Below are 273,898 nucleotides of genomic sequence, written 5' to 3'. Positions count from 1 at the left end.
TAAACAGTTAAAAGTTCATCTTTAAAGAAAAGAAGCACAAAGATGCACAGTATTATGAATAAAGTCATAATGTAAGTCATATGTAAATGTTTCTAGCTATAAGTCAGACATGACAGAGGTGGTCAACTCTAGTCCTGGAGAGCCACAGTCCTGCAGAGTTGCCAAACCTAATTAAACACCTAGCTAGTCAAGTAGTAAGGGTTACTATTGGATCAAAACTCTGCAGGACTGCAGATGGCCACAGCTGACATATGACTAGAACTGTCAAGTCAGCTGATAACTCATGTGATGCACAAATGACCAAAAATAATTTCCATGACAGTGTATATGAGATAAATACACTCTCTTCAAAGAAGATTTTTTGTTTGTTTGTTCAGGAAATCGTGTTTATTGGCACTGCACTGTAGATACCAGTACAACTTGTGTTCCATGTCTTGCATCAACTTTCACAGATGAACCCAATAAACTCACCAAGTGTTTTCCATGTACTGTGTGTGCTACAGGTGTGTGCCAATGATAAAAAGAATTAACTTACAGTAAAGACAAATTAAAAATGAATAAGACATTGTGTAATGCATTTAAACTCTCTGAATGATACCATGTTTTGTGTCCACAGTTAAAGGACTAAAAATCCACAAGTCCTGCAAACGCTCTGGAGATACACTTTGCAAGCCACAGGAAGGTTTCCATTGCATTAAACAAAATAAAGGTTCCTGTGAATTAGCAGTAGAGCACTCTAAATGTCAACCTGGTCAATATATTGAACACACTGGTAAGTGTATACACAACTGTAGAATTTTTAAAACTGATGTTAAAATTTTTTTAATTAGATATTTTTCCCAGTACATGTGTAGCTATTTTTTTTGTTAAAAGAGATGCAGCTTTATTTACATTTGCCATTCAGTCTCTTTTCTTTCTTTTTTTTTTACAGGAACAGCTATAAGTGATACAGTATGTGTTGATTGTACAGTAGGATCTTACTCAAATGGCTCTGTAATGTCCTGCTTACCACATTTAAAGTGAGTAGAGTCTACAGATTTACCAATGCTAATTAAAGATTAGTCAGTAAAACCCAAAATACTAATATTACCTTGTTTAACATTTCAGATGTGAGATGATGGGACTTAAAGAAAAAAAAGCAGGAACAACATCATCTGATGCTGAGTGTGAGAAAGTGACTTCAGTTGGATTTATAATGTTAGTCACGATTGCAGTTGTTTTTGTAGTGGCTGGTATTGTGGCAGCATTAGTCTACATCAAATACAGAAAACGTAAACCACAGCGCTCTAACAAAGGTAAGAGCTATATTCTTGGCATTGCTATTTGATGTAAACAGATGTGCGTGTAATTATGCAGTTTAAATAGATTTTCTATTGTAGATGTTGAATACAGATCACAACAACCATCTGAGGATGATGGTAAGTCAACATTTGATGTGTTTTTAAAATATTTTGTTTTGCAGTCAAACATTTTCAGTCTTTCAAATATTATTTCAACATCACGTTTATTATTTATTTATTTTTATTTTTATTAAGAAACAGCCCATTCCACTTGGATGAACCAGTAATAGGTAAGAGAATTTGGGCCTGCATATAATGGTTCTTTGATGAAACCTCTTTTTGCAAATGTACATCACACACATTTTTTATGACTTGTCAGATCTCTGTGCCTGTGGATGTTTGGAATCTGCCCCACACTCTGAAAGACATCCAGTTGCTGTTCTACAACATGCACACTAAAAGGAGAAACCATGTTGACCCTAACAATCAATGATTAAACATTATTTCTCTTTTCTTTCATGTGAAAATGCATTTTTGTGTTGTGTTGGGGAGAGGTGCAATTATTTATAAACTATTGTTAAATTAGCCAACTTCTGCAGTGTTAAATGTTGATTTTTATTGTTTCAAAAACATGCAATAAAACTACAATAAAAACGCTATGAGCATTTTTTATTAAGCCATGTCAACTACATGCCGTTTGCATAAGGCTGCAACCAGATACAGGAAAGGCAATACAAAATGGCGGATTGAGCAAGAGAATGGGCACACAATGGTGTTTTTTTACAAGTTGTACGAGACAAAAATGAAGATTTTAGGAACTGGCATTCTGCTTGTAGGTAAGCGGAGCTGGCCCGTAGGCTATTGTGCTATCAGGTTCCGGACTGTTGTGTTTGCTGTGAAAAGGCAAAACAGAACAATACATTTACAGCATTAAGGCCTTGGCAAGTCAGTTCGAAAATAAAAGTTAAATACCTTACGTTTGTTGGTTAAAAATCGCTATTTAGAAGTGCATGGTGTGGTACTTATATTCGTATACTTTTTCTTAACACTTTTTTTTGTACACTTCCGGGGTCTGAAAATTCTTGCGGTTGAAGTGAATATAAATCAGCTGCCGGAGAGTGTTGTCCAATGTGTGGCACTGGTAGGTTCACTAACGCATTTAAATAACAAGTGAAACTAAAGTTAACATTTTTACAAATTACGCTCTTGTAATTTTATCTTAGACGCACATTACATTAAATCACACTGGAAATGCAGCTTGTGACGTATTTAAATAAAAATTCTAAAACGTCTGCAGCGACATCTGTCAGAAGTAGTTAATATATTTTAGTAGATGTATTTATGAATATTTATGAACATTCGATATACTGTAATAGCTATTGCATATTGTATTTTATTTAGTATTGTATAGTTTATCTTAATATTATTAAATAGACAGCTGAAATAAAATATGCACACCTAGTAATAATTTAAATAAAATTGAATAAATAAATAGTTAAAAATTACTAACCAATGCAACCCTTGTCGAATTCTTCCAATATGTCCTGAGCTTTTATTTATCTAATGTACTCATCTCTTTTCTGCCATCTGCTTATATTGATTTGTATCAAGGCTGTTTTTCATGCCCTGCAGGGCACACCTGTGAATAATAGTAAAGACAAAAAAAGCACTAGCAGACATCCGTTTCTCCGTAAAAGCTGACGTTAATAAAGACTATGTTATACAGGACTCCATAAGAAGAACATATCTATTTCTGCTGCAAGCATATGAAACCCCTTTAATAAGAACTTGATCAATTATATTTTAATGAAAATATCAAAGTTTACTTCTCATTTAGATTCATAACACACAGATAACATATACTCATGTCAGATAACATATTAACACAACACAGATAACATATACTCATGTCAGATAACATATTAACACAACACAGATAACATATACTTTGCTTTCATCCATTGTGTAGACAGCATTAACACCTGTTAAATTATGACTAGAAATACTTTATTGTCATTTAGTTTGAAAAACTACAGCAAGTGTCTTAATCATGTATATACTGTCATGGTTAAACGTTTAGTGTCTTCCTACAGCTGAATAACTTTAATTCATTTTATATTTGTTAAGGATCAATAGTTCGCAGTGACTGCAGTGGAGATTCAAGCACCACATGTAAACCCTGTCCTTCAGGAACATTCATGAATGAACCTAATGGTCTTCATAACTGTTTCCCTTGCAAAAACTGTGCTGAAGGCGGGTTCCTATTTCCAGTGTTTTTATTTTTTAATCACGAGGTATCAGACATGTATCAGTCATTTTCACATGGCATTTTTGAGTGACTTAACGCCAGTGGGGTTTAAACCTGGTGATCAAGCCTGACGGCATGTCTTAACATGTTTTTTTTTTTAAATTTTATGCCTTAAAATTGAAATGAAAGCACGCAACACACAATGCAATAGTTACTTGCTCATAAATTAATCTGTTGTGTAAAATTGTGGTGTTTATGCCTCTAGCCTAGGTACTAATTATGTGTGGACCAATTTGGGGGCATGTTGCCAACCCTGAAAGTTTCACGTGATTCCTAAATTGTATTCTGCTACTTGGAATGTAGTGATCTTTTCGTACAATTGGTAAATTAGTAAAATCAACAGCCATTAATAATATTAATAAATCAGCATTATAAGAGTTATTATAAGTAAAAACTTAATTTATTTGCTTTTAGTCATATCTTTACTTTGTTTAAATGTTAATGTGTTCTCTAACAAGTAATTTAAACTTTTTAATTAGACATTCATAACTTAAAATCAGCTTTAGTTTATAATATTTTTTGTTTCAACTTTTTTTCAGAATTCATCTGTTTACTTACTCATAAAAATTCATGCTGAGTGTGAAGATGAAGATGTGTTTGATGGAGTGTTCTGCCAAACCTTTTAGGGACTCCCTCAAACTACTGCTGATCATCTAAAGGGGACCAGACATCAGGACGTGCCATTTACAGTATATATGTGCATGAATAGAAACATAAAGTACCTCTCAGTGGACAGGAATGACAAGTGTCAGCATCTAATTCATTATTTAATATGAAGCTGTGAATAGAAATACATTTATGAAATCTTCTGGAGAAACGTGGACTAAAACTTTGCTTCCACTTTAAAGGACATGTTATTTTTAAGGACCATTACATCCACGGTTGCTGTGCTCATTGCTGCTAATTTTGAGCTTTGTTTTTGTGGCTGTGCTCGTGCTGAATATGAGATCAATGGAGAATGCTGCCCGATGTGTGCTCCTGGTACAGTAAAAAAAATATGTACAATTAATCCTCTGTAAAATAAAGGCAGAAATACACCACAACTTTTAGAATAATTTTGGGCCAGTTATTTGACTCCAGTTGCTCAAAGTAAGAAGCAATCTGCACAATTTAATGGATAGTTGGTAGGGAAAGTTGATCACCTTTACCTTTTGGTCCCAGTGAATATAAATCAGCTGCTGAAGAGTTGTCCAATGTGCAGCGTTGGTAGGCTCACTAACACATTTAAGTGACACTGATATCAACATATTTACAATTTACATATTTGATTATAACTATTACAAACTTGTGATGTATGACTAAGAGCTATTCTCATGTTTAACCCTTTTATGATGCGTCTCTTGAAAAAATGTTTGTTTGCAGGAAACCGTGTTTACTGGCATTGTAGTATTGATGCCAGCACCACTTGTGTTCCATGTCCTGCATTAACATACACTGATGAACCAAATGGTTTAGATACATGCTTTGCCTGCACTCCTTGTGACGCAGGTGAGAATGTTCCTTGAACTCTTGACGAAAAATAACATCTAGTATGTTTTATTTTATTTACATAAATCAAATATATATTTAAAGGATTTGCTTTTTACAGCCAATGGTCTGAGAGTAAAGAAGACCTGCACTCCATCTTCAGATACTGTCTGTGAGCCACTAGCAGGATTCTACTGTATACAGCAAAATAAACATGGTTGTAGTTTTGCAGTAGAACACTCTAAATGTCAACCTGGACAATATATTCAACAACCAGGTACCTGTGATTACTTACAATAGTCAATCAGTTAAATGTCAAAAACTTTAGAAAAATGTCAAATCAAGTTAGACCAAACTTCATTATATGGGTGTTGCAGTACATATTAAAGATAATATGAATGTAAGATCACATCAGAGTACAATGCAGACAGCAGTACAACATGAGAGAGTATAGAACACTGCATGTATACTTAATCTGTAGTATGAGTTTGGGCAGTATATACGTTTATATCAATAAAAGTGTAAGTACAAGTAGAGCATAAGTGAAGTGCAGTATTAGTATAAATATAGTAATATAATATATTATATATTATTTTAATGTTATAGTAAAATGTACAAAAATGTAGTAAGTCACAGTGTAATGTACTGTATAGTAATGTAAAGTAAAGTGTGCAAGTAATGCAGGTAACGATGCTTTAGTATTATACACAAATGTTAACATATTGAGTGCAATGCAATTGTGTTGCAACAGAAAATTGTAGCAACAGAAAAATTGGTGTGTTAAGAATGCATTCTGATTGCAGAGAAGAAGAGTTGATTGCGTGTTGTGTTGCTCCTGTGACCAATACCAGCTATGCTTTTAATGATGGACTCTCATTAGAAAGTCTTTATTTTAATATCTTTACAGGAACAGCTTTTACGAATACAGAATGTGGTAACTGCACAGAAGGCTCCTACTCTAATGGTTCTTTCACCACCTGTCGACCACATACAAAGTTAGTGAGTAATTATATGAAAGTAAGTCAGTGAATTACAGGTTAAATAAAGTCTGGACATTCTATAACATTGTCCACATTTACAGATGTGAGAAAGAGGGGCGTAAAGAAAAAAGACCAGGAACAGTGTCATCTGATGTAGAATGTGAGGATTCAGCTCCAGTTGCTGTTATTGTTGGCACTGCAGTTGTTGTTTGTGTTTTGCTGACTGCTGGGATCGCAACATATTTCATATTACAACATAAAAACCCACAGAACCCTAAACAGGTAAAACTTGAATAATCAGAAAAATCTAATCATTTTAACATGTTCTGCAGATGTTAATATTTCTTTATGTTCTAGATAACATTTGGTAATTGCCAGTTGAGAGTGCCTCTGTGCAAAATGAATGTGACATTGAGACAGTAAGTAAAAAAAAAGAGCTGTTTAGGAAATTAAACAAAACTTTATTTAACAAAACAGCCATCCTTTTATTGGGTCACATTATATAGAATATAGAATTCTCCTCTTCTTATAGTTACAATGTCTTAAAATCATTGCTTTATATTTGCATATTTTTAATTTAATTTAAAATGACCCATTTTAAACATGAGTAAATAGAATAGATTGCTAAGAGATTTGGGAAAACTAATTCCAAAGTTGTTAATATATTTCTAATAAATTTGTAATGTGTTTTATTTTAATTACTTAACGCTGTTTAATTGCTTAATCTTAATTAAGTCTTCTTCATTTTCACAGACATCACAAGACTCAGTGACTTCACTCATAGCATCTGGATCTCTAAATAACACAACAGGATCTACCTCGTAATATTCTGTTATAAAATTTACGCAACACAATTTATATATATATTTTTTAAACAGTTTGGTATAAAAATGTACTTTGTTGAACAAATGATATTCTGTGAGGTGATTATATCACCTTTTATGTTATATAACAAATAAACAGCTAAAAACATGGATTTCTTCAAGAATGTCTTTATTATAATTTGTACCAAAATATAGACCTTGTTAAGGTAGAAATCAAGCAGAATTTTACACAGATGAAAACAAGACTATGAAGGGCATGACAATAATTGCAAAGATGGTATGTAATGGTTAAAAAAATATTGCCAGTTGAAGAGTTTCAGTCTATTTTAACACCTTCACCTTGACAACTTGAGGTTGTATCGAGATCTGACTCCCCGAGTCCCCCAGACAAATTTGACTCTCCTCACTGAAAGACCTGGTAGATGAAGCAACAATTAAATAATTTAGCAAAATTACTCTAAAGAGCGAAATATGACATCAGCATAAATTGTTTATATGTGACCTTTTAAAGCTGTATTTGTAGGGGGGGGAGTACATTTAAATCAGTTTGCACCATTTATGAGATTTGTGTGCTGTTGTATAAGTAATTTGCTTTGCATTTAATTTCATTATTTGTTTAACAAGCCTACAGAAATTGATTTAAATAAATGTCCCATTATGGTCATACAAGAATCTGACCCCGGACAAATCAAGGATTTGAGAGTCGAGAAATGGACTCTTCTGGAGTCGACTCCCCACCCCTAAACGCCCTCGCATCCTGAATGGGGTGGAGCAAAGACGCAAGGAAAGGAAACGAGGATACACAAGACTTTTCAAATAAAACCGAAGGTATGATTTTTTTTTCTGCTGAGAATATCTAGTTTTTATCAATGTCTAGTGGATTTAATCGTTCGTAGGCCTAAACTGATTGTATACTTTAACATAATTCGTTATGCACTGTCGTTTGAAAGCTATGACGCAACCTGTATAAGCTTACGTAACATTGTATTATTTTCGTTGTTTAAATCAAAATACACTCTTCTAACTCTTCGTTTAAATTCGCTCGTTTATAAGAACTCAGAACGTCAGAATCCACTGCCATCGAATCAACTGTGTTTTTTCTATTTACAACTGAATAAAAAAATGCAACTGAAACTAAACACTTAACGCCAGTGGGGTTTAAACCTGGTGATCAAGCCTGACGGCATGTCTTAACATGTTTTTATTTTTACATTTTATGCCTTAAAATTGAAATGAAAGCACGCAACACACAATGCAATAGTTACTTGCTCATAAATTAATCTGTTGTGTAAAATTGTGGTGTTTATGCCTCTAGCCTAGGTACTAATTATGTGTGGACCAATTTGGGGGCATGTTGCCAACCCTGAAAGTTTCACGTGATTCCTAAATTGTATTCTGCTACTTGGAATGTAGTGATCTTTTCGTACAATTGGTAAATTAGTAAAATCAACAGCCATTAATAATATTAATAAATCAGCATTATAAGAGTTATTATAAGTAAAAACTTAATTTATTTGCTTTTAGTCATATCTTTACTTTGTTTAAATGTTAATGTGTTCTCTAACAAGTAATTTAAACTTTTTAATTAGACATTCATAACTTAAAATCAGCTTTAGTTTATAATCTTTTTTGTTTCAACTTTTTTTCAGAATTCATCTGTTTACTTACTCATAAAAATTCATGCTGAGTGTGAAGATGAAGATGTGTTTGGTGAAGTGTTCTGCCAAACCTTTTAGGGACTCCCTCAAACTACTGCTGATCATCTAAAGGGGACCAGACATCAGGACGTGCCATTTACAGTATATATGTGCATGAATAGAAACATAAAGTACCTCTCAGTGGACAGGAATGACAAGTGTCAGCATCTAATTCATTATTTAATATGAAGCTGTGAATAGAAATACATTTATGAAATCTTCTGGAGAAACGTGGACTAAAACTTTGCTTCCACTTTAAAGGACATGTTATTTTTAAGGACCATTACATCCACGGTTGCTGTGCTCATTGCTGCTAATTTTGAGCTTTGTTTTTGTGGCTGTGCTCGTGCTGAATATGAGATCAATGGAGAATGCTGCCCGATGTGTGCTCCTGGTACAGTAAAAAAAATATGTACAATTAATCCTCTGTAAAATAAAGGCAGAAATACACCACAACTTTTAGAATAATTTTGGGCCAGTTATTTGACTCCAGTTGCTCAAAGTAAGAAGCAATCTGCACAATTTAATGGATAGTTGGTAGGGAAAGTTGATCACCTTTACACAAAAACTATGCAGGTTGTGATTCTAACCACTTGTAGTAAATCCCACATTTTCCTTAATTTATTAAATATTTTAGAACACACTATTTTAAGTTGTCATGTAAAATTACAGTAGTTGTCACTGTTTTAAATAGTCTCCTAGCAACAGAGCATGTTGTGTTTGGAATGTTTGAAAAGTCTGGTAATGCATGATGTCTGTTTCCCCTTACTAATTTTTTAAAGCAAAAACGTTCATGATACTTATTGTTTTAAATCTATTTAAATGTAATGTAGTTTATGCTTATAAAAATGTAAATGCTAACCAATATAAAACATAATAAGAGTTAGTAGATCCTAAATGGTTAAAAGTTATGCTTTAAAAGAAAGAAGCACAAAGTGATATGTAAATGTGTTTAGCTTTATGTTAGACATGACACAGGTGGTCAACTCTTGTCCTGGAGAGCCACAGTCCTGCAGAGTCTTGCCAAAACCTAATCAAACATACCTAGCTAGTCAAAGAGTAAGGGTTGCTACTGGAGCAAAACTCTGCAGGACTGCAGATGGCCACAGCTGACATATGACTAGAACTGTCAAGTCAGCTGAGAAATTATGTGATACACACATGACCAAAAATAATTTCCATGATATGGGATAAATACACTTTCTTCAAAGAAGATTTTTTTTTGTTTGTTCAGGAAATCGTGTTTATTGGCACTGCACTGTAGATACCAGTACAACTTGTGTTCCATGTCTTGCATCAACTTTCACAGATGAACCCAATGGATTTACCAAGTGTTTTCCATGTACTGTGTGTGCTACAGGTGTGTGCCAATGCTAAAAAGAATTAACTTACAGTAAAGTCATATTAGAATTAAATAAGAAATTGTGTAATGCATTTAAACTCTCTGAATGATACCATGTTTTGTGTCCACAGTTAAAGGACTAAAAATCCACAAGTCCTGCATACGCTCTGGAGATACACTTTGCGAGCCACAGGAAGGTTTCCATTGCATTAAACAAAATAAAGGCTCCTGTGAATTAGCAGTGGAGCACTCTAAATGTCAACCTGGTCAATATATTGAACACACTGGTAAGTGTATACACAACTGTAGAATTTTTAAAACTGATGTTAAATTTTTTTTATCAATTTATATATTTTTCCCAGTACATCTGTAGCTAGATATTGTTGTTAAAATAGTAGCAGCTTTATTTACATTTGACATGTAAATGACTTTTTCCTTTTTTTTTTACAGGAACAGCTATAAGTGATACAGTATGTGTTGATTGTACAGTAGGATCTTACTCAAATGGCTCTGTAATGTCCTGCTTACCACATTTAAAGTGAGTAGAGTCTACAGATTTACCAATGCTAATTAAAGATTAGTCAGTAAAACCCAAAATACTAATATTACCTTGTTTAACATTTCAGATGTGAGATGATGGGACTTAAAGAAAAAAAAGCAGGAACAACATCATCTGATGCTGAGTGTGAGAAAGTGACTTCAGTTGGATTTATAGTGTTAGTCACGATTGCAGTTCTAGTAGTGGCTGTTATTGTGGCAGCATTATTCTACATCAAATACAGAAAACGTAAACCACAGCGCTCTAACAAAAGTAAGAGCTATATTCTTGGCATTGCTATTTGATGTAAACAGATGTGCGTGTAATTATGCAGTTTAAATAGATTTTCTATTGTAGATGTTGAATACAGATCACAACAACCATCTGAGGATGATGGTAAGTCAACATTTGATGTGTTTTTTTAAATATTTTGTTTTGCTGTCAAACATTTTCAGTCTTTCAAATATTATTTCAACATCACGTTTAATATTTATTATATTTATTTTTCTTAAGAAACAGCCCATTCCACTTTGATGAACCAGTAATAGGTAAGAGAATTTGGGCCTGTATATAATGGTTCTTTGATGAAACCTCTTTTTGCAGATGTACATCACAGACATTTTTTATGACTTTTGTCAGATCTCTGTGCCTGTGGATATTTGGAATCTGCCCCACACTCTCTGAAAGACATCCAGTTGCTGTTCTACAACATGCACACTAAAAGGAGAAACCATGTTGACCCTAACAACCAATGATTAAACATTATTTCTCTTTTTCTTTCATGTGAAAATGCATTTTTGTGTTGTGTTGGGGAGAGGTGCTATTATTTATAAACTATTGTTAAATTAGCCAACTTCTGCAGTGTTAAATGTTGATTTTTATTGTTTCAAAAACATGCAATAAAACTACAATAAAAACGCTATGAGCATTTTTTATTAAGCCATGTCAACTACATGCCGTTTGCATAAGGCTGCAACCAGATACAGGAAAAGGCAATACAAAATGGCGGAGTGAGCAAGAGAATGGGCACACAATGGTGTTTTTTTTTTACAAGTTGTACGAGACGAAAATGAAGATTTTAAGAACTGGCATTCTGCTTGTAGGTAAGCGGAGCTGGCCCGTAGGCTATTGTGCTATCAGGTGTGTATTCCGGACTGTTGTGTTTGCTGTGAAAAGGCAAAACAGAACAATACATTTACAGCATTAAGGCCTTGGCGAGTCAAATCGAAAGTAAAAGTTAACAAATACCTTTCTTTTGTTGGTTAAAAATCGCTGTTAAGAAGTGCATGATGTGGTACTTATATTCGTATACTTTTTCTTAACAGTTTTTTGTACACTTCCGGGGTCTGAAAATTCTTGCGGTCGAAGTGAATATAAATCAGCTGCCGGAGAGTGTTGTCCAATGTGTGGCACTGGTAGGTTCACTAACGCATTTAAATAACAAGTGAAACTAAAGTTAACATTTTTACAAATTACTGCATTACGCTCTTGTAATTTTATCTTAGACGCACATTACATTAAATCACACTGGAAATGCAGCTTGTGACGTATTTAAATAAAAATTCTAAAACGTCTGCAGCGACATCTGTCAGAAGTAGTTAATATATTTTAGTAGATGTATTTATGAATATTTATGAACATTCGATATACTGTAATAGCTATTGCATATTGTATTTAATCTAGTATTGTATAGTTTATCTTAATATTATTAAATAGACAGCTGAAATAAAATATGCACACCTAGTAATAATTTAAATAAAGTTGAATAAATAAATAGATAAAAATTACTAACCAATGCAACCCTTGTCGAATTCTTCCAAGATGTCCTGAGCTTTTCTGCCATCTGCTTATATTGACTTGTTTCAAGGCTGTTTGTCATGCCCTGCAGGGCACGCCTATGAATAATAATAAAGACAAAAAAAGCACTAGCAGACATCCGTTTCTCCGTAAAAACTGACGTTAATAAAGACTATGTTATACAGGACTCCATAAGAAGAACATATCTATTTCTGCTGCAAGCATATGAAACCCCTTTAATAAGAACTTGATCAATTATATTTTAATGAAAATATCAAAGTTTACTTCTCATTTATGTTCATAACACACAGATAACATATACTCATATCAGATAACAAATTAACACAACACAGATAACATATACTTTGCTTTCATCCATTGTGTAGACAGCATTAACACCTGTTAAATTATGACTAGAAATACTTTATTGTCATTTAGTTTGAAAAACTACAGCAAGTGTCTTAATCATTTATATACTGTCATGGTTAAACGTTTAGTGTCTTCCTACAGCTGAATAACTTTAATTCATTTTATATTTGTTAAGGATCAATAGTTCGCAGTGACTGCAGTGGAGATTCAAGCACCACATGTAAACCCTGTCCTTCAGGAACATTCATGAATGAACCTAATGGTCTTCATAACTGTTTCCCTTGCAAAAACTGTGCTGAAGGTGGGTTCCTATTTCCAGTGTTTTTATTTTTTAATCACGAGGTATCAGACATGTATCAGTCATTTTCATATGGCATATTTGAGTGCCGTTATATGTTCTTTTAGATCAAGGTCTTTATATGCAGAGTAAATGCACGACAATGCACGACAGCATCTGTGATGTGCTTGATGATCATTACTGCATTGACCTCTCAAATCAACAGTGCAGTCATGCTGTAAAACACAGTGTTTGCAAAGCAGGACAAGAAACAAAAACAAAAGGTACTGTTTAACAATAATTCACACTTAATTTTGTCATCACGATTTATTGTTTAAAGTGGTAGTTCAGGTGAAATGGAGAATACTGCTTAACAATGGATCTGCTTACAGGAACAAAGACCACAGATACAGTTTGTGTGGACTGCGCTCCTGGGTTTTATTCTTCATCAGGTATACCCTGTATCAAATGGACAAAGTAGGTGAAATATTATTTATAATCTCTTTATTGTGTGTATTTTATCTGATTTTAATTCTAAATGTTAATCTCAGTTGTACAGCTATAAATGAAATACAGACAGGACATGGAAGCTCTGTAAAAGATGTCACATGCACACCGAAATCCCGGGAAAGATATGGTCTTATATCTGGTTTCATACTAGCAGTGGTTGTAACGATACTCTACTTAATTTCTCCTTTCTGGTTTCCACCAAAAAACCTAAAGCGTGAGTATATGTGGTATTCATGTAAATATCGTAACATCATGTGAACAAAATTCTGTAACACAGAATTTAAAACTGTAAAACAGTAGTTTGTTTTATGTGATGGGTTTTTGCTGACACCTGTATAGAAAACACGTACCAGACAATTGATGGATTTGCTCATGAGAATTGAAGACTTGAATAAATTAATGTAGTCTTGATTGTTTGAAATGAGTTAAAGGGCACATAGTTTACCTCTTTTTTATGATTTAATATTTATATTATGGTTCTTCAGAGTGTGCCAGTTTAGGTTCAGTTTAAAACACAATTTAGATTTTTTTCACAGACCAAGCACAGTTTTACAGCCAACTGTGTGCTAGTTTTAAGTGCCGAGCTTGTACACAGAAACTAATAACCACGCACACTTAATTAACTTTGACTGAGGCACGGGATGCATCACTCGAAGCCGCGACACGGCACATCAGACACTCTCTGTGGCGCGGCAGAAACATAAAGTGTCCCGAATCGACGCGCCACGCATTTTTGAATTCTAAACAGGTTTCTGCAGCGGTCCGCGGCGCCCAGCCGTCGATTTGAGTGTACCCTGATAGAAACCTATGTTTAGAATTCTAAAACGCATGCTGGTTAAGATCACAGGGAGCTTCTGGGATCGCGAGAAATGCAAACGGCTGAAGTATAAGGTAGACTCAATGAGAAATACACATGTTTGCAAACCTACCTAAAGATACAACCAATAATTCCGATTAGAGCGATAATGTGGAGAATATTGATTTTGTGTTGAGCCCAAATGAGCCTTGCATCTAAAAATAGAGCTAGCGTGTTCCTTTAGTGATATTGCTTCGACTCACACTGAAAATGGCGGACGTGAATCAACAAACTGAGGATATGATGACGCGCCTGTCAATCAATATTGGTGGGCGGGGGGACCGCACTCCTACGTAAAGTTGCTTAAATGCAGCTAGAAAAGTAGACTTACCATAGTTGCCCTTTAAATAAACTTGATTAGGGAAAAATAAATCACACATTGCAAGGTTGCAGACAAACATCAGGGAGCACTAACTTTATGCTTTCCATGACACTTGTTATCAAAAAAATAAAACTAAAAAGACTTTATTGCAACTACAAATATAAAACTAATATTTCTTGTCAGCAGTGTTAAAAAATAAATGTAAAAATAACAGAACACACTTCACATTACTTTCCTTAAAATGTCACCAGCGCATTAAATTACTTTAAAAAGTGACTCAAGATTGCAATATGTGTCTTTTTCCCAACTTTGCTTTGTTTAGAAAAAATAAAGCAAAAAAACTACAAATCCTCTTAAATGTTAATAAAGCCATGGGAATTGGTGTTTTGTGGAAAAATATGACCTTACCTTTTTGTTGTGTAAAATGACAGCACTGGGTTATTTTTTCTTAAAACTAGTTGTTATTATTGGAGCAGTGGCAGTTCTTGACTATAGCAAAGCAGGCAGCACATGTGATTTCATGTATCACACTTTATTGTTTATTTTTTTCTACTTAAGGTCATTCACTCACCATTATTTTGTCTAGTTCACCGCATATACATACACAGAATAAAATAAAGACACATGTATTTATACTATATTATATATTTACCCAAGTCATGAGGCAGGCAGCTCACTCTCCAGATATTTAATCTAACTCTTAATGGTTTTGCCCCTGAAACCTATACAGGCAGGCATTTATTTCAAGGCAGGGAAATAGTTATTGCTTGTTCAGAATCTGTCAACTTTGAAACAGTTTGGGAAATCATTTTATTAAATTCGTTCATGCGCTAAATTATTTGTTACTGAAATTTAGCATTTTCTGTAATAAATAGTTATTTAACCATTGCTTGACTAGTTCTTAATTTGTCTGATTAAGTCTCACTAATTAGTCAAGAATCAGTGCAATCTCTGACAAAATTTAGTTGCACAGACAGGACAAAAGATGACAAAATGTGATGTTTGCATTAATAGTGTGTTTATATATTTTTTCAGTCAGTAGTGTCAGAATGTACGTTTGTTTTGTATTTTCGGATTGTTTTGCTATTTTTTTCATTGCAATTTCTTTTATTTTTTCATAGGTCAGAAGAGTCTAACAGTAAGTTCTTTTATTTTTCAAATTGAAATAATGTCATATGTGATTCTGCACTTCTCACATATTTGAAAATTATTTTGCTCAGTTTTGACATCTTGGAAAAATGTTTTCATTTGTTTGGATGTTGACTGATGTTTTGGTTTTTCTCTCCACAGAGGGCTGTTCAGGAAACTGGTCATTCTAATACATGACTATATCTAATTGCACGCCGTAAGAACTGAAGCTTTCCTTTATTTATGAATGTAACATAAAGTTATAATACATGCTTAATGTGTGTAATTATTGTTTGCAAGGAGGAAAACAATGAGCAACAATACATTTTCCCAAAACTCTAACTTTAGGCTTTTATCTCTCCATCATCCACTTTTCCGTGTGCTGTGAGCTTGACGTGGTGGAGAAGCTCAAGTACCTCCAGAAACTTCCAGCTGAGATGGTTTCTTTCACGAGTGTATTGAACAACGCCACGGTAAACTCACCTAGGAGGCCAAACCAACAACACAAGGTCACAATGCAATGTAAGCATATTAAAGGTGCAGTAGGTGATTGTCTTCAGAAACATGTGCTGGTTAAAAGTCTCCTCACATTCCAATAGTAATAATTCAAGTAAATGATCTATATGTATTTTTATATTCTGAGTATTAAGGCTAAACAATGTTCATCCAGGAAGTCAGGAGAGGGTAGTAACAGAAGAGGGTCCGAGAGGGGTAGCAGCTTCCTCTTTGTTCCTGAATCCTGCGCGCCCTCTTCTGGTCACGTCGTGCTCTTCTCTTGCTCTTGACTGTTTCAGATAAAGTTGAAGTCTGAAATATTGGAATGTCAGAATACAGGAGAGGTTTGCTTTGGCATTTTCGATGTCTCGCGTTAATAATGGCACCATTCGTTCCATGGGCACCATTCACTACAACGTGCACACGAGAGAGATGAGAGTGGTGAAAACAAACATGCTGACTCAAACCTTTTTAAAATCCTGAATCAATATTGGAGTTACTTTTGCACGCTGGAGGAAGGATGACACCACGGCTGATGTGACTATTTTCAGTTTCATAAGGTGCCTTTCACAGCATTGATAATGTAGATTTTTATTTAGTTTAACAACAAAAGTTCAGTAAATAGCACTTTTCCGTCAAGCCTGCTTTTACTGAGCTGAAGTTGCTTTTATATTCACATCACATTGGTTCATTTGTGATGCACTCCCTATATTGTTTACCATGCTACTCTGTAAATTCAGTTTGAAATAGTATGTAAGTATGACTTGGTAATAAGTGTAATTCCTGCAACCCGCTGGCCAACCACATATCATCTGATATAATACAGTTTTTGTATTCAGACTTGTAGTATTATAATGTACTATAAAGTTTTCTAACTGGTGAATGATATGATCTATTGGGTTGTCTAGTGTTGTCTTTGTGTGTGCAGGGGTGGAACCGTGTTTCAAAAATATTATGCTACCCATTTAGCATTGTGACAGATCACCTATTGTATCTTAAATTTTAGCTTACAAATCTGGTTTAGCATTTATTAGAGCTTTGCGTTATGTTGTGTTCACAGTGGTAATGTCTTAATAATCAAATCAAATCACTTTTATTGTCACATCATCAGCAGCACCTGTGCTGTGAGGAGTGAAAAGATTTGCTTTTTAACATCACAAGTTTTACATGTCTACTTCACTGCATCGGTGTTTAATATAGATTTAATTCTGTCTATACTTTATTTTAAACTTGTATATACAGTTGGTCAGAATTATGAGGTTTCCTGTATATGTTTTTTTTTTTCCAATTTCTGTTTGGGTAAGAGGTTTTTTCTTCTCAAGACATTTCTAAAAACTGATTTCTTTTATCTTTGCCATGATGACAGTACATTAGATTTTACCAGATTTATTCAAGATACTAGTAGTCAGTTTAAAGTGGCATTGAAAGGCTTAACTAGGTTAATTAGGCAAGTTAGGGTAATTACGCAAGTCATTGTATAACAGTGTTTTGTTGTTCTGTAGACAGTTGAAAAGAAAACTATATTATTATTATTATAAAAATAATATTGACAGTGGTTTTAAAAAAAAATATGATAAAAAATTATATGAAATACTGTGAAATTTCCTTGTTCTGTTAATCATTATTTAGGAAATATAAAAAAAAAATAATAATCACAGAAAGGCTAATATTTGACTTCAACAACACATTGGCCCTAAAAGTAATACAATACTTAATTCACGCGAGAATTAAAATGTCCAGATGATTTACTCACTGCCATGCAAAGACATTCAAATCTGCTTGAAACTGCTCGGCCAATTCGACAGGTAGTATTTTAGGTGCTAATGTTCATAAAGCAATACTTCTGTTTTTATGTACATATTTTTCATACATAACGTTTTGCACTAAATCTGTAATTTAATTATTGTGTTAATGCTTGTAATGAAGTTTTATACACATTTGGTATTTTTGGATGTTTTTAAATGTTAAATAAATAACTTTTTAGGTAAAAATCTTTTATTTTTTTTTATAAAAGACCAACATTTCTAACTATCATTCATGAGAGAACACATTGTTATCGGTTTTAGATTAGAAAATGCAGTTTTAAAAGAAATATCACTTACCAGTAGATGGCGACAGAGCTCAACTAATTGCTGAAAGATTTTTAAAAGCTGAAAGATGAAGATTTTTTTAAAGGATTGATTCATAACTGCATATTATTTAAGCACAATTGTTTTTGTCAAAGTTTTGGATTTGTTTAGTAGTTTTAGTACTGACGTTTTTAGTATTTAGTAGTTTTTAGTATTGACGTTAATCTAGAAATTGGACTAGAGATTTTTTTGCAAACATTTGTGTCAAACACATTAAATATTTAGCAAAAGTGAGCAGGCAATACAGTTGTTGCACTTACCAGTGTTACTGTGCAGTTAAAGCATCAAGTCAACCATTTACTTTATTTCTATTCGAAAATTGTGAACTTTGAGATATTTGAATAAATGTAAATAATTTCTTATTTGATTGAATTGAATCTAATGTGCATTCCTCGAGTAGTAAGCAGCTTAAATGCACAGTACGAAGTCTGTTTTTCATATTTGCACTAATCTAATATCTGTAATGTTGATCATGTTTAATAAAAAAGCTCAATAAACTGACTCCTGTGTTTAGATCCTTTTTCTGTTATTGCTCTTTTATCTTACATGTAAACAATATGACAGACGTTGCAACAGATAATAAACCACTAACAATTATGAATTTAACAGTTTACTTTTATAATATCAAGAGCAAGAAGAGCAGTGTCTGAATCACCCTAAAAAAGTTTTCAATTATTGTTCAAAAAATTCAACGAGAGAATGTATGTCTATTTATAACTATAGACATAAAATAAATGAGTCTAAATACCATAGTAATGGAAATTTTACATTTAAAATATTTACAGGTCAGTGAGAAATTCTGTAGCAAAATACAAACATGAAAAAGGTATTACTCCATTAATGTAACAGCTTTCCTTTCTTCATCTGCTTAGCAAAAGGTTTCCCAAAAACAGATTTTGTTCAAAAACATCTATTATTAGACTACAGAAAATCAAGTAGTGACGAAGGCACAGAAATCCTACAAAGATGCTATTTAAAGTTGCTTAATATACTCTGAACACCTATAAATAAGACAAACACATAACAATTCAAATGTACTGAAAGACTGAATAAAACAAATGCAATAAAATGCATTAAAAGGAAATGTTGGTAAATAGCGATGCTGTACACACTATGTACATTTGTTTTCTGGTAGTCTCTGACGCATGATGGTGTCAGGCTAAATGTTCATGTTCTGCATCCTCTGCAGCGCAGCTTCCTTCTCCTTCAGCAGATCTTTCAAACGCTTGATTCTCTCCAGACGTTTGATCTCCTCAGCATCCAGCGTTTCCAATGAGTACAACTCTTGCATTGGAAATTTGTCCATTTTGGGTCCTAAATAGTTTTTAGACAAAGGCATGCTGGTATAGTTTGAATTGGTTTCACATTGTCCAGTGTTTTGCTGTGATGTTTCAGCATTGGCGTTTCTGCTCCACGTGTTACTGATTTCAGTTTGGACTGAAGGAGCTTCAGCAGTTTGGTTTGTGCCAACAGAAGAAGCAGCACTTGAGGTAACGTTCACTGAGGAAACGTTGAGTAATGTTTCACTAATACAGCTTTCTAACGGAGCCAAGTCTTTAACTGGACTTTTTGATGATGGTTTCTTTTCTGATTTTTTAACAGGATTTTTAGGTTGATGTTTCTGAGCTTGACAATTTTCTTCTGGTGGTTTATTCGAGCAGATTGTTTTTGTCCCTTTATTTGAGTCAGTACATGGATTTGTTTTCTCATGTGATGAGGTGGATTCTGAAGCCCCTAAAATTGTCCCACAGGGACATGCCGTGCACATCTTACCTTTTTTCACACGTGGCGGAACATTCCTTGCAGGGAAAGGAGAAAAGAGATGACTAGCAGTCTGTGGTGCTTTTTGTGGGAGTGAGGGCGTGAGACAGCATGTGCTACCAGAAACATCTGCTGCCATTTCAGATCGTATGCGATCCTTGTTGGCTGCAGATTTTAATGGTGAACAAACCTCTTCTTGACAACTGCTTCTCATGGGAACGTCTGAGCATTCAGAGATGTGTATTGTGTTTGTGGTGCTTAAATTGGGAGTTTCTTCAGTCCATTCCTGCTCCTTCCTTTGTCTTTTGGCCTTCAGAACTTCATCCTCCTCTGTTTTTATGTGGGGAGCCTACAAGAACAGGAAATGAAGAAAGCAAGCATGAAACAAATGTATGATTTTACTCTCACCGCCATCTCCCCTCTAAAAGAAGATTACTGTTAGTTATTTACAAGTACAAAGTAAAGGAAGAAAATTAAATAAAAATAAATAAAAGGTTCATTTAACTTAAATATTTAAAATTAATGTTTAATTTAGCTTAAAACTCAAACTTTGGTAAGTTTTTGGTAAAACTCAAGATCATTAGTAAATGTGATCTGTATAACATGAGACAGGCAATGAATAATGTATTTGTCCAGCATTTATTAATCTTTGTTTATGTTAGTTATACAAGTTAGTGAGTTCAAATAAGTTTATTAACTAATGTTAACTTTTGCTTGTAAATACAGATTTAATGCTGAAATGAACAAACTAAGAGCAATAAATGCAGTTAAAGTATTGTTTATGTTAGTTCATGTTTGCTCATGTAAGAGCAGTGGTGTAAAGTAACAAATAACATGTACTCAAACGACTGTAATTTCACTTGAGTGCATTTTTAGTGCTGTATCGGTACTTTTACTCCATTAATTCCTTCAACCTACAGTCACTACTTTATTTTTTTCTTGTCTGTGGAGATTAGAAAATTCAGTTCTGTGATTCCTGTCCAATCAAATCCCACATAGAAGGTAAAATCGCATCATAATGAACTAGCTCAAGACATGGGTGATTTATAATTGCAGCAAACTGTTTTAAAGCAATAAAAGGGTTCAAGAAGATGTCCAAAATCTTTATATGCAATGACCCAGTGACTGTTTAGATCAGGGATGTCAAACTCAATTCCTGGAGGTCCGCAGCCCTGCACAGTTTAGTTCTAACCCTGCTCCAACACACTTATCTGTAGGTTTCAAACAAGCCTGTAGGACTCAATTAGTTTGATCAGGTGTGTTCATTTAGGGTTGGAACTAAACTGTGCAAGGCTGCGGCCCTCCAGGAATTGAGTTTGACATCCCTGGTTTAGATGCATGTCACTGATGTGAAGATGAGGGATGGAGAAGGGTCTGGATGCAGACCTGGTGCAGTGCAATCGAAGCTGCATGCAATACTTTTTAATGTGCTCACCTAACCCCACCCCTAGGCCCCACAGTGACGTCACTAGCTCCATTAAATGCATCGTGTCTCTAAGATATGCAATCTCAGCTTGCACCATCAACACTGCATCCAGATACTATTGGACAGATGTTTACTGTATGATGACTAAAATGGCCATAAACACCCAGCAAGCACAAAACGTCAACATGACATCAGATTGACGTTGTACCCCAATGTCAGGCCGATATCAATGTCCAACCTAAAATCAACATCTAATGACGTTACCCCTATGACGTCTATCAGATGTTGGGTTTTGGTTGGTATACCTGATGAATAAATGTCAGTATTTGATGTCAATATAACGTTGGTTTAAGATGTTGGCTCGACTTTGGTATTTGGTTGATTTTAGGTTGTGTAAGTAACTAATGTCATTTGACAGTTATTGGATTCTAAAATAAGGTGGTCCTTAGACACTGCCTAGACTTGAATTTTGGTCACCTGACATAACCTAAATCTAACCTAATATTATGTCTTATGATGTTGTGTGCCTGCTGGGCAATAACTAAATACACTACAGAACGTTACATTTCCACACATACTTAAATTACATGTAAATGAATCTGCTTTTTACAGCATAATACTCACTACTCATGAGTACTTTTGAAACGGTTACTTTTTACTCATACTTTTGAGTAATATTTACAACAGATACTTTTACTCTACTTGCACAATATTTTTAGCCAAGTAATGGTACTTTTACTTAAGCTTTCCCCCCAGTGTAGAACCCTATGAAATTCCTTTTATTGCTTCCAGATTTCATTACATTTTTATTCCCTTTTCCTTAATTAATACATCAAAACTAATTTCTAGTTCATTTAAATCATGAAACTCGTTCAAAGAAAAAAGGTGAATTTATGTATTATACCTGTTAAAATTTAAACATGAAGGATGATTTGTGTAAATATTCTCTTAAAAATAAAGTACATGCACTGTACATTACAACAAAATCAAGACGATTGAATCCCTGACCTGGATCATTTGCTGGATTTTTGACTGCAGCTTTGAATCCTGGATCACCTTACGAAGGCCGTCTAATGTGCGTTTGTTTATGATTAGTTTTTCTTTCTGCTGATCACGTGCCACAGTCGGTTTTGGTTTTTGCAAGCAAATTTGGATATAAGAGGTGATGCCAAATTCTTTTCTCAGTTCACGGTCACTCTTGGGCTGATGACTTGGAGTGGGATTTTCAAAAGCCTGGGAGAGAAAAGAAAAGATACATATCAGGCCTTCAAACGGTGACATATCATTACAGCAGTAAAAACAAGCATACAGCTACAGAAAAAATTTAAGAGACCATCCAAAATTTCTCTGTGCATTTATTAGGTAGGGATTAGAGTACAATATTTTAATTCAATAAAAGGTAAAAGTCAATGCAAATTTCAAATGAAAATATTGTCAAATGTTTCTTTAAATTGCTTTAAAATAACAAATGTTTAATTAGTTGTGATTTAAGATATTTTCTATAATTTTTTTATTGCCTTTTTACTATTTTAAAGTTAAGACATTAATATTGTGTTGTCTAAAGATGAATATAAACAACATAACCATAAACTACATTAAAAAAAATGTGTAAATTACAACTTTCTTATGCTGGGAATCATTATTTTTAGAACAAAATAAAAACTGTTTAACTCAATTTTTAATCCAGATAATTTCCAAATGTTCTCCTATTTTTCCCGATAGCTGTAGATCATGGTGTTTTACCTTTTCAATGTTCTCAGTAGTTCGATTACAGAGGTTTTGGGGCTGTTCCAATACTCTGGCATATTCAATGACAACTGCATCATCTTGACATCTCGCCTCTGATGAACTTTCATTGACGACGTCTTTCTCTTCCTCTATATTCACACTTTTAGAAACAAAACTCAAGTTTCCGTCAGCCATGTCATTTTCCTTGACCAGCTCGTCCATCACGTCACTCAGATTATCAATACCGCTATCACTATCCACTTCTGCATATGCCACATTTTCTCCTTCCTTCGGTGTAACGGATTTTCTGCTGAGCTCTACATGTTCTTCACAAGCTATCTGAGAGTCTGAACTTGCTGCTTTTGCAGTTGTCTTTGGTGGAATATATGACACAAATATAACATTGGATTCTTCATCGCTCTCATCTGCCTCTGTTTGACTAGGAGTGGGCAGATTCACTGGAGAGTCTCCCAGACATGTGGACGTCTCCTCGGCATCATCATCATCACAGAGGTCAATGACTTCACTTACACTTGCTTTGGGGTCTGGATTAGAAGAGTTTAATGCTGGTGCAGAGCTGGCGGGGAGAGCAGGAGAGATGCTCAGAACCCCTCGTTTCTGCCCTTCGCTGACCAACACATCCTTGGCGATTTCCGAGTTCTTCCTGGCCACAAAGTAGACCTTCCCATTGCACATGACAAGCGCATTGTCTTTGCCTGGGGTGATTTTTTCTAGGATGGTTTGAGGAAGTGTGGGTTTGCTTGCTGCGATTTCATTTGAGTTGACATGCGTGACTGTTTTTACGCTGTCAGAGTTTACATTCTGTGATGAAACGGGAATAAGGCAACGAGCAGATGCGCCCGTTCCCTCTTGGATGACCCATTTAATGGGAGTATTCACTTCATTGGTTTTAGGAACACAAACAGGAGTTTGTCGGTTTGCAGAGGGGTTTTGAGAGAGGGTCTTTTGTACTTGACTCTGCTTTGCGAGCGAAACTACTTGCTGATCAGAATTTAGCCTCACCGAGTTTACAGGGGAAACGAGCACAACAGTTGGTGGAGTTTTGTCAGGGTTTGAGATGTTATTCACAGAGTTTAATATGCGACATTTGATGGACTGCGGGAGTGCAGTTGCTGGCATTGTTCTTACTTTTGCATTTGGAGGGATCTCCAGGAAATGACCGTTTGGGAGAACGGGCGACTTTACGGTGACAGGCAGTGTTTGGACCGCTGTCATGCTCTTTGGACTGGGTTGAGGAGATAACTGGACTGTATACTGGGATACTGAGTGTGCTGAAGGAGGAACGTGCACTTGCTTTGGACTGTGAATGATGAGGTTATTTGTTCCACCTTGTAGAGTTCGGACCGGGTTAGATAAAGTTCTGACCTCTGGTGAGGTATTTAGGACGTAACGTCCATCTGCTGTGGCCTGGAGGGAGGGAAGTCGAGGCTGGGTTTGAGATGACGAGGCAGTAGGGGAATGAACAGGCTTTGCATAGGCTTTCAGCTGTAGATCTACATTGTCTCTATCTGAGTTAAGAGAGGTCTGATAAAACTGTCCATTCACTTTCTGAACAGGGATCAACTTCATGACATTTTTCCCGTCCGGTCCCACTGCAGGCATTGCTTGGTAGTAGACTCCAGTTCCACTAAAAGGTGAGAAAATGTGTCAATTTAGATAAAATAACTAACCAAGATTAAATAATAAGATAACATTTATAGAATTTTAGAAAGACTGACCAAAAATGATCAAACATGGCAGTAAACACAAGGCTTGAATTGAACCTTTTTGCTTGGTAATACTGGTGCTCCTAACTTCAAAAATGTAGGTACACCAGCCGAAATTTAAGCACACACACCAAAAATGATGAGCACTATTACTACAAGCTGTATAATAACAGAAGTATTGCATTTGAAATCAACACGAATCAAAACTAACAAACCAAAAATTCCGTATGCGCTGCTTGACATAAATGAGATGAACTGAGTTGAAGGTGCAGTAGGTGATTGTCTTCAGAGACATTTTTTGTTGTGCTGGTTAAAAGTCTCTTCACAGTCCAATAGTAATGATTACAGGAAATGATCTAAATGTCTTTATTTTTATAAATGGGTTATATGCACAGACGTGTTGTTTAGCCACTGAAATTATCCAGGGATAGATTGATTTGACTACTTTCAGTTTCATAAGGGACCTTTGACAGCATTGATAATGTCAATTTTTATTTAGTTTAACAACAAAACATCAGTAAACAGCGCTATTCCACCTACCCTGCTTTACTGAGCTGAAGCTGCTTTTATACTCAAATTGGGTCATTTTTAAACAATGACAGCCTCCCAATACTGTTTAACATGCTACTCTGAATATTCGCTCTGAAACAGCATGTCAGTATGGCTTAGTAATAAGTGTAATTGCTGCATGCCGCCGACTAAACACTAACTACGTTTCTAACTGGCGAATGACATGAACTACTGGGTTGTCTGCAGTCATGTCTTTGTGTGCGCGTTTGCAATTTCAGGAGGCATGGCATTAAAACACAGTCCCTCCCCGCCGTCCAAAGATAATATGTTAAGCGGTTAGCATTTTGGCAGATCACCTACCGCACCTTTAACGATAATAACGGTGCTGTGTTCTCATGGGTGATGTCTGATATTGCACAGATAATGTTGACATATTACTTGCATATGTCATCTTAATAGTAATAACGGTCTTTTCGTGAGCTGCAATGTTAATTTAATCTCAGTGAAAGCAAGCTCTTTTGCGATGGTGTACGCAATGTTAAATTTTACATTTAGCAGCCAATTGCAAGGCTGCATTGCGGGATTGTCTTTACTTTAAGTTGACATGACAACTGTTTTAAATCATATCTGAGTGCTGCGTTTGGAATTTTTTAGGTGCAAAGAAGCTTTCTGCGTGAATGTCTCCTAATTCTGCGTATGCTGTGAACATTTTGCAGTGAAAACAGGTCGTATAATTATTTATGCACTCACACAAATGCTACCAAATATTTTGAGGTTGTTTTTAATTGGTGTTACTGCTGTTAATTAATATTAACTGGTGTTACTTTTTAAGATTTTTCAATAATTAGTTTTCAGAACAACCCCTTACCTCCTTACAGATGAGGGAATAAACAAACAACAAACAATAATATAACAATTTTAAACTAAAATAAGAAAGAATTATACTAAATAAATAAGAAAGTACTGCCATCATAAATACTTTTCAGGGGACACATTTGTACATCAAGTTACATTGTGTTACATTGTACTTACTTCAGATTGCATTGGTTACAGGTTCATTAACCTCTAAATGTACATATCTAAAGATGTTGTTATACTTTTCCACCTCTTCAGAAAAATATCCTTCTTCATTTGTAGACATGCAGTCATTTTTTTCATTACATAGATCTGTTTAAGTCTCTGAATACACTGAGCCACCTTGGAGAACCTTCATCACCTTGGAGAACCTTCGTCTGGACCTGAGCTCAATCTCCCCTCACCCTGTGAAACGGAGGGAGCCCTGGGCCCGAGGATATCAGGGCTCTCTCCCGGGACAGCATGCCAAACAAGTTATGTATAAATCAAGAGCTAAGTGTGAACTCTTGAAACATTTCATTGGGCAGTGCTCCCAAGTACAACTGAATTGAGGGGTATTTCTTTATCTTATATCGTATCTATTTCTTTTTCAACATTTTTTCTAAGATTCTTAGGCAGTCCCAAAAATGTGGGTATAATCTCCTATTTTACCACATTTTCTCCAACACAAAGCAACAGTTAATCCTTTTACATATGTAGAAATTACAAAAGTATTAAAGTACCTCATTTTTTTGGTGTTACTGTTTCAACATTAATCATAGTGATAATGCTATTGATATTTTAAGATATGCCGCATGTTAGAAGGATCTCTGAAAAACTAAGTGACAAATTCCTTTAGTCCCGACAAATGTTTTTTAAATAAATGAAGACAACAGAAGTCAATGATTCATTTGAATGATTTAGCCTGACATGTTTACTGCTCCAAAATATTTTACATGTTTCTTAAAATAAAATATATTGTGTTTAAAAGGGAATTTTTTTTGTTTGTTTTTTTCTCAGACATTTAAAAAGAATATATTTTAGAGCAGTAGTCACAATATGCAAAACCGTGATATTTTTGTCTAAGGTTATCATAACGTCAGAATCTTATACCAGCCCATGACTAGTCTGAACTATAGTTGACCAGGAGCTACAGATCTGTATTTAATAACTGTATTCATGCGGAATTATGCAAAAAAAATAAATGTTTTTCTTAATTAGAATTGTCGTCTTGTTTTTAGTCCAAATACCTACAATTTAACGCAAAAACAAGATTATTTTACAGTCATACAGTTTTGTTTGTTTTAAGAAAAAACCTGAAAGGTAAAGATTAATGAAAAGTTTATTACAAGACTAAATTTTACTTGATATGAGAATTTTTAGATAATTAGGCTAGAAAACAGGACAAAACAACGCAAGAAAAGCATTATTTGCACTGTGATTATTCAATTTCTGTACATGAACACTGTAAGACTTCACAGAAAACCATCAAATAGTGCTATTCAAACCATTTTATTAAACTATTGTTCATAGCAGAAAATTAAAATATCCCAATATTAGACTTTTCCAATATCGTGCACCCCTAATATAAACCAGGGTTGTGCAAATTCGGTCCTGGTAGGCCGGTGTCTTGCAGTTTAGCGCCAACAAGAACTAAACACACATTCTAGGCAGTAGAAGGTGTGTTTTCTAGGCAGCAAGACATTGGTTAGCATGTTCAGGTGTGTTTATTTAGTTAGAGCAGAACACCATGGTTCATAATATTACTGTTTTCAGGAAGATCTTTCAAAAGCAAAAACAAAAATCTTACTGACCCCGAATTCACTAATTGTGTTTAATATTTATGCCTTAACGTTACATTACATAAGAACGGTTGTGCACTGTATAATTCTCAATAACTTAAGATATTAATAAAATCATTAAAATAATAATCAATTGATAAAAACGTGAAACTGTCATGTAAAATACAAGCTGCAAACATTAAACATCTCCTGAATATTTATCATATCTATAGTTACCCGCTATTATGTGTGGATTTATGTACGCAGTTCGTTGAAATTGCTCTGTAATTTTGACAGAAATGTCTTTTTAAATTTAGTTTGGTTTTGCGCGTTTTCAGAGGTTGCATACCCGCGCGCGACATCAAGACACCAAAACACTCGCCATTTTGGACGAGCTTACAACGACCGAGCAAAAACACAAACATTTATTCATGAATAACGTCAGACGAAGAACTTATAAACTTACCCCTCCATCACGACAATCCGTAGACATCACACCTCAAGAAAAACCTCGTGTTTTCTTCAGCGCACCGTTAGATTTAATCTTTAAAACTGAGTGAACGAAGCTTTCGACAGGATACGGAAACACACACACCGGAAATACGTTTTCAAACTAAAAGACACACGAAACGTCAAAGGAATGCGGGGGGACACATTAGGAACGATAAAACGCTATCCCAGATAAAGAAAAATGCAAAGTAGCTTGGAGCCAAAGTTAATAGTGAGGGAACCCTAGATGTTTGATATAAAGATCTGGGATGCTTAATCGATGCAGACACTTGGACACAATCTGTAATAGAACTAAAAAACAAGTTCAAACTTTTGCATAGTCTCCAAACTACCCCATCACGTAGACATAAGTTTAATCCAAATTCTTCTCCATTCTGTTTAAAGTGCAAAGTTGAAGACAGTGATTGTATGCATTGTATTTGGAATTGTATACATATTAAAGGCTATTGGGTACAGATTTGTAGGAGATTGTCATTCATTTTCTTTTCTTATTCCCATTATTATTCAGGGGTCGCCACTGCGGAAAGAACCACCAACGTATGTTTTACGATTCCCTTCCAGCCGCAACCCAACAGTGGCAAACACCCATACACACTCTTTCACACACAGCCAATTTAGCTTTTTCAATTCACAACTGGAGCACCCGGAGGAAACATGCAAACTCCACACAGAAATGGCAACTGACAGTCGGGGATCGAACCAGCAACCTTCTTGCAGTGAGGCGATCGTGCTATCTACTGCGCCACCATGATGCCACACGGAGACTTAAATATAGTCTTATATTTAATACAAGATGTGACTTCGACTTAAAATTTTTTGCTAGGTCTTGCTGATAATAATTTAAAAAGAGCAACAAACAGGAAATTGTTTAACTTTCTTACCTATGCTGCCCGTAAGACTATATTTTTTTTAATGGATATTTGATAAAACACAGTATCAGAATGGCATTAAGTAATATTCGATCTTATGTCATTGGAATATATTACCCAGTGGTCAAGGTGAAAAAGTTATACTTGTTATCAGATCTGAACTCCTTTCCTTAACTAGGTAGGTCTCAGGATTTCAGGTACATTTCTGCAAAACCTTAATCTACATAAACCTTAGTTAATTTATGTATTCTTCTATTGTTATTAATGCTTTGAGTATATTTTTATTTCATCTTTTTGATCTTCATTATGTACTCTGATGATAAGAAATGTTTTGGTTTGTAATCTGTGGTCATTGTTCTGTTGTTTTGTTAAAATAAAGACAAAAAAAGACAAACGCAAGGAAAGAAACAAAAGAAAAAATAATCAAAGAACGAGAATAAATCTACATTGGAATATAAAAATAAAGATGGGGGATGGGATGCCAAAACAAAACTGACAGAAAGATAAAAGCCAAGCAAATAAACAAGAAAATTGGTAAGATAGAATAAGCAAAAAAAAATAAAAAATACATGACAAACACAAGATACTGTACAACCAGTGGTGTAAAGTAATAAATTACAAATACTCAAACTACTGTAATTAAGTAGTTTTTCTCAGATATTGTAATTTTCTAAGTGTTTCTAAGTATTGTAACTTTTACTTTCCCTTGAGTACATTTTTAGTGTCAGTACTCCACTACTTTCCTTCAACCTGCGGTCACTACTATGGGGGTAAGAAAATTCAGTCCTGCCTGTCCAATCAAATCACACACAAAAGGTAAATTACATCATGAACTACCTCAAGACATGGGCGCTTTAAAATTGCAGCAAATTGTTTGGAAGCATTAAAAGTGTCCAAGAAGATGTCCAAAATCTTTATATGCATTGACCCAGGGACTGTTTAGATGCATGTCACTGATGAGAAGATGATGGCTGTGTACAGTATGATGACCGAAATGGCCCTAAACACCCAGCAGGCACAAGATGTCAACATGATGTCAAATTGGTGTTGTACCACAACGTGTTGCATTTTGTTTGGAAATGAAAATCAGGTTGACATCAGAACTCATCATTAGGCCAATGTCAAACGGTCAACCTAAAATCAACCAAATATCAACGTCTAATGATATTACAACTTGTTGTTGTGTGAGCGTTACCACTATGACGTCTGTCAGACATTGGATTTTGGTTGCCATACCTGAATTCATCAGTATTTGACATCAATATGATGTTGGCTCTGCATTGGATTTTGGTCAGTTTTTAACACAACTTAAAATCAACCAAATAACATGTCATTTGACGTTGTTATAGGACATTAAAATAAGGTTGTCCTTAGACACTGGCTAGACATTGAATTTTGATCACCTGACATCACAACCTAAATCTAACCTAATATTGACGTCTTATGACATTGTGTGCCTGCTGGGCAATAACTGAATGCACTACAGAATGTTATGTTTCCAAACGTCCACAAATTACATGTCAGTGCATCAGCCTTTTACAGCGTTACACTCACTACTCTTGAGTACTTTTGAAAGGTCTACTTTTTACTCTACTTGCACTACATTTTTAGGCACGTAATGGTACTTTTACTTAAGTGTGATTTTAGTACTCTTTCCACCAGTGTACAACAACATGCTAATCACATTTAGGTTTTACATTTTTAACAGAATATTTTATTGAATTAGTTTCTAAAACAATACATCAATTCCATTATATTTAAAGGTTAATATTTTCCAATAATTGTTTGTTCCTATTTTGCTCATTTTAAATTCAGCATTTGGTAACAGTTGTTTAATTCTATGTAACTCACAATTGAAACACATTTCCTGCTCCAGCAGCAATAAAGAAAACAGTAACCGAAGTAATACAGGATTATCACTGGATTCCCTGAGTGAAAAACACGGACAATAGCACCCAAAGCATTATTTATTTATAGAAGCACATTTTAAAAACTACATATAAAACAAACACATAATCAAAACATAAAAACAGTACTTTTAGAAATAAAAAGTTCAATCTACTTTCCTTTTTCTACCCATGCAAAAAAATTACACCTGGCCTGAGGATTGGAGGCGTGACCTTGAGGACGAGCACATACAAAAAACTGCCGGCCTAAATTAGGTCCCGCTTTTTTCACTGTCCGTAAGACACAGGGCTCATTGTGTGATTTACAAAGTGGTGGCTGAGGTGGCCCATGCAAAACCGCTTTCCAAAAACCAGTGCATGGCCCTTTCTTACAGTCATTTGGCTTGTCCATGGATGTAGATTCTCCTTCCACTTCATCTTGATTTTCAGTCTCCATCTCTATGAGTTTAGAGACATTCACATCATTCTGCAAATCACTGGGGCAGATTCTGGAGTCGCTACCAGTACCTGGGCCATCCTGACAGGATTCTGCTTGTTTCTGGCTCCAGGTCTCTTTTGTAGGTATCAGCTGTGTTTGCTTAGGCTTGAAGAAAGCTAAAAGACTTCCTTTAGTATTACTTTCGGTTTTTGTTGTCCTGCTTTTTTTAGATTTGAGTGCATTTGTGTCTTCTCGGTCTGTAGGTCTCTTCTTTCCTACATTTTGCTTCTGTACAACAGGATTCAGGTTTTCCCGAATTTCCCTAGCATCCTGTGACCCAGGCAGACTTTCCTCAGAGCCGTTAGAAATGCTCTGTTTCTCTGGAATTTTGACCAGGAAGCGTGAAAGTTTCTGCTGTCTGCCGATGAACTCTGGCATGTGACGAGTGCACATTGGTGGGTATCTTGGACTAGACTGAAGGGTACAACTGAGCTGTGCCCAAACAGGACAGTGATCAGATCCCTCCACCTCAGGCATTATGTCCACATCAATAAAGACCGTCTCCACCAGAGAGTGGTTGGAGAAGATATAGTCGATGCGTGTGCCATAGTTGGTCTGCCTTGCGCCCGTGAGTGTGGACCAGCATGTGAAGGCATTCGAGCGCTTTGGGTGGAAATAGCGAAAAGAGTCAACAAACTTGCCACCAGAGGCTGATTCCTGGAAGACTTCTGCAGGTTCATCTGCAGTATTACCATTTTCAGTGTTTTCCGCAGTTTTAAACAAGAATTGATCCAGCCACTTTCTCCCAGGGTTATCTTCAAAGTTATCCTAAAAGCCAGAACAGCAAAAAAAATTCATGCCTTTTCTTAACCAGTTGCAAAAAGAAAATAATTTGATAAAAGTGGACTGGTTGATATCAGGAAAGGTCCATGAAATGGGACTCAAAATCGGGACATTCACATAATGTGTAGTGTATTATTTACCAAATGTTCTGACCTTGACTGTTGCATGACTAGGATTTCATGCATCAAAATAGAGCACAATGGTGTGTGTGTGTGTGTGTGTGTGTGTGTGTGTTTGGCCAAGTTAATATAGTCTCATGAACACAGTTGTGCACAAATACAAACAGTCAGGATTTTAGCTTTCATGTACCCTCAGAACACTGGCAGGTCTTTTATTGGATCTACATTTTAGCATCTCTTTATTCTCTGCCATTACATGGACAAGTGTTAGTGGAACCTTTAATAATAATAATAAACACTGAACAGCAGAATTCCTAGAGACTGTCACATCATTTCACTGTGGATTTTTGTGCATTGTACATTTTTCTAATCACTTGTCAAACCTGGTAAGATAACTAACATTAACTAAAGCATGGTTTAAGGACTTACCACATCATCTGGGTCACAGTGGTCTATGGGTCTGTGAGAGGTGTTCACGTCACCCAAGATGATCACATGACTGAAGAGAGGCAGCAGGATGCATTATTCAAACAAAAAGACATGAGAAACTTTTTAGGAAGAAAGACCTGAATCATAATAACATAAAGAATCTATTTTTTTTATCACTTCCTGAACAATATATGCTTTTTTGAGTGTCTGAACAGGTGATGTTTGATGTCTCTCTCACCTCCCTGAGCTCAAGATGGCTTCAGCTCTGCACTGGAGGAGTCGGTAAAACTGAAGCTTGAACTCTTTTCTCTCAGGTTTGTCAGGGTCAGCTCGGGGACAGTAAACATTGATAACGGTCAGCTTCTGAGGTCCATCTTTACCACTGAGAATAAAAAAAATATTGTCAGAAAACATTGACAATACGTTTTAGCCTAGATTAAACTAGGGGTCACCAACATGATGCTGATGATTTACCCCGAAAACATGGCAGAAAAAAGAAAGAAAAATAATTTTCACAGTGAATAGGAGGAAAAGTTATTTTTTTTACTTCATTTGTGGGGTGACTGTGGCGATGGCAAAGCAGCGCAATATTTAGAGACATTTCAGAACGTGTCACGCAAGCTACCATGCTAACTACCCACCGGGCAGCGCACTAGACCAGTGAAAAACCGCCAAAAAGCAACCGAAGCCTAATTTAGAGCTACACATTTCTTGATTACGAAAAACAAGGCATTTTCAGACAGGAAGGCAAAGATGTGCTTAAAGACTAGAATAGATGTAATCTCCCCTCTCTCTGATGTCCAACTCGGAGCAACTACAATAGTTATAAACGTGTCGCTATGTTAAAAATGCTGTTGATTTGGTGATAATTTCAGTAAAAACAGAATTGATAATCTGTACAAACATGAAACAACGTAGTTCATGATTTGTTAAAAACTGTTAGTGACTAGTAAAAATATTGTAGAAGTGATCATTTTGAAAATGGAAATACTTGCAGAGATTTATAGAAATAATGTGTTTCATATGGATATTTATCTCTTTCCTACCTTGTTAAATCATTGTTGACAACTATTGTGAGAAATCAATAACATGGTCAGTGTCTTCACATAGATGAATTTCATTATTTATTGATTATAACATATAATTAAAAGTAAATTGAGCACACGTTATCTGAGAAGTGTGTATCAAACTGGTAGACCTCTAAATTAATCGCTAACCAAAACGTAGCTCTCAGTTAAAAAAAGTTCTGTCATCATTCACAAACCCTTTACTTGTTCTAAGCCTTCAGCATTTTGCACCTGTACCATTGACTTCCATAGTAATTGTTTTTCCTGATATGGAAGTCAATGATAACAGGTTTCAGACACTTTTCAAAATCTCTTCTTTTGTGAAAAGAAGAACAAAAGAATCCAATAAATGTTTGGAACAAGTGAAGAGAGAGTAAATGATGACATAATTGTAATTTTGGGCTGAACTATCCCTTTAATCTTCTGTGGAGACTGACTTTATTCACTCTATTAGCTTATAAAATGGCTGCGGTTTTGGCAGATTGGCTTCAATACAAAAAAACTGAACAACAAAAGTTGTTTTTAGACTTAACAAAAACTTCACAAAACAATCATAAAACAATTAAAATATTACATTAATTTGTCAAAATACACCTTTAATACGTCAAAAAGTTAAGCAAATTTTGATTTCATTACACCTTTGAAACTTATAAACTCACATGAAGTGATGCTGGGTAATGACAGTCCTTCCTTCATTGTCCAAAGCCAGAAGCTCCTCGCTGGTCAGCTCTACCTGGTCACCATAGCAACCAATAACCTCTCCCTGATTGGATAGTAGACCTGTCAATCCTTCCTCGGCCAGAAATGGAGTAGCGGTATCTTTACAGTAGGTCGCAACACCTGTAATGGACAACATGAGGTTGTTCACACTCATAGTTCATGAGTAGTTGACATTTACAATTAACGTTAGTAGCTAAAAGTATACGTTTACTGTATATACAACATATAAGCGTCGATATAAAGCTTATATAAATCAAATTTGTCATTTTAATCATTTTGCATACTTTAAAATCAGACACCATTATCTGTTTATTGTTACCCGAGTATCCACTTCGTCCTCGACTAAAACTAAAGTAGGAATTGTAGCCGTCGACAATCGCTGTTTTCTCGTCCAGCAGGTCGCCTGTAAGAAATGTTTGCAGTAATGTTAGCTGTGCTGTTATGAAGACCTTACAAGTAACCTAGTGCTCATGTGGTAGTACATCTACTCTTTCAAACTCCCGCGTTAATGTAAAACACTTACGGGTAACTTTGGTTTCTTGGACGCAGATAATATCCGCGTCAAATGAATCCAGGATTTTCTTAATACCATTTTTAAACGTTCGTATCCCATTTATGTTCCATGTTAGGATCTTCATGTTTATCTGTCAAACAACGTCGTCTGGCGGGCAGCTCAAGCAGAATGAATGTGTGAAGTATGGACCTTATTTCTTTGCAAATATCTTGGCTTTCAAAATAAAAGTCTACACACCTGCGTTTGTGTACAAGTTTATGGTTTTTTTCTGACTAATATCTTTTATTCATTGTGAACATTGACTAAAATTAAAGTTTTATTTTAAAATTACAAAAGCTAAATTAAAATAAATCCTAAAATATATATTAAAATATATAAATATATATACAACGAATTAAAACACAACAAAATGAAAAAATCTAAAAATAAGACCAGAGCAAATGATTAATAAATACTGCAGTCCATACATTATATGATGCTAAAATAAAATTATATTTTTTGTATATTCAGTTATGAAAAAAAGTTACAAGTCCATAAATTAAACTAAAATCTCAACTAACTGTCTGTGTATTATAATTAATAAATGTCTAAATTATTGATTTGTGAATATTTTAAGAATAATTATTGAGGAGTAACAATTAGATTTTAATAAGATTTGAGACTTTTAAAATGATTTAAAATTAGATATTTAAAATGTATTTTTAATACATTAAGCATTACTTAAATACCAACTACATATATAGGTAAATGTAAACATATTTGGAGATGCCACAAAACATTATTCAACAGCCATATATTGTAAAGATTATGTATATAAATCTTATATTACAAAATAGAATGTAAAATGTTTTATTTCGTGCTTTATGAGTCCAAAAATGTATTAAATAGCAGCTCACAGCACGTTGTTTTATTAATATCTGATGTCTTACTAAAACTTCAAGTTCTTTTTTAATCAGACTTTACATGAAATGTTAATGTATTTACTAACATGAACTAATAATGAAACTGTACAGCATTTATTAATCATAGTTCAACATTTACTAATGTATTATTAACATCCAAATTCACGTGTGTTAACATTAATTAATCCACTGTGAGAAAATATGAACTAACTTGCATTTTCATTCACGAATTTTGAATTTGCATTTTAATTCACTAATGTTGACTGACATGAACAAATACAGTAATAAATGTATTGTTCATTGTTTGTTCATGTTAATAAATGCATTAACTATTAACTAATACAATCTTATTGTAAAGTTTGACTGTTTTTTTTTAAGATATGGATGAGCATATTTCAGTAAGTGAAGCCCTGTGTTGGCCCCAGAATGAAACAAATGTGAACATGTTTAATCAGATTCAGAATAATTAGCATCCCAAAAAAATTATCTTGGGAAATGATGCACTGCACTGCAGACAAACCCACATGCCAACATCTACAGTCACAGTCAGTGTTATCAATGTTGATCTGAGTGTTTACTGAAGGGAAAGGGTTGTACGTGTTCAGCTAAGTCAAGGATGACAGCAAGACTTTTCCATGTAAACCAGGACAACATCCAGCAAACTGCCCTTTATCAACGTGCAAGGATTTTACTAGGAGTTTGCTGAAGGAATCTTCAGATCACAAGACAGGTAAAGCTCGCACCAACAGACTTGGGCATATGTACATATTTAAAAAAAAAAGTATATATTAGTTACCACAGCAAACATATTTTTATTTATTCTGTTCATTTAAAAACTGCTGTATTAATTTTCAGATTCACTATACTGTTTTTTTTTTCATCATAAATCAACATTTGTAATAAAAAAAGAACATTTTCTCCCAGTGTAATTTTATTGGATTGATTTTTTCTTTTAAATGGGCAATTCTAGGGTTACAGAGATGTTTAAACAATTAACAGACCGTTAGTTCTTTCTTTTAGAATGGAGGTGAAGGTGTATGTTGAAGGAGTCCAGCGCATTGTTTGTGGAGTCACTAAAAAAACAACATGTCAGGAGGTGGTCATCGCTTTAGCACGGGCACTTGGTATGTAAACGCCTTTTACAATCCCAACTTTTCATAGCTCATAAACAACAGCTACACCATAAATCAAGTGGTGAACAAACTAGTCTGCAAGCATTTGCTGGAATATGGGATATGTGGGCTTAAAGAATAGTTCACCCTAAGCTGAAAATTCTGTCATTATTTACTAACCCTCACTTTGTCCCAAACTGAGATGACTTAACTTCCTCTAAAGACCATGTCTAAATAATGAAAGTGAGAGCCTGTTGTTGTGAAACCCATGGATTCATATTATACTGACAAAACATTGTAACATTCATAAAAAATATATATTTTTTATGTTTTCGAAAAAGTTTTGGAATGCAAAATCAGATAAAGTTCTGGTAAAAAAAATGTCTTCACTGACTATACTTGCAATATCTGACAATATACAAGAAACTGTTGAAAAATCTTTGACTTCATGATTGCTTAATTGAATAAAAAAAGAAATTGAAATAAATAGTTCTGTATTCGCTGTATACAGTATATGCACTTTCTGTTATTGCATCCTTAGTATAATAACAGAAACTTATCCTTATATAGTATAGTTTACCCAAAAAAGAAAAATTGCTGTTGACTTACTTCACCTCAGCCCAGGTGACCTTTAACTTCAAAAGCATATTAAAAATGTTTTTAGCCTTAAGCATTGTATGTCAATGGCTACCATCACTTTAAGAGTCAAAACCAATTACAGGCAATATAAAATGAATTCACAATACACTGAAGTATGATAAAGCAAAGCTATGTGCACGAAAGAGCTATTCTGACAGAGACTTGTAAGTATGAGCACATATCCTCAGTTCTTTCCTCTCTGGGCTGGCTGCCTGTTAGGTCACGGATTGATTTTAAACTATTAATTTTTGTTTTTAAATCCTTAAATGATCTGGCAAATGATCATTATACACTGTATAAAAAGGCACATAACCATTTAAAAAAAAGTCAGATGTTAATGTGACTAAATCTTTTCTCTTTTAGGTAAGTTAGGATAATCAAATTTGTTTCTACTATGGTTAATAGCAGAATAATGAGAGAGAGATTTTTTGAGAAATTGTTAAACTTTTCTTGAAAGTCAAGTTTACATACAATAAGATTATTATACCTCTGAAAAAGTTCAGATGATGGTGTCAAAGTTTAAGAAGTTTCTGATTGGCTAATTGACAACATTTGAGTTAATTGGAGGCACAACTGTAGAACAGTATTTAAGGAAAACGTCAAACACACTGCTTCCTTGTGTGACAACATGGGAAAATCAACAAGCCAGAATCAACAAAAAACCCAGATTACAAATTGCTAAATTACACTGGGAAAAAGAATAATTTTTGGATACATGCCCTGTGGTCTGATGGAACTAAAATTGAATTGTTTGGCCATTATCACCAGTGTTACATCTGGAGGACAAAGGGGAAAGCTTACAAGCCTAGGAACACCATCCCAACTGTTTTGCTGCAGGAGGTACTGGTAAGCAAAATCTCAAGACATCAGCCAGGAATTTAAAACTTGGCCACAAATGGGTCTTCCAAACAGACCATGACCCTAAGCACACTGCCAAATTAGTTAAACTGTGCTTTAAGGACAACAGAGTGAATCTTTTGGAATGGCAATCACAAAGGCCTGATCTCAATCCTATAGAAAATTTGCGGGCAGAGTTGAAAAAGCTTGTGCGAGCAAGCACAAATCTTACTCAGTAACACCAATTCTGTCTGGAGGAATGGGCCAAAAATCCTTAAAACTATTGTGAGAAGCTTGTGGAAGGATCCCCAAAACATTTGACCAAAAAAAAAAAAAAAACTAAAAAATACTAAGGAAATGTATGTAAACTTTTGACTCTAGAAATTAATAAAAAATTATAAAAAAAAAAAATCTCTCATTATTCAGGCATTTAGCAAATGTAAATCATTTAGGTAATTCTAACAGACCTAAAATAGTAACCGTTTAGTATGATTTACCATCAGACATTATTTAAAAAATGGTTATGTCCGTTTTTGGAGTGTATGTAAACTTCTGGTTTGAACTGTATATAATCCTGGTAAGTCACTAAGGTCGTCTGATCAATTTATTCTTTCGGTACCAAGGTCCCAGTGTATGTGGAGTGGGGATCAGGCTTTTGCCGTTATCGCCCCAAAACTCTGGAATGGGCTTCCACCCTACATTAGACACGCTCCAACTCTATCTGTTTTAAAAAGATTCTGAAACACCATCTTTGTTCTTTAGCATTTGAGCCTTTTTAATGTTGAGGGGTTTGCCTTGTTTTTATTGTTATGTATGTGATGTAGGCTTTATTTGAATGTGTATTGATTGTGTTCAGCACTTTGGGCAACATTGTGCTGTAAAAATGTGCTCTATAAACTAACTAATCATTACAGTCGGGAGCTTAAAGCTGTAGTCCCACTAAAGTTTGAGCTTGCAAAATTCAATTGTATGGCACTGCAAAAGGGATGGGGTAAAACAAGATGATGTAGCCCCGCTAAAATAAGGGATTGCTTCATTTCAATTTCGCAGGTCAGAATTCAAGCTTGAACTTTGGAATACAACAGCTTTGTTTTTGTGCATCATTTCCTCACAGCAAACTATTGGTAAGAGGAGCGTGGTTAAGAATATTGTGGCCAAAACTGTTGAACTGAACTGACGTCAGCACAAGGACCACAACTCCAAACCTAAAAGTGGTCAGACTCTGACTGAAGACTAACATGCATGGATTAATTGTTCACCTAAAGAACAACATTAGCAAAATAAACATTTATATTTCGATTTCACACAGACATTATGTGCACACAGTTTCTTTGGTTTCAACTCAAAGTGCCAGTGGCTACGGACTTACATTTAATGAACAAATTTGCATATTAGCATAAGAATTGTATTAATTTTTCAAATTTGAACTCTTCATTTCATATGATTAACTAGTGTTCCTCATTTAGATAAAACAAATGAATGTATTTTGTCCCATGAAATCCTTTCTAATATGGTTTTCACTCCTAGGTCGCACTGGTAGATATACCCTACGAGAAAAATTCAAAGATTATGAGCGTAACATGTCTCCAGATGAATGTCTACTGGAGTCCCTGGAGAAATATGGAGAGCAAGGGAAGGAGGTGCAGCTCACTTTGAAGCATATCGGTCCATCGCAAGGGGAAGAAACCAACCAGCCCAAAGCCCAAATGAGGCGAGTGGAGGGTACAGGGAGGGTGAGAAGAGGCAGTGGTGCAATCGCAACCCTACACCGCCAGAGCCTCCCACCACTGTCCCGTCTCTGCCTCCACCCTGAGCCACCCACCGAGGAACCAAAGAGACCCAAGAGGAAGTCGCTGACTCTAATGGAGGAAGCGTGGGGTTGGCTTGAAAACCTGGGTAGAGGCGGGAAACAGCAATCAGGACGAGATAAGGGAAAAGACAAGGAGGGCAATAAAGGAAATGGGCATTCAGATAACACATCTCTAAAACCAACCAAAAGCTCTCTAGCCTGTGGGACACCACAGACCAGGGACAGAAAAGACAAAAATAGAGTCACGCCACATCAGCCTTTGATCAGTTGTCTTGGGAATCGAGGGAGATGTTGTGATGAGAGAACTGTACAGAAAGGTGCAGAGGAAGATCTGAAAACCACCAATGAAGTAGTTCCTCTGGTCAAGAAAAGCCTCGTAACTGAAAGTGAGGAGACTGTAGCGTTAAGGAGACTAGTCGTCCAACAACAAACCAGTCTGCAAGAACTAAAGCTGAAAATAGAGTCAACAGAGCAGTTGATTTTTGAGTTTGAGCACCAGCAAGCTGCCAAGGACATCTCAGAGTTACCATCAGATGAAGAAGAACAGCTCAAGTTCTGGATCAATGAGCTCAAGGCTGAAGAAGTCTTTGAGAAAGACCTCCAGAATCAGTTCTTTGAGATTAAAGTAGCAGCTGCTGAATGCAAAGCTACACTGGAGGAGTACAAACAGAAACTGCAGACGATGGACCTGAGAAGCCTTCAGAAGCAAACAGGCCATGACAAAACACCTGGAGAGATCAGCCAAGGAGATGCTCCAAAATCAGTCCAAACAATTGTTAAAGAAACAGAGACCTCAGCAAAAGGGTCACATGAAAATGATGGAACAAAAAGGGTCGTCACAACGCTGGAGTCTAAACTCCCGTATGTGTTTGTTTCAGCAAACCATTTATCATATCCTTCTCAATGCGGTCCTGCTGACCTGAGGGAATGGTGGACACGGTGGTCTCAGAGCCAGAGTCAAACATCAGTGGTCAAACCCAAAACAGTGCATCGCTCTGAAATCACCATACAGCTGGGAAGCACCAGGGTTTAAGACATCTCAGTTGCGATCAGAGACATTTTACCTTTTTATATTACAAAGGCATGTCCAAACGTGTCCAATTCTTCTTTACTGTACTTTGCTAGTAAAAAAAAAAAAAAAAATACATATTTGATTTTCATAAAATGTTTATTTCAATTGTTTCATTCAAGACCATTAACAAAAGTATATAGGAGAACCTTAAGGTTCAACACAAACCCAGGGTGCTCCAGAGAATATTCATGACAGCAATAGCTCCATTTGTCATAAGAAGCACTGCAAATAGCCTCTATCCATTTAATCAAGTTTCTCTGCATGTTTTTGAGTTTTTCAGATTACACACCCCCCAAGTGCTGCACACATTTGCCCATTTTATTCAGGTTTTCAAAAATTCCACCCAAGTAAAAAGCACACATTACATAGAGTACATTTCAACCCATAGGGATCGGGGGATGCACGCCAGTATTTTCTACTTGGAGAAAAAAAAAAAAAAAGGCCACCCTACTTGCTCATATTTTGGTGGCAGTTTAGGGATAGAGGAGACACCAATTCTTTTTTTTATGTTTTGTTTTTAGGCACCTTTTTCCTTTATTCATTAGCAGACACTGAGTTAAAGTATAACTCAAAGAAAAGAAACATGTGCAAAGAAAAAAGAAAAAGCTATATAAAAAGACCGCAGGCTACAAGATGCCAATAGGAATTCTGCACTTGCCCCCAAAAAACTTGTGAAATCAAGACAGCAATATATATAAAAAAAAAAAAAATGAAAAAGCCAATTTTATTGGAAAATAATTCAAAAGGCAATCAAAAAAAAACAATACACAAGAGAATAACGAATGCAGCAAGACAATTTATTTAGTTTTTAGATCCATGTTAAAAGCTATTTGATGGTATTGGTATGGAAAACTCGAGAGAACATTAAAAGTCATTTTATTTCTCACCAGAAAAAGCCCAGCAAAATCACCAGGGTGAGAAACTGAACATTGGGAGAGGAATTCAAGTGATACAGGAAAAATAAAGTATATATAACGGAAGTCAAAATACAGACAGAGCTACTTTAAAACAAGACCTCACTCACACACAGCAGCACGTGCAGAATTCCTGGCATTTTGATTTCAGCAGGGAAAAAAAAAAAAAAAAAAAACGGGTCTTGAGTCTTCACATCTCAATCCAAAAAGATGCGAATACTCCAAACCCCTTACTTCCCCTCATATCCTCTGCATAACAAGAACAACCTTACAATTTTATTCTCCAAACGTGATGCATACCACACACACACACGCTCATACAACACAAGGGGTTTTGCTCAAATTACAACCAAACAACACGCATACAGTGAAGATCATGAGATGATTTTTTTTTCTTTTTTTACACAGGATCCTTTGATAAAGGAAGGGACTTGTGAGTGCTAATTTTCAAGTCTTGATGCGTTTGCAACTCTGTGATGGGTTTATGGGTGAGAGAGAGAAAATGCAAGCGAGACGAACACGCACAAATCCCTTCCTCTGACCATCTGATTGCTTTTCTTCAAGGTGTTCCTTCTATGGCAAGGACAAAAGGGGTGAACAGTACTCAGTCAATTACACCAGGCTGGCGGGATTTTCTCTCTACACTGAAGCCCTGTATGGGGGAAAATAAACAGGAGGTCAACAAAATCATCCAAAAAGTTTTAGCTGAATTTCACATTGAAGTATTTTTGGGGCTGCAAGCATGATTCAAATTATTTAAGCCATATATTAGGTTTTCTGAAATACTTCTTGAAATAATCTTGTGACCATTTATTTTTCGAATTTGATGCATGATTTTAAAGTGTTAAAGTAGTCAGATTACTGATGATATTATTATTTATGCATTTCATACACTTGCTCCAAAAGAAATATTTTAATTAGCTCAACTACAGTTGTTGTGAAAGAATCAAAACTAGAATCTTGCCATTAATAGCGCAACTTAAGCCTCATTAAACATATAAAAAAAAAAATAATAAAAAAAAATAAATAAAAATTTAAAACAATAAAATAAATAAATAAATAAATAAAATAAAAATAAGAGACCATTTTCACGCGTCCATTTTAAAAGCAAAATTGAGGCTGCGGTGGGAAGAACCCTGGTAGTATTGCCCGAGTCACACAGGAACGTTGTGTACTTGGCTGTATATCTTACCAGCAAAGAGAAAATGACAAATTTATAATTTCACCACCTTCTGAGTGACCTGAAGGTCTGTTCTGAATGGATAGTAAAAATAAGAAAAGGGATATCGGACCTCATTTTCAGCCAAGTTAAGGGAAATGGCACTAATTAGCTAACGTTTTCTTTCCCAAACACACGTTTTAGATGTCATTTATCAAACTGAAGTTAATGAACTGATTCTTTCACTATATTATACTTGTCATGATACTGAATTTCAGTACTGAAAATTTATTAAAACAAAACGCGTTCTTAAACAGCGCTGATTTGCCATAGAATTCACCAGTGCTCAACAGAAATGACTGATTGGCCATGAAGGTCATCAGTTCTCTGCACTCTACCGATGTTTACTGAGTGTGAACACAGACGGGCGATCCGCTGATGACTTGAATGATCTTTGTGGCTTTAAAAATGCTAAAGTGTCTCTGTTTGCACTTGGTGAAGAGCGGTGAACTGATGACCTTCATGATCAATCAGAGTCATTTCTGTTGAGCACTAGTGAATACTATGGCAAATCAGCGGTGTGTAAGAACACACTCAGCGACACTTAAATGTTAGCAGGAAATGGACGTTTTTAGAACTTCAGTACCGGGACAACACGAGGACGTGCTACAGAGAATTGCATTGTTTTATCACTCACCAGGTTACATAGGCTGAAGCAGGGAAGCCCCTACAGTATTTACCTGGTGCCATGAACGAAAGGCTAGGACACTTAAGCGTATTCCACTTAAAGAGATTATGATTTTGTTTGATGCCTAATATGCTTTTAATTGTTTAAATTAAACTTTACTGAATGATATTAAAGTGATGTTTACACCATATCTGCACTTTGCAACAACATGCTGTGGACAACATGCTGCGATTTCAATATTTACAGTGCTGATCCTATACTTCAGTTTCTCTTCTCACCGCAGCCACGCTTTCAAGTTTTAAAATGGCCGCTGCGTGAAGCAAGCATATTATACACTTACTTAGACATTATCAAAAAAATGAGGTTTCACTTTACCTTTGAATTATCAGGGCCACGAGGCTGTCTAATGATGACGAGACGAGGAGCGTTGGAGTCATCCAGAGTGATGCTCTTCAAACGATTGACAAGTCTGTCAGGTCGAGGTGTTGCTACTGGTTTTGGACCCTCACTGAAAAAATAAAACATTTGGTTACATTTAAATCATAAATACCTTTTGCAGCTCAGTATCTGTGAGACGACCACTCACAAAGTCTTACCTGACTCTGCGAACATTGCAGGCACTACATTTGCCCGTACGCTGGTTCAAAATAACCGAAAACTCCACTTCATCACCAGCCTGCAGCTCCAGACCGTCCTGCACCTCCTTGACATGGAAAAATAACTTCTTGCTTTCTCCAACTTCATACGTGATGAAACCAAACTGGAGATGGAAATCAGATTAGGCTCAGAGATAAACATCTTTGACATCAGAAGGATTGTGAAAAGAAGACTCTTTGAAGTAGCTCACCTGATCTTTAACACACTCCACCAGGGCTCTGCGCTGAGGCATGATGTTGCAGGCCATCTTTTGTCCTGTCTGTGCCACCGTACACAACTGAAACTTCACCATCTCGCCCTTTTGTAAACAGTCGCCTTTATTGGCCATACCAACGATGCCGAATGGATAACTCTGTCCCTTATTGGACCCTGGGGAAGCGATTGAGAATACAGTGTTGAATTGCAAAATAAATGATGAAATATGATACATTTCAAAATAAACAGCACACTCCAAAAACAGCGATTTTCCAAATCACTCACCATCCTCTGTGATCTCGATAAGGCCTTGATATTCAGTCTGAGATGGGTCCACACTGCGCAGAGGCCGAACCACCTTCCCCAGGGACACTGTACTGCTCACATCCTCTCCAACTCCATTCACTAACAAACACAGGGCTGTTACACTCACATGAAGCAAACATGAATGCTAAGCTAATAAAAAGCCTTAACATACCAGCTGCAATTTTGGTGACCTTCTCAGCACTGATTTTATTTCCTTTGCCCTTGGAGAGAGTGTACTCCACCGTATCGCCAAGATCAAAGTTATCCACATCTCCACAAACCTCACTGGACAGTTTAGAATACACCATTACCATCACAAAAAACCATCACACAAGTCAAAATCAAGCAGGAGAGTTTCATACCTGTAATGGAAGAAGATCTCCTGATCGTGATTGGCTGTTTCTATGAAGCCAAAGTTATCCTTTAGAGTTGCTATGTATCCCAGCAGCCTCTTGGAGCCAACAGCGCGGTTAAGGATCTTGAAGGACACAGCACTTTGCTGTCCAGTGCGTTTCACTTCACTGATGGAGAACTCCACCTGGTGGAGACATGTGGTTTAACAGGGTGTCCACAGAGCTTAATCAGTTAAACACTTGTTAAAGAAAACTTTAAAACATTAGAGCTTTTTAAGGACCTGCATCCTCCCAGATGAAAAAAAAGCCCATGCAAACATCAAACACCATTTTAGACACATTTGAAAATGCTATTTTCCCACATTTTGAGTCTAAAGTACCTTGTCTCCAAGCTGTGGATAAACACCTCCTTCCAGGTCTTTAATATGGTAGGGAAGAGTGGTCTTTACTCCAACATCTTCATATGCAATCAAGCCTTCCTCAGCATCCTGGTGAAAACACAAACACATTCAGAAAATGATCAACCTCACATTCATAGCTGAAGTGCACTCAGTAAGTGTGCATGTGTGTGTATACAGCATTAAAAGGAAAACATTATAACTGAGTGCACCTTTAAGTACATAAATGAGCTTAGTTGTGAACTATTCTTTAATTAGTGTCAGTGCTACACACTAGTTTTCACACATCAGACTCCAGACACAAGAGGGTCACGTAAACAAGACTGTGCCCTCCAAATATCAGCAGGCATAAATCTTGCCAGTCCCAGTTTAGCCTTGCATATGAATTATTAAAAAAGACGCAAAAGCACAGGAAATAGGTGAATTCACACAATGAGTGAATGAATAAACTCAAGGTGTTTAATGCTTCACAAGATTTAGTCATCATGCGCACAGTAATACAAGGGGTAAAACTGCTCCCGTCTGAAATCCAGTGCTGTACGGATTATTTTACCACAGTTGAAAATGCATGGAGTCCATTTTCAATAGTAACCGCATGTGTAACAGCGGTTGAGTTTCTACCACTCACACAGAAATGCACACACTGAGTGGCATAGTGTATGGTTATGAGGTTAACTTGTCTGTATGACTTAAAGCTGTTAAATCAGTTTTAGCTCATGCCAGGGGCCTCATAACCAAACAAACAGAAATGAACAGACAGATCAAACTGACCTTTTCAACTTTACCCTTAAAGAAGAGAAATACAGAGAATTAGACATCTCTGATTTATGTGGACCAATCAGAATGCATCTGAATTCCAGGTTCAATTACAGTAAGCCAAATCGCTCCAACTTGCCTCAACACGTTAAAAGGTCATGTTCTCAAACCAGCATGACTGAACTGTATATACTGTGGAAGAAAGGCAGCATGCAGAAAACAGCAGCCTACCTTGTCTTTTTTCTAATGAAGACGAGCATGGTTCAAAAAAAAGGAGGAAAAATAAAAACAAAATGTCAGACATGAGGCAGTTGCATTCTATTGCACCTCAAAGCCGGCCATAGCATTTTGTGCGGGTCAATTAAGAGAAATTTGTAGCAAAAGTTTAAATGGTAATTGTATAAAATTCTGAATTCCTCCATGTCCAAGGCCCAATCCCAATTCTATTTTTGTACCCCTACCCCATGGCCCTTACAACCGAGGGTTAAGGGGAAGGGCTTCAAAATTTACCCCTAAGAATTGGGACACCACTACAGCACACGTCATCATATGTCATCGCGATCTCTTGCTTCATGTGAGATCAGACAATCATGAGTGCTGTAGTTAATCCAGTTGTGCTATTTTTTGGTATTTATCTTCAGGAAATCACTGAAGGCCTATCTCATGTTATCATAACGATCTAATGTGGTAAGAAGATCATAACTGTACTGTGTTTTTACACAGTGGCCACATTCATCAATGTAAACACACCAAAAACAACATTAACATTCACCAATCCCTTGGTTTCGAGTGTGGTCCTGAAAAATCTTCGTTCAAAGGGCTATTCACCCCTTCCCCTTAGCCCTACGCCTTCAAGCTAAAGCGAATTGGGACACCACTAACCCTTGGCGTGCACGCACAAAACAAAGGGTAGGTGTAAGGGGAAGTGCTAAGGGGTAGAATTGGGATTGGGCCCAAATCTCCAAACATTTTTACATTAAGAACCCTTAGGTGTAAATATAAAGATTCAAGTTAAATGGAGTTGTAATCAAGTTATAATTTGAGCATCAGTAAAATCAGCAGCATATACACCACCAGTCAAAAGTTCGGGCCATTGCAATTGTTTCCATTCAACAAAATAGCTAAATTTTACACAAAATCATAAGCAAAACAGCTGTTTAAAGCATCAGAAATAAACACCAAAAGAGCAGATCAAGGCCCAATCCCAATTCTATTTTTTAACCCATACTCCATTCCCTTCTAACAGATTGTGAAGGGCTTCAAAATATACCGCTAAGAAACGGTACACCACTACAGCACCTGCACACATCATCGCGATCTCTTACTTCATATGAGATTGACAATCATGACTGCTGTAGTGATTCCAGTTGTGTTATTATTTGGTATTTATCTTCAGGAAATCACTGAAGGCCTATATTATGTTATCATAATGATATATAGTGACAATAACTGTACTGTACATTTACACCATAGCCATATTCATCTATGTAAGCAGACAAAAACATCAATAACATTAGCATTATACCAGACAGTGTAAAAAGCTCATTCCCAGCCACAAGACTTTTCTGGCTGGGTATTCCAGTGTCATCAAGTGTCAGATGGGAAAGTATGTTGTGAGACTGCTATGCAGGAGTTATTATTATGGATTATAGATAGCAAAATTTTGTGTTTTTTTTAAAGCATGACTGTAAAACACGAACGCAGTTATGAAAATGTTAAAACATATGCTTGTTTGTTGTAAAAATGTATAATAATGACAAAAAAATAAATGAAAAAAAAAACTAATTTGTTTATGTCCTGACTTCCGTGTGCACCCATGCTGTTGTTGTAGATGGTGTGTTCTGGGATATTTTTGTACCAGTTGATCAAGTGTGGTCCTGAAAAAAAAAATCTCAGTTTCAAGGGCTATCTAGTCCTTCCACTCAGCCCTATGCCTTCAAGCTAAAAAGAATTGGGACATCCCTACCCCTTCACGTGAACGCGTAAAAAGGCTAAGGTGTAGAATTGGGATTGGGTCCAAGTGACACTAAAGACTGTAGTACAAGAATCATAATAAATAAAATTATTTAAAAGGAAGCATCCTGCATAAACATCTTGAAGATCCCAAACTTTTGAAATTCTGTGTAAATTCTCAAAATCATGAGATGTGTACCTTCTCTTTGCCCTTGCTGGGGCTGGAGTTCTTGATGGTGATAGCAGGTATGGCTTCTTTCTCCACCACTCCCATAAAACGCAGCTCAGATTGAGTGTGGAAAGACACTGTGCCCTTGGGCAGCTTTTTGATCCGCACAGCATGGTTCCTTTGCGCTGACAGCATGTCCTGATGGAGGCAAGAGGGCCTGTTAAAAAACTGAATCCAGCCAATGCAAGAATTTTAGTTTTGCCTGTTTTTCGATTGATTAATTCCAACATTGAATGAACATTTATTCTATACTTAAAATGATGGTTCACCCAAAAATGAAAATTGTCATCATTTACTCTCCCTCCACTTGTCGCAAATCTGTTTTGAGTTTTTATTCCCCCGTTGAACACAAAGGAAGATGTATTGGAAAACACTGGTAATCAGCAGCCATTGACTTTCAGAGAATTTTTTGTTCCTACTATGGATGTTAATGGCTGATAGCATCCAAAATTCCTCAATATCATGTATTCAACAGAATAAATTCAATTCAAGTTTAAAACCACTTGTGTGAGGAAATTAGTATTTTTAGATGAACAATCACTTTAAACAAACCACATTTATTGAAGCTGAGAGAAAAGCAGCAACATGAATATTCTTGTGTTAGTGATATCTGGAAACTCACAGGGACAACAGTGAATTCCACTTCATCAGAAATGTGCAGTTGGCTCTCTTCCAGAACCTCACTGAAATGGAAGAACATTCGAGCATCACGGTCTACACATTTGATGAAGCCAAAACCATCACGCATGGCAGCTATCACACCCTGTGTAAAAAGACAAGCAGCAGAAAAAAAATGTTAGAGGAGAGAGAAAAAAAATAAAATAGAAAAATAAAAGACCTCACAAAGCAAAAAATAAATAAATTTTGCAGTCACACCATTTCGCGGGTCTCCTTGGTGAAATGGAAAGTGTCAGGGAGGATGTCAATATTTGTTGCTCTCTCCAGTTTGTCGCGACGGTCAGTGGATATATTGAACTGGACATGGTCGCCCTCAAGCAGCGTCACTTTGGACTTGGTGTCCTTCTCCCCAAATAGCAGCTCTTTGTCAGTAAAATTGATTCTGGCACTGATTCTCCCAGGAAGAGGGTCATTCTGAGAGAGACAAATGGGAGTCTTATTTGATTTAACATGCAAGCACAACTAATATGCTAATGTTATCAAGAGAGTCAAGGAAGAATAATGACAAGTGCTGATGAACCAACCTGATTCTTTGTGGGGACCTTGGGAATAACCTTACTGACAGTGCCCTCGAAGGTCTCAATGCTAATGTCCTCAAATATAACAGTGCCCTGAGGCAACAGTCTCACATCTGTGGCCACTTCCTTTCCCTATGAGAGACACACATTTACAATAACTACAAAGATGCAATTCATCTCACACTACTAATTCACATCAAAATGTCAACCAATGAATTGGACTGCACTGATTTTAATCAATTGGAAACAATCATTTCCCCCTTTTGAACAGTGGTCCCATGGTGTGTTGCATTTCCTTAGTTTGGAAAAAATAAGACTTAATTTAAATGGTTCTGGGTCCAAGTTCACTGACATGTGGCTTCCTTTTATAAATTACTTCCAATACCAAATTTGTACCTTTAGGTGGACAAAATGATGCTGATGCTGTCAGGTTATGCATGTATCGTACTGATGTCTTCATTTTTTTGTCTTTGTTTATATGTACACAATGTTAAAGCAATATGTTTATTTGCATGTTGTGTTATGTTGATTAGCGAATGTATGTTTTTTTGACTATTTAAATAAACTAAAATCAACGAAAATAAATAACACTTCTTGTTCAAGGGCTCACGTTTCTTTCTTTAATGGTGAATTCCACATCGTCTCCAGCTTGTAAAGCCTCCAGGTCTCCTTTAAACTCACTGTAGTGGAAAAAGATTTCCTTCACAACATCCCCTCGCTCAATGAATCCAAAGGCCTCCTGCAAGACACAATCACATCTTTGAAACACCAGACAAAACTGATAAAGTCTCAATGGAAAACTAAATACCAACCTTGGTAGCACAAACCACTCCCTGACATCTCGATTCTTTTTTCTGCACCAAAACAATGTTGTGAGCACTAACAGCACCAGTACTAAAAAACAAAAACATTTCAATGTTAAAAAAATGAAAATTGTACCCATCAAAGCACATCTTATTAAAGTCAACTTACTGCTTGTTGGTCTCCATGTAAAAACTAACTTTATCTCCAATATCTAAAGAAACGTTTCCTTCCACATCTTCTAGGGTGTAGGTCAAATAAAACACTTCCTGTTAGAAGATTCAAACCACAAACAATTTTAGACAAATACCAGCATCATTGCACCTTATACAACTGATTGCATCTAAAAGTGTACAGAAAAATGCAAAAAAAAAGGATAATGACGTTTACCCCGTTTCTCTCATAACACACACTGCCTGTGGGCAATTGGCCAGGTGGAGACTTCCCATCCAGATGAGAAGGGATAGCCGACACTACCTGAAGAGAAAGACCATGCAAACACACAAGACTAGGTTAGAGGTTGCATTAGTGAGTGCCATGATCAGCTAACCTTGTTATATGCTAAACATCCCTCAACACTGATGCTAAACATGTTCTAAATTAATTTATATAATTAATAAATATATAAAAAAACAGCATTAAGTTTAAAAGTAGACTTTTACATTCAAGTAAAAAAACAATGTATTGTAAACAATGTACATGACTGACAGACTGGAAATTAAGATTGTTTCTCTCATAACTATATTAAATGAAGATGAAAAGTACCCCCAACAAGACCACAAAACACAGACAATCAAGCTCATTGTGAATCCACAAAGATTCAAATTAGCATCAGGGCAATTAAGAGGATGGCTTATTCTTATTCAATCGAAGTAGATAATTTGTGGTTGCCAGGTCAATGTGGATTAAAAATGAGCTTGAAACCCAAACAATGATGGACATTAATGGGACAAGGACAATAAAACACGAAAGTAAAATGTGTTCCTTAACTGGATGAATAAAACCATGCAGCACAGTTAAAGGAGAGGCGTGCAAGTCAGGCCCCACCTGCCCAGAAATTCGCTCTTCTGGCAACATTTCTGCCTTGATTTTTACCAGCTTCACTGCAATTGGTTTGCCAGTGCGCCTATCAGATGACACCTCGAACTCCACATCATCTAAAAAAGTGGGAGAGAAGCAACAAAAAGTTAGTCAATTCATGATCTACTATACATGAGTAAAAGAAAATACTAATGATATTTATTTATGGGTGATGGTGGGTATTCATTATTTTTAAGTGTCTAGTAGAAACCTTAAAGCAAAAACACAAAGTGACTGTTTCTGCAATGATTACCATTATCTTTGTATTAGGAAAGACATAATATGCTTGGATTTTGCATATCTGAATCACGAGAGTTAAAATGGAAATAATCATTAAACAGGTGCATTTATTTTCTGTAAATGTTCAAATATCCACTTTTAATGAAATGGTGACTTGCTAAATAAAATTTTACTTGGCCAAAGGATTATTTGGCACAAACCTCCGATTTTAAGCTCCTGCAGGTTGCCGTTATATTGAGAGCAGTGGAAGAAGAGACGGGCCTGTCTCTCAGAACATTGAATGAAGCCATAAGATGTGAGCAGTTTTTCAACTACTCCAGTCTCACGAATTCCCATACTAGTTCCATTGGCAAAGCCACTATGGCCATTATTATGCAGCAGACTGGGGTCAAAACTCATCTACAGGAAAAAAAAAAAGATAGCACGTTTAAAATAAAAATCATCAATATTCAACTTTTGGCTTTTCCAAAATATCAGCACACAAGTGTGAAAATGATAAAATGGGATGAAACCAGACTAGAATTGCTTTTAGCATTAGCAACCATGGGGAAAAACAAAATTAGAGGGGGAAACCATCTCATCAGTTTGTTGCATGTGTAGTCTGAGGTCTCAGGTTTAAAATTCCCTGATCACAAATATCAATTTGCACCATACAAACGAAAGCACTTCCCAAATGCAAATTCCAATTGGTTTCACATCAAACCCGGATATTAAGTTCATGCATTTAATGCTCTTCACACACATTTAAAATTAGAGTATACACACAAACACTACTTTAGAAGTTAAGACTGGATCTCTTTGTACTTCATCCATAAATCAAGTAATTTAGTGAACATTTAGGAGTTGTGTGGTCAAAAAAACTAAAAACAAACAAACAAAAAAAAGTTAAGCAACATTCGGTTTTAGGGAATCAAAAGATCAGTGAAGTCAAACCCACTTTCTAACATATAAAACCAAAGCATGCGGTTACAGTGTCAGATATTTTTTGCCATCGAGTAGGTCAAGCTGGCACACACCATCCCATCATGCCAACTTACAGATCGCTGATATAAAGGGGTGCGCTTTTGCTTTTTACCCCCTGATGAGCGAGATGTATGGCACGAGACTGAGGCCGAGCGAGGGATTGGTTGGCTTGAGGTGGAGGGGGTGGCAAGAGAGGGATTAGAGGCCTCCATCTTCAAGTGAAGGTAGTGGGTGGCGGGATACTGAAGTGATAAGGAGTGAAGTGGATATTTTATTAAAAAAGTACTTAAAGGTAGAGCAAACAGATCAATTCATTGATTAAAAGAAGAATCTCTAAACCATCACACCACTGTGATGACCGACAAAAAGCAGCCAATACAGCAGGCTACATTCCTTTTGCCTTTCCAACTTGAAACGCTATTCTGGTAGACCTCCAGTCCTAAATTTTACTGTTCAAGCAATAATCTGAAGCCATGAGATTGTTGCCGTCCAAGGTATAGTAGAATAAAAAGCCACAGTAGCAACTAACAATAAGATAATTAGTAATATTAATAGTAGTGATACGGCACTCTTTGAATTGAGGTCTATGAAAAACAGCAAATCCAGTTCAACATAACCACATCCACCACGACAGCAGTATCTGCATTAATACTCCACTAATATTTTTGCACTGATGAACAATATTCTCTGCACTGCTGCATGAGGAAAACAAAGTTAAATTGTAATAACGGGTTGTAACAACGCATGTAAATTTGTGATGCATGTGACTGGAATACCTCAGTGTAGGGAGTGGGACGGGGCCAAGAGCTGTGAGAGTATGAGGCTGGTAATGGTCGTTAGCACTCAAGCCACCAGCCTAGCATGCCCTCACAGCTCAGGCCCGCCACACTCAGAGCCATTTCATCACAACACTCCTATTGTGAAAAGGCCTTCTTTACCATTTCTAACCCTCCTATTATTCCAAAACATTTGACTAACTGACAGCGGCTCATAAAAGGATGTCCCCATCTTTAAATCAAGTTTGGAAATTTTACGTTTTCCTTTTAAAAATATTCCTCACGCCATACTAGAAGACATACTTAAGAAGAAAAAAAATTAATAAAAAAACAACATGTAGGGAGTGAAGCGACTGAGAATGACACTACAAGACTACATGATCACAGCAAATGGTTAGATGAGACAGACTCAAACCAGCCTCGACCACTGGGCCAAATGCTTTAAATTCACCCAGTGTCAAAAACAAAGTCAAATACCCCTTTTCTGTCAATCTCAAAGAGTAGCCGAATCAGTATACAAATCCACATTTATACCAACCACCATTTATATATATATATATATAAAATGGGCATTAGTAAAAACATAATTGTTCTTGCCTTGCCACCTCTCACTGCTGCTCATCTTTAAGGCAAGTGATCGAGGCCAGCCTCTAAGCCTGCTGATCAGGATGATGGAGTAAAGGAACAGCGCAGAGAGGGGCGACAGTGGGTGTTCAATGAACGAATCGAGTTGGGGACAATGGAGTGGAGAGCGGATGGCAGAACACTTACGGATCGGCCGTATGGTGACAGGCTGAGACCAACGGGCGAGGTGTTGTTCAGGTCAGCGCTAACAAATGCTGCAGGTGGTGACGCCGGCAAGGTAAATTCGACAAAACCTTTCCAGGGACTACCCATAATTCTCCCATAAACGGAGGCCAAATCTACTACGCCTGGGATTGAGCGGATTAATCAGTTTCTGAGTCAAACTTTTATTTTAATTGAGATGTGGTGTTGGAGCTCCTCCCTTCCCTCTCCCCTCTCGGTTTGGTTACACACCCAACAAAACACCTCTGGATTTCTGCAAAGGTGAAGAGAGGAGGGAAGGGTGAAAATAAACTGAGGGAGAGGCAACAAGAACAGCTAGAGAACAAAGCAGCACAGAAGGTTCAACTGAGGGCTGTGGGTGTTGGGGTAAGGACCCTACAGACATCATGCAAGTGTACCTTGTTCTCATGGACAGTTGCCAAGAATTCTAAATTGTACTTGAAGACTTAAATTGATGCATTTCATTTATTCATTTTACTGCCCCAAAAGTCTGGTGTGTTGTGTTCAGAAAGAGGAAAACATGACCACACTGTAATGAAAAGTGTGCTAAATAACACTATTATAGATCTGTGCTTGAGTAAACAGTGACTACGTTTACATGGACATCAGTAATCGAATTATTTGCCTTAATCTGAATAAGACAATAACATAGTTATAGCACATAATTCAAGTAATGTCATTGCCTCAACACGCTATTCACATTTCCTCTGGGATTTCATGTAATTTCAGGTTTCATTTTTAATTTGGCGACTTTAAGTATGTTACTTTCATTCAGGAATATTTCATGCATTCCCCGTGACAAACGTGATATTGGATGAAAGTATGAACAGCTGGAAGTGTAGTTTTAATAGAATTGTGTGTATAATACAGCTGTGTGTATAAACTATCCTGTCACAAAATGCGGCAAAAGTCTACGCGACGGTAATTGTTTGATTGCGGTGTTTACATGTCGGTATTGCACTTCAATAATACGATTAAAACAGGCACACTCTACATGTCTGAATTCGATTTCTCTTTAGTTTGATTATGATCTTAATCAGATTAAATTAATTAAAAATCCACGTTTACATAAGACAATACTCTGAAGAGCCTAATCATAACAAAATCGAAGTATTGGTGTCCATGTAAACATACTCAATGAAAGGTTTACTTCTCAACATTCATAAGCTGAACGTGACAAGCATAATGATTGAAAAATTGTAGGACATAATTCTGAAGTTTGACAGTTAAAACCAATTTAGACGTGTATAATGCTATAGCTATATATTGCTATAGATGTTCATTTTTCATTTTAAACATACAAATATGGTGGAAAGCTAACATTAGAGGCAGTAGGCCACAAACTAAGAACTAGGGCACCACAGAATCTGCAGACTTTTTTTGCCATTTCAGTACAGAATTTTGTAAAAAATCTGCGGATTTATGCTAAATGATTTTGGGAGTATCGTAACTAAAAACGTAATATGGAATAAAAATAATAATATGTTTTTAAACTTTTTTTAATGTTTACTATGCAAATCCAATTAGATAAACTTACTTGGTAAATAAAGCAAGTCTCTCATATAATACATATACTAAAACACAGAAAAAGTATATATATATATATATATATATATATATATATATATATATATATATATATATATATATATATATATATATATATATATATATATATATATATATATATATATATATATATATATATACACACACTTTACAAACTGTATTGCAAGTAAATCATATTAACATTTTCATGTCAATATTTTTGAAATTTATTTTAAAAAACTGAATAAATATAAAAATGTACACACACTTACACAAATATCTGCAGATCTGTGCGAGTCTACTAATAAAATGTAGTCAATAATAAAGCATTTATATATGCTTAAGTTAATTAGCAACATTAACCTCATTCTGTTTAAGGCTATCTACACAGCAATGATTTTTTTTTTTGCTGATTCAGAAAGTTTTACATCCATACATGTATCATGTCATGTCTGTCCCCATGGATACAGGAAAACTGGTATGTGCACACAATACTTGTGTGTGGTGCTGAAAACGAACACAGATAAAGCCACAAAATAGACTAAAATCTAAGAATGCGGTGAGCATGCACATGAAGTCTTTCTTCAGTGCACTGACTAGACATACGATGGCAAAATGTTTTGCGTTTTGTTGCATCAGAGCTAATAAACTTAAGCAGTAGCATAAACACTAGCATAAACACTGCACTGTAATCAGTCATAGCTGCTGGTCCAGTTTGATTATTTGCACAGGGTTTTTCATACTTCTGTTTACATGGTACAGCTGTCATGTTATACAGCTGTTATATGACAGATGTCATGTTTTACAAAACATTGAGATTTTAAATCCACACGACCAAGCACCAGGCAGTGTTTTGAGATTTTTCCAATGTGTAACCGTTATCCAAAACATTTCAGGGTATCAACGAAAGTTGAAACAATGACATTTTTTGCAGATTGACCAAGATCTAATGCTGCGTGAATGGGCCTTAGTTAGAATGCTGACTAAAGCCTGGTTTATACTTCTGCGTCAAGTGATCGGCGAGACCCATGGCGCATGCGTCGCTGTGCATTCATTCTGTTGCTCTGCAATAAACACTTCCGGCAGTGAGGTGTTTGTGTTCTTCTTTGTCGAGTTTGTTCGCTGGTGTTTTGTTTTTTCTGTATGCTTAATGTACAAGTGGTTCAAACTCGCTCATTCTGAGGCGGGAACCGGCGGACGAGCAACTTTAACCATGATTTAAAAAAACAACAGTTTCTATCCGCAACTCCTTCATGGGACTCCACACTTGTAAACAATCGCTCCATCTGGCTCGCGCGGCTCTCGGTCCTGCCCACACTCGTCAGCGCTACCAAGCCGGGCCAATTCAATCACAGAATTTGCGATACACGTCGTTTGCACCTTATTTGAGAGGTGCGCGTCAGCTACACTGACGGCCACAGCGAGGGCTATGTGTCCAGGCGTAGGCTGCGCCGTAGCATACACGCGCGCTTGATGCAGAAGTATAAATCAGCCTTTAATAGGAAGCTCACTACTTTTTGGAACAGAGCAGCACATTTGCAGCCATTTTAAACTCAATTTATGAGCTCAGCACACTGTACATTACACTGTTAAATGACAAACAAATCAGAATCATTGTTTAGGGAAAGAAAAAAGTGGGAGCAGAAATTACCTTGTTCTGTTGTCTTGGAAGGCTGTAATGATCAATCAATCAATCGATGCTTCAGACTCTGCTCACACACGCGCATGCACACACACTTGTAAGGTTCAGCTCTCTGGCACACGTTCTAATTATAAAAAGTTGCAAAAATAAATGGCAAAAAAAGTCAAATAAAAAGGCAAACGCAGGTCTATGAACACTGCTTTTGAGGGGAAAAAAAAGTGAACAGAAATACAAGAGAAAGACTGAGCAAAATGGGGGAAAACTGAAATTAAGAGGTGGGATTCGGTCTACAAATGACAAAGAAAAAGCTCAAAACTGAAAAGACTAGCAGACAGCAGCCCTCTCCGCACCCCAGAGGAGGAAGAGGTGCGGGGAGGATGAGGAGGGCTTGGTGCAGCGTTGGGACGTGTGCTTTTTCAAAGCTGTTGAGTAGGCACAAACTTCTTGTCTCAGATCAGGTCTCGCCTTCGCTGTTAACGTTGATGGTTGCTACGCTTGTTGCGGCCTGGTTCTGTTTCTTAAATCTTTGGTTTGCTCATTTGGTTGCTTCGTGTTGCTTAAGATTTTCTCGTTTGTAGCAGTGCAGTTCTTCGTCTTGGTCTTCGTCTCTTCTTCAAAGTTGTTGTACCGTTGGGTCGTTTTAGGGATGTTTGTATGTTTTCTTTTTCCTTGACGTTTCTTCTGACCGATCGATGATCTGAACTTGAAGTAGGTTTCAGATGGTACAAAATTCAATTCGGTTTCACTTCATACTGTTTGGGGGGGGGAAGAGAAAAGGAGAAAGAGAGAGAAAAAAAAAATTAATTCCACACGTTAAATTCATGTAGTTTACCAAAAAGCTCATTGATCCAAATAAGGTTGAATTTATTTAATTTTTGCTCATTTATTTAAATTTGTTCATTTAATCACTGAACGCACCCCCCCCAAAAATGATTTAACAAATCAATCCCTTCCATCCCAATCATTTAATGAATTAAAATGTCAAGTTTCTCTCTTGTAGATACACAGGTCTAAAAATAAAGTTTTCTCAGTGGCCTCATGTACTGAAGAGCAGCTGACTGAATACACACAAGGATCAACAAGTCTCAGCGTGAACCAGCAGTTGGCTGAGTATTTATGGAATACATTCAATTCAAGTGGTCAACAACTGCAGATATCCAGCATGCCAATCATTCAGTTCCCTCCGGTCTATTACACACATGAGATGGGAGGATCAAAGACCTTGATATATAGGCCAGTACTTGCTTCAGCGGATCTAGTACACGTTTACAATTCAGGGAAACAACATCTTACCAAATTTTGCACATAAATACACAGCTATGAAATTGAATTTACAACTAGGGCTGGGCGATTTGCCGTAAAATCAAAATCTCGATTGATTGAACATTTTACTTATTACGATTACTGAATGATTATTTTATTTATTTATTTTTTGCCCTCAAAGTTCACTGATAAGTACAGTAAACATGCTCACATATTACATGAGATTTTTGAATGAAAGGTGCATTACCTGACTTTAAAATAATCTAAGGAAACACACCATCAACTATCTATGATTATTTATTGATCAACACTGAACAACTGAAATTAAAGCACACATTGCCTGAAACTAACAGTCACTTTTCTTATAAAAAAGTGAAAATAACTTGCACTTATGGAAACAATATTAATTATTTTCAACGCTTTTCAAATTAAGTAGAAAATGAGCAGTATCTCTAAATAAAATAACTCTTGTATATCCTGTAAACAATATTTTAAACAGTGCATTTCTTGAATCTTCTGTAAAGAAAGATTTTAATGTAAATAACAATTGTATTGTAATGGAAAATATGCCGTCTTAAGGCATCTCTGGTGCAGCTTTCAATCCTCTTCAGTGTAGTGCGACATGTAGTTACATTTTTCTGAGAGGTGCACAGGTGTATGACTGTGCAAAGGCTGCGCCGGACCACACCTGTGCATTTAACGCAGAAGTTTAAATCATTCTTAACAGAGCGGGGTCACATGATGCCACTCGCGGTAGGGAAAGTAATTAAAAAAACTTTATCTGAAAATTATTTTTAATGATTGTAGGTTCTGAATGTCGATTTCGATTTTCTGATTAATCGCCCAGTCCTGTTTACAATAGGCATGGGACAATAATCGGTTTCAAAGTTTACCACGGTTTGGAAAAATGAAGGTTTTAAAACAGTCGAAATTCTGCTATACCATTCCTTTCTATATATGCAAGTTCTGTAACTATTTTATTTAGTTTATTAGGGCAACAGTGTATCCAGCAGAAAAGGATCATCCACATCAAAAGCTACTGCTCCAAAATATTTTTATTGTTTCTTAAAATAAAAAATAAAAAGTTGTTGTTTTTTCCCCAGACATTTAAAAAGAACATATTTTAGAGTAGTGACCACAACACAGTGAAGCCATGATATTTTATCCAAGGTTATCATACCGTCACTATCTTAAACTGACCCATGTCTAATTTACAACAGACCTATTCTACTGATGCTGGTTTCAAGATAGCAACTGTATTCTCTAATGAATATGACACATATATCCTCATACGCATCTACAACATCTTTTTGCCAGCAGCTAAGTTCGATTTTAAATGTATGCGAGTTTCGAAAAGCCCTTTTTTTCAGGCCTTCAAAATTGAGTGGTGTAAATGCATGATTAAAGTGTATGAGCAAACGATTTCTGTTTTGTTTAAATTGGTGTAGTGTGAACGCCTCCGGAATCAGGGTACAGGTCAAATTCTGTCCATGACTTAAGTCAGAAAAACAAAACAGTACCAGACAAACAAACCTTGAGGGCACATTGTGTGCTTGGTTTATTTAAAACATCATGGTCTCTGTTACAATCAAAGGGAAATCTCCCTCTAACTAATCATTTTGATAAACAGGTGTTTGAACGCACTTATGATGATCTCTAAATGCGATTTGGAATTGCCAACACCTTTTGAAAAAACGTAACTACTGCTTGAAGTGTCTATTTTGTGTGAATTTTTACAGAAACGCAATATTCTGATGTAAAGGGGCCAGTGTAAAAGCAGAAAAACACTGGACCAGAAAAAATCTGTGAAAAATAAGTGACATGATCCCGCCCACGGCGAACCAGGTTACAGGGCGTGACGTCGACACCTCGAGCGCGTGCTGCTCAGCTGTGTATTTCTTGACAGCGGTATAAACGCACGATTTAAAGCCGCAAAGAAACAATACCTGTTACGGAATAGGGAGCAAATTATATATTCAAAAAAAAAAAAAAAAAAAAACGAAACTGCTAGTTTCTACAGCATACACAGACAACAAAATGAGGACATGAAACTATGTGACGCAAGTGTAGCTTGAGCAACAGCTGGGAGCGGATCCATCTGGAGCTCATCCAGAGACAAAACCACTAGCAATGCCATTTCAGACAAGACTGAACTCCGACACATGCTACTCCGTTCATCACACTAAAAAGGGGATACTTGCAGCAGGAAAACAAACGGTTAAAGCTAGAATCTATGGCTGCTTTTAAATCCCAAACGAGAGAATACGACCGCTTGCAAGACTTTTAAACAAAATGTACAACTTGATATAATGCATTATTTCACATGCGGAAAATTCATGGAAAGGGTTTAACAATACTTTTACAATATTGGTCTTATATAGAGCAATTTTAGTATTTGAGTGCGATTTCTGAAGCAAATATAGGGATAACGTTACACGTTCTTTACAAAGGAATTATCATCTCGTTATTTTAAGTAACGTTACTTTCCCAGGCCTACTTTCACAATTTCTTCATGACGCTATTATCATAACCACAGAGACAGTGATTTCCACAAGAACTTTGGAAAACTCGTGTCATGTCCTGGGAACATGCAGTTTGGGTTATTTTACTCAAAGTAAAATGTGTTGATAAAGCGGGGCAGACTATGATCCAATTGAGCTTAAAATAAATCACTCATCCCGACAACAAAGGCACACGGCGGCGTCTGTCGGGTCACGCTGGGCCGCCGCTGCCGCGTTGGAGCCTCGCCTGGGCGGTCCATTTCTTAATAAAGTGACCTTTGGCAAAGATCTCCCGTGACCGGCGTGGTAAACAAATAAACGTGCTTTCCCGGGTTTAAAAACGACACTTCCCCATATAACAGTGCTTTCAGCGTTGGCTAGCGTGCTAAACCGCTAACGGTAGAGCACACGCAGAGGAAACACTGCCCCCACCCTAAACCGTTTAACTGTTCAAAAACAAGTGGGATTATTCGGAGAGAGTGGTATTTATGAAAATGTCGGAAGCTCGTGGGTTCATACACACGGGTAAGAGTTATGTGAGAAGGCAACATTTTATAAATAAAGAGGAAAAACTCACCCCAACAGCTTTCAGCACTGTCACCAGCGCCGCCATAAGCAGCACGGCACATTACGTAGTGAGCAGTGTGCGAACTCTCGCGATATTAAAACAGTACCGTGTGAACTGTGGGACACGCCACTGGGTCAGAGGTCGCATTTTATTCACTTGTGTAAAAGTACTGCTAATATTTCCACCATATTAACAAACCTTATATGTGCTGTAGTGTAGAATAAACGGTCCAAACATGTACTTTATTATTTACAATTTCTATTACGGTCACCAGGCGTCACGGTAGCACGATATCCTCACAGTATGAAGGTCGCAGGTTCAAGCCTCGGCTGGGTCAGTTGGCATTTCTGTGGAGTTTGCATGTTCTCCCCGTGTTCGCGTGGGTTTCCTCCGGTTTCCCACACAAGTCCAAAGACGTGGTATAGGTGAATTGAGCAAGCTAAAATTGTCTGTAGTGTTTGTGTGTGAATGACTGTGAATGAATGTTTCCCAGTGATGGGTTGCAGCTGGATGAGCATCCGCTGCATAAAACATGCTAGATAAGTTGGCGGTTCATTCCACTGTGGCGACCCCTGATTAATAAAGAGACTAAGCCTGAAAGAAAATGAATGAATGAATATTACGGTTTGTTTCTTTAAGCAATAAAAAAAACACACCATATAAAAGTTTTGTAGTTTTAACTTACATAAGCAACAACAAAACAATTAAATCACAAATAATACTCAAAGTAAAATTAAAACAGAAAGGGAAAAAATAGATAAAAACCAAACATTCTTAAATAGCAAAAAAAAAAAAAAAAAAAAAAATACAAAAGCAACAATGAAGCAATTAAATCACGAAAAAAAGTCAGTCAGAAAATGTAAAAAATAAACAGAATAACTAAATAATTAAAATGTAAGTGAAAATAAAGATGTGTTTTTAAATATATCGTACGTATATTTAAAGAAATATTGAAAAAATAAATTAGAGCAACAAAAACGTATACAAAGTACAACAAAACACATATAATAATTAATTACTAATTAATAACAACAATAACCATAAAGGCAAAAACAATTACAACACAAAAAAACTACAAATGAGAATTGATTTAATTAAAAATAATACAAAGTATAAAACAAAAATCAAAAAAAGTTAATTTGACAGGCATCACGGTGGCACAGTAGGTAGCACAATTGCCTAACAGCAAAGAAGGTCGCTGGTTCGAGCCCCGGCTGGGTTGGCACACAGTCCAAAGACATGCGCTATAGAGGTGAACTGAATAAACTAAATTGGGCATAGTGTATGTGTGTAAAAGAGTGTGTATGGATGTTTCCCAGTGTTGGGTTGCAGCTGAAAGAGCATCCTCTGCGTAACACATATGCTGGATAAGTTGGCACTTCATTCTGCTGTGGCGACCCCTGATTAGTAAAGGGACTAAGCCGAAAAGAAAATGAATGAATGAATGTTAATGTGTCCTTGAGCAATGCAAGATACGACACACAAAAATAGTCATGTTGGCAATTTTTATTAGAAAATAATAAATATTTTTGTCAGAGCTAATCTACACCTTTCAGTAAAAATATGAAACATGTTTTCAGATTTAACGCATGAACTGTAAAAGCCAAAACAGCAACGTTCCTATTGAAAGAGGCTATGGTTTATACTTTATATTGAGCCATACAGAGAGAAAAAAACACTTGTAATATGAACTCACTAATATTTTTCATATTGCTCAAGCAAAAATCCAGTGGAAATAATAAAAAAAACTAGTATGATCACATGATGACAAAAATAATTCTTGTAATCATAAGGCACTTTCTCCACTTGCGGGTCAGAAGAGTGAATGAGGAAATGCTGACTGCTGATTATTGCAGTCTTTGATATTTCAGCCATCATCCAACATCAGGATCAGCGAATTGTCCTTTGACTGCTCAATGCTATAAAAAGAATATGGCATTTTTTAAATGAGCCAATAAAACACAAAGCATCCTAACATCACCCAATGGCTCGCCCAGTTTAGCTCCGACCACTTCTGAATAGTGTGACTGGCCATGTAGCCCTGTGTGTGAAAAAAAAATACTGTTATAAAGAATCCTAATAAAATTAAATATATTTTATTAGTAACTAAATACTAGATTATACTAGATTGAAATAAATTTCATGTGACAAAACATATGAAAATCCTCACCTCCTCATCATGCATTTCATCCATTTCGGAGTCAAATAATGATCCCAGGTAAGTCAAGTGGAATATTGACAGAGCACTGAAGAACAGGTTCACCACATAAACCCACACAGTCTATAAAAGGAAAAAAAGGCATCTCAATATAAAAATATAACTCCATATGAAATTCTAGCAAAAATTCAGGTAAAAAAACTCAAGTTGCAAGTTACAGCAACAGGACACCTTCTTGTTTTGGTGATGGCAGTCATTTGGGCAGCGTTTTGACAGTATACAAGCACTGAAAATAGCAGCCAAGCGCTTTCTCAGAACTGCAAGAGAAAACAAACACAGTATTTCAGTCTTGTTGGCAAGACCGCTAATGTGGCATCAATAACACATGCTACACTTTCTTGTCTGCTGATATTCATGTCGTCATGATGACTCCATGACATGCATCTAATTTAATAAATGATTGTAAGAAAGCATATTTTTATTATTGCTGGCAAGGATTCATTAATAAACTGAAATTGTTTACCGTGTTCAACATAAGTGATGAATCCTAAAGACAACAGTACAGCCCCCAGATGAAAGCTGAGACCCTGTTAAACAACAAATCATGACTGAAAATACATATTGTTCAAAACTTTGGGGTCAGTATTATTTTAAAGAAAATAACACTTTACTTATCAAGGATGCATCAAGTTTATAAAAAAAATACTGTAAAATACATTTATATTGTTACAAAAGAAACCCATTGCACCAAAAAGCTGTTACTATTAATTTAAAAAACCTAGAAAAAAATATGTATTGATTTTCATAGAAAACATTAAATATTCAATACTTATTTTATAATTCAATAAAAAATACCACAAATGTTAAAAAAAAGAAAATATACTAATATAATACAAGAATGATATCTGAAGAATTATATGAGACTGAATTTTTTTAATTGTAATATTTCAAAATATTATTGTTTTACTGCAAAAATCAAATAAATGCAGCCTTGGTGAACATAAGATATCATAAAAACCCTCCAAAAAAAACTAACAACACACCCTCATTAGCATCATTTCTATCGGGGCACTGTCTTAAATGAACCACCAGAGGTCTCCACTCAACTACAATCAACTGTTACATCAGTCACTGATATTTTTCTTATAAGTAGATTACTTAGGCCTGTAGCCAGGGGTGTTCGGGTGGTTCAAAAGACCAACCCCTCCTTGACAAATGTCCACAATTTGTCCCAAATATGAGCTATGCCATCATAAATAGTGAAAACAACCCATCTAAAAAGGCTTTAAGACCAAGCAGTATGTTGGCCGTCACATGGGTGTGACATCAGCTCATCAGTTTTGGCAAATGCAAGCAAGAATTTTTTTCCCAACACCCAGCTGTGCAAGAAAACATGCAATATGATGTATTTGAAGTCATCTTTTGCAACTGTATTATTGTTAAATAGAGAAAACATTTTACAAGCAACTTTTATTCTAAATCTGCGACTTTATTCTCGAAACAAAAAAAAATGACCGTATGTTTTAATTTGTTATTATTCAAAGGGCCAAATTCTGACTGAGGAAAGTTGAATGTACTGGCCAGTTTATTATTTGCCTAACAAATGAGAACAGACTACAGTTTTTAATTTAAAACTTTAACAAATTTCCTATTTTTTAAATATATTTTTTATATATGGTGTAATAAATTAGTATTTATTCATATTTCGTTATACAAAATCTTTAGGAAATATTTTGGTACATATTTTTTTTCCGCAGCATCCGCTCACACACCAGCCGACTGAAGGAAAGCTTCTTCCCACAGACCGTCAGGCTGATGAACGCTTAACACATCTCAAACAAACTCTTCCATACCCCTCACTGCATATCAAGATGTAGCATGCATTGCACTTTAACCAATCCTTACTTTAAACAATATTGCCTACAATCATTTTCCACCAACAGTCAGGCTGTGTGTACACCTATTCATTGTCTTCTATGTATTACTGTCAACATTGCCAATTGTATATTGTTTTGTGTCAAAGCTTTTTACTCTTCACAGTACACGTGCTGCTGACGATGTGACAATTAAAGTGATTTGATATTAAAAAGTGTGGTTATGGTGACCACCCGACAAGCTAATCCAGCTAAATCTAGTGCTTAAAACGCCACTAAATTAAATAGAAAATGAGGTGAATGACTGCAAAAAGGGCCACATTTTGAGAAAAAAAAAAGAACCACCTCTTTCATCAGGCTGGCTACGGGCCTGTTACTATCATGTTATGTGCGTTTAAAATACAGGGTATATACAGGAATCAGAGAGTAAAATTCAATACCTTTTAAGACCTTTTTTTAACACTCTTTTCCACCACATTGTCTGAACCGGTAACATTGGTGACATTTTAAATATATTCACTGAATACAGATTGTAAGAAACTAATCCTAAACTAAAACATTATACATATACTTTATAAAAATGTTAATCCAGAAGGTGTCGCCTATAGAACAGCAGAAATAATGGTGCTGCCTTCAATACTGCAGTAAACAAAGCAGGGTGACATCAAGTATAGCAGGATTTTATCAATTTCATAAACTACATAGCATCCCAAATTTCTAACTTTAGCAAACAACTATAATTATACAACTGTATAATCTAAAATGATGGAAAATGTAATACCTTATAACAGCATTGAAGACTTTAAGGGCCTTAAATTTCTCTAAATTGATTTATCAACTATTAATACTCTTTAAGACCCCGCGGACACCCTGTAAAATAATCATAATAAAAAAGGGAAGGCTTTTGATTATTTGTACTTGAGTTAGACCAAATTGGATCCATCACTACAATCACATGTCCTTTCTTCAAATCCAGATCTCAAAAAACCAAACACATTCACATTTACATTAGACTAGCAAAATACAGGTCACTCTTATTTAACAGGGACATTTTGATTTATGAAAACCTAAAATTACTAGACCTTGTAATCCTTACAAATCCCATTTTATATACTTGCATTTCTAAAGGTCAAACTGGAGCATCAATGACTATCTTAGCAACACACAATGCTTTACAACCAAACACGCGCAAGTACAATAGGTTACATAGATGACAATGAATAAGCTGGCAGCCGTGATTGAATTATCTGTGCACACCAGCTGTAGACAGCAGTTTATATCTGGGTCATGGCGTTCTGAGATAAGGAACAATCTTTATCCAAGCTGTTGTGTTAGAGGGAAATTATTTTCTTGGCTCAGGTGTTTTTGCACCTATAACCAAACTGAAATCTGCTGAAACAGATGGAACCTGAATATGTGCCAACAAACCAACACTGTGAAAAATCACACTTACATGTAACAACGCACTGGCTGTGTAGGTCACCAAGATGGCAGGAAAAGTTCCGAGCTTGAGTGCACTTTTAAAAACATCTGCAGAGAGTATACAGAGGACATTTTACATTAGTGAATGACATTTAGGCCCCGTTTACTTCACACAAAGAATGTTTTCATCAATTACGATCACAAATTTACAATGCTAAAGCCGAGTGTGAAACAAAATGTAGGCAATTTGGTTTGTTCACTGCCATATAAGCATATTTCAGGGCAAGTTCAATAAAGACAAAAACATATGACTTAATTACATCATAAAACAAATTTACAATGTAACAATTAGGAACTCATCATGCTTAAAATAAATAATGGAAAGCAATTTAAGTTAATTCATTCATTTATTTTATTTTCGGCTTAGTCCCTTAATCCGGGGTCGCCACAGCGCAATGAACCGCCAAATTATATATATAATTTAAGTAAATTATACATATAAAATGCATTTTGGCACACAAAAAATAAATATTTTTATCCAGTTCACAGTGAATATAGACATTATATTTTGGTGCATTTAAACTAAATAAATGGTTTTATTAAACAGTTATATTAATTAAAATAAGAGCTTAGTCACCATCATCATTATTCAATTCAATTCAATTCACCTTTATTTGTATAGCGCTTATACAATGTAGATTGTGTCAAAGCAGCTTCACATAAAAGGTCACAGTAAATAGGAACAGTGTAGTTCAGTTTGTAGTGTTTAAGTTCAGTTCAGTTTAGCTCAGTTCAGTGTGGTTTAATAATCACTACTGAGAGTCCAAATATTGAAGAGCAAATCCAACGATGCGCAGCTCTACAGATCCCGAAACATGCAAGCCAGTGGCGACAGCGGAGAGGGAAAAAAAACTTCACTAAAGGCGGAAGTGAAGAAAAAAAAAACCTTGAGAGAAACCAGGCTCAGTTGGGCACGACCATTTTAATTTCTCCGCTGGCCAAACGTTTGTGCAGAGCTGTAGATTATGAAGATAGATTGAAAATCAAATGAAACGTTGCATTTTGTTTTACAAATCATTCATTCATTCATTTTCTTTTTGGCTTAGTCCCTTTATTAATCAAGGGTAGCCACAGCAGAATGAACCACCAACTCATCCAGCATATGTTCCGAATGCCCGGAAGCAGATTCTCTTCCAGCTGCAACCCATCACTGGGAAACATCCACACACACACTACTGACAATTTAGCTTACCCAATTCACCTATACCACATGTCTTTGGACTTGTGGGAGCAATCGGAAGCCTACGCCAACACGGGGAGAACATGCAAGCTGACCCAGCGACCTTCTTGCTGTGAGGCGATCTTGTTAACCACTGCGCCACCATGACACTTACATATTTTCAACTAAATGTTGTCCCTAACATTAATTTAGGTGTACTATATTTTGGACCATGATATTAAGTTATTTTGTTAAATTAGCTGTAGTTTTGGCTTATTTTGACTAATCTAATTTATATATACACATACGTACATACATACATACATACACAGTTGTTAGCATATATAAGTGCACCCCTCACAAATCCGTCTTTTTAAATTCATATTTTTAATAGGAAGCTATACAATATTATATTTGTGCATATACATTAGATTAGTCACTACTGAAGCCAAATCTGGAGCTTATCTAACAAAATAACTTACGATAACGGTTAAAAAACTAGTACACCCAAATTGATATGTTATAGAAAAATATTAAATACAAATTTAAAAAATGAGGAAAAAAAACAAAATCAAGAGAAGCAAAAAATTCGAAAAATTGTTGAAATTTTGTAGGTTGTAATTTTTTTTGCAATATTTCGCAGAAATTTATGCAAAAAAATGAGTTTTATCTTTCAATTTCTAAATATGTTTGGTGACTAAAACATTATTTTAATAAATATATCTGTTTAATAAATCTGTTTGGTTTAAATGCACCAAAATACATTGCCTGTATTCACTGAGAAATGGATAAAAATATTCAATTTTAAAATGGGGTGTACTCAATTATGCTGAGCTTGTGTGTGTATATATATATTTAAATAGGATATACGTGCATGTGTGTGTATTTGTGATTAATTCACAAAATGCATTTTACTAGCAGGTGTAGTAGCCATATACACTAGCCACATACATGCATTGAGCCACTTAGACATTGGCAGATTCCAGGACGTGACGACTTCCACCATAGACCTGGGCAATTCCACATTCATAGGTTTGGCTACTGTAATATCCCTTTAAAAAAGAAAACACCTGACATTAGGTCTCAGTAAATCAGTTATACAAAGACAAATAAAGATAGAGTGAAAAAAGATGACTACATGCCATTTGAGGTGGTCTTTGTGTTCAGAGAATCCAGCTCCTGCCATCACAGTTGTTGTTTCACTCAAGTAACTGACAAAATAATTGCTAAAGTGGAAAGATACAGCATTTTCATAAGCGTGAAGCCACCTGAGCACAAAAGGATAATAGAGACAATATTAAACAGGCAATGAAACAAACATTCAAGGCAGCCAGTTCATTTCCTCTGGATATTGTAGCCTATGAGGCACTGAGGGAGGGAAAACCGGCTCACCTTCGAGGATGTCCGTCTCCATAAATGGGAATGAAGTAAGGAAAGAGATAAGGAGCAATACATGTGGAAATAACCAGGCAGATCTGACCACTCAGAAAGCTCTGAGAAATCTTTCCCAACCAGGCAAGGCTCTGCAGGAGACAGAGTTAGATATTTGCTGAATAAAAAAAGCTCTCTGCTGATGGAAACGTGCCTAGGACATATAAAGATTATCTTTTCTTCATCAAAGAAAACAATTATTTTTCAGATGAACATCTGACATAAAAACACATTCAATTTATTTAAAATGCCAATTTCTGCATATGAATAAAAACAATTTCTGAAAAAAGCTTTGAATGAATATGAACAGCGAAAGGCGCGAGATTAATACAGTGACTTGAGGTGACCCTGCATGCTTAGGTAAAGTTTTTTAAATAATCAACGATAGAATTATACAGTACCAAAACACTACATAGAAATAACTATTTTGAAATTAATACACAGTTTACACTTTGTATAATGTATGAAATACACTTTTTCTGTGACTGTGGAAAAAAAAACAACAACCTCATACTTATTAAAATAAAACTATTTATTATATGTTTAAAATGCAATATATTAGTTTTAAAATACTCCATGATTTATTTTTACTAAAAAAAAAAAAAAAAAAAAAAAAAATAGCAGTTTAAAATAGCAGGTTTGAAATATACTTGAGTTGGTAGCCGGATTGAAACACATCATTTACCCACATCACATAAATAGTTAACTATATGCGACAATATAATAACAATTTCATTTTTTTAATAATTGTATTTATTATGACACTGTAAATTTTCAATAGGTTAAATAAAAACAAAAGACTTGTAAAATCTCCTCATAAAATAGCCTATGTAATATATTAACATCATCAAGTTACTAAAATAATCAGCAAATGAAAAAATAAATGACAGAAAAGTTGATAAAAACAGAAAACATCTGTAAAAATGATCATTATAATTCTTTGCATAAAATTACTGGAGCAAAAGCAAAGGCGACATGATCCAACAAACTAACAGTAGACTATTTGTGCAAACACTGCTGTTTTGCTTTTAACCATTTTTTAAGAACGCTACTAAAAATATTTAGGTTACTTTCTAATTTTAAGCTAACAGGTAAATCGTTCCACAGTTTGGCTCCCTTTACAAAGAAGACAGATTGACCAAATGAGGTCATATATATATATATATATATATATATATATATATATATATTTAGAATTAACTCTAAAATAAGATAATAATAAAAGAATAAAGCAATTAAAGTAGTTACCATTTTACGGCCATTAATTGCATCTATGTAGCGGGCAAAACTGATCCATGGGCCAAAGATGACTGTTCCCGCAAAGAAGAGGTATCCCATGAATTCCAGCGGGGTGGGAAAGGAGGACACAGCGCCTCGATCCAGGTCAAAAGCTAGAGAGATGGCCTTCATGGCCACCACCATCTGGGACCCTGCACAGGAACACATCAGTCAGTACAGGACATGTAATGCACGGCCCATGAGTGTCATTGGAGGAAGCAGACATTAAAATATGCAGATTAAAAGCCTGTTCACATCAAGCACAATACATAAAAATATTTGAAATACATTTTAGAAATTCACCCTGCCTGTGTGGCTAGTAAATTGCATACAGAAGGCACATCCACCCCTGGCAGCAAAATGGAAATGTTTTCTTGCCCTTCTAACATTTACAGATGAAAAATGTACCGCTGAAATATAATTTATGCACTGAAGAATACAGCACAATATGCATTTAATGCTCAAGAAGTCTGTTAACAGCAGAGGGCAAAAAGCCATTGAAGGTCCAGTGAAATTAAAATAAAGCTTTTTAGATGTTAGTATCAGTATGTTAGTTAAGGATACCTATAGGCTAGTATGCTACAAAACAGTGACAAAATTCACGTGTAGAAGACATAAAACATCTGAAGCTGTACATTTTAGGGTTCTGCTATAATGTGGTTCTGTCCAGTTAAATGAACTGCACAAGATATTAAAAGCATCTATGGTGTTTCTTTTTTTCTATAAAACCAAACTGAAAATCAGTTATATGACAGTGGTCACCAAACTTGTTCCTGGAGGGCCGGTGTCCTGCAGATTTTAGCTCCAACCCTAATCAAACACACCTGAACAAGCTAAACAACATCTTACTAGGTATACTTGAAACACCCAGGCAGGTGTGTTGATGCAAGTTGGAGCTAAACCCTGGGGGGACACCGGCCCTCCAGGATCGAGATTGGTGACCCCTGCTATATGACATCATTAGCATGGCGACACAGGGCATGGTTAAAATTCATTATTTCTCTGGATTATGAACCATCTTTGAAACATTTTGTAGAAGTCAATTACATAAATCAGCACAATACATAACATTGTGTGATTCTTGTATATTGTAACGAAAAAAATCTTACATTTTGTGCTTTAACATCAAGTATGACTACTGTTTAGTACATACTAGATTACACACTTTACTCGAAGCAGCTCATTCTATGTCCTCTGCTATTTTTCACTTATAACATCAATTGTATATCAATATAAAGAGTATCACCACATTTCATCTAATTTATAAAATAGATAAAGTCAAGCTGTATATACAGTTGATAAAAGTGTGTATATGTATATATATATATATATATATATATATATATATATATATATATATATATATATATATATATATATATATATATATATATATATATATATATATATATATATATATATATATATATATATATATATATATATATATATAAGCTCTATATAAGCTGATAGAGTGTACAAATTCAACATACTGCCCACTGTGCATAGCCCAAAGCTGTGGTGTGGAATCTGCTATTCTTTTAAAATTAGATTTGTAAATCTTTAAGAATTTTTCTTGGTCTGAAAATCCCTTAAAAACCAATCGATAATAACAGACAAACCTCTCATCTTATGCCAGGTCGCTGCATCTATCATATGTAGTTCCCTACAATGTAAATGAACAAAATATGTATTAAATATGAACAAACAACAATATAGTTGTAAAATGATGACTGGAAGTAGACGGCGGACCCCATCAGCATGTAAATGAGGATGACGAGGGAGAGGAAAACCCCTCGGCTGCTGGAGTTGATGCTGAGGAGTAGAATGAGGTAGCAGAGAAGGCTCAGGATGATCACCCACATCGTGTGCATCTCGAAAAACACGTAGAGCACATACAGACCGCCTGCCAGCGAGCTCAGATGCTTCACATGACACGAGACACCTGTCAAAGAGACACACGAGCATTAGCCTGATGCTTCCAGACCCAACAGATGGACCATTCCACAACATGAGCTGCAGATAACAAGATCAACAGGGAAAGTGTTCAACATAAAACACATGACAAATAGCATTAGCTATACAAGAAGCATTTGGGTCATGCATGAATTAGATGGTTTGTTTCTAGTGAAGACTAAGGGAAACTCTGTTGTGCTTTTATCCCCAACAGGGTGGATTACTGGAATGGAACCAGAAGCAGACAATCGTAGCATATCAGAGCAAGCCTTTAGGTGTTTAAACATTAGTTTCTAATTAAAATGAGAAGACACTGGAAAGTATTATTACTTGTTTACAAATCAGTAAATGGCCTAGGAACTCAATATATTAAAGAACCAATAAACTAAACAGACCATTTAGATCAAGTCAATTAGAAGAACCACTTTTACTTCAAAAAAAGTAATGAATTACATCATTAAAATTGTGTATAAGTTATTTTTCGAAAAGTAATTTAATTACTCTACATACTGCATGAAATCCTTATAAATCTCAACACATTGACAATAAAAAATAAAAATTAAATTTGAGTCATACACGGCCTTTTATCAATCAATCAATCAATCAATCAATCTATCTATCTATCTATCTATCTATCTATCTATCTATCTATCTATCTATCTATCTATCTATCTATCTATCTATCTATCTATCTATCTATCTATCTATCTATCTATCTATCTATCTATCTATCTATCTATCTATCTATCTATCTATCTTTGTTAAATGTAATGACACCATATTTCTTACATACATCATATAGTCATCAACTTCTGATTCAATTCATTCAAACATGTCGAACGAGTCAAACATGCACTTGTCGGATAAATGTAACCTTTAGTTGGAAATTTTCATTTTTAAACAAAAATATATAAAGAAATCGACGTAAAAATGATCCATTCATGCATCTTTCTCTTTTTAAAACTGTTTTAATATAGTTATAATATACATTAACTATCTATAGATAATGATTATATGAAAATTATATCAGAATCCACAACAATACTCAATAACTTCTTGTTTGTAAATAGCATCTTCAGCAATGTTAAATGATCACATATTTTAAAAGCAGAATTGATTCCGATTGCATTCATGTATTCAGTTCTTAGTACTCATCTGTGAAATGTGACTTTACTTTGTATAATTATCTATGAAGTTGTACCAGGGCTGTCCGATATGCCCCAAAAATTGTATCTCTGAATTTCTATTTTTACTAATCTGCAATATTTCATAATTTAAATAATTAAAAAATTTGTTTCACTTTTTAAAATAAATCCTGCCCAACGTTGTACAATTAAACAATGTTCACATTAATGGCTTTAACATAAATAAATATAGTGAATGTAACCATGTAGGCAATGTCACAAATTATGTGAATAAAAATGACATTCCTCCATTTCTAAAAAAAATAAATAAATAAAAAATGCTTTTAAAATTTTAAGGGCACCTATTTTACCCCTTTTTTCCAAGATGTGAAAAAAGCCTTTGGTGTCTCCAGAATGTGCCTATTAAGTTATGGGTTAAAACTGATTATTTATTATCGCCTCCAGAATCTGCCCATTTTGGTGTCTGAGTATACTGTAGCTGTTTGTGTACCCTGTGGCTTTAAATGAAAACGAGCTGCTTCTCCACCCACTGTTCCCACGTGCGTGTCTGCTCCTCATCATGCCTTATGTTAGATAAACAGCACAGTGACAGAGACAGACTCAGATGAAGCTGAAATACAGCTAATTAGTCAAAAATACTAATAGTATTATAATGCTAAAGTTTATTTCATGTATTTGTGGTGGAGTTTATTTAAGCTTTTCTGAAATGATTAGTCTCACACAAATATCATTTGCAGTACACAAACACGCTTAAACCTATAAATATGTTCTGTGGACATGTGTATACATGTTATTATAGAAACATGGCGCCTGTCAATCAATTTGGTGGGCGGGGAAAACCGAACTCCTACGTCACGTTGTGGTGGACCGCAAAATAACTGGAATTTGGGTCCTGTTTAACGTCAAGAAATAAAAAAAGAGACTTGTTTGGATTCTATCACTCCAATATGACTGTGGACACATTATACCTACACACAGTTCTGTGAAAACAGCTTACAAAAGTTGATTTTCATCATAGGTGCCCTTTAACGTTAAATTCACTGTTTTAAACTCTCACTTAACAACAGTCACTTGAAATAGTGTATTTTCCAACTATTCTAACACATTTTTAATTAGTTTTAAATCCTTTTTACTTATTTATTTCTTTTACGTCTTTTTTGATTATTGTATAATTCTTTTCAAATCGCTTTTTTATGCAAAGCACTCAGAATTAGCATTGTGAATGAAATGCTCGATATAAATAAACATGTCCTGTCTGTATCAGTCCAGCAGGTGTTTGAGGGCAGGGGTTGTGGATGATGGACTCACCTAGTCTACAGATGACCCGACACAGCAGGCAGACCAGCAGAAGCTGCCAGACCTGCTCAAGACCCTGCAGGGCAGTGGGCAACACACAGCCCTCCACTAAAGCGTGCAGGAACTCCATACGCCCATAGGAATCCATAGTGACGTCTCTGGAATGCTGTTTCACACAGCTGGGGTCTAGGGAAAGAAGTATTATATGATTCTTTAGTTATTGGGTTATTTTATCACAGGCTCAACAATAAGAATGGCCTGAGGCTGATCTGGGACAGTTTTAGGCCTGTTGCTAGAAATGTCACTGGAGCTAATCCGCCATTGCAGATAAATCATACATTTGTTGGTCTTGTACATATATTTGCAGGGATTACAATAGCTTTTTAGAGATGCACAGACCTTTTTTGATGAAAATGAGCCGATTTAAATATTTTAACAATGTAATGCTATCAAGATTTTATATGAGTAATACTCTGCACCACTGCCATCATTTTCTAATGAAAATGTACATGTATGTGCATGTAATATACAAAACCAGTCTTATGTTTTATGGATCTTATGTTCTAACAAAAATCCATGAAGATTTTAAAAATATTTGTATTTTTTGTAAATTTCCTACAGTAAATATATAAAAATTCTAAATAAATATCAATTAATTTAGACCAGAGGTGCCCAAACCTTTTATTATAAGGGGCCGTAAACCAAACTCGACTGAGGGCCAAAGTTAAATAAACCAAACCGTATAACATTAAACTTGCCATGTGTAATTTCCTAATGTATCAATTTCCTAACAATCAACTTGTTATATTAAAAGTATAAACAATCCCATTAATAAGACAATGGAACTCAATATTGAATACACTAGTTGAACTGCTCCTGCCTTTGCCTTGATTTGCTCATATGTCTTGTGCATAGTCCTCCATCTGTAATGTAACAGAATTTACACTTTAAAAGTCTGATTCATTTACAACATTTAAATTACTATTAATTTTAGTTGGCTTTTTGTAGCTCCTTAATTAAACAAAAAAAAAATCAAAAGGTTACGTTAAATTAGAAATGGCTAACTTTGTCAAAGGCCAACCAAACTCCAACCAACTACTCATCATTCTCTTTCTCTCTTTTCAGATGGGATGGTGGGCCAAACCAAATTAACGTGGGCCAACTTTGCGCACCTCTTATTTAGATGGTGACTGTCTCAGTAACTAGAATTATTTTAACTCTAAGATTTGAGAATTTCAAATAGCTGTATCTCTATCAAATATCATCCTTTCCTAACACACATACACAACACAACACAGTTATTTATACAGTACTCAGCATAACTGAGTACACCACCATCTCAGTGAATATAGACAATGTATTTTGGTGCATTTAAACAAAACAGATTTATTAAACCGATATATTTATTAAAATTATATTTTAGTCAACAAACATATTTAGAAATGGAAAGAAAATACAATTAAATTCAAGCAAAATATTGCAAATAAAAATGTAAAAAATAAATTACAACCTACAAAATTTCAACTAATATTCCTAAAATTTCAAGTTACAACCTAAAAATTTTCCATTTTTTTTTTAGCTTCTCTTGATTTTTCCTCTTTTTAAAAAATTTATATTTAAATATTTTTCTATAACATAAATTTCGGTGTGCTAGTTTTTGGACCGTTATCGTAAGTTATTTTGTTTGATAAGCTCCAGATTTGGCTTCAGTACTGACTAATCTAATGTATATGCACAGATATAATATTGTATAGCTTCATATAAAAAAATATTAATTTAAATAATAATTAAATCATTAATTTTTGTTTTAATTTGCCTCAATATCTTAGTAATTTCTATAACATTAATTATCTTACATAGTACATATTTTTTCCCAGAAAATGTGTTTGTGAATACATATCTGCCATGGAATTAATTATGTCCACTTAAATATCCAGTATTTATTATTATTATAGCCTTGTTTGTTTTACATTATTTTATGTATCATTTAGCAAACAAGCTAATGAAAATGATAAACCAAAATATGTAATAAATAATAATAATATAATCTAAACAACTGGCCCAAAGAGGAAAGCCTTAAAATCCTTATTGGTCCAGGATTCAGACAGGATTCTGGAAGGATCATTTCATGTTCTGAATGATAACTGTGCCAATCTGTGCTCATGTAAACAGTTTAACAGCCCTTCACATTTAAACAGAGATTATATAATGCATCTGCATGAGCAGGATGAGGCAAGCTTTCGATGATTTCGCACGTTGATCCGTTCATTCTATCGTATAGGAATGTGGTTTTTGTTTGAGCTCCCGCCTCTTACATAGATATGCAGCCATTTGTAAAACAAAATGATAATTTAATAACATTCACCAACTTAAAGCTCACTTTAAAGTGTTTCTGCAGCGTCTCGAAAGCAAACCAGATAACTGTTAGTTAGATTCTGAAGGAAGATTCGTTGCTGCTCTTCCACATGATTCTTACCGATCTCAAGCAGCAGCACAAGCTCACACCCGGAAGTAGGATGAGGATTTATTTCCAGTAAATCGTGTCGTCCAGCTCATCCAGGTGTTCTTTCCATCCCGTTAGCGAGATCATAAACATCTGCAACACTGTGTGGATAAACGCAACCGCTGTCGTGTAAAAATAAACATACCGGAGTTCAACCAAACTTGATTCCAGCGCGCGCGCTCCCCGTTCACTTCCTGCGCAGAGCCGGTGGAGGAGTTGGAGAGCCTACAACAGATTTATGGAAATGCACTGACAATACATGCAAGGATTTCTGATTTCCTTTTTATTTATTTATCCACCATAAACCCATTCAAAAGTCAATTTTAGGATTTCACATTCAAATTTCCCATATACTCTCTTGTCTAACCCGTTCTTGCTTATGATATCAAATCACTCAAGATTAGATTAAAAAAAAAAAACAATTCTAGTGAAATTGGATTGCTCGTTGCTTATTGTAGAAAGACGGTTTATCATGAGTTCTAAAACAATCTGTAAAGTTTCATATAAAAAAGTTAAGTATGCAAAGACATTTTATTTCGTTGTATTCACAAATGCCAGGCTTTTGAGTGCTATATAATTTAATTTGGTGATTTTTTTATTTAACATAGCCTAATAGCCTATTTGCCACCAATGCATGAGCAATAACATGAGCGCACACATACAGGCCCGCATTCGCAGTACGAAAACACAAGGCCTGTGTGTATAATTATAAGGTTACCCACATAGCAAAATTTCTCTGGCCCAGACCTGGCCAACACAATCAGCTTTTGCTTGGCCCACATGCCGCAGTGAATTACGGTACATGATTGGACCAATTCTGGCTTCCATACAAGGCCCAAACATGGACCATATCTGGCCCAAATTAACAACCCATAACTGGGCCTGAAATGGGCCAGATATGTTGGCGTGTCATGACTGCAATGAATTTGATAAACCCATGAAGCATTTCGCTTTATGGCCATGCTTTTCCTTGAAGCGACCCGATTGGTAGAATTTTTGTCTTTACTCAAAACTAATTTAAATGTATTTTAAATGTAGGTCAAAATAGGCTAAACTTACATGGCCCACATATACATTTGTAACATCTAGGCCAAATACTACATTTGATCTGGCCCAAGTCTTATGTGACGTCCTTAAGACATGCCATCTCTGCCAAACCCAGACCATGTTTGGCACCACATGCTGTATGCCAGTGCCGGACAAATGCCTGCTGTGCCAGCTTTATGCCAAATCTGGGTCAGAATTCTTTGCTACCTGGGTAACTGTATTATTAATTACATTAACATCAATTAATTAATTTCAATAAATACAACACAGTTCCTATAGCATATTTTTGCTATAAGTAAAACATAGATTATTTGGTGCAAGTATAAAAATTTTAGTACATAGCGTTATATACACTCACCGGCCACTTTATTAGGTACACCTCACTAGTAACGGGTTGACCCCCTTTTGCTTTCAGAACTGCCTTAATCCTTCGTGGCATAGATTCAACAGGGTACTGGAAATATTCCTCAGAGATTTTGGTCTATATTGACATGATAGCATCATGCAGTTGCTGCAGATTTGTCGGCTGCACATCCATGATGCGAATCTCCCATTCCACCACATCCCAAAGGTGCTCTATTGGATTGAAGTCTGGTGACTGTGGAGGCCATTTAAGTACAGTGAACTCATGGTCATGTTCATGAAATCAGTCTGAGACGATTTACACTTAATGACATGCACATTATGCTGCTGGAAGTAGCCATCAGAAGATGCGTACGCTGTGATCAAAAGTGATGGACATCGTCAGCAACAATACTCAGGTAGGCTGTGGTGTTGACATGATGCTCAATTGTTACTAATGGGCCCAAAGTGTGCCAAAAAAAATCCCCCACACCATTACACCAGCAGCAGCCTGACCCGTTGATACAAGGCAGGATGGATCCATGCTTTCATATTGTTGACCCCAAATTCTGACCCTACCATCCAAATTTCACAGCAGAAATCGAGACTCATCAGACCAGGCAACGTTTTTCCAGTCTTCTATTGTCCAATTTTGGTGAGCCTGTGCGAATTGTAGCCTCAGTTTTCTGTTCTTAGCTGACAGAAGTGGCACCCGGTGTGGTCTTCTGCTGCTACATCTGCATCTAGGTTCGACATGTTGTGTGTTCAGAGATGCTCTTCTGCAAACTTCGGTTGTAACGAGTGGTTACTTGAGTTACTGTTGCCTTTCTATCATCTCAAACTAGTCTGGCCATTCTCCTCTGGCATCAACAAGGCATTTGTGCCAACAGAACTGCCGCTCACTGGATATTTTCTCTTTTTTGGACCATTCTCTGTAAACCCTAGAGATGGTTGTGCGTGTAAATTCCAGTAGATCAGTAGTTTCTGTTATTAAACAACATTCAGTCAGGTTACGCCCTATGTAACTCTTGCTAACGAGCATTCGATTCGATGAATTAATTACACCCACGCTATTAAATTGATTTTTTTAATGATTTGTCATGGTGTTTTGACGTGACAGGAAGAAAAATGCCTCTCACCGAGCTACAAGTGAGGCACAGGAGGAACACTGACACTTGTTTCCATGGTAATTCCTCTTATGACACTGGACAAAGCTCAGTCTAAATTTAGTTCCATATGCAAGACTGCTGTTCCTGGGAAACCTTTTGTAATTGCAAATGTCACAGCATCCACCGTCAGCTGAAAGCAATGTTGGAAATGCTAAATTTAAATGATTTTTAAGAATCTTTAAATGTAAGTCGCGAATATTTAATTAAATAATTTCGTTAATGAAGTCACGTGTGCATATAATCGAGGGAAATTGGATGGTGATTACGGCAGAATGCACAAGAACAGTGCAAAGAAAATGTGTGTGCATTTCCCAGCATCTCAGTAAAAATCCTCCATGAAGACTAAGCAATCAGCAACGTGATCTACTTATTATCCCCCATAATTTATTTATTACTTTGTCAAATTAAAAATAGGAGGAAAGCAGTTAAAAACAATACTTATTTTTTATTGCACAGTATTATGACGCAATTAGACCAATTATGCCCCCCATTTGACAAAGTGTAGTTTTAACATCTGTGCGCTGGATGTCGCTGTTGTTCACGTAGCAAGAAAGCCTATAGTCATTTATTTTCTAATCTAAGGCATGTTGTAGATCCTAATGTTCATTTAATTAACTTTATAATTCAATCAAAATGTCACAACTCTAAACTTGGTGTCAGCCATGTTCAAAGCACCATCATAAAGGGACTTCTTTTATATAGGGAGTTGCAAAATGCTCTTGCATTTACAAAGACGCATTTTTTTAGAATGAAAGCATGTTTGACGTCTTATGTTTGATATGTGGTTTAAAACAGAAAATATTAATGACTGTAATTTTCTCTAAAACTTTCTCAAAAAGGCAAGCTGGCTACCTCCAAAGTCCCATCACAAAAAAATCATTCCTTTGCTCCCTCATTTAAAATACATTATTCGATGACTGGTTTGAAAAAGGAATTCATAATTTTATAGACATATTTATTGATCAAATATTTCATTCATTTGAGAAGCTACAAAGTAAACACAATTTCCCTCGGTCCAATTTTTTTAATATTTGCATGTGCGAAACTTTGTTAAACAAAACAACCCACTTTACCCTAATTCCCCGAATCAGTCATTAATGGAAATGATAACTTTATGTGACCCTAATAAAAAGGGAGGTATTAAATATATGGAATGCTCTTCCAGTTAACAAACACAGCAACTTTAGAATACCTAAAATCCTCCTGGGAGCAGATTTAGGTGTTGAAATCACCGATGAGCAATGGGAGATAGCCCTTGAACAGATCCACAGATCGTCGGTATGCGCAAGGCATGGCCTCATACAATTTAAAATAATACATAGTTTACATTGTCCAAACAAAAACTTAGTAAGATATTTTGTAATCGGTGTGGGCTAGAACCATATCTTTTGGAGATGCCCAAAACTGTCATCTTACTGGGAAAATATTTTTCTAACATACTCAAAAGCCGATAGATCCAGATCCCCGCATAGCAGTTCTATATATTACTGATTTCAAGATCAGTAATTATTATTACTGATTTCAAGCTAAAAACAGTACTGAACAAAATATAGTTCCATTTGTCTGTCTACTAGCAAGAAGGTTAATATTATTAAACTGGAAACAGAAAGCTGCTCCTACATATATACATCTAATGAGGGATGTAATGAAACATTTGGAACTGGAGAAAATCAGATTCTCCCTAAAAAAGAAAAGAAATTCTATAAAATCTGGCAACCTTTCATGGATTATTTTAGAAACATAAATTCTGCAAGAAATAGTTAAATTGAAGAGGATTAGACTAATTTAGATTAAAACAGAAGATTATTTATTTATTTAATATTGTGTTTATTTTATCCCCCCCCCCCCCTTTTTTTTTGTCATTTTTTTTATTGTATTGATCTATCATCACTATACTTATGTATGGATTGTTTGTATATTGCATGTTTTATTGTCAGTTGTGGTGTGAATGTTTGTTGGACCAAAATCGTAAGTTGTTGTGTTTGAATGTCTAAAAAACAATAAAGTTAAAAAAAAAAAGGTTTCTCAAAAAAGAAAAATGTAGAACAGAATGCTTTTTGTTTAGGCATTAGTATATAAAAGTGTACTTTACGGTGCCTTTAAGTAAGCAAAATGGATCCTCTGGGCACAAACATGTATCTTACCACATTGATATCTCTTGTACTTTTATTTCTAAGAGTGTGAAGTAAAAACATTCATGGAATCTGAGCAGAAGTAAAACTACCCACGAGGTTATGCAGAAAATTCCACCAATCAGAGAGTAGCAGCAAGCTGTAGGCACATTCAAATCCATAAAGAATATATGGCACACTGAAAGATATCTTTAGCTTCGCCCACTCCTAATAACAGCAACGGACATAAATGAATCTCCATAAGACTTAAAAACAAGTAAGTATTGGTGTACAAATTAAGTTATGGCATTTTCAATGTTTCATGGGATCCTAATTAAAACTCTTCCATATACAGCCTTCTTTGTCATTTCAGAGTTTTCTATACTGCTTTGCTTCAATTTAAAGATTTTTTAAAAGCGGATGGTAAAATGAATGTTAATGTGGTACTGAAAATGTGGGCACAGTTTCAGTGTTTATAGTATTCAGTACAGCTTGTGTTCAATGTAACTGTTAAAACAAACTCATGTTTCATGGGGAAATCTCTGCAATTCTTCCATTGTGCAGTATATTCTTGGAAGTGTTTGTATGCTTGTCTCTTTTATTTCTTTTCATTACTTGCTTTATTTTATAATTGAATGCATTTTAAAGTTACCTAATGGAGTAATTAGATGGAGTAATGGCGGATTCACTATTTACATGGCAGACTTTGTAAGCAGAAAAACTGAACGCTTCACTATTGAGGAAACAGATCTGTTCATGCACGAGGATAAAGAGATATGCAATGACTATCCATTATGACATGTAGACATTTTTTTTAAATTTATGTAGACATAATAATTTAGTTTTTTAACATTTAAAGATGTTTGTATCATACTGCACATCCTTGTGTGTGCAATAAGCAACCTTAACACACCTTATTTTTTTTAGACCAGCATGCCCATGATGCAAATGCATTTGGTATTTAAACTACATAGCTACATGAAAATGATACCTGCACCAGGCTGAAACTAGCAAAAGTCACTTGCATCATGAGTAGCACCGCATTGATGTATGAAATATAGCTGTACTCGTGTGATTGAAAGGTTGCCCTGCCCTCATGCCATCAGTAAAGACAGCATATTCTCATTCTGAAAACGTAGCCTACATTTCTGGAGATCGTGAATTATGTAACCAGAGTACGTATGGCTGCATTTCGTCTTTAAAACAAACGCTACGGGGCAGTATGATGGCTTACCTTCTTATGGATGGCTTTCCCACCGTTTACCAGTTTGTCTGTTCACCATGTTCGTCGGCAGACTTGAGATGCAAAAAGGAGTTGACCATGACGATGGGGTTTGAGTCCGGCAAAGAACGGTTTAAAAAAGCAGGCAAAATAAAAACAGAATCCCCAAAAAATAATATAAACAAGTAAATAACAGGGTAAAAATGTGGTAAAATCTGAAAACGTGGTAAAAATCAGACAAGGGATTTTCTTTTTCTGGATTGCTTTTGAAAACAGTCGGTGGGGTTTAGGGAAGGAGGAGGGTGGGTCAGTTGATCGGTCAGTCATTCAGTCAGTCGACAGTGGCCTCTGGTGGATTTACGTGATGGAACTTGCCAGAGAAATTTGAGATCTGAAAAAGCGTACACAGCGACCTCTGGTGGATTTGTGAAAACAAAAACTGCAAAAAATGTAGCTCCTGGGACGTAATTGATGCTCTCCAGAAATGTATATAGCGGTACGTTTTCAGAATGAGCCTGGGTTGAGAGAAGAGGTAGACAATTTTTAAAAATTATATAAACTAATAAATTATTAATACCACAAAACTCACTATAAGTGCCTAAAGTTTCATCTTCTCCTATAATCTGTTATACCTAGCTATACGTTACAATATCGAAGAAAAAAAATCTGCTGCTACTTCCATTTTATTGAGCCATTATAATTTCCACCTTCCTATAGACCAACTCTTTCCTTGCAGCTCTGCTGATCGATACACCTGGGGATTTGTTCATTCCCAGCAACCAAACCTATGCAGGCCTCCTTCATTCCCTTCCCCCACAGTGACCCATATGAGACAGGTACAGGCCTTGATGAATTAGACCCTGAATCGCAGCTCCACCCTGAACCTCCACAATCTGGAGCGCCAGCGAGAACTGTGCGCGACGTGACTGACACACATCAGCAAAATTAATTACAAACCAATGTGTTTGCCTCACACGGATGTGAGATGGCGATGCACGGGGCATGCTGGGTAATTAAATGAAGTGCGCTGTGCTGCCCTTGGAGGGAGGACGTGGGTTGAAGCCCTCGGGGTGGCTGAGGGAGCTCTGCTTATTGCCTCTCTGCCCTCCAGAGAGAAGAGAGGTGCCCTTATTTACGAGTGCTTTGGCTCAATAATGGAGGAGAGGAGGAATTGATCATATCTGTATGGGCCAAAAGGTCTCTGCTGATTTGGGATGTAGTGTACTAGTGAACTGAATGTGTTTGATGATATTGTGAGTGTTTTTATGCAATAACCCAGAAGAGAAAATGGATGAAGTCCAGATAAATTGCTTATTGTGATTTTAACAATAAAGCTTGGGATACATCAAGATAATGGTCACTTATTGGTCGGCTTTAGTTATTCTGGTTTGTCCCATCTGCTCTAGTTGGATAACATCAGCTTTTTTTGGTTGATTCTGCTTCTTTTTGCTCCAGTGCAAGTGATGCAATAGTCGACTGTCTTTAGCTCTACATTTATGCTGTTGGTTCAGTGTAAAGCTTAGATTGGGACCCAACCCTACCCAAGCCCGTGCACCTTGTATCCGAGGCTAGCTCGATCAGACACATTAACTGTAATTTTGAGCTTGAGCCCGATTTAACCAGACCCGATTTTTTAATACGTGGGCTGTTATAACAGACTTTCTCAACTGCGATTCTAAGTTGTTTGTGTCTCTACACTCAAAGACTATGGTTGACAGTAAATTACCCTCATATTACCTGGGTTATTACAGGTATATAAAACAAAAAAATACTTAAAAGTGCAGTATTTAAGTTTGACATTCAGTGGTTGAACTAAGTATTGCACTCCTCGATCAAAACAAATGCAAGCACAAGCTGCCAGATTGAGGACCAACAGGAGTGAGTGACTATCGAGCCTAAAAGCTGATTTAAACCATGTTCTAAATAAAAGCAACGGCATGCGATAGTAGGATTATTTTCCATATTAAAAGGAGTTTTTGTTCTAACCAACACCTGAAATTTGTATAGAAACAGCTTCTATTACTTGCAGTAATACTTGCAGATCTCCTTAGGTAGACCTCATGTGCTTTTATTCAGTGTTAAATGCTAATAATGTGAGTTTGAATGGCATTTTACATGACATTTATTGCCATACCTCTGAAAGCAGCAGCAGAGTTTGAAATTGAACTTTAGAACTGTGGCCAACACATATCAGTGATTCAGTATTTACATTTAATTATGTTAAAAATGTTTAATATGTATTAAATAGATTATAAACCTTACCATTTTGTGAGTGAGTGCATATTCTGTGCTTCTGAGTGGCTGTAATAAAATTTTAATGTTTCATGTTTCGTCTGGTGCAAACAGCCAAATTGCTTATCACTGCGTATCCCATCACATAGCGTGTTGTTAGGACATGAGGTTACAATGTAACCTGCTCACCTAATGTTTACATTTATAATATTCATATTATTTGCTAATTAATAACCTTATATGGAACTCTGAATCTGTGTCTCATTTTGGAGTTTTCTATTGTCCACCGGAGTTTGCATTTTCATCACGGACGCATGCTTTAAGAGCCTTTCTGAATGAATGAATGAAATATGTGGTTTTACACCAAGGCAACCTCGGGTGCTGAAATATAATTGGCTAAACTAGGATTGGGCGGGTTAAAAGAACCAAAACAAAGACAGCCGAAAACGTGCATTTTCAAAGCAGAATATCTGACTTGAGCATTGTTTTTCAGATAAACAAGACTGTTATCTTGGCATGTTTCTGAAATATCTGCAAACATATTATAGTATTTTTATGCTTTAAAAGAGTCAAAAATGTACATACAGCCCCATTAAATATAATAAACATTAAGATTTTTTTTGTTAGTTGCCAAGGCAGAATTTCTCATTTTATTTGAAATGTTTTTAAATGTTAGAAATGTTAAATGTGCAAGAAAATCTAAATCAAAAATAAAATTTAAAAACTAAATATCTTCAGTTTCTCAGGATTTACAGGCCATAATTTTGTGTTTGGCTAAAACAACATTTGCTTTCATTTGTAAATTAATAATAACATTTCTTGCAAATGAAAAAAAAAGTGTGCCATGCTTAGATATTATGTAACACAGTTTAGACAACAGAAATATAAATATCAATAAATATAAAACACCAACAAAAGAAAATTACCAAAATTAAAATTAGGATGTATACTTGTACATCTTTCCCCCCTAGAATAATTTTAGTGACAGCAATTTATTATTTTACATCTTTTGTTATTATATACGTAATTTACATACATAAAAGTTTTATTTTATATTTTCTCTATATTGTTAAATTGATTTATATATAAAATAATACTGCATTCAGTGTCATTTGTTTCCTATAGCGCTATATTTAATATTTGTCTGAAACTACTTTATGAAATACAAAAGTGCTTATGCTTCTGTTTATATGGTGGTTCTTGGCAAATAAAAAAGTACAACTGCTTGTAACCGTTTTAGTTCCTCCAATAGTGAAAATGTACTCACCATATACTCATTCTAAATTTATTTCATGAGTATCTTTTCTGCTGAAAAATCTGAAAATTATTTTTTTTGATGAATGTTGGAAACTGGTAGCTATTGTTGATAGCCAAAGAAAATCAAGAAATAGAAATCGATAATAGACAAAGAAATCAATGGCTAAAATTTACAACATTCTTCAAAATATCTTCTTTTGAGTTTAACAGAGGAAAACATTCAAATAGGTTTAGACCGATTGGAGGGTGAGTAAATAATGACAGATTTACATTACATTACATTACATTACATTACATTACATTACATAATTTACATTTGGGTGAACTATCCCTTAAACTGCAGCATTGCCTTGATACTGATTGAAACTGGTTGATCATTTTTAAATAGTGAAATTCACATGTTGTTCTGTAAATATGTCTACCTTTTACAGATTTTTACAGAGTTTATCTGGCAACCACACCTGAGAGTTTATTTTCCTGCAAAACTGACAGGTTTTTTTCCAACGGTGTTTCTAATACTTGCGCAGAAAATGGACCAAGCATCATCCACAGGGAGCCGAAACACTTTACGGATCAATCTGTCCCTCAAGAATATTAGGTTGAGCCACAAACCACAATTACACATGTGCTTGGCCACGTTCCTCCTCCCCCATTATCCTTCATACTCCTCCATCCTCCTCCATCCTCCCCCAATCTACTCTCCATCTCATCCACTTCACATACCTCCAGGCTGCTCGCTTCTATCCCATCCCCCCCGACAAAAAACCAGGAGAGTAACAGATATTCCCTATAACGCAATGTGGTTGTATTGTACAGATGAAGACTGGAAAGATGTGGTCAATAAGTGTCATCTTTAAGACCATATCTGTTAGATGAATGGAATAGAAGCCTGTAAACTGTGATGTCTCTGTTGCAGGTTGTGACATGTTAAAGATCCTCCTGCTCTCCATCGACTGACCTCGCTCTCGGAAATAAATCTTCGGAGGACTTCCACAACAGCCTTGCATTACTGCACAACATCTGTGAGAGAAACAGCAAATATCAGGTTTTAACATCCAAAATAAACATGTAAATAGATGAAAAAATAGATAAATTTGCATGAAATCTTACAAAATGGTCACTTTAGAATAAGGTTTCATTAGTTAATGTATTCACTAACATGAGAATGAACAATACTTGTACAGTCTTCATTAATTTTAGTTCAATGTTTACTAATGCATTATTAAAATACAAAGTCATGCTTGTTAGTTAATGAACAACTTAATTTTGACAGATTTTTTGCTGTTTGTTCAAACTACTTGTTTAAAATGAGCTAAAACAGCACAATTCTTGAGATTTTTTTGGGACAACTTAATTGTTTTGTTGAGACAGTGCAAATATATTGTGTGGAACCCTAATTTTTTTTACAGAGCATTAACTAATGTTGACAACACAGGCTCATTCAGAAAACGTAGCCCTATATACATTTCTGGAGATCATGAATTAAGTAGCCAGAAGTACGTATGGCTGCATTTCCTCTTTAAAATGAACGCTACGGGGCGGTATGATGACATTGCTTTTTGTGCTTACCAGCTGACCGCTTACCTCAGTTTGGATGGCTTTTCTGCTGTTACCAATTTGACCAGTAGCTCACCATGTGCGCCAGTGGACTTGAGACACAGAGAGGAGTTGACCACAATGATGGGGTTCGAGTCCGGCGAAGAACAGTTCCAGAAATCAGATAAAACTAAAACCAGCCAAAATAAATAAATAAACAAGTAAATAACAGGGTGAGAATATGGTGAAATCTGAAAACGTGGTAAAAATCAGATGACGGCGTTTCTTTTTCTGTATTACTTTTTAAAACACTTCAGTTGGGTTCAGGGAAGTGGGTGGCCGTTGGTCAATCGGTGGTTTTTAAAACACTATTGGTTTGGTTTAGGGAAGGAGGAAGGTGGGTCAGTCGATCGGTCAGTCAGTCAGTTGACAGCGGCCTCTACTGAATATTACGCGAGAAAGAAAAGCAGGCCCGAATGACACTCGCGAGAGAAATTTGAGGTCTGAAAAAGCATAGACGGCGGCCTCTGGTGGATTTGTGAAAACAAAAACTGCGAAAATAAAACATAGCTCCTGGGACATATTTGGAGCTCTCTAGAATTGTATATTTATATGTATTAATGTAACCCTGGCTCATTCTGAAAATGTACCGCTATATCCATTTCTGCAGAGTGCCAAATACGTCCCAGGAGCTACGTTTTTTTGCAGTTTTTGTTTTCGTGAATCCAACAGAGGCCACCGTGTACACTTTTTGAGATCTCAAATTTCTCTAGCCAGTGCCATTTGTGCCTGCTCTTCTCGCCTTATCCACCAGAGGCTGCTGGCTACTGACTCACTGACCGATCGACTGACCCACCCTCCTCTTTCCCTAAACCGAACCAATAGTGTTTTCAAAAGCACTGATTGACCCACCCACTCACTTCCCTAAACCCAACCGACAGCAATAAGTCAAAAGCAAGTTTTACCACGATTTCAGATTTTTCCACATTCTCAGCCTATATTTACTTATTTATTTAATTTTTTGCCTTCTGTTTTTGTCTTTCCCGCTTTCTGGAACCGTTCTTCACTGGACTCAAACTCCACCATTGTTGTCACCTCCTCTCTGCGTCTCAAGTCCGCCAATGTACATGGCAATCTAACTGGACAAATTGGTAACAGAGGGAAAGCCGTCCATACGGAGGTAATCGGTCAGCTGGTAAACTTTAAAAGGAACAGCGTCATACCGTTCACTTTAAAGAGGAAATGCAGCCATGCATACTTCTGTCTACATAATTCCCGATCTCCACAAATGTAAATAGGGCTACGTTTTCAGAATGAGCCTATGTTGAGTAAATACACTAACTAACACTAATGAATGGAATCTTATTGTAAAGTGTTACATTAAATTAAAGTAAAATAAAATAAATAAAAACACAATGTAGCTAAAATACCTGTAAACACTTATACAGAATATTTTTGTCACATTAATATGGTGTACTATATAAATAAGCTGTGAGAGAAACGGCAAGAAATAATTTACATGAGCAGCACAAAAATTCTGATGAATTGTGAGCATATTTATCTCTATATCGCTTATTTCCGAGAGCCGTGAATTGTTTTGGGATGAATAAATATTTCAGTTTTGGAGTAATTTTGAGCTGCGGGCAATCTAATTATAAATTCGGTTAAGCTGCGTAACTGCGAATTGAATCTGCAATCCAATCTATTTCACTTTTTGCTTTGCTAGCTAAATTTATTGCAACTTAAATTGATAAACTCTCGCATGTTAACTGGAGTGTGCTGGCGTGAGGTTTATCCGCAGGCTGTTTTCTGGAGAATCTCCTCCCCCTCTGAGAGACAGAAAGACTGAGCTTTCATTAAAACTGCTGTGGAATTTTCTTCACAACAGGGCTCCCTATTTTCTCATTGCTGGAAGCTTAATGAATTTACATGAGATTTGAACGAGTTAATGAATTTTCTCAGCAACCTTTCCCATGGGTTTGCAGGAGACCCCTGAGGATTTATGTATGACAACTGTATACTTCATCACTACAAGGTGATGTGGGTGAAATGTCAACTTCATGAGCACTGTATAGAAACGTGATTTACATTCTGAAATTAAACATCTCATTTTAAGACACACTACATGTTCAAGATTTTGTGGTCAGTAGGCTTTTATTTTGGAGATACATTCACCCAAAACTGAAAATTATTTCTTTCTTCTGTCTCGGTGGTTTTAGTCAATATTTATGCTCCCAATTGGGATGATGTTTGCAAATAGTCTATTATCATTAATTCCCAAGCTCATTTGATATTCTCTGGGGATTTAAATAGCATTATTGAACCTCAGCTAGACAGGTACAGCACTAATAGTGACACCACAAGTGACACCACAACCCTAACTTTATCAGCTACTCAGGAAGGCATTATTGCTTATACATCTTTATTAGCCTGCAGAAGAATCTTATTATACTGGAAATCCTCCACACACCCATCTGTGACAGCCTGGTTTGAAGATGTGATGAAAACTAGAAAAGATTAAATACACACTAATGGGTTCGGTGGACAGGTTACTTACTGGAAACCTATTTTATCATATTTTTAAAAATTTGAAAGAATTACCCTGCTGTTAAATATTCTGTATATCTCTTTGTATCCACTTCATGATGTTTTTGTCTTTAAATGTAGTTTGTCCTGCAAATTTTAGTTATATATTTATATTTTTTATATATTTATTTGTAATTGTGTTTTTTATTACTTTCTTCCATCATCACTGTTACATCACAACATGTGTTAATCTGCTTTGGGATGTTCAGGTGTTGGGGTGGGACTACAAAGAATGGAGACTGTAACTGTAATGTTCATTGTTGTATTGTATGAAAACGTTACTTTCCTTCAATAATTTTTTTTTAATTGAAGAGATAAATTTGAAAAAAGATGTTTTGAAAATTGTTGAATGTTGAAAAGCAATAGCCATTAATTTTCATAGTATTTGTTTTTCAATGGTTATGGTTTCAAACATATTTCAAAATATTCTCTTTTGTTCTTAACAGAATAAATAAACTCATGAAGTTTTGAAATCATGTGTGATTTTTGAGTAAATTGTAAATTTTGAGTGAACTATCCCTTTAAATTATTGAAGTAATTGAGTTTTAAAAACTCTTTAAAATATTACTCAAAAAATATAACTCAAAAAATTTGAAAGGTAGTATATATATATTTATATATATGTATATATATATATATATATATATATATAGAAATATATATATATATATATATATATATATATATATATATATATATATATATATATATATATATATATATATATATATATATATATAAAATCGCTATTTACAGTTATACAGCAATATGTTAATTTTATAATTTCAAGCATTTCATCTTTCATCAGCATTATATCAAACTGATTTTACCTTGTTTAAATAGTTCAACATAGTTTCTGGAGATCGCGAATTATGTAGCCAGAGGCAATCGGTGCTTTTGAAAACACTGTCGGTTGGGTTTAGGGAAAAAAGAGGTGGGTCAGTCAATCAGTCAGTCAGTCGACACCGGCCTCTGGAGGATTTACATGAGAACAGATTGTGCAAATGATAATTACGAGAGAAATTTGTCATCTCAAAAAGCATACACAGCGGCCTCTGATGCATTCGCGAAAACAAAAACTGCAAAAAGCATAGCTCCTGGGACATATTTGGCACTCTCAACAAATGTACAGTGGTACGTTTTCAGAAATCACTTAAAAAAATTAAAATTATGTTGTTAATTTTTCACCCTCATATGATCCCAATCCCCTGAGACCTTTGTTCATCTTCAGAACACAAATGTAGATATTTTAGATGCAATCTGAGAGCTCCCTCATCCTTTAAACAGCAATGGTTCTGAGACATTCAGAATCTAAAACCAAAAACATTTAAAAACCTTTAAAGTGACTTCAATGTTTCAACTGTAATCATATACAGTTGAAGTCAGAATTATTAGCCCCCCTGAATTATTAGCTTCCCTGTTTATTTTTTTCCCAATTTCTGTTTAACGGAGAGAAGACTTTTAAAACATATTTCTAAACATAATAGATTTAATAACTCATTTCTAATAACTGATTTATTTTATCTTTGTCATGATGACAGTAAATAATATTTGAATAGATATTTTTCAAGACACTTCTATACAGCTTAAAGTGACATTTAAAGGCTTAAGTAGGTTAATTAGGTTAACTAGGCAGGTTAGGGTAATTAGGCAAGTTATTGTATAATGATGGTTCATTCTGTAGACTATCGAAAAAATATATAACTTAAAGGGGATAATAATTATGACCTTAAAATGTTTTTTTTTTAATTAAAAACTGCTTTTATTCTAGCTGAAATAAAGCAAATAAGACCTTCTCCAGAAGAAAAAATATTATCATCAGACATACTGTGAAAAATTCCTTGCTCTGTTAAACATCATTTGGGAAATATAAAAAAAAAAAAAAATTCAAAGGGGGGCTAATAATTCTGACTTCAACTGTAAAGCTTTATGCACACTTTTGTGTGCCAACTAAAAACTAAAAATGACCTTGTTTGCTATATGTTTTGTGTTTTAACAGGGTGCGCATTAACTACAGGCGATACAACAATTGTGTGTTGCACTGCTGACTCTAATGGCAGCATAGTGCTCTTAATGAACACACACCCGGACTGATTTAGGCAAACAAAGTCGTTTTTATCTTTTACAAGCACACAAAAGTATTCTTTGAGCTTCATATGTTTACAGTTGAACCACTGAATTGACACATGGAATTTTTTGACAATGTTTTCTGGACCTACTGTTGCTGCTATAAGGAGCTCTCGGATTTCATCTAAAATATCTTAATTTCCATTCTGAAGATAAAATAAGATCTTGAGGGATTGGAACGACATGGGTGAATAATTAATAACTCGTAAAAGCCTCAATTACCAAACAATGACCAGTACAGTCTTCTGAACAACACAAGATATTGTTAATATTCTTATTTTTGCCTGAGCTATAACAGACACAGAAACAGGTGCTTTCCCATCCTCGAGGCACTAATCCATAACGCCACACTCCTGTAGTGTGTAATTTGATTTCAAATCCACCAACGCTGACCTCTTATCTCCTATTATCTCTCATACTTCAATAACTACTGCTGTACCATCACAGTATTATTCTCTCTGTTGCTCTTCCGAAAGCATCTAGTTTGGCTTCTATAATTGCTTGTCAAATCCCTCGCAATCTGAAGTCCTGTAACATGTCGTTTAAGTAGAATCCCCGCGGCACACGCACACCTCTCTGTCAACATCTTGCTTTTTTCTTCTGCCTTTCTGCCTTTTATTTCAGGCTTTCAGGTCTGCGAGATGATGCCGTATTTCCATATTTGAGCTAAATGGGAAAAAAAGATCTCCTTCTTCTGGAGATCAGAGCGAACGAGTGAGTGAATTCAAAAGCAACATATTTGCACATTGCCTTTTTCTTACAGTTTACAGCAGGCTTATCTCCAGAGGATTCACACCGGTGATGTGTTTTATTCATGATGTGGTGATCGAAGCGGTGTAGAGGCTTTATATACAGTGAAGGTGACCACAAAAACACTAGAAGGTCAGGTGGAGGTCAGCAAACAAACAGCAAGTTTCAGAAGTGGAGAAAAAGAATCAGTAACAGATATGAAATGTGTCTCTCTCTCCTCCCAGAGGTATAAATAAGTAATGAGAATATTGTTAAAATTCATGTTGCACTTTCATTCCCTCCAGTCACACTCTCTCTCTTTCCCTTTATGCAGTATAATGCATGCTAATGCTGTGAGATCAGCCCATTACATGTTATTCAAGGTGCAGAAGGAACTCACAGTAAGTCACAGGTTCGAGTGATTGCACTTGGCATCAGGATACGGAAGGAATACACAATGGCCAATGGTTTCCTCTGAATGCACCTCCCATCCTCCTCCTCCTTCAATATTCTGCTCTTCAGGATCTGCACAAGCAGTCAAATAAAATCATGCTTTATTGGATGAAAATCGAAAATGTATTACATACTGCATCTGGAATCACTGTAGAGTAACCTCAGTCGCTCTGTTTCATCTAATCTTCCCGATTCTCTCTCTGCTTTTTGTTTATTTTGATATTTGCCCTATTTCAGGTCTTTATGTGCATTGATTGAATTGGTATATTGTTATATTTGAAAGAATTGGTTTCAATGCGGTCAGAAAAACAGCGAGAAAAGGTCAAGAAAAACCTTTTCTGCCTGAAATTTTGTAGATACTTTGAAAAATAAGTATATAATAATATAGAAACGCAAAACACTTTTGTATTATAATAAAAAAAGAAACTTGAGAGTTTTTAAGTATGGGTTTAAGTAAAATGTTAGTATTTGTTTAATTCCAGAAAGGTTTGATAAAATACTTTCATATAGACTCGTAATTTTTTCCAAAGCTGTATGAAATCATAAATTATGTCTTTGCATGTGTTGCTTTGCATGTGGTTGATGACAGTATGTTTGGTTTATCCCATGCAAATTGTTAAATGTCAGTCAGCAGCATCTTATTCTGCGGGTCAAAGGTGCATCAGTGTGCAGTGGAGTGTATTAAAATACACCTAGTTGTCTAGTCTCAGAGATGGACATGACGTTTCTCCCCTGAGTCAGTAAAGGGTAATCACGGCTTGTCTTTAAGACAGGTTGTCTTTGAAGCATTGAAGCATAGTCTAAAAGAAAAAGAAGGAGAAAACAGAGCGGAACAATATAGAAAAGGGGACATCTGTATCTGAATTTAAAACAGAATATACATACACTACCTGACAAAAGCCATGTTGTCGATCCCAGTTTTAAGATCAACAAATAAAAACTTGACTACTAGTTGATAATTTGAAAAGAAGGTAGATTTTTCTGACGAATCATCTGTTGAAATGCATCCCAATCATCACAAATACTGCAGAAGACCAACCGGAACCCGCATGGACCCAAGATTCTCACAAAAATCAGTCAAGTTTGGTGAAGGAAAATCATGGTTTGAGGTTACATTCAGTATGGGGGCGTGCGAGAGACCTGTAGAGTGAATGGCAACATCGACAGCCTGAGTTATCAAGACATTTGTGCTGCCCATTACATTACAAACCACAGGAGAGGGCAAATTCTTTAGCAAAATAGCACTCCTTCACATAATTTAGCCTCAACATCAAAGTTCCTGAAAGCAAAAAATGTCAAGGTGCTCTTGGATTGTTCAGCCAGTCACCAGACATGAACATTATTGAGCATGTCTGGGGAAGATGAAGAAGGCAATGAATCCAAAGAATATTAATGAACTCTTGGAGTCCTGCAAGAACGCTTTCTTTGCCATTGCAGATGACTTTATTAATAAGTTATTTAAGTCATTGCAGAGATGTATGGATGCAGTCGTCCAAGCTCATGGGAGTCATACACAATATTAATTCTTTTTCCACTGCAACATGACCTTATATTCTATACTGTACATTATTTTTATTGAGTGACAAGTCTTTTGTCTAAGCAAAGTCAGACCTTACTGTCATAATTAAATAAATAAATATTAAGGCATGATTATATTTTATTTAATTTTTTTTATTTTTAAAATAAGTGTAATCTAGAGGCTTTTGCCGTTCAAATAAGCCACTTCTGATACCGAATGATCAACTAGAAGTCAAGTTATTATTTGTTGTTCCTAAAACTTGGATAGGCAACAAAACTTGTCAGGAAGTGTATGTATTATTAAAACGTATGTTTAAAGGAATTATTTTAATTTCTTGAAATTCTATTCCATATTGTACTTCCATGTACTTAAAATAAAATAGGATCCTTAAGTAAAATTTGATTTGAACACAAGCCTGGCAATCACCCCTGGTCTGTGTATTTCAGAAACTGTGGATCTACTTGGATTTTCACACATAACCAACTCCAGAGTTTACAGAAAAAATTCTGAAAAAAGGAAAACAACAGTGAGTGGCAGTTCTGTAGTCCAAAATGTCCTGTTGATGCCAGAGGTAAGAAGAGAACTGGCAGACTAGTTAGAGAGACACACAACATTAACTCAAATAACCATGGCAGAAGAGCATATCTGAACACACAATAGATCAAATGTAAAAAAAAAAAAAGAAAAGAAAAGTGAGCAATAGCAGCAGAAGAGCACACCAGTGACAACAGCAAACTGAGGTGCTGTTTACCTGTTGTCATTCGGAAACACTGGTGTTCTGTTTCAGTATAGACTGACCGAAGCAATCTTTTGAAAATGGATGGGCAGCTTTTTACAGTTTTTTTTTTTTACTATTGTGTATCATTTTCTGATTCATCAAACCCCTCTCATAAGACCATTGCACAAGTAGTAGACTCCAAGTATGAATGCTGGCAAATTATGTGCATGCCTAAGCAGGAATGGTCAAGCATCATGCTTTTAGGCTATATAACTTGGATGGAGATCATTTTCTGAAACACAGATGCGTTTTCTAGTGTGCCTGAGGCTACAGTTCCCACTGGCTCAACACGATTGGACTATAGAAGATTGGGGAAAGATTGTCTGGTCTGAAGAATCTCAATTTCTGCTGCAACTTTGAGATGGCAGGGTTAGAATTTAGTGCAAAAAGCATGAAAGCATGGGTCCCTCACGACGTTTGTCAACTATTCAAGCTGCTGGTGGTGTAATAGTGTGGTGAGCTTTTTCCTGCCACACTTTGGTCCCATTATTTCCAATTGTTGCTCTGCAGTGTGACCATCGTGGTTGCTATGCTTCCAGCAAAATAAAAAAACACATCCCAAATCTTTCCTGGACATGACGATAAATTCACTATAGTCAAAATGGCCTCCACACTCACCAGAAACCAATCCAATGTAAAGCACCTTTGAAGTGGATTTGAAGACTCACATAATGGATGTGCAGCAAACAAATCTGCAGCAACCGAGTGATTCTATCATGTCAATATGAAGCAAAATCTCTGAAATGTTTCCAGAGCCTTCTTAAATCTAGGACACAAAGAACTCATGCTGTTCTGAATGCAAAAGAGGGTCCAACTCATTGCTACAAGATGCAAGTCAGGGAGTGTATATACATATATACATAATATTTTCACATCCTCACACAGCAGAATGCAATACGCAATGCAAAATTTCATCATTATGAGCCAGAGCCTGCAATAAATAATAAAGAGAGAGGGGGAAAGAGAGAAAGAGAGATGGATGAACAGTGAGACTAAAGCACAGGAACACAACAGAAGGGTTTTGTAGGCTGTTTTATATTGATTTAGTGTGGTAATCCCTGTTCTCTAAATAAATCAGTACCTCGCAAAATCAAATAAACTCTTTTAAAAGGCAGCTCTGGTTCTGCATGACTACTCCTAGTGCAGTGAGGAGTCGGGACTGCATGAGATAACAGGCTATCAGCAGTACGCACTGGTACCTCATCACACCCAATAACTTACCCATCACGGATTACCCAGAATACATCAGTGCTGCTCAGCACAGCCACGGGTCAATAATGACTCCCTTTAGCATCAGGCACTGGGAGGTACATCATTTTACCTTCTGCTTGTTAAATATAGGTTATTCATGGCTTACTTTAAATCAGTGGTTAAACTCAATTCCTGGAGGGCCACAGCTCTGCAGATTTTAGCGCCATTCACCTCCAACTCACACTTGCCTAATAATCTCTAGTAGGCTGTTTCTCAATATGCGTTCTCGTGTAGCATCATTATCAATCGGCAAAGTTCAAAACTCAAGACCGCAAGACTGGAGGTAACATGAAAGTTCCGGGATGCGTTCTTGGTATCGAGGATGCACCGATGCAGACTTGAGCAACAAATTCGCTCGAGAAGTCCTAGAAGTCATTGCGACAGATTAAAGGAGGTGGGAAGCGCAGCATTTTATATAGATTCAAAGTTAAAGTTCAGAGATAAAACTTATTTATCTCAGGAATTTCCCCAAATGAGACGGCGAAAGTAAACAGTAACATGAAAATCTTAATAGAGGCATAAACACAATAAGGGTGTTTATTTGCTGAAATTTGTATTAAAATCTGTTTTATTTGTATTGTGCAACTTATATTTGTAAGGTTTTTCTGCATATTATAAATTTATTGAAAAGGGAAAAAACAATAACTCTTTGTATGAATTCTGTAATGTTTAAATTATTTTCTGTTATAAATGTGTGTCATGTGACCATCAGGAAGAACGCAGCATCTCATTCCTCATTTGACGCATTCTCTGTTCTCGCAGTCTCCTGAGTTCATTCTAACGAGGTGACCTCGCAAGAACATGAGTCCAATCTCTGCGTTAAAAAAACCCCAATTAATAACACAATTTAAAAATAAATTAAAATATTTATTTCTTCTAAAACATATAACAAAAAGTTATTGCTTATTCTCCAGGGTCTATGTTATCAGGTGGAAAATTAAATAAAATAACATATAATATTTTGATACTGTTAACATGCAATGTACTTTATATTCTAATACAGAATATAAATATTTTTATTATTTTAATATATTTAAAAAAGTATATAATAAATTAAATTCATCAATTTGGTGTCATTCAAAATCAAAACATTTTCAGTATTTAGATTGTAAAATGACCTCAATGTATAATGCTTTCTACTTTCCTGTACAGAATAAAACAGTAATAATTCGGCTTATGTGACTGTACACAATTTACTGAAGAATTATTAACTTATAATTAATGTATTCATAAATAAAATTATTAAAACATTAAAACATTAACATATAAAAACACTAAAAAGTTAATTAAAACATTTGACAGAGAACACCTGCAATATTAATTCATTCATTAATTTTCTTTTCGGCTTAGTCCCTTTATTAATCTGGTGTCGTCACAGCGGAATGAACCGACAACTTTTCCAGCACATGTTCTACGCAGTGGATCCATCACTGGGAAACACCATACACTCTCATTCACACACATACACAACGGACAATTTAGCTTACCCAATTCACCTGAAAACCGGAGCACCCGGAGAAAACCCACGCCAACACGGGGAGAACATGCAAACTCCACACAGAAATGCCAACTGACCCAGCCGAGACTCGAACCAGCGACCTTCTTGTGTGAGGCGACAGCGCTTAAACATTAATTTATTGCTTATTCTCTAGGGTCTATGTTATCTGGTGGAAAATAAAATAAAATATAATATTTTTATACTGTTTATGTGCAATTGAGTTTATATTCTAATGGAATAAAAATATACAATGAATAAAATTCAGCAATTGTTAAAGGTGTCAGTCAAAATCTAATGTTTTCAGTAACTGGGTGGGTAAAGAGCATTCAGCAGTATTTCGATTGTAACATGACCTCAATGTATAATGCTTTGTGCTTTCCTATACAGAATAAAACAGTGTGTCTGTAGACAATTATTTAAGGAATTACTAACTTATTATCAATTTATTCATAAATAAAATGATAATTAAAACATTTGACTGAGAACACCTTCAACATTACAAATTGTAATTTCATTTGAATAATATATTTGTATATGACTAAAACCTTAAGCAAAATTAAATCAGATTTGTGTTGTTTATTCTATAATAAACAATAAGTCACTACATTGTGAATATTGCAATTGCGGAGCACATCCTGCAGCCTTACTGCAAGCATCTTCTGCAATACTGTTGCGAGATTTCAGACAAAAAACAAACAAACCAAAAAAATTCTGAATGACCATGAATGTGTCAAGCTCAAAGCTCCTGGACTACATGGTCATAAATTCTGTTTGTGTGCCGACAGCCAAAGACTGACAACATCTTCAGTTCCTTTCACACCAGGCAACAAAGACCCCGAGTGCAGAGCTGCTCCAGTACAGGTGACAGAGAGAAAGAGAGAGAGAATCTGGGAAATAAGATATGAGGGAAGCAGGAAAGCAAGGTGGGAGGGTGAAGCGATCACCTATAAGTGCGAGAGAGAGAGAGAGAGAGAGAGGCTGAGGGAGAGAGAGAGAGATGAGAGCTGGCTGGTGAATATTGGCTGGTATAGCAGAAAGAGGAGGGGTCTGCTGTAAAGCTGTAATGGGTTCCAGCTTGTGCAGTGGTGCCGATCCTCACGCTTCCTCCAAACCAGCAGCTTTTCCTCTCATTGCAGATGCACATGTACGCACGCTGGGCTGGCGGTGATCCAGAACAGCCTTCAGTCATTTGCAAACGGATTTTTCAGATTCACCACATCACTGAATGACCTTTTTTTTGGAGACGTAAGACGCCGGTTCATTTATCTTCAAACGCTCAAGCAAGCTGGATTACATCCCATATCTCCAGACACGAGGAGCAGAAACAGGGCAGTGGACTAATATGCACTTTTTAATCCTGAGGCAGAACCGGCATCCAGTTCATCCCCTGCTGAAGATCAGATACTTCCAGACTCAATCATCCTTTCGTCAGTATGTCCTTCTAGACGGATTTGGAGAAGGAACTCTGTTGAGGGAGAGAGAGGCTGTTTCTGACAGGATCTGACAGGTGCACTTGCTTATTCATTCTCTGCCATGAACACGCAGCTGGAAATCCAGAAAGAAAGGAAGAGGGCAGGTTTGATGTGATCTGTGAGCGACAGACTCTTATCTGTAAAGTGAGCACAAATGAGAGGTGGGATTACATCCCCACTTTATAGAGATGATGACACAGTCATAGATAAATACATAGAGGTGTCAAATACAGCACGGCGTGGAGGAGGAATGTGAAATTAGGCATGCTATAGTGAAGGCTAATGGATGGCTAAAGGCATCCGCATTGTAATTGCAAGAATGCTTTATTGCAGGGGATGGGAATAATCAACAAGTCAATACTGCAACACGTTTGAAAGCGCTTCAAATAGCATGGCATGTTGTTGTATGTAAATGAAGTGAACGGGCTCTCTAATAATAGAAGCAGAGTGTGAAGGAAGAGCTCTCTCGGGGGAATACGGAGTGGCGGGAAGTAAACATTCGTTTATTGCATCTTTTATTTAATAATTCATGTCTCCGTCTACGAACTTCAGCGGAGGCACCAGGGAGTTTACATTGAGCAGATCTTCGCTTTGATTATACTGTTCAGGGATCTGCAAATTTAATCCTGTCACATTGTAAAGTGGCTCGCTGCTCATTTCGAGACTTTGAGGATATGAAATACTATGTGTCTAATGTAATATTGTCCCATTTACATCATCCTAACTCAGAAGTTTCCAAGCCGGTAACACTGAACCAGCTTCATTGGGTGTGAATTTAACACACAGACATCAGAGGCTCAGCTCATCAGCGATCAAACCTTGACTTTGTCACGGCTGGATGCCGCAGCCGCTCTGATCCCGTTTTCCCGGGTTGGACCTCAATTAAAACAGCAGCCGGAGCCTGAATGAGGGAAGCTGACAAAGAAAAGAACATCAAAAGCCCTTTCATGGAGTGCAGAGTCTTAACCTCTGATCTCAGGCAGGGATTACTGTAATTGGACAGCAGGGATCGACACCTACGTCGGAGAATCAGGAAGCGAAGAGCATCGAGGAATCGAACGAACCCTCTCAGGAAACTAGAGTCAGGATGGGCTGCAACATGTGTGTGGTGAATAGGCCAGAGGAGCAGTACAGGATCATGTTTCAGGTGAGAATGCAAACATAAACAAGTACATATTGAATTCACTTAAACTGCAGTGGCAAACTGACACGTTTTATAATACTAGTAAAGTTACAATGTGATTTTCACTGCTATTCAAATTATTTTTATGACATAAATGAATACTTTTTATTAGGCAAGATGCATTAAACTCACTAAAAGTGACAAAAAAGAGATCAGGGGTTCCCAAATTTTTTAGCCCATGACCACCAAAATAACAATGCCAGTGACTCACAACCCCCCCTATTTTCAGAAGTGGTTATAAACATGCAAATGTTGATTACAACGACTCACACACACCAATAAGCCTATATAAACATGAGCATTATGACAACACAAAAAAGTGCAAAGGGTTTAACAATTATAAATATTTTATAGTCATTTATTCATTTGTTTATTTCAATATTAACCTCACCTAATGAGATTAATTGGCACAATTTTTACAGCACAAGTCTATTCTTGGTTTATTTTTGGAGACCACCACTTGGAGATTATCCTCCATGTTCAGTCACCTGTATTTATTTTTAATGTATTTGATTGCCATAAAGGTGTCAAAAAGTTTAGGCTGGTGCCGTAAAATCATTCTGTTGCAAATGACGTGATTGCTGTGGGGGTAATCTAATGTAAAAACCTCAGGAGTCAACATTTTTTTTAACTGAAGGCTATTTATTTGCATGTTGTATTTTTAATGTAACTATTTTTATATTCTGTAGGTTACAGATAAAATATAGTAATTTGTATAGTTTATTAAAATTTTTAAATTTTTGAAAATCACCAAGCAACCCCCTCTCGTTGTTCCTTGACCCCCACTTTGGGAACCACTGAACTGGATCACGAGTAGACGAGGGACCACATAAACTTTAACCAGATCTACAGGCAGGCCTTTTCTGACCTTTCAAACTAATATCATTAGATAAGCTTGCATAACTAGCATTTTACATGACAAGAAATAATGGCAAAAATAATACAGAGGGCAGCAGATTTTGTTTGTACTCTATATTCCACAAAAAATCTAATCATTGACACTGAAGACTAGAGTAATGATGCTGAAGATTTATTTTAAAAAGCTTATTATAGAATTGTTGATTCAAGTGTTACAGTGTTTCACTCGTTCAGACTGGCATTTTTCTTGCGTTTCAGAAAAACTATCTCTCCCCACACTATTCAGCCTAAAAGTATGATATGTGACTATTAACACTCACTGCAATTGCGTATATTTTGTTGCCATTTGTACTTATGAGAGGACTTAGAAGAGGACTTAGAAGTCTTGCAAATTAGGGAATGATATGCAAAAATCCAGAAGACCAGTCGCAGAGCGATTGTGGATATCTATAACCACAATCGTCCATATATACTGAAACTGAACTCTAGCATCTCCTAACAAAAACAGGGTCTTTATCATTTTTAAAACGCTCCATATTAGCAGATCAAATACACAACATTGGCTCATTCTAAAAATGTAAACATTATATAAACATTTCTGGAGATCGCAAATTAAGGGCTACGTATGGCTGCATGTCATCTTTAAAACAAACGCAACGAGGCTGTATGATGCTGTTCCTTCTTGCGCTTACCAGCTGACTGCTTACCTTTGTATGAACAGTCTTTCCACTGTGACCAGTTTGTTCAGTAGCTTGACATGTACGTCGGCGGATTTGAGACGCAGAGTGGAGTTGACGTCAACGGGGTTTGAGTCCAGCGAAAAATATGAAAACGTGATTAAACTCAGATGAGGGATTTTTTTTTTCTGGAGTGCTTTTTAAAACACTGTTGGTTATGTTTAGGGAATGGTGTTGGGCGGGTCAATCAGTGCTTTTTAAAACACTATTGGTTGGGTTTAGGGAAGGGGGAGAGTGTGTCAGTCGATCAGTCAGTCAGTCATTCAGTCAGTAGACAGTCAGTCAACAGCGGCCTCTGGTGGATTTACGTGAGAACAGCAGGCGTGAATGGCACTCGTGAAATTTGAGATCTGAAAAAGCATACAGAGCGGCGTCTGGTGGATTTACGTGAGAACAGCAGGCGTAAATGGCACTCGTGAGAGAAATTTGAGATCTGAAAAAGCGTACACAGTGGTCTCTGGTGGATTTAGGTGAGAACAGCAGGCGTAAATGGCACTCGTGAGAGAAATTTGAGATCTGAAAAAGCATACACAGTGGTCTGGTGGACTCGCGAAAACAAAAACTACAAAAAACGTACCTCCTGTGATGTATTTTGCTCTCTCCAGAAATGTATATGGGGTACCTATTCAGAATGAGCCTGGGTTGCAAATATGCCAGAGTAGTGTGGACGCCAGCTGTAACTGTAGCAAAACGAATGCGCGCTAAAATGAAAACACATTAGTGTAAACAGCACTTGGGATTACCAACAGCTTTATTACACTGTTGCCATCATTTGCTCACCCTCATGTTGTTCAAAACCGTTATGAGCTTAAAACAATTGTTTTTAGTTAAAACCTTCCTCAAAATATCTTCTTTTGGGCTCAACAGAAAAAGAAAATTGGTATCAGTTTGGAACTCCCCCTTTAATAAACACTTAAAAACGGTTAAATTTTATGACCATGTACAATAACAGGTTCTTAACTGGTCGTCCTTTTGCTGCTAACTTTTCTTAAAGGAGTTTCCACTTCATGCTGAAAAATGCATAAAGGGATCTAGTGTACATGATTAAAGATAAAAAGAAAATTCTGCCAGCTCTTATGGATGAGCAATTTGAAACAGAGCTCATATATTGACAACCTTGAGTACAATTAAGATTCAATGTCCATTCACCATTCAGTTATATGTACACCTGAAAGGCTAAAAAGGTTCACGCATGCATGAGCATCCTGTTCCTCTTTAAACTGGAAAAAATAACAATGTTTTATTTGCCACCAATAAAAAACTCAATCTGCTGCCTCATACAGCATCAGGGATTAAACATGTTAACCTAACGGGGATTGCAGATCTGCCAGTAAACTCTTTATCGTAACAGAACAGCCTTAAGATGTGTCAAGGGGCTTTTAAGTAAAGGTGGTGCTTTCAGCAAACAATTTAACGAATTAATCCTGTGTTGAAAACCACAATCCCCTAAACAGCACAAAGACTTCCTACTCAGCATCCTCTAATTGACAGGGTGCTGAGATTTTCTAATAAGCTGAGAAAGGGGGAAAATTGTTGTGCGTTTTGAACCCCTTCTAATGGTGAGGTGTTAAAGTTTGGATTCCGTTCTGTCACTTTTCCAAATGCATGACAGGTCATGTGACTATGATTGATAGCTATGGGATATTTATACTGCTGGAAAGTAGAGCAGGATGAGAGAAGGGCAGATCCGCTAATAATAAAACCTATCAGGTGTGTAAAATATCTGTGGCGCTGAGAGCGGAGACGAGGAAGGAATGTTAAAATCATGGTTTATTGAATTCAGTAGCTGAGTACAAGTGTGTCAGAGCAGAGCTGATCCTTTGACTATGGGAAATAAAAAAACATGGCACGCCGCTGAACACATGGCTTAAAGATGACAATGGAAATGGCTGGAGTGTAATGTCACCTTGAATTTCAGTCCAAATCGGTAAGTATTAGTGACACCTGCACAAACAAAACTATTTCATGTTTTTGCAAGGTCACGCTCATGAATATGCAAATATGATCTAGATTTATATGTTTTCTGATGAACACGCGGGTCCATGCACAGCTCACTGCCAGGATGGTCAGGTGTACTGGGGTGTTACTAAGCGGATGCTTTTGGTTACAATGGTGTTCATAGGAGATTAAATAATTTAACTATATGCATTATTCATCATGCATTATACCATATTAGCAGACAATATCCTAAGAAAGACAAAATCTTCAGATTTAAAATGAACTAGGAAAAAGGGAGTGCAAGACACTGACTGTATCAGTAATTCAACTGATTAGTTAAAAGCAGCAGATTCATTCACGAATAAAGTGAAACAATAAGCCATTGAAAATGACAGCCGTGACTTGTTCAAAACTGTAGATTCATCCGTCAACAAAACACAATTTGCTCAGAGATGTTCAGCAATTCTGTTGTGACTGTGTGTTGTGAAATATTATAATAAATGCCACATCTGCAATCATACTGCAGTTGTACATGTTAACATGTGTGTCTCGCTCACAACTTATTTTTACTCTGCTGTTTTTGCACGGTGAAACTCTGAAGTGTTTCCACACCACTGTCATGGCTGCCTTATTAGCACCACAATCCTGTAGAGCGTGAGTGAAATCTAGGTGCAGATGAAGAGAGGGGTGGCATTTTTTGGGCTTATATTTTTAGCTTTTTTCTCTTTCTTTTTTGGCAGCTCAACTTGAAGGCACAATTGCCTTGAGAGCCCTGGGATTTTTGTGGCAATGTGACTAAAAACGAATGGAACTAAGAACACATTGAATTAAAGACAATTAAATACTTTTTAAAGGCATAAATCAAGAAACCTTTAGGACATTTTATTAATTAAGTACCTATGGGCACCGTGTTTACTCATCATTAGGGGCTGAGCACCAGAGGTACGTAGCTCCTATAGGAATTGCTCCTTTTATTATTCCGTTCTGCAATGAATCACATTTTAAAGGCTCTAAACATGCTCAAAAACTCAGACATTTTGCACACACACCAGAAGTGGCGAAGATTTACCTTTGATATGGGTTTCAGAAGTGGGTGTGGCAAAATATCTCGACACCGGTACCTATAGACAATCAACGAAGTGCTCCGCGAGCTACGTTTCACGCACACATTCAAAAATTGGCACACACATCAACCATGCCAAGACCTACAAAAAAGGCTCATGGAGTGAAATCTGAAACCTTACAGGAAGTCAGATATTTTTACCTGACAAGAAAGTTGCTTGTTTGAGCCACGGCAGGGTCAGTTGACATTTCTGTGGGGAGTTTGCATGTTCTCCCCGCATTCGCATGGGTTTCCTCCGGGTGCTCCGGTTTCCCCCACAAGTCCAAAGACATGTGCTATAGGTGAATTGGGTAAGCTAAATTGTCTGTAGTGTATGTGTGTGAATGAGTGTGAATGGATGTTTCCCAGTGATAGGTTGCGGCTGGAAGGGTATCGGCTGTGTAAAAACATGCTGGATAAGTTGGCGGTTCATTCTGCTGTGGCCAGCCCAGATTAATAAAGGGACTAAGTTGAAAAGAAAATGAATGAATGAATGAATGAATGAATATCTGTACAGTTTTTGCAATTTCCAGGTGCTGTACTTTACCAAACTCCTATTAGGAGTTCACCGGCAGTAAAGACCACCGGGAAGTGGTGAGCCCGGCTACGAGGTCCCTTTCATCGCAGCTTGCAGCTTTAATGTTGATTTTGTACTGTAGTTCTTTCTTTTGCTGTTTTTGAAATGCTTTCTTTGTGTGTTGCATGTTTATTATGAAAATCATTCTCACACTTTACTGGATGAGTCAGAGTTAATTGCGCCACTTATGGTCTCACGAACTACCAGTCATGCATGAAGACACACGGCCATTAGACAGACCTGTCATTAATTAGCACATCAAATGTGTTTTGTTTTTCCCCATATTGTATATCCACTCTGTGATACTTTTACCTCTGTTAAAAAGTGTAATTCATTCATTTTCTTTTCAGCTTAGTCCCTTTATTAATCTGGGGTCGCCACAGCAGCATGAACCGCCAACTTATCCAGCATATGTTTTACGCAGCAGGTGCCCTTCCAGCCGCAACCCATCACTGGGAAACATCCATACACACTCATTCACACACATACACTATGAATAATTTATCTAGCCCAATTCACTTATAGCGCATGTCTTTGGACTTGTGGGGATCTGATTTGGGGAAACCCACACGAACACGGGGAGAACATTCAAACTCCACAAAGTAAGGCCAACTGTTTTTTTTTATTTTATTCTTGTGGTATTCAATGGAAAGGAAGGTATATGCTATTGGAACAACAGCAGAGTGAGTAAATGATGACTTAAATTTAATTTCTGAATAAACTATCCCTTATTTTTATGCATGATTAAAAAATGCACACATACATCTTACTAAATGACAGTCATAAGTCTACTTAAAACGATAATAACAATATATTAACATAAATATCAGAATACAGCCAAATGCACTGATGTCTTTCAGCACCTTCACCTGTAACATTTAAACTCCACTTGCCCAAAATCCTCCACACAGCTTGAGTTGGCCGCTTTAAAGTTTTGTTCAGAGAGCAATTTGCTTTCTCCACCAGACTGCAATGTCACGCCAGGATAGGTCGAGCTTTCTCTAATACCGAGAGGATCTCCCACTTGATCTCTTCAATCTCACTTCAATTTCCAGCTCTTCTCTCCGCCTTATTCTCCGCTGCCCAAGGCTCTCCGCAGAGGTTTTGGCTACTTAACCAGTTTTTTACTCAGTGACAGAGACTCCTCTCTGTGTGAGCCTGTTTTAAATGCTGCACACTTATTAGCGGAAAGAGTTGGAAGACACTATAAACCTCCTGCCAAATCAGATGCACCAACAGTGGAAGCCCCCTGGATTTACCACAGAGAATAGTGAAGCATATTCAATGTGCTTTAGAATGTGATGCAAAACAATATCAGCATGAGAGTCATGCACAAGCTGTGGGTGACTTTCTGTTTTACATCTATCCTTCCCAGATTTCAGAGTGAAATAGTTTAGGGCACAGTTCACTCACAAAATTAAAAAAGAATCTTCTGTTCACAAACACTGCTCTAAATATTTATATAATTTACAAATCAAATTAAAATCAACAAAACCGCAACAATACAAACTAGGCTAAAATGTACACAATATAAAAAAGTATACAATACATATCATTATCAGTTCATATTGCTGCTCTACATGTAGATACGGCTTGCATGATATTGGAAAAATCTGACATTGCAATATTTTGTTTTTCGGCGATACATTTTGCAATATATATACAATTTTGCCAAATGATATGATATATATGAGCAATATCACAAGAGTAGCAGTGCGTTGTGGCTGTATATCGGCACTGGTGGGAGGTGTGCGTTGGCTCCAGGCCGCAAGCCTAGCCGAGTGTCTCACCAGAAGACCATCGCACTACTACGAGTGTGATATTTTGTTTATACAACAGTTCGATGGCGAGACCCTTTTGTACGAGGAACTACTTTCTTCCACCACTCATTAATATCTGCAGCTGAAGGTCAGAACAGCAGAAAACTTTGCCAGTTCACAAACGTCAATTTAGAGCTAGTATTTGAATGATTCTCTAGCTTACTGTCTAAAGTGATGACAAAACAGGTGATTTTTGCTGACATTTTAAGATTATAAGGCTGAACAACTGAAACGCCATCAATCTACAGAGGTTTCCCAGTATTTCACAATAATTAACCCCGAAAAAGCCAGAGCAAAGCAAACACTACTAATTCCTGTGGTGTTAATACAGCACTACAAAATACAAAAGAGCGAGATCGACTTAGAATGCCACTTACGTGCTTCATAATGATTTGTTCAGCTGTAGTTTGAAACTTACACTGAGAAAATGCCGTTTTCTCCCCTAAGGACTTATAATGGGGTATTATGCAGTCCTTGTCACCATCTTTTTTTATTGGTTTGCTCAGACAGGCTAATGGCGGCCAATGCACTGAATCCGATGCTCCGAAATTCTAAAAATTCATAAGGATAGAACATATTTTTAAATAAACTGATAGTTCCAATCTAAACAACTACATTCTTAATTAAAAAAATCTTCAAAAGTAAATTATGTTGTCCAACAGCAGCAATATCTGTCAAACTGTAGTGTGTCCTCTGCTTGTTGCTGTATGTGAGCGGAGTGATCCACAAGCGTGAAAAGGCTGTACTAGTGCTGTTGTTTGCAGATTATAGCACAGCTATCAGCCAATCAGATTGAAGAACCAGACAGAACTGCTGTATAAATATATATAAACAATTTCGATGTCTTATAAACTGCTACTTAGAAAGAATTTATTAATTTATTATTCTCTAGGGAAGTGAATCAATCATAAAAATGTCAAAGAACTCATAAAAAGCAAAGATAAAATTAAAATAAACAGTGTTTTATGGTTTTCGAGGCTATCAAATAGTATTCAGGTTCAGAATTTGAATAATTGAATGTGAAATAACACTGCAAAAGTCTTTACTGTATGAATAATTCAATAAAATGAGTCTTTATTAAAGTTACAAATGTTGAAATTTCTTGTGCCTGAATACTTTAAATGCTGTCAGGCCTTAAATACACATGCAAATGAAAAAATTTCACTCCATTTCGGTTAAACTCTGCAATAACAACACAATTCTCGTGTGTTCTGCACTGTTTCTCCTGATCAACTATAATCATATCTAAACATTGCAGATCCTGTGACTATTGCGATATCGGTGCTGAAACGATATATTGTGCAGCCCTAATGTGGATATGAAAGCCCAAACTACAGGTAAAACACCTGCGAAAAATCGATTCAGAGAATTCTGTCCAATTATCACAGGCTCGATCTTAACAAATATTTCTTGCAGAACCATATAATTAATGATGTTCTGCTTGGCAATGATATAACTGATTAGAGTCTTTTAGGTTTACGCTGAAGGAAGGAGTCATATCTAGGGATTAGAATATTATAGAGACTTATGGATTTTAAAGTAACCAATCACCCAGCAGCTTCCCAGCAAATGCATAGCAACATGCTAAAAAGCACTCATAACTCCCTAGAAACAGCATAGCAACCACCTGGCAGTCATAACAGCCCGTTCTGAACATGCAAACAGAGAGCTTCATCATAAAATGTCTTGTTTTTTCACGGCAATGCTGTTGCTTTGCTTATAAAATCAATAGTCAGCATGAAGGAGAAATTCCAATAGTCTTCTCATTCCTATTGTGACATATATAATAGGGAAACGGCTTCACTATGAACTATGAGACTGGATTTTGTCCATCAATTGTGGTTGGTTGTGGTTTGTATTCGGCTAATTCCCACCAAGCAATTTTGTGTCTGAAAGATGTCTAAGCTTAGATGTTTTGCCTAAAGCAAGGCTAAATCTAGGCTTTCAGTGATAATGTAATAGTATAACAATAGTCCAAAGCTAGAAGAGTCATCAAATAAATATTTCACATGTAGTCAGTCATTCCATCCTATCTCTTTGAGTCTTTTAGATTTTCACTGACAGCCCAAATTTAGCTTATTTTTTTAACTAAGACGTATCTGTTTAGATGTCTATAGACTTCTTTTAGACCCAAAATATATTTGCTGGGTGGGATTAGTCCTGAACTGAAGAAAGCGGAATTATTAAGAGTAAAGATTGTGAGGGTATATGAAGTGCATGGAAGACTGTCAGGCCATATAAATAAAATATTATGTGTGTTTGTACTGACTAATCATTTTAAAACTGTCCATTACAATTTCATGGTGACTTGAAATGTGTTGCGCATTCATCCACACATAGTGTACAAGAGACTGAATGAGATTCAAGGCCTTAATATACTCTCCCAGTGAAGATATAATGTTGATGACTAATATATGCCACCCACACTGCTGAGAGTAATGTTTAGATCAACACCTAACATCATAGTGATTGATGAATCTGAAACATAGTGTTTTTATCTATTCAAAACATTGATTTATCTATTTCAGCTCCTAGTTAAACAACATGCACACAAAGCTTTGTATGGTGAAGATCAGCAGTAAAAATGTCCAAGATGTTTGTATATGAGAGTCCACACTGTTCTATATCGCTACAGGTACGATGAATTGAAAATGTATATATTGACATAACAGCCATAACTACATTCAACATCAGCATGTGTCATATGTCATTTCACTATTTCTATGTCAATGCACAATTTCCACTTTCAGTTTTTCATTGCAATCAAGTGATTACAGTACAAGTATGAGTTTTTGATTTTCCTGGCAAAAACATCTAGAGTCCTTCGCATAAAAATGAGTCCACAGGTTCTCATGGACGATCAAGGAAGATGGGCTTTGGCTTCATTACAAACTCACAGGTTGACAATACAAAAAGCAATTGAAGGTCCTGTGCCTTGAAATGTGTAATTTTGATTCAATGTTTGACGTAATCTCAAATGAAACATGAAGAGGGGGTGGGACAGAGTAGCTCCACCTTTTTAAAAAAAAACAGCCAATAGCCAACAGCAAGTGGTTGAGCTCAAGCGCATAATGGCCCGTTTCCACTGAGTGGTACAGTACGGTACGATATGAGTCACCCTCATCAGGCTTCCGTTTCCACTGCCAAAAGGCTACCAATGTGGGTGTGGTGTACGACATTAAGTTTTAGTCGATGTCATTCTTGCTCGAGGAAATGTCAAAGTAAAACTGTACGGGTCATTCACATATCATATGAGAAGCATTTCTCAAAACACAGATGCTTTATACACGTAACTACTTGTGTATAAATGTTCATAACTAACCTTTCTATGAACAGGATTTGATTATAACTGCAGATCAACGACAGTGCGAACACACACACAGCATACATTTAGTCCTTGTTTGGGTTCAAAACAACACAATATATAGCCCACAGTAACCTCTCATCTGTATATTTAATCTTCACCAGCACATGTAACCTTTTGTTAGAACGTAATTCCGAGTTCATAGTCCAAGAGGTGATGATAATAGTTAAACATGGCAGATTGTTTATCTTTTAGGTTGCTAAAAGAATCATTTGCTCCTTTGTTTTTTCCAGCTTCTCCTTAGTTTTTTCGCACTTCACTCTCGCGTTTGCCGATTTCTGAAAGAATCTAATGTCAGAAGTACTTCAATAATCACATGCACGTTATTATCATCAGCTCAAAAACATCGTTATTTCAAATATAGACGCGCACCTAAGCTCTCTCTCTTTCTCTTAAGAAAGTGAAACCGCTCACGCTTTAGACAGCCTTGTAAACAACTACAGGGCACAGGGTAGATTCTGCACTTTTTCTTGGTGTTTTGGCTTGTTTGAGTTTGGGTGGACCGGCCGGCTCATTATTTTATGTATATATTATTACGGTGTAATGTCTCGACTGTGTATTTAAAAATGGCACGTCCTTTGTTTTCATTCTCCTGGTTTGTGCACTAGCTAGTGACGTAGCTCTAAAAACTAATAGCGTTCAGTTGCACGTCTTGCTCCTCCTTTTGGTACCCTTTTGTTGTGCTAGGTACCTTTTCAAAAGAGTACCCAAAAAAGTGGTACGGTACGATTCGCTTTTTGGCACCTTTAGGCAGTGGAAACAGCCATAAAAGCGTATCGTACCATACTGTAGCACTCAGTGGAAATGGACCATACTGTAAAAGTACAACAATTGAGATGAAGGGGGTGGAATGTCAGATACTAAAGAGGATTTGATTGGTCAGAAGTATGAGGTGACCTCAAAAAAAATAATTGATCCATTTAGGTGGATGTGATAAACTGCAGGCTTTGGATCAGGTTTATATCTTCTAAATGCAAATTTTGTCACTGTTATGTAGCACATTAGATTATAGATAGATTACAGATCTACATTTTTTATTTTATATTCAGGGGACCTTGAATATATGAAAACTCTTACATACAGCCCCATTATGTATAATTAGATTCAAATAACCATCAAAATGAATAAAAACAGAAACATACACCCTTTTTTTGGCTTATTGCTCGCTTTAAATTGCTTTCTATGTTCCTAAGTCACATGTACACACTCCCCCCCAGTCTTTCATCAGTGTCATGCTCTATGTATCTGAGTAAGTGGCATTTGCTCTTGTTTCTGGTCCGTGGCTTGGCACACAGTAATGAAGAGCAGACACATCCTGACAGGCTTCATTGGACTCTGGACAAGCTGCTGCAGGCATGAATAATACCATTCACACTGGCTCACATTAGCCGGCTCTGCTGGAACAGGCGAGTGCGCGAAATCGCTATCCGTGAACGCCATCGCAATCATTTGGCAGGACCATCTCTGTGCGACACTCATCTGTGCTAATTGCTGCTAAGCTTTAGTCTTATGATGAGATTTAAACGAGCTCGTTCTGCAGAAAAATCCTGTGAATGTTGAGGATCTCCAAAATGAGCCTTTTAGCACACACGTTGCCTTTTGTAACGCCGCCTAAACCCCCCCACGACACGTCTGATGAGTTTCCCTCGCTCTCTCAGTCTTCCTGCCTCTACCAAACATACCCTGTCAAATTTGTCTCTATGGGATGCCGTTGCTAAGGCAACTGAAGTCATTAAGCAAGACTTATATGCTTTCTCAGTGCAGCAATAATGATGGCAAAGATGCGCACACACACAGTCAATGCACTAAATCAGGCTTTTGGAAAAAACACTGATGTAAATAAACATAAACCACTCGCGCAGTGCGAAGTGTACCCTCCACACTGCAGGAGGTCTCTACAAACATGCTGCAACATGAAAGAAAAGAGATAAAACAGTCCACCCTTCACCTGCCGAACAATGGGGAGGAAAAGAAGAAAGTCTAACTAATACAGACTGACATTTCAGGCACACGCAACCTTTAGTTAAAGTATGCTCCAGTTTCTAGAGCAACCCTTGCTCTGCCCTGACCAATAGAAAAAAAAATGCTATCACCCATCTTGAAAATATAAAGATCATGTCTCAAGATTAATAGAGGTTAAGGTTCAACCCAGGGCGGAGAGAGAGAGAGTTTCCCTGCTCTAAACTCTAATCAAAAGCAAGACGAAATCCTGAGGGGAGTTGATGGAAAGAGGGAGGGCGGACGGGAATAGAGTTTGGGAACAATGTAAGGAGGCACAATTTAGAACCTCAAACTGAGTTGACCTAGTTTAGTGCAGCGCTTAGAACCTTAGTGACGGCGTTTAGCATTTCTAACACTTTGTTTAACTGGGTCAAGTTGCTTTCCAAACAAAACTTGGATAAAAAAAAAGAGCCATTATCAGAATAATTATTTGGGGAGAGGATCTTGTGGGAAACAGCTCCGTGTTTCTGTATTATAATTAGAAGGCCTTCTGTGCAAATGCAACAACAAACCGCCTGTCACTCCAATATAAAGTGCATACTTCTGTACCAATAATCACCAGAGGTAATACTCAGAGGTGGCAAAGTAGAAACAAAAAAGCAGCTATAATAAAGTTTGTTTCCAGAAGAAAAGTCTTATCATGCAATTCTGTATTTTTACATCTCAAAAATGAGGACTTGCAAACAGCAACTTGTGGATCTTGCAATTTCATACATTTAATGTAATAAACTTTTAAACGTGCAATTGCAAGCTTATGTCTTATGTTTAAAAAAAGCAAAAACTGAAATGTAAACTTAGATACGAGACATACGCTTGCAGTGCAATTTCCAGTTACAAAATCAAAATCATGAGAAATAATGTTATTTTGGTAACACTTTGCTTTGATGGTCCATTCGAGTATTAGTAGACTGTGCTTAATATCTGATGATGCTGCTCCTTCAACAGACATTTAACTTACTATAAGAAACTTTGCAAGTACATTTCAACTTACATTAACCCTAACCCCAACTTAACAGTCTAAGTACAATCTAATGAGAATTAGTTGGCATGTAGATGCAATGTAACTTAAATTCAAAAAACGGACCATCAAAAGCCGTTATTTTTTTTAAAATGCAGATTATTGCAAAACATTCATACTAGCTAAACCTAACTTAATTAGTTAAGTAGCAAATTATGAGTTTATTGAGCTAAATGTCATAGTAAATGGTTTGTTAATAGTGAGAAATGTCCTTTATATGTATAATAAAGTCTGACCTAGCTTTACAAATCATAACTCAATGTACTTATATGTACATATGCCACAGCCATATCACCCTGCAGCACAAGACCGGTTACTTACTGAAGCTAAACAGGGCTGAGATTGGTTAGTCCCTGGATGGGAGACCACATGAGAAAACTAGGTTGCCGATGGAAGTGAGGCCAATAGCGGGTGCTCAATCTGCAATCTGTGTGAGTCCTAATGTCCCTAATGAAGGGGACACTACACTGTCAGTGAGTGCCATATTACGAATGAGACGTTAAACTGAGGTCCTGACTCTCTTTTGTCATTAAAAATCCAATGGCACTTCTCATAAATAGTAGGGGTCAATCATCCCAATCCACCGAATTTGCTCTATCACTGTCTCTCCACTCCACCTACAGCTGGTGTGTGGTGAGTGCACTAGCACCATTGTCCTGTGGCTGCTGTTGCATTATCCAAGTGCATGCTGCACACTGGTGGTGGAGTGGAGAGACCCCCCCATGATTGTGAAGTGCTTTGGGTGTATGCCCATACACGATAAATGCGCTATATAAATACACATAACTTACTTACATACACAATGTACGTAACTATTGACATATCCTGATCTTCTCTAATCGTTTAGTCCACCTAAATCAGAGATGTAGAGGGCCAGAGGGCCAGTGTTCTGCAAAGTTTAGTTCCAACCACATTTAGGCTAGCTAATCAAGCTCTTACTAGGCTTTCTGGAAACATCCATGCAGGTTTGTTAAGGTAAGTTGGAGATAAATCTGCAGGACACCGGCCCTCTGGGACAGAGTTTGGACACCCCTTGTTTAAGTGGACTAAACGATTAGAGAAGGTCATCATTAATTACGTACATTGTTTACAATACAAGTTTGGATACACTTGACTTAAACCTTGTCTCTTTTCTACAGTCAATTGCAAAAATGTATCATATCCAATGTATAAAAACAAATTCCTTCCCTTATATATTTTTTATTTGATAATCTTTCATTTGGATATGTATAAAAACGTCTCAGTCTTTCATTACTATAATTAAACTACATTGGGTGTTATAAACTAAAATAACCAAACCAAAATATTCCTTTAATATCGCTTAAACTCATGCATGTCTGCTATTGGCAATAGCTGTAATTGTACAATAATTTACAACAGCTAATTGTACTGTGTTACCAGTATTCTAAAGGTTAAACATTTCCTCTAACTAACAACAACAACAACACAATCGACACTTCTTTGCTGCTTCATTCTGCACGCCTTTGAAAGTTCGATAATCAATGCAGCCTGTTTGTAGGATCACAGACTCAGAGTTAAAGCATGCGTCCTGCAGTGAGATGATAGAAATCACTAGGGTGTGGTGCGCACCGCAGTACTCGTGAGCGCCTTCAGAAGCTCCTTCATTAGCAATGCAATTATTCCACAGGGGTAAATGTACAGGGTGAAGGTCAATAGAGGTTTATCAGGAGTTAAAGAGATGTAATTGCTGTCTCCTGGTATTGAACTGATAAGCACAATCACACACTGAGTTCTGTGGACCACTTAATTATGCAGAAGAAATGCCATCACAGTCCATTTCGACACACTTTGTTGTTCCAATGGACACACTAAACAGATGTTTTGACATTTTCGATGTAAAATAGCATGTACTTTCTCCCATGCGTATAAAGCTCATGCCATGGAATCATACATCAATAAGCATTTTCTATGCTCATTTTCTGCTCCAGAAGTTCATGTTTTCCAATACTGCTATTGCTCCATCAACTCAGAACTTTGCAACTAAAACAACTGACAGGATTAATAATGAGCCAAACATGATGAAAAATAAATAGGTTTCATCTCTTTTAAGACATGGAAAGACTTTGAGTCAAACAGCATAAGGATTGAAGTGAGAGCCGGTCTCTGAGAGTCAGCTGTGTTTGTGGCTTGACTGCTTTAAGAAGGATGAGGGAGAGAGAGAGAGAAAGGAATAGGACGTGTTGTCAAATGTACTTTCAGTAGTGTTAACGTTGTATTGATTGTGGGTCGTATTCATGAGGGTTAAATCACCTCATCTGTCCCTCCAGAGGCCTGTCACTGGATGAACTGCCTCCATGCACAAATCCAAATCCGCACTGTCAGAGAACTGTCTGCTTTAATAACAATAAATAAACCAATAGACCAAGAGTAGAGCATGGTGTAATTTTGTGTCACAGTTTAGTGAGACATGGGACAAAACATATTTACCTACACTGTAAAACCAGACAGTCAACTTTATCAAATGAAATGAGTGTAGTTCAATTTTGAGTGTAAAAATCAATTTTGAGTGTAGTTAACTCAAAATTGACTGAAAGTTAATTCTACTCATTTGAAAAGAGTTTTGAACTCAGTGTTGAAGGTAATGAGTTAATTAAATCCCTCATTACTTGAACTTCACAGTACTCATATAGATTAGTTTTTTTTTAAACTCAAATGGTTTGTAGCAATCAGTTTCCTCAAACAGTTTGAGTTGCCTTAACTTATTGGGTTTTACAGTACTCAGTTGGTTTGAGTTCTCTTCATTTATTGGGTTTTACTGTGCTCAGAATGCTTCGTTTACTCAAATGGATTAAGTTCACAGTACTCATTAAGATTAGTTTTTGATCTTAAATGGTTTGTTGCAATCTGTTTTCAGAAAATGTACATTTAAAAACAATAGTTTACGTACCAAGAAATCTTGCTTGGTATATTTAGAACAAGAATTAGATGATATGTTTAAAAAACTTAATCCTTATACTTTACCACAAACTTTTAAACCACTCGTTTTGACCCACTTGTCAGCAAAAACCTATTGAACGTTTTAAATTCACACAATTTACATTGATGCACCTATACACAATCCAAAGTCACTTACATTGTATGGGTCCATCTATTAGTCCAATGTCAGAACTAACAGCATGGGTGAAGGTTAAATGCGTGTAAGCCTTTTTAGCACATGTGAAAAGAAATATTTTTATTTCTTAAAATTTATTTTTTATTTGTTTACAACTTTGAATTTAATCTGATTCCAATTTACAATCATTTATATTTAGATTCATCCAATTCAAGCTGACTACCTTATATTTTGTGATTTGGTCTAATTTAGATCAATTAAAATAATAAATCCTTATTTTCAGTTAATGGTTCATTGTTTACCCGAAGACGCTTATAGTCAGTATGCTGGCCAGTTACATACCACACAGAATCTGCGCGCGCGAAATTCTGCAGACTTCCGCAGATTTTAAGACCATCATTGATTCTGTTTATTTACTTGTGTAAATGTTTGTAAATTTATATTTATTCAGTTTCTAAATTAATTTAAGTATAATTATTGACTAATATGAAAATATTCGTATGATTTATTTAAAATACAGTTTATTTAAAATAAAGTTACATTTTCTGTCTTTTAGTAGATCTATTATATGAGAGACTTGCTTTGTTTACCAAATAAGTGGATCTAATTTGGAATAAAAGTTTAAAAGGTATTACTTTTTATTTCATTTATTAAGTTTTTAGTTATGATACTCCTAAAGTAATTCTGCATAAATCAGCAGATTTTTAACACAATTCTGCGTAGAAAAAGCAAAAAATGTCTGCAGATTCCATCTGGCCCAACTCATACATAAAGAAAGTTTGATTTAGTCACTAGATTATATCATACTAAGTCAGTGATAATCAGAAATCAACTGGTCTCTAATGCTGTGCCTATGCTCCATCCATTATGCCTTAGTGTGTGAGCAATCCTGGCCTGGAATGCTGAAACATCAGCCTAAACAATCTGCTAGTTACAAAGATTTCAGGAGATATTAGAGTTCAACAAGAATTTTACATTTATTTGTCAGGCAAAGATTTTTCATGCCAGTTCACATAATTAAACAAAATAAGCCAATTCAGATTGTACATAATCAATTACCCAAAGATGCATTTAAGAGTTAGAGATAATAACTGACTGCGAAGAAGCACGTTGCAGCATTTAAACCTTGATGCAGTGCTCAGAGACTCACACGCTGCAATGGGGTATCCTGGCTACAGGATCACACAGACATTTCTGCACCTTTCCCTTAAATACTCAAACCACCATAAATTCAAGACAATAAAAGCCTCACAAAGACCCTTGCCTTGTCTTGAGTTGATGTGAAGACCATTTTCCCTGGAGTGGAGCATCTGGCAAAGATCTTTTCACAGTCAAAACCCAAATTAACTGATATAAGGGAGATTGTAAAATATTACAGTGAAATTGAGACCACTTTACCAATCACACAGAGACATTTAAAACGACACCACACATGAATACAGAGCCACAAAATACACCATATTAAAAACGTAGACATTCTGTGTGGAATGTGAGTGAGCTGCCCTGGTGGAGAAGGTAAAGCCGAGGGCAGAGGATGCATGATCGAGCTGATCTTCTTCCTAGATTAGAAAGTTTATTGTTTTAGTGCCTGACAATTCTCATGGTCGTGTCTCATGTGGAATTCCATACCAGTCATCAGGGTTTAATATTGTGGAGAGACTTAGACATCCTTACAGATTGAAGGTACTTATTTTATCAGTTTGGACAATATATAATTGTATGCCAGTGCTATTTTTCAGATTTTGTCTCTTTTCAGAATCAGTGATGTGTAGGAATGGACAAAAGAGTCTGTGGAAACATTAACTGTTATAAGGATTAACAACAACCTTAATCAAAAAGAACCATCGATCAATACAACACTCCAGCAAACAGATGTTGTTTTTTCTTTTCAAAGCTGTCAATGTTCACCTCATTAACCTGATTCTCTTCTGTTTCTTTCCACAGAAAGGAAACACTCTGCGTCCCATTGATGCTGAAGTAAAGGTAGCACATATTCCGAATCTTAAATCGCAATATACATTACTATTCCATTAGTATTCAAGTGTCTGGAGTCAGTGATAATATTTATTCATTCATTCATTTTCTTTTTGGCTTAGTCCCTTTATTAATTTGGGGTCACCACAGCGGAATGAACCGCCAATTTATCCAGCATATGTTTTATACAGCGGATGCCCTTCCAGCTGCAACCCATCTCTGGGGAACACACATACACTCTCATTCACACACATACGCTAAGGACAATTTTAGCTTACCCAATCTTTTCAGAGAATCTAGATCTTTCTAGAAAAAGTAAAATCAGGTCATTCAAGCCCCTTTTGACATTTAAACTTCAGCAGAATACTGAATTTGTAATCCAAAAAATATGGTACACAAAATTATTTAAACTTGAAAATCTTTGTTTTAATAAATTGGTAAACATACAAATCTCCTTTCAAGGGCACATTTTAAAACTACATTTTATAACTTCAGTTTAAAGCAACAGATGGGCCAGTGATATCACTCTAAAGCTCATTGTTACCGTTATAGTTATCGGGCATGCCATACATGATAACTAACACGCTAACAATAAAAATACAATAAAGAAAGACATAAACAACATAAAGATAAGACATTTGAATTTCCGGAAAATGTCAACTGGAAAAACTCCCAGAATGATTATGTCCAGCTGATCAGTAATAAAATCACTGACAGCCAATCAGCTTTTACAAAGCTCAAGCAAAGGGGCAGACCAAATTGAACTTGTTTAGTTGGTGCTGACAGCCTAGTGGTCAGTGTGTCAACATACAGTTGAAGTTTTAGCCCCCCTGTTTATTTTTTTCCCCAATTTCTGTTTAACGGAGAGACGATTTTTTCCCTAACACATTTATAAACATAATAGTTTTAAGAACTCATCTCTAATAACTGATTTATTTTATCTTTTCCATGATGACAGTAAATCATATTTTACTAGATATTTTTCAAGACACTTCTATACAGCTTAAAGTGACATTTAAAGGCTTAAGTAGGTTAATTAGGTTAACTAGGCAGGAGAGGGTAATTAGGCAAGTTATTGTATAACGGTGGTTTGTTGACTATCGAAAAAATAAAGCTTAAAGGGGCTGATACAGTAATTTTGACCTTTAAATGGTTTTTAAAAAATTAAAAACTGCTTTTATACTAGCCGAAATAAAACAAATAAGACTTTCTCCAGAAGAAAAAATATTATCAGACATACTGTGAAAATTTCCTTGCTCTGTTAAACATAATTTGGGAAATATAAAAAAAAAATTATTCAAAGGCAGGCTAATAATTCTGACTTCAACTGAATATAGCAAAACTGGGCTTCAGAGTTGGAGACCTTTCTAAATCTCATCCCCCTACTCTCTCCAACTTCTCTTCCTGTCAACATATCTACCGTCCTATCATAATAAAAGCAAAAATAAATCTAAAATAGAAGTGTGTTTAGATGTGAATTCTTATCATTCTTGGTGTGAATGAACCATATTTCCCTCTTTCTTTCTGTGTTTGTGATTGGATGATGAAGAGCTCCTGCTTGTCTTGCACTTGCCATTTTTGCTGGTTTGCAATGTTACGTGTCACCAAGGAGGAGCAAAACTGCATCTATTGAGTTTTGCTTATATGTGCATTTATCTTCCTCCACTCATTTTTCATATCCACATCTGCCTCCTTCCCCACCTCATTCTCTCTTTGCTGCTTCAGCATTTCCCAAAGTGTCAGATTAGACAACAAATAAGTGCATCAAATTTTAAAGGTGCAGTCTGTAACTTCAATCAATGTTTGAACAAGTAATGTACAGTGTCAAAATTATCTCCTTACCTCAGCCTCATCTACAATGGTAACCTTGTAATAATGTTATCTAATTTCAGAGGTACTGCTAGGTTTTCACAGGAAATATGAGCTTGTGTCATTATATTACATCCTCATCAAGGATTCCTGGCTACAGGGCTGTTTTAACGCAATCTCACTGCAATTTATAATCCAATTCAATTAAATTCATTTTTATTTCTATAGCACTTTTACAATGTAGATTGTGTCAAAGCAGCTTAACATAGAAGTTCTAGTAAATTAAAACTGTGTCAGTCCAGTTTTCAGAGTTGAAGTTCAGTTTAGTTCAGTTCAGTGTGGTTTAAATTTCACTGCTGAAAGTCCAAACACTGAAGAACAAATCCATCGATGTACAACTTTTTGATTTAGAGGCTAATTCATTCAATTTATACAATCTTGATGTATATATATATATATATATATATATATATATATATATATATATATATATATATATATATATATATATATATATATATACGTATATATATATATATATATATATATATATATAATACAATTTATCATCCCCCAAAGATTAATGAGCTTAGGGATGGAGTTTGGTGTAGGCATCCTCTCAAATTATTTTAAATGATTGATTTTGTATTTATTGGCCACTTTTTAAAAAGTTCTCAAATTAGTTATCGAAGTGGTGACCCAAGTTCAATTTCCGGCTCAAAGTCTTTCCCCTCTCTGCTTATGCGTTAATAAATTCCATGACACTCTCACCAGTCCTTACTCCTTATTTGCGTCTAATACCCCAGTTTGTCACGGGGCATGAATGAAATGTTTAGTAGTTAAAGTGAAACTGCCAAGCTGCGGTTAAAGTCAAGCATCCTGCTGATTTGATTCAGAAGGGCACTTTGTTGTCAGACGGCTCACCAGTCAGGTATACATCCACGCTAAAATATCAAGGTGAAAGTCATCATAGCTTGCGTAGAATAGACCCAGCTCCCAACCCAATTTTGAGAATAGATTAACAGTGATATTTTTTTATCGCGCAATAAGAGTCTCGCGTTAACGCTGATAACGGCCCACCACTATTATATATATTTTTCAAAGCAGCTAGATTAATTGAATTAAAGGTGCAGTGTGTAAGATTGACACCCAGTGGTTGAACTAGGTTTTGTACCCCAAATTCAAAACAATTTTCACCCAGCCCTTCCTCCGACAACTGCACACAAATGCAGGTTGCCAGATTGGCAACACCAAAAGGAGTGAGCTTGCCTGATTATCAAGCCTAAAACATAACTACACATGACGTGACAATATCTTTCCATGTCCTAACCTTCAGCTGAGCTTGTTATTTTTGAAATGATCTCTATTTCTTGCGGCTGAACAACGACATAAACTTCTATGACAATGATCACTTCAAGCACTGATTATGTGCTTTATTGAATGTTAAATGATACCAATGGGAGTACCATTTCACATGACATTTATTGCCATATTGAAATCAGCAGCAGATAGTTTATCTCAGATCTTGAAAATAAAATAATATATAGTCTGAAATTGAATGTTGAACTTTGTCACTCAGAATGTACTTTTAATCATATTAATGAGGTAAAATATGTATAGATTTAGAATAGATTCTAAACCTTACCATTTCATTGTAGTGCAGTGAACTATTATGTACCTCTGAATGGCTGTATTTAACCTATCAATTCTTTTATATTGCCTGTATGTATTGCCTCTTCTTGTTGAATCGCTGAATACCTCCTCAATTGTAAGTCCCTTTGAACAAAAACGTCTGCTAAATGACTAAATGTAATGTAATAAGGAACAAACAGAAATAATACATTTGCATGGTTTGATGTGACATTAACAAAGTTGTCATTATATTTAATTACCACTGATAGAGGGATGTATTCTAATGTTTTTATATTAGTTGGTCAGAACAAGGGTGGCAGACATGTTGCTTAGTTATTCAGAGGACATTTTCAGGAGAAAAAAAAATCATAATTAGGTCATATTTTCAAGATGTAAAATCAATTAATCTGGAGTACAGTATCTAATGTACAGTAACATTAGATTCATTCACGTAAAGATAATAATGAAAATTCAAACAAAGATGCAACAAAAAAAGGCAAAACTGAAATCTTAAAAACTGAATTGCAGTGGCATTTACCCTATATAGTAACCATTTCTTGCATTTCACTGAATGCAGCTGAAAGGCAGAAGAACATCTCACCTGTCCCAGGACAAGGATGGCCAGCCTCACGATCCTCTGTTGCTTCAGGTGGTGCGGAAGGGGCACAGGAGGAGGATGGGTGCCGCCGCCGGCCAGGCTCGACTCATGGCCATCACAGACTGTGTGGACAACGGCACACAAACTGACATCAGCTTCCAGAACTTCCTGAATGGGGACAGAGGTTCTTATTTAAGCAGTGGATCACCAAAGCCTCCACACTCCCCTCTTCTTGCCCCGCTGGTGGATCCATACCTAATGAATGAGCTGTGAGAGTCTTCAACGTTCTCTTAATCTCTTTACTGCTTGTGTAGAGCTGTGAATGTTACATGTGCTGAAAACGTTATGAAGAATTGTGTCTCTTTTCACAGTGGTTCTCTGGGGCAAGAGTATAGCGATACAAACGACTACTTCAGTGTGACCAACCATGAGGCGGATCAACAAGAAGAGCTAGAATATGAGGTGGGAATACCAACAAATCATAATAACATTCCATTGAACAAATAATAATGAGTCAAACTTAAATAAGTATAACGGTATAACTTTGATTATTTTACAATAAGAAAACCTTAAAGAAATGTATTAAAAAGTATGGATATTACGGTAAAACACAAACATTTTATTATGGTAATACAATATTTGTATACATGGACCACAAAACCACAAATATATATTTTTTGGAAATTGAGATCTATGTTGTAAGTTGAACAAATAAGTTTTACATTTATCTTTGTTAGGATAAGACAATATTTGGCCAAGACACAAAAATTATGACATATACAAGACACATAAAAATCAGGAATCTGGTGGTTCAAAAAATTTAAACGTTGAGAAAATCTTTTCAAGTTGTTCAAATTAGCAGTTATTATATAGTTATTTAAATATGGGTTTTGATATAGTTATGGTAGTAAATTGACAAAATATTTTCATGGAACATGATCCTTATTTAATACTTTCATGTTTTTGTCATAAAAAAAATAATTTCTATCATTTTGAGCCATACAATATGTTTTTAGGATTCAGGTCAGATTTATATGGAATAGAGGCCATGCATTCAAGTATTTTTTCAAATATTACTACTACTACGACTACTACTACTACTGCTACTTCTAATAATAATAATAAAAAATAAATAAATAAAAAGCAAAAAAAAAAACAACAACGAGAAAACAACTTTTTGTCATGTCGAGATCACATGAAAATTAAGTCATGATCACAAGAAAATAACTTTTTGTTAGAGATTGTAAAGTAAAAATAAAGGTCAAAAGTAAAAGTCTCAATCACCAGTAAAGGAGTTCTTATGTCGAGATCACAAGATAATAAAGTTGTGATCATGGGAAAACAAGAGAGAAAAAATATCTTAGTCTTAGAACTTCCGTAGATTTGAAATACAGTATAAAGGCAATAATATTATTCATCCAAAACTCACTTTTACCTACAGTACCGATATGTATAGAATTGTACTTTTATGACATGGCACATTATCCTGCTGGAAGTAGCCATCAGAAGATTGGTGCACTGTGGTCATAAAGGGATGGACATGGTCAGCAACTATACTCAGTTAGGCTGTGGCGTTGACACAATGCTTAGTTGGTATTAATGGGCCCAAAGTTTGCCAAGAAAATATCCCCCCCACCATTACACCACCAGCCTGAACCTTTGGTACAAGGCAGGATGGATCCATGTTTTCATGTTGTTGATGCCAAATTCTGACCCTACCATCTAAAAGTAGCAGCAGAAATCAAAACTCATCTGACCAGGCAATGTTTTTCCAATCTTCTACTGTCTAATTTTGGTGAGCATGTGTGAATTGTAGCCTTCGTGAAAATCCCAGTACATCAGCAGTATCTGAAATACTCAGACCAGCCTATCTGGCACCAACAACCATGCCTCGTTCAAAGTCACTTAAATCGCCTTTCTTCCCCATTCTGATGCTCGGTTTGACTGCAGCAGATTGTCTTGACCATGTCCACATGTCTAAATGCATTGAGTTGCTGCCATGTGACTGGCTGATTAGAAATCTGCGTTAACGAGCAGTTGGACAGGTGTACCTAATAAATTGGCCATTGAATGTATATTATAATAAAAGATTAAAACCTGTCAACGCAGAAAAAGTAAATCTGCTTGTACTGGAATCTTAATGAGTTGCCAAATTAAAATTTAGACAATATATGCTGTTTCTTTCACACTCTAAGGTACAATATTTATGTGTTTAAAAAAGCAACATTACAACACAATAGCACAGCCAGCAGCACCTCATACATCTGCGTTGGCTGGCTGCATCTTTAAAGCAGAGGGTTTAATCTTTGCCCCATGAGCAGCTCTTCCTCTCTGTCTCTGTCAGGAGGTGGAGCTCTATAAGTCGAGTCAGCAAGATAAACTGGGGCTAACAGTCTGTTACCGGACGGACGAGGAGGATGACCAAGGCATCTACGTTGGGGAGGTGAGTTAACACATCAGGCCAGATAAATTATTTCAGTGCTCAGAACAACAGTGTGTTATACATAATATTCAAATGAGATATTCAAGCTGACTGTTTAACTTAGGTGAATCCAAACAGCATAGCAGCAAAAGATGGAAGGATCAGGAAGGGAGATCGGATATTACAGGTATGTTTACAGCTCAGATGTGCTGTTAGAGAGAAAGGATAATAATCACAAATGGACTGACATGATTGTGTCATTGTTCATCTGGGACACAGGTCAAGCGAGACAAGCGAGACGATAATTGCTGTGACTTTTAGCATGGCCCACGTAATTGCTCTGGAGAATAATTACAGAACAGCAAACACAAAGTGTCACATTTCCATTGTCTTGACAAGTTCTTCATTTATTCTGGATTCTGATGGGACACTGACACATTCATTATCAAAGGGCTCATGAAACATGAACACTGATGATTTGGTGGTATATTATTTTAGAAAAAGACCAGTGGTTAAAGTAACAAATTACAACTACTGAAATGACTGTAATACATTGTTTTTTCAGGATTTGTAATTTACGAAGTAGTTTTAAAAATGTGTACTTTTACTTTCACTTGAGTACATTTTTAGTGCTGTTTTGGTACTTTTACTCCACTATTTTCCTTCAATCTGCAGTCATTGCTCTATTTTATCTTCTCTATGGGGATTGGCTGAGTAGAAAAATCAGTCCTGTGATTCTTGTCCAATCAAATATCTCATACAAAGTAAATCGCATTTTACTGAAAAACCTCAAGACATGGGCACTTTATAAATGTAGCAAACCGTTTGGAAGAATTAAAAACTTTAAAGATTTTTACACACAATGACCGAAAGACTGCATCTCACTGATGAGAAGATGATGAATGCCTACAGTATGACTGAAATCACCAAATGGCCTTAAACAACAATTAAATGCACTACAGAATGTTACATTTTCACACACACACATGCACAAATAGCATGTAAAAACTTAAACCTTTCACAGTGTAGTACTCACTACTCATTACTCTTGAGTACTTGTAAAATGGCTACTTTTTACTCCTACTTTGAGTAATTTTTACAACAGATACTTTACTTGAACTACAGTTTTGGGCAAGTAGTGGTACTTTTACTTGAGTATAATTTTTCAGTACTCTTTACACCACTAGAATAGACCTGATCTTTTATGTTTATGCATGGCTTCAAGTTATTCTCTGTCTCACATTAGATAAATGGGATAGAAGTCCAAAACCGAGAGGAAGCAGTGGCCATCCTGACCCGTGAAGACAGCACCAACTTCTCTTTACTGCTGGCCAGACCAGAGATAGAGGTAAAGGCATATAACATGCAATAGAGAACTTTTATTCAACACCTTTTTAGTTTTTTATGATCATTTTTGTGTTCCCAACAATGTTATGTAAAATGTTTAGAATATAATATATATATATATATATATATATATATATGAATTATTATCATTATTATTATTATTTTTCAATATGACAATCCAAATTAACTAGTTTCATAAAAAATAATTACCTAACTAACACCATTATCTACTGTTAGATCACAGTTTTATATTTGAACAGACACTGCTGACTTTATGTAAGATTCTGGTTTGTGGCATCTTTATTAACCAGGACAACACGTGTCACTTAAATCCACACAGTCATAAGATTATTACAATTAGGAAAAATGAAATAATGATTAAGCAATAATTAAAATATAAAAACATAATAAAATGACAAATAATAACCAATAATCATAATCAAATCATTAACTAATGATCAATAAAATGATATTTGTATTAATGACTAATGATCATATGATTAAATAAAATAATTAAATGAAGAATAAATTAATATAAATAAATGAAAATAAAACACAACACAAATTAATGGTGGTTGTCTTGAAACAACAACACACACAAGGATACTAAACTCTAAATCCTTAGATTCTTCAATACTAACACAAATTGTAGCAACTTCAAAGGTCCTTCTCTCTTCTCTTTACTATCCTCTGGGTACCAACTACCAGAATTCCTATACTTTTTAAAGTATATTTCTATCTCCTATATAAGGAAAGCTAAGGGAAACCCTTGGAGACAAAGCAGACACTGAAATGCAATATAACTATGATTTTCACGAAATCATCCTCACATCGCCTGAGCAATAAAACGGTTCTCTAGGCACGCACAATTCCAGTACACACACTCACATGCACAAAAATAGGCTTTTTGAGGCACATGCAAAGTTAATGGACCCACTGTGTCCCCAACGACAGCATATCCTAAAATTAATGGCTTATTTTGCTGAAGGAAGGGAAACAGAAGTCTCACATCACTCAATGTCTCAATCATGTGATCACTCTTAGTGATGGGCGTCAAGGATTTGTGGCAGTTCCATTAACACTATTCCACAAGGAGATGAAGAGTGAGAGGGAACAAAGCTGCTTTACAGAATATGCACCATTAGAAAGAAGGGAGAGTAATTGAAAGAATTGATGGAAGGTTTGAGAGAGAAAGAGATCAAATCAAGGGGTACGAGTAGGGTATACTAGGCAGAAATTTTTTTCAAGTCAGCCTTTTCCAAGGACATAAACTAATGCATCTGATGTGGCTGTATACACTCATGGGCCACTTTATTAGGTACACCTAACTAGTACTGGGTTGGACCTGCTTTTGCCTTCAGGACTGTCTTAATCCTTCATGGCATAAATTAAGCAATGTACTGGAAATATTCCTCAGAGATTCTGGTCCATATTGACATGATAGCATCACGCTGTTGCTGCAGACTTGTTGGCTGCACATCCATGATGCGAATCTCCTGTTCCACGACATCCCAAAAGTGCTCTATTGGATTGAGAACTGGTGATTGTGGAGGCCATTTGAATACAGTGAACTCAATGTCACGTTCAAGAAACCAGTTTGAGATGATTCACATGACGTGTTATCCTGCTGGAAGTAGCCATCAAGTAGGCATGGACATGGTCAGCAAAAATACTCAGGTAGGCTGTGGCACTGACACGATGCTCAATTGGAACAAATAGGCCCAAAGTGTGCCAAGAAACTTGTGTGTCCCCCACACCATTATACCACCACCAGCCTGAACTATTGATACAAGGCAGGATGCATCCATGCTTTCATGTTGTTTCATGTTGAACTCCAGCAGATTGTCTTGATCATGTCTACATGCCTAAATGCATTGAGTTGCTGCCATGTGATTGGCTGATTAGAAATTTGGGTAAACAAGCAGTTGGACAGTTGTACCTAATAAAGTGGCCGGTGAGTGTATATGTATATATTTGTTGGTATCTATAACAATTTTTATAAATTTGCAGATTTGCACTTTCCACACCCTATCATGAATTTACTTACTACTGCTGCAGTCATTATTTATTTGATTAGTGTCTCACAAATGAGAAAAATACAAGCAGAAGCCATTAATCTGACCTAAATCTTACACTCATCTCTGTGAAAGTTAATATAATATTATACTTAATCAGGTTAAATTGCGTTTTACTCTCGCTCTACTTCTATATGAACAGTCCTAAATGAGCACCAATTCAGAGCTGTAAATATGATTCTTGAAATGTATTACTTTGTATCATCAATTTTTCGGCAATTCCTGGCGACTTAGTGGAGATATTGAAAAAAATGGCTGTTGGTTATTGTGTGGAGCCGGCAAAAATCATCTATCATGAGCAGAGCCGTAGGCTAATGAATAAAAGAGGGAGCTCATTCCAGCCAACGCACAGCACTAACAAGATCAGAACAAAAAGGGGGCCATTTTGTATCTTTCATTCTACAAATACCCTCCCAGCAACACAAAATGATTAATGACAAACTGAAGAGCAGAAACAAGAGAGCTGTCAGATCAGGAGAGAGAATGAGAGATAGTGATGGAGAAATGGGATGGGAAGAGAGGGAAGACTGAGTAAATTAAGAGGAGAGAGAGAGAGACGCTTAAGAAGTGTCACGGAAAGACTATTAAAAAAATGTTGCTCTGAAATATAATCATCATTTGTTAATTACAATCAATTACTGGCTACCAAATGTAGACAAACATATTCAGGGAAAGCAGAAGCAAACACAAAAGCTGTATATATCTATATGTCTTAATTTTTAGCTTGATATAAGATAATTATTACAAATGAACAAGAATAAATCACTCTAAATAACATTTATTTAATCCTTGTAATCCTTGTGTTGCTTTACTTCTGAAAATGTTGCTCAAAGTGTAAACAAGTATACATACTGTGCCATCTAGTGGTCATAAGTAGTATTGCATGTTTTACATTTATAACAATACTGTTATGTAAACTACCAACTCTTTACTTTCTTCACTCTTTGCTCTTTTTGTGCCTTTCGCCCAGACTGACACTCATTTGGACCCAGAAGAGCTTGATTGTGAGTTACCTGTAGGCATGAGTGTGGACACCCTTAATACTGCCACTCTGCCCGGACTGTACCATTTCCGCCAACAGAGACTCCAGGCAGGCATTCCTGAGGAAGCTTTACATCGAGAGACACCCATGCTCAGCCTAGCAACCCTCAACAACAGTCAAGAGCTAGATAGTGGTGTTGGCCGAACAGATGAAAGCACAAAGAATGAAGAGTCTTCTGAGCATGACATCCTTCTGGGTGATGAGCAGACCAGCGCCACCAACACTAATGCCACCAACACGCCTGGTAGCTTGCGCAAGTTTAGACCCGGTAGGGGTGGTGGAGGAGGAAGTGAGACACCATCTCCATTGTTCCCTCTCCGAGAGCTCCACCTCAGCACAGACTCGCTGGACTGTGGAAGTGTAAGTGGAGGGTACCTTCATGATCCCGTCAGCGGGATGGTGATGCCAGGCCTGACAGAGGAGGAATGTGAGAGGTACAAGCAGCTTCTGGAAATCAAATGTCGTTATGAGAAGAGGATTAAAAAAGTGCAGCAGGTTCAAGAAGAGCAGCAGAAAGATGGAGAGAGACATGAGCAAGATGAGAATAGGGAGGAGGAAGAGACTCTGGATGAGAACAGTAATGAGAACCTGACTCCACACGAGATGGCACTTCTCGAAGAGGAAATGAGACACCTTGAGTTTAAGTGCAGAAACATTCTACGAGCACAGAAGATGCAGCAGCTAAGAGAGCGCTGTTTGAAAGCCTGGCTGATGGAGGAAGAAACATCTGGCCGGGTGTCAGCAGAACCTCAGGGGTCTCCGTTGCATGAGTTATCTGACATTAATGAACTTCCTGAGAAAGAACGATCAGACAAGGACAGCACCAGTGCTTACAACACTGGCGGAGAGAGTTGTAGGAGCACACCCATGGTGAGTGAACATCGACTTCCAGTTTCTCAGCAAGACGAGTCCACAAGTCCTCTGCCAAGCAGACACAGGGATCGGCCCATGTGGAGCGAAAGGGGACGAGCAAGCCTTAACAGTACCTATTCACCAAGCAGCTACAAGAAGTTTCAGACTATCACCCCTATGAATCAGAAGTTCTGTTCACTCTCAAGAGAAGGAACTGTCCGTCGAATGCCTGATGGGATGACGCAGAGCAGCAGTTCTAGGGTGAACAATCATACCAGGAATGGTGGTCGTAGTGCAGAGTCAAGTCCTTACTTCACTCGACGCCGTCATTCCAATTGCTTCACTCCAGAACGCTACCAGAGTTGCATGCATCTGGGATCTTCACTTTCTGAAAGCTCTGGACCTTTGGATAGAGCCGTGGAAGGAGAAAGTGAGACACCAATTGGAGGCAGTGACCGTGAGGGACATGGTAATAACACCTTGGGGTCGTTACCTCACCCCAGCCCAGTGAAGCTTTCTTTGGCTTTACCTTTGCCACTTTCCCCTGCCTCACCACGCATGGAGTGGAAGGTGAAGATAAGAAGCGATGGGACTCGATATGTGGCCAAACGTCCAGTCCGAGACCGGCTTTTGAAGGCCCGAGCTATGAAGATCCGCGAGGAGCGTAGTGGAATGACAACTGACGATGACGCAGTGAGTGAAATGAAGATGGGACGTTATTGGAGCAAAGAAGAGCGCAAGCAACAGCTGCTAAAAGCCAGAGAGCAGCGCAGACGCAGAGAGTTCATGATCCAGAGTCGCTTGGATTATCTGCGAGATCACGGTCTGGACGTGGGCAAGGACAGCCAGTCGGAATCAGGTCAGAACTTAGCCTCAATATTAGAGCTCAGTCAGAAAAAGAGCTCCAAGAAACGCAACCGACGCATACTGGACAACTGGATCACCATCCAAGAGCTTTTGGCACATGGATCTCGGTCACCAGATGGGACAAAGGTGTATAACCCTCTTCTGTCTGTTACCACAGTCTGAAATTAAAAGATGCTAAGGACAACAGGGAATTATAGCTCTTCTTACTTTGTAGAACTGTTTCAGGGTTCATCTGTCCACTTTATTATGGCTGCACAAAGTCTAGCGTCTACCATGCCGTTTAATGTTACATCTTTTTTAATGAGTGCTTAAAATTAAAATAAAACAAGACCTTTATTTGATAAAAGGTTTAACTGAAATTGATCTATTGTTCTTAAAAGGTTTATACTCAAACTAATATAAAAGATGAATTCTCTCAAGTTTAATATCTTATGCTTAAAGTAAATGTAACCTTCAAATAAAATGCTTGGTTGGATTTTCTTGATTAATGAATGTCACATTATATTACTTCTTAAAGTGGCATTACTGACACTTATCGGGGGGTCAAGCATCTGATTTTTGAGGATTTCTACTTAAACTGGCGAAAGCACATGGCTGAGTGACAAAGGCACTCTTACAGATTATGAATGTTGACTGAATGGACACAGTAGCACAATGCACACATTACAAATGTGGACTTACAGCAGGACAATTGTTAAGTCACTCTCCTCTACTCATTGCAAGCAAACACAATTGAATTCATACAATCACTTCCAATACAATTGAATTTTTGATTTTCATGGATGAAATAATAAGTCAAGATCATAAAAGTGCTTAACCTGTGCAGACACAATCATGGTAAACTTTCCTACAGAGATGTGGTGCTGAACATTTGTACTGTTTGTTTATGATGGTCTGTTTACATATTTGTCCTGTACTGCTCATGATAACCCAAATATGACAAAAGCACAATGTAATCCACATTATGCTTTTTTAATTTCGAATGTAAGATCATTCTTATCAATGCCCCAAGTCATCATCATGAAGATATTTTCACAACCCTATGTGGCCTAATGCGAACACATACTGATCACCAGCAAAAGGGAAAGCACAAACACTCTGGAATCCTATGAAATATAACCAGCTTAAAGATTAAACAGATTGTACACTTTAATATACTGTTATTAGGAACATTTAACCTGAAGTGGTTTACACAACAGAGTAGCGAATACTCGAGAAACTGTTCACAAAGGAATGATATACAAATTTGTCAGCATATTTGTAAGTGTTTAAAACTGTTTGAAGGTTTTGTAGAAATCGGCCTTAAGACCCAGCAGGCACACAACATCATAAGACGTTAATATTAGGTTAGATTTAGGTCATGACGTCAGGTGACCAAAATTCAATGTCTGGCCAGCGTCTTAGAGCAACGTCATTTTGACATCCAATAACGATGTCAAATGACGTTGATATTTGGTTGATTTTAGGTTGGACATTGATGTCTGCCTGACGTTGGGTTCTGACGTCAACCCGATTTTAATTTCCAAACAAAATCCAATGTCCCCACAATGTTGGGATACGTCAACATGACATTCTGTTGACATTGTGTGCCTGCAGGGGAGTTTTAGTCAGTTTGAAAATTCGAGTCAACTGCTTATAGCAAAACTAATTTTGCATGACTTTGTCTATGGTTTGCTTAAACTGTACATGTCAAAAACATACAAAGAACTTCCGTTTCTCAGTTTACAAATGTATGTGACCAGAGGATTTTACCCAGATCATTTGCCATTTCTGTCTTGGTGTTAGATAAAAATGTAGAAATCTGCAGTTATACTCATAATGGTACCTGTTGATTGATTTCAATAGTCCTAATTATACAATGTGTAATGTGCATTAGTTCTTGAGTGGTTATTTGCATTACTGAGATGATATAAAAATACTCAATTTTAGACAAATAAAACCATTTTGTATGCTCAAAATAAACTTGTCATTATTTGGATGCACTCAACATACACATTCACACTGTTCACACACCAAAATAAAAGTAAAACAGCCCAATAGTCCATCAAAAAATTTAAAATACCAATAATAAAAACAAGTGTCCAACAGCAAGAACATGTTTTATAGAATGAGAGCAATAAATTATCACATAATTTCTCTGAATTAGTTCTGCACTGAAACCTCATACATATATACAAATAAAACTTCATACAATGAATCATTTTAAATATAGGAACTTCTCTTACACACACATACTGATACAATTTTACAATTACAATTCCTTCCAAGCCCCCTCCCCACCCTCAGGTCCGTAAAATGTAAACAATGGTTCCCCTTCCCAGCCAGATATTGATACCCCAGTCCAGTGCAGAGTAAATATGGCATATTTATATCAGCTAATATATACATTCAGGTTTATACAGCATCATTCAGCTAAGTGCAGACATGCAACACGGGGCACGGTGGCGCAAGACATCAGCATGTCCAGAAACCAGAACACGCATCTCAAAACTACTGGATTGATTTTTATTTCATTTTTTTTTAACATCAGACGTCTCTGCTTTATTTGTGTAGCATGCCCCAGCACTCAGGACTGTTAATACAAGCACAAGAGCAAAGCATTAGAGTTAAAGCGAAGGAAAACTGCCCGTTATAAGAGAAAATTGTGAAATATAGTGAACGGCCCTCTAGATTCAGATTACACCACAGCTTGTGAGAGATATGGACTTCCTGTTTGTCTTCAAGGGCCTTACGATTTCCAGTTATTGATAACGCTAGCATATTTGAAGTACCGGAATCCATCACCTGAATAAACAGCGTTGTAGTTTGACCATGTGTAGGCAAATAAAACTAAACAACAAGATAAGAGCTGGGCCTAGCAGCAGAGATTCATATTTATTTTCACCCTTGTCGGACTTGTTACAATTTTGTTAGTATAAAAATAACTCAAACACATCACTATTGTGTAATACTGTGCATGATTGCGCTTAATGGTGAGAGAATGGCCCATTTTGGTTGTCAAAGAGGCGAGGTTAGGAAAGTGAAATGGACTGTTTGGAAGGACGCAGATGGTTTTGGAGCTTTGGATCCTAGGCACTGATGATCTTTAACTTGTGAATGTGCAAAATCAGAAACTTTCAGCAATAAGATCTTCACATTTAAAGATGCTGTTAAGCTTCCCAGTGTGAATGAGTGTGTGAATATAGGTCCCCTAAACACGCGTTTCTATAAAAAAATAAGAGGGCACTGACACTGGACATGCAACTCGGCGTTAATTCACAATATTACAAGAGCGAGTTGCTCAAGTGTGTATGGCTTCTGGCAATGACAAGTTTTACACCAATCATACAGCTTTTATGTGGATAATATAGTTTCAAAAACTTGCTGCAAAACATTTACCTGAAATCAGCAGTCCAATTAGTTCGCTAAACATTGATTTTACATGAGGAAAAAAAAGCTAGCTTGTTCGTCTAAAAAACAAAACAAAACAAAAAAGCTCTTAGAAAACACTCGGCACGGCACTCTGCTAAAACATATCCAGGTATCATATTAGTAGTAGCTTTTACACCAAAAATAGCAAGAATTATATCAGTAGTATTTGACATCGTAATAGTAATAAAAGTCGTCCTTTAAAATCCCCCATATCCAGATGTCCTTTTTAAAACTCGATTACTTCTAGAGATTTCTTTGTAAGCTGAAACTGTACAAAACCAAGTCCATAAGTACAGAATTCATTTGAAACTTTCAACGATGCTATAAACATCCTGCTCTTTCAACAGGTCATCAAGAGGAAAACATCCAGGTGTTAACATAGCATAATCACTGAACCAGAACCTCCAATGACAAACCTTTTCAGTAGGCACTAAGGTTATGCAATGAATTGCCAAAAAATGTTTCATTGGTCATAGAATTATGAGCTTTAGTCTAAATAAAAGTGAAATGGCAGCGCTAAACGGGAAAGAGAAATGCTGAGGTAACAGGTGGCAGGAAATAAACAGAGACAGCACTGATTTTCAGTCTATTCCAGTCCTGATTGCTTTCTATCAGTCACGACTCCTTTGTATGATGTTTTTAGGTTTGTTTACTTAATAGTGTTTCATAACAGCAAAAATGAATACAATATCTAGCAAATATATTCTCATTCTACACATTCTGTTTAGTAACCGAAAAGGCGAAAATGACATCATGACTTCACTGAGGTCTTTAAAAAAGAGTTTTTTACTGTTATGGCTGACTTATTGCAAACCTGATGCCCAGCCTCTTCAAGACAAAAAACAAGCAAAAAAAATAAACATTCTTCAAATACTTTTAAAATAATGATGATTTTGTTTTAACTGTGTAGAAGTTTCCACTTATTCCTTCACTCACAAGGCGAAAGAAAAGTCTTTTAACAGAATTACAAAAGTGTTTGGCATCCCTCTAAGTGCATGCTGGCGCTTTTTTTATGCTGAGGAATAACTCTGACAATTCTGAGGAATGTATCAAGCAAATATTTTCTGACAGACCCTGAAATGATTGTCATCTGAGACGCATGGAAACTTAAAAGACTATGTATGGAATTCTTTTATATTTTGCACTCATTTTTTTTCTGGTATCCTTGTAGAGTGTTTAAAGAGTTCACTATTTCACCTTGTGTATAGTCAAACTTGGTCTTTGAAATTCCAGTCTTAAATTGGCACCCCCTTTCCCCCTGTAATCTCTTCCTTTGGCAGCGATGCACGCAATATTCAACTGTCTACTTAAAAAACACTTCATCTGCTTCACCATTGTCCCGTTTAGGCTTCTCAGATCTTCTGTCGGAGATTTGACGCTGTTACACAACCCTTGTTTGGAATGGCGGCGAACAGCAAGAGGTCGCTCAAGCTAGCAATGAGCGTGTAGCCGGCTAGGTTTCCTGCTCTTACACATGAGGAAAGCTGATGTGGAAGTAACAGAGTCTGAGTTTGGTGTGCTTCCTCTTGCCTGTGCTCCGGCTTCTCCGCGTTGGGACCCTGCGCCCTCTACCGCGGCTAACCCTCACACCACCGTGCTGATACGGTTGATAGGTTTGGATTTGGAGCTGCCGACCGTGCTGCTGTTGCTGGCTCCACTTCCTCCTCCGCCCCCTGGGCCGCCAGACTGCGCCCCCATGGGTCCCGGGAGCTGCGGGGCCAGCGGGGAGAGTGGGGTGAGAGGCGTGAGAGGGGTGTGTGGGGACGATGGAGGAGGTAATGGGGAGTGTGGTGGGGGAGGTGGGATGGATGAGAGGGGCGGATACTGTGGTATGTAGTGGGAGACGCCCTGCGGTATGTGCCGGGCTGTGATGGCGGACGGCGCCTGAGGGGGCGGCGAGAAAACGAAATGAGTTTGGCCGGAGTGATGGAGTTCGGGGTGGGGACTGTGAACGTGGACGAGATGGTTGTGGGTATGAGAGTGACCGTGGGAGTGGGCGTGAGGGTGGGGTTGAGAGTGAGACAGGGTAAGAGGAAGCTTGCCTGTAGGTCCAGGCACTCGCGCGAGGCGTATTGGATTTCCATGCACGTGGTAGAAGTTGAAAGGGCCTACGGGAGAATGGGGTGAATGCGGGGACAGAGGTGGAGGGGTGCAGGCCATGTTGCCATAGCGGCCTTGCTGCATAGCGTGGTGGGACAGTTGCTGCTGGAGCTGGGGGTGCGAAGGAGCGGCCGGTCCCCGTCTTGGGAGGGACCCTCGTTGTAGCGTGTGATGCATAGCGGGAGGATGGACAGAGTGAGGGTGCATATTGGTTGGATGCATAGCGGGAGGATGGATATTGGGTGGATGCATAGCAGGAGGATGGATATTGGGTGGATGCATAGCGGGAGGATGGATATTGGGTGGATGCATAGCGGGAGGATGGATATTGGGTGGATGCATAGCGGGAGGATGGATATTGGGTGGATGCATAGCGGGAGGATGGATATTGGGTGGATGCATAGCAGGAGGATGGATATTGGATGGATGCATAGCGGGAGGATGGATATTGGATGGATGCATAGCGGGAGGATGGATATTGGATGGATGCATAGCGGGAGGATGGATAGAGGGAGGATGAATAGCGGGTGGATGGCCAGGGGCGGCCACTTGCATGTGGTACCGGTGGTGATGGTGGTAGGGGGGTGGAGGCTGGGCAAAGTTGTTGTGACAGTACTGAGCATGGAGCGCTTGAATCTTGGATGGCCCACCGGGATCTGACTGGCTGAGGGCGGAGGGAGATGGAGGCGGGGGTCCTCCTGTTGTAGGAGGTCGTACGGGGGCTGGGTAGTGTGGCCCGGGGGGAATAAGGGGAGCAGGGGGTTTGGCGCGCTTGCTCCCAAAAAGAGAGCCCAGGAATGAACCGGAATTGCTCCCTCCAGAACTGCTCCCCGGCCCCCCACCTCGATCGCTGGCGCCAGAGCCTCCCACCATATTGCCTACTGCACTGTGAAGCTGCCCCGGCCCACCCCCCACCCCTACTCCGGGGCTCAGGATGGGGCGGTGAGGCCGGTAGTCTTCCAGCCCGTAGCAGCCAGGAACGGCACCCCCCATGGGTAAGCGTTGATGCGGCTGAGGGCTGTTAATGATGGATCCCTACAGTGTGCATAAAAACACAAAGTCTGACAGTCATGACACTGGAATTCTGTGTAGATAAACATTGTTGAAAGCAATAAAAATGCGTCAAGAATGCCTTGATTACAATAAAAAAATAATCATGTACATATACATGCTTAAGGATACAAGCTATATATATATATATTTGTACAAGATTAAGATACCATTAAGATATACACAACATATTGATAATTAAATGTATATGCATGCACACAAGACATCCAACATCACTATACACACATCGCTTGGACTGTGAAGATCCAAATTCTAAACATTCTGCCAAAGTAAAAATGTCAGCGTCTTATTAAACAAGCCGCATGGCAAATAAATAATTAAGCAAAGCTTTCTTTCTTTCCTCAATCAAGGCATGCATTTAATAGAAGTTAGTGGCAGCTGCATTAGGCATATTAACCATGATCACATGCAAAACATACACCTATTACCCTTTTTATACAATAAAAACATGCTCCACTTGATCACACAACAATCACAAATTCAAGGCTCATGCATTCGAAAAAGCTGTGATAAAGATCATTCCATTTTAATATGACGGCAAGCAGTTAGATCTTCCTGACTTACTTCAATGGTACTATCCAAAGAGCCAACGCTGTTTCTACGGCCTCGCTTTCCTGCACCCAACCAAGCATAGCAAGGTCAGGGTCAAAAACCATGAAGGAAACATTTTCCAACAACCCATAAAATGTTTGACCCCGACTGATCGATTTAACATGAACAATCTATACATTTTGTTCATTGTTTTCTAAACAAACTTAACTTCACATCACTAAACAAAGCTAAACTTATTTAAATCTGCAAGTTTTTCACAAATGTGTAAAAACGTGTTTTATGCACTGACTGAAGAAATTGATTCTAACAAATCTGGAATGTAGTAATAAACAGAAGAAATGGTATATGAGTATGCTATTCCTTACCACTGTACTAAAAGCTTTATGCAAGGACATAATGTGCCATTAGAGGGCAGTGTCTGCCAAACTATATGTCATTTCAGAAGTTCAGAATTTCAAGACAGAAAACCTTTCAGCATAAACTGCAGTGAATTTTTAAATATTAATAATACATATTCTAATAACAAAAAACAATGACAAAGTTAAGAGCTTTCAACAGTACAGCAAACATTAATACATATATTAATTCATAGTTAAAACTAGAGCTAATAGAACTAATTATTATGTCAGTGTTTTAGATAAGCCTGTCAAGTAATAAGATTCAAAATAAATTCATATGGTAAGTGAATCAGTGAAAATTGTCTTTTTTAAATACCCATATCATTAAACATAATAAAATGAATGAAGCATCCATAATGGCTAAATGGACAACTATGTCCTGGTCTTTGATAAGCCAGCTCAGGCCTTTCTGGTAAACAATCAGTCATCGAGATGTCATTCTTTATTTACAACCTTCAAAATCTGTCTCAGGTATATCAGTGATGCTGAAAAAAATGCTGCACTGCATCGCATTTAGTGTTACAACTTAAACATCTGAACATATTGTATTCTGTGAGAAGATTTATGCTGTATACGTATACCCAGCAATGTCTATGCCAATAATGATAAATGTAAAATAACATGACAAATTCTGTTGTCTAGGCTACCGGATAGCAAGCTGATGTTATCACTATAAATAACATGCATTTTGACAATAACGTTGGTAAATAGAATATAATTACTGGATGACTAAAATGTAGATACCATCTGCTAATCTCCTTTATATCAACAGACTTGGCACTAACACGAAATTAGGTCATTATAATCACATCATTTGTTTGAGATTATGGAACAGAAAAGGAATCTAGCCATTGGCTTTCATGGTATTTTTCCGATTGCAATTGCTACTAGTTTCTAACATTCTTCAAAATATCTTCTTTTGTTTTAAGAACAGAAAAACACAATTTTTGGGTGAACAATCCCTTTTAGTTTAAACAATTTATTTAACTGACTGCATTCTACCTTCAATCTAAGCATTGCATTACCTACATACTGACACACCAACAACTGGCATTTAACCAGATGTTTTTCCCCAGTTGGCTTATATTATTGCATAATGCCTAAAAATGCTCCATGCTAAATTTTATTTGCATTCCTGACAGAATATGAGAGCTGCTGTTGAAATAGTGTGCAGTTTTCTCGTGTGAATGTGTGTTGTACCCGTCTCAGAGAGGTCTCTCAGTGAAGAACTAAGCGCCGTCCGTTTAAGCCCCTCTCCTGCTGCATATGTGTCATCCAGGCTGGGCCTTCCCAGAGTGCCGTTCACAGCCTCAGTCTTCATTCCACCGACGCTGCTCACTTCTCCGCTCATGAGCCCTGGACGCATCACACCTTTCTGCTTCTCTAACTCAGCTGAAACACATTTTAAATACATGTCAATTATATTTTGAAACAGTGAGGCTCAATAAAATAGATACTTCACATACATTTCAGGGTCAAGAAAATACATGTCCTTACAATGGAGGAGCGGGAGGAGATCTGAAGTATCCATTATTTAAAATAAACTATTTTACAATGTGATTCTTTGAAATATTTTGGGGTATCAGAAATATATATTACTAACAACAGTACAAATTATGCACAGCTATACAAATACATTGAGTTTTGTCTGCTATAGTGACCATCAAGAAGAGCTTTCGCAATGGGTCCAGATCAGCTTTGCATTTATTTATGTTTAATTTTATTTATTTTATAAGGATGTTTCTTGCTTTAGATGTTTTAGATATCAAGTCATATGTTAATTTATTTTCTAAGCAGATAATTAGGCAAAACTATATTGTTAAATATATATTTTCAAAAATCATTTTTTTAAATCTGAAAATATATATGAGCAATATCACTCGTAGCAGTGCGATATGGCTGTAAATCGGCACCGGTGGAAGGCGTGGACAGGCTGAGTGCTTTGGTGCCCCACCAGTGACAATATACAGCCATATCGCACTGCTACGAGTGTGATATTGCATTTATACATCAGTTTGATGACATAATCTTGCATATAAAAAAATTAAACACAGAGAGTCTAAAAATCCCTTTTGTATGAGGGACTTCTTTCTTTTGCCATTCATTCACATCTGCAGCTGACGTCAGAACAGCAGAAACCGTTGCTACTTCACAAGCGTCACTTTAGAGCTAGCATTTGAACGATTCTCTAGCGTAATGTCTAAAGTGATGACAAAACAGGTGATTTTGCTGACATTTTAAGATTATAAGGCTGAACGGCATGAAATGATATCAGTCTACAGAGATTTCCCAGTATTTCTTGGTTGCTTGATTGGGAGATCACAATAATTAACAAAGCAAACACTACCAGATTACTGTAGAGTTTGCGATAAGGAAAAACGCTAAGCACGTAGACATTTCTTCTTTCTTTCTGTTTACTGAACTAGTCTGCAGTAACGAAAACAGGAGACTCATTAGAAACAAAAAGATGGCCTATCAAACAGTAACTCAGAGTTATACAAAGAGTAGCCAACACAAAATTGACACATTCCTGATGTGTGAGTCCCATCTCACACTCAATACAATACAATACAATTATATGGTATAAATACAGTACTACAACATACAAAAGAGAGTGATTGACTTAGAACGTCTCTTACCAGTTTAATAATGATTTGATCAGCTGTTGTTAGAAATGATCAGTTTTTCTCCTCTTAAAGCTTATTATGTGGTCTCTGTCGCCATCTTCTGGATGGACAATGTCAATCGTCTTTGCTTTCTTCAATGTCAGGCTAATGGCCGCCAATACGCTGTATCTCCGAAATTATAAATATTTAAAATAGGCACTATCCTTATAAATAAACTGCACAGTTGCAATCTAAACAACTACATTCTCACCTAAAAAGGCTCAAAAGAACATTATGTTGTCCAACAGCTGCAATATCTGTCAATCTGTAGTGAGTTTATTGATCTGCTGTCACTCTATGTGTGCGGAGTAATACAGAATGGTGAAGAGGCTGTACAAGTTGTGATATCAAGTTGCAGAATATCGCACGGCTATCAGTCAATCAGATATATATATAATTATGGTAATATGTGATAAATAATTTAATATGTTTCTTATGTTTTCTTTTTATCTTTTTGTAAAACATATTGTATTCTACCATGGTAATGAACATTAAACCTAGGTATTAATTTATCAGCCACATAGCAAATTTCAGGAAAAGAACCTTGTGTTTTTGATTTGTCACATGCAAAACAACATAAAATAATAAGTGATTTCTTACACTCTACACGGTATTTCTCCATGTCCTGCACCTCAGCGATGCTCTCTCGCAGGTCGCTGGTGAATCGCGTTCGGTCCTGTTGGCTGGGTGCATTAAACACAATCAGGACCTTACGCTCAGCACCAGGCATTGCTGATGTCAGTCTAATACCGTGAGCATAGTCTGAGACAGAGAGAGAGAGAGAGAGAGAGAGAGAGAGGGTAAATGCAGTCAATTAGAGAGAGACCCAGATAAAAGGGGATGTGCTGTGCATCATGTAATTAGTTATAGATCCTCATTCTGACAAAATGCACAGATACACACAAGTAATGAACTAAAACTAACCACAAAAAATCATTTAATAAGCTGTATTTTTGCCGTTTTCTAGTGCGAAAATCTTGAAAATGTACTTGATTTACTGTTTTCAGAAAAATTCATGTATGTTATAAATGTAAAAATTATTTTTAAATGATTTTTTAAAACATTTTATTTTGTTTTTCATGTTGTTACTTTAGTATCACACACCTGACATACTAAAGCATTTTTATGAATATTATTAGCATTATTAATATTAATTAATATAAACAGAGAACAGATCAACAGAATTGAGGTGACAGTGAGGATTTACAGATAGTTGTCTTTTTCTGCTTCATACAGTATATGAAACCAAAACACCACCTACACAACAGCAAGGAAAGGCTAATGAAAAAAGAGATGGATTGATGGAGTGGATGAAAGCAGAGTGTGTAAACCAACTGGAATGGAGTGATAGTATAAATAAAGAAGGAGGGACAGATGGTCAGACAGATGGAGGGATGAATATACTTACAGGAGTTCTGGAACATATGAACCTGCATCTCCACCAGGGGAAAAGACTGTCTGAAACTGTACGTCACAGACGTCTTCTTCTTCTGAAAGATCTTCGTTACCTGCAGTCAGGAACAGAAGGGATGTTAGGCGTTAAGTGTAGTTATGATAATTACACATACACATACTACACACTGAAAAGCTTGCACACACTTCACTGAATTTCTGTATGATTTGTTTATAACTTCCATTGCCAATCAAAACGCAATGCATTTGTGCTGTGTGTAAAGAAAATGTATTACTTTATAAGCTCACCACTGCTAATATAAAAATAAATAAATTTTTTTACACAATGCACAAACCCAATGTATTTTTCTGTACTCTTATGATTGGCAGGATCTAATCTGCTTATTCTGATTATTGTTTTTATTGGCCAATACCAATCACTGGCAGATGTCTAATATATCCATATATGATTCTCAAGATTCCCCACAGTCCAAAGACATGCGCTATAGGTGAATTGGGTAAACAAATTTGGTCTTAGTGTATGAGTGCATGAATTTGAGATTGTATGTATGTTTCCCAATACTGGTTTGTGGCTGAAAGGGCATCTGCTGCGTAAAACATATGCTGGATAAGTTGTCGGTTCATTCCGCTGTGGTGACCCCTGATAAATAAGGAACTAAGCTAAAGGAAAATGAATGAATGAATAATTCTCAAGATGATTTTCACAATATTATTTTCTATTTGTAAATCAGAACGTACTTACATTTATAAAACAAGAAATTAAAGTTTAAAATTATTTAAAATTAATTATAAATATAAGAAAGTGAATTATGTCAAACTACATGTGAATCAAAAATATAGTTTGTATACTCTTACTGACTTTTTAATGGATATAGCACATGTATACATTTTGCATTCATTTAAAAATGCAAATATTGTACTATTATATTCACCTTATTTCTCTCAAAAGATCATGCGGCCATTGTTAAAAGAGCACCTATTTTAGCCCTTTTTTAAGATAAGTCTTTTTTGTGTCTCCAGGATGTATCTGTAAAGTTTCAGCTCAGAATACCCATTTGATTATTTATTATACCTTTTTAAATCATTTTTGTTGCCTGTGCCTTTATTGCAAACGAGCTAGTTCGCCCTGCCCACTGTTCCCACATGCGTATCAAATATCTGTTTCTGGTGCGTGTAGCCTTCACATAAATAAACAGCACAGTCAGAACTTTCCCAACTGTAATTTTATATATTTTTGAGGAGTTAATTCAAGCCTTTCTGCAACGATGAGTCATATGCAATGTTGTAATAAAGTTCAAACGTTTAGCTTTGCACTGTTTTGCACACAAATGCACCAAGACACACGTTAATATCCACTGCTGTACGGACATCTATTATGTTAATGTACAAAATAAACCTGATTTAACCTAAACTGAGACTGAAGCATCTTCTTTTATAATTATACTGACATCATGCGGCTGTGGTCTTGAATTACATAACGATTTTACTGTCTTTATTACAAACAAGCACTGTTTTAAAAACATGAGGAAATTTCAAAAAGATACTTATTGTGTTTCTATCACTCCAATATGACTGTGGACACACTATTCCTACACACAGTTCTGTCCAAAAAGCTTACGAAAGAAGACTTTCATCATAGGTGCCCTTTAATAAATGTATCAAGACTTCAAGTCTCATCCACTTTTATTCATTCGGCTGTACAAAACAGCTTGTTATGCTGACTGATTTCACAAACATTTATTTTGACCCATTATTTTAAACACACCATTTGTTTCCTTTTACTGGTATTTCTTATTCTTCCACACTTTAAAAATATATATAAGGTATGACTGGGGTCTTTTCAAAAACTACCCATTTGTACCAAATAGGTCCATAAAGGAACATTAAAGGTACATATCAGTGCCTAAAAAAAGTACAAAATATACCATCCCAATGATAGCTTCAGTACATTTTTTCTGAGAGTGCAGTTAAAAACCTATAACTTTAGATAATGAATCAGAAGCTCACGCATTCACAAGAAAAACAAAAACATCCTTCTGCACAGCAAAATAAAGTGGATAATTAATGCATGGGCACAATTAATCTAACCAAAAAGGAAGGAATTTCTTTTTTTTGTTTCTTTCAGTAATTAGGCCTTTATTGGCTGAGTGAAGACTCACCACTAGCAGGTCATTAAAGAGGAAGACCTCCCGCTGGTGAACTCCACTCCGCTGGGGTCGATTGGGGTCTGGGACTTCATACAGCTGACAGCAGCACACAAGCCTGCGGTGAGGCAGAGAGAGCACCTGCACACACACACACATAGGGGATATCAGAATAAAACTTGGCTTGTCTCACGCTAAAGCACACAAATAAACAAGATCAAGTTTTCCTCTAAACGGGAATATGTGGTTTCTTGCACAAGCCTGACAGACATAGTATGACTTACGGGCTTCTTTCCAACTATGACCCTCTCCACAGCCTGCACCTGAGACACATGGTCATCATTTGTCCTGAGTTCCCATTTCTGAATGCGCTGGTAGATGCCCACTAACAAATCCCTGGGAATGTCCTGTCCATTATCCACTCCTGTTGATGAGGAGAACAGAATGTGAGACGGCTGTATAGTGTTTTATTGGGAAACAGCCATCTGATTTACCACATTTTTCAGAATACAAGTCAGGTTATTTTAACTGGAGTGTCTATTCACTATTTGTGCAAGTGGCAGAGTCTATTTGCACTGCCTCTGACCACCAGTGCTTGGCATCATCAATCAAAATAACAAACATGTCACCCCGAGGCACGTAGTACTGGGGAATTTTCATGCAACTGCCCTGAGACTGGGGTTTTTTTTATGCCAAATTTTTATGCCTTTTTCCTCATAACATAACACATAGCGAAGACATTTATCTTAAATAAAAAGTATAAAATATTCTAAAACCACTAATAAAACACCCAGTAGATATTCTATAAGAAATTGTTTAGGGTTAGGGGTAGGTGTAGGGAGTTTATTGTCCCAATTAGGCAGCATACATTTGATTCAATCATTCATTCATTCATTTTCTCATTAACATTGAATTAGGTATTGTTGTATAATGTATAACGTAGCCTTAATACTGAGCTGCAAATATTTCCCACTACTTCCATTAACCATAAATAGCACCTAAAAATTACTGCAAATGTTTTTTTTTGTGGTACAATGTAAATAAAAAAATTATTATTTGATCTTAGTGTAAATAGCATAATGCTAAGTAAATACTGCTAAAGCACTTAGTATAAACAGCCTCTAATTGCTATTAGTATTTGGTGTATAAAAAGCACTTAGTGAAATAGTTAGAATAATCCCTCTGCATATGATATGAATATGAAACGCTCTACAGCTTCTTACCAAAGTGACTTTTATTATGCAATTAACACACGTGTACACATCTAGACTGATGTCATCTGTAAAGAGACATGTAAGCATTTGTATAGTATACTTCACATAAACTACTAAATTCTGTTTTGCTTTAAATAAATGTATGTAACTTCACATTCATAATAAATATTGTTTATAAAGAGTGACACTTTTCACATTTTTCTGTCTGTTCTGGATTTGTTTAAGTGAAATTTTAATATTTGCAAATATTTATTCAGGGTGATTCAAAAAGAATACCACAAACTTGAAAACCTAAAAAAAAATATTTAATCAAAGAAACATGATGGGTAAATAATCAATGTGAAGAGTACTTAAAGATTATTTCAGTAGAAAACAAGTTCATAGATGTTGAATATGACCCCCTCCAGACACTCGAGTTACATCAACCTGAAAGTATTGGTATTCTTTTTGAATCACCCTGTAAACATACAATTTAAGTCAGAATTATTAGCCCCCTGAATTATTAGCTCCCCTGTTTATTTTTTCCCCAAACTCTGTTTAACAGAGAGAAGATTTTTTCAACACATTTCTAAACATAATGCGTTTCAATAACTCATTTCTAATAACTTTTTGAAGACTTTTAAGATTTTTAGAATAACTTTTAAGATTTATTTTATCTTTGCCATGATGACAGTAAATAATATTTTACTGGATATTTTTAAGACATTCTATACAGCTTAAAGTGACATTTACAGGTTTAACTAGGTTAATTAGGTTAACTAGGCAGGTTAGGGTAATTAGGAAAGTTATTGAATAACGATGGTTTGTTCTGTAGACTATCAAAAAAAATATAGCTTAAAAGGGCTAATTTTGACCTTAAAATGGTTCATAAAAAAAATTTAAACTGATTTTATTCTAGCCGAAATAAAACAAAAAAGAGTTTCTCCAGAAGAAAAAATATCAGACATACTGTGAAAATTTCCTTGCTCTGTCAAACATCATTTAGGAAATATTTAAAAAAGGGCTAATAATTCTGACTTCAACTGTATATATCACCAATAGACTATTTAAAATGATCTGTGAATGAAATTCAAAAAATTTGACTTTGTTTTTTTGCATTTTGTTTAGTTTTTCCATTTTCAAAAATACAATTTCACAGCATGACTAGTCATATTTTCTAGAAAAGGCATTTTAGATAGGATTACCTCTAAGGTTCTTGATAAAATCCTCCAGCTTCATCTTCCTCTCAGCTTTGACGTTGGGGCTGTACATGTCTGTGTTGAGGAGGATAATAGCAAATGCCAGGATGAAGATTGTGTCTGGGTTCTGAAACTGACGGACAAGCGCAGGGTTGCACACGCAGTATCTCTGGCTGCGAGACAGAAAGAAGGCTATACTCATGTGGAACTTTCAAATGCAGAGAAAAGTGCACAGATGAAAGCAAAGGCTACCTGAAGGCCTCTACCAATCTCTCCACCTTTTGGGCTTCACCCTGAACCTTAATCTGAGCCTGAAACTTCCTCAAGGCATCGTCCAAATCCATGCCAGAGAAATCCATCTCGTCCAACACACAGCTGAGGAAGATGAACAGAAAGAAAGATAAATGAATTTAATTGCCAGCATGTTTCTGTTGATTTTTTTAGCCAGTGTCTGGCTTCTGCTTTTTGCCTCCAGGCTGGTGTGAGCAGCATATGGATGCTACATCATTACTTACTCCAACACATCCTTGTTAAACTGTTTCTGTCGGTTTCCCAGAAACTCGCCGATCATCTGTCTGCTTAGGCCTTTCCTCTCTAGGATAAAGCGTGCGATGCCCACAGGTGTGTCTGATACAAAACCTCTCTCTATCAAATACTGGATGCCCTTTTCTGGTTTCCTGGAAAAAAAAGAGATTAAGACAGAAACAAAGAGGATAATAAGACAGAATTTTCATATCAGTAAACCTGTGACCAAATTATATAAAAATGAAAAAATAAATACTGAATATAGCTTGAGGGTAGGCTAATGTATATACCCATGAGGTTTCCACCTTGCCTTGCACTAATTTCCACCATTAGATCCTAAATCCATTTGACTGCTTAGTTTCATTTTCTCATCAGAAACAGTTTTCTAAATCACTCTGCTAATGTTATCATGGTGCTAAAAGAATAACAACACTTCAATCAACTGTCAATCTGTCATCATAAAATACTTTCTTTTCATTATGATTTTTAGTATAGGCACATGTTAAATTAGCACTGTACCACCATAAATTGTCTGTGATTTTTAACAGTCAAAAAAAGTCAAAAAAGAGGTTAAGATAAATCATAAATAAATCTGATATATCTGAGATTCTCATATCAATGTTACAAAGTCAAAAAAGAAATGTGTGATAAACCATAAGGGACAAAAATCAGCAAGAGGGCAGTTGACATATATAAGTTCACAAGGCCTTTTAAAATGTTTTTTTTTTTTCAAATTTATGTTTTCTCTCTCAGTTTTTTCTGTTTTCATTTGTTTTATTTAGGAAATAAATAAATAAATAATTTGTACATGCAGTTTACACACAATAATAGGGTAGAGAACTTTAGTTTAATATGCATGAGACACATTGACTAAAAGCTTTATAATTTTATAATTTTCTTTTTTCTCTTATTTCTTCTTTTGAAGATATTTTGATGTTGGAAACTGCAAACCACCGACATCCAAAATAGGAAAAACAAATACTATGGAAGACGGTAATTGCCCATTTCCAACATTTTTCAAAATATCTTTAAAACTTTTGCGCTCAATAGAAGAATGGTGAATAAATGATGACAGAACTTTCATTTTCTATCCGTTAAAGCTTTAAATTTTGAAACGCTGAATTTTTAAGACCGGAGGAAACCTCATTTTATTAAAATATGTATAATAATAACAATAAAAACATTGCATGTTTGTAAAAAGTTATTAAAATAAAAAGAAGATATTCTGTATAAACAGATTCACTATTTAAAATCAACTCAAAACATCACATGATGCAGCACAATCTCAATCCCATAACTCATCAATGTCTTACTTGTTGAAGAGGTTGAGCCCAATGCGGTAATGCCTTCTCTGTACCACATCATTATTAAAAGCAGGCGAATCCCAGCTGTGCCTGCTCTCCCTCTGATATGTCTGTTTTCCTAGAGGGGGCAATGGTTCCCTCAGACTGTCCCTGGATGAAGAGCCCGAGCTGCAGTTGATGGTCTCGTTGGAGTTGGTGGTGGAGTTCAGGGAGTCGTTATCCCCATCCGATTGCTCCATGCCGGAAGCGGGTAGGGGTGCAGAGGATGAGGATGAAAGGGGCGTGAGCGGAGGCTGAGTGGGTGAGGGGGACGTTGGATCTGGGTAGGGGTGATGCATGTGTGGCAGAGGGTGGTGGTGCAGTGGATGGTGAAGGTGCGGATGGTGATGGTGATGCATCATAGCGTGGTGTGGTAAGTGTGTAGGCAGAGGGGATGGGATTGGGCGTCCTGTGGGTCGCGTCTGGCCCTGTGCCGCACAAGGATTGGGTGTGCGAGGTGCAGGGTTGTGTTTTAGGGTCCCTTGAGGTGACCCGCCCGCCGTCGGCTCCTGTTCATAAAGCAACTGTCTGCTGAGGGAGCCTCGATCTGATCGGTCGCTCATGTCTACGGAGCTGTCACTGGGCGGCTCTATAGTCAGAACAGGGAGATGTGATCCACGCAAGCGGAAATCTCTGCATTCAGTGCACGGAGTGCTCCGTCGGCTGTTAGTGCTCCCTCCGCCTTCCGTGTCCCGGCTGTCTTCACGGCCTCCGACTCCACTGCTGACGCCCCAGTACTCTGTGTCTGTGCTGGAGGGAACCCGCTCGATGGAGAGTGGAGAGCACGGCATGCCGTCGTCCATGTAAAGCGTGACGTCGCTGTATGAGGTGGCTGTGCTGTCCTCATGCATGACGCCCAGGCGCTCCTGCTCCCCTACCACACCCCTGCGAGAGGTAGGTTTGTTGCTCCAAACACATTCGCCGAAATCCACACTCTCCTCCCTGGCTCCTTCACCACCGTCCTGAGAATCTCCTCGGCTCGACTGACATGTCAGAGTGTCGTCCATAGAGTCAGCTAAAGACGTCACCTGAGAGCAGAAGGACATGTATGTTTACGTTGCTGCTAAATGTCAGGGTACGACTACGTGAGTACGATTTATTTCTGTATTTTGAAAACCATCTGTTACGCTCAACAAGGCTGCATTTATCAAAATAGAGTAAAAACTTAATGCTGCAAAATGTTTACAATTTAAAACAACTGTTTCAGTATAATTAACTGTTTTCTTTTCATATAATGACTGTTTAATTTATTGGTAACACTTTAAATAATGGTCCATTAGTTAAAGTATTTACTAACAATTAGTAATACATTCATTATGCTATTTATTCACTTTTTTGATGTTGTTTAATGTTATTTAAGTTCAATAACATTCGTTAAGTTTAACTCCCAGTGAATTAACTTATGTTAACAAGCACAACTTTTGATTTTAATAATGCATTAGTAAATGCTAAACTATGATTAATAAATACTTTACAAGATTATACATACTTGGTTATTGTTAATAAATACATAATTAACATTAACTAATGGACCATTATTCCAAAGTGTTACCAATTTATTCCATGTCAAGAATGAAAATGTCATTTCTTCATGTGATGACGAAATGTTCAGCATCATCCATGATTCAGAAATATTTCTCATATGCTGATTTTGCAGCTAGGCATGGGCAGGTTTAAGATTCTGATGGTACGATAACCCTGGATAAATATATCACTGTTTCACAGTATTGTGATCACTGTTCTAAAAATATTCTTTTTAAATGTCTTGGTAAAAACAAGAACTTTTTTTTAGATTTTGTACACAATGGCTGCATCCCAAATAACATACTTCCATACTATATAGTACGCTAAAAACAGTATGTGAGCTGAGTAGTGTGTTCAAATTCACAGAATTCGAAAAACAGTATGTGAGAAATACCCAAATGATCTATTACTACCGGCGAGATTCTGAAGTGTGCATATGATGGACGCTAAGCTATCCCATGATGCACCGCGAGAGAATTCATGAATGGAAGTAAATCGGGTCTGTCATGTGATGATGACAAAATATCATCCGTGGTACATCTGAGCTCATTCATACTACTCACATTCATACTGTATAGAACATACTTTTTTATCGGTCGAGTAATAAATTCAAACTTACATGCTGTACCTACTGAGTAGTAGGTGATTTTGGACGCAGCCAATATATTTTATTTTGAGAAACATTTAAAATATTTTGGAGCCGTAAACATATCAGGTTAAATAATTCAAATGAATCATAGACTTCTGCTGTCTTCTTTAGTTTCAAAAACACAGACTTCTTTACAATTTAAAACTCCATCTTTGGATATCTTTTCGGTTGGAGATACTGTTGTCCTAAAAATGTTTCAAAAATTATCTTACATATACCGTAGGAACGGGGCAAGGCGGTGATGCAGGGGGTAGCACAATCGCCTCACAGCAAGAAGGTTGCTGGTTCGAGCCTCTGTTGGGTCAGTTAGCATTTCTGTGTGGAGTTTGCATGTTCTTTCCTTATTCGCGTGGGTTTCCTCCGGGTGCTCCGGTTTCCCCCACAAGTCCAAAGACATGTGGTATAGGTGAATTGGGTAAGCTAAATTGTCCATAGTGTATGTGTGTGAATGAGTGTGAATCGATGTTTCCCAGTGTTGGGTTGAGGCTGGAAGGGCATCCACTGCGTAAAGCATATGCTGGATAAGTTGGCAGTTCATTCCACTGTGGCGACCCCAGATTAATAAAGGAACTAAGCCGAAAAGAAAATGAATGAATGAATGAATACCGCAGCAACGTATAAAACCTTGACTTTTCCAAACCGCAGTATACCTTGAAAATGGTTATCATCACATGCCTATTTGCATTCTAAAAAATTCTTAATTTTAGCTCCTAATAATTTAGTGGAATTTTAGTGAACAGTGATGTATATTTCAGAAGAGAAAGTTCAAAAGAACAGCATGTAAATGAGAACCTTTTTTAAAGCAATGTCTTCACTGTCACTTTAGATCAAACTTAATGCATTTTTGCTGGAAAAAATGATTCTTTAAGAAAATCCTATCAGTAACCAGATCACCATAATCATATCCATTCATATTTATGCATGCAATTTTTTATAAAAGGCCCTGAAAATGGGACTTTTAGCTAATAAGTCCAGTTTAGTCTACAAAGAGATTGTCAGTCCAATTAGCCAGTTTGTTAAAAACATCTACTGTGACTGACAAGCATCCATATGTTCCTAGCAACATGAAAAAACTCCCACAGAAAGATGAAACCTACTCGAAATTCACATACAGTACAGTGTTTCCCACATATAGACTTTATTTGGGTGGGCCGCCCAGGAATATTAACAGCCACCCAAGTATATTTAATGACACATTTATTTTTACTATTATTATCATCTGTTTAGACTTTTTGTATCCGCCCAATATAAACAAACATCCGTGATCACTTAAGTAGTGGAATATCTTCTCTCCTTTACTGAGAACTGTCAACACTCACTTGGTCTGCAGACCCACAGAGATCAGAAATCTACTAAAATGTCCGGGATTTGGTTTTGTTTTCATTTTCAAAGTTTGTTTCGTTTTTAATTGTATGCGCTCAGCCGTGAAAGCGAGAGAGACATTAAATAATTAATTCTTTAATCTAAACGACTCAGAAAAACTTTACTAAACACTCAGAGAGGACGAAATTACATCTAAATTGGCTGCACAATATTTGTACACTATTGATAATGGGTAATTAACTAATTTGTCTCATTTAAATGATATACATGTTTTAATCTTTGTTTTATTCTTATTTTTAGAGATTTTATCTGTTTTTAATCATTTTTTTCTGTCATTTATTTCTCATTTGCTGTATCTTTTATTAATTTGATGATGTCAATATATTACATATTTTATACATCTAAAATGCTTTGGCAGTACTGTACAAAATGTTATGCCTATAAAGCAACCTGAACTTGAATGCGAGATAGAGAGAAGCAGATTGTACCTGTCAGTGGGTGCACATGGCTCTTGAATAGCATAAAAGAGAAATAGTGGATTTTTTTTTTCAACCCCTTTTTGTCTTTTTTTTAACTTTAACACATTGAAAAGAAAAAGTTTAAAAAGGATAATAATAAAAATAGTGTTTAAAAAAATTTAATTATGTTTTATTTGTCGCATATAGTTTACTATTTATGTGCTGTGGGTAAAAGATGTGTTTCAATCCGGCTACTACCACAAGTATATTTCAAATCTGTGGGAAGCACTACAGTATGTGTATTGAAATGACCCGAAACTGGCCAGTTTCTGTTGTGTTTCACCTGTTTGTTGAAGGCATCATCTGCATGTGAGTACTCCTCTCTGTCTGAAGGACAGTGTGCAGGTGAGTCCGTCTCCTGCTGTGTGTTTGTACTTCCTGTCTGGCCAGCTGTGCCTGAAGTGTGATGGCTGGTATATCGACCTTGCTGCTGCTGGGGTGTCTGGGGCTGAACCTGAGCATAAGAAAATATCAACAAAAATCAAGTTAAACCGAATGAACATCAGACAGACAAGCTGAATGTTCCGCTTTTAACCAATCTACTGTTATATTTGCCTGTGGCTGTCGCTCATCAAAGGAGTACTGTGAACGCATGTTTGACAAGATGATCCGGCGAGTCATTCGGCTTTCTGAGGCAGAACTGCGCAGCAGCTGAAAGTTTTTGTTCATGCGATACTGTCGAAAGGCTGTCTGTATGGTGCGAGCCGCTCGTCTGCTCAGGAAGTATCCACCATACTTCCTCTCCAGCATCTCCACCTGATAAGGAAAAAGATGGATGACAGAAGAGAGAGCATGTGTTAATTAGCACTGTTTATTGTTTGTTTTTAGAATTGATAAAGTATTTATATCCAGAAACTGTGAACCACAATGTAAGATCTGATTTTTTAGTGATAGAAGACAGATATCAGCAGTGTTTCTGTAGATTTTTTTTTTTAAATCGCAGGTCTCTCCTCCACTCCTAGATAATTCCACCATGCAGATATCTTTAGTAATAATGCAAAAACATAAGCGCACGCTCTGGATCATTACGGCAATCTCATCTTTCATAATGTGAGATGGTGGTGGTTTGGCTTCACATTAGTATTACAGGAAGACATTATGCACATTTGAGGCGTGACTGCAGTTTCTAGCCTGTAAGATGGCCTCCATGCACATTAAAACACAAATACACTGTGATAACTTGATGTTCCTATGGGCTGTTTGTGCCACTGAGAGATCTGATAAACACTAATTAAGCACAAAACACTTCAGCAAAGTAAACAGCATTTCACATCTGAGGGTTTCCTTTTATTAATGACTTTAAAATATAGTATGTTTTTAGAGAATTTTTTAAATGATGTTAAACTTCTTGATACATTTCAGTGTGTGACACTGGTATACTGTACATTCGGTTTCTTAGAATACATAAAGTAAAAGCACCATGGTATGACCATCTGATTTAATGCTGTATTGTGCATGGGGGTTCCCAAAATCCCTTTTAAAATCCTTTGAACAATTTAACAGACTCAACTGCTTAAAATGAAAATATTGTGTGGTATTAGTGTAAAATCAAGCCAATTGTACCATTCTGAGATTCTTAACATGCATAGTATTTCCAATTTCCAATACACTTTAAAATTTGAGTCAAAACTTTTAAGCCCAAAGTATAGGTGAACAAGATGCATGATGCCAATTTCATTATCTAAAACATCTTTTTTGGCACCCTTTTTTGTTCACAAGGAGCACATTGGCTTGAGCTGTTGAAATATGAAAGCTTGTAAAAATAGCTTGTATGAGAGGTTTAAAAGGCTCATGCAACTATTTTAAAAGAGTACAAAGACTCACAGCAGCAAAAAAACTATTTGTCAACCGTTGGAATCCTCCTCACACAATGGACAAACGAACCTGGACTGTGTATTTGTTGGACATTCATTCTCTCGATGGAACTGTAACCTTCTCGTATACATGGAGCTAATGTGAAAACTGGCAGTATGTGGCATTCAGCTTTTGATGTTGTGTCATCCTTTTTTCAAAATCTTTGTAAATTTTCTTTGTAAAATTATTTTATTGCTTTGCTTATTTTTATTTATTCATCTTTGGAAGTCTACCAGGGATAAGATGGGTGGGAGTCGGTTCTAAATTTGCACTTGTTTTTTTTTTGTTGTTTGTTAGTTTTATATTATTGTTCCCGGAAAAAAAACCCTTAAAAAAACTCAAACAGTTGTTAATAAAAAAAATATATAATAAATAAATAAATAAATAAATAAATAAATAAATAAATAAATAAATAAATAAATAAATAAATAAATAAATAAATAAATAAAAAAAAGAGTACAAAGACATTGGTTTTGCTCAAGACAAGAAAAAAACCCAGTCAACATATAAGGATGAATCTTTCTAGTGTGCATGTGTCGAGCACTGCCTTTCAATATTTGGACTCTCAGTAGTGATTATTAAACCACACTGAACTGAGCTCAACTGAACTGAACTTAAACACTACAAACTGAACTACACTGTTCCTATTTACTGTGACCTTTTATGTGAAGCTGCTTTGACACAATCTACATTGTATAAGCGCTATACAAATAAAGGTGAATTGAATTGAATTGAATTGACATCCACATAAACCATCCAATCAAGAATTCTTTGAAAGGCTCTTTGTTTGACTATGAAAAAAATTATACATTTTTGGGATTAACTCTTAACCATGGTCCATATTTGAAAGGTGGCACAAATACACAGCCATGGGCCATAAGGATTACTGGTGTTACTAGTATGTGTGTGACACTCATCCACACCTTCTTGTCCTGCAGGTCCGTGGAGAGCTCATAGCTGTCAGAGAGCGCTTTGCAGCGCTTGCTCTCCTCCTCCTCCTGCTTGCGGAGTGCCAGGCTGGCGGGCTGGTGGCGGCTCCGTTGTGCCCAGGCCAGGCTCGCTGGGCTTGCAGTGCCCACAGGAGGCCCCTGAGGGCCGGGAATGTTTCGAATGTTCCCGTAGCGATCCGAGTTGCCCAGGTATGGGCCCTGACTGCAAGTGCTGTCAGAAAAGCTAGTTGTGTCCGGACACTGAGAATCTCCCTCCACACTGAAAACAACAAAAACACACAGAGCTCGAGGTCAACAACTGCCAGAAACAGTCTCATCGGTTGACAAGTGAGACTAAAACCAGTCTGTAATCTTGGCATTGCAACTGATTAGTGTAGACAAACATATTAGCACACTAACCAACATTAGCATTTCAAATGCCCATATGCAGCCCAGCCAGAACTTCGCCATCTGGCCGGAATGCAGGAGGACGAGGGAGGAACAAGAGAAGATGGAGGGAGTGTGAAAGAGGAACAGAGAGAGGACATGAAGCTTAGAGAGAAAGAAAGAAAGAGAGAAAGAGAGAGAGAAGGAGAGAGAGAAACAGTGGCATGTGTTGCAAACCGTCAGCGAGAAAAGCCAGGCATCAAAAATGATAAGACCTGAGTCATCTGATGATGACTCAGAGAGAAAGTGAGAAGCAGGAAAGCAGGAAAAGGAGTATAAAGGTAAGTCTGCCTTCAGTATCATATCCCTCTTTCCCTAAAGCATGTGTACAGTATTGTTGACTCACGTCCTGTTGTCACTATTGCTAAAGGAAACCATTGCTTTTTTAAAGAAATCTGCTAAATAATCACATTACATGGCATGCCATATATTTGTCTTTGTATTCTTTAGGTATAATGTTTTACTTCTTTAGCCTATTTTCTAAAGAAAGATTAAACCGGTTTGACCAGTGTTTAACAGATATTCCCTTTTCAGTTAAACTCAATAACAATGGTCAGTACAAAATATTTGTATAAATCACAACAACTTTAATGATAGAAATAAATTATTTTTGGCAGTATCGATTATTTTATTGTGATACGAAATAATGGATATAAGCAACCATTTTTAATTTGACCATTTTTTATTAATTATATAATCAAGTTTAATAATAATACATATAGTTTATATTACTTTCATCTAATGTAGTTTATTGTTTTAGTTTTTATTTTGCAGCCCAAAAAGCACAACTTAAATAAACAATATTGATTATCTTTAATAAATATTGATTTTAGTTTTAACTTTAACTAACAGTTTATTAATTTAAAAAGACCTCCGCAAAACATACAGTTTTGATTTAATACCTAAAATTGGCAACAATAATTATTTTATTTATTTATTATTATTATTATTATCATTAAACATGACAATAATGCATGTTTTTAATTATTAATTGATGTGGTCTATTGTAGATTTTTTTTTTAGTCAAAAAAGCACAAACAAAAATATATATAATAATATAATTCTATATAAAAGGCTATTTTTACTATTCACTTTACATATAGTTTTATTTTTAGTTTGTGTCACAATTTGCATTTTGCCCTTAATCCTTTCAGTTTAGAGACAGAAATACAGTTGGTCAATCAGCATTGCTGGAAATAACAGCATGCATAATTACAATAAAATAACCATAAACCAACACTTAACCCTATATTTCATGTTAATAAACAATATTAGTAATCATATAAAAGTACAACCATAAAGACAAAGTAAAAAAAATGCAACTTTTATTTTCAGCGATTTACTCACATATAGGCGTGTGCTCTGTTTGGCAGTTTAGTCTTTCGATGAAAGCGCATGGCTAAGAAACTCAACACAAACTCACACATGCCTGCAGTGCTCTGATAGGAAGTGTGTGTGTGTGTTAGTATTAAAGCTGCTCTGGGATCAGCTGAATCATGCTGGTGGGTTTCCTGATGACTGCATCGACGATCTGTCAATTACTGAAGCACCCAATGTGCAGCAGTACAGTAACAAAACACAAACACACACACAACCTCTTTGTTTCTGCACACAGCAAATCTCTTCACACAAGGGGATTGGTAACTACCAACATGGCAACAGCTGAGTTTTGCCAGCAACAGCAAAGCTTCAAAACAATCAGCTAAAAGGCAACCAAGTGAAATAACACACCACTGCACACTGTAACATTCAGTGTTTCGTTTATATGCAGCATAAAGCTTTGCAATATACTGTAATGTTCCAGGGAAAGCAACACAGAAGTACAGCTCTCTCTCTCTCAATCACACACATTGCATTTATGTCCTTCAAACTTTCTCTCCTGCCCATCAGGATGTGTATTTGTGTATGTGTGTGTGTGTTCGGGAATAGTGCCGAGCAGTCCAGTCGTGCAATCCTGCCGTGATCAGCATGAGTGACTTTACTGTAGATATGAGCATATATTTATGTGAGTGTGTGTGTCTTTCATGATGCATATGCAGCTGGAGGATCTCGGTCACATAGTGCACGTGGGTGTGCGCAAACCGCACTGTCGTTACTTCCTGCGGCAAGTCAAAGAAAGGTACATGCGTAAACACATCACGTCATTCCTGAGTCAGCTCACTATCATATAGACCAGGGGTGTTAGACTCATTTTTGCTTGAGGGTCAGATTGGAGAAAATGTCCCCTTGTGTGGGCTGAATTACCTTTAGTTAGGGTTATGTACCAAAACCCTGTGCCAACATAACCGGTAATAGGCCTGTACAACATATCGTTTCAGAATCGATATCACAATGTAATCATTCACAATAGATACTTCATCATTTGCATGTGTGTTTGATGCCTGGAATTCCATAATGATTTTAAAAGCATTCAGGTATAAGAAATGGTACAACTTGTGATTTTAACAATGATTCATATTATTGAATTATTTGTATTTTTATCATTCAATTATTGTACTTAAATACCGTTAGACTCTGGAAACGATAAAACACTTTATTTTTGTTGTATCTTTCTCTCAATTGTATTTATAGACAGTTATGCATGAAAATACTCATAACATATTCAAATAGAGAAACGCACTGCAAATAGCACAGACAACAATGAAAATGTGTCAGAGCACCCCAAAATGTTTATAGATTGTTTATTAGATCTTATGGAGATGTAAATAGTTAACATCAGTTCATCAATCATTGACTAAACACGTGCATGAAAATACTCACAACACATGCAAATAGAGAAACGCACTGCAAACAGCACAGACCACATCCAAAATGTGTTGAGGGAATTTATAGATTGTTTATTAGATTCTATGGAGATGCAAATAGTAAACATTAATTCAATCACTGACTAAACATGTGCATGAAAATACTCACAACACATGCAAATACAGAAATGTACTGCAAATAGCACAGATCACAATGAAAATATGATGGGGGAAATGTATACTCCCACTGCAGAATCATCTCAACCTATCTAAGAATTTCAGTTCTTTCCAAATAAAGATATTCAAGTTATCTGGTGAAATTATATTCACATCACAATATATATCGCAAAATAAAGAAATATCGCAATGCTAGATTTTTACAATATCTTGCAACCCTTACCGTGTGCACTTAACCGTGTGCAACCCTAACCGTGTGCACAGAGGCTCTTAAAGGGATAGTTCACTCAAAAATGAAAATCGACTCACTGTTTACTAACCCCCAAATCGTTATAAAGCTTTCAAAAGTTTTTTATATTGCTGAACACAAAGGGTGATTTTTGGAAGAAAGAAGATGAAAACCTGTAATGTGTAAGGTAAATTTTCATATCTGGTGAACTTTCCCTTTATATGCCCAAGTTGTCAACTGAAATCATCCCTGTCAACATTGGGATGTGAAAATAAGGGATTAAACATTCTGATTAAAGAGCAGCGAATGAATCTCTCATTTAGATTTTTCATTTGATTACATTAAATAACAGAGGTGTCACTTTAAAATGAAAACTTATTTCCTAGCTTTTTATGCCCATTTAGGCAAAATTTGTTGTGTTTAAAAGAAAACCCACCAAGATCAACATGTTTGGATGTTGTTGTTTTTATTAGTATTATTATTATTATTAAGTGTGACCTATATAAAAATAGCACCAGACTGTTTCTCAGTGTTTCACTGGTAATGTCTTTAAATAAATTATTATGCCTATTTAATTATTCATTTATTACTTATGTACAGTAATTGAGACATAAAAAGAGACAGTAAAATATAATCAACAACGAAAATGTAAATTCAAACTGTAAATGAAAACGTAAATGAAAAAGCTTATTTATTGACTTAGTCCTATCACTTTAAAATAACACTACATCTCTCTATATTTAGGCTAAAACACTGCTTTATTTATTTATTTAGGCCTACTTATTTGTATTTATGCTTGTACTTTCATTTTAGTTGTCTTTAATTTCTTTAATCCTATTTCCAAAATGAATCCTCATTGCACTTAACAAGTTTACAATGATAATAAAGCTTATTAACAAGTTTTTAATGATTAATGAAGGAATTATAATGCTTTGTTTTATTGTTTATCTTCATTTAGAAGTAGCAGAGTATTTACAGCTACTGTATAGGCTATTTCTGTCCATTCGCATCCAGTCCCTATGTGCCCCCTGGCGGCATAGTCGCAAACTGCAGTCATACCTAAAAAACACGTTCTTACTCCTTTAGAGAAGCGCCTGTACAAGGAGCGGCAGTAATGCTCATATTAAAGTGTCACCTACTGTATATGGCTGTTCAAACATTCACCTAAAACCCAGCGCACACTTTTGCTTTAAATTGCGTGTAGAGAATCCGTTTGAGAAACAGTGTCGCGTCGGACAGTCACACACCGCTACTGATGAACTGATTGTTCAAAAGAGTGCGTAGGCGAGGCAACGGTGCCTGTAACGGAAAGGAAAAAAATCATGCCATTTTTATATTTATTTCAAAGTGTTTTCGTGGATAATTAAAACGAAAGCATAGAACAGATTCAAATTTAAGAGCAGGGGCGCTTCCTGGTGGTTCGGTTTGCATATAGGGAGGATCGACCCTTTGGTTGTTTATTGTTATTGCAAAATGTTTATTGCCACCCTTCATAGAAAGATAGACAATTCTTGAAAATACCTTTGATGATACTGGACTAGAATTGTAAAATACAGGACAATCCTGGAAAAAACGGGAAGGTTGACGGGTATGATTGAAATTAGAGAAGAGGGAAGTAGAAGTAGTGTAGAAGTGGAAGTAGAATTAAAAGCATCAATGGACTGCATTTTAAATAATTAGTAATAGCATTAATTTGTAATTGTTTTTAAACAATGTTTTTAAATGTTTTTAAACATTGTTTACTGCACAAGTGTGTGCATTTTTATTACCATACATACAATATATTGAAACATTTTTACTTAAGTTTGTCCACAAGATGCCAGCACTGAACTGGGCCATTGTTTGTTTCACGGTTGGAAATGTGACAGAGAGACAGCACAGATTAATGGATATCAGCTACTTTACTTAAAATGAGGACTTTTTTATTGATCATTACTTTTTGCGGAAAAGTGTAGACACAGCAAGTTACTGCACGGTAGACTGTGATTTAGAAGGTACAATGTCACAGGCTGTGAACTACTGTGTCAAAATAGTATATTTATAGTGTAATATACAGTAGAGTGTACATCATCTCATGACAGGTCAGAACATTTTGTATATTAGGAGAGGTGTCCTTTTGCCAGAAAAGGTAAATATGATCAAATTTCTGCAAATGTATTAAGAATCTTTGAAGCTGATTTGTAGCATAGATAGTCAAACAGGTAAGGACTATGTGAAGGGTGAGTATAAATGATGACAGATTATTTAGTTTTGGGAGAACTAACTTTAAATGACTGACATTGGAATTATTAAATGAGCGGTTTTAAATTAATTTGCAATCATGCTGAAACACTGCACTTGTATGATTCTTAACTAGAACCATGAACTTTGATAAAATAAACTCATGGAAGACACATTTGTCACCCTTTATTGAATTATTTATTGATTTTATGGTGTCATGCTCGCACATGAAAACAACAATATTATAGCAGAAATGGAAGAAAGAGGGTGACAGGATCAGGAAAGGTCCACAAGACAAGATTCAAACTTGGAACTCTAGGAATGCTGTTGCACTTTAACCACTATCGCGCCAACATATAGCAAACATTTTAATAGCAGATATTGTTGAATACTCCTCTTAGTTCCTTTATTTTCTCTACCATAACAGTCAATTGCTTCTTAAGTAATTATCATAGTCAATATATATTTTTATATTACTGTTTGAATGATCCATTAGGCCAGATTAGACACCGTAAAAACATGACTTAGATAGATTAATTTCAGGTTACAATTTATAATAATAATAGTTTAAAAGATATTTAATTCTTTTTCTATTCTCTAATGTTTCTCGTGTTTTTAAAAAAAAAAAAAAGTTCTTGTAAAAACTTCAAATTCTCACAAAGAAGAAACCAAGAAAGTCCCCATAGTGGTTACTGGATAAACAGTGGTTTGAACTGCTTTCATTGATTCAACGAGCGAAATAAACACTCCACTGGGGAATAATCCCACAGAAGGATTTATTTAAACACTTGACTGACATTAAGTGAGTTTGTTATATGTGGTATTTTGACATGCTTTCAGATGTAGCAGCATTCAACACACAAAGTTAGTTCACTGAGTAGCTACGCAAACAGCTGTCATTATCACAGACTGTTTATCTAGACATTATCGTCCAGATAAACCAAAATTGATTTTGAACTAAATTTTGTGTGGCTTGTGAATGAACTTCGACCTTGTTTAGTAAATGCTGCTCCATCTGAAAACACATGCTGGATACTTACTAGAATTTGTTTTACTGTCAAACTGATAAGTAAAATTGTCCGGGTAAGCTAAAATTGTCCGTAGTGCATGTGTGTGAATTGGTGTGTATGGGTGTTTCCCAGTGATGGGTTGCAGCTGGAAGGGCATCTGCTGCGTAAAACATATGCTGGATATGTTGGTGGTTCATTCCGCAGTGGCGACCCCTGATGAATAAAGGGACTCAGCCGAAAACAATGAATGAATGAATGAATGAATGATCACAAAAACGATGTAATCTGATGAAAATTAATTAATCATATTCCGTTTTTTAAGTTATATTTGGCTGTGTTCTGAATGGTGCACTTTCCTAACGCCTGAACTCTCTCATCCTATACCATCTCGACAAGCCATCTGTGTGTTATCGGGTGGCATTTAACGCAATTCCATTGTTTGGACCAGTTTGGATTCGAAGAACCAGATAAGGATCAAAAACATATTATATGCAAAAATTGCTACATAGTGGTGTCTGCACCGCTTTGTAACGCCACAAATCTTTTTATCCACCTAAAATCGAACATTCCTAATAACTGATGCCTTTTGAACGCAGTGTCCAGTTTTCAAACAATAGCTCCCAGCATTTACATTAAGATGTGTAATTATAATAATTCAAACAGACATATATCCTCCTAGGGCTTAACATATGTGGACAGCACGTTTTAGCTCTTAAGTGGCTATTTAAAATACTTTGAATGTTTTATATTTTGTTACAGACATACAGTGTCAACTGTTTTGCAGCATATGAAATGTCCCAAACACTATTTTCCACTGTCCAAAATGGGGAAAAAAATGTTTTTACTCTCTGATAGTCAAAGCAAGTTAAAAAAAATTCTATGTTAAATATGCATTAAAAAAAATTCATGAAACATATGGACATTGTTTTGCTCTTAAAGTACATTGTATAAAAAGATGATACTTCAGTTTTCATTCTAATTAGGTTCTAATAAGCCGAAATAGCAAAGAGAAATAAAAAATGCATGTAAATACACCTTGGGCCTAAAGAGGTTAAGTAAAATAAAAAAATATATAAACAAACATTTACCAGTGACAATCTCAGCTACAGAAACTCCAAGATATCAAATCACGTCAGAAATCTTAATTTATTCAATAAATCAATTGATCTAATTCACAGAAGTGGTCTAAATGATTCTGAACTCGAATTGCACAATAGACTCAGTAGCCCCATTTATTCCTGATCTTAAGATGCATTCATGAACATGATCACGAACAACACTAAATAGTGATGAAACTGGCTACAAGATGTCAGATTTGTCAAAATGACATGAAATTACTGTGGCCACAGAATAAGAATTTATTCAATGATTTATTAATTCATTCACTCAACTGAATCGTGACCATGTTTGATTGATTTGTTCATTCAGTTATATTAAATCCTGCCCATGCTGTACTAATTCATTTTGTTTTTTTTAATTTAGGTAAATCACAGTTGTGTTGTACTAATTTCTCCCCTTGTTTTTATTCCGTTAATTTGTGGACACGGCAATCGAGCAGCTCCATCATGTGTAAGGCTTAGCAGATTAACAAACAGCTAAAAAAGGAAAGAGTATGAATGAATAATGAGTATGCATAACTTAAATATATACAGACATTGTCATTATACTGAATAGAAAAGGCCATGATGTCAAACAGACATGCACATAGGTTTAAAACAACATGAACACAATTAAATTAAATACATCTATTCATTTAGGAGACAATGAAAGTTGTAGGATTTATTAAAATACATCACAAAAGCAGATAAGGAGGAACACTTTCTGAAGGTTACAGTGCACTGAGAGAGAAACATGCGCATTTGTTGATGCATGTGTGGATTTTCATGAAGGCGCCCGTGGGCAGATGCTGACAGAAAGGAATATTTGCGAGCGAGTCAGTGAACGGCTGTTAATTCAAAGTGTCACTCGGACTGTAATGTGTGTTTGGCAGTGTTATTTTAACCTGTTAAAGAAATCATTCAACATGCGGTTCTGGGATATTACCTGACATACAGTACGTGCTGGATGCACCTGAAATGGCAAACCGAACACTATAATTTATGATACATTTGCATATTATATTAAAACACAGATAGTACACAAATTTTAATTCTAAATTTGATAAAACAAAGCACATCACAATATCCAACTACACTATGGGTCAATTAAAACAGATTTGTGAATACATAATACTCATAATAATAGGAGTAATTTAACCCAAACACACGGGACTTGCCAGACATGAGTACAGCTTCAGCTTGCTCTGTAAAACCAATAATAAAGTAATAAAAAGCAGCGCCATTAACTTTATGATCTTAAACAGCCATTTGCTTCTCAACAGAATGATCTTGCACTTATGCTAATGCCAGTAGATCACTATACACCATTCATCTGCTGTTATATAACAGTGCACTTTAAACAGTGCCACTCTGCTAACCTCTGTCGTGATTTTTGAGCAACTGATGTTCTTTATGATGTTTAAAAAGTCGTTTCATGTAAGTCTGCAAGTATCTAATTAAACTGTTGTAAAACACTAAAATACAAATCTGCTAAAATGATGTTTTAAAAGCAGACTGACTGACAGACAGACAAAGTACACGTCATTGATCTCAGAAGGATTATTGAACTGTTTCCTCAGCTAGTTCTGTGTAAATCTATACCAGTTTATGTGTCACTGTAATCTCGCCACAACCCACAAGCAATTCACCGCAAATACCCAACAGGAAAGTAATCTGCAACACTACAAATAACACAGTTTTTGTAAATGTATAGTACAAAAAGGATAATAATATTAATTAATAGAAGTGTTCAAGTGCACAGTGGAACACTACTTCTTAGATTACAAATGACATCTATGAGGGCATTAAGGGATAGTTCACCCAAAAATGAAAATATACTCATCCTCCACTGGTTACATAACTATTTGACTTTCTTTCTCCTGTTGAACACATAACAAGATATCCTAAAGTATGTATTCATTGACTTCCACAGTTTTTTTTGTTTGACTATGGATGTCACAGGGTGCTTTCCCCCCAAATTCCTCAGAATATATTGTTTTGTATTTAACAGAGGAAAGAAATCCATGAAAAATTATAGCAATTTGAGTGTGAGTAAATGGTTAGAAAATCTTCATTTCGGGTGAACTTTCCCTTTAACAAATCTCCAAGAACATGGCTGAGTGTGATAAATTATTGTCAAAAAAGTTTAACTTTTGCATGTGGACATCTTTTGCATTTGAAGTTCACATGTTGCTAAGCTAACACCACAGGACTCCAAGCCTTCACATCTATATCAATAGCAAACACTGTGAAAACCAAAAATTTAAATCGTAACTGAGACAAATATCACTGTCCAGGTTTTGTGGTCCAAAACCTGTTTTCACAGTTAATTTCAACTCTGTAAAACAATTATAATTGGTTTGCAGATTGGTGTTAACCCAGCAGGCACAGGACGTCAGATTGACATTGTACTTCAATGTCATGGGACATAGCATTTTGGGTGGAAATGAAAATCGTCATCGTCAAAATGAATGACATCAGAACCCAACGTCAGACCGGCATCAGTGTCCAATGTCGTACAGACGTTGCATTTTGGTCACATACCAACACAATTTAAAGCAACCAAATATCAACGTGTAATGATGTTACAGCTTGATGTTGTGTGGATGTTACCACGTCTATCAGACACTGGATTTTGGTTGCCATACTTGCTGAATAAATGTCAGTATTTGACATCAATATGATGTTGGCTTAAGATGTCGGCTCGTCGTTGCATTTTGATCACTTTCCAACGCAACCTAAAAACAACCAAATATCAACATCATTTGACGCCGTTATTGGACAACAAAATAACGTACAGTAAACTTTGGTCACCTGACATCACGACATAAATCTACCATAATATTAATGGCATTGTGTGCCTGCTGGGAACATTCTGCTAAGCTAACATCAGAGCACTTGAAGCATAAACACCATTATTTTCACTTCCTTCTCCTTCTTCCTTTACAAAGCTCATTGTAATGTAATGCAGAATTGTCTTCTGAAAGTATACATGCCACGTATCTTTAGTATTTGACCAAAACAAGGTAGGTGGAGGCATAATTATGCTGCCTACCTTCTGGAACAGCAATGTGATGTCTTAAAACGATGTCTCTGTAGGCAGCACACTAGGCTTTGAAAACAGAGTCTTTGCTACAGGAGCTGGGTGCTGACAAAAACAGCTTGAAGCTAGTTTTATTATCAATTCTATCGATTCTCATCATCGTGTTTAATTAGTTACAGTAATTCCACCATATCAGTTTAGTATCAGCTGCCTTGAGTTGGGAGTGATTTTGTGGGTGAGATCCTCGAAGGAAAGGATTTTGGAAAGGATTAGTTCATGGAAAAAAGGACAAAAATAATAAATGTCAAACAACAAAAAAGGTTGAATTTCTACATATTTCTTCCATTAAAGTTATTAGTGTCAGTATAACTTAAAAAAAAAATAAAAATAAATGAATATTCACCCTCTGCATTAAAATGCCCAATTGTGGCAATTAAAACATTTATTATAGTACAAAAGATTTATATTTCTAATAAAGTTTGTGTTTAACTTTTCATTCATCAAAATATCCTGTATATCTTTAAGTCACAAGTCAACTGAAGCAACATGATTTAACTTCAATGTTATTAACAGAAAATATTCATATCTCTATTCAAAAGTCTCTCTATGTTTGCACACAGTCAGATGGGTAGAAATCAAATGAATTAATATTGAGATAAGATGACAAACCAGGATACTTGTATGATGATGTCAGAAAATCCACTTCTCAGTGTACTCTCTTTGAACCTGATGCTGAGTTGCACTGCACCTTTCAAATTGGATGCTGAATTTAGACTTAATTCACACTCACAGGCACATGGTTTCCTCCTGAAACGAGACGTTAACATACAGTCTCTGAGTCACCCTTCTTTCCGAGAGTGTGCAGATCAGTTGAAATGCAGGTACAGGTATGAGACGGTGTGAGAACATGTCATTGCAGCATGCCGTTAAAAAAATAGTTCACCCAAAAATGAAAACTCTGTCATCATTTATGCACCTTCGCGTCAATCCAAACCTTTTTTCTTTCCTCCATTCGTATTTCTTTCTTTCCTCCAAACAACATGAAGAGTATTGTGATGCTGCCTTTTCCACACAACACTGAATTCTAAATAAACTTTACAGTTGCTTTGTATACAAAAAATAAATTATAAAGTATAGTTATTATAGAATATCATGCATTTCCACCTACAGTATACATCTGTTTTTGTATGGAGGTCTCAAAAATAATACATTTACAAAATAAAATCCATACATGCACAGTAGAGTAGAGAAATCCAATTTGTAAATTCAAAACATAATTCATAAGCACAACACATAATTCGTGAATTCACAAGTAAAAAGCATAAACATTTTCGCCAAATAAGTTGGATTTGTGTATTTATAAATCGTGTTTTAAACTTACGAATTGGATTTGTGTATTTATGAATTGTGTTTTGGATTTACTAGTTGGACTGTGGTCTATTTTTGAATTGTGTTAGGAATTTATGAATTGGATTTGTGTAATTATGAAGCGTGTTTTGAATTTAAGAATTGGATTTGTGCATTTATGAATTGTGTTCTGAATTTAAGCAATGGATTTGTGTATTTTTGAATTGAGTTTTGAATTTAGGAATTGGATTTGTGTATTTATGAATCAAGTTTTGATTTTACGAAATGGATTTTTGTATCTATGAAGCGTTTTGAATTTCATGTTTTGAATTTCATGTTTTGAATTACGAATTGGATTTGGGTATTTTTGAATCATGTTTTGAATTTACAAATTGGATTTGTGTATTTATGAATCATGTTTTGAATTTACGAATTGGATTAGTATATTTTTGAATCGTGTTCTAAATTTATGAATTGACTGTTTATTTTTGAATCATGTTTTGAATTTACGAATTGGATTTGTGTATTTTGAATCGCGTTTAGAATTTTAAAATAAGGATTTGTGTATTTATGAATCGAGTTTTGAAGTTATGAATTGGATTTGTGTATTTATGAATCGAGTTTTGAATTTACAAATTGAATGTGTGTTTTTTAATTGTGTTTTGAATTTGCGAATGGGATTTGTGTATTTATGAATCGGGTTTTGAATTTATGAATTGGATTTGTGTATTTATGAATCGAGTTTTGAATTTACGAATTGGATGTGTGTTTTTGAATTGTGTTTTGAATTTGCGAATTGGATTTGTGTATTTATGAATCGGGTTTTGAATTTACGAATTGGAATTGTGAATTTAAGAATTGTGTTTTGAATTTACAAATTGAATTTGTGTATTTATGAATCGTGTTTTGAATTTCATGTTTTGAGGTATGAATTGAATATGTGTATTTTTGAATCGTGTTTTGAATTTACGATTTGCATTTGTGTATTTACGAATCGTGTTTTGAATTTACGAATTGTATTTGTGTATTCTTGAATCTTGTTCTGAATTTACTAAGTGGATTTGTGTATTTACGAACCCTGTATTGAATTTACAAATTGGATTTTTCTATCTATTAAGTGTTTTGAATTTCATGTATTGAGGTACAAATTGGATTTGTGTTTTTAATCATGTTTTGAATTTATAAATTGGATTTGTGTATTTTTAAATTGTGTTTTTAATTTTTACAAATTGGATTTTGTAAATATGAATTGTCTTGTGGATGTATGAATTCATTCATTCATTCATTTTTTTTTTCGGCTTAGTCCCTTTTCTAATCTGGGGCCGCCACACTGGTCTGAACCACCAACTTATCCAGCATTTGTTTGCGCAGCGGATGCCCTTCTAGCTGCAACCCATCACTGGGAAACATCCATACACCAATTTACTTATAACACGATTTTGGACTTGTGGGGGAATCCGGCGCACCCAGAGGAAACCCACGCCAACATGGGGAGAACATGCAAACTGCACACAGAAACGCCAACTGACCCAGCCGAGGCTCGAACCAGTAACCTCCTTGCTGTGACGCGATTATGCTACCCACTGCGCAGCCCATATGTATGAATTATATTTTTTAAATGTATTACTTTTGAAACTGATCTGGCTCCATATTTTTGTGCATAGATGTTCAAATAAGACATACTGTTACTATTTCTGGAGTGGATAATAAAGGATCGGAAGCTTTCGTGGTGCACACTCAGCAAACAACAAATCTTCATGCAGTGAGCATCAAGAGCCAAAGAGAGTGTGTACAGTACGTCATTTCTTCACTGCCTCAAAATGCAGTGTTTGGCAGTCACAGAGCTACAGCGGTCTAGGGAATCATCTTTTGCGTTCATTACTAAAAGCTCAGCTTGAGAATTCACGTTTGGAGAATAAGACTGGAGCCTGTCACGACACAGAGTGCCGTACGGTCTCGCTTCTTTGCACAACCTCAAGCAGCCTGTCATTTACACCAAGCCGGATCACAGTTTCAGCGTTAGAGAAAAGAGAGAGAGAGACACTGACGACATGAACGTTTTAGGCTTAAAATAGAAGGACTGCTGAAACTACAAAGCAACACACTTCTTTGAACTTCACAGATCTGTTGGAACAAGACAAGGACAAAATAATTTGTTCAAGGACAAAAATATGATGACATCATTCAGTTGATTTTTAGGTGTCTAAAATTAGCCAGACAGTTTACAAACAATCTAACTCAACCCAAACCAGGTATAAACTTCAAATGGGGGGATAAAGATCCAATCACACTTCCAACCAATCCAGCAGATTTATTTCAATTAAGAGACTTTCATTTTATTACAATCAGACCATACGAACTTATCATTTATGATGTTAATATTTAAATTTGTTAATGTATTATCTAGGGATGCTCCGATCAATCGTCCGGAGATCGGTAACGGACAATAATCACATTTCATGACTTGATCGGTACTTGCCAATCTGGCCGATCTCATGAACTGATCACAGGTGTTTGTTTACGAGTTTACAGTACAAGCAGAGGAAGACGCACGTCTGCAGCCCTACAACACGTGAGGAGGTAAATGACATTTTGAGGCATGAGCGATCGCTGCGTATGCATCACAACTAACCAAAATATATACAGATGTGGTGCCATCTCGGGTTATCCAGTTTATTAGCAGAACTAGCGTAAGTGATGCTCTCTTGCCAGTGTTTTGAGCTGCTATGAGGCAAGTGGAGTGATCGCCCCTGTCTAGTGTCCAACATGACCCCTCTCGGAAGCTCCGCTAGTCTCGCACATAGTGGCTCCGTGGTGTCTGGAAATTAGATGAACATTATACAGTACATTTTTTTGTTATGTAAGCATGGTGGTTTGTAAATCTGACTTTCAGTGTAATTTGATTCCAGCTAATTTTTAACAGTACAGCTCCTTTTGATGCTTGATATAGGCTGTTGCGATAACTGCTATTTTGCAGACCCATGCTATTGACAAGCCAACAGCAGATGAACAATAGCAGCTGGTTGTATCCAGTGTTTTAAGACTGACAAAATGCAGATGCTCTCGAGACAAAACTAAAAGTGACATCCCCATTTTGGCAATATTTCAGCATTCAACCAAACAAACTAAACAATTTAATTAAACCGTTACACAACATTTGCTGCAGAAAGGTCCCTGTGACATGCGGCAGGACATTGAATCTGAGGTCTCATCTCGCTGTCATCCAGCCATCTAAGCACAGCTGCCCCACAAGTGTCATGTTGCGGAGCAAAATGAACAAGTGAGGCCGCGACAGTAAGGAGTAGCTGAAGCCATTGCGAAATCTGTCAAATACAGCCGTGAAAGATACAGACATGAATGCCTTTCAGTAACTGTTGTGTTTGTCATTAATACACATCCAGATTTACCGGAAGAGAAGCCAAAATTGATATTGCATATCATCTATTATGTGTTCATATTTTTTTTATGTACTCTTTAAATTATAATCACGCTGGTTGTATCTCAAAAAGTTTACAGAACATTGTTATTCCTCTCATTTTATTTCTTATGGTTACTATAAATCTGAAGTCTTTCACACTTACTCACCTAATAGTTTACTTTAACAATAACAAAATAATATGTGTAGTTGGACTGGACCCAAAAAAAAGATTATTTGATTTGAATCCATCATTAAATTAACAAAACAAAAGAAATCTATCAATCCTTGAATTGATTCCTAATAACATTAATATTCTCTGTACTTCATCTCATCCACCATCTTTCAAGCTGGTTAAAAAAACATCTCTTTTGTCGAGATCTGGACGAAAGGTCACAGTAACCATCAGATGCCAGCGGCAGCTAAATTAAAGTCTGATATTTACAAGTATTTCATGTCCAAAGGCAATTTGGGTATAGAAAACATTTGTCACAGAGTTAACAGATGTTGAAATGCCACGGTACCGCTAAAAACAATAGTATCTGCTATAATCAACAACTCTGTTTACACTAGACGTGACAAAGTAGACAAAGATTTTTTTGGCAATTGTGAGACATTCATTCATTTTATTTCACCTGTCCTCATGTATGGCTCCCAGTTACATTCAAAATAGATTTTAAAGTATTACTACTTGTCTACAAATCACTAAATGGCCTAGGACATCAATACATTACAGATATGCTCACTGAATACAACCCTAACAGATCACTCGTCATTAGGATCAAGTAAATTAGAAATTCCAAGAGTTCAGTTAAAGCAGTGTGAATTGGCCTTTAGCTACTGCACCCCCCTGCTGAAATCAGCTTCCAGAAATGATCAGATGTGCTCCAACATTAGGCACATTCAAATCACGACTGAAAACACATCTGTTTAGCTGTGCCTTTTAGGGGTGTCAAAATTAATAGTTTCTTCGATGCACCGCGATGCAGACGCAGATAATTCGGTATCGGTTCAGTAATAATCATTACCGGTTATAGTGTACTGACGTCATTTATCTCATGAATGAAAGTAAACTCCATTTCTCTCTCTCTCACGTGGCCCATTTGACCGACTGCGTGACTTTTCCTCTTCTCTTTGCTGTTACAGCGATACTTCTGGATACAGACACAAGCGCGCAAGTATTCTCCACCGCGTCTATCGTGGATCAGCTGTGATCGCCGCTGCAGTGTTGCCAGATGTTGCTGACTGATTCTAGCCCAAAAACTATCCAAAACCCGCCAAAATGCCTATCCAAAACCACCCATTCTGGCAACACTGCACCGCTGCCGTTTATCAGTGTCACTCATCGGTCACCAGTGCCTGTGAAGTAAAATATAAAATCAATGCACCGAGATGCACCGAGATATCAAATTAAACCGAAGCGATGGCATGATGATCGTAACTGAACCGAACCGTGAGACCAGTGTGTATAATCACACCTCTAGTGCCTTTACTGAATGAGCACTGTGCTATATTCGACATATCATATTATGTCTTTCTCTTCTTTTTCATTCTTTTATAACCTATTTAACAAATTAATCTGTTTTATCTGTTTTATATTATTTGTCTTTATTTTTCTATATACATGTCTCTTTTATTCCTGTTTATGTGAAGCACTTTAAATTGCCACTGTGTATGAAATGTGCTATATAAATAAACTTGCCTTGCCTTATTAATCAGGGGTCATCACAGTGGAATGAACCGCCAACTTATCCACCATATGTTACTGCGTAGCGGATGCCCTTCCAGCCGCAACCCAACAATGGGAAACACCCATACACACTCTTTCACACTTTCATAGTCTTAAACTACGGCCAATTTAGCTTATTCAATTCACCTTTACCACATGTCTTTGGACTGTGGGGGATAACCGGAGCACCCAGAGGAAACCCATGCGAACATGGTTAGAACATGCAACCTTCACAGAGAAATGCCAACTGGCCCAGCTGGGGCTCGAACCAGTGACCGTCTTGCTGTGAGGCGATTGTGCTATCCACTCCACCACCTGCACCAGATATATATTAGATTTTCAATAAGAGCCCAAAATCCTGTTTTAGCTGACGCTTTTTAGATTTTTGGATGTCTAATAGACATCTTTTAAACCCGAAAGTGCTTAGTGGGAGCACTGCTCTCAACTGTTGCTGCACAGTTCATTAATACAGCTGAGTAGAAGGATTTCAGTTACCAGCATTTATGTATTAAATATTGATAACTAATCAATATTGAAACATACTAAACAAAAAAAAAATGAATCAAATCTAAATGAAATCAGTTAAGGAATATAAAACTGAAATAAACTTGCTCATGAAAATTAAACACACTGCCTTCACCAAGTTTAGTAAAATGAAAAGAAAGCATTCTTGGTATAATTTCAGACATGTTAGAAAGGCAAGATGTGCCAATTATTCACAGAGGTGCCATGCTGAGTTGCTCGACTCCTTTAGTCAGCTGACTTGAGTCTTTTTCTCTGACAGAACTCCTAAGCTTTTTACTGCTATGGCAACGTAATGCCACTTTTCATGTACAAAATGTGTTTGAACGTGATGAACTACAGTAGATAATCTACTCTTACACACTGAAATAAAAAATGCTATAAATCTAGAATAAAAAAACTAACCAGACAAACAAAAATCTTAATGTAAACACTGAATTAGAATGATGAAAATGATGACCATGGCTCAATTTCCAATTCCAGGGCCTCATTTATAAAACTTTGCAAAGAAACCTTCCTAAAAACGAATGTACAGTAGATTGTTGAAAGTGGTGTCCACATATTTCAGGGCCTGTTTTGTGTGTACAAAATGGTTCTATATGAGGCCCCAGAGCCAATTCTAGAGCATAGCCAATGGTTAAAAAGAGAAAGAGAGAAAAAAGGGCAAAGCTCATAAGATATCTTCAACGTTTTAAAAACACAAAGGCTGCAATACAATCAAAGTTGAAAAGTTCACAAAGTAAACTTTCATATGCTGAGCATCAGACTGTAAAACCAAAGTTGGTTATGGTATTAATCGGAAGGCCTTGCACAGCCTGCTCCTCACATACTATCAAGCATCAGGAGTGATGAAGCACCACATAAATAATTCCTTATTGCAATGGATGACAGTCGTCAAGATCTCTCTATGGTGATGAAGACTGTGAGACTACAAGACCAACTTGCTGGCAGCGCACTTATACTGAAGAACAGTGATTCTCTCACATACTCTCTCGCTGTCTCTTTGACAGTGTTGTAACTCTGAGCAGCCTGTAAAACAGCTGAAATCTCTCCAGCACTGTTTAAACCCCTCATACGAGAGTACTAACGCATTCAGAAGACCCCCCGCCTGCTGAAAAACAGAGAGAGAGAGCCTAGAGAGAATATTCTGTGCAACATACGAAAGAGTTTGATCATGTTTTTAAACTCAAATCCAGATGCAGTTTTTGATTCTGCGGTGTACTAATGTTAGAACATAAGGTTTGAGCAGCTGTGTTTTGTGAGGATGCACCAGCTCAACATTTGGAAGAGAAAATAACTCAGGGTGCAAAGATAAAACTCACTGAATACAATGAAACATATATTACTGTTCATCAATGCGATAATACCTGCCTCTTACACATCTGTCCATAAATATACAAATAAATAGCTCTCGTTCATCTCGTATCATTTCTGTTACAGTTCCGTTTCATCATTTCATTCATTTTCTTTTCGGCTTAGTCCCTTTATTAATCAGGGGTCGCCACAGCGTAATGAACCGCCAACTTATCCAGCATATGTTTTACACAGCTGATGCCCTTCCAGATGCAACCCATCACTGGGAAACACCCATACACACTCATACACTACGGACAATTTAGCTTACCCAATTCTCTTATACCACATGTTTTTGGAATGTGGGGAACACCGGAGCACCCGGAGGAGACCCACACCATCATGGGGAGAACATGCAAACTCCATACAGAAATGCCAACTGACCCAGCCGAGGCTTGAGTCAGTGACCTTCTTGCTGTGAGGCGATCGTGCTACCCACTGCGCCACTGTCATGCCTCGTTTCATTATTTGATAAGGTTAAATACATTGTAAATTCCACAAACACATGTAAACACTAAAATTAATGTTTATAAAAATATGAAAGATGTGCTGCATGTGTGCTTTTCTTTTAATAACAAAAACAACAATGAGCTGTGATAAAGATCGTACCATTGTGGATGTGTTTGAACAAGCAATTTAATGGCATCCCATGGACTGAGAAGATAAGGTCATTAAAATGAAACTGTTTTGATAGTTTGGTTAAAAATCATTAAGACATCGTTTGCTTCACCTAAATCTACGAATAGAGGCTCTCGTGTAGATACAAATAATAAAATTCCTTCCAAAAATCTGTCTACTTTTCCAAAAACCTACAGGAACTCAGGCAAGGTTTCATTTTTTATATATGCTATTCACACACTTACAAAACAACATGTAATGCGTAAACATTTTAGCTCATAACCTCAATTCTTCAACCAATCATGTGTACATGTACACTAGAAAAAAACAAACAAACAATAGTGGTACTTTCTTTTTCAGAACACACCCCTTCAGTGTTTTCAAACAGGTTATACATACTCCAGAGGAATAATGCAGGCTTTAAAAATGCCACTTGCCCATGATACGCATACTCAACATTCATGTTCATATGTACAGTTCAGCACTTACAAAAAGAAGGAAAATGATTCAAGCGTGAGTCAGTACACTTGTTTTCAAACGAGGGCATTCCTGTGTTGAGAGAACTTGTGACCTACAAGTCATTGCCAAGAACATGCATTCAAAACCAAGACCACCGCATGAGCTTATTGACTCTATACATTACTGACACTCACTGACATTATTAAAGGTATCATTGTCGGTTGTAGCAGTGTTATCATGAGACTCGCTGGCCTCAAGCGTTTTCTCTGCGGCTAGAGATGCGCTTCCATTTACAATGCTCAGAGGACTCGCGCGCACGCATACTGCGCGGCTTTTACGTTGTTGTTTTTTTCCGGTGATGCCTTTTAACGGGCTCATTTAAATGAACAAATCTAACTAATTCACCAAAGCGGGAAGAAAAACACAATTCCAGCCAGCCGTGTCACAAAACAGAGTCATAACATTGCATCTTACCAGTACACAAGCTTGTTATGGAGAATAGCTGGAGTCTTATCCGACGCACAGTTGATGCACCACATTGTTGAGAGAAACACGTCCGGATGCGCAAGCGCTATTTCATTTGATTGCTAATTTGGCTCGAGCGCTGACAGCGTCCCTCACGGCGTGCGCGCGGAGTAGGATTCTCTTTAAAAGGCATGATTTGCGATTTCATGTGCTGTCATTAGCAAGGAGATGATGAGAAGCTCATTCTCTCATCCTTGCCACCCTCCTCCTCCCTTCTTGTTCCATCTCTCTCTCTCTCTCTCCTCCAATCCTTTGAATCTCTTCAGGCTCGTGCAGCCAGCGTGACACAGCAGTAAGGGCGCGAAAACGCGTCTGCCAGCAGAGCTTGGCAAACAGCTTCCCGTTCGCAGCGCATGATCCGCACCTTAGGCATCATTGCTTCCACTCATCTGACGGGCTCTGTTCGCTGCCATTAAGATCAATCAGCGTGTCATGTGACATAATATGTGTGAGTCACATCTCGATTCGTCGAGCGGTCCAGGGGAAACATATGGTGTCAATCTGGTGGTCAATTCTATCGCTCGGTTCGCGCCACTTGCACTCTTGAAAAAGGGTTCCAAAGGGGCATTTTTTTGCACAGTGGACCCATTCGATAACCTTTATTCTATCGTGAAGAACGTTTTAATATGAGCCTTTCCACTGTAAACCAGTGGCCAGGAATTTTACCTCGGTAATACCGAATTGTCCTCAGTGCCCACTCACAAACTACCTGTAAAAACAGGGAGGTAAATTTCCAGCTAAAAGCGTATCTAAATAGCCAGGGCCATAATATAAACCAAAAATACCCTATTACTGAATATAAAGTGGAAAAAAATTAACATAAAGATATAAGATGATATTTTGGATGAGATCTGAGAGCTCCCTGATCCTCCTAAAAACAGCAAAGGTTCTGATTTGTCTCAAGGTCAGAAAGGTACCAAGAAGCATGGTCAGTGCAGTCCATGTATTTTCAGTGGTTCAATATGAATATTATTAAGCTACTTCTGTCTGCAAATAAAACAACAATAATGATTTTTTCAACAGTTCTTTCTCCGTAGTGTCAGTATATTGTGCACTGATGTACACCCCAGATGCCAGCGCATGACTTACTCTTTTTAAAACATAGCACAGGCACATCAGAGGTCATCTCTTATCAGACATGACACGCATAAAGAGCACAATGCTCTCATGAACACTTGCCTACTGACAGCGAGGAGAAGAAATGTTTAATAGTCATTGATTTTGTTTTGTGTGCACAATAGTATTCTCATAGTTGGAAAATATATAGATTGAACCACTGAAGTCATATATGGTCTGTTTCAGTATGTTTTTTTTTTCTTGGAATTTGAATGAGCCAAAATGTTGCTATAGAGAGGATGAGCGAGCCCTCAAATCATCTCCATTCATCTAAAATATCTTACTTGTGTTACGAAGATTAACAAAGGTCTCTGAGGTTTGGAATGTCACAAGAGTGAGTGATTAATAACATAATTTTCATTTTTAATTTAGTTATAATGAGAATTATATTGATTTTATTAATGGCCTCTGTGTTGGGATCACTGAATTTAAATTGAATATGTCCCAAAATGCACTTGAAATCACTCAAACGTACTGGTTTTAATGGGTGACAGTTGGTGGTTTGGATGATATTAGTATTGGAAACCATTAGAACTTGTGTGATGATTTCTGGGGGGTTTTCTCAGCAGGGATAATCCAAAATAAAATCATGACTCAACATTAAACGTGATCTGTTAAACATTACACATGACAGATATGCTTTTCACACTCAAAACTGAATTATTTATACTGTATATCCCCAGTAAACTGAATACTTGAAGTTTCACACAGCTCAATTTACCCAGAGTTAACAATAATCCATGGTATTAATAAGCTGACGTTTCACGCTGCCTGTACATTATTAAACTCTTAACATCCTTATTTGCTATTTGTAGCATGCAAACTATTCAACTAAGCGCAAATAGAACAAAACGATAGCAAAAAAGTACATATAGTACATGGCTTTTGGGCCATGTTTGGTTTGTAGCTTCTATCAGCTTTAATTGGCCAATGGCACCCTTGCCACAACACTGTAAAGGAATCAAAATCCTTTCATCATCAGAAAGGTTCTATGGATGTTAAAGGTTCCGTGAAGGGCTTTGAAATGTGCATTTTTTGTTCGATGTGTGATGTAATTTAACAGAAACACGAAGACAGGGCAGGACATAGAATAGATCCTCCCCTTTTAAAAAATAGCCAATAGTGTTTTGTGTTTATCACAGCTCTGCCTGTGAGAGTGGTTGAGCTCAAGTGCATCAAGTGTAAAATAAAATGAGAAGCATCCTGGGGCGGGACATGCCAGATACTAGCATGTGATTGGTCAAGATTTGATGAATGAAGTGAAGAATGAGGTGATGTCAAAAATATTTGACAAACTGTAATATTTGGATATTTATATTAGATTTAAATATTCTTAACATGAAATTTGTCACTGTTTTGCAGCACACTAGCTTATAGATACGACTGACATACTGATACTAATTTCTGATACTAATTTCCCGGGGACTACAGTATAAAGGTTTTTCATCAAACCACAGATGCCAAAATAAATATCACTTGCCAATTCTCTTCTTATTTTATCTGACAGTAATTCATATTTTGGATTGTTTTTTATTGTCAGTGCTCTAAGTACAATTAAACGCACAAAAGGAGACTTCTCAACCCACTCTGTTGTGACAACAGTCTCATCTTTTTCTGTATCTTGAGAAGTCTCATGATGACAATGCCAACTGTGCCTCCATCATTCACATGGACATCAAAATACAGGAGAGATATGTGATATTTCTCTCTGTGTGTGTCTCCATCTCTCCCTGGCCCCAGGACAGCTTTATATAATTCATCATATTCCACATTAGCCACCATTTTGATGCCTCTTCCCCATGTTTGTCATCTGCCTCCTTCTTCAGCACAAGCTGCTCAGTGTTCTGTTCACTTCAACTCTCCTGTGTCACTTTCTCTTTCTTCAGGGTTCACACGGTCACAGTAAACCTGGAAGTATCAGGCCAGGGAATATATAAAACGATACAGTCATTGATTTCTCAACATGGAATGTTTTTCTAAATACTTCCCAAATACTGTTTAAACATTGAGACTGATATACAATAAGAAACATAGGGTTATGCTGTAGATCATGACCTACTTGAAAAGCCATGGGAATATATTGAAAAATATGATGTCTGTACACAACTTAATAAGCTTCAAATTAATTTTACAAACTTATATACAACCCTACCAAATAGCACCATGTAAACATTGTATTTAAATGAGCTACAAAATGGATCGTTCAATTAAATCTGTGCATGTCCAGGCTAAGGGAATTCTCCATTTTTTATTACCTTTTAAAAAAAGAAACTAAAACTATGGCCTATATTTGTAGGCGCCCTGTGACCTACATTCTGCCATTCATCACACTGTCATGTCTTATTTTTAATGAATGAAAGTTAATGAGTTGGCTAAATTACTGTTTAAAGCTGCTTTTTAGCAGCATAATAAGCCCTTGCTGAAAACTTTGCTGATGCACCTTTGGCAGCAATTACAGCCTCAAGTCTTTTTGAATATTATGCCACAAGCTTGGCACACATTCCTTTGGGAATTTTTGCCCATTCCTCTTTGCTGTACCTCTCAAGCTCTATCAGGTTGGATAGGACGCGACGGCGTACAGCAATTTTTAGATCTCTCAAGAAATGTTCAATAGGATTTAGATCTGGGCTCTGGCTGGGCCACTCAAGGGCATTCGGCGAGTTGTTGTGAAGCCACTCCATTGATATTTTGGCAGTGTGCTTTGGGTCATTGTCCTGCTGGAAGATGAACTGTCACCCCAGTCTGAGGTCAAGAGCACTCTGAAGCAGGTTTTCATTCAGGATGTCTCTGTACATTGCTGTATTCATCTTTCCCTGTATCCTGACTAGCCTTCCAGTTCCTGCTGCTGAAAAACATCCTCACAGCATGATGCTGCCACCACCATGCTTCACTGTAGGGATGGTATTAGCCTGGTGATGAGCGGTGCCTGGTTTTCTCTAAACGTAACACCTGGCATTCACTCCAAAGAGATCAATTTTAGTCTCATCAGACCAGAAAAATTTGTTTCTTATGGTCTGAGAGTCCTTCAGATGCCTTTTGGCAAATTCCAGACGGGGAGTAGCTTCCGTCTGGCCACTCTACCATACAGGCCTGATTGGTAGATTGCTGCACAGATGGTTGTCCTTCTGTAAGGTTCTCCTCTCTCCACAGAAGAACGCTGAAGCTCAGACAGAGTGACCATCAGGTTATTGATCACCTCCCTGACTAAAGACCTTCTTCACGGCAAAGGCTGTGAATACTTATGTACATGTGACTGTTCACGTTTTTTATTTTTAATAAATTTGCAACAATTTCAAAAAATCTTTTTTCATATTGCCATTATGGGGTTTTGTGTTGTAGAACTTTGAGGAAATAAATGAATTTAATCCATTTTGGAATGCTGTAACACAAAAATGTGAAAAAAGTGAAGCGCTATCAAAACTTTCCGGATGTAATGTATAATATATTGTAAGTCCGTAAAACAAAAGAAAAAGCCCTCGCAGAAACCAGACAATATATCAGTTTAAACTTTCAAAAATGTCAATACAAGATCTTTTTTAAAACGTTTCAACATCAAAAGTTGTTGGAGGAAAGATTGAGGTCCCATAATGCAATTCAAAAGCACAAAAAAATCCCCCCATGAAAACATGAATCACAAAATATGAACTGGAAGTACATTTTACTGTACTTTACCGGACTAACTCAGAATATATATTAGTTTAATGCTTTAAAAATGCCAATAAAAGTTATTTTTCAAACTTCTCAACATCAAAACTTGTTAGAGGACAGATTAAGGTCCTAAATGCAGTTCAACAGCATAAATAAATCACTCAAAAATATAGAATTTTACAGATGTTTTTTACAGTGTATGAGATTGTTTGGATTACATGACATGCATATATTTCCATATTAATCAATTCAAACAGTAAACATTTTACATATTGATCAATAACTCATTAAACTCAATCAAAAGTGGAATTTTTTAAATAAACCAAATAAGATGTGTAAAACTGAACAGGCATACCACAGCAGCACAATGACTGAACACGAACATCTCAAAAGGAAACATCTTAAAGCTTTCTGGTCTGACAAGTTGACAGTTTAAGCATTTAATCTCTTACAGTAAGTTTTCCCACGACGCTAGAATGTTGGTCATATTTTCTCCTTAATATGGTGGCATTCACAAATCATTCTGTTTATTACAAGCTGTATGGTGCACAGCTGAAGCAAACTCAATGCACTCAGTTACAAAACATACTGTATAAAGTTGTGGGTGGATATTTTAAATATCTGGTGAATCAACCGAAGGGTGGGTGTAGAGTGCAATATTTATCAAGTACGATAAAATCATCATATTAAAAAAACACCAGAATTTGCTGTGTAATGAAGCTGTTTAGAATTTCAAAAATCCCCTATATTATGTACTTAGATTTTTACGAGTAACATCACACAATAAAGAAAACAATGTGTACTTTTATGTAACAAAAATAATTCATTAAAGTGTTCGATTTTAGACACAATGATACATACTTTTTGCTTTCCAAATGAATCAGGCATTATAATGAATCCCTTGAATGGATTATTTAATCAATCCCTCATTATTGCTATAGGGGAAAATGGATAGGCTGCTTTTTTGTTTCACTAAATTCTTAAATGAATAACATGAGCACACATGACATATATCCTGGATATTTTGGAAATCTCCCTAAAAAGGGTCTTAAAACTCACTGAATTTGTTGGACAACTGCACATTCACCATATCCGCAACCACTCTTTCCTGTGATAATATAAAGAATACAGCGAGGCTTCGTTTTACCAAAACAAACACAAGGTAACCACATGCTTCCACACTGAGAAAACCCTAAAAATGTTCTCCTCCTATGTAAACAGTAAACATGGATGACCGTTCTTTCCCATGATACAAATCTTGACTTGCATCATCTTAATGTGCTATGAGCCACTACTCATGCAGCACTCAGCCTATTTTAATGTCACCAGGCACCACGTGACGCGAGTCTCCACATGATTGGACAGACATGATGCTTCATGACTGTGCTCTATCAGCCTCTCGACGTCGGTCTCCTTGCGTTTCCCCTTTCATGCTTCCCAAAGAACAACGCTACACAACGTGCTGCTGACTGCAATATTAATAAAGTCTAACTAGGTCATTTGAGCGATCAGAAGGAGTCTGCTTCAGAATGCAGCCGGTCCAACCAGCTGAAAGCAATGGAGACATCACTCCATATTAAGAGTTCTGCATAGTAAACACTTGTGGAAACATATTCATGTAGTATTTTTTAGTTTGATTTTAAATGCTGCCTAAAAGATAACTGAGTTTTGCTGTGAAACTCAATGCTGTGAAAAGATGCATCAACGCAGTAAAAAATGTAATGACAAAAAGTCAAAAAACATATACTTTTATGTTGCTTTAACTTAGTTTAATAAGTCTATCAGGTTTCAGCTTTTTATAAGTGCTACAAAGTTTAACTTAATATTTTTAGTCAGTTTGATTGATGTAAGTTGAGATGACTAAGTTCCAACAGCAAAAGAAAGTCCAAGGCACTCGAAAAATGTGGAAAAAATATTATTACAAATTCTTTTTTTATATTTTTTCCACAATTTTCAAGTGCCTTGGACTTTCTTTTGCTGTTTAGCCTGATGAATCCCTTATCCAAAGAGCACCGATATATTAATTAAGCTACCCCTGAGCACTTTTTGCTTGATTTTGAACTAGAAAAGTTTATTTGATTCAATCAAAAAATCAAAAAATTTAAGGGAGCAAGTTTTTTTTAAGGTGAAAACATAATAAAGAGAAAAAAAGTAATAATATAATAATAAAAAATGAAAAATATAATAATAATAATAATAATAATAATAATAATAATAATAATAATAATAAAGTGTTAGATGTTTAAAGTTAAGCACAACCTCACCTCTAGAAAAACTTTTTAGATATGCCATAGATATTTGAAGTCCTAACATCTACACAACGCAACTTTGTTACACAGACAAAAATGCAACCATAAACGTGTGGATGAGAAAGTCATATGATGATCCAATACTCATCACACACAGCTTTTCTCACAAGCAGCACAGTAAACATCTATTTACACATACAATTAAAGTACTGCACACTCTCAGAAATAAAGGTACACAAGCTGTCACTGGGGTGGTTCCTTTTCAAAAGGTACACATTTATACTTAAAGGGTCCATATTCGTACCTCAAAAGTTTATATTAGTACCTAAAATTTTAAGAGGAACACTTTTGTACTTTTAATGTACTAACATGTACCCTTGAGGTATTATTATGCACCAAAGGTACAAAAAAGTACAAATTTGTACATTTAGTAAAGGTACCACCCCAGTGACAGCTCACGTACCTTTATTTCTGAGAGTGTAATAAGCATTATTTATCCACATTAGATGTAACATAAAACTCACATGTACATAACATGTACATAACTACTGAGGAAAAAAACAAATAAAAATCATAGTAATGTCAACAAAAGTGTCATGCAGTATATTCTGGGAAAGTAAATTCATGGGTATTTACCATAAATATTAAGGAAACTTTCTGTTCTGTCGTTACAAAAATAAAATACAAAATAAACACTTTAAACAATTACTATTTCAGATTTCGCCTACATGCATTCAAGAACCAAAATTCATTGATAAATAAATAATTTTTTTTGATTTGGACCTTTGAACTCTGACATTGAGAACCCCTGCCCTACAGTATATGGGACATTCTACCAGAAACGTACATTTTCTCTTATAGAGAATGTGACAGGCTCTAAACTTTAGCTTGTCTTCCTCAAAAAATATACAAAAACAAGCATAAAATCATACAATTCAATGATAGAAGAACGCATCCTTGATCACTGTCAGCTTCTCTATCAAATGATGTCACTTAATTTGCCTTAAAGGTGTATTGCATGCATTTTATGTTAAATTTAATGCCACTGTGACAGGACTGACAGAAACATGGGCACCATGCCTGGAAGGGCATCCGCTGTGTAAAACATATATGCTGGATAAGTTGCCGATTCATTCCACCGTGGAGACCCCAGATTAATTTTATATATATATATATATATATATATATATATATATATATATATATGCATATACATACAGTTGAAGTCGGAATTATTAGCCCCCCTTTGAATTTTTTTTCTTTTTTAAATATTTCGCAAATGATGTTTAACAGAGCAAGGAAATTTTCACAGTATGTCTGATAATATATATTTTTTCCAGATAAAGTCACATTTGTTTTATTTCGGCTTGAATAAAAGCAGTTTTTAATTTTTTAAAAAACATTTTAAGGTTTAAAATTATTAGCACCTTTAAGCTATATATTTTTTCTATAGTCTACAGAACAAACCATCGTTATACAATAACTTGCCTTAAAAAAATCTCTCCGTTAAACAGAAATTGGGGGGAAAAATAAACAAGGGGGCTAATAATTCAGGGGGGTTAATAATTCTGACTTTATATATAGATTTGGATCTAATAAGTTTTATTTACTGAAGTCATCATAAGACACTGTAAAATGATTTACAAATTGTCAATTTTCCTTCATGCAAACCATATTTTATAACAATGTTTTTTTTTTCCTTTTGAGTTTGTAGTGAACGGTGACCTGGAAATGCTTTCCTAATCTTAACCCATAAATAATAAAGCATGCCACTTTCTTTCAACTCTTTCTGTTGCCACTCCACAATTTTCCAACATGTATTACTGTAGCTTTACTCTATATTCATTCATTACTGTAAACTGTTTACCTACAGTACATATCTTGCTTGTTCATCTCTTTATAATCATATTGCCCCCTCTCTTTTCCTTTAATAATTACACTGTATCGCTCTCTCTCTCTTTCCACTGCTCCCACCCTTCATCCCTCCTTCTCTCTGAAAGAGGTGGAGTCAGAGAAGGGAGGGGGAGGACGGGGCGGTGATGAGAGTAGAGGGTTGCTTGGTGACGGTTGCTGAGAAACGGATGTGGGAGGGGCTGCAGCGAGCCCGAGTCAAGAGTGGAGTTGCCGTGGCGACCGAGGTTTGACACTGTCTTCCAGGATTTGGTGCAGGATGGGAGGATTCAGTGGAGCATCACTTCACCACATATACCATATGCACATGTGCAAACGTAAACACCAGAGCTGGTTTTAATTTGAAGGTTAAAAGTCAAAAAACAATAGGAAAACTAAATTGGTGAGAGGAAAATTAAAAATTTCAACCCTTAAGAAGGTCAAGACTATAAAGAGACATGAAAACAATAATTCAATGTTATTTTCAATGCTGTATATATATATACACATACAATTTAATGATTAACCTTTTTTTTGTTCCCTAAAAACATGACTTTGATTTTAAATCCATATTTGGGAATATAAATACATTAAAATAGAATTTTTTTTGTCAATTCTTGTTCTAATATTTGACACAATTAAATATTAAATATTTTTTTCTGATAAAATACAGATTCATTAACAAAATTTGTGTAAAAAATTTATTGTCATACACAAAATATTAAAAAGACTTTTTGTTAATGAGTCTTGAAATTATCAAATTATTGTTTGCAACCACAATATATTTGCTTTTCTATTTAAAATTGTGTTTTGACAACTTAGATAAATGATTTAATAACCAATGACAAGCAAAGCACAGTTTCATTAAAAGATATTCAACTAAATGGTGAATTAATTCTACAACATATACACAATTTGAATATTCATTCATTTTCTTTTCGGCTTAGTCCCTTTATTAATCTGGGAACGCCAAAGCGGAATGAACTGCCAACTTATCCAGCATATGTTTTACGCAGGAGAAAACCCCCGCGAACATGCAAACTCCACACAAAAATGCCAACTGACCCAGCCGGGGCTCGAACCAGCGATCTTCTTGCTGTGAGGCGACTGTGCTACCCACTGCACCACCGCATCGCCCCAATTTGAATATATAATTTCCAATATGTTAACTGATATCTACATAGCAACATCATTAAACCAAATTATATATTTGTGTCAGCTTTCTTTCAGACCTTTGGCTTGTTTATTCTTTTAAAGGGTTTCTAGAGTTGCCAAAATGGTTGCTATAGGGTGAGGATAGGCAGTTCCTTGGTTTATATTCAAAGTCTGTGTAAAATCAAAATTCACTGTTTATTTAGCTAGCGCACATTGTTAATCTTAAAGTGAACAATTACAGCTTTTCCTCAGTTGCTTTGGTCCATTTCTCAGATCAGAATTGAAATTCTCAAAACTCCCTATTCAATCTTCAGATCATTGTCACTTGTGCACATCAGAAAAGCAGTTTCTCATTCCTTTGAACAAGTTACAAATGCTTGTGTACATCCATGCAAATGATTATGTACAATTCTCTGCTGTTTCCTACATTATCAATTGCTCAAGTCATGTTGATTAAAATTTATTATTTTGGTCTCTGTTGAATAGTCTCACTCCCCACATTAAATCCTTTGTTCATGGCATAAGTCTTTACATGCAAAATGGCTGAACAAGTTGTCATAATATTTTGTCATTATGTATTTTTCTATGCATTTCCACTAGACTTTTTGTTCTAAATCTGTCTACAATTGATAAATTTCTCTCAGCTGAATCTTGGTATTTTCTAATAAAGGTGTATCTGAAAGCAGATTGTCCTATGTTCACATTTGAACTTTTGTGTAGTTTTTTCTTTGTTCTGTGCAGTGATGTCTTTTCCTTTCTGAATCACAATGACAAGATCTGGCAACAAATTACAGTACAAATTTAAAAAAATTAGCCATAGTTTACATCAGAACAGCCCTACAGAGTACACTGTTACTGACAACATGACTAAGTAATTTGACTGTCTTATCCAGACACAATGACACAATTACTTGTCATTCAGAGGGCACTGACACGTTTATTGACACATAAATTAAAATTTTAGGAGATGAACAGGATTTTGAGCAGGAGTTTTGCTGGTGATCCATGGTGTTTCGTTATTTGTACGTGTTGTTTTGAGAATTGCACTTACTATTTTGCAAATTTCAATTCTGATCTGAGAAATGTGCCAAGGCGACTGAGAAAAACTGTGATCCCTGCAAGTTCATCCACTAAAAAAAGTTTTAATAATCAAAATCTGATTTGGTTCTGCATTTGGAGTGACGGTTCTTCTCTCTTAACATCAGTTTGATTGCTTCAGCCCCAATATTCTTAACCACACCCCTTTTACCTTTAGTTTGCTATGAGGGAATGATGTGCAAAAAAGCCCAGCCCACTCAATATTCTATGTCTGTTGGAAGTACATCAACATACTGAAAGAAAAGTCTCAAAAAGAGTACATCTCTATGTTAGACTAATCCTGAGATATAGATAGGCTGCTAGGATGATCTAAAATGTTTGCTAGGGCATGGCAAGACAGTTGTCAGGATAATAAAAATAATAATAAATTCTACTGATTTAGTCAAGGGACAAACAACATGCCTCTACTGTGTTCTGCAGCTCTGTAACATTCAGAATATTATATGGTTGCTAGGAAGGCCTAAATGGTTGCTAGGTTGCATGGTTGGATTGTTGCCTGGGTGATATTTAAGTGCTTGGCAGTCTCAGTCCAATTAGCCCATCCCCAAGTCTACCTCAAGAAGGAGACGAAGAATGTGAAATAGTAATGGTGGTGCACCTAGTAAGCACTGGTAAAGGGATAAATGATGAGAGAATTTTCGTCTTTGGGTGAACTATCCCTTTAAAGGGCACCTATAGTAAAAAATCTACTTTTCAAGCTGTTTGGATAGACATATGTGCATGTATGGTGTATAGACCGTCAAATTGGGGTGATATAAGCACATCCAGTGCTTTTTTTTCAATTTAACAACATAAAAAAACGGTGGACCAATTGGAGTGGTTTTCAAACCGACCGTAACTTATATAGGAGTGCGGTCCCCCCGCCCACCAATATTGATTGACAGGCGCGTCATCATATCCTTAGTTTGTTGATTCACGTCTGCCATTTTCAGCGTGATTTTCGAAGCGATATCACTAAAGGAACACCCTAGCTCTATTTTTAGATGCAAGGCTCATTGGGCTCAACACAAGATCAATATTCTCCACATTATCGCTCTAATCGGAATTATTGGTTGTATCTTTAGGTAGGTTTGCAAACATGTGTACTTCTCATTGAGTCTACCTTATACTTCAGCCGTTTGCATTTCTCGCGATCCCAGAAGCTCCCTCTGATCTTAACTAGCATGCGTTTTAGAATTCTAAACATAGGTTTCTATCAGGGTACACTCAAGTCGACGGCTGGGCGCTGCGGAGCGCTGCAGAAACCTATGTTTAGAATTCCAAAAATGCATGGCGCGACGATTCGGGACACTTCATGTTTGTCTGGTTTGACACCAGAGAGTGTCTGGTGTGCCGTGTCGCGGCTTCGAGCGGCGCATCCGGTGCCTCAGTCAAAGTTAATTCAGTGTGCGTGGTTATTAGTTTCTGTGCAAGCTCGGCACTTGAAACTAGCACACAGTTGGCTGTAAAACTGTACAAAGACACATATGATTTTGTACTCTCTGCTTGGTCTGTGTCCAAGTCGTACATGTACGACTGAATGCGGATCCCCTCAGTCTGCAAACACAGAGCGGGTGAGCTCATGGCCCCGCCCCCTTGTTACGTTGGGCGGGAAGCTGAAACTAATTTACATGTGAAGCAACACACCCCTAAATCAGCGAACTGTGGACACGCCCCCAACATGACACTTTTTAACACATTATAATTTAAAAAAATCTGAATTGTGTTTTAAACTGAACCTAAACTGGCACACTCAGAAGAACCATAATATTAATATTAAATCATAAAAAAGAGGTAAACTATGTGCCCTTTAATGATTATTCCCCAACAGGTTGCCCAACTGCAATACATTAAATGGACAAAAAGACACATGCAAAAAAGCCAACGCACAACTGGTGCTTCACATTACACAAGTCAGTCTTTTGCTTAAATAAAGTTGTGTCTCTGATGTTGAAACAAAAAACGGCTCTGCTTGAGGTAAACTTGAATTAACTTATCATTTCAGTTAGATGAGAGAATATCAAGCACATTTAATTTATCAGTGACTGTCTGGTGGGTCAGTAAGATATTTTTAAAAGGAAATCTCGGTAACACTTTTCACAATTCATGCTATTAACTTCTGGTTTATAACCTGTCTATTATTAAGATATTAACTGTTCACTAATAGTTATAAAGTATGATGTTATTCTACATCCCTAACCCAACCCAAAACCTAAACCCAACTACTACCAAACTAACTATTAATACACAGCTAATTAGTAGTTTATTAAGCTAGTAGTGTTAGTTAATGATTTGTTAATACTGTGAATTGTGACCTAAAATAAAGTGTTAACGAAACCTCTCATGTTGATCAAGCTCACAATTTAATATTTTAAAAAGTATTTTAGCAAATGCAAAGCTAAGTTACATCAGTCATTCGGTGTCACGTAATCCTTATTATTATTATCAATAAAAACATATGAGAAAGAAAAATTATTCCTTGGTAACACTATTAATATATCAGTCACATTTGCACCAAGGTTATTAACAAAAGAATCAATATAAAAATCCTACTCATTTCAAACATGAACAATTGAATGTCAAGTTTAAATACAACTCACTTGAAGCACCAAAAAGGATTCAAACATGATGAGGATGGTAGATTCTAACACAGTGGATTCTATGCACAGACAGAAATGTGGAGGGAGCTGTCCATTGTGCTGAACACAGCCAGCATTATTCACAGCCACTTGACCTTCTTTATAGTGGTGCACAACTAATGATGCAGATCATTTGTTCCCTGAAGCACTCGGGTGAACTCAGTATTTGCTGTAACCAATATTAAATCATTTCAATCACTGGATATCAACTAGATTTTCTTCGAGACTGATTGAACTGGTGTTTTGAACCAACACAGCACTCAAAAATGATGCAAAAGATGCTAACTTATTGATGGCCATAACTGTCAAAAACATCTGAGATTAATCTGAATGGTCTGAATGCAGAAATCTCTATTGCCACCTGTGGTCAAAACATAAAATTACATGATGCTTACAGTTTTTCTCATTTGGTTTGGCTCATTTCTTGAAACAGGAATTACATTCTCAACACTATAGAGTTGTTTTGTAAAACAGTCTTACAGTTCAGCACAACACTATAGCTCACTTGCAAAAGCTCATATATTTCCCAAACCTGTTCACTCGTGTGTCAAAACTAAATTTCCTTCTCATTTAAACAGTCAGTGCCCCCAAAATCCTTTGTCCCTTTGGCATTGCGTAAGCACTGCAAGTCAAAATGTTTAGTTGTTTTGTCACTATCGCAGAGGACCATTGAAATATCCCTCATGTCCACCTTTCAGTCTTAGCCTAGTTTGTGAAAATGGTTACTCTACTGCTTTTTGTCTTTTGACAGAATGCCATTGTGTATAAAACTAAATAAAATAAATTTATAAGATTTATGAAGTTTATAAAAAGGCTTTTAGTTTAAGAGTGGCCTCCAAGGTTTGACATCACACATTGCACTCATACTGCCCAGGAAATCGTAACCATTGTCAATCACATACAAAGTAATTTCCATACATCGGAATAAAACAAAATATACTGTAATATAAACACACAAACAAAAAACAATGAAAATTATATGCAGACAACAGTGCTTGATTGGTCATCTGAGATGTGTGGAATTCCTCCTTTGTTAGTCAAGTTCTAGTTTCACCCGACTGTCAATTGCTGTAATAAATGCATCAAATGTTCCACGGATTCATATGGTATTCATGGTATTATTTTCTTGACTGATTTTGACAACTGAACAGACTATTGTGCATGTGATGACTTATCGAATAAAATGACGCTGACATATTTTGGAGAGAACAACCATTAAACTGAGAATCAACTCCTTTGACTGACCCTGATAAGTCCAAAACTAGATGGGAACAGGATTTGGGGATAACACCAGAAAATGACCTGTGGAGTCAGCTATGTAGAGATGGGGTTACCTCAACTTTGAACTCCAGATTTAGACTAATCCAGTTTAATTTCTTACACCAGCTTTATTATACTCCATCCAGATTACACAAATTTAAAAACAGTATTTCTCCCCTCTGCTTCAGATGTGGTATAGAAGAAGGTACATTTTTGCATTCTACATGGCTGTGCCCTAAAGTGAAAGTGTTGTGGGTACAAGTGTTCAATATCATATCACAGATTTATGGAATTGATTTTCCATTAGATCCAGAGATATGTTTATTGGGCAATTATACAAATTCTAATCTCCAGCATAATTATGCTATTAAACTTACTGAAATGTTGCTGACGATAGCTAAAAAATGCATTGCTTTGAAATGGAAAACAGACAGTGATGTACCGATTGGACTGTGGATCTCAGAAATTGGCAACTGTATACCATTAGACAAGATCACATACTCTTTGAGAGGAAAGGGTGAATTATTTAAAAAGATTTGGAATCCATTTTTGAATTATATTAAATCAGTACCACATGATTTGATTTGACAAAATAGTTTTTTCCACTGGTTTATACAGTATCTCTTCCCTTTTTATTTATAAATTTTTATTTACTTATTTATTTTATTTTATATACTGTGTGTGCTTTACTTTAGTTTGTTTGTTGCTTAGTTTTGATGTTTGAAAAACGTTTGAAAAAAACAAAATAAAAAATATACAAAAAAAAAAAAATAAATAAATAAATTTAAAACTGAGAATCAACAATCAGTTTACATCAACTAGATTTATTCATTCACTTGGAAATTGTGCTAAATGTTGACTACCTGTACTTAATCATTCGCAAAGATGTACTTAGACATTTGCAATTTGATGAAATGAATGAGAAAATCAAGTCTGTTGTGAACAATTGCCAAGTGGTTTGGAGGTTTGTCTATGTTGTTTTGAGAATGTAATTCCTGTTTCAAGAAATGAGCCAAACCAATAGAGAAAAACTGTAATATAAATACAGTAATTGTTATTAGTGAAATAAGTTAGAGCAAACACATTTTTATTTAGAGACTTCTTGTTGTTATTGTTATGATTATTACTATGATTATTACTATTATTATTATTGCAAGAGGTTTATTTATAGTCGATTTTTCACAAGTTGATTAAGAAGCTGATTACGGCGTCTTATTCTGATGAAAAAATAAGCTGCTCTTTTAATCACTTTATCCCATGATGCAGCAATTACTCCACACACTTGATTAGGGTGTAAAATTAACCTCAAAGCAATTGAGGATTCCAAATAAGGACAGGGAGGAGATTGAAGCATAAAGCTGACAGCTCATGCCTAATTAATGTTTATTTAAGCACAGTGTAAAAATGCACACATCAAACAGGTTTGTCTACATGCCTTTGTGGCACACTGTGATTCAGCTGGTGTCTGCATGCAGGGTAACATAGCTCATCTCATGAACATTATTACTGCGATTTTACTGCTACATTTCTCTTTGAGGTGTATGCCTTTAAGTAGAACTAGCTATTGCTTTAAATGTCTTAGATGTACACTCAATAACATTATAAATATCTTTATTCTCATTATAGATTAATTTAATACTATATTTCTTAATAACAGTACTAATAAAAATACATAAATGTAGATGGTTTGGCTATATGGCATATTTGTAAATAAATAAAGCATTGTTTTGCATTCAGACTATGTAGCGTAGTTATAACATCTACCAGCAGGGGCTAACCAAGCAATGCTAACCAGACAAAAACCTTGACCTCTGGTTTAATCCACCCTGTCATCTATAATTCAATGATTTCCTCTGTCACTGTATTTGCTGTCAGCTGTGCTTCCATACAGGACACCATGAACTCAGAGCAAAACACCTGAGGGGGAAACATCCTGATATCATCCTACAACCATCACAGACACTTGAGGAAATCTGGGTCCCATTTTACAGCCAAACATAACCACTACCGATCACCCTTATTCTGCGCTTTTATTACACTCAACAATCACATTCAGCCAGTGAAAAAGCTATTCTGATATGCCCTTGGTGATCAAAATGGTGAGCTTAATTAATCTGAACTCACAGTAGAGCTCGGTTTTCTCCTGTTCTAGTGTTTTAACCACTTATTCTTCAGTCTGGTTGCTCTTCCCTTTAAACACAGTGGAGATCAGAATTAGAGAGCTATTTCTTAAAACTTCAAGGTTGAGTCTTAGTTCTATTTAAGTTATACTAACAAGAGTAAAAGAGACAATTTTAAGCATATTTTGTGAGTTACATAAATTCCAAAACAGTCTAAAATAGACATTTTTCAGAAAGATAATAAAGAAAGTGTAATGGATTAAAAAAAAATGATAAAAAAAACATCAAAATGATTTAGATAGAGGACTCTGGTCGAAAAATAAGAGAATACTTTCAGATACATCACCATTACTGAGAAAACAGGATAATGTGGAAAATCTCTGGACAATCAGGGGTGTGTTTCCCAAACACATTGTTAGCCATCTAAGAGTGCAAGTCCAGTCTTTATAAACATGGTTTAGTGAAGATCTCAATACACAGTGTCTCTAGATTGAAGAGAAATTAGCTTGAAAGTCCACTCTGCTGCAACCCAATCTATCATCAGCGAAAGAAAATACAAAAAGTAAACTAACCTTTTCTGAGGAGCATGTTGTGTGTTCACTTAAATCTACAGAGGTCCAATTGGAAACAACGAGGAAGCATCATGATCTTTTGGTTTGGAGGATGTTGTTATCTGCAGCTGGAATTCAGTGTCTCTTATACAGATCGATGACAGAGTGAATGCAAATATTTTTCAGAAGCTTCTTCAGCAACATGCTGTTACTTCCTTGTGTTCATCACCCAATCAGACAGATATTTTTTATGTACCTGACACACAGCAAAACAACTGAGTGAAAGCAATAAAATAATGAAATGGCCCACCCAGAGTCCTGATATAAACCTACTGAAAATCTTTGGAAAATCCTTGATAAAGTTGCTATAAGAAACCCGCTACAGTCACCGAACTCTAGAATAGACTGAAGGGTGTAAGATGTCCTGTGGCTGCAGATATCCTGAAAGGGCCTGAACATTTCCTACTAACTGTCGACTGCTGTAACTTGCAGGAATTTTAGTTGCAATCTTTCATTGAGCTACAATCATTGCGGTTTTCTAATTTTCATCGCTATTTCTTTTCACAATATAATGCTATTTTGTTAAACTACCATTGTTATTTTGTAAAACACAGTTCTAGAAGCATGTTATAGATAAAATATTTAATTATTTCTGACTAAATGTATAAAATATTCACTCATTTTAATTTCGACTGTATACACTGATTATCAAAGTCAAAGTTCAAAGGTCCAAATCTGAATTTTTGTCCAGAAAAAATGTTATTTGATTTTATTAAGGCGACGCGGTGGTGCAGTGGGAAGCACGATTGCCTCACAGCAATAAGGTCGCTGGTTCGAGCCTCGGCTGGGTCAGTTGGCATTTATGTGTGGAGTTTGGATGTTCTTTGGGTGCTCTGGTTTCCCCCACAGTCCAAAGACATACGGTATAGGTGAATTGGGTAAGCTAAATTGTCCGTAGTGTATGACTGTGATTGGGATTGTATGAATGTTTCCCAGTGATGGGTTGCAGCTGGAAGGGCATCCGCTGCGTAAAACATATACTGGATAAATTGGTGGTTTATTCCGCTGTGGCGACCCCAGATTAATAAAGGGACTAAGCCGAAAAGAAAATGAATGATTTTATTAAACATGCACATACAAAAATAAACTATTACAAAGATGTTCCTTAACATTAATTACAAGTGCAAATGTAGCAAAATGTTACACTTAATTTGAACAAAACACAACCAGAGGTAGGTTAAAAGTAACATGATGAAAAATACTGAGCAGTTTAATGTGAGAAAGGTCTGTATTCTATCAGCTGACAAAACTACAGGTGTCTTTCACTTGTATTCAAAATACACAGTACACACATGCAAAGCTACAAGTAAACAACCAGTACTCACACTCGTATTTACTCAGGCAAACACACGCTAGATCAGCATTTAATACAGTAATATACTGCGGCGTAATCTCCAGGCACGTGCTGAAAAAAAGTCACCCCTGGCCTTTGATGTGTGCTTGCATTAATCTGCGTTTAGCTCTCTTTCATGATCACCACAAGCTGACACTTGCTGTCAACCAAACAAGATTAATCCGACACACTCATCCCCACTGAAACATATTAGCAAATTAACAATTTCTCAAATCCCTCGCAGTTTGAAGTCACACAGTGCAGCAGAATGACTGCAAACAGTCATCATTAGAGTAAAAAACAAGACAAGTGTGTCGAGAAATTTGGACAGCTCTCACTCAGCTAGCAGTTGAGTCAATTCTCAGTGGACACACTCAAAGTTTGGATAAAGAAGAAGAAGAAAAAAAAAACCAACAACAACAACAAAAAAACAAACAGCCAGCAACATGACTGCTTGAAACGTGTTAAAACTGACTCAAGCTCATTTTTCAAAAGCAAAACCAACAATCAAAGAATCACCTGATAATGCTTAAAGATAATGCTTAAAGATAGATGGAATGATAGAACGACAGAATGATAGAACGATAGATAGAACGATAGATAGAACGATAGATAGATAGATAGATAGATAGATAGATAGATAGATAGATAGATAGATAGATAGATAGATAGATAGATAGATAGATAGATAGATAGATAGATAGATAGATAGATAGATAGATAGATAGATAGATAGATAGATAGGTGGACGGACGGACGGACGGACGGACGGACGGATAGATAGAACGATAGATAGATAGAACGATACATAGATAGATAGATAGATAGATAGATAGATAGATAGATAGATAGATAGATAGATAGATAGATAGATAGATAGATAGATAGATAGACAGATAGATGGATAGATAGACAGATGGAATGATAGATGGATGGAATGATAGACAGACAGACAGACAGACAGACAGACAGACAGACAGACAGACAGACAGACAGACAGACAGACAGACAGATAGATAGATAGATAGATAGATAGATAGATAGATAGATAGATAGATAGATAGATAGATAGATAGATAGATAGATAGATAGATAGATAGATAGATAGATAGATAGATAGATGGATGGATGGATGGATAGATGGATGGATGGACTGATGGACAGATGGACGGATAGATGGATGGATGGATGGATGGATGGATGGAATGATAGATAGATAGATAGATAGATAGATAGATAGATAGATAGATAGATAGATAGATAGATAGATAGATAGATAGATAGATAGATAGATAGATAGATAGATAGATGGATGGAATGATAGAACGATAGATAGATAGATAGATAGATAGATAGACAGACAGACAGACAGACAGACAGACAGACAGACAGACAGACAGACAGACAGACAGATAGACAGACAGACAGACAGACAGACAGACTGACAGATGGACGGACGGACGGAATGACAGAATGATAGATAGAACGATAGATGGATGGATAGAATGATAGATAGATAGATAGATAGATAGATAGATAGATAGATAGATAGATAGATAGATAGATAGTCCATGCTTTTCCTTAGAGAGGGAGGAGACATTAAGATAAATACAGCTCTTAAATTACCCATCAGCCTTGTTCTTGCCAACTGAGAATAGCAGAAATGCTTGTACCAGACACAGTTAATTTCCTGTCACTAGACGAGTCCTATAGGTGCAAACACAAGCTGTAAATCTGACTGGAATTCATCTTTAACCCTAAATAACCTGCTCTTACCAGCTGATAAATCTACTCGCTTTCTCTCTTCCACACTTGACAATTCCAGTGCAGGCAGCTGCTTTTCTTTATATTATTCATTTAAAACATGACCTCACACTCTTTTTCTCCTCCGTCTCACCCTTCCCCCTCTCTCCTCATAAGACGGTTTTGACAGATTTTTTTCCCCTTCCCTCTGGATCTCTGAACCTGTCACTTCATTTCTAGATGTGTCAATTCATCATTCCTTCCATCCACCGCTCCACTTCTATCAGACGACACAGCTGGTACGAACGCCATCTGCTATTAAACTATTACAGATCCCTTCTCGACTCAATGAGACAAACAGTCGTAAAATAACGATTATATTTAAAATCAAGAGTAAACACATGACAATTAATTCATCCACTATCATAATTGATTAAGGACTATGAATTATGAAGCTGTGTATTTAAAATATTGAGATGAATCACAATATTTATGTCAATTAAAAAAAAAAAGGCCAATCAGAAAAGGTTGGGGGTGGAGCAAGATATTCATTCTGATTCAATATTTTGAAATATTTGTAATATGATGAATTTCTTATAGCAGTTGTGTCTGGATGCCAATATTAATATTAATATTGCCAATATTAAAATACTGGCCAAATATCTAAAATAACTACAACTGAATGCGGATAAAGGAGTGATATTGAGAATATGTATTACCATAAAAACTAATGCATTTAATAACAACCCAGGCACATTCTGATTACATACCCCTATTAACATTTCTGGAGAGCACCAAATATGTCCCAGGAGCTACGTTTTTTTGCAGTTTTTGTTAATGCGAATCCACAAGAGGCCGCTGTGTATGCTGTTTGAGATCTTAAAATTCTCTCGCGAGTGCTATTCCGCCAGCTGTTCTCACGTAAATCCACCAGAGGTCGCTGTCGACTGACTGACTGACCATCCGATGCCTCACCCTCCTCCTTCCCTAAACCAAACCAAGAAAAGCCCTTGCGGCAGCTGATTTTTACCACGTTTTCAGATTTTACCACGTTCTCCTCCTGTTATTTGCTTGTTTATTTTCTTTTTGTTTTACCTGCTTTCTGATACCGTTCTTTAATGGACTCAAACCCCGTTGTCGCGGTCAACTCCGCTCTGCGTCTCAAGACTGCCGTCGTATTCAGTGAGCTACTGGACAAACCGGTAACAGCCGGAAAGCAGTCCAAGCGGTCAGCTGGAAAGCACGTAAAAAGGAGCGCCGTCACTCCACCCTGTATTGCTCGTAAGACTAAATGCAGCAATGCGTTTCTCTGGCTACATAATTCACAGAAATGTATATAGGGGTGTGTTTTCCGAATGAGCCCAAGTTGTTTAATAAGATTACTAACAATTATATTTAAATTAAAAATCATATAAAAATGGCATCCAAAAAAAGAATTGTAAAAATACAAACTATTCATTTTTTATATAAAAATAACACCTAATTTGAACTAAATACATGTAACATTAAATACATTTTATTGCTAATGCACATTGATTTATTATTTATTTATCACTAAATAATCTAAATACACTAACGATGACATCTTATCGAATGAACTAAAACTAAGAACAAAATAACTTTTAATAATAATGGCATCTTATTAGTTTGAAATAAAATGGAAAAATACCAACAAGTAAATGTATTAATGATTTTAAATGTATAAAATAATTTTATTAAGTTAATAATATAAACATATCAAATAGTTTCTAAAATATTGACTACTAACAAGTATTTCAAATGCGGCAGGGTGGCTCAGTGGTGAGCACTCACAGCAATAAAGTCGCTGGTTCACAGCAATAAGGTCGCTGGGCCAGTTGGCATTTCTGTGTGGAGTTTGTATGTTCTCCCCGTTTGGTCGTGGGTTTCCTCTGGGTGCTCCGATTTCCCCCACAGTCCAAAAAACATGCGCTATAGGTGAATTGAATAAACTAAAATTGGCCATAGTGTATGTGTCAGGGTTTCTGCAGGTTTCATTAAGTCAACGTTAAGACTTTTTAAGACCCCTTTAAGACTATTAAGGATAATATTTTAGACCCAAGATATTTTAGGCTAAGATTTTTTTCGAATGGTCCGGTTTTTGGAGAATTTGCTGTAACAATGTTTAACAGTTATTGTTATTAGTATCTCTTTGCAATTCTAGAAAAATAAGGTTTTATTGAGATGGATGCTGGCCAAATTGAGTAGCTTGACTTGAACGAGGCAACATTAAGACCTGTTTATAATGATTAGTCGGTGCCTATGACGTAGTGGAATGTGCACCGACACATGCACTCCGGTGTTTGCGGCGACCCGGGTTCGATTCCTGCCTCGAGGTCCTATGCTGATCCTTCCCCTCTCTCTGCTCCCCACACTTTCCTGTCAATTCTGTCTACTGTCCTGTCAAAATAAAGGGGAAAACCCCTTAACATAATTATAAAAAGAATTAAATTAAATAAATGATTTAACAGCTCCAACAAAATATGTCAGTGAATTTAAGACTTTTTAAAGCATAAAATGTACTGTAGGTTTTGAAATTTAAGACATTTTAAGACTTTTCAAGACCCAGCGGACACTCTGATGTGTGTGCAAGTGAGAGTGTATAAGAGCTTCCCAGTACTGGGTTGATGCTGGAAGAGCATCTGCTGTGTAAAACATATGCTGGAGAAGTTGGCAGATCATTCCGCTGTAGCAACCCCTGATAAATATAGGGACTAAGCTAAAGGTAAATAAATGAATGAGTAAATGAAGTAAATCAAAACTAATGCACTAAAAACTAAGGCTAATCATTTTCAAAGATAATCTTTAGTTCACCATTAAGAGTGTAACAAAAACATAAGAAATTACCAACAGACACAACTAAATATTCAATACTGACTAATATCATTAAAGTACATTAAAACTCATGAACTTTAGCTGATATCTGAAATGTCACTGACATATTATCATATTTGTACAACTATACAAAGTTGCCCCTTGTGTTTTTAAACACTTTCTGTGTGAATCCAGCTAAGAAGTCAGTATATTGATTCATTCATTTTCAGCAAAAAAAAGACTCATTATACAATTTACATTCAGATCCAGGAGCGTCATTAATTCTATTCATTTTAAACTGCAGAATTTGTGTCCAGAATAATGAATCGCACTAAATTGAAAAACATTACACAAACATCCCTACTTATAACAGTGCTGAAGCTGCACATCCTCACACACACATACACGCACACACAGATGTTCACCTCATCCTGCCTTTTGTTCTCCCAAAAAAGACAAGCACGTCATTTTTAGACAAAATAAGCAAAAAGAGATTTCTGAAACAAAGACTTGGCCACATAACCAGCTGCGTGAAGGCAGGCCAAACTGGTAAATTATTGAGTCCTGTCTCACTTAGGCATAAGACACTTCACTTCACTCCATCCCCAGTGCCTCCCGAGGTTATTTTTAAAGCAACATTTACATAAAAGCAGCTAGAACGAACCACACGCCATATTATAATTCTAATAAAAACTATCAAACCACCAATATGTTGCATCCCTTTATATATAAAACTCTAATAACTACACACTATATACAAGAGACTCAGCTTTTTTCATTAAATAATATCTAATATCATCTAAATAAACTCAACATTATCTAAATTTACAATGAATACTTTATTAAATTAATCCAAATAATACGATTATTAACAATTATATCTAAACAAACATACAAAACATACACTAAAGTCAATAAAACATCTAAATATGGCACCAAAATATGTAACTATTCAGCCAGAACCAACCACATGTGATACTACAATTGTATCGAAAAGTAATACATTTGCATTATGTTGCACTTTTGTGGGCCTCAAACTCTCAATCCCCACGCACGCACTATAAATTCAAGACTCAGCCTGTGCAAAACACCCCAAATTGGAAGGAAACAGCTTATTATCTGCTAAATTGAAATGGGAAATACCAGTAAGTGTGATGCATCAAACACATGGAACGCTATAAATCAAATTAGCTGGTAATGTCATGGATAAAAATGCCCGCAGTCAACATATTTCCAGTTCAGGGTGAGCGGACGGCACATCTGCTATCTCAAAACGAGTGTCAGCGCTAATGCCAAAGACAAACGCGAGTCAATGAGTGAAAGCATGGACGAGTGCAGAAACAAACGAGAGCTTACCGTCGCGCTGCCAAAGAAAGGTCCCATTCAGGCTGAGGGAAAAGCGGAGGAAAAAATAAACCCGATTCCAGTCTATCCAGTGTCTCTCTCACACTTACCACCCCTCCCTCTCTCTCTCTCTCTCTCTCTCTTTCTTTCTCCCTCTCCCTCTGAGGAGCAGAGAGGCTGCGTTTTTGACAGGTCTCTTCCACGTGTGTACTTCACTCATGAGTGCACACACACACACTTACATGTGTGAATGGGCTTTTTGCAGTGCTGGGTGATGGAAAAATGGAGGGACCAGATATAGTGATTTTTTTAAATATTCATTTGTCACATTTAAGGTGCGATTTGATGAATTAAAGGGAGAGTGTTTAACTACAAACGATGATGAATCGAGAGTAATTTCTTCTCCCTCAAGACATATTGGCTGACTTTGGCTGAAATTGGGGTCGTTGGAGATTCATGTATATGCAAGTCAATTGCTACTGGCACTTTGAGAGTCAAAAAACACAAAGGAAAAACAACATTAATACACACAACTCATGAGGATATAAGTGAGAACTTTTGGGTCTGTTCCCAATATTGGGAATCTACATTGGGTTACACTTTTTAACCCAATGTTTGGGTTTGTCCAAATTTAACCCAACATTGAGTTAAGACAACCCAGCATGAGTGTATTTATTGTTTATTGAGTACTTACAACATTAATACCATTAATCAACAGCCTGACAAAAAGGCAGCATGATAATGGAAAAAACTAACATTGCAGTATTATTTTCCCAACACAGGCTCATTCTGAAAACGTAGCCATGTATATGGTTCTGGAGATTGCTAATTATGTAGCCAGAAGTACTTATAGATGCATTTCATAATACAGACTCTACGGGGCAGTATGATACCGTCCCTTTTCACCCTTACCTCTGTATGAATGGCTTTCCCCAACCCAGGCTCATTCTGAAAACGTAGTCCTATGGACGTTTCTGGAGATTGCGTAATTCATCCTGGGAGATACGTATTCTTGCAGTTTTGTTTTCGCGAATCCATGAGAGGTCGCTGTGTGTGCTTTTTCACATCTCAAATTTCTCTGCAGTTCGCGCCCGCTGTTCTCGCGTAAACCCACCAGAGGCTGCTGTTGACTGACTGTCTGTCTGCCTGACTGACTGAATGAATGACTGAATGACTGACTGACCAATCGACTGACCCTCACCAATTTTATCGCTTGACCCACCCGCCCACTTACTTCCCTTAACCAAACCAATGATTTACAAAATCCGTCCAGAAAAAGAAAAGCCCTCGTCTGATCCATGGGACTATGTTTTCAGAATGAACCTGTGTTGGCTTTCCCACAGTTACCAGTTTTTTCAGTTTTCGCCATGTACATTGGCAAACTTGAGACACAGAGAGGAGTTGACCACAATGACGGGGTTCGAGTCTGGTAAAAAACTGTCCCAGAAAGCAGGTAAGACAAAAACAGAAGCTAAAAAAATTAAACAAGTAAATAACAGGGTGAGAATGTGGTGAAATCTGAAAACGTAAAAATCAGACGAGGGCTTTTCTTTTTTCTGGATTGCCCTGAACTATTGGTTGGGTTCAGGGGCGTAGCGGACATTTTAAAAGTGGGGGGGGGGGGGACGGCTGTATGAGATCATACGTTCATATAATTATTAATCAACTGTTTCTAAATGGTCTGTCTCTAAAAGTGAGGGGGACGTATCCCCCCCGCTACACCCCTGGTTGGGCTTAGGGAAGGGGGAGGGTAGAGAGGATTGGTCGGTTGGTCAGTCAGTCAGTCGACAGCGGCCTCTGGTGGATTTACCTGAGAACAGTAGGCGCGAATGGCACCCACGAGAAAAATTTAGGATCTGAAAAAGCAGACACAGCGAGAGGGCGCTGTGTCTGCTTTTTCAGGTGTATTCGCAAAAACTGTTAAAAAACGTAGCTCCTGGGATGTATTTTTCTTTCTCCAGAAATGTATATAGGAGTACGTAATCAGAATGGGTTACATGCAAAATAAGTCTGAATAGACTTCTGTGTATAAATTAAATACAATGAATCTTTACTAAAGCTATATATTTTATAGTTTGTTGCACCTGAATGCACCAAACTCAATTGGAATACTTACTAGGCCTTAAAACACTAGCAAATTATAAACCTTTAAACTGTTATGGTTAATATATATATATAGTGCACACCCAGTTTCTTTAGGCGTCCAAGTTTGACTCTCTCATTCATTTGAGCAGACTTTCTCATTCATTTGAGATGATAAACAGATGCATGTGCTGCTTAGTGCATGTTAAAAATAAACTACATTTTCAAAGTCTAAATTTCTAACTCTGGGCAGTATCCAGCCATTTTGTGGCAATTACCTAGCAACATCTGCCACTGTGATGATGCAAACATACAGTATCGCATACTACTTGAGTTAGGTACTACATTTGAATTACCTAACGAACGTTAGAAATGTGCTTTCTATATGGCATGAATATGAATAGTATGCATGGAATACTATAAACCATTTCAATGTGTTTATTTCCATAGCCCATTAACATTTCCTGCTTGTTATCAAACTGTTTTATAACTGTAACGAGAGGCAATTCAATCATAACTTCATGTTAAAACAGCTATCATGACATTATTTATCAGTATGTGGCTCTTTTTGGATTCTCAGAAGCTCTAGAAATTAAAAATGTGAAACAGTAAATATGTTGAGACCATTGTTTTTGTTTACATCCCTCAAAATGATGTATATATTATGGATGTATGTGATTTTGGACGCAGCCAGTGTGAACAGTCCAGTCCACCCTAAACTTGGGTGCGAACCAGACAATCAAAACAAATGTGAAAGCACCCTCAAAGTGCCAGACACAAATGCAGACTTGCATTTACTGATCACCATGGTTTTAACTAAAATGTCCTTTAATGTTCCCCTGTAGATAAAGGTCACCTATTTTGGATGACCTGAAGGTAAGTAAATTAACAGCACATTTACATTTTTGGGTGAACTATCCCTTTAAAAATCAGTTTCTAAGAACCAGATTGGCTTCTGCAGCCATTTTCAGTTTTGGTAGCTTGTGTGTTTGCTGTCTGCCTGACAAAAGAAGCAGATTGCAACACCTTTAGCTCAGATTTGAACAGCATGTGTGTGAGATTTACTGTGATGACGAGTCGTCGGTGGTGAGACAAATTCGATGGAAAACTAAGCTAAGAATGAATGATTCTCAAGGGCTGAGAAGTGAAGAGACGTTATGGAGAGTGCACTAAATAATTACTTCCCCCTACTTGCTGTCAAAATATCTTTCACACACACAAAGACAAAGGCACACATGTATAAGTAAACAATACAGCCTTCGCAGAACGGCTCTTAATCTATGTATGACTCTATTTTTACACTGTGGAATAAGAAAAAAATGAACAAAAACCCCAATTTGGATTACTTGATATATTTAGAAGCCTGAAGCCTATAGCTTCATGTGTGAAACAGAAATGTAAATCTCTATTGAAGTCACATGGTGCGAAAGAAGCCATCAATATCACACTGCATATCTGAATATACATAATTTACTGACAACATTTAAGAGACATATTGGAGGTAAATATAAACCAGTGCACTTTCATGGGGTGACAAAAGTGTGATATAATCATGCAAAAACTGACTTTTATAGTTTATAAATAACACATATTTATATTATAAAACACAACATACAGTGTCTTGCAAATGTTTTACCTTTTTTACACATTTAGTTATGCTTCATCCTTGCTGAACAGCTTTATATGACTTTTCTCACATCAATCTATACTCAACACCTCATGAAGACAAAGCAAACAATATGTTTGTGATATGAATCTGAAATAAACACATAAATAAACAATTACAATGCATATGTGTTACCCTTTTGTGATCTTGACATGTCAAATATTTGAATACTTCAAATGAAGTTTACTTTTGGTATATTAATCAATATAACTGAATGATTGTACAATAACAGATTGGATATTCATCCCAAACATGTCTATACATGATCATTCTGATAATGTACCCCTATATACATTTCTGAAGAAAGCAAAATACGTCCCAGTGCAGTTTTTGCTTTCGCGAACCCACCAGAGGATAATGTGTATGCTTTTTCAGATCTCAAATTTCTCTTGGAGTGCCATTCGCAACTGCTGTTCTCACGTAAATCCTCTGTTGACTGACTGACTGACCGATCGACTGACCCACCCTCCTCCTTCCCTAAACCCAACCAATAGTGTTTTCAAAAGCACCGATTGACCAGTGCCCACCCACTTCACTAAACCCAACCGCAGTGTTTTGAAATGCAATCCAGAAAAATATGCCCCCTGATTTTTACCACATTTCCAGATTTTACCACATTCTTATCCTGTTATTTACTTATATTATTTTTTAGCTTTTGTTTTTGCTTTACCTGCTTTCTGGAACCGTTCTTTACCGGACTCAAACGCTGTCGTCGCGATCAACTCCTCTCTACGTCTCAAGTCCGCCAACATAAATGTCGAGCTACCGGACTAATTAGTAACAGGGGAAAAGCCGTCCATACGGAGGTAATCAGTTAGCTGGTAAGCGCGAAAAGGAAGGGTGTCATACCGCCCTGTAGTGTTCGTTTTAAAGAAGAAATGCTGCCATACATAGCTGTGGCTACATTTTGTGATCTCCAGAAATGTAGACAGGGCTATGTTTTCAGAATGAGCCTGTGTTGGAAAATTCATATCAGAGGAAAAACCAAGCCATGAGGTCAATGACCCATTGAAAAACCAAATATCAATATATGGGTGGTGTCAAAACTCCATCTCACACTGATCTCAAACCAATTTGCGTTGTTTTGCTTGTCCAAGTTAGTGCTGCTTCTGAATTAGTGTGAAACACGATGTCTACCAGAGCCCATCTGTTTCCCTGTGGCTATAAAGAGCACAAGAGTGATAAACACAAGAGGATGTAGCCATTTACCGAGAAAGCGGGAGCAATCCATGATTATATTTCCCACATGCAATTAATAGACTAACAGGCAGATGGCACCAATAAATGACACAAGAGTAAAGAGAGTCTGATTCCTGATACATAGGCTCCAGCAGTGGGCAGACAGAAGGAAACTGCCTTAAGAGCAGCAGGGTGGCATGAGTGCATTTGTTCAGTGTTACTCAATTAGAGCTTAGAGAACTGGACTCTTCCCTCTCCAGTGTGTACATGAGGCTTAACATCACAGCAGGGCTGCACACTATTTAGAACTGAATAGAAAGCGAGCTCAAATTTGTCAACTTAAGCAGCATACAGAATGCAGCAACACTTAACGCATTACCATGAAATAAACTTCTAAGAAATCCATACATCTGATTTTTTAAAGCAACAGAGCAATAGATAGACAGAATCAGATGGATAGATAGAACGGTAGGTAGGTAGGTAGGTAGATGGATGGATGGATGGATGGATAGACCAATAGACAGACAGATAGATAGATAGATAGATAGATAGATAGATAGATAGATAGATAGATAGATAGATAGATAGATAGATAGATAGATAGATAGATAGATAGATAGATAGATAGATAGATAGATAGATAGATAGATAGATAGATAGATAGATAGATAGATAGAACGGTAGGTAGGTAGGTAGATAGATGGATGGATGGATGGATGGATGGATGGATGGATGGATGGATGGATGGATGGATGGATGGATGGATGGATGGATGGATGGATGGATGGATGGATGGATGGATGGATGGATAGACTAATAGACAGACAGACAGACAGACAGACAGATAGATAGATAGATAGATAGATAGATAGATAGATAGATAGATAGATAGATAGATAGATAGATAGATAGATAGATAGATAGATAGATAGATAGATAGATAGATAGATAGATAGATAGATAGATAGATAGATAGATAGATAGATAGATAGACGGATGGACAGATGGATGGATAGACAGATTGATAGACAGATTGATAGACAGACAGATGGATAGAACGAACGAACGATAGATAGAACGATAGATAGAACGACAGACAGACAGACAGACAGACAGACAGACAGACAGACAGACAGACAGACAGACAGACAGACAGACAGACAGACAGACAGACAGACAGATAGATAGATAGATAGATAGATAGATAGATAGATAGATAGATAGATAGATAGATAGATAGATAGATAGATAGATAGATAGATAGATAGATAGATAGATAGATAGATAGATAGATATGGGTTGCTGAGTTTCCAATAAAGTTTTTTTGCACATCTTGGGCACATACCTGCAGAAGGAAGCCCCAACTAACTGCATACAGAACAGGGGCCAAACGTCTGGACAGACGCACTGCAGCACAAACATCACACGCGTTCTTCCTCCTCCTCTTCTTCGGAGAATTCTCGCAGCACCTTTCCTTCAATACTTGACTACCAATACGGCTCCTTTATATTCCACACCACATAATCCAGACTCCCCAGTCCTTCTGCAGTGAGCTGGAGGCCCGGCCATGGAGACTGCAGCACATCCATTTAAAACCACTTCTGCCTGTCCTGTCTGTCACGGCCAGCGCTCTGTGTTCCACTGATATGACAGATCAGATCCCAGCGGCGATCGTGACAGCAGTAAACACACAGCTAGCTCTTGTGCTCATGCTAGAGGACTCTACGCTTTCCAGAGAGTTGGCTTAAATGCAAGTCACCTCATAGGATTTGGATTTGATGAGTGTGCAAAAGTAAATCCGGATGGAAAACTAATCAAGTTCAATTCTAGAGTATTACTTCAGCTTCATGTGCTCAAGAGGCCAATGAACACATTTGCCCTGGGTTAAGTTATTGTTTCCATTTTGCATACCAATATATTGAAACTAAAACTCTAGGACTAATATATAAATCACTCAAAAGAGCTTATCTCTGAAGAAACCCTCAATCCTGGTCATCTTGGGTTGTATCCATAGTGTTCTTCAGGACACGGTTCATAGATTTTCCCCATTTCTTTCATTTTCGATTACACAGAGGTCGTATTTTTTCCAGTTCTCACCCTTCCCCCTTCAGCGCTTCCTTCATCTCTTCTACTAAGACTTTAATCAAATTATCCCCAGCCGACCTTGTGTGCAACTGAAGTGATGCATACAATATAAACAGTATAATGCATCAAGCAGTCTAGAAATAAGGACTGTATCTCAGGTCTGTAATGATGCTGCACTTTAGTTATGTGTGCGTACGTATGATTGTAAAATGTCACATATAGTGCCAGTTGAACCCCAGGATTCAGCTCAGTGTTTGAAAACATGTGGGAGGTGCCACAACTGAGGTATATATATAAGTGTTGCCATCTGAAGGCGTCTGTTATTGGAGCACAGTCTGCTTAAGATATTACTTACTGCACTTTAAATGTCAGATAATGCCATTAAAAAAACTACTGCATTGAAATGATAATAATAAAGAAATGTAAGAATTATATTTATACAGTATATGGATGTGCCTGTGCAAAAATTCATTAAAATTCTATAAATAATCATCTATTTTGTATAATTACTGTATATAATACTGTACATATATAATTAAAATGAAAAGTACATTGTACAATAATTTACACATTAAAACTACATTTTATGATTGTAGTTAGTAATCTATATCTTTTGTAATATTTGTTCTCTCTCTATTTTTTTTTTCTTAATCAGTATTTTTTCATCCTTCTGTAAAATTGTTTTTATTCAAATGTTATAATTTAATTGAATAATCAGTTTAAAAATAATCAACATATGCATATTTTATGTTGTCCGTTTACTTACGGTTGAGAATTGCATTATGGAACCTTGATCTCTGTAGAAAATAAACGTTATTATTTTACAGAATTTTCCAGTTTTTTAATTATACAGTGAAATATCTGTTGTTTTACAGATATTTTCTGTAATTAAAAATTCTAACATTAAATTTACAGTTATTGCTTGTATTTTGGTATTTTTCTGTTTTTAAAGGAAATTTTCTGTATTTTCAGAGAGTAACATGTAATTTTACATTAATATTTACACATTATTCCTGTAAAAATAGGGAAACAAAAATTCAGTTAAATTGTTTTTATTACTACTGAATATAGTAATCATATGAGGATTACAGTGAGGTTAATAATGTCAAATAACAGCCTATTTTTAGGCTGCATATAATGCATGACTGTAAACTATAAAATGTTTATTTTACTACTCTTAATACATACAGTTAAAGTCAGAATTATTAGCCCCCCTAAATTATTAGCCCCCCCTGTTTATTTTTTCCCCAATTTCTGTTTAATGGAGAGAAGATATTTTGAACCCATTTCTAAACATAATAATTTCAATAACTCATTTCTTATAACTGATTTATTTTTATCTTTGTCATGATGACAGTAAATAATATTACACTAGATATTTTTCAAGACACTTCTATACAGCTTAAAGTGACATTTAAAGGCTTATCTAGGTTAATTAAGTTAGCTAGGCATGTTAGGGTAATTAGGCAAGTTATTGTATAATGATGGTATGTTGTTTAGACTATCGAAAAAATATATAGCTTGAAGGGGCTAATAATTTTGACCTTAAAATGGCTTTTAAAAAATTAAACTGCTTTTGTTCTAACCTAAATAAAACAAATAAGACTTTCTTCAGAAGAACAAATATTATAGGAAATTCTATGGAAATCCTTGCTCTGAGAAAAAAATAATTCAAAGGGGGCTAATATTTCTGACTTCAACCGTATATATAGCTGGGGTGCCAGAAAAAACCTAAAAAAAAAAAATAACAGTCGTTAAATTACAGACAGTTACATTACAGAAATGTACTTAAATTTACATTTCCGGTAATTTACTGTCTGTTATTTTACGGTAAAAGTCTGTAATTTAACAGTCGTTATTTTACAAATGTTTTTCGGCACCACAGCTGCAAGACAAAACCCTAAAATAACAGATTTTTTACAGTGTATATATTCATTTTATATTATATATATTTTATTATATTTTCCCCACAAAAGGTTGGACTTTAACTGCACAGAGCTGCAGCTCTCCAAGAACTGAGTTTGACACCTGTGTTTTAATGTTTTATTTTATTATGAGTTTAGTTTTTTGTAATGCATAGTGTATAAATGGCTAAATAGCTATTATTCCCACACTAAAAACAGTTTATGGAAAAAAGGGTTATTGTTAAAAAATTTATCAGAGGCTAACAATGTTGCTATGCTAACTGTTACAATCACCAACGGCTGTGGATGGCTGGAGAACTACACAAATGCTAAGTTAACAAACTACAACTCCAAGCGTGCACCACGCACACCGGCTCCTGATTGTCACTGATCACGCACACAGTCAGAAGATCATTATGAACTGATTTTACCATTTTTTATAAGATTTTTTTTTTTTTTAAAGGCATGTTAAAAGTGGAACTTTTTATGGAATATTTAGAGATTTCGTGCCTAATTACATTAATCTGTATAAATCCCATGAATTAATCTGTATAATTACAGTCATAATCTTTAGAATTACAGTAATACCCAGCATAATTACAGTTATAATCTTTATAATCACATTAATCAATCTATATAATTACATTCATAAACTATATATTTGCAGTAATAATTTGTAAAGTAACAATAATATTCTGTATAATTGCAGTACTAAGTGGTAAAATGGTAGTAATTACCTATATCGTTACAGTTATAATCTGTAAAATGAAAGTAATAACTTGTAATTATGGAGAAAGAAATTACTGTTTTTTTTTTTTTACAGATTAACTACATTTTTTATTCTGACAGTTTTTTTCCGGTTATTTTCTGGCGCCCCTGCTACCAGAAAATTACATTTTTTTTCCCAGGTTTTTTTTTTTTTTACAGTGTGCTCAGTCAACTTTTAATGTTGGATATTCAACTCTAACAAAGAGACTTTTATTAACATTTTAATAGTTTAAAATAATGTATAAGAAACATATAATATATAGAGAAATTAGTCCATAAAATAATGGAAAATGTACTGGCAACTTATAAGGTTTTAAACAACACCAACCCAGACAATATATAACTTTAAACTATTAAAAATGTTAATAAAATTCACTTTTTAGAACTTTTCAAGGTTAAAAGTTGATGAAAGACAGATCAAGCTGCCATAATGCAATTCAAAAGCATAAATAAATGAGGAAAAATAAAAACATGAATCACAAAATACGCCAAACTGCTAATTTACAGATATTTTTTAAATTAAAATCTAAAGTAATTTGTAAAAACATCATTAAATATTAAATTAGTCATTAAATAGGCTTTATTAATAATTCATATGTACTGTAAAAGTAAAACTGCAAGACCAAATTTTAATCTGGATCATAAGCGCATTTATTCAGTCTCTTTCATCATCATCATCACCATCATCATCATAAGCACCATCACCACCACCACATCAACACCATCATCAATCAGTAACATCCTCATAATAATCAGTAATAAACTTTAATATATCATTTTTATATCATATCCATTATCATTCATATAATATACAGATATCAATGAATGTTCCACCTCCTTTGAAAGGGGTAGGAATGATGTTTCAGTATTTACAGCATGTAAGAGAGAGAGAGAGAGAGAGACGGACAGAATAAGAGAGAGAGAAAATAAAAATAGTAAAGAAGGGCTCTTTCATGTGTGACTCATCGCATTCATTCTTGCTGTGAGCGCTAAATACAGGAACACTGACTGAACGCATCAGGCCGAAGATCTCGGCACCCATCTCAGTCTGAGCAGTGATGCCGATTCCATGCTTCAAAGGGCGGCACTACAGGCAAACATGATGCATTCCCATGATGCAATGTCACGTTTCATGACATGTACAGAGACCAAATTTTTTGCAGCTAATGATATATGACATTTCTGGTGATTTTTATTTGCGCTCGAGAAGTTTTAGTAGATCTACTGTAATATGCAAATTTGCACCATGGAATTCAAGGTTTGTATTATTAGAACTTGTTTTGCATATTCAATAAGATGACGCTTAAAGGATTAGCTCACCTCAGAATGAAAATGCATTCATCATTTATTAACCGTCATGTCTTTCATTCCCATGAGAGTGTTATTCGTCTTCAGAATGCAAGCAAAGGTATTTTTAATCAAACTTGCGACATCGCTTAAAATCTGTTCACCATAAATCTGACACTTTAAAACATTAATAAAGAGATAGAAAAATAAAACTACATGAATCAAGTGGATAATTTTCTGAATAAAATGAGAGCTTTCTAAAAAAAAATAAAAAATCACATATAAACATTGTTTGGTGAACCGTGTTTACGCCATTTAAATTTTGTACAGAAGCTTAACCATGCTTGTTTGATATAAAAACCAATGAGGCTCAATGCCGTATGTAAAATGGCATGTTTGAGCTTCCACACTGTAAAACCCAAAAAGTTTAGGTAACTCAAACCATTAGAGAAAACCGATTGCAACAAACCATTTATGTTCAAAAACTAATCCTAATGAGTACTGTGAACTTAATCCATTTGAGTAAACAAAGCAATTTGAGCACAGTAAAAGCCACAAATGAAGAGAACTCAAACCTACTGAGTACTGTAAAACATAATAAGTTAAAGCAACACAAACCGTTTAAGGAAACCAATTGCTACAAACCATTTGAGTTAAAAAACTAATCTATATTAGTACTGTGAACTTACTCCATTTAAGTTGAAGTAATGAGGTATTTAATTAACTCATTACCTTCAACACGGAGTTCAAAACTCTTTTCAAATGAGTAGAATTAACTTTGTCAATTTTGAGTTAACTACACTCATTTCATTTGATAAAGTTGACTGTTGGGTTTTTTACAATTTTTAATTTTTTTTTTTTTTTACTCATACGAGTCAATTGGTTTAAAGGGATAGTAAACACTTACTCATCCTCACTTCCAAACCTGTTCCGAGTTTCTTTCTTCTGTTGAACAAATTTAAAGATATACTGAATGGTGGAATAGTGGAAAAAACAGCCATTGACCTCCAAAGTATTGTTTTTTTTTTTGCTCATTCTTTGGATGTCAATAGCTCCCACTTCCCCCCCCAAGGTCTTTAAAATATCTTGTGTGGTGTTCATCATAGGAAAGAAATTCATAAAAGTTCAGAACCACATGAGTGTGATTAAATGATGATGAATTTTTCATTTTTGGATGAACTATCACTTCAGAAAGATAGTGCCACGTCATATGATGAACAAGACTTAATTTTGCTTTTATTTACTTTTTGGACTCTTGAAGGCGACTTACTGTGATAATTGTACATTTACCATGGGACGATAACTGTTTTTAAAACCGCCCCAAATTTTTTGCTATTGCGTTCCCACGGTATACGCAAGTTTTTCTTTTTACATTTTGTTTGAAGTTTTTTAGGACAAGAGTATCTCCAGCAGAAAAGCTGTTTTAAATTGAAAATAAATCTGTGTTTTTGAAACTAATGAAGACAGCAGAAGTCAATGATTCATTTGAATTATTTAGCCTGACATGTTTACTGCTCCAAAATGTTTTAAAAGTTTCTCAAAATAAAATATATTAGGTTTAAAGTGAAATTTTTATTTTAGTTTTTTACCTACACATTTAAAAAGAACATATTTTAGAGCAGCAATCAAAATACCGTGAAACCGTAATATTTTTATTCAGGGTTATCGTCAGATACCATCAGAATCTTATACTGTACCAGCTCATGCCTTTTATAGATTTTAAACCAAAATTAGACCAATCTGCTCTGAGTAAAGTGATGTATCTGATGCAATAAAGCCGCTTCCATTCAGTTTCAGCTCTTTGTGAATCTACATTAATTATTAAATTCAGTTGATTGATGATTTGCATTAATAAAATAATGTTTTTTAGTATTTAGCTTTTTTTTTTTTTTTAACTTTCACTACATGAGGAGTGCTTAATTCTGCTTTGCAAATGTGCATCAATTCATCAGATTTCTGATGATTATATCTTTATCTTCAAGACAGAAGTGTATTTCATAGGCTCGTGTTTGAAGTAAATCAGACTGACACTCTCCAGGTTTTGTGTGATTGTGCTTCGTGTGTCATAATTTTAGGTGCACATGTGCCAGACTTTATCATAAATTTGGAATAAACCATGTCACAGGGGCTACTGCTTGACACTAGTCACAAATGTCAAATGTCAAGAACAAAATGTCACTGGCACTTGCAAAACCTCAAACATCCCTTGGGGTATGCAAAAATGAACCTGATTCTTTTTAACATCACGACAAAACTTGAATGCTGTAAACATCTGCACATGATGTACACTGATCAGTGTTTACATGAGAATCTTACAAAGTGAACATGTCACTTTAGAAAATGAAACCGCTTGATTCATGTTTCTTTTTATAACCTCTGTTTTGAAGTGTCAGAGTCTTTTTTTTAAGTGAACAGACTTTCATTGAAGGACAAAAATGATGACAACAAGATTAATTTGTGGGGTGGACTAACCCTAAAAAGTCACCCGTAGTACGTCCCTGGATCAGAATGTTCTAATATGATGCATGAGGCTCCTTTCAAAGCAGAAAACTGCTGTTTACAACAACTGGAGGAGAGACCGTCTTTTCATTTTTCCATCCTCCTCCATTCTTTCCACAGATAACATCTCCCAAAGACACCCAAAAAAGCTGGTACGACAAAGTAAAAACAATTAGGCCTCCACAATACGAAAAAATAATATCAGTCACAACCATGAAAGAGTTTAAAAAGAGCAATGACTTCTTAGAACATGCATTAGAGTTCAAGAAACTCGTTGTATTTTCTTAATATCAGTTAATGCAATTGAGTCTCTGAGCAACAATGTCACAGTCGTCATCGTCCTGTCACAAATAACGGGGGGCATTTCATCATCACACATCCGGCTAATGTGTTTTTCTTGTATTTCTCAGTCCTGTCGCAATCCTTCTCATGAAAGATATTTGGTTCATGCAATGATTCCAGTGGCCTTTTTTACATTCATATTCCATCTGACCTCAGCATTCTTTATTTTCTAACCAATCAGACAAGGGATACTCATCTTATTAAAATCATAAACACTAAAGTAAGAGTCATTTGTGCGTATGGGATATCGTCAGTTCAAGGACATACACTTCAATTATCTTTGACACCATCACAAATGACATGAGATCAGTTTTTTGATCCATGACGGCATGTGGACATCTAGCTACAGGTACCACCACACCAGAACGGTGTGATTTACAATAGTGCCAAACGTTTTGTTCACGTCGTATCTTATATATACCTGAGGTACAGTAAGAAGTTTACTCTAATAATATCTCACTACTATACCTGGATAATTCAGTGCCATTTTGAAAGATTCATTCATTGAAGTAGGCCAGAGATTGAAATACTTTGATTAGCCTATAAAGCACCCCGTAGTGTTACTAACCTAAAATGCTAGGCTAACGTGCCAGCCAGGCCTTTTTTTCTCTTTCAGAGTGGTCCTCATAGTGTCCTGCACTGCATTAGGTGTCAAACGTTGACATTTACATGCATGTACAAAGTCACAAACATTAGTCTGAGTTGCACTAAAGCGAGACAGGTTTGGCTTTGGATTGTTAAGGTGATAAGCAAATGCCGATAAACAACGGTACAAAAAGACACGAAATGTCAAGAAAGCAAACTCTGAAGACAGAAAAATGATTCACATTCAAATATGGCTTTAGAGAGGCTTGCTGTCGTGCTGGGCCTGATATATACCGTAGACATAGAATCTGAAATCCTTAATTTTGGTGGGAAACTTTGACAGGCAAGCACTTTTTGTCTCTCTATAGTAAAGGTACAAAGGATGATACGGCGGGGAGAGAAAAAACAGAACTCGTTTCTTTCGACACTAAATGTGGGAACAAACACAACACATCACAGAGCGTACTAAAGTTACACAGGCGTTTGGCAGACAAGATACAGAGGCCAGAGAACACACGGAGGAAAGACGAAAGCAGAAACCAAAGAGAAGCTGATATCGCAACAATGAGAGGACCGGGGGAGAGACAGGTGGAGGTGGAGAAAAGGGGACCATCTGTTTTGTTCTCTTCCATCTCTCCGGGTTGATCTTCCACTTTATGTCCCGTTTTGTTTTGAATACTGTACAGCAATGGATTTCATTCCCTTGTTTCAGTCGTATATTTGTCCATTTCCGAGATGTGGTAGGATGCAGATGACATGCTAGTGCAAAGGATATTTTTTGTGTGGGTTTCAGTCAAGACCAGCTGTATTTTGGCTGCCGATTCAAGTTTAGCATCCAGGTGACTGACAGGGCAGTCTTGTTGCAGTGGGCGTGGGGCAAAACCTGGGGGGTGTTGTCGAGGGTGGGGCCAACAAGTCTGCTGGTTACCTAGAGGAGGGGCTACTGCACTCAGAGGCTGGGCAACAGAACTGATGGGCGATGTCGTCGTCCTCATCCTCTCTGGAGGGTGTGGCAGAAGTGGATGGGGAGTGAAAAAGAGTAAAACAATGAGTTACAGGTAAGAGGAGAGACGTGAGTAAGAACAGTATAGAGAATGAAGGAGGGATGAATGAAGATATGGATGAGTTGTATATAAATCTTGTAACATCCCCCATATACATTTACATTAGATGTCGCCTACACTATATTTGTCTATTGGAAGGAATGTGTCAATAGAGCCGCCATTTTAGTACAGGGTAGCACTCCTTTGAAATGAATGTGGGACAAGGTGCAGTGAAGGACTGGCCATCCAGAGCCAGAGATATACACATACATCTATGATTTGGAGTTTTCCGGGTGGTCAGTATGCAACTTTTTTTTTTAATTATGGAAATTATCATTATCAAATTACATCACTTTACTACATCGATGGATAAGTGCGCGCACAGGCATTGCCGACAAAGAGTGTGTGTGTTTGTGTGCATGGAAATGTATTATCCTCCCTCCCTGTTAAATTTGATCTAATGCGTGTCCTGAAACACACCCCCTCTTCTGTTTTCACTTCTCATACTAACAGAGGGAGCGTTTTGTTTGTGAACGAATCTCCGTTATGAACGACGCATTTTCTTAGCCGACAATAATACAAGTTTTTAGCACCGCAGCGTCCTGTTGTCATATTTCATTTACATTGTCTGCTTATTTTATTAAACAAAACTAGCATTAGCCTAAAATTTAGTGCAAGTTGGTGCTACTTTGCCTTACGGTGAATGCAGTAATTGACTGTATTATCATCAACGGTACTTTTGGAGCACAAAAGTTCGTAACATACAAAAACGTAAAAAACAAAATCTTACCAATGATATGTTCTGCCTTTGTGCTTTGTTTTCTTTGTTTGCTCATTACTACACCCGTACACAGCAAGTCCAGCATCTTTACATTGGCTTTAGTTTTGACTGGTGCAGTTGAATGACATTTGTCCTGGGAGCACTGTACAAGTATGGCAGCGCTATTGACGCATACTCATGGTTCGTTTACGATATCTAGTGTACATACATACATACATACATACATACATACATACATACATACATATTATATATATACATATATATATATACATATATATATACATATATATATATACATATATATATATATATACATATATATATATACACATATATATATATACACATATATATATACATACATACATATACATACATACATACATACATACACACACATATATATATATATAGTGCTGTAAGCTATTTAAATATGGAATCATCTGCTTGTAAATTAGAATGAGGGTGCCAGAATGAGTTCTAGAAAAGGGGCGGAATGCGATGTCACTAAATAAATTAGAATACCCGAGGTAACTGCGCTCATGAATGTTAATTAGCTCGTACTGACATTGCTAGGTAATTTTCTTAGGCTGTCAAGCCACGTTCATTAATTAATATTCATGAGGCAAGTCTTCGCCTTGGTACTATTTATATACTGGCACATACAGATGTGCATGAGCTCCACATGGCCTTGGAACAATACCAAGCCAATTTTTTTTTTTAAATGTCAGATAATATTGCAAGCTAATAGAGTGCTGCAGAAAAAACACCCTGCATGAATAAGCACATAAATAACTTAGCATTTTTGCACCCTTAAAAGGCACTTCGGGAAGAGGGTGACATTTGTTGGTGCATTCCAAATGAACCCCCCCTATAAGTCCATTCACAAAGTGTCCTTCTTTAAGTATCTGCAATTGCTACTTCATGGAATAACTTTGTTTATTATATATTAAAAGGCTTAATATTTTTAAAGTAACACAAAAAGGTATAATAATCATGAGTGGGTCATTTCTAATTTGTTTTAAGCTTAATGATGATGACAGATATGTGAATGTGGTTTAGTTCTTTTAGAGCCTTTGTTTTTTTAGTTCAGCTGAATTTGTCATTCATGTGACATAGTTGTGTGTGTGAAGACTGACATAATGAACAACATAAAAAATTAAATCAACCATTTGTTGGTCACGTTGCTTAAATTTTTTTCAATAATCCAAAAGCAACTTCTGTCGGTCTACAAATACACACAATCCCTGCAGCACTCAACGTCAAAGATATTCATAATTAATAGAGAAATCTACAGCTCATCACAATATTACAAAACCTGAATGTTTAATAATGCATGAATATGAATACATTTTCCAATAGTGCATTGATCAGGTGTTTTTAAATGTAATCAATGAATTTATTTAGTTTGATTATTATTCTTTTTACCGGAAGAGAAATTTGGTCTGATTCAGTAACTGTCTGTCAAATCTCAGTCCTAGTTGTCACTCAGTTTTGTGTTTCTTAATCTTTACCAGCAGGGGGCAGAATTGCAGTGTAAATAGAAATTATCGGCCAACAAAACACTGTTTTCCTCTAGTGTACATTACCAGTTTAACTAAAACAGTACATAACCTTTAAAAGGTACATACAGCTTCTTTTCTTACTTTAGTGCAACAAGATAAAGTATGTGCACCAACTTATGAAAGACGAAATAATGAGTATAATGACCGAATTGATGAAATGAAGGAAAAGGAGAGGTGTGAATTATGCATAGGGTGAGGGGTACTAAGAGTGTATGTGTGTAGAGTTCTGAGTGTGCCTTATGTCTTTGTCTCAGTTAATGAAGGGATGAAACTACATCTGAATGAGTGGCGAGCATGAATTTTTATAAGTCAATGTGTGCTGAGCATTATGCGTTAGGATGTGTCATTTGTTACTGTGGATGTAATTTGCACTATGGAGATTGAATACTCTTAGTCAGAGATATGTGTGAAGGGGGAATAATAAAAACTTAAAGGCAAGGTGTGCAATTTCTGTGGTTTTAATGAAAAAAATATATACTTCTAATAAAGACTTCAGGTTTATTTAATCACATAAAATTGGGCAAGTGACTCTTTTGATGCTTATATAGATACTATATAATAAAATTTCAGAACTTTGAGCACTTTCTTTTTAAGTTTACTACAATGAGAGAGCTTAATTATCAGAAAAAAGTAAGCAAACGTGGAAGGGGGGGAGGCTGCATTAGTAAAGACTGTCTGCATGAATCAGTTTACTTATTATAAATATTTTATTTTCATAATAGATCAATAATTCATGCCCTTATCAAGCACCGGCAATTGCCAAGTATTCCTCAGTACTTAAATAGCATAAAATCAAACTCCAGTACTTTAAGTTTATCAGGAAAAGAACCATATATGCTAACTTAACTGACCTTCATTTGCAACTTATTTTTTTAGTACTGAGGCATACTTGAAAGTTGGTAGTGCTTGATTTATTGATATAATATTAAATTAATCTTTTAAATACACATTGGGAAACTCTGGACTGTTATTAGGTGTTGTTACAAGACTTTTATGACCTAAAAGAAATTATTACCATATATGAAATTATTACCATATAGTTACCATATGTGGTTCTTTGCTTGATGAAGTACTGGAATTTGATTTTATGCAATTTAAGTACTGAGGAATGCTTGAAAATTGCCAGTGGGTGATAACTATTTTAATCAATGCACTATAAAATGTTATTCACTTTGTAGAGTCAAATAATTTTATTTTCAGTTTAAATCGAAATCAAATGCATTTTATAATAAATCAAATCCAGTTTATTTTTCATTGTAGAGTACCTTACGGCAGAGGGTTGTTGCTAGATTGGATATGGTTACGGTTGGAAGTTAACAAGAACAATTTATATTATTTAATAATTTTACTATGTACTGTATTTTATTAACGTCTACCCCCACCCCATACCCAAACGTCACAGTAATGTAAAAACAGTAGTTGTACAGAGTATTATTTATGCTATTTATTAAATTACCTAATAAATTGTACTTTCTAAAGCCTACCCCCACCCCAACCTTCACAATACTGTAAAAATATTAATTATTGTTATCCAGTATCATAAAAAAAAATGCTGCTATATTGATCTGCATAATGCACTTCCGGCTGGCCGTGTTTCCAATCTAGACTTTACCATGGCACAGGTGTCAAAGCCAGTACCTGGAGGACCAGAGCTCTGCACAGTTTACTTACAACCCTAATTAATCACACCTAATCAAACTAATTAAGTCCTTCAGGTTTGTTTGAAACCTACAGGTAAGTGTGTTTAAGCAGGGTTGGAACTAAATTGTGCAGGGTTGTGGCCCTCCAGGAACTGGCTTTGACACCTGTGACTTATAGTACGGTATGATAACTTAAAATATGGCAACTACATGGGTTAGTGTCAAGTTTAGGTATAGTACCTAGTTATAAACCACTTTATGTAATGACTACAAGTACTGTAAATTTCCTCTAAAGTGTATAATAGGCCTGCCACAATCATAAGCTGTGCTGATGAATAATTCTCAAATGATTTGCCCTTTTAAAACTTTACTATATGCACATTTTACTTGAAATCATATTTATATAGGATGCATATGCTTTTCTTTAAAGTTGTTATAATAATAATAATAATAATAATAATAATAATAATAATAATTCTCTTCACAATCATCATGGTACATTTAAAGCCTGAATATAATATAAAATGTAATATAAACACTTTAATAAGAGCTGGGTTGATTTGTGTTGGGACAATATGAAGGAATTCAGTTAACTGATTAGTTTTTACAAATTAAATTGAATGCAAAACAATTTTTCCAAAAAAAGAACCTCAAGAATTGTGCGGCTCATTTTAAATAAGTAGTTTGAACAAACAGCATGCCATTTTTTTGAGTGTACCTACATAACATTATTTAAAAGGAAAAGAAATCTGGCTGCCTTTGGCCTTTCAATTTTCTCCAAAGAAATAACAAGCATTTTGTACAAAACTTTAATGGTTTTTCCAGGCATTACACATCAACAAAACTGAAATGTGTTTATGCGCTTAAATCTTCCCTTATTTTTAAACAAACACTATAATTATTGTGGAAATATCAAATATTTTCAATTCTATCAAATAACTACACTAGTCACTAATTGTGGCAGGCCTAGTTTTTTTAATAACCATCAGGTTAAAAAGAGTAAATAGTCTGTAACAGTGGTATCCCACAAGTTTTCAGACCTCGCTAGGTTACTTGCAAGGTCATTTTATCTCCCAAAAGCTGTAATCGACTTGCTTTTGGAGGCTGTGCTCAGTCTGGGTAGTCAGTTAGGCTCGGACGAGATGGGAGATGAGAGGTGAGCGTTAGGACGTGGGTGATGGCAGACACTGAGGTGGTGGAGGATCTACGATCGAGAAGGGAGGGGGGGGATGTGTGGGCTCGGGCCCTTACCTTGCCTGCTCCGGGTGCCGGGCAGGGGGGAGGGCGCAGGGCGGCTTGGGCAGAAGGAGCCGCGCGGGGCAGCAGTACTGGTGGTGGGTGGAGTGGCTGTTTGCGGTCAGACTGGTGTGGACAGAGGTAGAAGCTGGAGTAGCAGTAGAGGAGGTGGAAGAATTGGTACGAGTAGAAGTACTACAGGTGGAATAGGGTGGTGACCTGACAGAGAGAAAGAGAAGAGAAGAGAGAGGAAGAGGGGAGAGCAAGAGAGAAAGGAAGATAGAGATAGAGAGGCACAGGAAGAAAGAGAAAGAGAGAGAAAAAATAAAGTCAAGAAAGAAACAAAAGATAACAGACAACAAAGACAGCCACATGCATACATTACAAACACTTTAGCAGCAGCAGTACAGGCATGGTTAGGCAGCGTTATGAAGCGTTATGCAGACTTTTAATCGAGCTGTGGAGAGTTAGGAGCAGTCAGGCTGAATATTTAATGAAGTTTTAGATGGTTTATGCAGAGTTATGTCAGATTACCTGTATTTCAGCATGGAGGATGTGTCTCATTCTGCTCCCTTGCATTGAGATCACTAATTTTGTAAACATTTGGATTCACAAAAGGAGTATGGTGTAGCTGTTCAAAAATACTACAGAGCTATTGAAATAGAAAAACAGATGTTTGCATATAATAAACTGTATTTAAATGAAATTCAAGTACATCAATTTACCAATGTTTTAATAATTGTAAATTAACCAATGGGATTTTTTTTGCTTCCATGCACATTAAAGCTGTTGAGTCAGCAAATGTACACTTATGCAGACGACACAATTATTTACACTATTGCTTCATCTATAAAAGTGGCAATAGACTCTTTACGAAATGTTTTTAATTCATTCCAAATGTCTCTCGATTGCATAAAATTAGTATTGAATGCAAAAAAAGAAAAAACTAAATACATGATCTTTACCCGAACCAGATTATCAATACACAATTTTAATATTTAAACTTTAAGTGATGGACAGATTGAACAAGTTGGTTTTTATAAATATTTAGGTGTCTGGCTTGATGTTAAGATGACTTATAGTTGTCATATGATAGCCAACATTAGGTTTTTATTTTCATTTAAAAAAATATTTCCCATTCGCAGCTCAAAAACGTTTAGTTGAGAGTACAGTTCTATCAATACTGGATTACGGTGTTATACTTTATATGCACACACCTCTGAATGTTTTTTAAAAAATGGATATTGTTTATCATAGTGACTTAAGATTTGTCACTGGTTCAAGTGCACACACACATCACTGTAATTTATATAAAATGACAGAATGGACCTCATTACAGTTAAGGAGAAAACAACATATTTTAGTTTTCATTTTTAAAGCTTTAGTTGGTAAAATACCACAGTATATATCAAGATTGTTGAAGGACTCTTTAAATACTTACAATACAACTCACACAGAGTTAGGTTGATCTGCATTCTCTATTTATGCTCCATATGTATGGAATGAGATTCAAAATATACTACATATGTAATTCGTACCATCTATCGCCATATTTAAACATATTTTAAAGACTGTCAATTTAGAACAGTGCACGTTTTAACAACTGATTATGGTTTATACTGTTTTTGTGTGTGTCTATGTGTTGTGACATATATTTATTATTATTATTTTTATTTTATTTTTTGTAACTTTGTCCTATGCTGCCTGTCTTGACCAGGACTCCCTCGTAGAAGAGAGAATGTATCTCAATGGGAAATGCCTGGTTAAACAATTAAATAAATAAATACTAACTAAATCACTTTTAAAAAGACTTTAAATAAATAAAAGTAAATATACTGAGCAGAGAGTCCAATTGAACATTTCTGAGAGCGAATTTAGAGAACTTATGAGCAGACTGAGACACATCCAAGGTGAGAATTCTTTTTCACTATACTACAGCTTGACCAAGAGCTGTACAAGCTAAACTAGACAATAGCAACTCAAGAGTTATTTAATGTTTTTTTCTGTTTAAATAAGTGTACCACTCACAGAGCCAGTGTTGTGTAAAATAATAAAAATCTTTAAAATAAAAGTTAAATATGGACACAAATGAGTTCATTTGCCCAAATAAAACAAACCAAATTAAAATTAAATTAAACAATTCTGGTACTAGACTTTTCTTAGATTTCTCCAGAAATCCTATAAATAAGATTTCTGTCAGAGGTTTGCTTAATGAGCACGAGTGGTGAACAGTGCCTGACGCTCTGTATAAAAATCAATATCCATCCACTTCTATTCCACAGTGCAGTTGTCATGCCAAAAAAAAAGACAAATGGAATGAATTTATCTGTTCAAATAAATCATCTGTAGCACACTGGTCCACATGCTTTAACAATGGGTGTCACGATATAATCATGATCCTGTAAGTTAGTCTGGTGAATAATGTGTATGACTGACCTCTAACGGCCAATCACAGGTGTTCAGTTTCATTAAAAACATAAAACGGCATTCACAATGCAGTTAACTCCCATCGTGTGATGCATTTCCAAGCCAAACAGAGCGTAATGAGGAAATAATGTAAGTCAGGACTGGGATCATTCCATATTGACATGGGTAGCTAATGAGATTTTAGCATAGCAACATTTTCACCCTTGGCTAGACCAAAACTTGGTTGATTTTAGGCAGGGTTATGTTCAATGACTTCTTGCACTGATGAATCATGCCCAATAAGACTAGAGACATTTACTAAATGTTTAAATATGGTTATTTTTTTATCCATTATTTCAATTTGGACACCCACTATTTTACCATCCATTTCTGAGCAACCAATGAAAAGGCTCACTCATTGATTTACCAAAGTAACACTTTAAAATCCACTTCTGATTAGTACTACTAGTCTAGAATGCTATGACTTTCCAGCATTTCACGATCAATTGAAAAATAATTTTGTCTTTAGTCTTGATGGACACTGGTTAAGTCTGTCAGGTTAACATTAAACACCAATAAATACAGCACAGACATTTCAACACCACCTAAAGCTTGAGCGGACAATACACAGTGACAGAAAGAGACAAGAAAACAAAGAGGGAATAAATGGAGAGATATGAGGGAAATGGGAGAAGGATGAATGAAGGAAAGAAAGAGAGAAAGATGGATAGAAACCGTGGCCTAAAAGAGAAGGATGTAGAAGTGTGTAGGTTTATGGCATGAGTCCTCAGGGTTTACTGGGGTGAAACGGCCAGGAGTGATTCTGTAGGTGTCAACAGGGACCTCTGAGTGAACTTTATGCTATAGTACAGTTTGTGCAACAACACTTTTTAAAGGTGCAAAGGTAAACCTGAATAGTGCAACTTTCTAGTTTACATAAAGAGCAAAAATATTGATTGTTTTCAAACAAGTCTACGAATACTCCGATTGGTTGCTCAATCTGAAAGCCTCACCTAAAACTCACTTCACTGGCTGAGCTTGTTGCTATGTGGGGCTCCCTAGGATTCTAAAAACGTTTTGATAACACTAGTACAGCCTCGAAATATGTATTCTTTTAAAGGGAAATCTACTGATGAATGTGCATTAAGTGGGAATGACATTTAAAAAAACACACACTTTAGCTTTCAAGGGGCTAAATGAGCAAAAAATAACATGGGAATCCACAAACAGCTTCTAACAACAAATTCACTGCTAATTCCTTCGAGATTTTCCAATGTTGTGGAATAAATATGTGAAAAAACTCTTTTATAAAAACTCATAAGAAAATCTTGAGGGAACCAGTCTTTCGGGTTTTGACATCATGACTGCAGAACTCAGGATTAGTCTCCTTAATTACAATACAGTATTTAAAACGGCATTGTGAAAAGGTGTTATTTCAATTTTCTTTTTTTTTTAACTGTTTTTGTGGTTTCCTTGAATGAGAGGTATGACTGTAAGCAGCACAGTTGCAATGTTCTGGTAAACGTCCAGCTGGGACAGTTGTTGGAAATGCGCACACACACACACGCACACACACACACACACACACACACACAAATCCTCAAGGGAAGGTCTGTATTGGTACATGACCTCGAACAAGCCCTTTCCGCAACTGCTCTTTCTTTCCCTTTCACACACACACACTTTTAAAACTCAGTTTTGCTGCCCGGCAACAACAATAAAAAAAGGCTGTCCCCATGCATCCGTCCCAATCATGCCTGTGTGGTCACCTCAAAACCAGCTGACATACGCTATCCACTGCAAAAGAAGAGAGAGGAGAGAGAGAGTAGAGACCGAGAGAGCGAGAGGAGGAGGGATGAGAGAGAGTAGAGAGACGAGGAGGAGATGCTTTTTTGGAGGCCAGGGTGGAGAGATGACGAGCGGAGAGAGGAGACTCAACTCAATTTTCCCCCTCAGAGAACAAGCCCTCGAGAGCTAAAACCTATTAGCCTCTTCCTTGCAAGTCTCTCTGGACCCCATCACAAGGATTGATGTACAGTCGAGGGAAACATGGTGCCATCCCCTAATAGACAAAGGCAGGATCGCACACTGCTCTTATGCTGATTTAAATGCACTTGCAACTTAATATGGACTGAACGACAAGGAACTATAATAGGAATAAAATAAGACTATTCTTATTAAGACTGTCGCTGGTTCGAGTGGTTTCCTCCGGGGTGCTTCGGTTTCCCCCACAAGTCCAAAGACATGCGGGTACAGGTGAATTGGGTAAGCTAAATTGTCCGTAGTGTATGTGTGTGAATGAGTGTGTATGGATGTTTCCCAGTGATGGGTTGCAGCTGGAAGGGCATTCGCTGCATAAAACATATGCTTGATAAGTTGGCCGGTTCATTCCGCTGTGGCGGACCCCAGATTAATAAAGGGACTAGAGAGAAAATGAATGAATGAATGAATGAATAAATAATTTAGACTATATGCAAATGTTGAACTGGTGTGAAGAGTTGAAAAAGGATGTGGAAGTGTTATCAAATTCAAATGGTCAATTCCTACTACAAATAAATTCTGATGGCCCGTTATCAGTTTGGACATCATGATTTGAAGTAAATTAATACTAATATTCAGCGGGAACGCAAAATTTATTTAAAAGTGACAGTATAATGGACATTTGTATTGTTACAAAAAATCTTCTTTCAAACTCTGTTCAAGAAACTGTGGAAAAAAGACCTTCTGAAGGATTTGTGTGAAGAATAATGCGACGCTGAAAACAGTCGAGGCCAAATTGGATGTTTAAAAATTCAGCTTTTGCATTCAAATGAATTTAATAACATTGAATATATTAAAATATTCCTCAATCATTTGCTCAGAACTGAAACTTTTTCCAACTGGAAATTTTATTATTTTGCAATAGGATAATATCATGAGAGTTTTATACTACTGCCATCAGTCAGACATCGATCCATGTTAGATACTGTTCATAGGTCTAGGTGGCTTAAAGATCCAAATTTATTATGCAAAACATGCATGCAGTGGGGTTAAAAGGGTTAAAAGAGGACCAAAATATCTAAAACCCCCAATATTGTACAACACATCACAAAAAACTCTTCAAGAAATTGTTGCCTTTCAGATAAACAAACATAATTACGCACGTTTTCCACCAGTAGTTATATGAAAGTCATTAATACAGAAGTGCAGTGAAGGCTTTCCTCTTTTTTCCATGCCATTATGTGTTTCATTAATCAGGTTTATTACATCATATTACTGGAAAATTCAAATTTTTATTGGTGCTAAATATACTTAAAACTGACAGTACTTGCATTAATAATTAACAAACATCCAATCTAAAAAAATAAATAAATAAAAGTGCACCATTCTTATCCATAGCATTAACAACAAAAACTAATTAGGAATATGTTGACATTCCCTTTTTATATACACATATACACAATCCTTGATGTAAATGCCATTTTCCGTCAAGGTTTTTGTGTGTTTGATAGGACGTGGGAGTGTGAGTGTGTGCGCGTGTGTGAAGCTCATTTCCTTTGTAATTCACTGCATGTTTTATTAGCCTGTCAGCTGCACTGTCCTCTCTTTTGCACCATCACTCCTTCTTTCACTCCTTCCTTCTTTCAATTAGTACCTCTGTCTTATTTTCTACATCTCTCTCCTTCTCCATTTTTGCCTCTCCCTCTTTCTCTCTGTCGCCCACACAGTTCTTTACCACATAAACACATTTTGTGATAACTCACCTCGTTCCCCCAGCAACACTTCTACAGAAGCCCACGAGGGAAAGGAAAAAAGAGAACAAGGAGAGCACTTCTGTGACATTGTGACCTGCTTCAACAAACTAACTGTGGCCAAATACTCCATTGTGTACTGACTGTGCAACTACACACTAAAGGTTTTAAAAGGGATTTCTCAAAATGTTGCAGAAAAGGGATCAGATGGAGCACCAAAACACACTTGTAGCCAATCTGCAGGAAGAGGGGCCCTATCATACACCCGGCGCAATAAGGCGCAAGATGTGTTTGGCACAACATGTTGCTATTTTTAGACCAGCGCAACTCTAAATTCCATGTTTTGCACCAGGTTGTTTAAATAGCAAATCAATTTGCACCACTTTGTGGACTCATGGGTGTGCTGGTCTAAAAAGGTGGTGTGTTAAGGGCATGTTGGCGCGTTGATATTTTGCAGGAACTGAAATAGACCTCGCCATGGACCGTGCCAATTAAAATGCTGGTCTAAAGTCCAGTGCAGAGCATGTTAGTTATGTGCCTGTGCAGGTCCAAACACTTACACATTGCTTAATACACACAGCATGTACAGCAATACACAAATATCTTTACATATGAAAAAAATTAAAAGAATAACATTTTACAAAATATATTATATTCTACATAAATATAAAAACCACTGCCTCCATCATCTCAAGGGGCTTTTTGTGTGTATTCATGACAATTTGCATAATGTTATTATTATTAGCCAGTATTATTATTATATGCATATTTATATTTGTTTTAATAAAACACGTTTAGATTTGTTGTAGATTGAGACATGTGCATCAGCACATGGGGCATAAGAATACCATACTTTGTTATTTTTGTTCATTTATTCGTTTGCTAGAAATCAGAACTGAATTTAGAAATAGTTTTAAAATAAATCTTTGTACTTAATAACGAATTAAATATGTACACTAATGAATGTCTTCAGTGGTGTGCGAACAACACCGTTTCAACATCAACAAAAGTAAAGGAGTAAAAAGTAAAAGTAAAATAAAGAAAAAGTAAAGAGACCGAATGGAGGAGGCTAATCCTTTATCTTCGCGCTGCAGATGGTCTGTTTAACCGTTTTCTCACCAGTAAAACATTCAGTTTTTCCACTAACAAAGTCCACCATGTAAATACCAAATGCACAGTATATGTACAGTATTTGCATAAACATAACTTTTTATACAAAAAATTTTTTACACCTTGTTTTTATATTCCTTTGTCAGCAGTCTTTCAGATATGCACAAGAAGTTTGGCCAGAGGAAAAATTGGTCATGCCCAACTAAGCCTAGTTTCAAGGGTTTTTTCCTTCACTTTCCTCAATTGGTAGAGTTTGTTCCTAATTAGCCTTGCCAAAGACTGATCGGGCTCCTCCCGAAATTTGTTTAGAAAACATTACTTCCATACTGTATATACAGGGTGGGCCATTTATATAGATGCACCTTAATAAAATGGTCCTGTTTGTGGCACATAGTATATGTGAGGGGGCAAACTATATGTATATACATATACATACATACATACATACATACATACATACATACATACATACACACACACACACACACACCCTAAAAACTCTAGAAATGCAATACACAAGAGGACATGTTGTACACGCTGATCTTCAGTCTCTCACATCCTAGTTGTCTTTGGTGTAAAATTAAACATGACTAAGGTCTATTGAGACGATGAAGCTGAAGCTGAGGGCTATCACATTAGCGGAGGTCACAGCAGAAGGCTTGTACAGACCTGTCAATGCGATTTCTCCGCAGCACCCGCTTCCTTTATCACACAGACACTCCACTTGAGCTGGCGGAATCTGTCATAACTGTTCAGGTGGGCTGTCAGTTTCACGCCGCATAGTTTAGTCATGAACAGAAAACACTTCCTGATGTTGCATTTCTGTCGATTTCTTCAAGTCATTCAGTATTCAGATGGGAGATCCGGCTGTCAGTTAAACTGTAATCGACCTGATAGTGTGCTCAGAGGCTAAAGCCATGAAAGTGCATATTAAATTTTTGGCTGCTTGGATATCTGTTCAGCTGGAGGCTCTAAATGAGTGTTAACACCACCGGATGATGTTTAGGTTTTAATAATTGTGTTTTGATGTGCTTAAGTTGTGTGTTTATTTGACCTGACTTGGACATCAGGTTTAGTAAAGACCACTAGCCGTATGTGAACTTACTCAAAACTTGGTTAAAAGTTCAAGAAACCCTTGAGTACTTTGAGATTTTAACAAATTTGTCTGTGCTGAGCATCAATTAAGGCAACGTTAGCACCTGTTAGCTATAATTTTGCATAAAACTGGATAATTTTGAGCTTTTGGCAGCTAATTCCATCTTCCGGGTTTAAAATAATTACTGGGGCGGGATCAAAATCAGTGACGTAGCACCGATCTACCTGTCCAGTGAGATGATGTGTCAGTTTCTCATCATTATTCATAGCTAAGTTTTCTTATCCTATGAGAAGACCCTGTTTTTCTTATTCATGACTGCACACTCTTGCTGACAGACCTGCCAAGCAGTGAGATTGCGGCTGCGCACGGCACGCAGTATTTAGTGCTTCTTGAATGGTCATATGTGTTTGTTTCCATTATCCACAAGGTTTGCTGCATAGTTTTTCCCGCAATTCGCTTGTTTATGCTGTGACATATCGGTGACGTATGGAATACTGTTTCTGGGTCCAAGACGCTACTCGTACGAAAATATTTGTTTATGACCACTTTTTAGTCATATCAGATATAAAATAGTGTAAACATCATTTTCTGGGCTTGCTGCATCAAAAATACAAAAATTTTAACTGTTTATAAAAAAATTTATCACTTTCTGGCCATCTGATATTAGGCATGCACATGTATATTGCGAAGTTTGAAAGTAATACATCGCTTTGTAAACGCTTATTATTATTATTATTATTATTATTATTATTATTATTATTATTATTATCGTCATTTGTTGAGTCTCCCCATACAATCTGATACACTGTAGTGCTTGGACCCGGAATCCGCTTTGCATTATGTCACAAACAACAAGCAGATGCTGTCAGGGCGTATACATCTAAGCGGTTAGGGTGTAGCAAGCATTTTGTCGGGAGAGCTGTATAAGAATTGGAGAATGGCAGACTTCTATCAGTTGAGTTCATTACCATTCAGACGCATCGCCTAGAACCATGCTGCTGTGTTTGTCTAGGTTTAAAATCCTCCAGATTACAAGCAGTGTTAATAGTTGGAATAGATAGGACAAGAGACCTGTTGCATTGCTATCCACTGTGTCTGCATTCAGACCCGGGAATTCAGGAGAAGAGAAGTCCTCATTTATAGTGTTTATATAAACATGATTATTTCATCATGATATACCAAATTTTGGTTATGTGTACATATATAAGAAATTACTAATAGCTTATCATATATGTAGCAGGGCATTAAATTACTTACTACAGTTACTCTGTAAACCATAAAAACATGGGTCTCATGTTTTGTGTCTGATTTTGTGAGCCAACTGACAGTTGTTCACCCCCCCTCTTTTTCCCCTGCTCTGTCGGCCACGCCCACTCCTCCCTCAGCTTGCAGTGATCCACAGCCATCATGGAGCATTTTTCGAAAAAAATTCTGAGGTAGACATGAACTGAAAGAGGGGGGTTTCATGACTCTTGAAGGCATTTCAACAAAACTATTATCAATTAATTAAACTGAAAAAAAAAGATTCATTGGATTTACAAATTTTTAAGGTAAGTGGTTGCAAACAATTTATATGGGCTGAATTTAAACAAATAAATTAAATTTAGTATTTATTGCTCAACTTAATTTGTTTGTTTAAATTCAGCCCATATAAATGATTTAAACCACCTACTTAAATTTAGTAAATCCAAGTAAACATTTTCTTTTTCAGTGTATACTGTAATATGCAGTAAACCATAAATTTGAAAACATGGGCTTTATTTTACAATGCAAAAAAGCAGAAAAAACAAAACAGCCCCCAGGTAATTAGGCAAAAACGTACAATGATAGAATCAGGTTTTAATATTGAATAATAATTTAGTATTGAATAATTAGCAGCTATTCTCTAGTGCCATTCTTTAATATGCAAACATTTTAGTGCATTATCAAAAACAAAACATTGTGTTATGCTTAGAAAATTGATTGATCAATGAGGTAGCAATACAGATTAAAGAAATCTAATTTTCCTTGCCTAACATCACTTTTGGCCACTATTGCATGGTCAGTTTTTTTGCCACAGGCCCCAAGACAATGTTCCCAGCTGTTCCTCCCTCTGCATTCTGCTGAATGTTTGGTAATCTATTTGCACCACACGATAAATTTCAGGAGCTGAATGCACAGAAATGCACAAGCTCACATTTGGTCCCAACCAAAGCAATACTCGTTGACCCTATTCTAGCTTGTGAAATTATTTCCATCACTCTACAATACAAGTACATTTGTTCACAGAAATAAGATACTGTCCCTGGAAGCTCTTATTGACAAATTAATAATACATGAAATTAATACATTTAAAAAAATGCATAAAAGAGCTGTGTAAAAGAGACACTAAATCCCAAAGTTATGTTAAGTATGTGATGTAGGGCTTCACACAGTTGGTTAAAAGAAAAACACCTGAGATTTTCATGGAATATGAGCACAGCATATCTCACACCACTTGCATATTAATCGATTTAATTTTTTACATCAGTAATACTACTAATAGCATCTAGTAGTGGCAGTGTTGTTTTAACTAAAACTTTTCACTAATTAAAATAAAGCCGAACTAATTGTTTTACTGACTTAGGATGTGACAATCAGATGTTTCATTACATTATTATTGGTCCCAAAAACATGTTTTACTTATACTTACTTGAGTATTTTTGATCAAATGTTATCATTGTAAACATAGTTTCAGCCTAATTACAAGTAAATTTTAAAAAGTCTAAACAGATTTGTTCACAGTATTGGTTTACGGTTGGAAGGGCATTCGCTGCATAAAACATATGCTGGAATAGTTGGTGATCGTTCCACTGTGGCAATCCCGGATAAATAGGAGACTAAGCTGAAGGAAAATGAATGAAATAATACACAGATTTGGTAAGCATGTCTGTTTAAAAAGACACACATTTGTTTTATTTGACCTCTTCGAACTCTCAAAAAAAAAGTTGGGCTTTTTAAAGCTAACTTTAGGTAAAATATGGACATATAATTTTGATATAGAAATTGTCAACATATTCAATCCAAATAACTTAACTCAAAAAATTAGTTGTGATAACTAATTGGCGTAATCCTTTTTTACAGTGTAGAAATAGAGTGATCGACCTGCTAGAGCTCCCCAGTAGCACAAGTGAAAAACATGCTGACCTACTGGAGCATCAACAGAGGTTGTTTCCCTGTGCTTGAGTTGACCTTAGTGCTCCAGGTTTGCCCACAGCAAGAATTTTGCTAGACTAATACTATCGGGTTTAAATGCAATTTAAGTCATTGCTCATTTTTTTCTTTCAAGCTATTTTTAAAATGTTTGCTGCGTGAGTAAAAAAATCTGCTAGACAGTCAAAATTGCCTTTGAGACAGAGAGGCAGAGAGGAGAGAGAGAGAGCATTAGTCATATTTAAGTGGTCAGCAAGTGCTTTACAATAAAATTAAAACTAGAAGTATCTGTAAAATAATAGAAACCACACTACATACAAAATAAGTGTAAAAAATTCATCAATAAATATTTTCCAAAGCATTTATTTTAGTGGCCGAGAGAGATTAACGTGCAATTACAAAACATGCCAGTAAATTGAGAAAAATCTTCCATTTGACAGCACACATGGTGCAAATCCTCACAACGCAAACACTTAAAAACCGAGCTGCAATTTCTCACAATGCAAACAATTTACAAAAGGTGCTGCATTTTCTCAAAACACTTTTAAAAAGCATGGAACACGGCAAAATGTTTCAAGGGGACCCTAACGGACCCGATTATTAAGTTATGGTTATTTAGGCTAACTAGTCTGTCTAGGATTACTCCCTTATCTTCGTTTTTAAAGAATCCCCCATCCACCCCATCTCCCCCTTTTCCTCCTTTACCAGGGGGAGCTCAAGAGAACTACCTGATATCATACCCTACATGCTTATCGACCAGGCGGGAGCCCTGGCTCAATTATCTCCGAGCGCAGGGTTTTCTCCCGGACAGCATGCCAAACCAGCTAATATTATCAAGCATATCGAAATGTGAACTCTTGAATAAAATACAAAGACAAGGGAATCAGGATGTTAAAATAAACAAACAAAACCTCACCTTTTACAAGATCACCTACAACTTCACTGAGCAATAATCAGGGCACAGCGACTTCTGTCATGCTTTTTAATCCCCTTGAAACATTTCCGCTGTGTTCCATTCTTTTTGTAAGTGTTGTGAGAAATGCAGCATGTTTTCGTAAATCGTTTGTGTTGTTAGAAAATGCAGGACATTTTTTAATGGGTATGCGTTGTGAGGATTTGCAGCACCTCTACTGTCAAACAGATGAAGATCTTTTCTTAATTTGATGGCGCTTTTTGCAATTGCATCAGTTTCTTAAAGGGCACATAGTTTACCTCTTTTTTATGATTTAATAATAATATTATGGTTCTTCCGAGTGTGCCAGTTTGGGTTCAGTTTAAAACACAATTCAGATTGTTTTATTATAATAGTGTTAAAAAGTGTCATGTTTGGGGGCGTGTCCACAGTTAGCTGATTAAGGGGTGTGTTGCTTCATTCAGTCGTACATGTACGACTCTGACACAGACCAAGCAGAGAGTACAAAATCATTTGTGTCTTTGTACAGTTTTACAGCCAACTGTGTGCTAGTTTTAAGTGCCGAGCTTGTACACAGAAACTAATAACCACGCACACTGAATTAACTTTGACTGAGGCACCGGATGCGCCGCTCGAAGCCGCGACACGGCACACCAGACACTCTCTGTGACGCGGCAGAAACATGAAGTGTCCCGAATGGTTGCGCCACGCATTTTTGAATTCTAAACATAGATTTCTGCAGCGGTCCGCGGCGTCCAGCCGTCGACTTGTGTACCCTGATAGAAACCTATGTTTAGAATGCTAAAACGCATGCTAGTAAGATCACAGGGAGCTTCTGGGATCGCGAGAAATGCAACGGCTGAAGTATAAGGTAGACTCAATGAGAAGTACACATGTTTGCAAACCTACCTAAAGATACAACCAATAATTCCGATTAGAGCGATAATGTGGAGAATATTGATCTTGTGTTGAGCCCAATGAGCCTTGCATCTAAAAATAGAGCTAGGGTGATGACGCGCCTGTCGATCAATATGGTGGGCGGGGGGACCGCTCTGCTACATAAGTTGCGGTCGGTTTGAAAACCGCTCCAATTGGTCCACCGTTTTTATGTGTTAAATTGAGGAAAAAAGCACTGGGTGTGTTTATATCACCCCAATATGACGGTCTATACACCATACATGCACATATGGCTGTCCAAAACAGCTTGAAAAGTAGATTTTTTACCATAGGTGCCCTTTAAATTGCAGCACGTTAAGCTCTCTCGGCCACCGTAATTTATAATATCCAGACTTTTTAAAATAAGATTAACTAGGAAAAACGTAAAGTTACAACAAGTGGGACATTACAGATTTTGTTTGCATTGTTGCAGTTTTTGGAAAATTGTAATTTTTTATATTTTTACAGCTTAAAGTTTAGCTAAATGAATTAAACATTATTATAAGTAATTCTGTAAAATAATGTTCTATGATTTAAAAAACGCAGTACATTTTGTTTGTATATGTGTCAATCATGGTTTTTAGAAAAATCTGAACTGATATAAAATGTTCTCAGCAGGTAACACTTACCAATATATAAATAGAATTCCAAATTGACCAAAAAAATTGCAATCGTGCATTTCTATCTAAAACGATGACATCATGTGTCCAGTTACAATGTACTGAAGACACACACACACCGAGATCTAGGGCTAGTGGTTGAAAGCAGAGGCTGATGCCCTGGAGGCCTGAGTGATGCATTGCTGCTGACTGCGGACTGCACGAGCTGCTCGGGGTGAGAAAGAAGCTCTCAACAACCCCGCAGCAAACCTTTGCCGTCGGTTACTTCCATGCTCAGCCCAGAACAAGCTCACGTTCACGCCTCTGCCAGCTCAAGATATCAGCTTGAGCAGGGATATGAAATGCGTTTCATTATTAATTATTGCAACCTTGCATTAGTGTTGTGGTAACAAACAAACGCTAGTATGATTCATAGCACAATGCATAAATGATGTCACTTTTATGAGAATGTATTACTGCGATTTAACGTCGAAGGAAACACAATTAAATCCACAACCATAACGACGGAGCGAGAACAAAAGCATTCGAGGAGTAATTATAGTGGAACGTGACATAGCGGCGGCCTTGTTCTTCAGCACTGTTGTCTATGTCTTTAGCTGAGTGTAGGATGCGCAAACAGACATACATATCTCAAGCACATGCACACAGAATGGGTTCTGTATTACACAAGCAACTTTTTCGGCAATCCAGTTCATCTACAGGTGTTGCCATGACAACCAATCATTTTATCCTTCAGATCCTCGGCTCGTGCCCATGGTGAGGAATGGGCATAACAACAGCACCAAGAGACAATCCAAAAATAAATGAAAAAAAAATCCCCAATCACTCTCATACAGCGTCGAAATACACAACACATTCCCAAATATCCAAATCTGACCTTTTTCCCTGCACCCACTAACACTCCTACATACCAAACACACACGCACATACACAGCTGGGTTATTACTCATAACTTCTGACTAACACTGACGCCCATGTTCACGTTCACTATATGGGCGAATGCAAACGGCATGCATATCATACCCATTAACATACTCACACTGGGCATATTGGTCACTACGCAACGGCTAACAGGGAGTCTTGCAGCCAAGTAATAATTCTGGATTTCCAAATGCTTTGATCGCTCTGTTCTGATAATGTTCTCACACTTCCCTCTCAGTTTGCTCACTGTGCTGTCGACTGCTAAACCTGCTCCAGATGCAAGAGCTCTTTCATACAGGGAGGCAATAAGTCATCAGAAGCGATGGCATGTCCCACATGCATCAGGCTGCCCTAGATAGAGCGGGCCTCTGTCACTTGAGGGAGCGTGCGCTACTACAGGAGTCAGAGAGTGCAGTGTGGAGGAGGAAGAGGAGGAGGAGGAGAAATGGAGATTGGATGAAAAAGCGTGAGCACAGACCTGTCTTTGTTGGACGAGTCTCCTTCTGGCCTGTGGATCCAGTGGAAGAAGAGTGAGAGGCAGACGGACAGAGACAGACAGACATGGAGACACAGAGAAAGTGGAAGTGTCAGTAATGTTGTTTGGACACATACAGTAAGGAATAAACAGGAAAATGCAAACTGATTTTGTGCAGAGAAATGATTTTGAATGATCACAGATGAAATCTTTATCATTCAAGCCAAGTGTCTTAAAAAAAAATCCAGATTTGTTCAGATTTTTATAAAAGTTATATTATATCAATAGTGAGGTCTCACACTGGGATCCTGGAGGGTCGCAGCTCTGCACAGTTTTGCTCCAACCTTATCAAACAGCTGATCCAAATAATCAAGCTGTTCAAAAGAGTCTTGAACGCCTTCATTTGTTAGATCACGGCGTGTTTAATCAGGGTTAGAGCCAAATCCAGTTTGAAACCTATGCATATAGAATCATAATGTAAAATACAATTTCCCTAATGAACGTTCATGGATATGTAATATAATTTGCTCAAGTCTATGCTACTTTATCTTCAGTTGGAATCTACTGGTAGGAAAAAAAAACAGGCCTAACCAGTCAAGTTTCCATAATCACAGCCAATCAAACATACTGTATACAGTGCTCAGCATAATTGAGTACAGCCCATTTTGAAAATGAATAGTTTTATCCATTTCTCAGTGAATATAGGCCAATGTATTTTGGTGCATTTAAACAAAACAGATTTATTAAAAAGACATATGTAGCACTTGAAAGATAGTACAATTAAATTCAAGCAAAATATGACAAAAAAACCTAAATTTCAAAATTTTTCGCTTCTCTTAATTTTTCCTCTTTTTTAAATTTGTATTTAATATTGTTCTATAATATACATTTGGGTGAACTAGTTTTTGGACCATTATCGTAAGTTATTTTGTTAGATAAGCTCCAGATTTGGCAGATCAGTACTGACTAATCTAATGTACTGTATATGCACAAATATAATATTGTAAAGCTTAATATTAAAATATGAATTTAAACGATAGATTTGTGAGGGGTGTACTTATACTGTATATGCTGAGCACTGAATTTGAAAAAAAATTTAGAAAAAGAGTGTGTGTACTGTGAACTACAATGAATTTAAAAAACAACAGAAAAACAACTGAGAAACATTAAAAAATGAACAAATAATGTGAACTGATGACTTCAACAAAAGCATATACCATCAATTAACCAGCCTGTAACTCACAGTAGGCATCTTTCACAGTTAATAAAGTTATAAAATCATTTCCCTGTTGAGGAAAAAACAACATTTGTTTGTAGAACACAGAAGTTGCACTATTGATCCTATCTTGTAAAATAATTTATATCCTAAAACTTTAATTCCAACAAATACATTTTCTGAGAGGCATGCACCTGTACCACATGACCCAGTGAATCACCTGATGACTACATATTCAGTCATTAATTGTGTTGCAACAGTATTGCAAAAATACATGTTTTTGCTCTTGTGCACAGCTCATGGTAGAATGATAGTTACCAGACCCTAGTTTTTCATGATTGATTTTTGCAATAAAAATGACTGATTTTGTGGGTGGTAATTGCCAGAAATTTGCGGACAATTTTGCGATTAAAACTATGTTAGGTGTGCAATCTGACACAAATCATAAAAATAAAGCTTTTTTATTTTGGTCTCTTGTCAACACAAGATCTAAAACGATAGTGATTAAGCCAAAGGAAGGCTGTACAGTATAACTCTTATTTTTATCCATGATCTTACTTTCTCTCTCACAGATTTCACTCCCCGGAGCATCTGACATCATGTACCTCACACATAGGACATGTGTTAGGGCTTCCCCCTACTGTAATACACCTAAAACACAGATTGCCATTAAACTCGTCAATGGCAGGGAAGCATTTTCTCTCGTCAACGGGCAGTGAAAGAGAGCTAAACGAAATCATTTATCAATTTTACACACATCATAATACCAGCCACACCTGTAAAGGCACAAATAATGTCATTCAATTTGTCCACATCCAGCGACCATCATCCTTGAACCAATCTCCATCATTGTAAGCTGCTTGCTTTTCTGTCTGTACCATTGCTCCGTTTTTTGGATGTTTGCTCCCAGATTTTCTTTGCGGTCTGAAGCACGTCAAACGCACAAAATGACCAATTCGCACACACAGGATGTCTAATCCCACTTTTGGATTGACTTCACATGTAAATCACTCAAGTTTCATCCACGTCTGCTAACTGCACTAGCTGCAAAACAATTCTTGACTTCCATGTAATCCAACGATTGTGAGGGCGCATGCGAGTTGTCATTTTTCGAAAGATAATCAAACACATCACATGTGCTGCGTATGCAACGCCTATAAAGCATGTAAAACAATAAATGCAAACTGAAATAAATAATATTTGATTATATGGTTTGGAATTGGAAGTTTTATGAGATTATTTAGATTTTTTGCGATTATTTTGTGTTAAAATTGAAGAATATTGTCTGGATCGAAAAATGTTGTGACTTTGTTGATTTTGCATTGGATTCAGTGGGGTCTGAGTTACAGCATAGATTGAACTCAGCAGGATTTGAATCAGTGTTACCTACAACTAAAACGACTTAATAATACAGAATTATCCTAAATTATTACACAAACCAAATTTTTAATGGTGACGGTCAACTTAAAATAAATAAGTTTGTGCAAGTGCATAGACAAATCTCATTCTATAGAATCCTTATAAAATTATGATTTAACTTATAATGGGAAAAAAAGTACACCAAAAAGTATCAGGTTTGACCGACATGCAAGCTCCATTGTAGACATTCAATTACATCATAATTGTATAAACTCCATCAGTCAGTCCTCCAACACCCAGTGTATTACTCACAGACTCACGTCTACGACAGTAATTGCCACCTTCAATGGACAAAATGTAATTAACACCGGCCATGCTAATTATTCCGAGAGACACAATCCCACCTCAACAGCTCACCCACAGCAGTGGTTACACTTGTCATTAGCCAAAGCGTTACACTAGAGAGAGAGAAAGATTATGATCACCCAAGTTGGGTCATTTGGATTCACAGACATCTGTCTGATGGGAGAAGGGGGAGAAAAAAAGGAACCAAATACCCTGATCAAACCAAAAATTTGCCTACATAAACATGATGCTGTAAACGACCTTTGTGGGTGAGAAGAGAAGAAGGCGACCCTAAAGAAAGCGGCAAATGACATGTTGGTGTGCCATCTGCTCAACACCGAGGGAGGGCTGGTGAGGGGGTGAATGAGAGATTGATAAATTTGGCATCAAATCAAGAAAAAAGAAAAGATGGATAGAAGCTAAACAGGATTTCTAAGCAGTCAAAATGGCTAACTGACATAAGTCTGAAAACTCACATTGATACTATATTTGTAATGTTTCATGTAAAGTTAATGCTTCGCTAAAGCTACAGTAGCAGCACTACAGCCACTCAGGTGTAACGTAAACACATTGTCACATCTACCAGATGCTGTTTACTTGACTGTTAGCATGTTCATGCTTTTATCATGTGAATCACCTGACGACACAGATGACAACAAGACACCCAATGGCCATCAGATTGGAGTGTCACAGCCTATAGAGTCACCCATTTTTCATAGTACATGCAAACTCATTTTTAAAAGCAGTAGGATTTATTATTTTGTATTAATTACAAATTTTTGTATTTACTACAAAGCTTAATGTGCTTTGTTGCCAAAACCAAAATACAGAGAGCCTCTTGCGTCTATCGCAAAAACATTAAAACATTCAGAGCATCACACCAATGTCTGCAGAAGTTGTTTTTGGAGGGAAACAAGCAAACCACTATCGCTGTGTTTGAACTGGGTCAGTCCTGCTAGTCACCAAATAGGTGTGACACACAGACATACACACACAAATTAATGTTACGAAAGCTAAAGTTTGTTGTACAGTTGGTTGTTCACTTCTGTTATTTGGTACGATTGCGTTCATATCAGAAGTGAACTGTACCAGAGTTTGCATGAACTGTATCCCAGATCACCTCTTTCGTGGGTGCACATCCAAGTTTAGAAAACATCGTTCACACTAGCTAAACAAATTGAACTCTGTCGTCAGACGAACCCGAGTGCTGACCAAAAGTGCTAGTGTAAAAGCACCTTCAAAGTGACACTGAATATCATGAATGAACTAAATAAGCTGGGGACATCATAAGTATGAACAAACTGTGCAAATGAGGATCTGCTGACCAACAAAGACTGAACCAAACGGAATTTTGTTCATTCAGTTGGACAATTCAGAATGAACATCCTACTTTAATTTAACAAAGTGTGGATTTACTAACAGTGATACAAAATTAAATAGAATAACACTGCCATAATCTTTCATGTTTTTATAAAAGTCAGACATACTTAAAAGCTTATGCTTCATCTTTTATGGGGGTAAAATTATGGCAGTTTTATAACAGTCTTGCTTGTCTTTATAACTTTTGCATGGCTATTTTACATGATGAATAATTTTTTAGCATCAATGATTTGTTTACACATACAAAATAGACAGAAAGACAGTTATTGACTATTATTAACTATTACCTACTAATGTAATATTTAAACTGATAAATCTCTTTATTAAAAGGCCAATTGTAAAACTAAAGATTCTTTTAGGAGCTAAAACCATTAAATAAACTGTAAAAATACTGGCAGTTTATTATTCATGAGTGCTTTCCATTTAATTCTGCTTTCCCCTTGCATTATGGGACCTTGATCTAAATTTCATCAACATCTTATGCTGAAACTCGACCCTTACAGCTTAACAAATTCATTCATTTATTTTCTTTTCGGCTTAGTCCCTTTATTAATCTGGGGTCGCCACAGCGGAATGAACCGCCTCCTTATCCAGCATATGTTTTACGCAGCGGATGCCCTTCCAGCTGCAACCCATCACTGGGAAACATCCATACACACTCATTCACACACATACACTATGGACAATTTAGCCTATCCAATTAACCTATACCACATGTCTTTGGACTTGTTGGGGGAACCCGGAACACCCGGAGGAAACCCACGCAAACACGGGGAGAACATGCAAACTCTACACAGAAATGCCAGCTGACCCAGCAGAGGCTCGAAATATACATTTTGAGAAACAATATGTATTAACATGGAAAAAGAAAAAAACTTACGGTCACAGTTTACAGTATTAACAAACCATTAACTAACACTACTAGCTTAGTAAACTACTATTTAGCGGTTTATTAATAGTTAGTAAGGTAGAAGTTGGGTTCGGATTTTGGGTCGGATTAGAGATGCATAATAAGATCATACTTTATAACTTTTTATAAACAGGTAATATTCTTAACAACAGGCAGGCAATAAGCCAGTAGTTAATACCTGAATTGCGACTAAACTAAAGTGTTACCAAACCCACTTACTCAAAATAATGATTACTGCTGCTTCTTGAAACTACCTGTTGAATCATTTCTTTGGCTAATTTATTTGTTTTTTGCTCAGTCATTCATTAAGTTAACTTAAAAGTTTTGTTTTTATTAAACTACCTGGTTAGGGGATTTGTAGTTCCCATCATGCTTTGCGTGGGATTGAATTAAGAGAAGGAAATGTTGAAAGTAAAAAAGAATCTTGTGTTTAAAGTTAATAGCAAGACTTGTTAGAGTTTAATCTTCACTTTAGTTTGAAGATTTTCATGTAATGCTTTGAGTTGAGATTACCACTTTGCAGAAGCACCCATGCTTTGGGTGTCAGCAGCTTAATTAGCAAAAATGCATTTTGTTGCTTTGCTCAGTGAGCAATAACTGTCCTAAAATTAGTTCTGAGATCAGTCTTAAATTGTATGTATTATGCTTAAAATGTCTCTTTTAGTTCATTTAGGATAAGAGACTTCGAAATGTACGACACATAATAGACATATATGATATTATCAGACCTTCGAGTTAAAAATGTAGTTAAACCTTCATTTGATAAAATCACGTTGGACCAACTCAATTTCATTTAACGGTGTATATAGTTTTTTTTTAGTTGGTGCTAAACAAATTTATTGGATGGAAATCCTGCCCTGAATTAAATTGAGTTCATCCGATGAGTTATTTTTTGAGTGTACTAAACATTTTAAGTTCATTATTGGTTTTCGCCCTATAAATGTACATGTCCAACTCAGACACCCTAAAGTTTCCAAAAACTGTTTTGCCATTATTGCCCTTATTAGTACAAGACAGAAATTGAAGTTGGAGAGAAGGAAGGGTTGTGATTTGGTAAGATCTGACTAGGGCTGGGCGATAAAATTGGTATCAATATTTATTGACCGAACACCATTGTTAATACGGATAAAAAAAAAAAAAAGATTTGGTAAGTAGTTTCAATATGAAGCTCTATAGTTTTATTAAAATGTGGGTGTTGAGTAGGGATGTGCCGGTATCACATTTTCATGCTGCGATTAATTGATTGAGCTTTTATCACGGTATACGGTATTATCACAATATTTTACTAGAGAAACAGGTAAAAAAACACAAAAAAACTTCAGTTTCGTCAACTTAGTAACTTTAATAACTTTTTAATTAACTAAAAGTACTTCAAACATTTAAATACAAATAAATATAAATAAAACAATGCACAATATAAAAGTAAACTTGAGCAATTATATCAAAGTGAATGTGCAAAGGGAAACCGTCTTCGATCAGCAATCGTGGAATGAACTGCCAACTATTCCAGCATGTTTTATGCAGCAGATGCCTTTCCAGCCACAACCCAATATTGGAAATCACCCATACACACTCATTCACACACACTCATACACTACAGTCAATTTAGCTTATTCAATACACTATTCACTCAGCCTATATTCAATAATAAACATAACAAAAACTGCCTGCTAATGCATGGGTAAATCTTCAAAGGGAACAGTGTTACATTTTAACCTCTTTCACCTCATCCTGCTTGCTGTTTCACTATCTAAACAATGAAAACATAATACAAGTCAAATTTGTTTCATTTTGATATTTGATTTACACAGTCTCTTTTGCAGAATATCAGTTTTGATAACCAATAATGGCCATTATAACAGTATAACGTACATTAATTTAAACGATAAAGGTAAGCAATCAGTCAATGTGCAGATTCAGTGTATGTGGTTACATAAATTAATATATTAGCTTATCTTTGCACTCAGCCAAAACAGTTAACTGAGAACAAGTGATTCAAAAGACATAAGAATTGTTAGATAGAGACAACAAGATGAATTCAATATCACGTTTAACAACTATAGTGAGAGGAGTTCATCCAGCAGATGAACTGTCTGACATGCACTATACTCAGTCTCACCTGGGGTTTATGCTTACCCGCTGAACTAGTGGCTGCAGCTCTGGGCAGAGAGAGTGTGGTCACGTGATTTGCGTTTTTAGCCGTGTACTAGAATGAACAGAGAACTTTTCAGAATCGCTAAATGAAACGCCGGTGAATTTCCCGCGATTTCTCTGCGCCTCCCTTGCGTTTCTTCTCTCTGACTCTCGACTATTTTGACAAATACACACAGACGACGCACGCTCACACGGAGTCCAAAATAGGAGTTTGTGATTGGGCCAGCCCAATGTCAATACCGAAAAGAGCCAATGGGCTGCACAGTGTCACATGGGCCGGCCCGGTCTGTCTGTCCGGGAAAAAAAGCATCTACTTTCAGAGAGATCACAGCAGCGTCAATCAATAAGGCAGAAAAAAACGATAGGCTGCTAAGCCTTTTATGGGCCGATCAAATCATAAGACGATGATCAGCCCGGCCCAAAAAGTACGTCGGCCCACCGGGAAAGTGCCCGGTCTGCCAGATGGCAAGTCCGCCCCTGCGTGTGAGGATTATAGCGCGATGGCAGCGGCGCCGCGCACACAGGGCTTCTACATGTGGGGATTGTTTACATCAGAGTGCGCATCAGTTCTGCGCAGCATAAACGCAGTGTTTCTTCAAGCGGTTGATGGAAAATAAGCTAAGGCGCGTTCTAAGAATATAAATTCGGATCTAATATTTTCACAGTATTTTGAAGTGCCCGCGATAACAATATCGTGCATATTCATTACCGTGATTTATCGCATTACCGAATACCGGCACAAGCCTAGTGTTGAGCGAATGCCAATAAGCTTAGGGTGTCAGTTTGTCATTTCCAATTGAGGCAGACGACTTACAAAACGTGCATACGCGAGCGATGTGCACGTGTTGTACAAGCAGCGCACACTTGACGCGCATTTTCCAGGCACACCTAAACTTTTCTGAATGCCCCGAGTGCACCGCGATTCATGCAAGTAGAACTAACCAATTTACTTCACACTTTGTATGGAATATACACATTTCAGTAATAACGGGAGACTAATTACCTCAGACAGCGCATCCAAACACTGCAGCATTTTTTACTTTTCTCCATAAACTTATCATCCTCTGAGAAAACGATTGATGGTCACTTAGTTATGAGAGAGGAGGGGGGGGGCGCAAAGCGTATTGTAAATGTTCAAGAAAACCACGCGCAAGGGCTTGTCACAGGTCAGAATAACAACACATGCTAAAATGAGTGCCGTATAGCAGCAGTGAGAAGATTGTAAATAAAAAAAAGGATGTAAGGATGTCCCCAGAGTGGCTTTTTGGTTTCTTTTCTTGTGCATCCCAGCCACCAGCTCCCCATCTGAACGAGTTTTTAGCATAGGGGGTAATATAGTCATTCAACTTCACAATTTGTAATGTTGCAGTATGTATTTGGATAATGATGTCTGGTTCCTTTACTTAAAAACTCAGATTTAATTATCATAATTTGGTTTGTTTACAGAGTTTGAGGTTTACCGTTTTATTATTATTGACACCTTACAGATGTTGATCTACCTTAGTGGCACACACAATCTAACATTTTATTTATCAAGTCTTAAGAATCTCTTTAACACCTATGTTTATTTTATTATAAAGAGATGAGATATTTTGTTTAAACATTTTTGCAATATCGCCCAGCCCTAGATCTGACTTAACTCTGGATGCCCAAAGCTATATGGTTTTATGCTGGTGCAATGGCATTATATGTCGGCATAATGCCCCATAGGCCATCACTGCCTACCAGTTTCAAATATTACGTCAACAGTTCACTATTGAAACAACAAAGGGACTCTGTAACGTAGCACAGAGTTTGCATAAATGTATTTATTTACCAACCACAACTGAAATGTAGTTACAGGGTTTGGCAAATGAACAAATCATTTTGCAAAAAGATTCAAATGAACAGAAAAAAAAAAAAAACAGTATAAAATCAAAACCATCCCCCCATCCCTTAACAAATACTACAGTTAAACCATGAATACCATAAAAGAAGCAAAGTATGCTACCCTCCCTTAAGACAAAAAAAAAAAAAGAACAAAGTCTCAGATGCGAAAGAAAGCACTCAATTTATCGCCGCAAACTGAGTGGATTCAAGTTTCTCTTCACTGGAAATCAGGAGAAGACAAAAAAAATCATAAGTGTGCATACTGGAGAAACAAAGAGAAAGTGAGCAACACAAAAGGGCGCAGTTTATTCTGCAGCCTCTTTCTCTCTCTCTGACTTTATGCTTTGCTCTCCCACACAAGTTGATCCACAATCTGACTCTGTGCTGAATTTTAATCACAACCTCTCCTACACAGTGGCCTGATCATACATACAAAATGAATCCCCACTCCACACCAGCCACCTGCCTTAAAAAATAAAAATAAAATAAAATATAGGAGATGCTGTGCAGTGCTCCATACTAGACCAATCCACTGAACGTTAATCTCCACATGCTCAAATACACATCTGTATGCATGGTGTGATGTGATGAGGCCAGCTCAAGTGCACACTACAGACAGCAGCGATCAGAGGTGCAACGGAGAGGTCGATTCCTCAGCAATGCAGGGAGGGAGACAAACAACTTAACTGTCAGTAGCACAAGGAGTGGCACACTACAATTCTGTACCACCTCTTCTTTCTCTAGACCTTAATGGAGCATACTGATGTTATTGGCATCCTTAAAGCTACTGACAAAGTTTTTAAAACGCAATCATTACATCAATAGCATCAGTTTAAAAGCCTATATAAGCCAAAAATGTACTGTACGTTACCCAAAGCATGGCTGTGCACTTTTCACGAATGAATTTAGTTTTCATTTACTTTTGGGTTTAATTTAAAATTACATAACTGCTATTCAAATAGAAAATAAACAGAAAAACAGGATGTAGAAAAACAGACCAGTCAAACAACCAATAGAATTATATTTTGAACAAATGAATAAACAAAATAAGGAAAAAAAGCAAACATCTTTACATAGATTGTTTGTTCTTTTGATCATTTAAACATTGAAACATCTTCAAAACTTCCTCAAATGGTTTATTGGGATCAACTTGTTCTTAAGCCCCTAAAACATTAACAGAATGCTGGGCCAACTATTTGGTTTTACTGATGCATTCCACGGGGTTGACACTAGTCTGACCCCTTCTGTGGCTTTTAGGCCAATTGAGCTTGTTGAATTGGCATACGTCTGCAGCAGCAGCATCGGTGAAAGAGATAATCTGACTGGCTCTTGAATTTAGAGAACAAATCAGTGCATGAGAATGAAAGCGGGCAAAGAATTCAGCGCAACAGAAAGAAGACTGCTCTAATTTTATCATACCAGACCAGTTCAAAATGCAAATATATTCCAAACAACATGAGTCAACTGTAATGAAGAAAGTGATCAACACTATTCATATTCAAAATGTCAAACGGTTCTTATTTGAATTTCCCATTATGAATTACAAATTTACACTACATAGACAGTTATTGACTGGAATTTCTCTTACGCAAGAACAGAATGTTACTGCTAGTTGGTCATTGGCTGTAGTCTTTGTGGTGCATTTAAGAGCAACTTTTTTGCTCCACCAACAATACTTCATTGTCAGTTTGGTATATCTTAGCTTAATTTACAGCAAAATAAAGTTACATTTCATAGAACTACCTAACTCTCCACAAATCTTCACCGTCATAGTCTGATCTGTTATAATATCAGAAAAGTTATTCAATTTGTGACAGATTTAGTATGCTAATTCTCTCCCAGAGTCCCATGACATTAGCCTGTCACTCTGCCAATGGCCCAGCAGCACGAGTCTGTCCAGATAAGAGTCTGTCGGCTTATGTAATGTTCAGGCTCGATGGCACAGCCAGCTGCCTGTCCGATGGCCTGGAAACAGTTCTATTGTGACAGACTGTTGCACTCAATTTCAGTTTTGTAAGACAGACAGAGTGTGAACAGGAGAGATACCCTTTGAAAAGGTGCTTTTTATTTTTTGGTTCCCGACTCCTGAGAAAACTTAGTTCGGCATCAACATTAAATGTAATCTAAATCAGTGGTCCCCAACCACCAGGCCGCACAAACAAATCGTTAATTATTTCGGTTTTATTTATTATACGAGTCTGAAAGATGTTTTATTTTGAAAAATCTTTTATTTTTAAAAATGACCGTATTCTCTTACATCTCGGTCACTTGAGAGCCTAAATTTAACCCACAAGCTTGCATTATGAGTAAGAAACCGGTGTTTTTTGGAAAGTTTCTTTGCGAAGGGGAAAAAGGCCCACTGAAGGACTCGTGAACTGCCAAGGAATGGATCCACAACCCACTTGTCAACAAATCAGGTGAATCCACCATGTCTGTGCAAGAAATGAAAAAAAATCAACTGCTGGAGATTGCAAATGACAGCGGCATTGCAACATTGTAAGCGGTGTGACGTGCTCGCACCTTCCAGATGCACCCAGTTGAATGAATGCTGCGAACTCACTGTGAGTCACGTAACAAGAACTGACCGATCAGCTTCATACTTTGTATAGAATATATGCATCTATGTAAACCCCTCCACCTTGCCCCCGGTCTGTGGTAAAATGATCAAGCGTTGACCGGTTCGTGGTGATAAAAAGGTTGGGGACCACTGATCTAAATGATGATTTGAGATCTAAAACACAGCACAAATCGTGCAAACCTTTTAAACTACGAGTGTGTAGTTCCACTATCCATCAAGTTTCATTGAATATTCTAGTACAGACAGCCATTTCCTCATGCTTGCTTTGAAGTTCAGTCATGTTTGGCTAACACTTTCACACCATTTCAAAATGCCATGAATTTTGCAATGATTTTTTTCCTCTGTGGGACAAAAAAGGATATTCTGAGGAAAGTGTCTACAAATGAGCAATTGACCCACCTGTGGAAGTTGGCTTCTAACTAGCCTGAAGATGTCTGAAATACAGTTGTGTCCCATAGAAGATTTGGGATGGCACAAGGTTAAGTAAATTACAATTTCTATTTAATTTATCACTTTTGCACATCAACATACAACTGTTATGGCATGCAAATACTCTTAAACAGCAAATTCTCAGTGACAGTTTTCCAACTAGCCACCTTTAAGACTGTGGATGCTGAACTTTACAGTAGTTCCTCAGCTATGCATTAAAAGGCCTGTACTTACTGTCTTGGCAGAGTGCTTCCCAAACTGGTGGTGGCAACGTCTCGTTCTCGCTCCCTGTTTCGTTCTCCCTCTCTGTCCGTGGAAATGGGTCCAGCTGACAGGCTTTGGCCGAGCCTAGTGTGCGTATTGGCAATGATGCGGCGGTCCCGTGGTGGCACAGGTGGAGGTGGGGGTGGGGGCGCCGGTGCCGGTATAGGTATTGGGATGGGCCCACTGTTGTGGATCTGATTGGTGTAGGCGTTGGTGGAAGTTGCAGCGTGAGATGTGGGTGGTGGGGCAGGGTGAATGGGAGGTGGAGGTGGAGGTGGGCAGGGCTGTCGGTCCAGCCTCAGGTCTTTGTTTTCCTGGCTAAGCCGGTCCAGCTGCACTTCCAACTCCTCAATGCGCCGACGCTGAGTTTCCAGTAGCTTCTGTTGGCTCTCGATGATGTTGTTGAGCTCCAGCAGGTACTCCACTGCCCTGTTAGGGCTTTCCGGGCTGCCCTGCCCAGCATCCATGCTGACGGATACCTGTGCAACAGTCACTGTCTGCTGGGGCAAGCTTTTAGGAGCACTTCGTAGGAGGAAGCTCTCCCCCCCACGTGGAGTGGGTGGGGGGGAGAGAGGCGGAATGTGGTGGGGTTAGAGATTGGTAACCAGGGTAAAATGGCTTGCGGTTTTAATCTGAGATTCCTTTAAAGTTAGAGTCAACTTTGAAAGTCACAACACCAAAACTGGACGAGGAAATCCCATTTCGGAAAGTTGCATTCACATATAAAATATAACAAGGAAAGAAATTGTTTGTTTTTCTATGATGGGTGTAAGCATGTGTTTGTATATGCATGCATTGCTATTCTTCTGTCAAGCATGCCATTTTTCCACTGCCACCAAAGAATCATGGAATTGGAGTCAAAGCTGGTTTGCGGAAACGAATTTCATCAGTCATTCAGCCACATATTACTCTCATAAGGTAATAAAAAAAGAACATTCATCAGAGTCACAGAACATTCCCCTGTACCTCAAGTCCAAGGTTAGGATGCGCCGCAAAAAGCAAAGTCAGCAGATATCCATTAAACAGGAAGGAAAGCCTATTTCCTTTTCGTCCATTTCTCTGATGCACATCCCCTTCCGTCTCTCTTTGAAATGTGGACTTGAAGCACTGCAGCTGTTTTCTGGCTGTCTATTCATGACTCATATTCCAGACTGAAGTGTTTGGGAGACGTTTTCATTAGGAGTCATTCTATTCCAGAAGCGATGGAGATGGAAAGGTAGAGAGAAAAAGAGATAGAGAGAGACCAAAGTTCTTCTGATAAATCCACTGCAATACTAAATTGGCTTCTGGGAGGTGTGCGCATGCCTCTCACAACAACCCTGTTCCCCCTTCTCTCTTCGTTGCACGCTCATTACAACATCAAGACCTCTCCATTCAAGCCATTATTATTGCCTATCATTATGCATCTTAAGACATCACCTGGATTTCCTACTCATGATGCATTTCAGCTGATTGAGAAGTCCGTTTAACAGAATGTGTGATTATTTCATAACACACACTGTTTCCTTGAACTTTCCATTATTTCTTATCTCCTCAGTTTAAAAATTACAGCTAGCATTAATTTTTCATGCACGCATTTGTCGTGTGGGCTACTCACGAGTCGTTCCACACTTACTGGCCAGACAGTCCTTGAAGACAATCGCGCGCCTCCAACGCATACAGCTGCGCGACAATAAGGCGATTTGAAGAATGCGTCCCAAAAAGCGATGACAATAAAGTCATTTAGATCTCCAGACTTGATGTTCCGACGCAAAACCACGAGTTTTAACCAAGCAAATGGTTATCGATTTTTGTCGCATTTAATCGCACCATCAGCTAAAACAAAAACGGCATTAAATACAATCCTTTTAGCAGGATGTCCACTGTCTGTTGCGTGTAATGTCGCTTTGTGTAATCAGCGCAAAAGGCGATCCGGTCCTGAAACAGCTGAGACGCGCAATACAGCGTACGCGTGCTCGTCCACACAGTGTCAAGCCAGTGCGGGTGAGATCATTAAATAACACCCATGCTGATGGAGCACAGCTGTCACTACCATTTTTAAGACAATTTATGGAGACTGCGTTGCATGGTAACTAATAAACTCCCCAAAACGGATATGCCTCCGAATTTGAGACAGATGTCAAGCCTTATTGACGCCAGCTACTGAGGATGTTCGCTCATGAATGAACTGCTCACATGTTGAACAAGCGTGCATTTCCTCCTGATGCTCCCTGGACAGCCCTGCACCTGCCGCCCCTCGCCGCCATTCGGTTTCACCGCAGTGTCCACAAGTGTCTCGATCGCTAGTTTCGCAGCATGCCGATGATAATGATGATGCTCAGCGCACCTCGCCGTGGTAAAGGGTGATGCAGGGGTTAAATTCATTTGAGTGAGTCAGAGAGAATATATTTTTCTTTTCAATCGAGGCTCTGACGTTGGTCCGAATATGTAGCGCTAGAGGAACATGCTGGGGAAACTGTGTCCCCATGGTCGGCCATTTTGGAACGCGGTTACATTTGATTTAACGAGAGAGCGGCTCTTTGTGCCGAGCCAAAATGAGTGCAGTTTCTTGCGCGCGCGCAGTTTCTTACGCTCTCTCTCTCTCTCTCTCTCTCCTCCACACACACCTCAAGACTCAAATCGAAGGCTGTGCAGTGCATTCAATCTGCAGAAGAAAGGCAAGCTAGCATTCATTTGAACAATGTTACTCATTCACTGCAGACCACAATTAATATTTTATACAGCAACAGGTAGCCCACTACAGACTATTCACTGTTTAATGTGATCTCAAAATGATGCCAGTGCTCAATATGAATATTTTATTTTGGTGTTATAATTTCTACTGCAGCAAACCCCACGGACTAATAGATTTCGCTTTTTGCAGCAATTTTCGGACGTTTCATGTGCTGAATCACTCTCATGCTCTCACTCCTTTCAGCACCCACATTAAACCATCCATTTTTTTCTTCCACCCACACGTCCTGCCCTCTCTTTCTCTCTCTCCGTGCCTTAGTCACAGCTGAACTGTGTGTGAGTGTAAGGGATGTGCTAAGCACATGCAGGAAAAGAACAGACCACCAGTATTTGTGGTTTGCATTATCATTAGAACTTAATTAATCTCTGCAATAGTAGTGAACCCGTTCAACAGAATTATGCTGTTTTCGACAGTTAAAAATAGCAATACAACTAACTCACAGCAACCTTGTCTCATTCGGCTGCCTATTCAGGCAGTTAAGGATTCAAAGTGACAAAATCTCAGAATGCACCACAAAACTGGTGAAAATAAACTCAAAAATGCTCTCTCGCTCTGTTTTCACACAAGCCAGTTGAGGTTGATTTTTGTGTCCAGGATTAATCTTAAGCCACGTATGCCATTCTGCGTCATCGGTTCATCAACTCACTCCAGATGCCCTCTTCTTAAAGTTCATGGAAAACGTGTTCAAGCGTGAGAGTCTGCTCTCTGCATGTGTGAATTGGGAACGCTTTGCTCATATAGAGCATACTGATATCAACTGTTTATGTAAGAGGTGCATGCGGAGGAGAAAAGAGTTGCAGAGGGAAAAAAAAATGAGGGATGGAGTGAAATCCATTTAATTTCTTACTCTCCCACACAGAAGCCTTAATTATTCTACTGCATAATTCTCTGTGCATTTTGATTCATTTTCATTGTAAATGCTATCTATCTATCTATCTATCTATCTATCTATCTATCTATCTATCTATCTATCTATCTATCTATCTATCTATCTATCTATATCTATCTATCTATCTATCTATCTATCTATCTATCTATCTATCTATCTATCTATCTATCTATCTATCTATCTATCTATCTATCTATCGCTTTTTCTTTTTTTCTTGTGCTTATTACAGTAAAACACATAAAACTGTCAGTCCTTAACTATAATTTCCTTAACTTTGTTCCTTTTCTTTAGGTGTTTAATTTTATTGTGCTTGTCAGTCAAACCTAACATCTATTTATTCATCTAATTATCTATCTATTCACCTGAATCCATCTGCCCATCCATCCACACTATTTTACACTGTTCCCTTACCTTTTGTTCCTTTCCTTTCCTGTTTCAAATTTGTCTGTTCATCCGTCCATCCATCCTGTATGTGTAATTTTAATCTCATTTCACATTCTTTTACTTTGTTGTTTACTTTCTTTCTATTTTTTAGTCAGACACATTGATTTATTCACTATTTTCCTCTTCAGTAAATCCTCTTTTTCACTATTTCTTTTTGTTTCTTTTCTTTCTTTCCATCCCTCCTTCTGTATCTATTTGTACTTTCACCTTATTTTTCTGCTATTCCTTCCCTTTTCATTCCCTTGCATCTTACTTTCCTGTTTTTCATCTCTCTTGCGCTCTTTTATGTCTCTGACACCAGTCAGAAAAGAAAGCTATGGAACATTGTGAAGATCTGAGCTGCAAAACTACTGTCATGTTTTCAACCCTCCCCATCTCTTCCTCTCTCTCTTTTTCTCCCCACAGGGCAACCGCAGCATTTGTTCTCTCACACTGAGCTTTCTATTTGCTCCTAAATGCTTTAGGAACGTTTCGTATTCTTTAACTATTCATTCACAAGCACCAGCGTGTTATATAAGAAGCTTCATCAACATGTCACATCGGTTTTACAGTCGATCAGCTATTTGCTCTGCAGACTGTGCAGTGGTGTGGTGGCTTCTTGTGGTCTGCTCCAATTGTTGTCTCGTTCTGACACTGACATTAGCGCTTAGATAGCAGTGGCTGTGCTCTATTAAACAGGACAGGCTGGAGAACTGGACATGGACCAACAGTTGGTTTGTAAAGTCATTTTCTGACACTCTATAGTGTCTGCCAAAGCAATAAACGATAATTTTAGTTTCTATGCCTAAAAGGGCTGTGTTTAAAATTCAGAATCCCTTGTTATTAGCGACAGAGATGGTCGGTAAGTGAACTGCAGCCAGCGATTTATTGTTTATTGTCACACATGTAATATTACAATGAGCAATTTAATGTCCCCTTATACCCATGCTGTTGATGTCCTTTGTAATTAGAAGTAAAAGGAAGTTGGAAAACAAAACATCCAGACGCCACTGCTAAAAGCAGCTTTTTGAGATCCAAAGTTTACATTCATATAATTATTAATCACCTGTCTCTGAATGGCCTGTTCCCCGTCCCCCCTGGTTGCTACGCCCCTGTATGAATTTGTGCTGCATTTTTAAGCCTCTATTAAGGATGTCCAGAAATTGTGCCTGATCACACGGTTTCAGATTCGATCGGAAGCAGTGGCATGCAGTTATACCTCTTTCATGACTTCACACAGAAACAGCAATGTGTGCGGCATGACATCACTTTGTTACAGAGATGCTATTGGTTAAATGCTGGCAAAGTACACGGAAGCAGCTTGAAGCGGAAAGCGCGAGTATGTATGCGGTCTGGAGGTAGTATAAAGTTGTGAGATATGAAAACTTGGCATTGCCTGCCGGGTATTTTCAGTTGAGGTGCTACTTGTTTTTATATTATATATATATTTTTATAATTACTGTTGCACTAAAGTCCAAAAATGAAGAATTGATGTTACTTATTACTTGATTGTTCAAGCTACCTCATGAAGTGCTCTGTTTGTTAACAGAGTTGTTGAATGTAAAATAAGGTGAAATAAATAAAAAATAAGGAACATCCTGCATCTGTTTCTTTGCTCTTCTTTATTCTTTTTTTATGTATTATAGAAGTAGGATCAGGTTTCGGTATCAGTAGATACTCAAGGGCAAAAAAACCTGATCGAGACAACCCTAGTTTCGATCAAACACAACTAAAATGACAGCAGGGAGATAATGGCAGTTAAGAAAGCGTAGCGATTTGACTCTGACTCAACTTTATTATCCCATTATAAACTAAAATTGCAGCAAGGTGCCATAACACAGGTAAAGTTCCATGTACACATTACCAAATTTTGACCATAAAACATACAATAAATCAATTTTTAGTTGCATTTCTCTCCCTGCTGGACTTATTTAATAACCTAATGGCCGCCACAATAAAAGAATTTGTAATTCTGTTGTCCTGCATATAGGAACTCTAAAGCAAAGTCCTGATGGCAACAACTGAAACACACTGTACACTAAATACCATGGGTGATCCGGGGTGCATAAGATACCCTGGGCTCTCTTAAAGACATAATTTTGGTACATTACCATTGGCCCAGTTTGGTTAAACATGGATAATCTTTGCATAATCTTGCCTAGCATCTTTACAAGGCTACTCAACCTGTTTTTATATGACAGACTCAGATTACCATACCAAGTTACAATGCAGAAAGATAAAACAGAGGTACAAATCCAAATGATTTAAGTTTCCTCAGATATAACAGTCTTGGGTGACACATTTATGTCAACAATATCAATGTCCAAACCTTTAATAGTTGTCATGCTAGGGGTTGGAGAAGCCCTCAGGTAATCTATCACAATGTATTTTTCTTTATTTACATTCAGCTGGAGAGAAAATCTATCACAAAGGGAGTAAATTCTTCCACCATGCCCCAAATCCTGCTCATGGAAGACACTCACAATCACTGAATCATCAGCATATTTTATGATATGACAGTTCCCGTACATACTCCGGCAATCATTAGTATACATGATGAACAGAAGAGGTGAAAGGCAACAACCTTGAGGGAACCCAGTGAAACAAAACTTAGAGTTAGAAAGAACACCTTTGACTGACACACTTCAGACATCCTACTAAACAATCTAGAATCCATCAACAAATATTATGATGCAAGTTAAAAAGGGAAATTAGTTTCTAAACCAACAAATGAGGTTTCATAGAGTTAAAAGCAGAAGAGAAATCAATAAACAACATTCTGGCATGGGTTTTGGGCTTTTACAGGTGATAAAAGAGGTAATTCAAGAGTGTAAGATTAGCATCTTCAACTCTCCTGCTCTGTCTAAATTGCAAACTGCAATGGATCAAGTTTATGATTTGACTGCGCTAAAATTTCATCTTTAATAAATTTCTCAAAACACTTCATAATGAAGTTGTAACACGGGGAGTGACAGAGACAACTGAGGTTAGGATCCACGTGCAGGTTTATTCGATGTCAGGGAGGCAATGGTCAACCCAGGTGCAAACAGATGTATAAAGGCAGTCCAGAATCGTTGTCAAAACACAGGCGAGAGGTCGGTAGACAGGCAGCAGACAAGGAGAAAGGGAAACCAGGCAAAGATCAAAACACGGGGTAACAAGACTTAGGGAAACGCGTTGTAATGTCACTACACAGTTAAACAAGACTCGGCAATGGAAGTGAGAGTGTGTGTGGTTTAAATAGTGTGTGTAATCAGTCTCTGACAATCCTCAGCTGGTGCAAATGTAATCAGTCAAAATGAGGAAGCATGTGTGTTTGTGAACGGAGTGCATGTATGAAAATGTAGTCCATGAATGGCGGATTTGTAGTCCATAGGTTATTGTGAGGGTGAGTGCTTTCCAGCGACCTCTGGTGGTTAGAGATCGCTGGTAATCATGACAGAGGCCCCCCTCTAGGAGTGGCTTCCAGACTGATCAGGCGGGAGGTGGAGCGGAGGCGGAAGAGGGGGAGGGATGGAGGGCCAGGACCATGTAGAGGAGGCGTACCTGAAGCATGGAGCTGAGGAGGGCCTGGAGCATGGAGCTGAGGAAGGCCTGGAGAGTGAAGCTGCGGAGGGCCTGGGGCGTGGAGCTGCGGAGGGCCTGGGGCGTGGAGCTGCGGAAGATCTGGAGAGTGGAGCTCTGGAGGGCCTGGAGCATGGAGCTGCAGTGGCCCTGGATCATGGAGCTGCGGAGGGCTTGGAGCCTTACTTTCAGCAGACATCGGCGGGTCATATGAACCTGGTGGCAATTCAGGAAACTCAGGCGCCATTCAGGAAGCTCAGGTGGTGGTAGCGGCCATTCAGGAAGCTCAGGCGGCGGCGGCCATTCAGGAAGCTCAGGCGGCGGCCATTCAGGAAGCTCAGGCGGCGGCTGTGGCTCAGGCAGTGGCTCTGGCAGCGGCTCTGGCAGCTCTGGAGGATCTGGCGGCTCTGGAGGATCTGGCGGCTCTGGAGGATCTGGCGGCTCTGGAGGATCTGGCGGCGGTCTTTCAGGAACTTGAACTGGAACTATGGCAGGAACAAAGGCAGGAACAGAAAGCCATCTTGTGAGCCGGAGAACTGGAAGCGGCCATCTTGTGAGCTGAATGACTGGAAGCGGCCATCTTGTGAGCTGGAGGACTGGAAGCGGCCATCTTGTGAGCTGGAGGATGTACTATAGATTGCAGAGATGGTGATGCCAGCATTAAAGATTCGGAGGAGTGTACATCAAGCCCTGTTGTCATTTGTTCATGCTGTACACTGCCCCTCCCCAAAAAACATTTAGGATTTTCCTCCACCTCTCCTACAGTGAAGGGGGATCCACTGAGCCTTAGGGTTGTTTCCAAAGCTTCTTGAAGAGACCCCTCGAGGACCAAATTCTCTCGGTGGAGTTTTTTAATGGTTCATTTAATCCAAGATAGAAAACATGAATGAGGAAAAGTTCTGGTAGGTCTGAATTATTGACAATGTTCAATAATGCATTAATATAGTCCTCAATGGTGTTAGCTCCTTGGTTGAGTTGACTGACCTGATCTGCTGGACCCATAGTATGGCCGAGTCTTCTGTAACACGGGGAGTGACAGAGACAACTGAGGTTAGGATCCACGTGCAGGTTTATTCAATGTCAGGGAGGCAATGGTCAACCCAGGTGCAAACAGATGTATAAAGGCAGTCCAGAATCGTTGTCAAAACACAGGCGAGAGGTCGGTAGACAGGCAGCAGACAAGGAGAAAGGGAAACCAGGCAAAGATCAAAACACGGGGTAACAAGACTTAGGGAAACGCGTTGTAATGTCACTATACAGTTAAACAAGACTCGGCAATGGAAGTGAGAGTGTGTGTGGTTTAAATAGTGTGTGTAAACAGTCTCTGACAATCCTCAGCTGGTGCAAATGTAATCAGTCAAAATGAGGAAGCATGTGTGTTTGTGAACGGAGTGCATGTATGAAAATGTAGTCCATGAATGGCGGATTTGTAGTCCATAGGTTATTGTGAGGGTGAGTGCTTACCAGCGACCTCTGGTGGTTAGAGATCGCTGGTAATCATGACAGAAGTAAGGGCAACAGGGCTGAAATCATTAATGGCCCGTTTCCACTGAGTGGTACGGTACGGTTCGGTTTGGTTTGGTACGCTTTTATAGCCGTTTCCACTGTCAAAAAGTGTACCGAACCGAACCGTACCGTACCACTTTTTCGGCACCCTTTCGAAAGGGTACCAAAGACGAGAAAGGGTACCAAAAGGCGGAGCTAGACTGGTTTACAGAGATACGTCATTCGCTTACGTAACAAGCCAGAATGAAAACAAAAAACCCGCCATGTTTGAAATACACAGCCGACGAGCCGAGACATTACAGCGGAATGATTTATACATATAATAACGAGCCATGGTCGACCTGGGCTCAAACAAACCTTGTCGTCGTCTTGATAAACAGCCACAAAGCCAAGAAGAAGAGCAGATTTACCCTGTGCCCCGTAGTTTTTTACGAGGCAGTCTGAGGCGCGAGCGGTTTCGCTTTCTTGCTAGCGTTCGCGCGCGTCTCTAACATTATATCTGAAATAACAAACTTCTTGAGCTCATGATAATTACCTGCGCTTGATTATTGATGTGCTTTTAAAACCCGATCCTGTCAGACACTGACAAACCCGAGAGTGAAGCGCGGAAAAAACAAAGGAGAAGCCGGAAAAAAGGAGCACATTATTTTTTCAGCAAACATGAACAAAATGCCATGTTTAACTAACTTATTATCTTCACATTTTGGACTATTATGAACTCAGATTGACGGAATTACTGTCTAACAGAGGCTACGTGTGCTGCGGAAGATTACAGACACAGATGAGAGGTTTTCACTGACTGTGGGCTATAATTTGTATTGTTTTGAACCTAAATACGGACGAAAATGTCTGCTGTGTGTATTTCTTCTGTAGTTGGTAACATTTCGGAGACTGCAAGGGGCTGTATGCGTCTATATATGTTCATTTATTTAGTTATTTAATATAATTACAGACGTTACAGTAGGCTGTTTCGCACTATCATTGATCTGCAGTTATAATCAACTCATGTTCATTGAAAAATTAGTAATAAACATTTCTACACAAGTATTTATGTGTATGAAGCATCTGTTTTGTGAGAAGTGCTTCTCATATGATATGTAAGTGACCTGTACAGCTTTATTGTAGACATTTCCTCGAGCGAGAATGACGTCGACTGAAACTGTCTGTCATACACCACGTCCACCAAAAGGGTACCCTTGTTAGTGGAAACGCAAGCCTGATAAAGGTGACCCGTACCAAACCGAACCAAACCGTACCGTACCGGTCAGTGGAAACGAGCCATTAGCTTCTGAGGTAACTTAGTTTTGGCTATAGAAACATTAACAGATTTCTTCCAAATTTCAGGAACCCTTTGTAACATAAAAGACTGAGAAAAATATAATGAAATATTTCAGAAAACTGTTCCACACACATATGTAGCACCCTACGTCCAATATTGTTTGGTTACACAAACCAGTCAAAAAAAAAAAGACTAGCAGGGAAAGATTTTTATTTTTTAATAACTATTCTTATGTTCACAATAAAAAGCACAAAAAAAAAGAAAAAAAAAAAAAAGAAAAAGAAAAACTCACATGTAGCTTATAGAACATTAAATATTCAAGTCTGGATGAGAGAGAATATGTGTTTTCTTTAAGGATAATTGCATCTCAAATCTGTCACTGTAGCGGTGCGGTGACTTTAGCAACTTTAATAAACAAAAAAAGCTGTCAGAATACACTGTGAACTAACGAGGATAAAAATGTTTTGTTTTTTAGATTCAGACATGCAGTGCTAATAGCCTTTCCTCTATACCAGATTAAAAACCTTGCAAGCTATCATCACATCTTTTTTCAATTTAAAAAAGCCTTGTGCAATCGTAATAGCCAATTTAGTATGTCTGCATCACATTCATACTACAACTTTTAAACTATACATTCTGTAACTTACTTTTTTACCAGTTGCAAATAAATTACTTAGTCAAAAGAATCCATTACTACTCAGAGTAGGTACTACACACACAGTGTGGTATTTTTAAATGCAGACTTCTTGATTAAATATGCATTCCTATAATAAAGCATATCATTTAATTGGCTAAGCTGTTAACTCTTTAAAGGGCACCTATTTTACCCCTTTTTCAAGGTTTAAGTTAAGTCTTTGTGTCTCCATAATGTGTCTGTAAAGTTTCAGTTTGAATCACCCATCAGGTTATTTATTACACCTTTCAGAATATTGGAATTTTCAGCTCTAACCAGTGTAGCTGATTTTGTTGCCTGTGCCTTTAATGCGAATGAGCTAGTTCTCCACCCACTATTCTCACATGCCTGTCAGAGTGTTGCTGCATCCCAATTCGCATACTTATACTATCCCCTAAAAGTATGTACTTTTTTGTGAAGGAAAAATATATACTTTTGAGTGTGTAACAGAAGATTAAGCAAGCTTTGAGACATAATACTTCCTCGTTAACAGATCGTTGTGTTGCTTAGTTATGAGCCCTGTCAATCATCCACACATCATCCACATTTCTGTCATATTTAATTTCTTACCTTATTGGAGAAGCAGCAGCAGAATAATCTGCTAGAATATTTAAGCCTAGAATAATTATGCATTCAGAAGTTAATTTCTAATCACGTCTTTATAAGTTCAGTATTGTTGTTGCAGATGAAATATAACACAGACATGATTTAGCTATTTTCCTGATGGCTAGATATTAGTTAACAGTCATGCAAATGTCTTTACCGAAGCCTCTCTACTTGACGGTTGGTCTCGCGCCTCCACCATATTTGTAGTTTATTTACACTTTTCACCTGCGTTTGTAGTTCTCATCGAATTCAGGTCCAATGTGCAATGTACTGTGGGCAATATAAGCAGTTAGAGTATGGACGGTTCTACACTTAAAATTTTTATCGAAAATAGTATACCATCCGGGAACCTGTGGCATACTCTTTTCAACATACTAGAATTTGGGACATACTAATTCTATTTTCAAATACTATTTAGGACGGATAGTATGTCAATTGGGACGCAGCACATGTCTCCATCTCCTGCTGTGTCAGATAAACAGCACAGTGACAGACAAGGAAAAAGCAGATCTCACGTAACATTAGTGAGTAATTCTACAGTAAGAACTTTCCCAGTGATTATTTGATGTATTTGCTACGGCGTTAATACAAGCCTTTCTGCAATGATGAGTCACACACAATCTCATTACAAAATTCACACACACCCACACATAGCGCGTGTTTAACTTTGCACTGGTTTTGCATAACAAATGTGACAGAATACATGTTAATATCAATGGATATCTGTTATGTTACTGTATAAAATAAACCAGATTTAATGTCTACAAACCAGGATTGAAGCATCTTCTTTTATAATTGTACTGACATGCGACTGTGGTGATGAATTATATCGATTTTACTGTCTATGCAGAGCTGTGGCCCTCCAGGAATCGGGTTTGAGACCTATGATTTAAAGGAAGGCAAACAAAAGACTACATTAAACATTATTGATTTAATTATTTTTAGCTTCTGCGTGTAATGTAAAGACTGTTATTAGGTTTCATGATTAAGGCTAAAAAATATTTCTAAATCAGGTACCAAAAGGTAAGAATAAATGTTGGATGAAGGCTTTCCTTTAGAATGATGCTAATTTGTTAGCTTTCTAAATGAAGCCTAACATTTAGATTTAATGTGAGATTAAATTTAAGAGAAAAAAACACTAATAAATAGCATTTACTAACTAGCCAAATAAGACATCAACAACAACAACATCCTTATTTCATAGATCCAGCACCTGCCACTGACACACATTCAATTTCCAGGCCAACTGCATAATGTGTAACATATCAGAGTCACTGTAATGCATGGCCCTTGTGTACACGCCTCGCACTTATCAGTGATTATACTTCATATGTGAGTGACACAAACCCTCCTCGTCTCATCTGAAGCAGCCTGTGGCTTGCTGATTAAAAAGGTCAACATGACATTTCCCTGGTGCTCAACATCCAGCCTCCTTCTGCTTCCCTGAGCAGCAAACAAATGCACGCCTCAGCAACGTGTCTGTTTCCCAGGCGTGCGTTATGTATGCACTCAGACTAAAAATAAAGATATCGTGATCTCTCAGGAACATAATATTGACCCTTAGTCAGCTGAGTGAAGATTAAATTAGAAGATACAAAAAGTCTTCTGGTTGAATATGACCAAATCTACTGTTTATGCTTGGATGTAAGGCTAAGGCAGACCAACCCCTGTTCTTCCTGCTGCTATAGAGTTAACTTGGTTTAGGGTGTAGCGTATTATTAGTGAGTGCAATTAGAGAAAGAGAGAGAAAGAAAAGTCTTCTGTTATTCCCATAGGCCTTCTCGCACTCTTATGAAAAGTGTGGTAATCATACAGTAGTTCCAAATGTAATGTTAATGAATACCAGTAGGCCTATGTGCTTTCAGAGCGAGACTCAATAGGGAGGATAAAATAACAGATTTGCTCCAATTCGTGCCATTGCATGAATAATGTTCATAAGCATGAAGTTCTGAACCTTTGATCTAGATTTGTATTGTGAATTAATAAACACAACAGCTGCTTAAAAACCAGGTGAGCTACCTTATTATTTCGGGATAGCATAATCATGCTGTTTCACGAGGTACAGTGTAACACATTTCAGGCCATTCCCAGGCTGCACTGCATATATCCTTTTAGTAGTGAAGTTTATTTATAAACTAGTTTCGGGAGATACACATGCTTATGATTCATTGTTGGACCCTCATAAACTATCACATGATTCTTCAATCAGAAGTTTCCTAAGTCCGGTAATAAGCTTAAGGTGCGTTTTCGACTTCATGCAATGCTGCACAGACCGATCGAAATCTGTCTTAAAGCGGTGCATGCTGGTTAGAAATTTTGTCAGGCTTGATGCTGTGCTGATGCCACGTGACTGTCACATGTGGCATCAAAGTACCACGAGAGCGCTTCGAGATCAGACAGCGGGCTTAAGTCTCATTCACACTACAATCGACTCTCAGCGGCAAAGTGACAAGTGACCGCTCATTTCAACGAAGAGCGAGCGACTTCCAGTGACCTCCATCTACGTGAGCGACATCGATCGTTGTTGACCAGGTGGGCGTGTCGAGCGTTGCGACAAAGTTGAGAATCCTTCAACTTTATGCAATAGAGTAGCGGAACTATGACATCAATTTGTATGCAAAAACCCGGAAGCGAGCAGTTCCGGTTCCCTCATCCCAGAGTCAATGGGTTTTTTCAATGGGATTTCACTAAAATCACTTAAATAAGGTCCAAGGCAAACACAAACTCAAGATACTTTCACGTTTTATTCTACGACATAAAACACATCAGTTACAGCCAGGGCCAGCCTAGGGCGGCAGGATAGAGAGGGCGGCGTCCACGAAACCTCCCTCACCACCCGTGTTCTCAGCTGTTATATCCGTGCCTAGGGCATTATATGTATTATAATATGATAAACAGAAGATTAAATCTTTGTCATGGACCATATTTCTAAAAAATAAGCTTAAATTAAGTCGTCTGTAGCAGGGCAGTGATGACGCAGTTCTTGCGTTTGCATTTAAGATCCAAAAGTGCTCAAAGTTGTATTTTCATGTGAGTATTATCTGGCTGGACAAAACGTGTAGGTGTAATGAACAGTGTTTGAACACAGAGCTTATTATTCGCAATCTTTGAAAAGCCTATGGGAAAATCGTATAGGGATTGCATCAAGGGAACCAGATTTATGCTAGCAGCCGATTAGCCTACAAGATGACGTCATAGTTCCTCCACTGTATTGAGTGGAGGAACTATGACGTCACCTTGTGGGCGAATGCTAGCATAAAACTGGTTCCCTCGAATAAGCTCAGTGTTCAAACACAGTTCATTACACTTACACGTTTTGTCCAGCCGAATAAGCCTCACACGAAAACACAACTTTGAGCACTTTTGGATCTGAAATGCAAACACATGAATTGGAAAGCTAACATTAGGCTATAAACGGACTACAGTGCCATCGGGGCGCTCACCTGTGACGTCAGCACTACCCTGCTACAGACAACTTCTCAAGCTTATTTTCAGAAATATGGTTCATGACAAAGAGTTAATTTCTCTGTTTATTTTATTATAATCCACGCTATATATTATAAACAAATAAATACGCAAATACACATAGACCTACATGCATTTTGGATCATTTTTACATGGGAAATACATCTGTTTTGATTGATGGTTGTTGTAAAAGTTTTAAAACTGAATGTATAAATGTGCCCACATAGTACTATCATAGGACATTTAAATAAGTGTATCACTCGCGTGCACACAAAGCTCATCTTAACAGTCGACAGAAATGAGGATTGAGGAACAAGTCCTTTAAATGCCTGCAAGTTCCATCATGGACATAGAACATTCAATTTTCCTTTTTTTGTCATGAAGTACAGCGAAAAGTAGCCCATACAGTCACATCTGCTATACATTTTATGGAGTAGTGTAAATATTACAGTTGTGACAGAGTTAAATGGGTTCAGATGAAGAAAAAAAAAACGACGAAAAATCCCTTGATCACGTTAAAATGACAGTTAATATGTGTGTGTTTTTACACATTTATTCACACGTTTGCATTACTGAGAGCAGGAAAGAGACAGACTGCACTGGTAAGCAGTATCTTCATAATATCGTTTAATTAAATGATCAACAAATTAGTCTGTCTCGACAGCCTTTACAAGTGAAGATATTATCTACACACAATTTGAAATTCCAATTAGAAAAACACTACAAACTATAAAATACTATTTATGAAAACACTTAAATAACAGACAAATCCAAATGCCCAACGCTAGCGAGCTGCGCTCCAGACCAGTTCAGCTCGATATAATGCCTGTGACACCGCCTGTAGTCCAGTTAAGCAACTTGACAGCAACCGTCTTTTAAAAGAAGCGTAAGCGATTGAAAAAATCAAGAGGGTGCTGTAACTGATGTTTTATGTCGTAGAACAAAACGTGAAAATATCTTGAGTTTGTGTTGGCCACGAAACTTATTTAAGCGATTTTACTGAAACCTCATTCAAAAACCCATTGACTTTGGGACGAGGGAACTGGAACTGCTAAAATGCTAACTCGCTTCTGGGTTTTTGCATACAAATTGACGTCATAGTTCCTCCACTCTATCGGAGAGCGACTTTCTTGACTTTCTTTGATCTATGAGTTTCTATTCATTCATTCAACCATGGTGAACGCACAGAGAATACAGGCTCTTGTTTTTGCACTCCTTTATTTCAGACACTGCGAGAATAGCTTCTCTCCCATGGTGCACAACAAAACTGAAAATTCTGTCCGACTGCCACAAGGGGAAGTATTCTGACAGTCGTGTCCAATTGTCGTGTGCAGTGGAAACGCACCTTTAGCCGGTGCAGCGTTTGAAGAGCGACTGCAGGAGCTGCAATGACGACACTGATATTACACAATTGAGTTTAGCACATGACAACAACCACATGTGTTTTAGGTTTATTATTGGACAACTTCCATGCTTCACAAACTTCCAAACAAATAATTAGTTTTTTATGCCATCTTGTACACATTATGCTTATTAAAAGACTTCAAATATTTTACTGCAGTAGGCCAAATCATCTTTTTTGTTAAATAATTTGTGTATAAAGACTAGATTGTTTGCATAGATTTATTTCTTTTACCATTTTCATCTAGACTCTTTACTACATACAGCTCCATATACCATTTAAATTATACATATTTAGTGAATAACCAAATATCAACTCAAATTTTTAAAACATGTTATATAAGTCATCATTGATCATGCCACGCCATAACGTTTTCTTAACAAATTGAGATAATCATTCTATAAAATAGTTATGAAATAATAATTTTATCCTGTCAAGCTGTCTATACAGAAATTAAATATAACATTGATATATCTTGCTTTTTCTGTGAAATTTCCACTGAAAGTGTAGCTCACTTATTTTGGGAATGCCCTTTTATTCAATCCTTTTGGATTAATGTGATTGGATTAATAAATTAATAAATAAATAAATCATTGATCTCTCCATGTGATCTGCCATCATGCAGCAAACTACGAGCCCCGAGGTGTTCAACCTGACATCCTCATTTTTAGCTTCGCCCCCGCCTGCACTTGGCTAATTTATACCCACCTATAGTTGTCCTAGCACAGTCATCTTCATCTTGAAGAATCCTCCTTCCGCCAGCATTTCTCCCCCTTCTTCCTAAATTGGGCGGCACGGCGGCCCAGTGGTTAGCACTGTTGCCTCACAGCAAGAACATCACTGGTTCTAATCCTTACTAGGTCAATCAACGTTTCTGTGCAGAGTTTACATGTTCTCCCCGTGCTCACGTAGGCAGGAATTTTCCCCTCATAAAGCAATTCGTCATTAGCCACAAATAAGCGGGGGAGTTCTAGAGATCTACCTGAACTCAATCTCCCCTCTCGTGCTACAAATGGGAGAGAGCTCAGGGCTCTCTCCCGGGTCAGCATGCCAAACAAGCTTATAATCAATCATCAGCTATGTGAACTCTTGAATTATAGTACACACTACATTAAGCTGAGAGGAAAAAATAGCTGGCAAATGTATATATTCACCCAATGTTGATGCATTTTTTTTTCCTTTTGCGGAAATGTTGTTTATATAGCAACTTATGCTAATGCTAAACCATTGGCTTATTTTTTCATTTTGTTAGAATAGCTGTCTTACAGAATGTATTTTTACTTTTCAGTGGAAACATGTTTTACCATTGCAAACTGCATATAATGTTCAAAATAATGTTCTATGTGACTGCCCGCTGATAATGTAACAGATTTTGTACAGTGTGCACCGTGAGTTTGCTAGGTTTTGGAACAGACCTAATGTGTTTGTGTATTGTAGGACCAGTGAGTGATATTGAGAGATCAGTTACAGTAGATACTTTTTTTCTCTGCTGTAAAAAGTGGATATGTAGGATGGTGGAAATTGTATGTGTAGGAGTTTATTCCAGTGTGGATTGTGGTTTATTCAGTGGTGTGTGTGAGTACTCGCCTGTTAAAATGCAGACCAGAGCCTTGAAATTCCAAGGGCACGCTTCCTAAATTATGAGCATCTTGGTCGGTTTTCTATAGCAAGCAAACAGAGCTGTATATTTACTAGAGAAAATTTTAAATCATCTTAAATTCCATTATGGTTCCTATACGTATTATTGCCATAACAAAACTTAACCATGGGCTTTATTAAAAAAGCATAACCATGTTTTTTTTTCCATTTTCCTTTATAAAGTTCATTCATTAATTAATTTTCTTTCAGCTTAGTCCCTTATTTATCAGGAGTCACCACAGTTCAATGATCCGCCAATTATTCATCTGTTTTACACAGTGGATACCCTTCCAGCTGCAACCCAGTACTGGGAAACACCCATACACTCTCGCATTCACACACACACACACATACACTACAACCAATTTAGTTCATCAAATTCACTTATAGTATAGTATGTCTTTGGACTGTGGGGGAAATTGGAGCATGCGGAGGAGACCCACGCAAACAGGGCTCAACATAAAAATGCCAACTGACCCAGCCGGACTTGAACCAGCGACTTTATTGCAGTGAAGCGACAGTGCTAACCACTGAGCCACCCTCCTTTTTCATAATACTATTAACCACAGCTCTACTACAATTTGTAGTTAACAATTTTATAAAAGAGTAGGCTAGAGGATGCAGGCAATCAGTAGGCCTATATGTCAGAAAACTATACTCCAAGTAGGGGTTACATTTAAAGTAAATGAAGCACTTTTAATAATGGTTATAATGAATATGTAAATATACAGTAAGCAAAATGCTCCTTTCTTGAGTTCGCTATCACGTGGCTTCCTCATGGTCATGGAGTGAATGTATGCTAAAGTTGTTTAATTTCGAGATGAAATTACACAGTACTTACTTGGTAAATAACATATTTTGTCAAATTGTAGTGTTTATTTCAACATACCTTCATTCCTCTGATCTTCTTTCCAGCAGTAAAGTGAGAATGGGATGGTCTGTGCTGCGTCATCTGAACCAGCGAACCAGCGCCAAAACGGTTTGAATTTAGTAACTGACAGAATTTGAAAGCTGACGAGGTGATATCAAAAGTAAACAACATGTGTTATTCAGCATTCTCTGATCATATTTAACCTACTGGTAAACTCAGAGCTTGCCTGCTGGCCATAAACCTTACACATAGAGGAGAGTTTGGTAAGTACTGCATTCATTTTGTCATGTTGTTATAAGTAATTTACATAATACGAGTAACCACAAACAAAGTGGGGGTTAACTTTACCAGGTTAACTGTACTTTAAAGTATTTTGTTTTTTAAAACAGATACAGAACAGAATTCACGTGAATTAAACGTCTCATGTCAGCAAACCCCTTAAGAACATTATAGTTTTACAAAATGTAAATCCAAAACACAATGGTTATTATTTAAAACAGGGTAACCACACATTAACTATGGTTTTGCTACACTAACAATATTTTATCCATGGTATTTGTAGAAATGCAAAGAGTAATCAGTAATCTGGGGAGAAAAGCATATTTACTACACCTACTACACTTACTACATGTTTAAGACAATATAATACCATATGGTTAATTTTCATAAGAAACAATTAAATATGGAAAATATACAATCATAATTATATCTTTAAAAAGAAAACTGCTAGTTGCACATAAAAGGCAACATTGTTGCAATTTATGTATGGCTGACGTGCTACAAATAATG

At 36.7% G+C, this 273,898-nt stretch overlaps 10 protein-coding genes across 22 annotated transcripts; 5 read left to right on the top strand and 5 right to left on the bottom strand.

Moving 5' to 3' along the window:
• Positions 1–4,848: 4,848 nt before the first annotated feature.
• On the top strand, positions 4,849–6,473 carry LOC130233585 (tumor necrosis factor receptor superfamily member 14-like). Its single transcript, XM_056463709.1, has 4 exons — positions 4,849–5,076; positions 5,177–5,332; positions 5,963–6,050; positions 6,137–6,473. The coding sequence occupies exons 1-4, from the start codon at positions 4,902–4,904 to the stop codon at positions 6,330–6,332; spliced, it is 615 nt and encodes a 204-aa protein (XP_056319684.1). The 5' UTR covers positions 4,849–4,901; the 3' UTR covers positions 6,333–6,473.
• Positions 6,474–7,742: 1,269 nt separating this feature from the next.
• tnfrsf14 (TNF receptor superfamily member 14) lies at positions 7,743–11,343 on the top strand. 3 transcript variants are annotated; one of them, XM_056463703.1, is made up of 8 exons: positions 7,744–8,950; positions 9,791–9,916; positions 10,030–10,185; positions 10,349–10,436; positions 10,525–10,709; positions 10,794–10,832; positions 10,950–10,984; positions 11,076–11,341. In XM_056463703.1, the coding sequence occupies exons 1-7, from the start codon at positions 8,821–8,823 to the stop codon at positions 10,979–10,981; spliced, it is 756 nt and encodes a 251-aa protein (XP_056319678.1). In that variant the 5' UTR covers positions 7,744–8,820; the 3' UTR covers positions 10,982–10,984; positions 11,076–11,341. The 3 variants fall into 3 exon arrangements, with proteins under 3 accessions (XP_056319679.1, XP_056319678.1, XP_056319680.1); XM_056463704.1 differs by lacking the exon at positions 10,950–10,984 and having other exon boundaries at positions 7,743–8,950; positions 11,040–11,343; XM_056463705.1 differs by lacking the exons at positions 10,950–10,984; positions 11,076–11,341 and having other exon boundaries at positions 10,780–10,808.
• A 74-nt stretch (positions 11,344–11,417) lies between these two features.
• Positions 11,418–17,731, top strand: LOC130233584 (tumor necrosis factor receptor superfamily member 14-like). 4 transcript variants are annotated; one of them, XR_008838216.1, is made up of 10 exons: positions 11,419–11,539; positions 11,762–11,851; positions 12,778–12,903; positions 13,008–13,163; positions 13,272–13,356; positions 13,431–13,603; positions 15,689–15,705; positions 15,858–15,912; positions 16,044–16,217; positions 16,366–17,731. XR_008838216.1 is itself a non-coding variant. In XM_056463706.1 (9 exons), exons 1-8 carry the CDS (start codon positions 11,470–11,472, stop codon positions 15,891–15,893), a joined length of 753 nt encoding a protein of 250 aa, XP_056319681.1. In that variant the 5' UTR covers positions 11,419–11,469; the 3' UTR covers positions 15,894–15,912; positions 16,044–17,731. The 4 variants fall into 4 exon arrangements, 3 of the variants coding, with proteins under 3 accessions (XP_056319683.1, XP_056319681.1, XP_056319682.1); XM_056463706.1 differs by having other exon boundaries at positions 16,044–17,731; XM_056463707.1 differs by having other exon boundaries at positions 11,447–11,576; positions 16,044–17,731.
• A 1,246-nt stretch (positions 17,732–18,977) lies between these two features.
• Positions 18,978–28,671, bottom strand: lrif1 (ligand dependent nuclear receptor interacting factor 1). The gene is made up of 4 exons (XM_056463701.1): positions 28,553–28,671; positions 23,250–24,882; positions 22,515–22,739; positions 18,978–20,429 (listed from the first exon to the last, which is right to left on the bottom strand). The coding sequence occupies exons 1-4, from the start codon at positions 28,558–28,560 to the stop codon at positions 19,479–19,481; spliced, it is 2,817 nt and encodes a 938-aa protein (XP_056319676.1). The 5' UTR covers positions 28,561–28,671; the 3' UTR covers positions 18,978–19,478.
• A 2,740-nt stretch (positions 28,672–31,411) lies between these two features.
• On the bottom strand, positions 31,412–35,773 carry apex2 (APEX nuclease (apurinic/apyrimidinic endonuclease) 2). The gene is made up of 6 exons (XM_056464390.1): positions 35,492–35,773; positions 35,288–35,371; positions 34,908–35,088; positions 33,420–33,563; positions 33,182–33,251; positions 31,412–32,618 (listed from the first exon to the last, which is right to left on the bottom strand). Exons 1-6 carry the CDS (start codon positions 35,604–35,606, stop codon positions 31,524–31,526), a joined length of 1,689 nt encoding a protein of 562 aa, XP_056320365.1. The 5' UTR covers positions 35,607–35,773; the 3' UTR covers positions 31,412–31,523.
• Positions 35,774–37,405: 1,632 nt separating this feature from the next.
• On the top strand, positions 37,406–41,815 carry rassf11 (Ras association domain family member 11). The gene is made up of 2 exons (XM_056464111.1): positions 37,406–37,508; positions 40,500–41,815. Exons 1-2 carry the CDS (start codon positions 37,406–37,408, stop codon positions 41,813–41,815), a joined length of 1,419 nt encoding a protein of 472 aa, XP_056320086.1.
• A 116-nt stretch (positions 41,816–41,931) lies between these two features.
• On the bottom strand, positions 41,932–62,932 carry csde1 (cold shock domain containing E1, RNA-binding). Of its 7 annotated transcripts, XM_056463699.1 has the most exons (22): positions 62,857–62,932; positions 58,525–59,267; positions 53,817–53,984; positions 52,980–53,178; positions 52,450–52,616; positions 51,850–51,936; positions 51,631–51,728; positions 51,471–51,552; positions 51,269–51,397; positions 50,665–50,790; positions 50,339–50,554; positions 50,085–50,225; positions 49,433–49,630; positions 47,296–47,310; positions 46,507–46,614; positions 46,136–46,311; positions 45,946–46,058; positions 45,753–45,872; positions 45,463–45,641; positions 45,212–45,375; positions 44,991–45,123; positions 41,932–43,420 (listed from the first exon to the last, which is right to left on the bottom strand). In XM_056463699.1, exons 3-22 carry the CDS (start codon positions 53,952–53,954, stop codon positions 43,373–43,375), a joined length of 2,637 nt encoding a protein of 878 aa, XP_056319674.1. In that variant the 5' UTR covers positions 53,955–53,984; positions 58,525–59,267; positions 62,857–62,932; the 3' UTR covers positions 41,932–43,372. The 7 variants fall into 7 exon arrangements, with proteins under 7 accessions (XP_056319674.1, XP_056319675.1, XP_056319670.1 ...); XM_056463700.1 differs by lacking the exon at positions 53,817–53,984; XM_056463695.1 differs by lacking the exons at positions 58,525–59,267; positions 62,857–62,932 and having other exon boundaries at positions 49,433–49,600.
• Positions 62,933–64,338: 1,406 nt separating this feature from the next.
• Positions 64,339–79,319, bottom strand: porcnl (porcupine O-acyltransferase like). Its single transcript, XM_056464389.1, has 13 exons — positions 79,103–79,319; positions 76,639–76,812; positions 73,982–74,174; positions 73,852–73,895; positions 72,200–72,381; positions 70,913–71,043; positions 70,663–70,788; positions 70,472–70,572; positions 68,333–68,409; positions 65,529–65,592; positions 65,237–65,322; positions 65,018–65,128; positions 64,339–64,888 (listed from the first exon to the last, which is right to left on the bottom strand). Exons 2-13 carry the CDS (start codon positions 76,772–76,774, stop codon positions 64,790–64,792), a joined length of 1,350 nt encoding a protein of 449 aa, XP_056320364.1. The 5' UTR covers positions 76,775–76,812; positions 79,103–79,319; the 3' UTR covers positions 64,339–64,789.
• A 22,773-nt stretch (positions 79,320–102,092) lies between these two features.
• pdzd4 (PDZ domain containing 4) lies at positions 102,093–135,784 on the top strand. The gene is made up of 8 exons (XM_056463693.1): positions 102,093–103,605; positions 122,074–122,112; positions 126,122–126,411; positions 126,514–126,604; positions 128,487–128,585; positions 128,689–128,751; positions 129,811–129,912; positions 132,957–135,784. Exons 1-8 carry the CDS (start codon positions 103,546–103,548, stop codon positions 134,907–134,909), a joined length of 2,697 nt encoding a protein of 898 aa, XP_056319668.1. The 5' UTR covers positions 102,093–103,545; the 3' UTR covers positions 134,910–135,784.
• Positions 135,785–135,871: 87 nt separating this feature from the next.
• On the bottom strand, positions 135,872–256,555 carry LOC130233579 (IQ motif and SEC7 domain-containing protein 2). 2 transcript variants are annotated; one of them, XM_056463691.1, is made up of 15 exons: positions 254,030–256,555; positions 159,554–159,839; positions 157,332–157,532; positions 157,060–157,230; positions 152,733–153,790; positions 151,410–151,571; positions 151,147–151,269; positions 150,901–151,067; positions 148,787–148,926; positions 148,518–148,643; positions 146,354–146,453; positions 145,546–145,707; positions 143,480–143,671; positions 141,894–141,943; positions 135,872–141,293 (listed from the first exon to the last, which is right to left on the bottom strand). In XM_056463691.1, exons 1-15 carry the CDS (start codon positions 254,524–254,526, stop codon positions 139,743–139,745), a joined length of 4,986 nt encoding a protein of 1,661 aa, XP_056319666.1. In that variant the 5' UTR covers positions 254,527–256,555; the 3' UTR covers positions 135,872–139,742. The 2 variants fall into 2 exon arrangements, with proteins under 2 accessions (XP_056319666.1, XP_056319667.1); XM_056463692.1 differs by lacking the exon at positions 254,030–256,555 and adding an exon at positions 180,444–180,893.
• Positions 256,556–273,898: the final 17,343 nt, after the last annotated feature.

The sequence above is a fragment of the Danio aesculapii genome, chromosome 8, assembly GCF_903798145.1.
Source record: "Danio aesculapii chromosome 8, fDanAes4.1, whole genome shotgun sequence".
NCBI classification, from domain to species: Eukaryota; Metazoa; Chordata; class Actinopteri; order Cypriniformes; family Danionidae; genus Danio; species Danio aesculapii.
Note: the sequence above shows the minus strand (reverse complement) of the source record. Positions and strands in the feature narration are given on the sequence as shown.

Excerpts from the sequence above, each read along its gene's own strand:
- rassf11 (XM_056464111.1), top strand. The coding sequence starts at position 37,406 with ATGGAGGTGAAGGTGTATGTTGAAGGAGTCCAGCGCATTGTTTGTGGA. Across the intron at positions 37,509-40,499 it reads CGCTTTAGCACGGGCACTTG|GTCGCACTGGTAGATATACC; the intron begins GTATGTAAACGC and ends TTTCACTCCTAG.
- lrif1 (XM_056463701.1), bottom strand. Across the intron at positions 22,740-23,249 it reads CTACTGAGAACATTGAAAAG|GCTTTTGAAAATCCCACTCC; the intron begins GTAAAACACCAT and ends TTTCTCTCCCAG. Across the intron at positions 20,430-22,514 it reads AAATCCAGCAAATGATCCAG|GCTCCCCACATAAAAACAGA; the intron begins GTCAGGGATTCA and ends CTGTTCTTGTAG.
- csde1 (XM_056463699.1), bottom strand. The coding sequence starts at position 53,954 with ATGGAGGCCTCTAATCCCTCTCTTGCCACCCCCTCCACCTCAAGCCAA. Across the intron at positions 51,937-52,449 it reads TGCATGGTTTTATTCATCCA|GTAGTGTCGGCTATCCCTTC; the intron begins GTTAAGGAACAC and ends CTTTCTCTTCAG. Across the intron at positions 51,398-51,470 it reads GAGTGGTTTGTGCTACCAAG|GAGGCCTTTGGATTCATTGA; the intron begins GTTGGTATTTAG and ends TGTGTCTTGCAG.
- LOC130233585 (XM_056463709.1), top strand. The coding sequence starts at position 4,902 with ATGTTTAACCCTTTTATGATGCGTCTCTTGAAAAAATGTTTGTTTGCA. Across the intron at positions 5,077-5,176 it reads CTGCACTCCTTGTGACGCAG|CCAATGGTCTGAGAGTAAAG; the intron begins GTGAGAATGTTC and ends TGCTTTTTACAG. Across the intron at positions 5,333-5,962 it reads ACAATATATTCAACAACCAG|GAACAGCTTTTACGAATACA; the intron begins GTACCTGTGATT and ends ATATCTTTACAG.
- tnfrsf14 (XM_056463703.1), top strand. The coding sequence starts at position 8,821 with ATGTTATTTTTAAGGACCATTACATCCACGGTTGCTGTGCTCATTGCT. Across the intron at positions 9,917-10,029 it reads ATGTACTGTGTGTGCTACAG|TTAAAGGACTAAAAATCCAC; the intron begins GTGTGTGCCAAT and ends TTGTGTCCACAG. Across the intron at positions 10,833-10,949 it reads ACAACCATCTGAGGATGATG|AAACAGCCCATTCCACTTTG; the intron begins GTAAGTCAACAT and ends ATTTTTCTTAAG.
- apex2 (XM_056464390.1), bottom strand. The coding sequence starts at position 35,606 with ATGAAGATCCTAACATGGAACATAAATGGGATACGAACGTTTAAAAAT. Across the intron at positions 35,372-35,491 it reads CCAAGAAACCAAAGTTACCC|GCGACCTGCTGGACGAGAAA; the intron begins GTAAGTGTTTTA and ends CATTTCTTACAG. Across the intron at positions 35,089-35,287 it reads AGGACGAAGTGGATACTCGG|GTGTTGCGACCTACTGTAAA; the intron begins GTAACAATAAAC and ends TGTCCATTACAG.
- porcnl (XM_056464389.1), bottom strand. The coding sequence starts at position 76,774 with ATGGATTCCTATGGGCGTATGGAGTTCCTGCACGCTTTAGTGGAGGGC. Across the intron at positions 71,044-72,199 it reads CAATTAATGGCCGTAAAATG|AGCCTTGCCTGGTTGGGAAA; the intron begins GTAACTACTTTA and ends TGTCTCCTGCAG. Across the intron at positions 65,593-68,332 it reads CAGCCAGTGCGTTGTTACAT|GGTCTCAGCTTTCATCTGGG; the intron begins GTAAGTGTGATT and ends GTTGTTTAACAG.
- LOC130233579 (XM_056463691.1), bottom strand. The coding sequence starts at position 254,526 with ATGGATGCTGGGCAGGGCAGCCCGGAAAGCCCTAACAGGGCAGTGGAG. Across the intron at positions 153,791-157,059 it reads ATGATGCCTTCAACAAACAG|GTGACGTCTTTAGCTGACTC; the intron begins GTGAAACACAAC and ends TTCTGCTCTCAG. Across the intron at positions 146,454-148,517 it reads TCTTTAATGACCTGCTAGTG|GTAACGAAGATCTTTCAGAA; the intron begins GTGAGTCTTCAC and ends TCCTGACTGCAG.
- LOC130233584 (XM_056463706.1), top strand. The coding sequence starts at position 11,470 with ATGGTGTTTTTTTTTTACAAGTTGTACGAGACGAAAATGAAGATTTTA. Across the intron at positions 11,540-11,761 it reads AACTGGCATTCTGCTTGTAG|TTTTTTGTACACTTCCGGGG; the intron begins GTAAGCGGAGCT and ends TTTTCTTAACAG. Across the intron at positions 12,904-13,007 it reads TTGCAAAAACTGTGCTGAAG|ATCAAGGTCTTTATATGCAG; the intron begins GTGGGTTCCTAT and ends ATGTTCTTTTAG.
- pdzd4 (XM_056463693.1), top strand. The coding sequence starts at position 103,546 with ATGGGCTGCAACATGTGTGTGGTGAATAGGCCAGAGGAGCAGTACAGG. Across the intron at positions 126,412-126,513 it reads CCATACCTAATGAATGAGCT|TGGTTCTCTGGGGCAAGAGT; the intron begins GTGAGAGTCTTC and ends CTCTTTTCACAG. Across the intron at positions 126,605-128,486 it reads AAGAAGAGCTAGAATATGAG|GAGGTGGAGCTCTATAAGTC; the intron begins GTGGGAATACCA and ends TGTCTCTGTCAG.